This window comes from Ammospiza nelsoni, chromosome 8, assembly GCF_027579445.1.
Source record: "Ammospiza nelsoni isolate bAmmNel1 chromosome 8, bAmmNel1.pri, whole genome shotgun sequence".
Lineage (NCBI taxonomy): Eukaryota > Metazoa > Chordata > Aves > Passeriformes > Passerellidae > Ammospiza > Ammospiza nelsoni.
In genome coordinates, this window is record NC_080640.1 from 15,462,703 (window position 1) to 15,698,533 (window position 235,831).

General features: G+C 38.6%; 5 protein-coding genes and 1 long non-coding RNA gene across 21 annotated transcripts; 4 read left to right on the plus strand and 2 right to left on the minus strand.

Moving 5' to 3' along the window:
• The first annotated feature begins 873 nt into the window (after positions 1-873).
• CCNJ (cyclin J) lies at positions 874-10,561 on the plus strand. 2 transcript variants are annotated; one of them, XM_059477576.1, is made up of 5 exons: positions 874-1,065; positions 2,809-3,019; positions 5,366-5,665; positions 5,759-5,918; positions 7,365-10,561. In XM_059477576.1, exons 1-5 carry the CDS (start codon positions 997-999, stop codon positions 7,780-7,782), a joined length of 1,158 nt encoding a protein of 385 aa, XP_059333559.1. In that variant the 5' UTR covers positions 874-996; the 3' UTR covers positions 7,783-10,561. The 2 variants fall into 2 exon arrangements, with proteins under 2 accessions (XP_059333559.1, XP_059333560.1); XM_059477577.1 differs by lacking the exon at positions 874-1,065 and adding an exon at positions 1,854-2,044.
• A 9,475-nt stretch (positions 10,562-20,036) lies between these two features.
• LOC132076499 (uncharacterized) lies at positions 20,037-23,533 on the minus strand. The gene is made up of 3 exons (XR_009418929.1): positions 23,293-23,533; positions 22,619-22,788; positions 20,037-20,283 (listed from the first exon to the last, which is right to left on the minus strand). It is a non-coding gene; the product is annotated as an uncharacterized LOC132076499 (long non-coding RNA).
• Positions 23,534-25,033: 1,500 nt separating this feature from the next.
• LOC132076497 (uncharacterized) lies at positions 25,034-45,431 on the plus strand. 11 transcript variants are annotated; one of them, XM_059477609.1, is made up of 13 exons: positions 25,034-25,078; positions 25,521-25,710; positions 25,912-25,988; positions 30,571-30,646; positions 34,003-34,134; positions 35,006-35,129; positions 37,418-37,478; positions 37,581-37,627; positions 38,069-38,144; positions 38,993-39,094; positions 39,637-40,548; positions 41,338-41,448; positions 42,581-45,431. In XM_059477609.1, exons 3-13 carry the CDS (start codon positions 25,960-25,962, stop codon positions 42,891-42,893), a joined length of 1,983 nt encoding a protein of 660 aa, XP_059333592.1. In that variant the 5' UTR covers positions 25,034-25,078; positions 25,521-25,710; positions 25,912-25,959; the 3' UTR covers positions 42,894-45,431. The 11 variants fall into 11 exon arrangements, with proteins under 11 accessions (XP_059333592.1, XP_059333593.1, XP_059333596.1 ...); XM_059477610.1 differs by lacking the exon at positions 25,034-25,078 and adding an exon at positions 25,276-25,418; XM_059477613.1 differs by lacking the exons at positions 25,034-25,078; positions 25,912-25,988 and adding an exon at positions 33,177-33,361 and having other exon boundaries at positions 25,370-25,710.
• Positions 45,432-51,249: 5,818 nt separating this feature from the next.
• BTAF1 (B-TFIID TATA-box binding protein associated factor 1) lies at positions 51,250-95,521 on the plus strand. Of its 4 annotated transcripts, none has more exons than XM_059477607.1 (38): positions 51,250-51,268; positions 62,810-62,933; positions 63,972-64,086; positions 66,448-66,594; positions 68,494-68,657; positions 68,949-69,085; positions 69,736-69,847; positions 71,137-71,205; positions 73,556-73,645; positions 74,785-74,880; positions 75,123-75,299; positions 75,821-75,961; positions 76,081-76,205; positions 77,401-77,521; positions 77,598-77,702; positions 77,918-78,067; positions 78,655-78,797; positions 78,963-79,137; positions 79,612-79,815; positions 80,725-81,151; positions 82,165-82,355; positions 83,269-83,422; positions 83,514-83,623; positions 84,620-84,821; positions 85,224-85,372; positions 87,746-87,898; positions 88,377-88,498; positions 88,706-88,873; positions 89,055-89,132; positions 89,213-89,342; positions 89,947-90,088; positions 90,254-90,384; positions 90,801-90,926; positions 91,660-91,812; positions 92,395-92,606; positions 92,766-92,925; positions 93,500-93,670; positions 93,911-95,521. In XM_059477607.1, the coding sequence occupies exons 5-38, from the start codon at positions 68,562-68,564 to the stop codon at positions 94,055-94,057; spliced, it is 5,067 nt and encodes a 1,688-aa protein (XP_059333590.1). In that variant the 5' UTR covers positions 51,250-51,268; positions 62,810-62,933; positions 63,972-64,086; positions 66,448-66,594; positions 68,494-68,561; the 3' UTR covers positions 94,058-95,521. The 4 variants fall into 4 exon arrangements, with proteins under 4 accessions (XP_059333590.1, XP_059333587.1, XP_059333588.1 ...); XM_059477604.1 differs by lacking the exon at positions 51,250-51,268 and adding an exon at positions 52,944-53,014; XM_059477605.1 differs by lacking the exon at positions 51,250-51,268 and adding an exon at positions 53,447-53,704 and having other exon boundaries at positions 82,144-82,355.
• Positions 95,522-115,962: 20,441 nt separating this feature from the next.
• Positions 115,963-195,173, minus strand: CPEB3 (cytoplasmic polyadenylation element binding protein 3). 2 transcript variants are annotated; one of them, XM_059476664.1, is made up of 11 exons: positions 194,996-195,173; positions 186,124-187,034; positions 166,868-167,027; positions 155,930-155,986; positions 147,449-147,472; positions 142,793-142,960; positions 141,012-141,101; positions 128,815-128,933; positions 127,416-127,530; positions 124,541-124,722; positions 115,963-121,646 (listed from the first exon to the last, which is right to left on the minus strand). In XM_059476664.1, the coding sequence occupies exons 1-11, from the start codon at positions 195,051-195,053 to the stop codon at positions 121,419-121,421; spliced, it is 2,112 nt and encodes a 703-aa protein (XP_059332647.1). In that variant the 5' UTR covers positions 195,054-195,173; the 3' UTR covers positions 115,963-121,418. The 2 variants fall into 2 exon arrangements, with proteins under 2 accessions (XP_059332647.1, XP_059332648.1); XM_059476665.1 differs by lacking the exon at positions 194,996-195,173 and adding an exon at positions 187,262-187,370.
• An 82-nt stretch (positions 195,174-195,255) lies between these two features.
• MARCHF5 (membrane associated ring-CH-type finger 5) lies at positions 195,256-220,987 on the plus strand. Its single transcript, XM_059476656.1, has 6 exons — positions 195,256-195,540; positions 209,513-209,715; positions 213,562-213,692; positions 216,827-217,010; positions 217,432-217,598; positions 218,764-220,987. Exons 1-6 carry the CDS (start codon positions 195,497-195,499, stop codon positions 218,878-218,880), a joined length of 846 nt encoding a protein of 281 aa, XP_059332639.1. The 5' UTR covers positions 195,256-195,496; the 3' UTR covers positions 218,881-220,987.
• Positions 220,988-235,831: the final 14,844 nt, after the last annotated feature.

The window sequence follows — 235,831 nt, forward strand, 5'->3', positions numbered from 1 at the left end:
GCAAGGAAAACGCTCTGTTAGCCAGGGGCACGAGTGGGAGCTCTGGGTCTCCAGCTGCAGGACACGGAGCCCTGGGGAGCGCTCAGCTGAGCGGCACCAGCTCCTGAAAGGGAGGATGCACGCTCCTGCAAACCTCCTGCCGGGACTTCACCCGCGGGGAACCAAAGTCCGGGACTGGAGCCTCAGAGCTCGGAGGAGGCGTGTGCGCCCCGCACCGCTGCCGGGACAATGCGCTGCAGGGCAGGAGCTGAGCGAGGCGCTGCCACCGCCACGTGCTGAACCCTCACAGCTGAGCCAACGGGGAAAGAGGCGGGGAAAATGAGGGAAAGGGGAATAAGAGGACCAAAAAAAAAAAAAAAAAGTGCTATCCGGAGCTGCTGGGGGCCCACAGACAGCTATGCTCCGGCCGGCTGAGCGCACTGCCCCGGCTGAGGGACCCCGGCGGGGCCGCCCCGCCCGCACCTTCCCCGGGCCCAGAGGCGCCCACCTCCGGCCCGCGCCTGCCGCCGCTGATTGGCGGCCGCAGGCGCTGTAAAGCGGCCAGCGATTGGCAGCGGTGAGGGCCGCGCTGTAAGGCGGCCGGCGATTGGCAGGCGGGCGGACCCGTGCGGGCGCTGCCCGGCTTTGTACACGCGCGGCCCTTTAACAATGGGCGCGGCGCGCGGCGCCGCGTGATGGCGGCGGAGCCCCGGGGCCGCCGCGCCGCGCTCGGGTGTCCCGGGCCGCGCCCCGCCGCCTCCCCCGCGGCCGCCGCCACCACCTCCGCGACCCCCTCGCCCGGCCGTGCCCCGCGGCGGGAGGGGGCGGCTTAACGAGCCGCATTTGTGCCCCGCATGGCGGCCAGCTGGGCTAGGGGGCCGGGGGTGCCCCGCGGCAGCTGATCGCGGTTAGCCGGGGGCGAGCCAGAAAGGGGCGAGGGTGGCGCTGCCTGTCCCGCCCTCAGCGAGTGCCGCTTCCTCCCCGGTGCCTGGGCCCGGGCGCCGCGCCGCGCCGCCGATGGAGCTGGAGGCGCAGTGGTGGACAGGACAGCTGGCGGCCGACATCCACCAAGCGCTTCGATACAAGGTACCGCGGGGGGAGCCGGGCTGGGGGCGGCCCCGGCGTCTTTGTGAGGCTCCGGGCGGCGGTGCCGCCGCGGGGGCAGCGGGCGGAGGGCGCGCCTGGGGCGGCCGCGCTCGGCGGAATTGGCTTTTGTGAACTCGGAGCTCGCCGAGTCGTCCCGCCGTGGGCGCCGGGGCCGTCTGTCCGTCTGTCCGCGGCCGTGACAGCTGATCCGAGCGGCCGGACTGTGCGCCCGCTGCTCCCCGGAGACGGCAAAGGCTCACGGTGCGCCCGGTGCCGTCTTGAGACGTTTGCAAGGTTTAAACTGGGCAGAAAGCATTGTGGTGTTATTGGAGCACAAAAAAAAAAAAAAAAACACAAACTACTAGCCAAACAAAAACCCTGTGAAAGAAACGCTGTGGCAGCGTTAACAGTAGAGGGTTAAGGTAACTGCTTAGAAGTTGCTTCGATTGTCTCGGAGTTGTTCTTCGGGAGTGTTTTGATAAAGCACCTCTTAACACCTGGGCTAAAAATCCGTTTACAATGACCGAACCTGCTAAAACAGCGCTTTTGTTGCTTGATGATACTCGATGAGCGGATTACTTTTCCCGGAGTCTTGATTGTTTTACTCTTTTTCCGGTGATGGAGGGAAATAAAGGAAGGACAAGATCATTTATTTGCTACCGGATTATCTTTACTGAAACTAAGTTGGTGCTGTGAGAAGTGAATTATAAAGCTTAGTAGGTGGGAAGTTTGTTTGTGGGCTTTTGTTTCACTTCAATAGCACGTTTCAAAACTTTGGATTTAAATTAAAACTTTGAAAAATTTGTGACTCCATTGCAACTTGATGCCATTAAGTTAAGTTAATCAAGATAATTTTCGCTGGAAATGTTCTCCAAATCCTACTTGAACACAGCGTGTGGGTGCACAGTCCATATCGTAAATGTATTCATAATAAAGGGGACAGAGGACAGCACTGCTGGTCTGCTGCATACAAGAAGAGGTACTGGCTACTCGGCCGGAGCCTGGTCGGTTTTTTTTTTTACCAGTCCAAATTTTGTATTCAAAATAGATCATGGCACAGATTTTCTCAAATGTGGTGTTTCTAGGACCTTTGTTTTGAGGGGTCCTGCCCCCACGTCTGAGACCCTGTGAGCTGAGGTGCCGTAGAGCGCGCTGCAGTCAGTGTCAGTGTGCCATCAGTCACATCGGGTCAGTGCTGTAACGTGCGCGAGCCCAATGTTGTTCAGGCACACCCGCTCCCCTTCCTGAGGGTCAGCTGGCTCTTAGTGGTCCTTTCCTGGAGGCATCGGCAGGAGATTTGGCATCTCTAGAACATGCGAACACTTAAAGTACAAAGTCTGGTTGCCCAGATTGAGCTGTAGCAAGAGAGGGGTTGAGTTAACTATTGAACTTTGCATTGAAGCAGCTGAGGAATTGCATGCCCTTGTACAGCCTTTGCAGCAGAGACAATACAACAGACATGGTAAAAGCTGAAGTCACTCTGTCTGATTGCCCAGATGAAAGATGCTAAATTTTAGTTTGTTAATATTGTGCAGAAACAAAGTATTTTTTAGTTGTTCTGTAATACAACAAATATATATTTTTTTTGCTGAAAAGGAATTCTGAAATTATGAGAACAGAGGGAAGAAGGGAGAAATCCTTTGAAACTTCCGTTAGAAATATTAAAATATCAGCTGTATTAATCTGATACCACTTCAAACGAAATCATAATTTTAATAAAATTACCTGCTGCTGTTCACCTAGGAGCTAAAGCTGCCCCCTTACAAAGGCCAGTCTCCCCAGTTACACCTGAGAAGATACTTTGCAGACCTGATTGCCATTGTGAGCAACCGCTTCAGGCTGTGTCCTGCTGCTCGCCACCTGGCTGTGTACCTGCTGGACCTCTTCATGGACCGCTACGACATCTCCACACAGCAGCTGCACGTGGTTGCTCTGTCCTGTTTACTTTTGGCAAGTAAGTATGTGGCACCAAACTTTAACTAGACTGATCGATTCTACTGCCAAATGCAGAGCGTGTCTGGGTGGGATGGAGCAGGTGGAGGAAGCCAAGTGGTTATATAAATGATATAAAGTGGATATATAAATGATAAGCAGTGCATATCGCTTTGGCCCAGTTGGTAGAACATTTCTTTAGACTTGTTTTGATTTCTGTTGGCACCTGATGAAACTGAGGGTGGGAAAAAACAAGCTGAGATCAAAAACTAATGTTTATATTTGTAAACAAATTATTCTAATGTGAACTTAAGACCTGTGTTGTAGAAACAGAAACCCCTAGAAAGACAGTCTATCTCAAAATAGGTCCGTTCTGTGCTGGAAATGAGAAATTTGCCTATCTGTGATAAAGAAAGAAATTAAATAAACCATGTGTACACTGCACTGCATCCTTCTGATTGTGCTGTGTAGTTCTGGAATACTCCAGATTTTTGTAAATGGCGGTGTTATTTAAGCAAGCTAAGGCTAACATAAATCCTGTATTGTCACATAAAAAATGTAACACAGGTAAAATGCATTGGTGAATACACAGTAGTCTGAAGACAGAATTAATTACAAACACTCATTATAAACAGTGCTGCTTATATTGACATCAGATTCTTGTGGTGTGTATCCACCTGTCAACATTTGGGGACCCCTTTTCAGTATCCCTGAAAAAATAAGGGTGCCCTTTGCTGGGAAACCTGCTGGCACTTGGTCACAGAGAAATAGAGGTCAGAGAAAATGGTCCTGGCAGCAGAACTAACTGTTGGTTCAGTTTATGCTCATCTGTTTCTCTGAATCTCTTCTCATTTTTCCCAGTAAGGGCTCCAGGCCCTCTTTGCTATAAAACTGGAGTGCAGTGGTATTGGACAGATTTCATCTTTCACTGCATCCCATGTCCACCAATACAGCTATTCAGCAGAGCAGTTAAACCAGAAAAGGTTTATTCCATGTTCTTCTGAGGGCAGACTTTGACTAGGTGCCACCAGCTAGTAATCTTCTCTTGGCAAAGGGTGTCGTGCTGAGTATGAAAACATTGCCTCAGAAACCACTGTAATCCATTTAGGAAAATGGATTGGCTTTGAACTAATGCCAGATTTTCAAATTAAATTCATGTTCTGAAGAGAATTTTTTTTTGTTTTAAACAAACCTCTGCCATAGTTCATGGCAAGCTGCAAGTAGAGATCTAAAAGCCTGGAGAAGCTGTGTATGGATTGGTTGAGAGAGAAGCAAAATGCTGTTTTAAACTTTTGCCCTGTGTGGCTCAAACAAGCAGTTTAATCAGTGGTGTAATAAGTTATGACACTGTGATATATCTGATAAGGTTAAAGAAGTAATAAGAGGAATTATTATGTGACTCCTGAAGTTTTATTTCTGTGATTACTGGAGTGTGGGAAACAAAAACTAACAGACTGGCACCAGTATTGGATTAAGTCCTATATAAGTACCTCCACTGTTGAAAAAAGTAAATGTTCATGTATGTTCAGTCCTGCAAAACTCAAAGAATGTGCATTTACAACCTATCACGTAGCACTGAATAGAGAGTGTAAGATGGAAAGAATTTGCAATGAAATTGAAATAGCACAACCGTATGGCAAACTGTATGGAAATGTGACACTTGTTTCTCTTATTAATGGGTTTTCTACATACACAGTTTTGCTTTAGGCTAAAAACATACAGGCCTGACAAGTTGAAAGTGCAAGGAAAGTTGCAACACTTTATGTGGCAGAGGAGGTTTTCAGATGCATGTTGCCGAAATCCCACTTGTTTGCCAGATCTCAAGTACAAAACTGCACCTACCATTGCAGGCATTAAAAGCAGCCAGGTTGGCTGGAGCTCTAGCTATGCTCTAATGAGTTTTAGACACAAAAAGGGTGTGCAGGGGTGGGAGGGTGATTAAAGCCAAATGCTTTTGTGGTGTGTTTGCCAAGTCACATCAAAGTGGTATTTCATTGATGGCGGGGACACATTATACAATAATTGGGTGACAAAAACTTGCATATGTAGTGTCAGTGATGTCCCAATATTCTGCTCTTGGCAGCTGGCTTCTGTGTGCCAGCATGGGAAAACCAGCAGGAAACATGGCACTGCACAATATCCTACACAGTGTTTGACATTATCTGCTGAAATTTAGCCCATTTTAGTACATACCCCTTTTTGTCTCTAATAACATAGTCTATTTGAGCTTTGCATCTGCAGGAAAGTCTCAAGCTTGTTTGACATAGTAGAATTGAAATATGACCAACAAGACATTAGCTGTAATCCATTTTATAGTGAATATGTGCTGAACCTTTTTTTTTTCCCTCCTCTTTCTGTTCACCTGAAGGTAAATTTGAAGAAAAGGAAGACAGTGTTCCCAAACTTGAACAGCTGAACAGCTTGGGTTGTATGACTAACATGAATTTGGTACTCACAAAACAGAATTTGCTTCATATGGAGTTGTTGTTGCTAGAAACATTTCAGTGGAATCTGTGCCTTCCAACTGCTGCTCATTTCATCGACTATTATCTTTCTATTGCTGTCCATGAGACTGATCTTCATGATGGCTGGCCAATGGTTTGCTTAGAGAAGACTAAGTTATACATGGCAAAATATGCTGATTACTTTCTGGAAGTATCATTGCAAGGTGAGTTACAGATTTCAGATAATGACTTCTTTGTTGTCTTGACAGACAATATCAAACTTCAATGATTTTTTTTTTCTTATTCCTTCTTTCTAGATCATGAATTTTTAAATTATGCCCCTTCTTTAGTTGCTACTGCATGTGTAGCTTCTTCAAGGATTATCCTGCGTCTGTCACCCACGTGGCCCACGCGGCTGCATCACCTCACTGCCTACTCCTGGGACTTCCTGGTGCCGTGTATTGAGCGACTCTTAATGTGAGTTAACACCAGTGGCTTTTTTAAGCCCATCTCTGCATCTGTTGTTATGCTTAATTGCTGCCAGCAGTGCAATTACATTTCTTTAAAAATTTCCGTTCCTCTGTTCTAAAAATACTTGTGTATAAGTTTGGTACATATTTTTAGGCAATAACTGTTTTGCTCTTTCCAAAAGGGAAAACTTTATCAGATCTAATCTCTTTCCTGATCTTTCAACAAATAAACTTCTGCCTTGCATTTCCACTGAACATCTGGGATGCTTTGAGCATCTTCAATAGCTTGTTCCCAATCTTTCTAGTCTGATCTGAGAGCAGAGAGATAGTGAAGGGTGCCAAAGGCAAAGGAGCCTATGACTGTATGCCTTGGAAGTTCAAGGCATGCTCCAAAGAGATGATGGATCCAACCTGCAGACTGTTTAGGTGACCAGCTTTGGCAGGAGGAGATAACCACGAGTTTGTATCTATTCTTGCTGTATCCATTTTTGCATTACATCTGACATAAGATAAAAATTCCAATGAATGCCAAATGAACCTTCTTGGGTAGGCATGGTAGACAATCTGCTTTCCCTCTACAGAAATTTGCTGTTACCCAAGTCTAACATAGCTGTGATCAGAAGATGCACAGCTGTATCTGTGTAAGAACCACATCAGCCTTAGCAATGTGACATTATCACCCTTGATGGCCTCTGTTGGCTTCACTTATGTGTATGATGAAAGGAGTAGTACCTAAAGCATGCAAGTGCTGTTGCAGAAGTGTTTTCAGTATTGCTCTGGAACAGAGGGAGGGCACCATCAGAAAGTTAGTAATGAAATGTGTAGGTGGCATCTGCTTAACCTCAGCATAGAATTGAGAAAGAGAGTGTGTCTAGATACATTTCAGACAGTTGTAAAAGGGAATTCAGATGAGCCATACTAGATAGGGTAGAAAAAAGGTGAGACAAAGGAAAAAAAATGAAGTGGTTTTGCTCTCTAGAAGAGGATCTAATACCTATATGCATATGATCTTTAAGTACTGTAATGTAGATACTGCAAATCTTTCTGGTATCTTTCCTTTAGGAACCTTATACTCTGTTAAATTTAAATTAGGTAGAAGCAGCCAGTTCAGGTTCTGGTAATCCAGCAATTTGTTGGCCAGTGTAAGTACAATAGCAAACTTTACTGCACTGTGATTCTAGATCCCACTCTCTTGCATGTATTGTACTTGGCTTTTATCTGTGTTTTTTATTGCTGTACAATGAAGTGAAATGCTGGAAAGAGAGTGTACTCTAACCACGTTTTGAAACCTTAGGTGATTTTAAAGGGTAGCTAAAACTAATTTTTTTTTTTTTTTTTAAGTTTTGGAAGCTGTCAGATACTTGCATCATTTTTTAGAGTGCTCTTAAAGTTAACTCAAAGGAGTTCAAATTACATGAATATCTATTTTGATGTATTTTGTCTTTTGTTTTAGTGCGCATGATAACGACGTGAAGGAAGCAAACAAGCAGAAAGGACAACAGGCTCAGTCTGCCCAGCACGCCGTGTTTCAGCCCCCAGCTCTCAGTGCCCAGCAGGCCAATGCTCAGCAGCACCAGCACGTACCACAGTACCTGCAGGCTCACCAGCCCTCCTTGCAGTTCCACCACCCAGCATCACAGCAGCAGAGCTGCCAGCAGATACTGTCATCCACTCACACAGCCTCCTACCCGCTGCAGAGCTGCCCTGCTGCCCTGCAGAGCAGTGCTCAGGCTCGAGGCCACGTGCAGACGGGCGCTGCCATGTCCCTGGCTGTGCCCCTGGACGTGAAGCCGTGTATCAGTGTCTCCTACAACCGGACGTACCAAGTGAACGGACGATATTCCTGCATTACTCCCTGCTTTGAGAGGTGATAAGTACAAAATGCTTTTGTGCTTGTTTGTTTTTTGGGGCAGAGAGTTGTGTGGAAAACGGTTTCATTTTGTTAAACCTCAAAGTTGGAGGGCAAAAAATTGAATTAAAAAAGGTGTCATCCCAGGAAAGAAAGCAACTGGACTGGCAACCGGTACCACAGCTCAAATAGCAGCCTGCAAAAAGTTAGCACACAGACCATCCTCTGAAAAAGAATCTGTATGCTTGGGGATAATGTGTTCTTCCTCTGACACTCAGAATATTCTGCTTCTAATGTGTGTCTGTGAAATACTACTCAAAAAAAAAAGCCAGCTGTGGACTAACTACAGACTTATCTTTTAATGAAGGAGATATGCAGTATTATTTTGAAGACATTTATGTCATCCCACCGTACAGTATTAACACTTACTTTATACTTACTGAAACTTAAGAATCCACTGAATGCCAGACTTCTGCAGGTACATGGAGATCACAGGAAGAAACAAATCTCATGTGGCTAACTCCATCATCTTGCCCCTTTTTCACCACTGGTGCTGGTTATTTGCTTTAGGCTAACACATGTGAATTAACTGGTATTTTGGCTAGTTTTTTAAGTTTTGTACCTTACAGGACAGACAGTATATTTTTGCCTCTTTTATCCTCCCTATCTTTTTTGTGTTTAAAGTAACTCTTTCATACTAACTCAGGGACTTTTCTACTCGATACTCTGTGCTGCTGGTTTGTACACTAATTGGGCTTAACTCGGGGAAGGAAGGCAGAGGGGGAAGAGACTATAGCAAGTGGAGTGGCTTTTCTTCAGGGCATCTATGCAGAGTACCAAAGGGATATGTTACTGTTCACAGAATGTAGATGTGAACTACTGCCCAGCAGTGTGATAATTGAAGAAAAGAGTTTCAACTGAAATTGTACTGTACCAGAACTACTTACAGTGGCTGTGATTCCTCTTTGTACACACACACAAATACATGAATACTATTAACCAACAGAAAGCATCCTCCAGTTGTACTGACAGTACCATCCCTACAGAAAAAGTACACTTAAATGCTGATAGAAATCCAGTTCTGTCACGTTTATAGTGGAGGAAAATTCTCAGGTAATAAAGGGGCAACTTTTTCTTCTGCTATTTGGGAGTTCCAGAAGAAGATGTAGAGATTTGCTCTTCCAAGTGGGTGGATCAAAAATATTTAGCAGAGTGAACTCCTTCACCACAAGTAAGGTGCTAATAATACAACTTTATGGAATTACACTGTCTCCTGTGGAGTGGATAGTCTGAGGGTAGAAAGCTTCACTCATCCACCTCTTGGATGAAAATTATGGTAGAGATATTAACAGAGATGGTTTTTGGGGTCCTTTTGTGTGTTTGTTGGGTTTTTTTTTAACGGGGGTGTTTTGTTTTTTCTTTAAATACAAGAAGATATCAGACTTTCTCCTGTGGTAGAATGTGGGAGGAAGTGGTATGAATAACAGGATTCTTACTGCTTTAAAATATCTTTATAGTATGTGGGCTTAAGGCTTTTTTTGGTAGTTTCATTTGTTTTTTCACCATCTTCTTCCCTGTCTTAGTGGCAGCACTTAAAGTTGTGTTCCATCAAATGACACTGAATTATTGTGAATCTTACAGAAACTGTTTTGAAAGCAGGGGCAATTAAATTACATTATCAATACGAAGATGAAAGCTTTATCATCACAATGTTCAGAATGGAGGAGGACAGCTGTGTTCATTCTTTCTAGAGCTAAATTATAACATGCTACAAAAAACCTATTTATTGCTGAGGAGAAGAAATCCTGTTTCTCTTGTTTTGTCTTAAATTCCAATTTCTGTTGTGGGCTTTTGTAGCATAGATGTGCAAGTCAAGAAGAATAGGAGGATGAATGGAAAAGATGACCCTCTCCCTTTTATCCTAGAGAATCAACTTTGAAATAGGCATAGTGTGGTCAATTCCTTATTAAAATGAAAGTTGGTTTGGTTTTTTCCTCTCCTCTCTTCATCTCTTAATGAATATTTCCCTGTGTCTGAGAGTAGTGTTAAGTAGAGACTTTCCACCTTATAAGATGCCATGCTTTTCACTCAGCACTGTTACCCGTTTTAGAGGGAAATGGACTTCTTTCTGCTGGTTTCATTTTGTTGCAATGCTGTATCCAAGTCCTCAGTGTTCTAACTACCTCTGATGCTATGAATGTACAGTCTTGTAATAGACCATGACTTGAAATAACAGCAGATGCCTGTAGCAATTTTTTTCTGTAAAATCTTCAAATCATCTAACTTGTCATCTTTTTTTGTGACACAGCAGTATAGGCTCTTCTTTTTTTGGGGTATTAGTAAATTTATCCCATAGGCATTTGATATATAAAAATTTAACTAATACTTAACACTGGAATTATAATGGGTGGGGGGCTTTTTCACTTAGTTAATACCACAGCTTTACATTTAATAGGGTATTTTTTATTTGACTATTTTAAGACATTAGGTCAATTGTAAAAAGATCCACTACATACTGTTTGTTTTTAATTTATTACTTAGTCTGAGTTTTTTTTCTGACACTACAGTTGCATCATGACTACAGAGAAAATGTACACTGAACAGTTTCAATCTATATTATTTAAAAGGGCTTTATCAGTGTACATTAAAATACACTGTTCTTACTATTAGAACCAAAATGTGTTTTTTATGGCATAAATAAGAATGGTGCTTCTAAATGCAAAATGTCCAAAACAATGGAATCTTTGTGAGTGCTATGCATTCAACTTATTTTTTAAAATAAAACTAGTTTTGAGTAAGAAGGCTCCAGTGTGTGTTATGCTTTGTATTGTGTTTTATAAAAGCATGTAAACTGTCTTGCCCTGTGTAGCTGGCTGAAGCTGTAAGGACTTCTTTCTCTCCCTCCCCCCTTGTTTTCTGTGACATATCATAAGCTTCAAGAACACTCAGACTTCACAATTGAAAAAAAAAAAGTAGGAAGGAAATCATGCAGGAAGGAGCGTTAAAACTAATTGCAGCCACAGCATATGCTAAATATTGCACACTTCAACAATGAGTCCAGTACACAGCTGTAACAAAGAAATAAAGAACAAAAGAACTCGAGTAGCTCAAGAGCCAGCGGGTGGAATTCATTTTGTTCTCATGCAGAAAAGCAACCATTAATGCTGGCAATCTCAGATTTCTAATACTAGAAATCATTTAGGAGATGTGGGAATAGCCTCTTGTCAAGAGCCACAAGCACTAGTGTTATTCACAATAGCTGTGAAGGGTCAGTCATGCTGCAGGCACTATAGAATCACATGATGTATCCTAGCACAGATATTTTTGATTGTTTTGAACTTCTGATAATTCTTGCTTACTAGAAATAGTTCTGCTTCTTTCTAACACTGTGCACACTTTATATTTGTAGCAAGGCCGAGTCACAAAAATTAATAAGCTTGCTTAAAATTTAACTTGTCTAAAGTTAAAAAATGAAATTATGAGGACTCTTAACTTTCACCCATCCATTTAGGAATAAACCACTGATAGTGAAAACATTTCTGGAGGACCGAGGGCCAGAGGGAGAGCAAGCTGTACTCCATCCCAGTAAGGAACAAAGGCAATGCTCTAATACAATGATAGCATGCATATTACATGGATACTTTGATCTGGGAAGTTTTGTCCTCACTCTTAAGGCAGCAAAAGTCAAGTCTGTCTAGACTGGCCTTGAAATCTCAAGTTTTTATATTTTTTCACTGTAATTACAAAATAGGAACTACCTGTGACATTTCTGAGTCTCCTAACAATTACAAGGACTGCCAAATACTTTTCAACATTTCAGTAGAAGTCTCAGCTTCAGATTTGAAATTGCAAGTCAAGCTATTTTTGTGTTTGTATATAACAAGAAAAGCCTTATCTCTGCTTCCCATGACCCAGGTTCATTATTTACTTTAAATGTGAGGCTATTTACGGTCTTCCAGCATTGCAAATTTAGCTTAAAATCTGAATTTTAAAGTCAACATTTTAGTGACTGACGCATCACCAGAAATAAAAACTTTTTCCAACTCTAATACTGTGGTTAAAATATATATAAGCCAGAAAGTAATGTAGCATATTCCTGCAATAATTTATTGATTCTGCATTCTGAATGTTCACAGGAACGAAAGTCTTGTGAGCAGATAAGGCCTTATCTGACTGAGTGCAAGTGCCCAGTTGGTCATCCTGTATTAAAAGGTGGTCAACAGCAATTTTTCAAAACACCAAGTAAAGCAGCAATAACAAAATACACACTGTTTTTAGTCTCCATCTCAGTGATATTTTAGCAGTTAGGGCACAAGTACAATTGTGCAGCTTACCTTAGACTGTTTGCTCTTTCCTGGAATTAAATGTAATGTAAGAAATTTCTCTAACTTCAATAAACAAGGCATGCATTCTGACAAAGGAAAGCATTTGCTACTGGACATTGAAAAGAAAACCCCAAACCAAACAATGTGTAACTGCATAATTATTTTCTCCTTAAACTCCTTCTATGCACCTTCAGGTATCTAGATATCTTTATCATCTTGAAGAAAACAAAGAATATACATAAAGCATTGCCTAGAAACTTAGAAAATTAAAACATAAAATTGAATAGAAGTAATTGAAAATTATTGTATGCACAGTTGCACTATGGGTATTTCAGTACTCAAGCTCACCATTCTGGGGGAACTTTAACACTTGCCCTCCCTTCAGTCTGACCTACAGATTTATTAATGAGACTCCATGCAGAGGAGGACAGATGTCAATCTGCCTGTTGTTAACATGATGTCATGAAAGATTTTGCCAAATGGTGTTCTGCTTTACCCTCTGCAACAACTATCAGATATGTTACTTAGAGAAGAGTTCTCTATTTATTTTGTTTGTTTTAAGAACACAAAGAGCAGCAAGGCTTTGCTAAGTGCTTCTGTATGCTTGGATGGACAGATTTTGCAGGAGGATGGATGACACTCCAGACAGCACTGCTACAGATCTCCAGAGGTGTAGAAATTCTTCAGAAATACCACAAAGCCTGAGTTTCCAGGCAAAGTGCCTGTATTTTGGAGAGCATTTCTGTGCTCCTGACCTTGCATCCCATCTCAGCCCTTATCTTAGCTCCTGTTTGCTGTGGTGCAGTAAGGACAATCTCCCAAGGGCTTGAATATTTCATTCTCTTTTAGCAGAGATTATGAATACCTTGAAGACTATCTGCACTGACAGATGAAGGAGTAGGTGTGTGGCCACACATCCAAAAACAGCTGAATGGCAAATGGGGAAAGTGGATAAGGCCCTACTGGGCAACAGGTCCTCTAACTGGTAGGAAAGTCCCCTTCAGACATCTATACCTGGGTTTGGGTTATGTGCTCTAAAGGGATCCTCCCACAACACACAGGGGGCTGTGAGACTCCTTTGGGAGTTTCTTGTAAAGTATCCTCAGACTTGAGAGAGCTGGTTGCTAAAAAGGCAGCAAGCATGCAGCACTACACCTACAAGAGACCATCAAGAATTTTTTCCACTTCCTTGATCAGCCAGACTGTGACAACACAAAACTAGCTTGGAAGCACTTCCATTGCCACTTTCTCCTGGAAAAAACTGCCTGTTTTGTTTGTTTCCATAAGCCATCCCTGTTTATACGTTCCTGTTTATACTTGATGTTAGTTCATGCCTTGGGTTTTTTTAACAGGAAACCATCCTATCACCACATCCTTAAATTCTCCCCATTCACAATGCAGCCAGTACTCTGGAGAGGATAAAAAAGTATCAAACTGCTCATAACATCCCCTTGCAATACAGCCCCACTAAGACATTCCAAAAGAATTTTTCTAGAGTTAGTACAAATGCAATTTTCCCTCCTATATCAACACAAAATGGGTAACAGAAATTATGTGTACTTCCATATAGAAAAGAAAGTAAAAACATTATTTAGCTTCCTTACATACTTGCAGTAATATAAAACAGATTTAAAGGAGCACTTTCTTCTACAACCTTTTGCAAGTTGTTCTCTTTCCTTTGGAAAAAAGGTGCAGGACAACTCTGAATAAATCTAAGTCTTTCATATGTCAAAAGAATAATTACAGCAAAAATCATAGCTGTCTCAAATATTACTTTAGGTTGAAAAAACAGGATTAAAGACATCAACTACCATAAGTATTTCATTTTACCTCACTTACAATTGCAGTGCAATTGACAGATTTAAAAAAAGTGGTATTGTTTAAAAGAAGATTCTAAGACTAAACAGCAGAGGGATGCAAAATAATAAAATAAAGAAAAAAAATGGTGTTCTTATTCATCTTGTCATTATTATTAAAAAAAAAAAGCCAAGATGATTAACTAGAACTGAAAGGCTAAATATATTTAAAGCAAAATTAACTAGAACAAATTATCACAGCTTTCAGTGAGGGCAAGAGCTTAGCAGGATTTTCAAGAGATTAAGCCCTTACATAGCTAATGAAATCATTCAGGATTTAAGCCAAATACTAATGGAGGTAAGGAAGAAATATCTCTTAATGCAAATTAGTCAATAGGGTCTATGATGGGATTTCTTGCACCTTCCACTCAGTAAATCTGATTAAATGCAGAAAGAAGAGCACTTTCCTAGACTTGATACAGTTACTTTTCAGTACAATTTTGTGGTATAACAGATGTGTATATTCAGTTCTGCTGAGCACTGCATCTGCTGTATGCTTTCCTAGGCACAGAAATAAAGATGTGCAAACATTTATTGAATTAAAGACTTAGCTCTAAAACAGACATTCCCAAAAGCACATATTCTTTAAAAAACACCTTTAGGAATTGTGATAAAATTACATTTTACTGGTTCAGCTTCCACAGCCACTACTAGCAAGTTATCAATTACAGTATTAAATTGTCAGTCAAAGAGTGGGACTTGATGATCCTTGTGGGTCCCTTCCAACTCAGAATGTTTGGGGAACCTGTGAAATTCACAAATTCTGCTTTTTTTACTGGATGCTGAAATAACTTATTTGAGACCAACATTCAATAGCTCTTGTGGCACATTCAACACTTCTAATACAGTTCATGACTAAAACTCTTTCCTCCTTTGTTAAAACACAAGTTATTATTTACTCTATTTGGAAATTGTGCTTTACATTTCTTTTAGAAATACATGTTCTTTGAAGAACTATTTCTTTTAGTATCCTATGAACTAGAACAGACAAATTACTTTGATTTGTAACTTCAAAGCCTAACTACAGAGGAAAATTATGTAGGTAAATAATATTATGTGCTCCAAGGCATTAGGAAATAAATGTCTAATTCAAGGTGTATCCAAGTAAAACTTGTGGTATAGTCACATGAAATCCACTACAATTAATTATTTATATCTTCCTCAAAGGATTCTACTTGCTAAGTCCTGTAAAAGGACACCAACACTTGACAAGAAGAACAGTAGTGGACTTTTCCCAGGAGGACAAATTATCTTGGGAAACCCTCTTCTAGTCTCAGAGAAGTGCAAGAGGTACCTTGGAATAATGCACTTAAACACTGACAATCTCAGGAACTTGTAAAATTAAATGGACTTGGCAGTCTTTTCCAACCTACACCATTCTATGGTTCTATTCTATCATGTTAAGACATTTAGTATTCTGCAATTCACTTTCCATGCCCCTATTCAAGTTGAAAAAGTTATTTAAAACTTATTTCAATAAAAGGATTCTAAAACAGCCTATTAAACATTTTATTTCAAACAGCCATATTCTAAATACCCCTTAAATATTTTTTTTATTCCCTACTTCCTACTGTGTATATGCTCAAGATAGTCATCAGCTGTGGCTGAACACAGAGTCTGGAGCTTGAATAGACTAAAATCCAAATATTGTGACTGAACTTTCTATTCTTCTTGGAATTCCTTGTGTTGCTCAGACAAATTTCAGTTCCTCCTTGAGGCCTCCATGAGGGAAATATGCCAGCACTTTTCACTGTAGTCACAAATCAGACAAAGAAATGCTTCTTAAAAAGGTTTTGGGAAAAGCCTTTTTTGGAATTATGCTACAAAAGTAGGGAGCTGTCTTCATATCAGCTCCAAGGCATACAGAGACACCAAGAGTTCTCACAAATGATAATACAGTGGGGCTGTTGTTATAATATGCACTACTGGACTCTGCAGAATGTCATCACTCTGAAAACCTTATCACCTTACTTTCATAACAACAAAAGCTCCTACAGAGTTTTACAAATACCACAGAAATATTTTATATTTAATTTTGCATTACTTTCAATTGCTCCAGAGGAGCTGAGAACAGACTGATAACTGATCCAAGCCAGTTCTTTCTCATATGAGTGGCCAATGTGAAACTTAAACACATTCTAACAAAAGCAAAGATGATATAACTGTGAACACAAAGCTAAAACTATTTGTTGGCAGACTGAACAAGAACCAACAGTGCTGCTGGTATAGATAGCAGAACTGGTTTCTCATATGCCAGCCTGGATCTAGCCAGTTTTCTTAGCTCAACATGGAGCACAGAGTTGATGCAGTCATATAATTTCCAAAGCCCACAGAAGTCTGACATGATTTTCATATATTATTGTACTTTGAAGTAAGCACTGCTGGATCCCAAATGATGCTGTGCAGATCAAAGGCTCAAGAGTCCTAAGCTCAGAGTTCACCTTTTCAAACTGATACAAAAATGACATCTAGCAAAAAAAAAAAAAAAATCAAAACCACAGAAGAGCAAAATAAGTATTCCAAATTATGGTTGCAGTATCCTAGAGCAATTTTGGTATCAGTTCAAGGGTTCTTAGTGTTGAGAACACTTTCTCATTTCACCGCCCCTCAAACTTCCCTTCTCATGGAAAGAGAAGCTGTCTGCTTCACATCAAAGCATCTGGAAAGTTCCCTCTGATGACAGATTTGAACTATTTGAAGAACAGTAATACAGCACTAGGCTGTCATAACTGAAAACATGGAAACAGAAGTCTTGTAAAGGGGTCTGGAGCTCAGCATAGGGAAAGATGAAAACTTTAAAATATTATAAAGGCAGAGATGTCAGGTTCTGGATACACAGGTAAAGGTACAATACCAGTGTTTTTCTGCCACCTACTGATACCTTCCAACTCCCTTTTTACCTGGCACTTTACTCATAGATGAGTTCTATAGATGAATAGGTAACTCAGCTGCTTCTGACATCTGCTCATACAACTATAATTTCTTTGGAATTACTAGAATTTTTTAATCTACACCTCTTCAAATAAGCATGTGATGAATAGCCCTGTGTACAGCTACCACTGACAGCACTCATGTGGACACACCTGTTTACAAGAAGGTTATAAAATAATTTTATAATATCTATAAAGATAACAACGGCATCATTAGTCAGGAAGGGATTTTTTTCAAGGTTGCCATGCTACAAAGGGTTTGAGAATTGAGATAGTAGATACTTCAAACTATCAGTCTATGTGTCAGTTGTTTGTATCAATCATCACAGGTTTTATTTCCATTTTATGTTCTCTGTATGGTTTGGGAACCCACACAGTTTTTCCTGGCCTCATCAGCAACTATCAAGAAAAGCATAAACATTGGCAGGAAACTATTAAAAAATCTCTATAAAAATAGACCTCAAAAACTAGTAACTCCCAGAATATACCCATCCTTTGCATGAAAACAGTTTAAAACCCATTAATTTCATAGCTTATCTTGCCATAAAGACTGAGCACTATGAAAATATTTATGACAAAAAAAAAATCCCTAGTTTATTAATTCAATGAATGGGAAAGCTTCAGAAAGAGTTGCAAGAAACATTTACAAGAAAACTTGCATCCTAGAGACAGAGTGAAGAAAGCCAATTTAACTTCACAAACACAGAGTGCCACCAAGAGCCTATCAGCTCTGCACAAGAAGAACACATCTAGTACGGGATCCTGAGCTAGCAGATATGGGCACACCACAAAAGAGTCCAGGAAGCTGATTCATTGTAAATTTAAACTGGAGTACATGACAGAAATAAAGCATTGTGATATCTAAGTATTAGGACAACTCTTCTAGGGGTGTGATAGATATTTTCTCATGATTTCCAATTTTTGAAACAACTAATTGAAAGAGGAGCAATAAGATTTTTTAATGAAGGAAAAGACAGAAGTTCATACCAGTTGGTTTTTGAAAAAAAATTTCCAGCATTTCAACTGCAAAAGTATTTCAGAGGATGTCAGGTTCCTTTGGAAATTTCTAAATGTAGCTGAAGAGTTCACACTTTAGAGAACCCAGAAATTTTCCCAAACCATTAGAAAGGAATAATGCCCATACTGCTGTAATGCCACTGCCTTTGCTGACTCTTGCTCTGCCTCAGAGCTCCATCTCATGATAAATTGTGGCAGCTCCGTGTGAGGGTTCACAAAGCTTCATAAATATACAATCCCACCAGTCAAGAATGTGAAGGATTGCAGTCTACAAAAATCAGCATGCTAGATGCAGTTATCTAATCAAAATGTTGGGTATTAACTACATTTTAAAGTTTTTACCCAGAGCTTCACTTTGCAAATATTCTAGAGAAAAATTGTGAATTTTCTTCAAAGTACCATAGCATTTCAATATGTATCTAATACCTATAAGTAACATTTTGCAAGCTATAATAAAATTCTTACTGGATTTTTAATTTGTACTCTTAACTAATATATCTAATATGCTTCTAATTACAGTAAATCCAAAGGTGTTGAAACTATAGATAGCTCTAACTTGGCATTTAGGTTGATAATGAACAAAATTTCTATTACATAAACATATAAAAGAACAGGAAAGATTGATTCAGAAAATATTAAAAATCAGAGATTAAATGTAACTTATCAACAATCAAACAACTTATCAAATATAAGTTCAAAACAAAGACTGTATCTGAAACACCAAATTCCTGAAATACTGTATGCTGTATCTCCCTATAAACAGAAGTTTTACTACTGCAACAGCTGGAAGCATTTACACTTTTTAATATCTTTTTCAGTAACAAAGTTAAATTCTTCTTGCAGCTGTTCAAAAGTATTTTGGAATGGTTTGTTCCCTGGATCCTGCATACTGTGAAAGAATGTAAGGGCAAAGCTGGAGGGTTTTACAAATTGCCTCAATTTCAAAATAACTTTTTCCTTAATTAACCTTTACAGACTTCTGATATATCTTTCTGACTAGCACCAGTAGCATAAGCATATGCTAGAACATGGCTTATCTGAGCCAAAATTATTTATCAGGTCTAATTGCAATGTCTTTTAGTTTTAAACAAGTTCATACTTTTTTTACTGAAGTGAATTTCTGAAAAGTAGAAAAAGATGTATACTTTAAATTGTACACAAATATTTTTCTGCATTACAAAAATTTTTAAAACGTCTTTTTCTAAGAAGTAGTATTGCAAATTAAAGATGTTTCTTACAAAACAATTTAATTTGTTTTTTCTCTTTTCACTGGATTATCAGATATTACTGCTAATAACCTGTTAATCACCAGGTGCATCAGACACAGGGAGCACAGGCAGGTGAGCTGCACAGGACACACAAATATCCAGCACAGCCCTCAGAACTGAGGCCTGAGCTCTCCAGGGTTCATCTGAGCTCATGCAATAAACCCACTGTGCTCAGAACATCCCAGAGCTGCTGAGTGCTCACAGGACATCTGGGTGTCCTGGAGAGGACAGGACCTTTATCCCAGGCACACAAGTGACCCCTATGCCACTGCAGCTTCCTCTGTTTGGCTATTCTGGTATGAGACCTAATCTCAGGCAACAGTTCTGCTCTGGGGTTTAAATAACTGTGATAACTGCTTCAGTTTGTTCCCATGCTTTGCTTTTATCTGTTAGACTTTCTAAAAACATAACGAGTCTTAACTTGGTCCCTGTTATTTGTAATCTTGAAGCCAAAGAACTTGCATGAAAAATATTAAGAGTATCTACAATTACCCTGTAATACTCCTACTACAGCATGGACAATATGTATTTCCTTCTAAAAAAACATGTGAAGATGGACTATCAAAATCTGCTAAACATTACCATAATCAATTCCATCATATATGAATACCCTCATACATGAATACTTAGGATATTTGGGATCAAACTCAACTGCTTGAGCCTATTTGATAAATTTGCCTGTGACTGAGCCATCAAATTCCAGTAGCTATTTCTGCATTGATATTTCTTGGCACATTAAAATAAAGCCATCTATCATTAATTGCAGAACATTTAAAGGAACAAATGGCAACAGAAATTTCTTATAACGTAGGCAATTTTTAGAACACATTTCAAATTCTGACAGTTTAATCAGGTTACCTCGTTTAACATTATAGCTATTTTAAAAAATCAACTAGGAAGCACTAAGAAACCCTAAACCAACTGACAAACAGTTCCCACAGACCTAAGCATGAAATTCTAACAGATGAAAATGCTGATAAATCTTAAAAATATTCATTACCACCTGCATCAAGCAGAATTTATCACCTGTGAAACAGGAGCTACAGGAAAGCACTTCCTTCATCAGGTGCCCGTGATAAAGCATGCATGAGTTTGCCTGGCATCAGAGCATGTTGTTTCTTCTTCATCTAGAAAGAAAGGTACATCTAAATCAAAATTTATTGACAGAATAGAAAAAGCCACTCAATATGATTGTGTGTGGATATATATATTCAATATATTTGAAAAGTCACCCTCTCTGCCCCTCCAAATAAAGTAAAACTTCCAGTTGATTTTAATGGACCATAGAAACAATGTGGCTTGCAAACAAAATTTACACTTTTCTGCCTCACAGCCATAGCAAGTCACCTGCATTCTAACATCTGAATTGCTGATGAGCTTGTATTTCCCTGAAGGAGGATGCTGCCTTGAATTTACAGTTAGTGGAGGAGAAAAAAATGAACTCTCTAAAACCTTCAGAAAACATGCTCCACAAACAAATACTTGACAAAACAGTTAGAGGTCAGTATCAACAGCCTGTCAGATCAGAGTTCAAAGAGGACTCTTTCTGGTGAGGAAATATCATATTCCTTGGTATTCCTTCCTTCCATATCCTTCCATCTCCTTTCAGGATAAGGACATGGTGTTCAGAACCCCGCCCAGACTTCATCTGGTTTTTTTGAGCTGTCACTGTAGCTGTAACAGAACTTATTACAGAAAGGGTACAGTCAGGGGCTTGGGCACTGTTTGCATGCTTTGGCATGCTACTTTCACTTCAAATCATTTTACAAACTGTAAAAAAAAAAAGTAAACTGGCCCACCTTGACTGGTGTAATTTTAAAACCACCTGAGCACCTCACAACCCTCCCTGTGGCTGTCCCAGTAACACTTCATCAGTTAATGAAGTGCCACTCAGCCATTTCTACAAAAGAGCAGCAAGATGTTCCTGCAAGAGCATTAGCTGCTTTTATTCAGGCATTAGTCATTTGACATCTAAATTATTTTCAAAGTGACTATGAAGAACAGTTATACTTTGTAGACATACTCCCTATTTTTAAAGTAACAATGACTTTTTAATGGCTACAAATGCAAATTTTCATAACTGAGTCATGAAGAGATCTGCACCATTATGTATGAGTGCCTCCTTCCAGCAGCAGATTTTTCTCAGCAATTATTTTAGATAATTTTCAAGTAAGTGGGAAGAAAAATACTCAAATTTCAGATTATTAAAAATAACGAGCTGTGGATTCCCCATCCTGGAAGTGTTCAAGGCCAGGTTTGATGGGGTTCTGAATGACATGATCTAGTGGAAGCTGTCCCTGTCCATGCAGGGGCTTTGGAACCACATGATCTTTAAGGCCCCTTCAAACCCAAACCACTCTATGACTCTGTGATTATATGATCCAGACTTACTACTGATTTCACAAAAGGTGCTTCTGTGTGATAACAATTTATCCATCTGGTGACAGTTACAGTAAGGTCTAATTTTTATCCAAATTTTCATATATGATTACTGATACTACACATGATAATTCTTCCTGTACTATTATCTGATAATAACACATTAGTAGTCTTAAAAGATATTTAATTAAGTTTATCAGCTAGGTTTGTAATTTAAGTGATTTTTAAAGTAAGATTTATATCAGCTGAATACATATTCTGTCATTCAGTCATTGATACAATCTTTTATGTTTTCAGTCCTTGAGGGTTGATGTCAACCCTCTTACAAGCAATAGTATTTCTATGAACCTTATTACATCAGGACCATGCAAAGCAGAGATATTCACAGTGTGAGTAAATTAGATAACTGTATTTTAGGATTAAGATCAATTTGGTACCCAAATGCTAAGTATCTGATGAATATCTGATATTGATCAGATAGCACTTTAAAAACTAAGAAAAGCAGTGATGTGCTGAAGACATGCTTATGATTTAAAAACATTTTTATAAAATATTTGTAGAATTTCCAGTTTATTTGTTTTTCAGCATGTATTTTACAATCCACAGGTGCTAGAGAAGAAACAAGAGGAAGCTATTTAGTCAGGAAACAGAAACAAATCACCACAAGATAAATGAAGAATATGTGGACAGAGGGGAAGAAAGTCAATTGGAAATCGCAGAAGACTGAATTTAGTTCTGGTCCCTGCTTTCAGGCAGGCAGATGTGCCCAACCTGACCTGAGTAAAAAAAGCACAGTAGCTGTAGCAGGCACTGTCATCCTGGACTTGCTCCAAGAGCAGGGGGATTGTGAAGAGAGGTTGTTTGTGAACATAAACTTAGAGACACTTCAATGGGGTCACAGGCAGCTCCAGCAGGACCAGGACATCAGGTTGTCTTAGTAAGTTCCACAAACTTCCTCCAACTACTAACACAATACAAGTGAGCAGCTATTTGTATACTTATTTTCTTCTCATAATATGTTTGATAATATACCTGAATACATATACAGGTTTCCTTACTGATCTCAGTAAAATAAATACTTACATGTCCTAAGGAAAACTTGTTCTACCAGATGCTCCATTCACAGTGGTTCCATTAAGTGTAGATGAAGGTACAGAACTGTCACTCTAAATGCACATCATGTATGCTAGACCAGATTTTCCAGTTAATAGCAGTGCCATTTGCCTTATGACACAGCGTAAATAGCAGAGAAGCTACAAAAAAAAATTTAATGGGTCAGATTACAGGTCTGTCTAGGCACCATTCAGTCCCCAATAAAGACAATACAATGCATCTGCAGAACAAGTAAATGATACTTTCTTTAAGTACTCTTCCAACATTAGGAAGTCTGTATTTTGCATACTGCCATACCAGCATTGCTCAGGTAGGTGCAAAGTTGAGGCTGAGGTGATGAGGATGGCCAAGACAGCAGCACAGGTTCCTCACTTAGGGCAGTGAAAGCATTTACAGAGGTTTGGGAGCATCCTTCCCCAGCAGTAAGACCTCACACAGCATCTGCAGTCACTACTGCTGCTGCTGAGAGAATGAGAAAACTAAACCCAGAAACCTCTACCTTAAACCACGGGAAATGCCACCAAGTTCAATGGGACTGTTCAATGTAAGCACGTAAAAATAAAATTAATACATTCCTAACTGACTCGTTAAGTTTTGCTGCACAATAGCAGGAAATATGTAAATAAGTATTTTTATTGTACTACCTTCCTGCAGGTTCTGTTTTACAAGCCATTCTATTTGTCGTCTACCAACATCCTCAGTACAAGCTTCCAGCGGAGCATAACCCCAGATATATTTTTCCCTCCGCACTAACTGCTTGACCAGCGGCTGTCCCGTTTTCCCAGGCGAGGTTTGTGCGGGGGTGAAGGGGCTGCAAGGCCGGGCCGCTCCGCCCTGGGGGTGCCCCAGGCGCGGGGCCCGCTCCCTCACGGCCGGGTCCAGGCCGCGCCCGGCGCCGAGCCCGCCGCACCGGCGCCCCCTGGCGGCGGCGGGCAGGGCCGCGCCCGGAGCGCCTCGGTCAGACTCGCCCCCACACAAAAGCAAATAAATTAATGACTTTATTTAATCTACTTTGCTTCTGGGTATTACTGCGTTCTTTCAAAAATCAGTGAAAAGCGATTTCGGGGAAATGCTGTAAAGAATCTACCACATTCAAACCTATATTTAACATTTATCGGATGAGAAGTATTGGGTAGTGTCACACTGTACTGCTGAACAGAAAACACAGATGTTGTTCAGAGGGCTGTTTTAATTTTTTTCTGAAAGTCAAGGTCATTTTTCCAAGATCTTTGGTTTATAGGCACGGCTCAGCCATAATTACTTCGTCTTCTTTCAATCTATCAATATAACCAAACTGCCTACGAGCATCCCCCAAAAAAACACAAATATTTATTTGTAAAAAGTCCAAGTCACATCACTTGATGCAAGTTTTCCCTTTTCAAAAAGGACTCCGCTCTCAGCTATGGTTATGCAAATCCACACATTCAAAACCAAGACATATTCCTGATCTATAGCAGCATTGTTATTAACAAAATGTTCTCTCTTGTCCTTTTCAATTTCTACTGACATCCCAAAGATTTCAGATTAAAATGAACTTCAATGAATGATTCAATTAAAAATATAAGTGCTGATGTTTAGTGATTATACAGGAAATTTTAAAAAATGGTCAAAGGTTAAATAATACTGAAAGAAATGAAGAGGCGTGATCTATCAGATTATACTGAGCACCAAGAGACTCATCCAATGCATCCAATGCATCATTAGCAGCATATAGAAAGGGGATTTGTAAATTCCATAAATGAGGCACCTCAGAACTGCTGCCCCAAAGAACTTACTGAAGACTGAAGGAAGTCTTTGAGGAAAAAAGATACTACAGAGCAAAGAAAAACAGTCAAAAAAAGATATGCCTAGCATATTTACTGTACTTGCTCCATGAGCCGTAGGAAAGGATACCGTATCAAGCAGAAATAAAAACATATTAACAAAAAAATTCTGACGACCAACATTACAACAGCTGTTTCACAGTAAATCATGGTTTAACTTTTCAGAACGTGCTTCTGATACTGACAACCATCCCTGCTGCCTCCCACAGACACCACGTCAGAGCGGCGTGCAGGAGCACACGGCAATAACAAATGTCAAGAACTTTTAAAATTGGCTTAAGCAAGAGAGATGATTAGCTGCCTTTTTAAATCGACATCACTTGCACATCCGTGACTACCGGAGGCGGTGTACCTCCACACATCCAGCCGAACAACCCCGCACCACCATTCCCGGGGATGCGGCGCTCCCGGGGCCCGGCCCGGCCTCTCCGCGCCCCGCCCCGCGCACGCGCGGAGCCGCCGCCGCCCGTCGCCCCATTGGCCGCGCTCCCCGCGCTCCGCGCCCCGCCCCGCCCCGCCGCTGCCGCGCAGGCGCAGTCGCGGCCCTTTCGGGAAGGTTCTGTGTCGCACCAGCCTTTCCTTCCTCCGCCAGGGAAATCCTGTCCGGGTACGGGCCGCCCGCAGCCCCGCTCCTCTCCGCCCCGCCCCGCCGCCGCACGGGCTCTTCCCCGTCACCGTGTGCAGCCCGCGCCCTTCCCCTCACAGCCCGCCCGCCTCCCTCTACAGCCGCCTGCCCGCCCCCCGCTGCCGGGCCGCGACTTCCCCCCGCCCCGGTCTCTTGTTTGTCCCTGCCCCGAGCTCAGCCGGTGTCGAGCCCTGGGCCGGCCCCGCAGCCGGTCCTGCCCCGGGGACATGCGGCTGTGAGGGGCAGCCTCATCAGCATCATCCGTGCAGCGGGGCCATGGGGGCCGCTCCCCTCGCCCCCCTCCCAGCCCGGGCCCCCCAAGGTCGGCGGGCGCCCGGCGTCCAGCGGGGTCGGACCGCTGTAGGTTAGGGGGGCGCAGGTGATGGTCCTTCCATTGCTGAGGTGCCGGCCTCGCCTCTTGCAGCTACCTGGAGGTTCTTCTCCTTGAGACGGGTTCTAACTGGGAGCGCAAGGGCGGAATAGACGGCTCCGAGCCGCAGAGTGGGACAGAAAGGACTGCCAGGAAGATCTTCGTGCCTGCAGCGCTGCTGCCAGAGTTACAGAGAAACCTGCGCCTCTCCTCTCTCTTTCTTGTGATCACCTGGAGAGGAGAGGTGAGTTGTCTTTCCCTCTTGTCGCGCAGTAGCAGTGGAGAAGTAGGCTAGCTTGCAAGGTGCAGAACTTGTTCAGGACGGCTTCAAGCTGGCTGGCTGCTTGGTTTGTTTTACTTGAGACTCAGCCCTATGCAAAGGCCCGCTGATGGAGAAAGAGATTAGCACCGTGTTAACCGCGCGGTTCTCTCTCCTTTGCTGCAGTGCCCACTTTCACCGCTGCCTCCTGCTCTGCCTGCTCCTGCTTTCAGCATGGTAAAGAAGAACACTATCCCTGATGGGTAAGTATCCCTCACACTAAGCAAGAGGCAGGAGCGGGCATCCCACAGAGAGGGGCACTGACTGCCCCAGGCGCTTTCTTGCCTCAAGCGTCTTCACCACCTACAGACAGGTTAAGGTAGGTATCTTCTCCAAGACAGGAGCAGCCCAGCCATTCATTCCCCAGGTGAGTATAATGCTCCAGCCTGTCTGTAAACACTTCTCCTTCACCGGCCGCACACAGTTCCTTCTTCCTAATCTTTTTACTCCCAAGTGTGTTTACTTGGGAAATGGGAGAGTAGTCCATACTCCTGGCTACTCGTGTTTGCTACTAGGAATGGCCAAAGAGTTGATAAGATGGGAGCAGGTGGTTGCATGCACAAGATCAAGGAATATTTTTGTGAATTCGGATCCAGAAACATCTCGTGGTTTTGTTTCTAACAAGAGTATGACAGAAATGTTGTATCAGCAAAAATAATCCCAAATTATTCTAAATGCACTATACAGGCCTTGCAATGACTTGATTGGAGTGCATATGTGGACCACAGAATGATGTCAATTAAAACAGATACAATTCTATTCTTCAGCTCTAATAAAGCACAAGCAAAGAAGTCCAAATTAAGAGTTTTAACCTATGTGTTCTTGATGGCATCTGTACAAACTTTTGGATAGGAGGGTATGCTGAGATAACAGCACACTGTAGTGGGGCAATAACTTGCAGTTTATACATTATTTGAGGAAAGAATTACATTGTGCTGGTTTCAGGGGGACTATTAAGTAGGTTTATTAAGAGCATTCTTAGGAGGAGTAATAAGATAGAAAAAACATGCACTCCTGTAATATATGTTGGGCCAAAAACCAGTAAATAAAAACAAAAGATGAACAGAATTTAAAAAATAAAGAAGCGGAAGAGTTTGCATGGCTGACAAGCTCAAGGATTAAAATTAGAATAAACTTTTAAAAAAACCTGTTTAAACATGTCTTTATCTGAAAATTTCTATGCAATTTCAGTTACATGTTAGATGTGAGCTAAAGTGGATTAGTTTTTAAACAGTGATTCAGAAATTGGAAAACAATTAGTTGCCCTTGCTTTCTTCATCCTTGGAAATTGTTACTAAAACTTTGAGAATCAAGTGCTCGTTTCTCCTTTCTTATCCCCCCCTCGCATTTGAACTGGAGGAGCTGTGAGGTTACACGGATTTCTTAAGTATGGAAGAATCCATGGACTGTACTTTTGACTTCTTCAATTGGAAACTAATACCTTTCAGGGAGAGAAACAGCTACTGTCAAATATTTGGTTATAAAGTTAATATCACCTTTTGACAAAGTGCCTGATACTGAAGTGCTTTCAAGTTCTCCAGATAGTTTTTATACTGCTAAGAAATAAAGTTAGACATCCACAGTAACTGGGGTTTGGCAGTAATGAAGTTGAAGGCCTTGTCAGCCCCTCAGTCTCATGCAGCAGGATGTGGATGTCACCCTTGTGCTAGCACAGCATGTTCTTCACTGTCAGTTCAGTAAGCCAGGAAGACACAGAAGTGAACCCTGGAAGGGACTTAAGGAGACTAGTTTGAGTCTGGGTCATCCTGCATATGCAATTCACTGGCCCCACAAATAGGTGTTGGCAGAAGTGGGATTGTGGTACCCTGGAGCATAAGGACAAGTGCAGACAGTGCAGACTGTGGAAGCACAACCTCAGTCTCCATGTTGTAATAGCAATACTCTAACTCTTTGGGTTTAATGGTTCTGCAAGAGATAAGGAGAGTGACACTAAATACTGGCATCTTTTGTCTTCCTCTTAGTGCCTCAATTTTTAACACTTTTAATCCAGACTTCATTATGCTAATTCAAGCAATACAATAAATTGGGGGTTTCAGTTAAGGTGGTAAGTAGAAATAGTGCAACTAAACAAGAAATGGTGAACCTTTTTTTAGGACAAGGGGTAATGACTTTAAAGATGAAGAGGCTTACATCAGATGTAAGGAAGAAATTTTTCACTATAAAGATGTTGATGCACAGGAATGGATTGCCCAGAGAAGTTCTGGGTGCCCTTCCCTGCAAGTGTTTTCAAGGCTGGTTGGATGTGTCTTTGAGCAACCTGGTCTAGTGGAAAGTGTCCCTTCCTGTGACAGGAGAGTTGGAACTAGATGATGTTTAAGGCTTCTTCCAACCCAAGCCATTCTATGGTAGAGGAAATTGTATTTCTTTTTTACTAGTAATGTCTTGGAGCAGAGCTATGGTGTAGTGTCCACTGCAGTCTTAAACCTACAAAATAGTGCTGGCACTAATTTTGTAGCAAAATGAGACATCAATGTAAAAGAGGGGTTCAAGTGACTCCTTGCACTGCAGTTTCCACATGGAGTCAAGTTCTGGTTCTTCACAGTGTCTGAACTGGTTTTAACCTTCAGTAGTTGTATACTCTAATGTTTTAGTGAAGAATCAGACAGTCCAAGCTGCCTAACAAGTCACAAAATACTATGATGTTTTTACAAATTTATACTCATTTGTGCTTCAGCATCCAAAATCCTGCTGTGTGTATAATTACATAAACTCCAATTTTGAAGAGCATCTGCAGAAATGTCACCTTCTGGCAAGTTTCCCTTGAATAGTATAAAAAATACTGAGTGGGGTCTTTTTGTTAGAAGGGCAAAGCTGAATTATTTTTGCCAATCCACTATAAATATACTTCTTTAACTGATTTTTTTCTGTCCAGACTTAAAGCATCAGCATTTTCATTTAGACAGGAATATTAAATACTGTGGCATAATGGATTGTGCATGTTCAACAGTGAGGGGGAGAGAAGGATGATATTTTATTTGTAAAAGTATTTCCTATCATCAGTTTTGAATCTAGTGTCTATAGAGGTATGGAAGTCAATTGGAAAATCAGGCTGCATGTATATCATGCAGTATCAGTGGCCAAAAAAAGGGAAAAGAGGTTCCAAGTAGTATTTTCTAAATGGTCTTGCTAGAGGTGACAGTAGTTGTAAAAGTAAATCTTACAATGAATCAGTTCTAAACCAGAACATTTTACTGGAAATTAAAGCTTCCATATGACCTTAACAATGTTAATGTCAAAATAAATTATGAGAAAAACACTTGTTCCATATCTGGCTATATTATTTAAAACCAAAGCAGATAAAATATGCAGCTGGATGTAATCCATAATCAGTTTTCTTCATGCCCAGCCTGGTTTCCACTCCTCTGTTGCTCTTAGTCCCTGGTACAGGGACGATGATGGTGCCAACTCGTGTGATAACAGCTCTGACTCCTGCCCTTCTTGCTTCCACTCACGTTCAAGCAGGACACAGATCACGTGTCACAAGTCTCACTCACACTGCTAAAATGCTTAGGTGAGGCTTTGCTCCTGTAATTGCTGTTTATGTGACCATGTGCAGATGATCACGTTGGATCATTCTGCCTTTATCTGTACTTACTCTGTAAGAGTTTGACGTTCCTTAGTCCAGGCCACTTTTAATTCCCAGCCATGTTCCTTTGTTGAAAACAGAAGAAATGTGAACTTATCTCTGTGGCTAATCTTTGGTTAATTTCAATCTGCTGGGTTTATTTTTAGTTCTGCAGAGTGTGCTGAAATTTCCTTTTTAAATACCATTTTAAAGATAACATGGAACACATACCCTTTATGTTTTTGATGAAAAGTGCCTTCTGCTCATTTTCTACCATAGAGCTGTCAGCAGCTTTTGAGTTTCTTGCTGATTGTGCAGATAAATGCAAAAATTCTGTGTAGATTTTAAGTCATCCAGCTACACCTTGTTAGGTTATAGAGACAACTTGCACTTGCAGAAGAAGAAATAATAGTTCAGAGTTTAGAAAGTAAACCTCTTTGAAGGTAAAATTGATCTGCTGATTGACTTGTTTTCCTCTTCAGATAATGCTTTTCATCCTTTTTTAAAAACTGAAATCTCTGAAATACTATATATGGAGAGCTTTTTCAGCACAATGCAGAACTTGTGCATACCAGCTCTTTGTGGTTTTCGAATTACAGGTGTTTTGAGTGTTGTAACAAGTCTTCTTATTGGTGATTTGTGATAAGTTTTGTTGTGATGGAATAGTCTCTATTTTTCAAAATGGTGAGAGAAAGTTCAATCAAGAGTGTTTCTTTGAAAAAGAAGCATATTAAAAAGGAAACATTTTTGGAAAATACTGAGTATCTGTATTGTTAATGAAAGTAAACTTTGCATTTCATTGTCAATTAAATGATTGATGTGTGCCTATGGCAACTTTTTTAAGGTGTTTGATTCAGTCAGGTTGAAAAATGCCCACCAACTACAACAATACATTTTTACCTGTTGAACTTTACACATCTGCTTTGCCTTATATTGATGCTACATGTTTGTAAATGTTATTCTGCCATTTTGAGGAGAGGAATTTCCTGAAGTTGAAGAAGAAGGAAGGAAAAAGATTCTTTTCAAGCGTCCTGATGATACTTTGAAACTGCTTCATGGAATAATTGCAAATCTGGGGACCTAATTAGGCTTTATGATAGCAGCAGTTTTTATGTGCTTTGTGCTGAGGGTGTCCTCTGTTGAATCATGCAACTTGAAATTCTTTAAAATGTAATATTTCAATATTTCTTTCCTTCCAGATGGCGGAGTTTGACACCAGTTGGACAGCCTATTCCAGGAACGAGATTTATTGCATTCAAAGTACCTTTAAAAGGGGTATGTATAAAAGTAACTGCAAATTGGCTGTATTAGTTAAACTGCAAAAGCAATAAAAAATAGCATGACTATACATGCAAATTTCAAGAAAGTTTTTAAAAAAATAATTTATTCAGATTTAAGCCTTTCAACCATCTGGCTTTTAAAAATAATATTCTATATTTTTTATTATTTTTCTTTATTTCTGATGTTACACTTTTTATTTATCTTTTAAAAATAATCAAGCTTCTAAATCAATCAGCATACTTCATTTGATAACTATTAAGTGTCTAAATTCATAATCTTATTAAATATCTTTTCATGGCTGTTTTAAGAAAATCATATGGAAGAGTTTATGATATGAATAACAGTCTAGGCAATGTAAGCCAAAGTATAATTTTATGGAAATTAAGCACTCATTGAAGGATACCAGCCACTGCAGAACTTGTAAAACTATAGATCCAAATTGGCAATTTCATAAGCAAAAAGTTTCAGTGAATCTGGTGGGAATGTATTATAGCTAAAAAAAGAAGTCTTCATAGATTTCTCCTATTTTACTAATTAATTAGTTTATGAAGTACTTTTATTAGTATTTCCTTTAGAGTCTTGCTTGCTTGAAGTGCCATCCTAAGCTATTAAATACACTGAGTTAAATCTTTAAATTCTTTGTTTCTACAATATGTGGAGGTTGTGTTGTAGAGACTGTTCAGTTCTTTAGTGCCTAGGCCTTTTTGGAGGCATAGGGCAAATTAGTGTTAATTTATACCAAAGGGCAAATAGGACAAGTGCAGCATAAATTGACTTCTACAAGTCCTTGCTTTAGATACGGAGAAAATAAATGTTTCCAAGCACTTTTAAAGTACAGTGGTCTGACATAACTCTAGCAGTTAAAGGGAAATGTTCTGTCTAAGCTTTTGTCTTCAGATTGCTCTCTAGTATCCATCCACAAAAATTTTGGTTCTTTGGGTATATTACTACCCATTATGTTTTCAGTCGCCATTCAGTTCAGTTTTATTAGGAATGACTGAAGTGAAATGCAGGATTTGCTTCCTGCAGCTGCCTTTACAGCTTTAGGATGATGGATTGGTTCCTTGGACACCAAGGGTGTCATACTTAACATGTCATGTTCTCCAAGATGTGGATGGATTGTACAGCAGTTGTGTGATTTTCCACCAAGACTGCCAGTCAACAAATCAAGCTGTGGATATAAAATCCAGTAGAGTTATAATTGGCTTCTTTACTCTTGCCACAAGGACCACTCCACATCAGCCTGTTACTCATTTCCTGTCCTACTGATCTCACTGGGGCGTAGATCTGTGTTCTGGGAAGCTGTCTTGGCCAGACATAAAGTCTGGTACCCAAGGATGCAAAATCTGTAACATTTCTGTCCCTTCAGCTTGTTCAGTTTCAACTATGCCAGACAGAGAAATGACAAGTCTGCCAGAGACTGTGTGCTTGAAGGCCACAGAGTTTGTGGCAGAACACACATAAAATGTGTGACTGGCTTTGCAGAGGTGGTCAGTAAATCTGTCTGAAAATGCTGAAGACCTGATTGGTTGTAGTTTGTTGAAAGTCCTATTATTTATTAAATTGGTGGAACAGACCTCTTAAATATGCAGCAGTTTGCTTCTTTGCTGTGTATTAGGAACTTGATTGGTGATTTCTTCCAAAGGGAGACAACATATTTTCAGTATTTGAAGATACAGGGTTGTCATCTTAGAAGATGTGCTGTTAGTAAAGATCATATGTTTACTTGGAAGGATTTTCTGTCTTTCCTTTCGCATCACCATTATAATGCTAACAGTAACTTGTAGTGTAGTAAGAATTGGGCAAGTTCTTTCCCATGCCATTAGGAGGATTTTTAGAATTGGTTTGGATTTCTCACATTCTCAAAGCCCTATTAAGCACCTAAACTACTGAATAGTCAGCAAGAGTTTTTCAGAAAATTCCAGAGCCTTTCGAAACATAGTGTTTCGTAACACATATAACTGTCTACTTAATCAATATGTTTGGAGATACCTTATTTTTGTAAATTACATTCCTCCTCAGTTTCTGTCATGTCATATAGTAAAAATTCTTTAATATTCTACCATAGACCTTTTGCAGATTCACCTTTGTCACCTCAAAGTTGTTAAATTCAGTTTCTTAGACTAAGAGTCATTGCTGAGTAGCAGTGCCATAACTGACTCATGTTCATTTTGTTTAAATTTCTACAACATCCACTTTTTTCAGCAATGCACTGATGTCTGAAATACACAGGACTGAATACTTTATTACTTCCTTTCTATCCTCCTCCTCCTTTTCAGCTCAAGCTTCCTAATCACATACCAGCTTTGATATGACTGCCCTGCTGTTTATTCTTTACTTCAGTTTCCTGTCTCTATTTCCAGACTCAAGTTCTTGCTAGCATTTTACATTAGAATCTGTACAGTCAAAACAAGGAATGGTTAGTTACCCTATAGCATCTGTGGTTCTAAGAAGTATGTGGTCTGTGGCTGCCTTCCTTTCCAATAGTTCTGAGTCCAGTCTGTTGAATTTCTTGTTGACAAAGGAACTGACAGGTGGTTGAGGCTGCTGCATCTTTTGCCACTGTCTTTATTGGTTCTGGCTGAGCCTGTGTCAAAAGGCTCTCACAATGGACAAGTGCACTGTTCAGAGAAAATCCAGTCTTGAGTATATGAGCCATTTTCATACCTAAAGTGAAGAACACATTTCAAAAACCACAGCTACAATAGGGTGAGTAAACATTTTTCTCACTGTTTGTCAAATGAAATGAATTATTCATTATCCACCAACACACAGCTTTCTTAGTCACGATATTTGGTCTTACTTAATATTCCCCAGTGCTAAATGATATGCAAGTACACTCTGTCAAGAGATGAAGAAGGGATAAAAATGTCTGCACAACATTTGTGGGAAGAAAGTTAAGCCTTTAGAAATGAACTCTTGTGTCACAATTTCTTATGTTTTATATGAAATGCACTTCTAGTTTTGAGTTACTGTGCAGGACAAAATTTGGGGGAAGTAGATTGTAGTGTTTTGCTTTTTGGTGTGTTTAGTTATATAAAAATCAATATATACATGCTGCAGTTTTCAGAATTTTTGTGTCTGTCAAGTTATAGCTAATTTCAATAACGTTTGTTACACTGTACAAGCAGAAATGCATTGCCTTGCATTTTCATCTAAATAGGAATACATAAATTTTTGCTTTCTTTTTGGTTCCTCTTACCTGTATAATACATGGATGTGGTTCTGATAATTAAACACTCTCTTTTAAATATTGATGTTTCCTAGTACTAATTAAAACAGCTGAATATTACAAATGTCTTACTATTAGAATGTAAAAAGAATATGTTTCTTTTCCATTTTCTTTTTAGGCAATTAACCAGAGGCTTACCCCAACCCAGAAATTTACACCAAAAGACTTAATTGCTGCAATGAAAGCCCTAAATGTGGAGCTTGGATTAATTATTGATTTAACATACACCACCCGATACTATGAAGTTAAGGTAACAAAAGCCTAACAAAAATGTGAAATAGTTTCTGCAACTTTTGTTTTAAAGTGTTCATACATTTTCTTACCTTGAATTTGGATAGACAAGCTATCTAGACTACTTTTATGTCTCCAGTAGAAAATAAATGTTTTATCACAGAGGAGATAGCTCATTCTCCCAGCTAGTTGCATTTATGGCTGATTAGTATTATGGTAACTCAGTAATGGATGAAGATTTCAGTGCCAGGCACTGCACAAAAAGTGCAGAAGTGTTGTATCCTGTGTCCTGAAGATATTCTCATTTATTCCTAGCTAGTTCTTTTTACTGATCCTCAGTGAAATCCACTTAAGAAGGTGTACATTTTTAAACTACTTTATCAATTTAAAAGTTTTTGCCTGGATGGTTCAAACAATTGTGATTAATCAGCCTCCTGTTGAAAAGGAGAATAAATGACATTGTTATATCAAAATGCAAATCTTTGTATGCACATGGGCTCTAGGAATTAAGGGAGTGAATTTTTGAGTGTGTACATGGTTGTGGGTAGGAGGGACAAATACTCCTAATAATTGAAAAATGGGTTAGAATGGAATGCCAAGAAACTACTCACTACTCCCTTAGTTAATGTGCAGCCTTATTAGTAGGGATAAATAAATCTTATGTGGAAACTGTTCCTTGTCTGACATGGTCTTTAATGTAGAAATGTTAGTGGTAGTTTCTGAGAGTTTATTTCTATAAAATTGTGTCGAGATTGTTTTCAGTTCCTATTCAGGATTTGAACAACTGGTTTACATTGTCATTATGTTGGATACTGATTAAGGTTTCTCATTGTTGCAAGACTTCAGTATTTTTTACCATTGCTTTTTTCTTCTTTTTTTTTTTTTGTTAGGATTTACCTAAAAGTGTGCAGTATAAGAAACTTTACACTGTTGGACTGGAAGTCCCTGATAATGCTACTATCCTACAGTTCAAAAAGTGGGTCAGAAAATTCCTTTGGGAAAATGCAGGAAATGGTAAATATCAGCATCCTGTACTGAAAAAAACTCACCAAAATTTTATTTCAGTACTAACCATGTCATTTACTACTTTCAATATTCAATAAAATGTATGACACCAGGGAACTCGGGCTTGGGCTTTTTGCAGCACTTTCCACTTCATTATCATGATAAGATCCATTATGCAAACCTCTGTGTATCTTTTTTTTCAATCAAAACACGTTTTTTTTCAAAAATGACTGGTAACTTAAACGTGCTTCCTAATAGTGTTACATTTGTATTATGTGTCAAAGTAACTGCAGCAAGGCCTTCCTCCGTGTGACCCAATTGTTTACCATCAGCTGAGTGAGTGTTGGAGCTGCCTGCCCATGGTGGGTGCTTGGAATAGCACTGGGTCTCTGATGGCACTGGGCACTGATCTGTGTGAGCAGCTTCAGTCTGATGTAGTGTTCTGTGCCTTAGGAGTCCATTATTGCCCTCAGATCTGAGCAGTTCTTGAAAATCTGATTACAGACCTGGTGTCGGTGTTTCCACAGTGTGGCTGTGCTGCTGTTTCAGTGTCTGTGCTACAGGACAGTTCTTGGCTGAGATTAGATAAGATGCTTTTTGTGAAAATAATTTAATGTGTGTTTTGCTATAGTGTGTTTGTAGCTTTAAGCTTCCCACTCCTTTTGGTAATGAGCAGATTAGGCAGATTTTACCTGTTTGTTTATCCAGTAATGGTGGACCATTCTTTCATGCCTTTTTGTGATGTTTGTTGTGGTTCCTTTGGCATTCTCTTTGAGAAAGTAGAGATATTAACTGCCCAAGTGCATACAGTTTTTACTGCAAAGCGTAACCAGGGTCTTCCTGTAGCTGATCAGTTGTTTTGTGAAAAAGTTCTGACCTTAATTTCAGATATAAGAGCCTGAATTAGAACTGCTGGGAAGATGAAAAAGTATAAGAAAAAGCCTTTGTGCTTGCTCAGGAAGTTAGTTCTTCCTTTGCTCTTTTTTGGCTTAAGGAAATTACCTGGTGATTATTAGTTTTCTTTTGGTTTGGATCTAGTGCATTTTTGTGTGATAGAATAGTGTGTATCTGAATCTGATCTTGAGAGAATCAATTCTTGATTTGTTACTGGATGTTGACATGCAGTTATAGCTTGTAAGGGCATTTTGACAGAGCTTATGTAACTTCTGACTTGAGAGAACTTTCCTCCTTGTAATTTGGCCTCTGTTTTAGATAATCCCTAAAATATCTCAGAATTCCTTTTACAAATACTTTTTAAGAAGGTGGTTCTTTTTTGGTGTTTGAGTTGTTAGGACATCAACTTGGAATGAATTTCTGTGGCAATTAGACTGTCGTGATCTGTGGCAAACACATTTTCTCTCAGTTATATTTTATGTCATTCAAAAGTTTATCAATGTCCTGTTTCAAAGACCATCTGTCACTACTGTCTCTGCCAAAACTCTGTTCTTCTGATGATGATCATTTTTCTTCAAAAATCTAGCCTAAAACTTAATCAGTTATGCATTTATTCTTCTACCAGCTTTGCCCTTTATTGTTGTTCTCTGTCCCCACTATTACATTCAGTATCTCAGATTGGTTTTACAGACTAAGACAAGCTTCCTTCTTTTATGAACAACATAGTAGCCCTTTCTATATACATATTTTTTTTTAATTGTTTGTTTTTCATTACATTTCAATATGAATATAAATAGTCTGGATGGGGTTTTACCAGTGCCTTGCATGACTGTATTAGAGTTTCTTTGTTTCTGTCATTTGAAACATTCTGGCAATAGTAAGTTATTCTGCTTTTTAGCCTTTGGCCAATAATATTTTTAAAAAATATTTCTGTAGAGATTACTGATCCTTTTTCCCTCCATGTATTATGCTCCTAAGCTTTTTATACTTTCAGGTGCATTATGTGTAATTTAAGTTCCTCAGATCTACATTTGCTTGTTGAGATTTGCTTTCAAACCTGTATTTTATTCTTTTTCTCCTGTTACTGCAATGGCTGAGGTTAGGTGCTTTACCTGCCATCGCTCTCTTTTTTTCTACATTCTGCAGAGTCAATCTCAGCCATCACAGGTTTGGAAGTAGTGAGCTAACAGCTGCTGGAGATCCAGCATGGAGAGGACATGTGTCTTATCTGGACGTGTCTCTTGTTTTACAGGCATGACAGTAGAATTTGTAAATAGCCAGCATTATTTATTAGTACTTTGCTAGAAAAGCAGAGATTTTTTTTTGTAAAAAAAAAAAAGTTGTGCTAGCTTTCTATTAATTTCACTTTCTGGATTATTAAAGACTCTTTCCTTTTTTGACAGAGAAACTCATTGGTGTGCACTGTACTAACGGAATTAATAGAACTGGCTATCTTATATGTAGGTAAGGCTGTATAAAAGCAGAAATTATTCTTCACAAAAAGTAACATCCTTATATTACTCTCTATTCCCTTTGGGACAATAACATAGTCATACTTTTCTTCAGGTATCTTATAGATGTTGAAGGCTGGGATCCAGAGGCAGCAATTCAGGGTAGGTATATATTTTGAACTAAGGCACATGTCAGGTTGTACTTTACAATTACTAAAAACTCACAAATACAACAATTCTGTTTTAGTATCTTTTCAGCAATTGCATGTGCTGACTTATATAGAAGATTTTATAGCCAACTGTTGATTCTATTCCAGGCAGGACTTGAGCAATAGCAGATTGACAGCATAGGGGGAGTATGTTTTAGCTGCTTAATTTTTTTAGTTTTACTTGAAAGAGTTTTCACTCATAGTTTGTTACCACTACTAGTTTCAGGGGTCTTTTTCAAAAATGCTGCAATGAAGCCAGCTTGCTGAAATATTTAATACCAAGTTAGAATTGTTTCAAATTCAGCATCTCATGTGGAACAGAAACTTGCCTTTCACATTTTTTTGGCTCAGTTTGACCACATTTCATGAGACTGTATTTTTTTCTTTTCTCTAGCATTTGGTGATGCCAGAGGTCACCGTATGGATGGCCTTGTGTATCTCACAGATCTCAGGACGCAGCCCATGCGAAGGTGAGCAAAAGCTTTTAGTTGTGTGCTTGAGATCTTCCAGTATGTCTCCTGGCATTTTTAAAAGTTCATTTCCAGTCCTAAGCCAAAATACTTCCCTCTTAAACCTCTAATATGAAACTACACATAGATGTAAAACGTCTGTGTAGTAGTTTGTGTATTATCAGATGAATAACATGAAGTGCAGGGTACTTTGTTCATCTTTCCAGTGTATATGGTTTGAAAGATTGTTTTTAATCTGACAGCTACTACTGAACATTGTTGTGCTTTTATCATACTGTGACAAGTGTATGATGTACTAAGTCTGTATTCTCTCAGAAACGGAAAGGAGCCACTGCAAAGGTGTCTTTGTAAGCTCTGTGATCTGTCTGCTGTTGTTGGCACTGTAGAACAAGATACTACAAAAAAAAATGGTAGAACGGTTTTAAGAATAAAAAATATAGAAAAGTGGAACATTGTTCTTGTCCCCTCTGTTCACAGTAGTTGTATCTCTGATGATTAAGAACATTATGTTTATCATCGTCTTCCTAAAGTATTGTGCCAATGATGCCTTGTAGCAGTAAATGAATTTTAAAATTAATACCTGAGTGATTTGTTTATTTTCCAGTTAATTGAAGGTCCTTTGTTTTGCTCTTATTGTTGTTTCATAGTCTGTGCAAGATTAAGTTAGAGTCATGTCGGATTTTAAAAATAAATTTACGAGATTAATATTTTCTGAGTTGTCTGTAGAGTTTACTTAACATGAAATTTCTGTCATTCAGAACTGAAGAATTGTATGGGAGTGGGTTTTTTCTCTGTCAATAGTATGCTTTAAAAAAGGAAGCTTATTTGAGATTTTTTCCCCCCCTTAGTAACCTTGGAATGGATGTATGGGATGCAGATGAAGATATTATCCCACCACCACATGCAATGGAAGGATCTGTAGAGCGGTTCCCAACTGAAGATTTTCAGGGGTAATAGGCTGAAAAATGGAATTCAAAACAAAAAACCAAACAACCAAAACAAACCAACAAAAAAACACAAAAGAATTGTTTCTTATTGAAAATACCATAGATACTCAAAAGAGATTTTATTAATATAGCCTATCTATGTAAAATGTATTTACAGAATTTGACAAAACAGCAACAAGATATGGCTGAGAAAGGGAATGTATGCTGTTAGAAGTCTGTAAGTAATTAGTTCACTTAGGAAAATGCAGTTTTACTTAGCCTGTCGTTCTTCATTGTTCTACAATAATCTGCAGTTATTTTTAATTAATTTTGAATCACTGGTTTTGCCTGTTTAACAAGTACTGTAGAGTTACAACTGAATGTTTGTCACAGCTTCTGCTTTAACACTGAGGGTTTTATAATCTTACATACAGTTTGGATTATTAATAATTTTGATACCTTAATATTTGATGAAGGTCTTTCATATAAATTCTTGGTAAAAAATGAATTGTTTTCATTAATGACTTGTAGCACTTTTAAGGATGATATTCAATACTTCTTAACAGGTCTGGGAAAAGATTAAGAATTTATGATGACCACTCTCACAATGATTTGCAAGGACAGATGCAGCTGCGAGATTTTGACTTCGTTAATAAGGGGCCTGGACAAAGACGAAGGCCATTTCATGACCATCAAACTCAGGATGAATTAAGAGCATCAGTGCAGATGAGAAATTGGGACTACAACAGGGGACCAGAACAAAGAGCCTTTACTGATCACCAGTTTTATGATGATTATCAAGAAGACACGCAGCTGAAGGACCTAGACTTCAGTAGCAAGGGACATGGACAGAGTTTGAGACCTTTTCATGGGCACCAGTTTCATGATGATTTGCAAGCAGACAGGCAGTCTTTTGACTTCAGCAGGGGACGGGAGCAGAGGCAGAGATCCTTTCCTGACCATCCATCTCCTAATGATTTCCAGGAAGACAGGCAGTCAAAGGATTTTGATTTCGGTGGCAGGGGCCGTGGCCAGAGGCGAAAACTGTTCCGTGACCACCAATCTCATGATGAATTTCAGACTCAAATGCAGTTAAAAGAATTGGATTCTGCCAGTAGAGGTCCTGGCCAAAGACTAAGATCCTTCCATGACTACGAGTCACATGATGGCTTGCAGTCACAGATGCAATTGGGAGATTTTGAATTTGTTAAGAGGGGTCGTGGGCAGAGGTCGAGACCTTTCAATGATCACCAGCCTCGTAATGACTTAAAAACAGAGATGCAGCTGAAAGATTATGATAATAAAGGTCCTGGACAAAGGTGCAGACCTTTTCATGACCCTCAGCCTTATGATGGCTTACAGGAACAGACTCAATCAAAAGATTTTGATTATGGTAATACAGGGCACGGACAAAGGCCAAGACCTTTTCATGATCATCCAGGCCACAATGACTTGCCACGTGAATGGTGTTCAGACAGGTAAAGCATCCTTGAGCTGTACGAACAGAAATAGAGAATAAAAGTGTAAACCTCAGCAGTTTTAACTTAAATGAAGTAATTTTTAAAATATTTTTTAAAAAAATCAATCATCCTTTTTCTATATAAATGATCAGTTCATTAACTTTTCTTGTTTTGACTTACTTGACTTAGGGTTTGATATAAGCTGGAGTGTTGCAGCTTCAAAAGCCAGTGTTTCCTTAATTAGAAGGTTGTGCGTCTTTAAAATTTGTGTTTCCTTTGCCTTTTAGTCAGCTTGAAACAAAACTCTTGTCCTACTTTGTTTTGTACAGAAACTTATGCTAAAAAGAAGGCCTCTGGACAAAAGAGGATATGAAATTTTATTTATGCCTTCAGCCAAACAGATAAACAGGAGTGCTACAAAGAAGTTTGATTTGCCTTTGTTTATCCCATGAGTTAATAATTTGTTAGAAATCTGCTTCAGAACTTGCATTATATTCTCACAGATACATACATCACTTACTAATAAACCTATAGGGTTCTGACATATTTCAAAATACCTTTAATATTGCAGAATGTATTTCAGATTCATTGGACGAGTTAAATTTGATTTGTTTCATTGTACAGCTAAAACAGAGAATGTTATTACAGTGAAGCATATGATTTTGAGGTATTAAATGAATACAGTTATTTCCATTTTTATTAAGTAATCTATTTTAAAAGAAGAAATATTTTATTTCATTTGATCTGTATTTTTCCCCAAATCTTACAACTGTCTTCCTAACATGCAATTCTTTTGGTTATTTGTAGAAGTCAGTCCTTTCCTTCCCACGAAAATGTACCAGAACCTCATTTCTCCTCATCTCCTTCACTTCACAGAGATTACGGGTCTGATAATGATGACTTTAACAGAAATTACAGGTAAGTGTCAGATATCATACATTGTTTTCTGACTTACCTTTGTAGTATTACTCCCCCTGTTTCCAGCTCAGAAATACAAATTAACTGCACAGTGTAAAAATCTGTGTTAATATTTTTGCTTAAATGCAGTTGAACCCATTGGATCTGAGCACTGAGCAAATTAATGTGACTAATTTTTCCATTGATACTGAGTTTTGAGTGTTATTATTGTGTGAATCTCTGACGTAATCATTGACATGGCAAGCACAGTTCAAGCTAATGAACTACATAACATTAAAATGGTGTGTCAGTGAGCAAAAAAGCAAAGCACAGATGCTATATTTAACTCAAGTGCTGTGTACAATGAGCTGAGGAGTTTTACTGTGCAGGGTGGGCAGACACTGAACTGGGTTACCCAGAGCCATTGTCCCACATCCTTTAAGAATGGACATAGCCCCTGTACAAACTCATCTAATGAGACTTAGTTTGAGTGACCCTGGCTACTTCTAGAGATCCTTTCCAGTCTGAGTGAATCTATGGTTCAGTAAGGGAGAAGATTTTAAAATTTTAAAGATTCTTTTGAATTGGCTTTATACACCACTTACTTTACCAAGCAAGGAAGGTATTTAAGAGTAAAGAGAATTGAAATATAAATATATATATATATACAGTGTCTGCATTTTTAGACCATTCCGTGTGTATTTTATAGGAGAGTGAGTCTTCTATTGCAGAAAAATTAATAATTAAAATATTTTACAAAATACATTATTGCCTGTTGAGGCTATGTACTAGAGAGCTATTGTTACATATTGTACACAAAAATGAAAACACAAACTTAGGAAAAAAGTCCCCTAGGTAAAGATATCCTCAGTAAACCAGTAATCTTAATTGTAAACAGCACTTGAAACAAAACTTCATCTAGTAGAATTACTTAGTGTAAAGAGCTGTAATTTTAATCACTAGAATTGGAAAGTTAATACAAACAAGTTTGCAATATCCACAGAGAGGATTTTAATTTCAGGGGTTAAAAATGAGAATGAGGGTTTGAATTGTTCTTTCAGTGTTAGACACAGTTCATTTCTAGTGGTGGCCGTCAGCAATAAATCAACTGCTTTGTTTCTATGAATTTCACTGTTCATATTTGTTCTTGCAGTAATCGACCACATTGTCCTGAAGACAATAGGAGAGTGCATCCCTCAGAGGAATTTCATAGAGGAAAAAACAGATTTGCACCATACTCTGCACGAACAATGCACCCATCTTCATCCATACACCAAGAAGATAGTTCAGTAGACTATGAAAGAAAGCATTTTCAGGGTGAAACTACCAGAAGCATGGAACAAAATAAAAGATTACCAGTTGTAACAGTTGATTACAATTATGGTCTGCCACTAGACTATGGACCTGAAGAGGATGAGAGATCCCATTATGATTTACCACCAAGAGACCACTACAACTGGAACTGAACAAAAAGGACAATGTTTGCTCAGCTTAGAATTGCTTTCACCCATTTTATTTTGTATTTGGACCAATTTTTTTTAAAGCAAATTAGTTAAATGAAAATTTCAGTAGTAAAGTACAGGTCTCTATTGTAAGATTAGCTTCTACTGATATTTGGGTCTTTAAATTTATTAGGCTGTATTTGTTAAGTGTCATTGGAGACAATGTCTCTGTACACATGGAATTAAAGCAGAGATGCAATTTTACTTCCTTTTAGTAAAATTGCAACCCTGAAAGAAACAAACCCTTAAAACAAACAACTTTCTGAGTGATTGTGTTTGTTTTTTGTTTTACAGTTCTTTAAAATATATGTGATTTCCAGATGCATAATAAAACACTGCACTATCAGGTAGACTAGCATTGCAAGTATAGGGAAAATACTAGAAATGGATGAAGCCAGGTTATGTACAGTTTTGAAAACAGAACTTTGAATTACTGCTAAAAGTCACTGCAGCACCATAGTTTACTTCCATATTATCTGTACCATCCACTGAACTGACCTAGTTGCATTCTTTTCATAGCAGAACTTTTCCCAGATTGCTAAGAACATGTAAACAATTGGAATTTGAATATTCTAAATGTCAAACTTGCTTTTCAGTAATTGGAATATTTCATCCTGATTGTGTATTTTTTCCTGATCCCTTAGGTTATCTATGTTTCAGAACAGCCCACTGCAGGTAAATTTCAGCAGTTTCTCAGCAACAGATCCTAAGGAAGGTAGGTCATGTATGTCACCTTCACTGTCTCGACTGGCCAAGGACACTGGTGCCCATGTACTTGCACCTCCTTGTTTGTCAGTCACATCTGCCCCAGTCCTCAGTTCTGTTGTTTACTAGTTTCTTCTCACAGCAGAGCAATGTAATCAGAACAGCAAACTTATTTCTTCAGGTGAGCTCCTTTTAAGGGTCATGTATTGAGCAGTCTCCTGAACTGCCTGTGGCTCTCACAAAGGCAGTGCAACAAACAGTAACTGAATTTATGCCAGCAGCTGCCCAGTAGCCCCTAGAGCTCCTGCTGTGGATAAGGAAATCATTCCCTAGGATAAAAAACAGTATTACTATTACACTTAGGTAAATTGAAATAGCTACAGCTTTCGTTACTATTACATTTTAACGAAGTAATGCTTGAAAAGGCATCACAGTAAATAAGGATAAAGGTCAAGCATTATATTAAACAATTCAATGCAGGCTACTTAAGTCATACAGTTAAGACACTGCCTTAAAAGCAAAGCTTTAAAGCATCAAGCAAGAGAGTCTAGGTATACTCTAGAAAACTGGGGAAAAAAAGTGTTTGTACCAAAACCCAGAAAAGTTTTTTTTGGCTTTCAATGGCAGCATAAAACCCAGATTTCTGAATTCGTGGTTCTGTACTAAATAAGAACTAGATTGGAGTATCTTGTAACTCCTGTTGTTTGGTAACACATGCAAACAGTTCCCCAAGTCAAAGGACTCCACAGGTATAAATTCATACTGCAAATGCTTCATTGCCTGTGCAACTGGTAGAACAACTTTGGCTTTGTTCATTGTACAAAGTAAATAGTTTTCTCATTTTCACAGCAGCTTTGTATTTCCCATTAAATTGTATTTGCCATCAAATCTGATGGTGAGCTTCATTCATGTGGTCTCAGGAATGAAGCCCTGTCTATATAAACCAGTTGTGGAACTGAACACTAAAAGTCATGAAAAGGCATTTGTTCCTTCACTTGGCTTTCTTTTTTTTTTTAACTTGAGCTGTAAGATGAGAATCTTTATCTACACTTCTTTATTTGGAAGCAAGAAAGATCTGCAACATGGGCTACTATAGATCCTTTTAAAAAATCAACAAAAACCACCCTTCCTGGCATTTTCCAGCAGGGACTCAAGAATTACAGACTGATACTATAAGCATTTGTTTGAGGTTTTTTCCTACTATGTATGCAATATTCATAAAGTGAATAAAGAGCAGAAAACATTTGCCCTTTCTGTTTTGGGGTTTGTTATTTAGGATTGCAGTGACCCTAGAGTCAATCCTTTGCTACTTCAGACTGGAGAGCTGAAAAGCTGCTGCACTGGAAGGCTCAGTGAAGAAGAAATATGGCATAAGAAGTTAAGATCAGCAGCAGCTCTTACCAGCCCTTGTCAGTTCCTGCAGGACCCTTTGAGGGTCAGGTGCAAACAACCAGGTGGGGCAATTCTGTTATCTAACAAAACAAATGTCACTTTGCTGCCTATGTTGAATGCCTCTCTTCAGGGAATATTGTTAGACATGATGTTTCCACAAGTGGTTTTGAGAAGTCTGTATGGAAATAGACATTGTTTTGTTTGTGTATTTATTTATTTATAATTTAGGATAAGGCTCTCCACCCTCTTGTTCCTAATGGAATTATGCAGAACTAAGCCCACATAATGTGTTATGAACTCCAGCTGACATTTATTTCAAATTCCACAGATTGGTTCATCACTGTGTATTCACATCTGTACTATTTAATTGCTAATTAAATTCACATGATAGAGAATGAAATTAAATGTTTCTTGTTTTTAAAGGGAATACTACATTACAGCAGCACTCATAACTAAAACACAATACTTTTATTTATTTCACAGTTGTATGAAAAGGCCATAAAATTTTGTTGGTCTCTTTCATGTATGTTCTCAGCAAACACAGAACTAGCTGTTGTTGTTGTATCACAGAGCATAAAAAGCCAGATAGTGTTGGTTTCCCACTGCCCTGAGTGTGAAATTCTGAAGAAAAACACAAGAATACAGAAAATTCAGACTGATCATGAAATTATTTAAAGAAGTTGTAACAGTTCTAATATATAGAAATGTTGAACTCAACTCTCAGAAAACTTTTCTGTTGCTGTCCTGATGTCTTGTTTTCATAGGATTTTTATCAGATGGTGAAGCCTTCATGCCAGCTTGCTCTGAGCTGTGATCATCCTGAGTTAGGAAATGTTCAGGTGATTCCTGGAAAACCCTGAAAATTCACATGAGCTTTGTGTAGAAGGCTGATTCCCAAGAATGGCTTGGGAAAAGAAGAGGTCAGCTCCAACAGGAAACCAGAACACAAGGATAAAACTAAATTTATATGTAGTAATCTAACTGAATGTGTACAGCATTCAGTTTCCTGTGTGAAGAACAAGGTTACCTATGAAAGGGCTAGAAAGGTTTGCATGTGATTGTTTTTTCTCTCAGCTGAGGCAAAAGGTAAATGACCTACAAGAAGCCACAAGTGTAATTGGGATCCTTCCCTGTTTATTTGCTCTGAAGTAACTGCTAGCAAGCTGCAGGCTTTCTCTTTGTGTGTGCAAGAATGATCAGTGATGTTACTCATCTGATCTGGGGGGCACTGCTCAACCAGTGTGCTGGGACCAGCAGTTCAGTGACCAGAGCAGCATCTTCTCAAAGATCAATTCTTTCTTAAAAGAAAGAATTCTTATGTGAAGCATCCAGAAATGCAGGCACCCAAAGGTCATTTGTGGCCTAAGAAGCTGCTCAGTGCTAAGAAGGAAGGTATCCCCCATGTGGGGTTTAGCAAGGAGATAGGAGTCTTTGGCTGCTGTGAAGAGCAGTTTATTTAAAATGTGTGTGCAAACTAAAAGCAATAGCTTCCAAGCTGTCACCAACCACAGAGCTTGTTTCCTCTCCAGGCTGTTACTTGCTCCAGTTGTCAGCAGACTGTGCCTTACTGGTTCCAGTGGACAGCAATTACCAAACCAGCAGCTCCCTTTCTTCCTCTTGTGGAGAGCCAGAAAAACAGATGACAAAAATGAACCAGGTGAGGAAACAACTTGATTGTTTGTCCTCCTGAGATGAGAAGACAATGCAGGGTTTGTGGGGAAAGGACAGGAAAAGTATTGTTTTAAAAAAGAAAAATGAAGGAGGGAAAATGAAAATGCAAGTGTCAGGGGGAGAGAGTCACCATTGTGAGGGAAGAAAGGTGCAAAAGGTGCATGTGTAAAAAGCTGGTGAAGGATTAGTGGATATAAAAAGAGGACACATGCTGGAGGAGCAGTTCCTGGCAACTTCTTATCTGGGTCTTCTGAGCTGTGCATGTGTGAGCTGATGTAAATAACAGTTATCAAAAAATACAGGAGCACTCAGACCTCTAATCCTAAAGTAAAGTCATGTGGGATCTTAAAACTAATTAAGGCTTCTCTCTAAGCCTTAAATCTAGTCTATGTGTAGTATAATATCCTGATGATATTCCCTGTAGAATCCAATGAGAATCCAATCTTGATTTCAGACAATCAAGTAAGTAACTACTCCACAAACCTATTCCACATTGAAAACAAGCTCAGTTTTTACTGGGTATCAGGAATCCATGAATAAAATTCCATTTGTCTATTACAGGTACATACCTATTTTATCTCACTCTTTCAGGACAGCATAAAAACACACTATAATGTTGCTATTACTGTACCCATCACACAAAACTTACAGTTATAAATTAGTTAAAGTGTAACAAACAAATCTGAAGTAACTCTCTAAGAAGTACAAGCAGGTCAATACAATACATACTGAAAGCAGGAGACATTTATTCCTTTATGAGGAACACTCAGGACTGAATGTTCCACAAAGGAAGATGAAAGAACCCTCAACATAGATAAGTCTGATAAAGTTGTTACAGATGAGGATGTTCCCCATGTAGTTCTTCAAAGGGCCTCCTCTAACATAAACAGAAAGAAGTTTTTACTTTCAGAGTTATACTACCAAACAAAAATCCATAAAACAAGATTAACTCTTTCAGGAGAAGAAAAGAGATATCATTAATATCTGTTTATCTCAGTCCATCTTTGAGATGTACACAGTAAGTTTCAAAGAAATAAAAATGAGTATATCCAAGACCTGATTGATCCTTGTCTGCAGACTTCAGTTGAAAAATAGGATGGTCCCATCCTGGTATCATGTTGTAGATATTCAGTAGCAATTCTGGTATACAGTAAATGGTAAATTATGATATTCACACAACATGCTGGCAATCTTTTATAGGCCTAAAAATATTCTGAGAAACAATATTTGCAAATTAAAGTAAAAGAAAAATAGTTATTGCTTTCTGTCACTTAAATATAGGAGTTAAAATATATAAAGAGCAAAGGGTACGTGCACCAGACTTGTTTTTAAATCTAATTTAAACTCATTAACTGCTGCAGAACTTGTGATGATGGCCACAGATTAGCTTTCTTTTTTATCTTTGAAAAGCAACAGCTTTTGGAAAGAGCTGGACTAGATGTGAAACCTCTGGCCTTGTTTATTCAGCATTATAGTGTGCTTCTGAATCCTTATGTCCCTGATGACAGAGGTGCTTTTCTATTTATGCTCTTTGTATTCAGTTTGTGCACACTGGAATTATATGCACTTTTTTTTTTAACTGCACAGACTAATGTCCCTCTTGCATTAGGTCATGAAAAAATAAAGAACAATCAGACTACTGAAATTAAATAAAGAAAAAAGCCCTTAAAAGCACACAACTTTAGATAATAGAAAAACTTAGTAAAAGGACTCTAGTTGTTTCTGTCATGTTATTTTCATGTTGCATTTTTCCACGGGGCTATGTAGAAAGACCTGCAGACTTATAGGAAGAGTTTGACCTCATTATTTCCCTTTCTCTTTGTGTCTGACTGGCTCCTTTGTGTCTGTTACCTTGATCCAAACAAGCCCAATTAGATACTTGACATGAGCTTTTCTCCCCTTCAGTTTTCTTTCTGGATATGAAATACTAGATTCATTTTTATATAGGTGTATATATGCATGCATATCTATGTATAAATGTAGGTGTATGCATATGACAAACATTAAATATATATAAATATATATATTTCTATGTATAAATGGAGATCTCTGCTATCATAAATGTCAGTGAAAGAGCAGGTGTATATATAAAGATGCAATTGTCCATGGAAGTTATTACTGTTAATCCCTTAATAATGAAGTATTAAGTTTATTTACTGAATGTAAATTTACTTTAGTTACTTTCTTGACATAGGAAGTGGTGCAGTTCCATGCACAGAGGGGTCAAACAGGGAGGCTTTAAATGTAAACATAACAGCTTGTTTGAAAAAAAGACCAACAGTATGCAATGCATAGATAACACCATTTCCTAAAAATACCACAGGAACAATAAACTACCCAAACTATAAAATATTTATTTAACTTAGGATAGCACAGATAACTGCTAGACAAAACTAAGAAACTTACAGTTTTTGTATATAAAAGATTTCCAAAGGGTATCAGTAATTTATGTCTCCATGTGTTATAAGATAGGGTGGAAAGTAGAGCTGAGTTAGAAAATGGGAAGTTCATGATCATGGAACTAAATGCTGAGGAAATTATAGTCCATGGCTACCAAAAACAAGGTGGTTGTACAACCTTGTACAACAAGGTTGATCAGTTGTACAGAATATCTCTCTAAAATGGAGATGAGCAAGAAGCAACACTTCTGAACAAGTCTGTGCCACCTCATGAGATAAAATTCCTGAGAGCAGAAATCCACAAGAAAAGAAACACAAGTTTTCCCTCTCTGCCATATCACGAGCCTCTCACTCGGGAAAATTGTCTAAAATTGACAATGTAAAATATGATCAGAGGTAATGAAATCTAATGAGATAATTACACAGCTCTGGTGACATTGGGAATCTTTTAGATGTTGGTGATTTTCACTACCCAGTGGTTATTGCAATCCTGTTTGATGTTGAGAAATTGAAGCCCATCAAACATTTTTCAGAGATGTTGCTGCTGCATGTTGTGGGTGACAATGCTTTGCCCTGGTTTGTCTCAGAATCCAGCACTTCCTTGGTATCTGAGCTGTCAGTCAGCATCCAGCCTCCAGCCACCAGCACTTATTGTGAAGAACTTAAAAGGAAGGCCATGAACAATATGACTTTCTATTAAGAGGCTTTTGAGAAGGTTGTGCCGCTATTAAAAAAACTCCTTGGAATAAAAATAAGACAATTAAAAGCCGTGAGAGTTGGCATGGAAACTAGTGAAAAAATAAATACACCTTTAAATAAAAATCAAGCAGAATAGCAAGAGACACTATTATCTAGCAAGAAAAAAGAGATTACTCAAGATAAAAATTCTTCAGCAATCAGAACTCTGATTTTAACAACACTGCTAAAGAAGGGCCTAACCTACAGAGATAAAATGTCAAATAAGAACAAGGAAGATTAAATAATAATTGAAGAAAAAGCAGTTAAATATATAAAAACAAACAAGAATTTTAAAGTTTAAATGTTAGAAATAGTCTACAAGATATCTAGTTACTTTGCAGACCTCAGAACAGAAAGTATTTTTAAGAATGACATGTTGGAAAGAACCTGCACAGTTCACCTGCATCAGTTCATTCTGCAGAAATGTATCTCCCAGAAATGGCAGGGACAAGCTTCTAAGACTAGCTTGTCTTCTGGCAAGATTTCCAAGGGAATTTGGAAATCAAGTAACATAGACACGAAGATACATGTAAGCTATTATGAAAATAATATTTTTTTATCAGACCAGAAGGCAGCAAATGTTATACCTACCAGTACAGAGAGGCTGGTGTGATCCAGAGCAATACAAATCTACAAACCTTCAGGACACAAAAAACTAATTGGAAGTTAGTCTTCTAAAATTCCAGAACATGTAAAAGATTATGTTGTGTCAGGTCTAATCAGGGGGATTCCACCTGAAAAACAGCGCCTCTGTCATCTGCTGTTTGCACAGCTGGAGCTCTTGGAGGCTGCACCACCACGTTCTGCCTGGGCTCTGGCAGCCAACAGGGCCCATACCTGAGCTGCTGCCACTGGGAATCTGCAGCCCAAGCAATAAGAGTCTGCGGGTGAACACAGCTGGCAGGAGGAAGAAAGGAAAATAAAAACAGTTGAGATGAATGCAGGAAGTACTGATTAAAACATACTAAAGGAGTGAAATTATTGAGTTTTATTTAATTTAGGAGCAGGTTGGGGAGAGTATACTGGCACACAACAGATTTTCAGGGGGGGTTCTTTTAACAGAAGAGGGAAGGAAATGTATAGGTACTCCTTGAAAAATAGGTCAATAAAAATTGCAAACAAAATTGGTGTGACTTACAGAGGCACTGAACAGATGCATGGACAAAGAAGAATTAGTTTTCATAGGGTATAGGGAAAGGATTGAGCAGAAGATACAAGTGAATGATGTGCTTTACATAAATGTCACATCAAAATACAAATATATATGATGTGATACTTGAATGAATTGTGTTTGTCCAGAATGCCTGCTATAACAGATCATTCTTTCTGTCTTTTGCAGATTGTTTTGCTGGAAGTGCAGTTTATCATAATTTCAATAAGTACTCAGTGCATGTGACCCACCACCAATATCTTCCCTGCATTTATTTTTATCAGGTAGGAGCTGTTCAAAACAAACTTTATTTCATGTTTGATGTGCCCTCTGCCTTGACTGCTATTAAAACTGTTTCTAAAGAACCTTAGAGGAAATAGGATGTTAGAATTGGAAACATCACCTGAGGATCATTTCAATAACAGCCACAGATGACAGGATGGCTGCTGATTCCTGGCTAAACAAACACGGATATACTATCAGGGATGTTTGCTATACATCCATGTCAACAGCATCAAACATACCAGGAAAATATCTCCACCCTCAGTCTGTTCCTTGCTACTCCCTGCCCCAATTCCCTGCTTCCCTCCCATGCACAGCTAAATCAAACAAGTACACACAGAGAACAGGGGCAGGCATGTGCCTGGGATCATGGGCAGGGACCCAGGCAGGTGCACCTGCAACGAGGGTATGGGATGGCAGAAAGGAAGGTGTGGGGAGTTTATGGAGTACTCTGGTGAGAGGCCCTTGGCCTCCAGCTAAATCCACTGTACTTTTTGTGTGTATTCAGCTACAGAAGGTATATTGAGCTATTTGAAGGTAGTTACTGCATCAGAACCATGACAAGCAAAAGGCATTACCTGGGTCATTGAGCGTAGCAGTGTGACAAAACCCACGTCCACCACTGCAAAACAGGTCTGTGCTTTGCTCTGGCCACAATCTGTGCTCAGAGGCCTCAGGCTGACTCTCATTGCCAGTGTTTGGGGCCACTTCAATGCCAGTTTCCAGCTGCCACCGTGCTCCCACCAAAGGACAGAAGAGACAGGCAGGAAAGCAGCACCTCGAGCATACTTTAGGAAAGGCTGAAGTCTAGGCGGGACCTGCATGGAGAAGGGCAGATTGAAGCATTATCCCAGTGTCCTGAAAGAACTGTCAAAAGACAGTGATAATGCACACAGCATTAGAATGTCTGTTTGGAATATGTGCTCGTGGGAACGGAATGAGTGAGCCCATACATGAAGAGTTAACTCTCAGGGGAGAGGGAGACCAACCAGAAAGGCTGGGCGAGCAGAAATCCCTGGAGAAGGTTTGGGTGTGAAACATGCACAGCACAATGGGCTTCAGAGGAAAACTTTATTATACAGCACTGTGCAAATTCATGTGTTTATCCAAGTTTATGCCATCACAGGAAGAAAAAAAAAAAATCTATTATTTTGTTTCCAACTTATCACATGAAAGATTACCTGCGTCAGCTAACTTTATGTACCAGTCTGGGACCATTAATTTAAATGATTAGTCGAAGGCTAATTTCTTAATCTGAATCTGATGGAAGCTGATAGCGAGCACTTGGGAGCCCGGTGTGCCTGCCGGGAACAAGGGGGCGGGCCGGGCGGGATTCCAGGATCCTTCAGCATCGCCCGGGGCCCGCCCGGCTGGGAGGGAGGACGGGCCGCTGTCCCAGCCGGGGCGACGGCAGAGAGCGGGAAAGAACGTGGCCCCTCACAGAGCCGGACCAGCCGTCCCGTCGTTGCCTGGCGTGGCCGGCGACATTTAATAACCCTGGGGTGTTGCCATCCTCGTGTGCCATGGCCCCTCTGCGGTACCAGCCCGCAGTGCCACAGCCGCCCCTCACTGCGGGGGCTCCAGAGCGGCGCTCGCTCGCCCGCCCGCCCGCCCGCAAGGACGGCGGGGCCGCGCGACCGAGCCCGGCCACAGCGCAGGGCATGCCGGGAGTTGTAGTCCCACGGGCAGCGACTTCGCGCCGCGGCACCGGGCATGGTCGATGGACGGCGGACCTCGGCAAGAGGGAGGTGCGGCGTTGGTTCGGCGAATACCGACTGCGCTGTCCCGCCCTGTTCGTGGGGCAGAGGGGCCACCACCCAGTGGACATGGAAGGGAAAGAGTTTACTCCGCGTTCTCGGGTCCTGTTCTCCCCTCGGGGTTCGGGATTGGGGTGCTCTCCTTTGAGCTCGCCCCCCTCCATCGCCCTGCAGATGGAACGCCCCGGCACAGGCCAGCGTCCCCCCCAGCCGGCCCGGCGGGCTCCATGGCCGATCCTGCTCAGTGCGGGCGCTGCGCGCTCCCGCCCTCCTTGCTCTTAGAAGCGCTCCCGCCATTGGCTGCGGCTGGGCGCTCTTGCCAATCAGGAAGCGGCTCTCATGGAGGAAGGGAATAAATACAAGATGGCTGCTCATATAAAACCAGGCATTGGGCTTCGCCCCGGTGATGGGGGAATCGAGGCTTTAACCCGCGCTCCGAGGGTCCTTCGCCGCTGCCGCCCACGCCGCCGCCGCCCCGCCCGGGGGAGCGACACTCCGACCGCCGCCGGCCTCTGCCGCGCTCAGCCGCTGCCCGCGGATCGCCGGCGGGGCCGAGGCCGGGTGCGGCGCCCCAGGCCCGAGCGAGGCCCAGCGCCCTCCGCCGGGGCAGCACCCCGGCCCCCCCGTCCCGCCGCCCGCCGTCAGCCCGGCCCGGCTCCGGGCGGCCATGGCCGTCTCCAGGTCGGTGGGAGCTGGGAAGAATGGGGGAAGTAGGGCCGACAGCGGCGACCCGGCACTCCCGGCTCTCCGTGTGGCCTCGTGCGGGGTGGGGGGGGAGGAGGGGTGCCCGCGTTCCGTCTCCTTTGGCTTCGGGAGCCCGCGGAGACCTCGGCAAGGCCGCCCCGCCGGGGTCTGGGGGTGGCTGCGTGCTCTGGAGCCTGGGTTTGTATCCTGCCCTGCGGTGACTCCCGTGCCCCCTCCTCCCTCGGCCCGCAGGAGCTCTGCCTGGGGCGTCTCGGGCTTCCTCCCGAATTCGACACCTTCGTTTTGCTGGCCAGTCTTTCCTAGGGTGGTTAAACTGCTAGGGAGTAGGAAATTAGGATATCGAGTCCCAAAAACTGGCAAGGAACTGTTTTTGCGTTTCAGAGCCCTCAGTTGTAAAGTAACCAAAATAAAATAGGCTTTCATGGAGAAAAGTGATCCGTGGATTCTGGCTCTGCCTCAAAATGTTGGGCAGTATCTGCTTGCACACATGTGCTCTGGGGTGTGCCAGCGTTTAAAGCATTCACAGATACAGAGGTGTGTCTTAACAGCGCTGTTTTATAAAAAATGCTGAGCACAAATTCCTGGGGTTGTTTTTCTTTTTTTTTTTTTTTTTTTTTTTTTTTTCTTTCTTTCTTTCTTTTTTTTTTTTTTTTTTGTGTGTGTGTGTGAAACGGGCGGGTTAAGCTTCCGAACAGGATAATTGAAAGGAAACTATAAATCCAAATTAAGCTTGTGATAGATTAGCTCCAACTCACGTGTTACAGTATCTGTACTTCCAAAGTGCTATCACAAAAGTAAATTCTGTTTCAGTAGCTCTGTGTGAATAAGTTCGCGATTCTATGTAGCAAGGTAAAGGTGTGCACATTTATAATGGAAACCCATTCTTCATCAAAAATAACGGCAGCAATGCACCTTTTAGGGACTTCTAGTAGCAGGTGTTTTATTTTAAGCTTTGTGGTTTCCACAGAGTATCCCTTTGTTTTATTCTACTCTTATTTTTTTGTCAACTTGTTATATGTTTGTTGTGGGTTTTTCTCATTCCCCAAATCTGTCCATAAGAACGTGGAAGTAGTGAGGATTGCTGTAACAAGATTACCGTGTACGTTAAAATAAGTCATCATGTAAAGTAGAGGAGTTGTCTAATTACATTAGGTCTGATCAGTCTGCTTAACCAACTTTGCTAATGTACATGTGATATGGGGGCTAACAGGAATATCAAGATAGAGCTTTTCACTGTGTGCTGAGGCTGTGGCTGCTCTAAAGGCTGCTTTAGTGGAAAGCAGCAGTACAGAGATTTACTTAACACCTTTTGGGAACTGAAAGTAAAACTAGATGTGCCTCATTCTAAGATTCAACGTGAAGCATTGAAAGTTGGTGTCTTAGTATTGTTCTATATTGCTTCAGATGATAGTTATAGTATCCAAATGTTGCACAACTGAGCACAAGGTACTGAACGTCAGTAGAGGTGCTGTAATACTGGTGAGTCGATTCAGAGTCGTTTCAGCTTCACGTGTAACTTAGGTAAAAGAATACATGTTTCACAGTGCTGTAACATCTTGGCTATTCCTGGTGAGCACCAATGTTTCTATAATTGTAAGAAGTGATAATGTGTGAATTTTGTCTGTCTCTCTCCCTTTGAAGTTAGACAGCAGCTCCTGATAAGTTGAGTTTCCTTTCTGCTGCTGGACCATAGGAGCACCGCTACAGTGTCAGTGCTGCTTTTGTAAATAAAGAAACCTTTCTTCACCTTTTACTTCAGAACATTGAGCTTCAAAGGTCCTTTCCTTTCAGACATATTACAAATAATTGTTTGTGCTCTTGTAATAAACCACATATCTATTTTTTGTTCAGTTTAGTTGGTCCATCATCTGTTCTAATTCCACTTTTCCTCTAGGTAGTTACAGTTACTTTTTTTTATGGACTAATGTAATATTTCATTGTTGAATGTCTCTGTACCTATACAAGTTTGGAGAGTGAGGAAGAGGCTGACTCAATTTAATCTTTCTGAAAAGCCCACAGACCTTGTGGACTGCATACCAGGCATTACTATTAACAATCATTTCATTAGGCATAGTTCTATATTGGAGCAGGTATTTTAAAAATATCTTTTTTTGGAAGTGAGGGTTGGAGTAGTTTTACATTCTTAAACCAATAAAATATCAGGTGGTTGTTTTCCCAGAAATTTTAGTTTTTGCTTTTTTGTCAGTTGAAAACCTTTCTCAAAACTCTAATCTGTTAAGGGAGATCCAAAAAAAACATAGTGAATGCTTTGAAATACCTTCATATTAGATTGAGAAATTGCAGCTTTGCTATTAGTAAGGTCATCTTAAAAGTAATTGTAATTAATTGTAACCTATTGACAAAAAAGTCTGGTATTTAATTCTGCATTTGATGTTACATAGATTGAAGACCTCCTTCTATAAAGCATCTGTGTTGATGCTCTAGAAAACAGACATAAAGTGAAACAGTAGATACCTCATCCCAAAAGATGTTGCAGAATCTTTGCACTGTACGTGTTCATCTCTTTGGTAGGTTATGCTGGGGAGACTGATGAACACAATCCTCCAGAAGCAGGGATAGGTGGGTGGGAAGGTTGGTATTCCTTCTGTGAATGTGTCATGTGGTAGGCCTTAGCTTCTGTCACTTAACATTATCTTACAGATGAAGTGGTATAATGTTTGCATAGCTAATAAAAAATATCCCAATGTTTTTGATAGTGGAACTGAGAAAGAAAAAAGGAAGTGAAAAGTTTTGGTTCAGCTTCATTCCTACAAAGTGCATGATCCAAGTGAACAGTTGCAGTGGCTCACCAGTGATCTTTTGACATACTTCAGAAGGGAAAGTAGTACTTCTAAGAGGATGACAACTCATAGATTACTCAGGATAGTAGAGTTGCAGTAGGTAATAAAATGGTGATAGTCTTTCAGTATCTAATAAAACTTTTTTCCAGTTTCTTAATGTGTTCAAAGGCGCCTCATGTTATTCTAGCACCAAGGTGTTAATGCCTTTCTCCTGTTTTGATGCCTTTGCAGTATGAGGGAGAACCAATGTACTTTTAAAATGTAAATGTTTTAAAATTAGGAGTCTAATTAGTCTAAAATTAGAACTTGAAGGATACACCAACTAAAATAAAATTGTTTACTCTTAATGTACTCTTAAGGTACATTAAGAGTAAACAATTTTATTTTAGTTGGTGTATCCTTTAAGTTCTCCCTGAAATACCTTGAAGGCAACCTCTTCAGGGTGTATTCAAGACAGTTCCTTACAGAAATATTGAGAGCATTATTTGCTGCTCTTGCAACCCTTTCTTGATTTGATCTGTGTAAGATTAATACTGTTTTCTAGAGTTTCCAGTGGTTTTGTTTACTTGAATTTCTGTTTGACTTGTAATATGTAGATTAGGAATCTAGTTTTTATTTTAAAACAAATAATGTCAAAAGACTGTGAGAGTAAAGCTCTTGTGACCTAAGCAGGCCCCATGTGTTGCTCTCAGCTTTTGAAGTGTGGGGCTGTGACTTCCCAAGAACAAGTGGCTGCACTGGGTGGCATCATTACTGTTGGAAAATTTCAAATTGAATACTGCATCCAAAATCTCTTATGTGCACTGCATACCTTTTAGAAATCTTTTTGAGGTTATCACAGACTTTCTCTGTGAAGAATTCAGCTTTTAGCTTCTGTGGAAGCTATTACTTCATGGCTGCTCTTGCATAAAAAGCAGGAGTTAACCTGAGCAAGTATGTGTTCACTGCTGCTTAAAGGCCTGTGCCCAAAGCATTGGAATAGATGTTCTAGAACCAATGTGCTTATGGGAATTCAGACTCAAACGGGGGGAAGAATAATGTAACTCTTCCCTTGTTGGTGGAGATTAACTTGAGGACCAGAACAGGGGACTGCCCTTCTGTGCTGCTCTTTGTGGGAGGGCTGATACAGCCATGGGAAGGGGGGAAGCAGAGCTGGCGTGTGCCCTGCTGCCCAAATGAGACAGAGCTCTCAGTTTCTTACGCACACTTTTCTAATGGACTGAAAATTGAAAGTCAGGATTGTGTGCTGATAAGAATGCCAACCTGCTCCAGCAGATGGAATTTGAATAGTCACTGAGGTGTTCACTTTGTAACTTACTGATACACATCTTGTGTTAGTCTGTCCTGACAGCTGCTTCAACTTGCAGTTCTCTCTCCCAGGTTTTGTAATGTAATTGGTCCCATTTTGGAGTGCATTGTTAGTTGCAGATACATATGTAATAGTTAACAAGTAAAACTTGTACAGCATGAAGTTGTAGGTCATTCATGAAATACATAGTCCATATGGAATCAATTATACTAATTTTAGCATTTGGTTGGATTCCATATGCAGTGTATGGTACTGTGACCTGGTGTGGTCTTGGAGCTGTTGTTTCATTCCAGATGTTACTTCAGCTGCTGTGTAGGAAACAAGATTTCTTCATTGTCCACAGTCCCACCTTCATAACTGTTTGCACACCTAGGAGAAGTAAAATCACAATCCATTCTTTGTGTATCATTGCACTTCTGGGTCTTGTTCTGAATTCTGTTGAGTGGGTTTTTTTCCTCTTACTGGCTGATTCTATATTTGAAAGTTGCTTATTTGATTACTTAACTGTTCATGTGAGTGAGTGTTAAGAGCTGACCAAGCTGGGATTTGACCAAATGATGAAGTGACAGCAGAGGGCTGTCAGGTCAACAAGAAAAGTCAGACTCCATTAGAACTTCGGTTGAATTTCACCCTTGTCAAGTCTAAAGTTTAATTTAGGGATGTTTTCAAGGTGTCTGGCCTATTTCTGTATTAAGAAATAGTGCCTGGGAGGAAGTTTTCTGGATGTTGGAAATATCAACTCCTAAGAGGATTCCCTTGCCTTCTGATGGGTGCTAGCTAGCAGCTTTTCAAAGAGCTCTAGGCAGAGCTTGACATTACTGTTCCAGGGACTTTGCCACTGAGGGTTTTTTGTAGTCACACAATTTTCATGGCTTGGAGGATATGCAGAGGTAGTTGCAAGGTGTTCATACCAGATGTCCTTTACTATTAGAGATTACTCTCAGGACAGTTTAACATGCTGGGGCACAGAGATGTAAAAGTCCAAACAGATTGTTTCATGGGCAGCAGTGATCAGGTCACTGTTGCTTTTAAGCCTCCACTCACTGAAAGCAACAAATGGAAAGTTTCATCATCTCAAGTCCTGTGGGCACCCAGTCCAGCCAGAACACTTACACTGGGACAGTTGGGATCTTTATACAATGCAACTGCAGGTATGTTCTTTAGCAAACATTTTGAAGAGACTGTAGCTTACACCTGTATCTTGACATTAATTATGCAGCTACTAGCTTTGTAATGCCTCTGGAGCTGAAGGGCTCTCAAATCCATGCCATCCTGTTTCCTCAGGAGTGCCATAAGTTCACTTTAAATAGTATGACAACTGCCCCTTCAAATGGAGATCAGCCCTCTGTTTGGGGCAGCAGCAAAGATCTGCAGATCAGCATGAGGAACAGAACATGTCATTCATTGCAGCATTTGCCTCCTGTGCCTGGGTGAGGGTCATGTCTAGCCTGGTTCAATGCTGAATGTGCAAAACTGGTGGCCAGAGGTGGAATCACTGTGGTACCTGGAGAGTGCCCCCACCTGGGTGTGGTGACTCTTCTGGAGGTGAAGCATCTCAGATGATGGTGATGTTTCTTCTGAAGCATCTGCATTGATGTCTGTGTGAGAAACATTTCTAACGGACTCAGTGTAAAAGGTGTTTCTTACAAGAAAAATTGAGTGGAGTGCTGATCATAAGAACCTTGAGTTGTTGCTCTCAGTTGTGTCTTGCTGATACACTTCAACAGAGACTAGAAAAATTGTGAATTTCTAAAGTGAGAGGAAGAAATGATCTCTTTGAGCCAGGTAGTGCTTTGTGCTTGCTCACACAGCATGAGTTCATATCAAAGGTGTGTATGGTTGCTGTCCTGTTGATGAGAAGTAGTTAACATGGGATTGGAGAATGACAGAAGGATATGAACCATTGTTTAAGAATTAAAAGTGAAGAACTTGGTATTTTTAAGTTCTGATTGCAGCAGAAGTAGTTTTAGAGATATCTTTAATTTTTAGCATGCATTGGTATTTCAATTTTCATAATTATTTACAGTTATTTTTCATAATAATTTATAAGCATTTTTTGTTTTAATCTTTTTTTCCCCAAAGTATTCCTTGTGTTTCTGTTGTTTGTTTTTGTCTTCCATAGGCTTAGAACAATTTTTTGGATGGAGTTGACAGATTTAATAAAATAATTAAAAACCTTATCTACATTGTAGAGCATCTCCCTCTACCACACTGCTTCACACTTCTGGGAATGATGTGAGGCACGTGGTGCCCTGCTTACAGCACTGTCTAGCATGAGAAGCAGAGAACCACATGCCACTAGAAAACTTGGTTCTCTTTGGCTTTAGTAACTTGTTCAGAGGCTGCTAGTTTGTTCTGAAAATGAAAACCTCCATCCTGAGGTGCTGAGATCCCACACCTTGTCAGAACTTCCTTTTTAAACTGCAGGTACTCAAAACTAAGTAGTTTGGAATTTTTAGTGGTTTTTTTCCATTCTTAATGAAACTCAGTCTGAAAGCTTTAATTTGAAAAACAAACCAACTAGCACTGCTGATCACAGACAACTTTTTTAGTGCTACCTTTCCAACTCTTGCAGAATTCAGGCTCTGCCATACTCTGCTGCAGCAACACCAGCACTCAATTTGAAAATCTTAATAGCTCCAAAATATCAGTTTGGGAGTTTTGCATCCTTGTGCGGGAGGAAAAGAGAATGATTAGTGTGACCAGCACTGTTAGTCAGATGTTGGCTGTGTTTGCTAATCCTGTTTCCATGTATTTTGCTGCAGTTGAAAGCTGAAACCTTCCTGTAGTGATGTCAGACAAGGGAAAGATTTTTTTTGTTTGGTTTGCATTTGTGTGTAAGTTAAGCAGATTACAGTTTAAAATAACAAATTCCAAACCAAGCACACTGTAGGTTAAGGAAAACTCCAAGAAAACAAGCTGTATTTTGCAGGTAACACAGCTTCAGAAAGTTGTGGGTTTTAGGAGTGGAGATGTAGTGTTGTAACTACGTCTGGAATTCAGGTTGAGTTTTTGAGGGTAGGCTGACTTAGTGGTTTCCTCCTGTTTTGACTCATGAAGAGTTCTAGCTGGGAAGTGGTCACAGTTACACATGGTGCTTGATTTTGAGATAAAAAAAGATAATTTGATAATTGAAGGAGCTGTGGTACTATATGGCAAACCTGAGTATGGAACACCAAAGTTTCACAGAGAGCAGAAGAATGAAAGGGGTGAGAACAGGCAAGTTGGAGCAAACAGTGGTTCTTCTCAAAGCCACTCTGTTTTGTATTGAAAAATAGTGACTGCTGCAAATCAGGTTGGGTTATTACTGCCAAAAGTACAGGAGAAAAAAATACTGACAGCTAATGAGGTACCTGGTATGTTTCTCATGACTAGTCCACTATCAGGGATTCAGAAGTGTTGGATCTGTAAAGCTTTTTTCTCCTTGACTGTATGATCAGACAAAATTGCTGGATTTCATATATCTAGGGTTTAATTTTTGGGATTTTAAAACAACTTTCTAACTAGTAAATCATAGCAATTGAAACTTTAGTTTTAATCTACAAAGATTGAAATAAGTTCACCTATTTTAGTAGTAGGAAGAGAATTATTTCTGGGATGGCAGATAGTAGAATTGTCTAAAAAGTTATAATTATTTTAAATCTAATGAATACTTAATCTAATACCCCCAGTTATGAGAGTATTTGGGTTTTGGTATTACCTTGGCCCTGCACTGCAATTCCTATTGTATTGTGAACCCATTAAGATAAACTCAGGATTAAGTGCAGTTTAAGCATGCCAAAGAAAATACAAAATCCAGTGTTGTTGGAAAGAGGTTTTGGTGGGTTTTTTTTCTTTTTATATTTTTTGATCTAATGTCAAAGGCAATTTACATGAAATGTAATTAGTAGCAACAGACTAACAGGGACAAGGCAGTTGTTATTTCCTGTGTGTGCTCAAACCAAGGGTGTGTGGTTATGAAGACAGGTTGTCCAGGATACCTGTATCTTTATTGTGCCAGGCTGTTCTAGGTGAGCTTCACTGCTGTGCAAGGTCTGGTTTTGTATTGTTGCAGTTCTTGGAGGAGTACTTTTATGTAAAGCTGGAGTGAACTATTTTTATTGCACTGTGTGAACAGGTTCTAGATTGATACTCAGTAATAACCTCATACTGCCCAATAACTGAAGCATAAACTTGGCACTCATTAGAGAGCTCTGATCAACCACTGATAGTAAGGGAATAATGAATACTTGAAACTCCAGTCATGGATTTGAGTATCTAGATTGTTATGTGAATATATACATAAAGACAGGCTTTATTTCTCATTCAGTAACTAAACAAGGAAGAAATGAATTGTTCTACAAATAGATGATTGGAGTCTTTCACTAAATACAGAGTTACTGTGGAAACAGATCTGCTGGTTAAATCCCTGTATTTTGAGGGCAGAGCAGAAGCATCAGATGACTTGCAAGCTGTAAATACAAGAGGTTTGGTTTTGTGTATTCCAGGTAATTAGGGGGAAAAGATGTGAAAAGTAAAAATTTGTCAGCCTGGAGAGGCAGAGTTTGGTGTTGCAGATAATAGGCTGTGTTGTCAATAGAAGTGATAATGTGCAATAGAAGCAGCTGAGCCCTCTGCTTTTTCTATCAAATAGAATTTGATGATCACTCACAACATATTTGTTTCAAGATTGAAAATGTTCTATCACAGAACAAAGACGGGAGCAATTAATTTTTTTCTTGTAACTGAAGATTTTTTAAACTAGCCTTTCTTGCTGTTGCTTTTTTTGTTGCCAAATTAAATGTGCTTTTAAAACAGCTATGCTTAGTGTTAGAAAAATAGTACATTATTCACTCTGCCAACTGACAGTCTTCAGACAGACATCTCTTCTCTTTGAGTTACATAAACTGCAAAATGTGGGGGAATATTAATAGAAATGGACAACTGAGCTATGAATAGCATAACTTTTCGGTTTTTGTCAATCACATTTAGGCTCGATCGTCTCTTTATTTTACTGGACACTGGGACAACACCTGTAACAAGAAAAGCAGCTGCACAGCAACTTGGGGAAGTAGTGAAACTGCATCCTCATGAACTGAATAATCTCTTATCTAAAGTAAGCATATGTTTTTCCCTAGTACTTGAATGGTGAGAATCAAACTAGTTTAAAGGGATGTGCTTCTGTGGGAAGAAGAAAATGCATTGTGGTCTTGGGTTTTTCAAAAGTAAGAGAATGAAGAAAATTAGGGGCTGCTTCTGTTTAAGGTACTGTTCTGTCAGCTTCTGAAATGATTATGTGAGGTTTCGCTTAGCATTCAGTATTGATATTCAGCATTTGCTGTAAGTTCAGAGCTTGTTCTATAAAGAGAAGCTCTGCTGCCTTACAAAGATTTTTTTCACTTGCCTTTAAAGGTTATTACTTGTGTGATAAAACATTAAAAAAGAGGCTGCATGTCTTTAAAAGGAAATTGGGAAGAGTTTTCCATTAGCTTCAGACTTCAGTCTGACCAAGTCTAGTAAAACCACCAAAAATAGTCCATCTCTGACAGGTGGAGATGGCTCAGTGACCTCAGTTCTGTTCTTATGGAACAGGTGCTGTCACCACAATTGATGCTATCAACAGAGTGGCCAAGGAATCACGAATATCAAACTGCTTTCAGAGAAAGAAATAGTTTTTCCAGATGTGTGACATAGTGATAAATTAGTTTAGAAGAGCATACATTACTTCAAGTGACCCATGTTGTAGCTCTTCTTGGGTTAAATTACTTCAGGGTTTTAAGGTCTGTTAATCAATTTTGAACACTTCCTTATAGAAAAAGACAGCAACAAACCAACCAACCCAAAAAATAAAAACATGTCTCAAGCCTTGTTCAGTACCTGGAGGAAATAAAGTTTCAGTTTAACTGATTGGACTAAATATATCTTGTAAAGTCTTAAAGTCTGTCTCTGACAAGTGTTCTGCTAAGCAGTGAGCAATATAGAGAAGGCTGGTGACATTTCTTGGTTTGTTTTTTTTTGTCCTTTATATTTTTGTTCTGAATGTTTTATTAAGTCATAGCATTAAAGTAATTGTGTTTTAATAGAACATAACAGCTGATGGATTGTTTTGGAAGTACATTTTGAGCAAATACTTATTATTAATCTCTCCTTCAAGGTGTTAGTGTATTTAAGAAGCACGAATTGGGATACTCGTATTGCGGCTGGCCAGGCTGTCGAAGCAATAGTGAAAAATGTACCTGAGTGGAATCCAACTCCAAGATCAAAACAAGGTGCTCCTTAAACTCATTGTGTATAACTCATTGTTTGTCTTATGCAAACCATCTGTGATATGAGCCTTTTCAAGGCATCTGTGTAATTTGGTTTTTTATGAGCATAAACTTCTATTTGCACGTAAGTTGTTTGGAGCAGGGTGCTAATAATGCCAAGGTCAGGGGTTCAGTCTCTATTTGGGCCACTCACTTAAGAGCTGCACTCGATGATCCTTGTGGGTCCCTTCCAACTCAGACTATTCTATGATTCTGTGAAGTAGGACTGTAAGTAAACCTCTTTGGCTTTAGATGCTCCTGACCTTTATTTCTTTCAGAATTCCTGTTCTTGTCCTTTGTACTCTCTTAAAGCTTTTATAAAGAAAAGGAGTAGCTTGTAAAATGGTAATATGTTTAACCAATCAACTTTGTCATGATAGTTTACAGAAACTTTTCTTCTCTGTTCCCTTAATCTGAGCACCTTTCTGAGGAAGGTGAGATGGCAGTTTGCTTGTCTGTTCTGTTTCTTCTCATCTGAAATCATCGTGTTAGGGATGTTAGTTTCCTTAATTGTTGAATTATGGACTAAATGATTTTGTCCAAATCCATTGGTACTGTCTGTGTTCACAGCTTTGTGGTGCAGGTTCCAGAAATTCACCGACTTGTTTAAAACCAGACACATACACACCCTAAAACAGCATCAATGAAACTCACATCTGTTTGAGGTGATCTCATATTTGTTTCACTTGGTGCCTCCCAGTTCTGTTGGCTTTGAATTTGACAAGCAAGTTCTGCATTTTCCTTGTCCATTGTCCTTATTTTTGTAAACCATCATATTTGCTCTCCTCCAGCAACTGCTCTTCATATTGAAGGTTTGCATTCTCTTCAATCTTTCCTCACAAGCTGCTTTGTCTTTTAGGTAACTTTTTTTTCTCTGTGCTTTCTCTTACTTGTGTCCTCCATGAGATGCACAGAACTCCACACAGTCTACCTACATCTCTAGAGTACTGAAATTTACACATAGTGACAAAATGATGTGTTTTGTCCTGCCATCAGTGTCCTTCCTGGTGAGACCCAGTACTTTGTTGTCTGCCCTGGCTTTCACTGCTCAGTAAACAGATGAGTACAGAAAGCTGTCAGAAATGCCTCCAAGATTTTTATTGAATGCTGTGTTGTGTAGGCATGGTTTAGATTATTCATTTTACACCTTGTGTACTTATTTGCCCATTAGTCTGTTTTGAGAGTCCTCCTTGGATTCCTTAGTGCCATTGTGACTTTAGGCTACCCAAAAGAGTTTGGTGTCACCTGTGTGCTTGGAGAAGAGTGCATTAGTGAATGTCTTTTCCATCAATGAAAGGATTGGTGCCCCAGAGGACTCCAGAACTAATTTTTACCTTTCAGTTTGTGAAAGGATGTTCTCCCCAGCTCTGTGCTAAGTTGGTTCTTTTGATGTATTCTTTCATATGAATCTTTGCCAAAAGCTTTTGAATGTATTATGTTCACTGGATGCCCTCTATCCACTTGTGGCAGCTCTTTAAGGACATTGATAATCAGGTTATTAAAAGGTGTTTTTTTCCAGAGCAATTCTCTTTCCCAGTGAGTAATATTTATCCATATGCTTAATCAATTGGTTATAGAATCATAGAATAGTTTGAATTGGAAAAAACCTTAAAGATCATCTAGTTTCAACCTCTTCTACCACAGGTGGGAATTTTGCTACTGTCTACTCTGTATTACCAAGGAGAGAAGTTCATTTCACTTGTCTAGTTCAGGGATTACTTCTAGCATGCCCTTTGTACATGGAAGTTGGGTAACCTGTTAGTCTTAGAGTACAGCACCCTTTTAAATTAATTGTCCAGTTCTGGCACCTCTGCCTATCAGATTGTTAATGAAATTGAAAAGATTATTATGTGCTTAAGAAAAAGGTACTGTTTGAGAAGAGCTCACAGCTGGGCATCAGCAGCCCTTTCTCCCACACCTGTTTAGGCACTCTCTAGCTTCCCAGCTTTGGATGCTTGGCTGGTAGGGACACACAGAAGTGTTGGTGTTTGTGATACTGTTTGTGAGCTGTGTGCAGTTCAAAACTGTAAAACTGTAAGCTGGCCCTGTGTGTACAGAGAAGGCCTGTAGGTCAGTGTCCAAGATTTTAAAAGCTAAATTTATCAAGGGAAAAACATTTTTTTTTTTCTCTTCAGGTACATTTAGTGACCTATTTCAGTTTGTCTTTGTGAAAATGGAGCCTTTATACTTTGAATTAAAATGCTGTATGTCTGCTGATTCTTTGGAGGAGAGATATTATATCTTGTTTTTCCTTAATCTTGTGCCAGAATTTTGGACAAAAATTTCATCATGTTGTCCTTAATATTATTTTTATTTCCTACCTAGAACCAGGCTCAGAAAGTCCCAATGAAGATTCACCTTCCACAGACCGGTTGCGCTTTGACAGGTTTGATATCTGTCGCTTGTTGAAACATGGTGCATCTCTTCTTGGATCTGCTGGGGCAGAATTTGAAGTCCAAGATGATAAATCAGGTATCTAGATTTTACTTGCAGACAAGAAAACTTAGTGATTTGAAAAAGTTTGTTTTGGCAGCATTATGACTCTAGCCACCCATGGATTCTCAGAATGTCAGGAAATAATGGCAGAACCTATTCCCCAATGTGTGGTTTGTATTTTCTTCCTCAAATAACACAGTTTTTTAGGAGGGATGTATTGTTTGTTTAGGTTTTGCCATAGCAAAATAATGTCAGGAAATAATGGCAGAACCTATTCCCCAATGTGTGGTCTGCATTTTCTTCCTCAAGTAACAGAGTTTTTTAGGAGGGATGTATTGTTTGTTTAAGTTTTTGCCATGGCAGTATTACTGTGTATACAGTGGGGAAGAAGGGGTGGAAAACTGAAAGCATCAAAGATTTCTGTAGACATTTTTAGAAGGAGCAGGCACTTCACTGCTTGTTCTTTACCTGAACAGTGTTCCCACATACAGAAGTAGGATGTGGCTTATTGAAAAGCTTGAAGGTTTCAAGTATAGAAAGACTGCATGGAAAATACTGTGATAGGACTGACAAAGTTGGAAGATCAAATACCAGTGCCTGTGTGATGTTTTTTGTTTCAAGTGACTTGTCTAACATTTTTCTGTATTTTTTTTAGCTGAGAGTTGGTTTGTCAGTGTAATGGCACTGAATTATTTTAATCTAAGCTATTTTTTGTTATTACTGTACTTCCCTGTTCTTAGTTCCAGGCCATCTACCAGTTTCTGCACCAAATTAAGTGATGCTTTTGATAAGAATCTGACTGTGTAGCCCTGATTCCTTTGTTCCCTGTGTGTGATGGGTTCTGTGCAGGGTACTCAGAAGATCAGTAGCTCAGCAAGGAGCAGAGCATGTGGCTGCTGAAACTTGAGCAGTGTCCTGTCTCTTCAGGCAGGTTGCTAATTTATTGCTTGCCATCTTTTAAGCTAGATTAATAAAGTGGTGTACAAGTTCCACCTCGTCTAATGAAACCCAACACTTCATTTCATAGAAGCCTGATATTTATTCCAATGTCACATGATTTCATCCTTGAATTTTATGTGAAAATAAATAAGAAATACAATATCAAAAAATAAGAAAATGAAACAAAAATCCTTAGTTGCTGCTTTTTTTATTAATGAGAAAATGTACAGTCTGCTTTCTCTTCTGTGTTCTGTAGCAACTTCCCTTTTCAAGTAAGTAGACAACATAAATGGACATAATGTAACTTAATCTTTAGAATTAGCAGCCTTTGATAATTATTCCTGAGATGATGTTAGAAAGCAAAAATATTTTTTAAAGAATGGAAGTTGCTTGTCTTTGCTTGTCAGTTAAATGCAGTTTAACAAACTTACTAGTATACACAATATTAACTACTAGTTACTACTCAACCTGGTGTACACCCCAGAATTGTATCAATATTGGTCATCTACTTAAAAGTTTGTGCTGGTAATTGAAAAATAAATCCCACCACAACACCAACAAACCAAAACAACAACTCCTTCTGACTGGTTTCTGTACTGTGCATGTGAAGTGAAGTCTGACAGCCCTACCAGCTACGGTTTTGGGTTGCTTGGAGGTTTTATTCTACTTGGGTGCTAAAATCTTGTCTTTTTAATGCAATTGTAGGTGCTCCTGAAGCCTAGGTGTTCTATAGTTAGTGTTGAAACATCAGGCATTCTTGAGGTGGCATCTGTTGATTTCCAAAATGAACCTTGCTCAATCACAGTTGAAGTACTTGTGTAGTTACAGTAGCAGAAGAGGTCTTCCTGGTGTCAATGTGATTTGTCTTAGCAGATTGTATTAGCCAAGTGCAATTGAATCCTGTACATTTTGGCTTTGTTATGTACATTGAGCAAGTCATCAGTAAAATATCCAGTTGGAAATCTGACACATCTTCTTTTAAAATCCCTTTTTAAGGTGAAATTGATCCTAAAGAGAGGATAGCACGACAGAGGAAACTGCTGCAGAAGAAACTTGGCTTAGATATGGGTGCTGCAATTGGAATGAATACTGAGGATCTGTTCAATGATGAAGATTTGGACTATTCTCCTTCTCCAGTTTTACTAGTAAACAAACAACCTGTAGGTAAAACCTTGGGCTATTTGACTGCAAGAAATAATACAGTGGGTTTGCTGTATTTGAGCTTCTGTGGTTACAGTATTTCTGTTTTAAGTAAGATGATTGGCATCTAATGTGGTGTGCTTTGGCTTCCTCAGTTCTTACATCCCGTAGTTGCTTGTTAGTATTATTTCATGTCAAACTGCTGAAATGTTTGAAATGGAGGGTTGGGGAAATTGAGAGCATTGTGGGTTTGAGAATTTTTCAGGACTTCCATCATAAGAAGAATTGACAATGAATGACTTTTCTTTCAGACTCTTCAGGCTGCTGAGTTAATTGACTCAGAATTTCGAGCTGGTATGAGCAATAGACAAAAGAATAAAGCCAAAAGAATGGCTAAGCTATTTGCAAAGCAAAGATCCAGAGATGCAGTGGAAGCTAATGAGAAGAGGTATAATAGTGAACTGGTTTCCTTTTATTTCTGTTAAGCTGGGATTGTGATTTGATTTATCTGTTCAGAAACTTCCTACAGTCTTTGCATCTTAAATCTCTTATGTGCTAATTGTGCTGATGGTGGAAAGTTTGCATGCAGTGCTTGTTCCCAGGAGAGCTTTGTTGAGGACCCAGCTTCAGAGGCATCTTGACATAATGGGATGCTACAGCTGAAATGTGTGGTTATTAAATATGGCTTGAGAATAATGCATGAAAACAGGGGATTCTAAGAAAATGAGCAACTGAAAATTTAGGATACAGTTTTCTGATGTGTGCTGTGTTCTTCACTGTAGTTTATAGTGGCACATTATTGTATCTACTGTGTTCATAATGAATGATGAACAAAATTCTTGATCTTATTTAGGAATTGCTGGGTTTCTTGGATAAATCTGAGACAGATTGTGAATTTGGGACAGCGTTCTACTGTCTCCTCACTGCATTTTTTTGTTTTACATATAAACTCAGCTAACTTGCATATTTCACAGTGCTAAGCCTCCTTGTTTTGTATTCTTGCCATACTTTATTGTATCTGAAGACATCAGTTGTAGATGTAATTACTTGCCTTAAAGCATACCTTGAGTTCATAAACATGTATTTGCTCCTTCTCAGCAATGATAGCACTGATGGGGAGCCAGAAGAAAAAAGAAGAAAAGTTGCAAATGTTGTCATCAACCAGCCTGCCACAGACTCAAAAACATTGGTAGAAAATGCTCAGGAAGAGGTATGATATATTGTTCTGCTGTTAGCAGGAGAGATCATTCAGTTTTTCAGCAAAGTAATTTGAAACAAAATTCCTTCATGTGCCCAAATTCTTTAGTCCATTTAGCATTCAGGCAAGTGGAATGAAGAATGTCATGGCCAGCTTACTTTTAACATAATGAAGCAAGTGAGCTTCTAACTGTTACAGCATTGAGGAAGAAAACACATTTAATCCTTTGGTAGCAGTTTGTGACCCAAATTAACATGAGTAGGTGGCTACAGGTGTCAGACCTGGGTATTAAACTGGAAAACTGTGCTAAACACTACATGGTAGGATTACAGTGAGCCACAAATAATTTGATCTAAATGCTTATTTAATCTTTATTTAATCTTTGCTGTACTTTAATTAGGCTTAATTTAGAATTAGATTCTATCTTTAATAGTTGAAGATTAAAACAATTACCTTAGTCTTGGAAAAAACTTTTTATTTGTTTCAACAGACTGAAAAGCTAAAAATTAAGAAATGCTAAACCAGAATATAAATGATGCATAGAAGTTTATTTGAGAAGACTTTATCTAGAGAAGTCTGTATCCTACAAAAATAGCTTTCCAGACATAGTTCAGTAATTAAAATTTTATTTGCATAAAAAATGGTTGGAAAATTAATCTGAAGTATTAATAACTACAGGCTGAATAGCTGCTGGTTTTTAAATGTCTTCCAGTTGCTCTGTGTATGTGATGATGTGAACTTACTAATGGGATAAAAATTTCTTTCCACAGTCATGACAGTTTCCTTGTAAAAAATTTCGAGATAGTGGATATCCTTTGGTTTTCAAAAAGTAGAATGTGTTTGGAAAAGGGTGCTGTTTATTGCTGGATTCATTGACCCAATTTCATTAATGTAGTGTGTTTTCAAACTGAGACTTACCTGTTATGCTCTTTGAAGGCAAACTTCATAAATTTAAAGGATCACTGGGTAGAATAAGAAACTCTGCTTAATTTTCTTCTTTAGCATGGTTTCTAAAGGAAAGGTGAATTCCAAAGCATCAAAATTAAATCCCGTAGAGAAGAGGTTACACTGTTAACAGAAACTTCATGAACTTCTTAAGAGATCCAGTGCTAATCAGTGAAGTTTCTGAGCTGGGGAGGAAGATTGTTTTTTCAGTTCTGTCCAGTAATGATAAAAAGTACTTATGCTTTTGGAGTTTTTTGTATGCCATTGAAGTATGCACAGACAACAATATAAGAAGTGTTTGTTCATGATTCCTCTCTTTTTCAATCTCATACTTAATAATTTTTTTATGGATTTAGACAAATGAATGGCCTCTGGAAAGCTTTTGTGAAGAGGTGTGCAATGATCTCTTTAACCCTTCTTGGGAGGTAAGACACTTGGACAATTTAAGGTGGAGCTAATGGTTTTTTAAAAAGGGCTTTAACAGAAATGCAAATGTTGTATGTGTAGAACTTGAGAGAATTTTGCCAGATATCAACATTTAAATCATTTATGCATACAGATTACATAGCCAAGACAAATTTGCTTCTAGCAAACTTAAGTGTTTTTTAGACTCATTTAAAGGGGAATGAAAAATGTGTAATGTATACTTGTGGAGAATGAGAAAGATATGAAAAGTAATCATTATATAAGTGAGAATTATGGGAGTGTTGAAATTCAAGCAAAATAAAATCACATCAATCTATGGTTAAAAGACAAAGCAATTAAACTTGGGTTCATCAAGACTTTAAGGAATATTATGTGAGTGTTGCTGGCAACAGTAGTATGTTTGTCTAATGCTATGCTAGTAGCAAAGGAAGGGGAATCAATCCTTTAATAACTACAAAAGCTATATGTTTGGTTGCTTAGACAATTTATTTTCAAGATTCAAAATGGTTCTACTCACCTTTTTATTCAGTCCTTATACAATTGTCCACAAACTTTGGTAGAAATTTCAGGTAAAAATATGAAGTAGCTGATAATGATCTAACAACTTGTGCAGAAGGTGGACATAACTGTTGTCAACTAACTTCATTTTCTTGAGTTGATCTTGTGAAGGGTTAAATATTAACAGCAACTCTAACATCCTTATGTGTATCTGTAGCACAGTCTCGGTGATGTCAGTATGGGCAGAGCCAGCTTGCTCTCAAACTTGGAAACAGAGATAGATCATATGCAGCCAGCACAATTATTTTGGTCCCAGAAAAAGAATCATTATATTTGTGTGGCACATCACTGCACCTGAGCTAAAAAGCCTCACCTTATTTGAAAGCAGGCTGTTTGCAGTTGAAGGCCAGGTCCACTTGTCTTCTGGTATGTAGATGTTCTCATAGCTTTCTTAGTACATTTGATATAAGGCACCTGTATCTTAACAGGGGAGGTAGATCAATACAGAATCATTATTTCAGTATGTTCTGGGTGAAAAACAGGCTAACCTGCCTCAAAATGTATGTTTAAAGTGGCTCTTTGGCAGCATCTTGCAATGTCTAGAGGTCACCTGAGTGACTACTTCAGACTGCTTGCCACGCTCACAGGCAGCTGAAGTCAGGCAGGATGAATCCTACTACTGCTATTGCCTTTATACATTTGTGTCTTGCTGGTTTGTATTTGCAGAAGCTAGACATCAGCTATCAAAGTCTCCTTCTTTTGACTTTTAAAAGCTAGCCCATGATCTGTCTTGGATTTATGACCAGTTAGGATTTTAAGACTGGACTCTGTTTTTTTATTGGCTTGCTTATAGCTTTAACCAGCAGGCACTGAGCTGTACATAGGGGTCATATATGTTTGCATTTCATGTAAGATGTTCTGGTGAAGGGAGGAGCTACCAAGTACTCAGTTCTAGTTGTTACTGCCATGAAATGAAATGCAATCATTTTCTGCTAGCAACAAACATGTATCTGAGCTGTTCTTAAAAAAAAGTGTTTATTCTCTTCTAACTTATGTAATGGCCTCTCAATGAGAGCCTAGTTCAAAACTCTGCTTTTGCAGCTTTGCATATCTCTTGAGTGAGCTTTCCTTCACTCAGCAGAAGGAAAGCCAATTGCTAGTCCAGCTAGGTATCAGAAATCCCAGAAACAGGTGTGTCTTTAGCACATCTTTCTACTGGTCTTTTCTTACTTCCAGAACTCTTCCTAGTGTGTTCAACTGTTCAAGTTTGGTGAGAGCATGCATGTGCCTATAATTTGCTTTCCCATATTGCTTGGGAAATGTTATGCAGAATAGTAATTCCCAGAAATTTGTTTTGCAGACTCCAGAATACTCAGTGAGGATCCAAACTCTGTTTAAGCAATACAGAGAGTGATAGAAAATATTAAACATGAAGTGCTTGAAACTATAATAATATGTATTTGCTTTAGCTTATAAACTTAATAAAAACAGTAATATCTTCAAACTTCTCTTTGACAACTAGTGCCACTATGGCACTAGTTTTCAAAAGTAAATGAATGTAGGCTATGTTGCTGCAGATGTCATAATGTGTTAGAAAATAGAAGCAGTTCTTAATTGCTTCTGTTCATAAGCTGGCAAATACCTGGGGTAAAGAAGTTTGGTTTTTGGACAGGTGAATATTTTAATAGGTGGTTTGATTTTAAAATTGCCACAAGTCTAAGTAGTGCTAGTTCTGCAGCTCTTGAAACATCTCTGTTAAGAATACAGTAGTATTATTTCAATTTTCCAGCATGGGTTTTGTCTTCTGTCCCCTAATATTTTATTTATTGACTTTTTGCTTCTCTTTCTTAGGTTCGACATGGTGCAGGTACTGGACTGAGAGAGATACTTAAAGCTCATGGTAAAAGTGGTGGTAAAATGGGAGATAGCTCTTTAGAGGAGGTAAGTTTCCAGTCATGTAGACTTAATATTTTACTTAAATGAAGCTTAGAAAAGAGACTTCTTAAATTACTTTGCAATAGGTGTGTGATATGGGGGAATAATATCAAGACTTCTCTGTTCAGAATCATCTGTATGACATCACTGTGTGCACTGACAAAACATTGTTTGTTTTTAAAAGGCTTTTGCAGAACCCAGTACTACTGTATAATTAGCCATTAATATGTTGGTTGCATATAAAGTTATTAAACATTAGCTTCCATATTAGAATATACTGTTTTCAAGTCCTGGTAAGACTGTACTGAAACAAAATTGGCAAGTTAATTGTGTTACTCTGGTAGTGTCTCAGACCATTTAACTCTCCTTGCTTAAATAGGAAGAGGACTCTATCAACTGGCTCTCTTTATTATGAGAAAAAGAATTAAATTAGTCTTCTTAAAAGGACAATAATTTTTTAAAAATATCCTGACAATAATAGCTTGTTTATTAATAGTGAATTTCATCCAGATTCCTACTGACTCTCTTGCTGTAGAAGCAGCTGGAAGAACTTGTGGCTTAGAGAGTTGAAGAATGAGGTCTAAATCAGTGTACTTCAGCATACTTTGTAAATAGTGAGAGCAAAAACTTCTCCCTCCTTGCTTCCCTGTAGAGTAGTATTTGTTCCATGGAGATGGCTGGGTGGGTAATAATAACACAATCTGCAATAATAAAATACTTTAAACCATTTCTTAACTATTTATGGAAAGTGTGTGTACTCCAGCTAGCTTCAAAACCTGCTATGTATGCCCTCCTCACTGGCAGAGCCTGAGACATTCAGAAGTCTCTGACTTAGGTCAGCATAATGTAGCAGCAACCAAAACTTCAGTGTGGTGTCACCATTATTCTTACACTGACTCCAGAACACAGCACTGTACCAGCTATTGAGAAAAAACCCAACTCTGTCCCAGCTGAAAGCAGGACACTAGCCTTTGATAAAAGTACTGTTTTTAGAGAAGAAAACATCCAGGTTATGATGTTAATAATAATTGAGTCAATGTGAGCATTAGTTGTCATGTCTTTTACAGATTTTAGCTAAAGTAAGCGTATCAGAAATGCTTTATGAGTAAGTGTAGTCAAGGTGTTAAACTTTTCTCTTCTTACAGATGATTCAGCAGCATCAGGAGTGGCTAGAAGACTTGGTTATTAGACTTCTTTGTGTGTTTGCACTAGACAGATTTGGAGACTTTGTTTCAGATGAAGTAAGTTTAAGTTACCTTTGCATGAACAGGTAGATCAGCAGGCTTCTGCAGGAGATAACACTGCAGCAGCTTAGCTGTGCCTTGTGTAGTGCTGCTGCATGTGCCTGTTAGAACTGCTCAGAGATGCTTATTAAAAGGTAGCTGATACATGAACTTCACCTTGTTTGTACAGCAGTTTGGTCATCTCTCTTAAAGTCAAATTTCATACAGAAGTATCTGTTTTATCGTTTACTTTTTCCTAGGTAGTGGCACCAGTACGTGAGACTTGTGCTCAGACTTTGGGAGTAGTATTGAAACACATGAATGAAACTGGTGTTCATAAAACTGTGGATGTTCTCCTGAAGCTGCTTACACAGGAGCAGTGGGAAGTGAGACACGGTGGTCTCCTAGGAATAAAGTATGCTTTGGCAGTACGTCAGGTAATAACCCTCATGACAAATTGTAGAGAGCTTGGGATCAAACATCTCTGCTCTAAGTAGAGGATGTGGATGAACAGTAGCTAAGTGTGATAAAGCAAGATTGCTTGCAGTGCAGTCCTGTGGGTTGAGATGTGTGACTGCACTTCTATATCCATGCTGCAAGTATATAGTGCAAGCTGTGCTTGCAGAAAACATTAGAAATAGAGATATGCCTGCCTGGTCTTGGTGGTATTCTCATATGCAGGTAAGAGAGCAGAGTCTTACAGGAAGGTTAGACTGTCTGTGGTATTATTCTGTAGACACTGAGCTTTGTTTATACCAAAACTGAGCTGATTTACAGTTCATTAAATTTATAACCTATGTTTGATTTCATGAATGGTAACTTAAAAATACTTAGATTACGATGTTGGACCTGTACCATCCCTTTGAAACAGGTTCATTCCCACACACAGAATGCATCTTAGTTGATTGTATCATTATAAGCTTTTTTGGTTTAAAAATGCTTTTGATCTTTTTGGCAGGACATGATCAACACTTTATTGCCTAAAGTGTTGCCTGCAATAATTGAAGGTCTGCAAGATCTGGATGATGATGTCCGAGCTGTTGCTGCAGCATCTTTAGTACCAGTAGTGGAAAGCCTGGTCCAGCTTCAGTCTCAGAAGGTGACTGAACTGTTTTAAGTTCACTTTTGGTCTAAGTAAAGAAAATAATACTTAGAGGCAGCACTGGTTTTGTTGTTGTTTTTTTTTTAATGATAAACCTCCTCTGCTTATTTGTGTAGGTGCCTTTTATTCTTAATACCTTGTGGGATGCACTTCTGGAGTTGGATGACTTGACAGCTTCCACAAACAGTATCATGATCCTTCTTTCATCCCTTCTGACTTACCCTCAGGTCCGCAAATGCAGGTAACTTTTCAATTAGTTTTTCTTCATTATTACAGGTCTGAGTGTCCACTTACTGTCAAATTGGAATTACCAGTTTTTTTCAAATCATGTACCAAGGAGATGATTAATGTAACTCAATATTCTGCTCTGGTTTTTCCATGAAGTGAAGGTTACGATAGTGCTTCTATTTTGATGACATTAGTGAAATGCAACAAAGGAATTAAGAAGTGTACTAGACATGGTTTATATGTGGCTTTCCCCCCCTCCTTCTGTCTCTGTCCATTTATCTTGGTTGTTTTAGTAAATGATATTTGCTTCACTCACATGGTGGTCCTGCCCACAAACATCTTGTTTTTTAACAAGGAACAGACAAAACTCCACACGAGACCAAACTGTTTATTGCAACACATTCATGAGCCTGTAGAACTTTACTATTGGAACAGTTCTGAAATAAGCTACAAACATAAATTCACATCAGTAGTACAACCAGTAATTCTGTGACTAGTTGATGATGCTGCCTAGTTGCTATCTCTTTGGGACTCTTAACATACTAAGATGCAGTTCCTTTAGTTTGTCAATTTTTCATAGTACATATGGTAAACTCACAGTATCTGCACTTAAGGTAGATACTATACACATTTGGTTTTTCTCATCCTGTATGATTAGCACTGCTGAAGCTGATGGTTGCCCAAATCTAAAATAAGGAATGAAGTTTTGTTACTAATGTAGTCTTAAATTCAGCATGTACTACTTGAATCAGCTGGGATGCCAGTTGCATCAGTTGATATGCCAGTTCTTGCAAAAAAAGATGCAAGCTTGTTTTAAATTATTGGTAAAGTCATAACTGCCCAACAGCAACTGCAGAACAGAAACAGCTCCTCCTTTTTTCTAAACAGTTGAAAAAAGCCTTAAGTATAATCTGGGGGGAAAATGTAAAAATACGTGCTTAAATTGACTAGTTCTCCATACCAGTTTTACAAACCCAAATCAGTATTTTCCTGAAAAAGGATACCAACTTGAACTATTTTAAATGTGTAAGCTGTAGTAATTTAATCCTTCACTTAAAATCCCCAAGTATATTAAATACTTTCTTTTCTTAAAGAAAGTATTTTCTTTTCTTCTTTTGGATAAAATGAGAATAAACAAAATGAACTTAGCTCTGTGTGTATGTATGTTTTTATCCCTGACACTGCCTCTACCTCTCCCTCTCCTGTAGTATTCAGCAATCCCTGACAGTTTTGGTCCCACGTGTGTGGCCGTTCTTGCACCACACAATATCTTCTGTGCGAAAAGCAGCACTGGAAACATTATTCACATTGTTGTCTACCCAAGACCAGGTAAGAATTAGAGTTATTAATGTCTTACTGTTATGCATATTGGAATATACTTGGTCATATGATTTCCTTGTTTCAGAGTTCATCAACATGGCTGACTCCAATTCTGCAAGACATGTTGAGGCACATATTTCAGTTTTGTATCTTAGAAAGCAACCAAGAAATTCTGGATCTTATTCACAAGGTATTTGCAAGATTTCTCCTGGATATAGTGCTTGTGTATCCCACTCTTTCAAATCCTCTGTACTTTTGTGCAGATGAATAGTGTGCTAATGTTAAATACTTCAATGCTTTACTGTAGAGTGGATGAGAGAGTTCCTGCAGTTTCTCAGGATGTGTATGATCTTATGTAGACCATGTACAAATTTTTCATTATTCCTATTGTGATTCTTTCCCAAGGTGTGGCTGGAACTGTTAAACAAGGCATCTGTACAGTATGTTGTTGCAGCTGCTTGTCCATGGATGGGAGCCTGGCTCTGCTTAATGATGCAGCCATCTCATTTGCCCATTGACTTAAACATGTTGCTAGAAGTAAAAACCAGGTCCAAAGTAAGTGAAATGTGGTCTCACTGACTGTTCTGAGGAAAGTAAGAAATTGCTTAGCTGCATATAAAACACGTTCTAAGGGTGTTAGAGGGGAGTGGTGGTGCCTTAGTTCTAAATGTAAACTGTCTTACAAGTCTCAGTTCTGTAGAGCAGAAGGTTTCTTGTCAGGTTATCCATGAAGAATTAAGTTCTGCTGTGTAGTGGTCTCTGTGTAGAGATACTCAAGAAGTCCTTATTTGCATGGCTCTAGAGCCATCTGTTTGTAGGACTGAGTTAAATCCAGAAACATTGTGTTGTTTCTGAAAAGATGCTGAGAGAGGTTTCCTTTTTCCTCTGTGTGTTTATCAGCTGTATGTCAAGTATTAGCCTTAATGTTACACTGAAGGAATGTAGCATACATTTAACTGGACTACAGAATGATGACTACAGAGATGATTTCCAAGTATTGACTGCTTTAAGAAATCTGTTACCCAAGAAGTGTTCTGTCTTAGTCCAACTTTTTCATGATGTGGTGATTATTTGTACTGTTATGGAATATGAATTTATCTTTTCATTACAAACACCCTTTCAGCCTTTCCTTTATTCCACAGGAAAAAGCAGGTGCTAAACTGCGTCAAGGGCAAGCCCAGAACAAGGAAGTGATTCAGGAATACATTGCTGGGGCAGACAGCATTGCAGAAGATCCAGCAACCAGGGACTACGTTGTCATGCGTGCTCGGATGATGGCAGCAAAGTCAGTTTACTGGAAATATGAAAAAAATACTTAAAAGCAATGTATTTTTTCATAAAATATTGTGGTTTTGTTAAAATCTAATTATCATTTTTGCATCTTCACGTTGAATCATTGATTGCAGAGTAATTATGACATTGAAGTGACTGTTCTTTTTCATCTTGTCAGGTTGCTGGGAGCACTTTGTTGCTGCATTTGTGACCCAGGTGTAAATACTGTTACCCAAGAAATAAAACCAGCTGAATCATTAGCTCAGCTACTGCTCTTCCACTTGAATTCTAAATCTGCCTTGCAGAGGATTAGTGTTGCGTTAGTAATCTGTGAGTGGGCAGCCTTGCAAAAGGTAGGATGTTTCTGCAGCAAAAATATATTTTACTTACTATCTCAATCCACTGCTTGTTGTGTGGTACTTAGCTTGAAATAAGATTTCAGTAGGTAAGCTAAAATGGTGTTTATACATCTAAATACCAAAATCTTGATCGTTAGACAGTGGAGGAATACAGGACTCAGTAGATAAATGCCAGCTGTCAGAACTATGAATCAGTAAATATGCTTACATTTTTTCTACAAGTAAATCTATTCTCAAGATGCCTTTATCTAAAGTCAGTGATTCCTTTTAAGATGACTGTCTTTTATCTGCTCACTATAATTTCTAGTGGCAGACTTTTTGTTCCTAATCCTTTATCTTTAATATTCTGGTTTATGAATGTTAATAGTCCCTCTGGAATCTGGATTTTTGTAGCTAGATTGAGCTGCCCAAGACTGAACAAAGAAACTGTGATTATTCAGAAATGCAAATTGTGTTTTTCTGTTACAGGAGTGTACAACTGTGGCTATTTGTGTTCAACCTCGTTTACTTGGGGTCCTTTCTGAACATCTCTATTATGATGAAATTGCTGTTCCTTTTACGCGGATGCAAAACGAATGTAAACAACTCATCTCATTGCTAGCTGATTCTCACATTGACATTGGAAACAGAGTGAACTGCAGTGTATTTACAATAGATCAAGCTAATGAGCTGGTAAGTAGAGGCATGCCTGCCTTTCCTCCCAATCTGTCTTGTCTTGAAATACACCTTCAGCATAATTATTACATAGACAGTAACTTGCAGAAATAATATGGTGACCTTTGCATATCTCATGAAAAAAAAATCTGTAAAGATTCTTACTGTTTCCCCTGAGGTGTGTTTACAGTCTGACAAAAATAGAGTGCAATGCAAGGTACGTAGTTAATGGGAAAATAAAACTGAGTGTTCTGATCCTGGGTGTGGATTCACTATTGAAATCTACACACAAGTAAACAAAGCAGGCTTCAAAGCCATTGTCATAAGACTTGTAAATAGACTATCTAAATTCTAGACCTTCTCCCCCACCTTGCCCCTGACCTTTTAATCTGCTTTTAATCTTTTTCCAGTGAAAGATTTAGGCAACAATAGTCAACCACTTATGAGTGGGTAAGGATATGGAAGGTTCTGCAACTACTTAGCTGTGCTTCTTTCTTAGATTTTTATCCCAGTCTCTTTCCTCAAAAGACAGTCAGCTGAGGAGCAATTTGTTCATGTACAGGACCTTGCGCATCCGTTCTGGATTGTTGTAGTCACATTCTACTTTGCTAATCTGTCACATGCTTAAATATTTCCAGAATATCTGGGTAGAACTGGTATGGGATATAGAACAATCTAAATTTGCAGGAGCACATAAACTGGTCTTGTAGCTTTAGGAATCTAGACTTTAAATGTCTGTGATGTACCTGATTTTCTCTTTGATCTGCAGTTCAGGTTTCCCAGCAATACATTTTGGAGCATTTCCTGTTATTTACTGGGAAATGGAGATGGTGATATGTGGTCAAGTGACTCATGTTGTGCCATGAGGATATCATGTTTTACAGTCAATGAAGCAGATTTGTAATTCTTTCTTTTCCTTTCTCTTAGGTTACTTCTGTTTTCAATGAGGTGACATCATCCTTTACTTTGAATCCTAAAGTTCTGCAGCAGTTGGACAGTAAAAGGCAACAAGTCCAAATGACTGTTACAGAAACAAATCAGGAATGGCAGGTGTTGCATCTGCGAGTCCATACCTTTGCTGCATGTGCAGTTGTGAACTTGCAGCAACTTCCAGAAAAACTAAATCCTGTTATAAAACCCTTAATGGAAGCTATCAAAAAAGAAGAGAATACACTCATACAAAACTATGTGGCTTCATGCATAGCAAAGTTACTTCAGCAGTGTACAACCAGGTCTCCTTGTCCCAACTCAAAGATTATAAAAAATCTTTGCAATTCCCTGTGTGTGGATCCACATCTGACCCCACTGGCAGCATGTCCTGCACAGCCTCAGAGTAGCCATGAAAACTCAAAAGGTAGGACATCTAAGACTACCAGGATTCTTAGTATGTCTGTGCTTATTTCTGAGCTGATGAAATGAATATTTGAATGAGGCTTCTTTTCACTGATTTTTAAAATGCCAGGATCTGAGTATTTATTAATAATTATTTCATTTAGATATTTTAAACTGTGTGCAACTAATGTGCATTGTTTTATATCTACATATCTATATATATGTATAAAATGCTATAATTCCAATTTCCATGTATGGACTGTTGTTTAGTTAATATCTAGTTCTGATGCCATTTCACTTACAGATGTTAATGAGTAAAAATGGAAATTAAAGCCTGTCAAAAATGTGTGGCTTGTGTTACATTCCATGGGCTAATCATAAGATAAAAAGATGAGGACAGTGTTCAAAATTAATAAAATAATCCTGTGCATGCAATGGTCATGAATTTTTTTAAATGGCTGTCCATTATTGAAAGTGTATGGATTGAATGAACCCAGATTAACCCAATTAAGATCGTAATACTCTCAAACATTCTAACCTTCTTTAAGATTTGACCATTGTACATTTTACTCTTTCTTAATGAATGTGTCCTCCTTTATCTCAGAGTAGAATAACATTCACATCTGATTGAAAATGAAGCTCTCTAGTATAAATGGAAACACTCACAAATGCAGACGTACTGATGACATCTTTTATTGTACCATGACAGAAGTATTAAACTGTTTTAAAGGACACAGAACATAAATTGATTGGAACTTTAGAACATAATGTGTTCACAGGTAACATACATGTTACCTGTGCCTCTTCCTGAATGATAATTTCTGGCAGTTTGCACACTTAACTTCTCATCCAGAGTCTGTAGTGTGGTCCTAGCACAGTAGCTGTTTGTACTGAAGCTCCATCGTCCTCAAGAGTGGAAAAAATTAGGGTTTTTTTAAAGCACAATCAGCAGATGACTTGTAGGTAGCTCTCACTTCCCCCTATGTGTTAAACTACAGCTTAAAGTGTTGTCAGCTGTTCTCCCTTTTCTTTTAGGTCCCAACTCTGATAAAGATGGGATGCAGCACACAGTTACTAAGCACAGGGGAATAATTACACTGTACAGACATCAGAAAGCTGCTTTTGCCATCACAAGTCGGCGAGGTCCTACGCCAAAAGCTCCAAAAGCCCCTATTGCAGATCTCCCCACAGGCAGCAGTGGAAGCATTCCTACAGAACTTGATGAGGTACATTTCTACAGCTTGAATTTGCAACTTCACATCCACCCCTCCTTTCCATTACTTTGAATTCACTGGAGTTGATACCTTTGTAGTAGGGTGGCAGGGGTTTTGCACCACAAAACAGGAAGTTTTGTGATTGCAAGCAGCTTATGTTTGATGTTTTAAATGTTTGTCATTAAGAAAATTAACTCCTGAGATGTTGTATTTACTGTAGAATATGAATATCAACATAAGTTCATGGAGATGGATTTCCACAGTGGGTGGAACAAACACAAGATGACATGAGCTGTGACCTGGCCATGTTAGTGTTGGTCCATCTCAATGCCTGGTGGATGCTCCTGAAGCATTAAAACCAGCAATTGAAATATGGTTGTAAAACAGCATGTCTGTGCGACTTCCATACTTGGTGTCCTAAACTCTTCCCTTTTGTTAATTTCAAACTTCAGCATGTTTTAATGAGGTTCTAGGCAGGATTGTGAACTCCTAAACAGTGTTGTGGATTTTATTCTTAATAATTAATGTTTTCTATTAATTCTGCTTGCCAGAGAGAGCAAGAGAGAGGGATAAATAACAAATCAAGTATTTTAAGTTTTCTAGTAAGTACTGTTCTTGGTATCACTGTATTGGCCATATCTGAGGTTCTGGAACCAGAACCACTTGGAAACATCTTGTTGAAATGGACCGGTACCATCAAAGACCAAATCTCAGATTTATAGACTTTAAATAATTGGCTGTGAAAGAATTTTTGTTTTTTACACATGTATAAAGAATAAAGGAATTAACTCAGGAAAAAATCTGTTGGTGAATGTGTTGTAGGTAGGTATAAACACAATCAGAATTGAATGCCTATGTAATGAGAGGTCACCCTTGACAATAATTGTTATTAAATGTATCTAACCTTTGAATTGTTTCATTCTAGGCTCAGAAACCTTATGTTGTACAGAGAAGAGGAGCTGAATTTGCCTTATCTACTATAGCTAAACATTTTGGTGCTGAAATGGCAACGGGATTGCCACATCTCTGGGATGCTATGGTTGGTTCGTTAAGGAACAACATTCACATAAATAATTTTGGTAATTGCGCTTCTGATTTAAGCTGGGGAAGGGTGGCAGGCTGGAGTCAGTATGTCAGTCTGAAACTGAGCACCATTTCTGTTTTTACCAGACCGAAAGCTGTTACTGGAAAAAGGAGATGCTCCTGCCCAGGAGCTGGTGAATTCCTTGCAGGTTTTTGAAACAACAGCAGCTTCAATGGACACTCAGCTACATCCTCTGGTAATCAGCTTTTGCATGAAACACTTCAGTCTCTCTGTTGCTAGTTTAAGTCTTTATTGTGTCTTGTTGTGTTACACTGGAATCAGCATCTCTGCTCTGCTTTATTCTAACTCTGTATTTCCTAGACCTGGAGAACAGACTGGTAATATGATGCCTTCTGTTTGTTATGAAAGTGCAGATTAAAATGTGGTGATGTAGCACTGTGTGGCTGACTGAAAGACTTTTTTAATACATGCCTTTTATGTATATATACATAAATGTGGTATGTGGTTATTGTGTAAATTGATTTTGGTTCTGCTAATACTGTGTGCAGTTGAAAAGAAATTTGTAGAATGTCAGAGAGGCTGAACTTGGTTCATCAAAGCTAGTATTTAGGGACTTGCACACTAGGAAAAACCTGACCATCTGTTTAGGTATCCAGTACAGAGGCATATCTGCTCTGATTAAAAGGAAGACACATACACACACCAGAGACATTGATGTATACCCTGCTGGGGAGATGCAGATTTCCTTCTGGGTGTCCTCCTTGTCACACAGAATTATTGAGATTCCCAATATGAGTAATTAATCTGCATAAACACAAAGGGAATGAGTCCAGGACAAATTTGCTAGCTGGAAGGAATTCTTAAATCTGTGTATCTGTATTTAAGAAATAATTATTTTCTCTTTAATAAAAAATACTGGGTATTTAGTACTATCTTTTCAGTGTGAAATACTTCCTTGCTAACTAAGGACTCAATTAATTTTGATTTTGACTGAAATGCTGAATATTTTGTCACTCTGAATTTTGTCTGTATTGGGGAGTAATACATGTTCAAAGTTTCAATTGCCTTTTTCTTCTGAAATAATTTTTTCATTTTAAACAATTATATCTTGCAAAGGAGCCATTCCAAGCATTCTTAAATTACTTTAAAAGACTCTGTAGTTAAAAAAAACCACTATTTTTTTTATTATTCATATTAACCTTTACTCCCTGCACCTTTTTCTTTTGTTCAGTTAATACAGCATTTGCCTCATCTTTACATGTGCCTTCAACATCCCAGCACTGCTGTGAGACACATGGCTTCCCGTTGTGTGGGTGTTATGAGCAAAATAGCAACCATGGAAACAATGAATATCTTTCTAGAGAAAGTTCTGCCGTGGCTGGGAGCAATAGATGACAACACCAAACAAGAGGGTGCAATTGAAGCACTTGCATGTATCCTTGCTTGGGTATTCAGAAATGCAGAAGATTCTTTGTTGTTTCACTTGGGTGAACAAAAATAGTTGCCTGAAAAAAATGGGAGGAGGAATGAAATAAAATACTAAGCTGGTTTTTGTTCTGTGGAAAGAAACAGAAGAAAGTTTCATTTACATTGCCCGTATTTTATCTGCCATGTGACATTTTGGTGGAGGTGATTCGGTTTCTCAAACCATGCACTTTGCTGGCTAAATGTAATTGGGTAGATCAGATTTCCCTGCTTCTGCATTGCTTTGTTACTAGAAATTTCATTCATCCAAGTGTAACAATTAATGACTTACTGAGTGTGAAATCTCCTGGGTGAATATTTGTCAGACAAACCTGAACTATTAAAAACTATTTCCTTAATGAGCACTGCAGGTGTAATGGAGCAGCTGGATGTTGGTATTGTCCCATACATTGTTCTCCTGGTGGTTCCAGTTCTGGGCAGAATGAGTGATCAGACAAACAGTGTACGTTTTATGGCCACTCAGTGCTTTGCCACACTGATCAGACTGATGCCTCTTGAGGTAAGCTCCAGCTGTAAGTACAGGGATGTGTGAGCTGTCCTGCATCCACTCTCACCAGCTGCAAAGTCCAGGCTTCTGGCTTATTAAATGCTGAATGAGTAACTGGTTTTATAGGTGTTGAGTCCATATCAAATAATAGAAGATGTGCCATTTAAAATGAGCAAAATTGGACCCTGTGTTAGCAATTTTCTAATTTAATGTTAAAATAAAATTTTTCTTTATAAGAAGCTCATGCCAGCTGCATGCACAAAATTAAACGGTAGATTTATTAATTTTGTGTGTAATGCTGCTTTTCTTAGCTTGGGTTTAAAACCTTTAGGCATTGTGTGTGCACTCTCCTTAGGTATGTGTGTTGCTAAGTATGTTGTCAAGAGAAATGCACAGAAGCAGTACTGGTTTAAAGGCAAAATCAAAAATAATAGAAATAGAAAAGTAATAGAAATAATGTCGGGATAAGTAGGGTCACTTATTACTAGTTCCTAAAATCAAAAAGCACCACCCTACATATAGAGGTAAAATATTGTATATTATGATGCAGTAGTGCTTAATCAGTACAGATCTGTTTCAGTCTTTCATTCCTGCTATAACTTGCATAGCTCAGACAACTTCTGATGTTGTGCATCAAGGACTACAATGCTTCTAAGTAACTTAATGTGACCACCAGATGGTAATAGAAGACAATTTAGAATTTCCACAGCAGTAATGAAAAGCAATTGTCAGCTTAATGCATTTTTTATTCTTTCACTTTTTAATTTAGCACAATAGAACCTCAGTATCTGATAACTAGTGATCTGCCTTAACAGGACCACACTTACTTTGTGTGCTTACACTGAGATGTTCAACTGGTTGAAAGGGAGCAAAGAACTTAATTTCTAGCATGCTCATTGCAGTGCCATTTGCACCAGGCCCTTCTTCATATGCATCCTAAACACAGTGCTGTGGAATACTCCTAGCTTGGGGGAGGGTTAAAGCTATTTTAATAAAGTTCAGTGAGAATCTCTTAAAACCTACTGTACTGGTTTTATTAATTGCATGCATATGCATGATCACGTCATATTTATTTTCCATATTTATGGAAGAAGTGCCTTCAAATTTCCATTTCTGGTCAAGTTCAGTATCAGATACTGAACTATATTAAATATGTGAGCATAGAGTGAAGCAGATTAATAGTGAGAGAAAATACTCGTATTGTCATGGAACAGTATTTTATTTAACAATAGATAAATAGCATTAAGTGAATTGGGGCAACTTAACTATGCTCTGTTTTCTGCATCTTTATGCTCAAATTGAATATTCCTGCAACCATAAAAGTGAAAGTATTACTGAGAGAGGGATTGTAAGATAAATGGTTCAACTTGATCAAACTTGTATTGATAAGCAATTCTGCTGCAAGCTGACAACATATTTGAACCAAATGACCTGCCACAGTGTTCATACTGCAGGTGGGATCTGCAAAAGGGAGTGTAGGCAGAGCATTGAACAAGGAGGCTGCTGTCCCTGTCTGTGTGTGTATTTAAATATCCTGTGGGGCAGTACTAACATCCCCCTTCCTTACTAACCACATACATGGTGGCAATATTTGGTAGAGGATTTTTTTAGTCAGGAGCCCTCTGTAAGTGCTCAGTAAGATGGGTTTTGAAGTAAAGCTGACTAATTGAAAGAGGATGGAAGAGGCCCAGAAAAATGGGATGACAGATGTGATGTTGGTAAAATGGCAGTGCCTCTGCTGCTGCTGTGTGTAATTTGCAAGCAAGAATGAGTATATTTGGCCCCCACATGCCTTCTTTGGGCCTCTGGCCTGGTATGGGGAGTACCTAGGAAGTAAAGGTCTGCTGTTACAGACCTAGAGGGGTTCAGGTTTTGTTTTTTTCTCCCAACAGTTTCCAACTGCTTGAATTCATCCTGTGGGTTTCAGTATCACTTTAGATCTAATTCTGCTAAGTAGGAGAAAAATCCATCAAACTTTGGATGGTAGCTTGTGGCTCAAGAGGAGTGGGTGTCATAGGATTCTCTAGCAAGCCAGATAAACCCTCTGATTAGAGGTAGAATAGCTCAGTCTTTGTAGAATCTTAGCAGCTTGACCAGAATTTTCTATCTCTTGTGTAATTTTTATCAATCTTTTCAAAGTGTCCTTTTGGGGCAGGATTTATCTCTTGAACCTTGCAACTCTGCATGTTTTGACCTGCAAGTAATCAAACAAGTATAGCTAAATATAGTATTTAACTTTTGAGTTTAGAATCATACAGTTGAGAAGATTGCAGATCTTTACTGTGTGTTTAAAATGTCTGAGTAATGTGAGGTTTAAGTTCTTCTTCTCTGTGTGGCAGTTTAGTCCTGTAGCCCTTACATGACTGCTTTAAAATGTTACCCTAGGCTGGTATACCAGACCCACCAAACATGTCTGAAGAATTAATCAGGATGAAGGCTAAAGAACGTCACTTTCTGGAGCAATTACTGGATGGAAAAAAACTGGAAAACTATGAAATTCCAGTACCAATCAAAGCAGAGCTCAGAAAATACCAGCAGGTAACAGCTTATATTTTTAAAGTTCCAGTCTGATATGGTTTCATGGGATAGTAGGAGTTGTTCAGATACATTTTTCTTGTGAATTTTTTGGGTGTTTGGTTTTTGTTGTGCAGTGTGTATCTTGGACTCTGGGTATGGAAGAACAAATGAAGTAATGCATCCTTTCTATACTGTTCTAGTGATATTTTTCCCCTTCTTGGATTTTGCCTTTTCTGGGAATGGTCAGTGGGCTGTGCCTTGCTAACACTGACTGTGGCAGCCCAGCACTGTAAAGCCAGGCCTCACTGTACTATTTGGATGTTTGGTTTTCCCTTTATTCCTCCTGCTTTTAGTGAATGGGCTGTAGGGGATGCATTTGTGGTGGGGAACCAGCTCCTGGTTTGGCAGTGCTGGGTCACTGAACATATGGATGTGTGAACTGAAGCTCAACTAGCAAAAAGCCAGGTTTTATTGAGTCACTCTCCTTTTCTAATTTCAGGATGGAGTGAACTGGCTTGCATTTCTCAATAAATACAAACTTCATGGAATTCTTTGTGATGACATGGGTTTAGGAAAAACTTTACAATCCATTTGCATTCTTGCAGGTGATCATTGCCTCAGGTAAGCTTAAACAAATCACATTTTGTCTTAGACTTTAATTATAAGTCTTGTGTGGTAATGAATCTGGACATAGTCCTGAGCAACTGTGACTGTGTGTGGCTGTGCTTGGATAGAGGGTTTAGACCAGGTGGACTCCACAGATCCCTTCTCACCTCAACTCTTCTGTGAAAAACAAGTTTTTTAAACTCTTATTTTATATTCTTCAAGGGCTCAGGAATATGCAAGAACAAAACTGGTGGACAGTGTTCCTCTTCCCTCCTTGGTGGTGTGTCCTCCTACACTCACAGGACACTGGGTGGATGAAGTGGGCAAATTTTGCTCAAAAGAATATCTTAATCCATTGCACTATACAGGACCTCCTACTGAGAGAGCAAGGTAACAATCTTGCATTTATAACTGGTTTACAGTAAAATATCACACATGGAAGTTTTCAATATACTTTACTACTACTGAAGCATAGTTTGTGGGTATGGAAACATTTGTGGTGGTGTCCTTAAAGGCTGAAATAATAACAAGTAAGGAACACTTCAATTAACTAATTTTTTTTTTTTTTAAGATTGCAACACCAGGTGAAAAGACACAATCTCATAGTGGCTTCATATGATGTTGTAAGAAATGACATTGACTTCTTCAGGTAAGAATTGGCTTGTTTTCTGAGGTTTTTAATAGCTTACAATTTTAAATGCTACTTAAGTCTGGGTTCTTCTTTTCCAGAAATATTAAGTTTAATTACTGCATTCTTGATGAAGGCCATGTAATAAAAAATGGAAAAACAAAGCTGTCAAAAGCAGTAAAACAGCTGACTGCTAATTACAGGATAATTCTTTCTGGGACACCAATCCAGGTAATTGATTTTCTATTTTGGATGAATAGGTCCGTCTTGCACTCAGCTTTATTGTACCTTTTAACAATCATCTTGTTCAAATTATACATTGTAAAACAGCTTTTCATTTCTAAATGCTCAAAACATCATCTTTCCCTTTCCTGGTATATCTGTGTATAGGGGAATGAATGCAAGTTTTGTGGTATTAATGGAGTTCAAAAGTTGGCAGCAAGACTTTCTCTACCACTTCCTCAAGTAAAATTAGCAGGAAACTCAATTCTGAGATCTCCAGATTTTGAACTTTGTCCAGATGACTTGGCTCTGCAGTATCTGTCTCACCCAGGACTAAGACCACTGGTGTGTCCTGGGTTTTGTTAATCAGGAAAACTCTGGTTGTGGCTTAAGGCACTGGACACAGTGGAAAGTCCATTTATACATTCAGGTGCATGCAGAGGTATTTTTGTTACTCAGATGGATGAAAGAGCCACCAAGCTCCAGGAGCTTGGGACCTAGGTTATAGTGTGAAGTTTGTAGGATTTTAAATATGTATGGAAACATTTTCTGATACCTTGCAACAACTTATTCCTTATGAAAATAATTTATCAAATGTTTCTTTTATGTGCAGAACAATGTGTTGGAGTTGTGGTCGTTGTTTGACTTCCTAATGCCAGGGTTCCTGGGCACTGAGCGCCAGTTTGCAGCTCGCTATGGCAAACCAATCCTGGCAAGCCGAGATGCCCGCAGCTCCAGTCGAGAACAAGAGGCTGGTAAGGATCAAGTGTTTCATCTTTGGGTTTTTGTTTTAGCCTTTTAAATGAGATCTGCTAATGAAAAGAAGTGTGGTTATTTCTAACATCAGAGATTGAGGGGGAGCTGAATGGTTTGAAAAATATGTTTTTCTTCTAAAACACTGCTGCTGTTGCCCTCACTAGGGGTACTTGCAATGGAAGCTCTGCACCGCCAAGTGCTGCCATTCCTGCTAAGGAGAATGAAAGAGGATGTGCTGCAAGATCTTCCACCCAAAATTATTCAAGATTATTACTGTATTCTCAGTCCTCTACAGGTATGCTTAAAAAGTGGCTGAAAGTTTATTTCTCAGCATAGTTAAGACCACAAAGGCATGAATTCTGTATTCCTGTGTCAATTTGATATCAGCTCTGACAGTCTCTGGGTGTACTAAAAGAATTTTGTAGTATGTGTTTAAAACACTAATTCCAGTCCTGTATTAATACATATTTCTTGAGTTTAATTTTGGGCATTGTTCAAGAACAACATTTAGGTATCTGCAGATTGTTTTTCAATAACCCTTTCCAAGTTGAAAGAGAATAAATGGCAAGAGATTCTGTTGTTAAAGTTTATGTTCTGTTACATATGAAATAGCTTTCTTGATAAATGATAATTCTGAATTTTAACTTGAAACTAAACTCTGAATAGAACTATCTTCTGTCAGAAAAAACACACTCATTCTCTGGTCTGCAGGTTCAGCTTTATGAAGATTTTGCCAAGTCTCGTGCCAAATGTGATATTGATGAAACAGTTTCTTCAATTTCACTGAATGACGAAACTGAAAAACCAAAGCTTAAATCTACAGGTCATGTATTTCAGGTACAGTTTTTTTCAGTAATTTTTATTACCTAGTATATACATTTTTGGTAACTGTATTTATAGGTTTAGTAGAAAATTAAAATCAAGTAGTAAACTTAGACATTTGTGGTCATATGATCTAAGTAGAGTATTTATGGCTGGAATGTGAAGTATAGCTATTATGTTTAAATTATGAGTTTGTGTCTTATGATGCATAACATTGCCTCATTTTAATGTGATCTGCTCAGTTCCGCTCTTTTGTGGATCTTGTAAAAACTGAGTACTGAGAGAGCAAAACCTCAGAATGAGGGAAGTAATTCTGATTGCATCAACTCTTACACTTCAACATTAAGATTCTGAAACATGGACAAAATGTTTCCTTAATGGTAGATCTGAATTTATGAAGGTTCATGATCTTATAGAACTGAAGATTAACTCTTGGTTAATTGGAAGCAATTATTCTCAAAGTGCTCCCAAACCCATTTCCTCTACTGCAGACTCAGATCAAAGTGTGGAAAATCCTTGCATTTTTCCAGAAAGAAGGGACCAAGATCACAAGGAGTGTAACAGTGTTTGGATACAATTTGAAATGCAGGTTTTAAATGTGTAACTTTGATGAAAATACACCATAAAGTCCAGATTGTGGAATGTGGCAGAGTGACCCCTGTACTTACAGTTAATTCTGTTAATCCTTTTTCTGTAACTGTGTTTTTGCTTATCATTTCTTTGAACTTCATTTCTTAAATAATTCAAGGCATTGCAGTACTTGCGGAAGCTCTGCAACCATCCAGCATTGGTGCTCACAACCCAACACCCAGAGTACAAGAGAATTACAGAGCAACTTGCAGCTCAGAATTCTTCCCTTCGAGACATCCAGCATGCACCTAAGCTGTCTGCTTTGAAACAAGTGAGTACACATTTGTTGTGCCTTAAATTCCCCAAATGTCTCTGCTGCTGTTACAGTTTAGGATGCTTATATAAGCTTTCATCAATAGGAAAACTCTTTTTAATAAAATTAAGTAGTAAATGAAAAGAATGCAAGAGTGTTTCAGGGATATGCCCTATTTTCCCTGATAATTTAAGAAGGAGGGGGAAACACAATCTTCATGGCGATGATGTCTATATAATTTGTTGGCATATGAAAAACCTTACTTATGTTTTTTTCTTGTCCTCCTTGTTGCAGGTTTTTTTCGTTTTTATTACACAGGAGACTACTTGATAAAGTTAGATTGCATTTCCATAGTTTTACTTACAATAGAGTTTAAGAAAAGAAAGTGGGGTCTTTTAATTTTTTAATGGCTCTTAAGTTTTTCATAGTTTGACAGGGAAGCCAAACTTTGTCTCCTTGTCATTTAAGTGACTGTCAATTAGATACTTCCTTCTGCAGTTTGTTTCTCTAATTTCTGCTTTTGATAATCAATGAATGTCAATATTTATATGAGCTCTACAGTCATTTTGATGACACACTTTAATGTTCTTTTACTTAAAGCTGCTGCTAGATTGTGGTTTGGGGAATGGTGGATCTTCAGAAAGTGGTACAGAAGCAGTTGTGGCCCAGCACAGAGTGCTTATCTTCTGTCAGCTGAAGAGTATGCTGGACATAGTGGAGCACGACCTTCTGAGACCTCAGTTACCTTCAGTTACGTACCTGCGGCTGGACGGCAGCATTCCTGCTGGGCAGAGACATTCCATTGTTTCCCGGTATGCCTCATCCCCTAGAACCACTGTGAGGCAGCTTTGATGAACTGTGTTATTTAGATGGTGCAAAATTGGGTTTTTTTATCTGCCTCAAAGCAGATGAGGTTCATAAATTCTTTATTTAAATGAAACTTACCGTGCTTAACCTTTTCTTGTATGCAGGTTTAATAATGACCCATCTATAGATGTTCTTTTGCTCACCACTCACGTTGGTGGACTGGGACTTAACTTGACAGGGGCTGACACCGTTGTGTTTGTGGAACATGACTGGAACCCGATGAGAGACCTGCAAGCCATGGATCGGGCACATCGCATTGGGCAGGTGAAAACCTCTTCATTTCCCGTAAGGGTGGCTTTTCTCATGCTGAATTTGCTTGAGAGAGTTTGTAATGTATAACAAAGTGACATCTCTGGGTTTCTATCAAGCTTCCATTCATACTTCTTGCAAATATCCCAGCTGCTGAAGTGCATTCTTCCTTATTCTACCCTCAACTTGATAAGTCTTCTCTTCTGTACTTCCTGAGCTGCTGGGGAGAGGCCAGAGAAGAATCACCCTTTGGTGGAGGAAGAGATAACTCAGGACTGAGACAAGGAACTGAAGGGACAGCCTGCAGAGTTGTTCCTCTCTGGTGCAAGAATGAGTGGTGGTAGTTTTCCTCTAGAGCTGTAAAAATCAGTGAATTCTTCCAGAGTACAGAGGCAACTGAAGATGTTTCTACTGTATAGTGGCAGTCTTGTGCTTTCCATCTAATGTCCGTCAGACTGAGTAGAGTTACTGAAGGGTGGCTCCAGCCCAAACTGCCTTTAGACTGTCCATGCTAAACACTAAAATCTTATGCTTTCCTGAATATCTGAGATGATACTTGTTAGCTAAATGTGGGTTTTTTTTCTTTCAGAAACGTGTTGTTAATGTATATCGCCTGATAACCAGGGGAACTCTGGAAGAGAAGATCATGGGTCTTCAAAAGTTCAAAATGAATATTGCAAATACAGTGATCAGCCAAGAAAATGCAAGCCTACAGAGCATGGGAACAGAGCAGCTTCTTGATCTGTTCACTCTTGACAAGGTAAAGAAACAGTTTTACAAATACCTACCAAAAATAGAGTCAGCTTAGGGAAAAGCTTTGCTTTTAAATGTAAAATTTAATCACATGAATGCTTAAGTTGGACTGATGAATAGTAGACAGCTCTCTGAGCAACAGGAGGAAGTGATATTTCCCCAGAAGAATTATCAGACTTGAAGAATTTATTAGATTGTTGAAAACATTATTCTGTATATTAACAGGAATTTTTTTTCTTTTGTGAAGGATGGCAAAACTGAAAAAGCAGATACCTCTACCTCTTCTGGGAAAGCATCAATGAAATCAGTACTTGAAAACCTTGGAGAACTATGGGATCAAGAGCAGTATGACACTGAATACAGTCTTGAAAACTTTATGCATTCATTAAAGTAACCACCACATATTTGTAATACAACTGCTGCTAGTTCACATATTTTTCTGCTGATATTCAGCAAACTTCAAAGCATATAGAGTGAACCTTTAGCTTAATGTGTAAATAGACTTACTGAAAGAAGAATCTTCAAAAGACTGGCATGAAGTAGTGTCAGCTCTTTCACTGGGAAGTTATTCTGTCTTAAACGTTTGCACTGTATAAAAACTTTAAATGTAAACATTGTGAGGTGGTTCAAATTTTACTTGTTCTGAACAGCTGCAAATTCTTACTTGGTAGAAGAATTAAAACATAGCAGGTTTTACATCTGTTAACAAGTGTGACTTGTGTTTGCAGTTAAGTCCACCATTCTTTCTTTCTGTATCTATAATAGTTTTGTACAGTTGTTTCAGTGAGTACTTCAGGTTGTTCAGTGTACATTTTTCTTTTAAACACAACTTACTTTTATGGTATATTTAAAAAGCAATTTTCAACTTAAGCTTTCATTCAGATCATTTCAGGAGTTACATCACCAGAGGCAAAGCCTAGAAGCCTTGAAAGTATTGAAGAATGGAATGGCACTAGGCCTGTGCACCCACCTTTGTATATTGGCTATATATATATATATATCATGCTCTTCAGTCTTTTGACACCATCTTGTGAGAACAGCTGACTTGAACTTTTTAATGTAATGAGCTCTATTAAATACAGGTAATGGCCTATTTGAGGCCATGTTTGCATCCTGTTAGCAGGGGTGTACTTTTTTAATTTATCTATAAGGCTAGAATATAGCCACTTTGAGAGATGCATGTATTCCATATGTTTCAATCCTATATATTTTTTGTAACTAAAAGAAGAAATTAAATATACAGACAGACATTTTCCAGAAGTAGATTTTACACTGTCTAGGATTCTAAAATCCATGCTAAAAGTGACTGTGTACTAAACCAATGCATGATTTAAAGCTTCTTAAAGGAATAGGGAGGACTTTTTTCTTTAGGAGAAAATATACATAGAAGTACCTACATTCAGTTTGAGGTAATTGAATAGTTAAAGTTGTGTAACAAAGATAGTAAAAGACTTTAATAGCAGTGAATGAGAAAAATATGGCTGTATGTTATGCAGCTTTTTATAAAAAAGGGAGGCAGTATAAAAGTGTGTTTCTAGATGTGCATATGTACCAGTATATGCACTTTTTTATAAATATTAAGTTATAGATAACTTACAGCAGTTGTCTGAATACATAGAATATATGTATAAATATAAAACCTAAGGTTTATAGCTTGCTGTGTGCTTAAGCATCAGAGCTTAAAAACCACCAGAGACCTCAACTATTGTAAAATAAGATTGTTTTAAAACTATATAAATCAAGACAGTTCTATAGGATTGGAGAAGAATTAATGTCACATTTCAGTAGTTATGAACTGCCAGATTGTAACTAAATTAGCATTCCATGAAAATAAAACAAACTGGGAATATATAAGTTGCATGTTGGGTTTGTCCATGTTTAGTTTTGTTTCTCTAGGGAAGATTTATCTGGCTGTATGAAAAACCTAATGCTTTTGGAAATTACAGCTGGATGATGAGTGTTATATTGGTTAATTTCTACCTTCAGACCATTTCTGTTGTGCTTTCAGCTGATGATCCAAGCAGGGGAGACAAGATGGGTCTTGGTGGTGTTTGCAGAGAAGTTGCAGTGCTGGAATAATGCGTACTTGAAGATAACTTGGTGCAGTAATTTGGTGATAGTGCCTAGAAATAACAAGATATTTGAATAAAGAAACATCTTTAGTGGTAAAAATTGCATATGTTTTTCTTCAAGAGTTCTATTAGGTGCAGTGATAAGAAACTTTGGGTTCTGTTGGGAAAGAAATAGCCTAGGACTTTTTAAAGCCATTTATTTATCACATTGTGGTTGCTATGCAACCATAATAATTTTAGTGATGGCTCTCTTGGATATCACATCAACAAGACTCCTGCACCTGAAAAACAGGGGAAGGCAGAACCTAGAATAATTATCTCAAGAATATTATATGTACTGGCTGATGTTAAGTGTTCTGTGAATTAATGCTTTGAAATGTAGCCCAAGAGGAACGCTGCACCAACTATATAAAAAAATTGAATTTTGTTACCTTAATATTTAACAAAAAGCTGTTGTGTGCTTTGCAAACTAGCAGAGCATTTGGCAAGATCTGGCTTGTTTGTGCAGTGTCCTCAGTGCACAAACTGGATTCACTTACAGTGAAACTCCAGCAAGAAATAGCTCTTAGAATGCTTCCAACTGTATTTGATCTCTTTAATGGGTATTCAGCTGGACCAGACCAGGGTCTGGGCTGGAATAGGAAAGTTTATTTATTTCTAGGCTGAAATGAAACCTTCAAATAAGTCAGATTCTCAGCACCAGCCATTTTGCTCCCCAACTCTGCCCCTAGTACAGGTTGTTCCTTGCTAATGAGGATACAGCCTAAGCCTTGACTGACTGCAGGTGGAGTCACTGGAGGCCCAAAGAAACCTGAACTGAGTAGAACCATGCACAGGCTCAGAATGCTTTGGGTTGGAAGCAACCCTAAAGATCATCCAATTCCAAAGCCCTTCCATGGGCAGGGACACCTTCCACTACACCAGATTGCTCCAAGAACTGTTCAACCTGTCCCTGAGCACTTCCAGGGATGGGGCATCCATAACTTCTCTGGGCAGCCTTCTCCACTGCCTCATACTCAAGGTTTGATGCATTGTGTGTAATTTGCACTGACCTAAACTAGTCTCTCTCATCGTTTAATAGCATCAAAAAACCACTAATAGTCACCAAAGCCAGACCTCCAAACTAATGTAGTTCCTGATTCAGAGCTTGCTAATCTGTGAAAACTACATACCTCTGACTGGTGGCCACATTCTGGGCTGGAAAGAATGACTTTCAAACAAGTGTACACATAATGCTGCTTTTCAGCCAATCCTAAGGACTGCTTGAAATACTACTTAAAACTAAATGGAGAACTACCTTCTGCAAACAGGTCTGCATAAACACACCTGCCCTTCTGCTGTGTCTGTTGTACTTAGTTAAACTAAGAATTCAATCTAACAAGTCTGTCTTTTTCCATGCATGTTATATTTGGAATTCACTTAGGCAGGAAGCTGCTTGCTTTCTGCAAATTTACTTGTAACTATTGCAGGTTTCTAGGTTGTTTTTTTATCCTTATCCCTGATGCTTTTATAAGGTTTTTTTTTCCTTAGTGAAAGTGAAATTACACTGAATATCCAAGGTATGCATAGTGATTTAGTTCAACTGAAATTAGTTCAAGTTGAGTCTTTTGCTTTAGCCCATTATCTTTACAAATCTTATATTTTACCTTAAGATTACCAGATTTAAAGAGAAATGCTTGCATTTGCTATTAGTGGTATCCCCAACTTTCTGCAGGTTGTAAGGCCAAGAGCACATGTTTCTAATTAAGCCTTAATTCAAGCAGTAGTAGGGCAGCTTTTGGCCATATTAGAAACTGTGGAAAACTTCTAAGATGAAAACACATTCACATACCAAAGCTTTTATTACCTTGCTTACAAATGGTAAATAATGAAGTGTTAAATCTAGCTTGGTGTGCAGTGTCAATAGAGCTCTGGCATAGGGCAAGCTTTAAAGTTCTTAAGCATCACAGCAGCAACTGACTTGTGCTAAGTTGCTTTGTAATCAAAAGCTTGGAAGATGGAGTTCTTTCTTTAAACCAGGCAGAGAGATGCTTTAGAGTAAACATTATTTTTCAAATCACATTTAAGTGAATTACTCTCAAGGAAAGTTCTCTGAATATAAGGATTTTTATAGAGATGATAATCCATCTAAATTCTTTCAGTGGTCTATTAAAAGACATGACCTTTGAATTTGTGTCAGAAACGCTTTCAGTTGGCTCCTTATCTTCTAGTAGCTTCACTAGTTCTTCAGTATTCTCTTCTACAGCAGGTTTGAAGTATCTGTTCAGATACATTGTTTTTAAGGCCAACTCCCTGTTCAGGAATCAGGATTTAATTGATTCTGGCAGCCAGACCAGACTCAGGTATTGTGCCCAGCAAGGGAAAGCTTCCTTTGGTGTGAAACTAACAGCACCACCCTCTCCAGTACAGGAATGCCACTCCCCTCCTGGGAGGACCAGATAGCAGCAGGGTAACAGAGCTCTAAGTTCACACTGACAATCCTGTGATCTTGGATGTCACTGAAAAGGAGATGCTCTTCATCTGTGTGTGTGCACAGGCAGAGCTCTGCTGGTTGGAGCAAGCATGGTGCTCATAATGCCAAGTCATCTCCATTCATAAACCTTATGCAATAACAACAAAACCTTAATTTTCTTCAATTGCTAACAGGTGCCTTAAATTTAGCATAAAGAGTAGAAGATCCAAGCTCCTCTGTATCTTTTTTTCTTGGGCAACAGCTAAATACACAATGCTGAATACACTGTGCATATGCTGCAGTAGATAGGCAAGAAGACAAGAGAGAAAGTTGTCCTTTGCCAAGGTTAAGACATTTTTATTAACTTGTTGTAGACACTAGGATCCAAACTTGCAACTTGCTGGTGGGTAGATCTCGAGTTGTACCCACCAGCCTTCCATCTGCACAAACCAGCACATGAGGGTTTAAGAAATTTGTTAGGCTATTCTTCCTTAAGGCTGTCAAACCTTTAAAAAGTCATGTGTTCAAGACTTGTTCTGCTTTCTTAGCTCAGTCATGTGGGTAGCTAACTTGGAATTGGGTGTTTGACAATTTACAAAGTAATAAACAATCACAAACTCTTTCAGATAATGACCTTCAGTATTTTCTTTTAAAGTAAAATTCAGACCAGGATTTGCTAAGTTGTAAAAGGTATTCCACATACTAAAGGAAAACATTTACTGCTCATTTTCCCTTTTCAGATGAGGCAAGGAAGTTGATCCAGAGAGCAGAAACTTCAAACCCATAAATTCAGCCTCAGGTGCAAAAGCTGCAGGAAGGGGGAGAAAGGAAGGATACACTGCATCCTGCCAAATGGCTGTTCCAGGGATGCAGCAAAGTGAACTTCTCTGCAGTCCAGTGAGAGGCTCAGAAATAGCTGAGCTATCAGAACATGCTGGCCATGTCTCCAATGCACTCTGGTTCCAGGGGCCTTTGCAGGACTGTGTGTGCTGCCCATGCCAAGGCTGTGCCTGCCAGAGTTTTCCCATATGGCAGGGTAATTACATTTCACAGTTTATGCAGGCTGGGTGCTTAGATACTCCATTGAGAAAAGGGAATAGTGCTCCGTGTAGCGGCCCAGGCATTTCATGTGGTCAACTTGTGTGCTTTTTGCTGCTGTTTCAATGTTAGCTCTCTCTGAGTAAATACTGTGCTCTCCAGATACACATTTCTGTATTCTGACCCTGTTTCTCATGACTCATACTGCACTTACAGGGATTTAATTATCAATCACAGCCCAGCATCTGAGAAATAAAGCCTTCAAGTAGAAATCTGTAATGGTAAGCCAAGGGAAGAGCTAACGCAGATGTTAAAATCTGCTTTTGCAACAACAGAGCTTGAAAAAAGTCAGTTGAATTTGTCATGATCTCTGCTGTAGCCAGAGAGGGAAGACATTAAAAATGCATCAACTCCGAGAAAATTATGCTTTCCAATTCCTGCCTTTCTTCTGAATCAGAGCTGCCTCACCTAACAGCAAAACTGACCTTTAACTTTGCATTACCAAAACAAGTGTGTGCCTTTAGGAAAATACTGCACTGTATTCTGATCTATTTCTCCATGCTGCCCTTGCCTCCACACAGTCCAGATTATAAAACTTCTGGGACACTTGTAACTGTTCATTCTTGGCCTCTATTTTGCAATTATTATCACTCACAAAGCACAACAATCAAACTTGTCAACTAAACTTTAGGTACTCGGGTGCTATTTCATGTTCATTTGGACACATTTGGATTCATATAAACACAGGCAAAGTTCACTTCTTGAGCATAAAGTCAAAATGTAGCCCATGCTCATATTCAAGAGAATGTGTTTTCAAGAGATGGCAGAGGAAGGAATCATGCAAAATAAGAAAACCCACGGTAAGTGCCAGCCCACCAGTGTCTGTCTTCATTTATGACTAATTTAAAGTTCACCCACTTAGGCATCATATCAGTTAAATCATCAGTTCATTTGCAAGCTGGAAAGGACAACATGGTAAAATTCAAAGTTGGTACTTCTGCTGTCTTTGCTGCCCTGGTGAGAGCTGCAAGATGTGATCAGCATTTCAGGCTTCTCACAGCCGACACAGTCAGCAGTAGTTAATTATTGTTTATAAAATGCAGAACTCTGTGTTCTCACAGTTAGAAGTTGCATCACTCTTTGGCTGTGCCTATTATTTATCAGCTGAAGAGCAAGGCAGCAAACAAAGCAAGGAGAGTGAAAAAACACCAAAACCCATGACAATTTACATGGGCTGTGTAGGGGCAGGAAAAGTAAAGGAGGAGGAAGGGACATGGGATGCACTTGCCATCAGCCTATTTTCCCTGGCTCTGTTTGGTTTATTTCTCTCAGTTTCCCACTGTGCAGTATTTTTGCCTCCAATTCAGATGTGGTCACAGCTGGCAAAGCCACCGAAGTACCGCTGTGGAAGAGATTAGAATGCCTTACCACTGGGATCCTGGTGTGTGCTGCCTCATCCCCTTCCCACTTAAGCAGGAAAAGTAGCTCCAACCACCACCACAGGAGCCTGCTGTGCCACCCCAAAGGAGAAAACAAACCGGCCAGATTGAAAGTTCTGATAAGTTTAAGTGGCAGATGGCTACAAACACCCCACAGCTTCTTGCACCTGCACAGAAACCCAGAGAGAAACAACAACCCTTCCACACGAGCTGAGGCCCAACACAGGCCATGAGAATGTGGCAGCCAGCGCCGCCTTCACAGAGTCATGAAACCACAGAATATCCCCGACTGAAAGGGACCCACAAGGCTCAGCGAGTCCAACTCCTGGCCCTGCCCAGGACTGCCCTAAGAGCCACACTGTGCTCCTGAAGGCACTGTCCAAAGAGCTGCTGAACTCTGTCAGGGCTGGTGCTGTGACCACTTCCCTGGAGAGCCTGTTCCAGTGCCCAGCCACCCTCTGGGAAGAACCTTGTCCTAACACCCAACCTAACCCTTCCCTGCCTTCATGCCCTCACTATCCCTCACTCTCCAAATGGCATAACAGAAGAAAGGGCCTCAGAACCACCACTCTGCTCCTCGGGCTCCTGCCATGGCCCTCACGGGGGAAGGGATGGAGGGACGGCTCCTCAGCGCCCGTGGGGCCGCGATGGCCGCGGGGCTGGCACAGTGTGGGATCCCCGCAGCGCCCTCCGCCCTCAGGGCTCCCACTGATGGCGGCTGCCCAGTGCAAGCCGGCCTCAAACTCCCCGTCTTCCCATTTCAGCCCGCTCCGGGTTTGCCATTGTGAGCCCCAGAAAAGAATCCTCTTCCCGTTCCCGGGTTTGCCATTGTGAGCCCCAGAAACCAGCCCTCTCCCCGGACCCCGGGGCAAGGCTGGGGCCGTGCAGGGCCCGGCAAGGCGGGGCCCGGCGAGGCCTTTGCGCTGTTGGGGCGTTCAGAGCAGCAGAACCGACGGCCTCAGCTGCGGCTTCGTGGATTCCTGCCAGGTGAGGATCATCCCGGGTTTGGGCAGAGTTGGACACCTTGTGGGCTTTTCTAGTTATCCACCCGAGGTCTCTGAAGGCAAGGAGGGCCCCTCTCCGTTTCGTTAGTCTGCTGCTGATCTGTCACAAAGTAAGAGATGTATTCAAGGCACTAAATGGCTTTTGCAATTATTAGATGCCTTTATCAGCTTTGCTTTGGCACTTAATCAGCCGCAAAAGCTATTTATTGCCTCATAAACTCCTCTGCAGCAAACATTATCCTTTAATTAATCCCTGAAAATTACAAAGGCTGATGAGGTAACCCCATTTTCACACCACCCAGTCAAGATGAGGAGGATTTGTTGCTGTTTTCCCCTTTCATTTTGTTTTTAGGCATTTGTCAGCTGTCTCAGTCGGAGGGCTTGTCAGGACAGGTAGTAGCAATTAAGCAGCATGTCCCAGGTAACAAATACCAGCCAAATCACTGAGCTGTGAGGATTATTCACAGCCGAGAAAGTTAGGAGATGAGTAAAAGTTAAACCTTAATTTAGGTCACATTAAAATAGGAAAGGCAATCTGAATGGCATGTTGCTGCAGAGTTAAAGGATGTTACAGACTCATTAAAAGATTGGACCAGTTGCTAATTAGGATTTTTTGAAGGTAAGGATACAATGGCAGAAGTAGATCTCTTGCATACTGAGAGACTTCAGATGCATTCTTGCTTTATATATCATTAACTTTTGTATATCAGCACTCAGAGGAATTCAAAATAATTGAAAAGCATCAAGATCTGTTTCTGCAACAACTCAATACCTTAAAATTTTCACTAGAATAGTGGTTTTTAATCTGGATACAAGTTTTCTTTACAACACAGACATAAAATTCTGCTATTTCCACATACCCCAACCCATGCCCCCGCCAGATTCAGACATTAGTTTTAAAGTAAAGCAGTTCACAAAATAACAAAAATGTTAGGCATCACTATTTCAAATTTAACTGACCTTATGAGAACTAGAATTATAGCTAGAAATTCAATGCTTTTGTGTAAATGTGCCCATTCTACTTTACAGGGGGGTGAGAGGAGCAAGAAACATTCCCATAAATATTTGGGAGTTGGCAGTTCTGAGTCCTATCTCATCGCTTGCCATGGATGACTGGTAATTGTTGGGGAATTATCACTGGCTGCTTGGAAACCTGATGACAAGAGAGAAGGTGTTTCATCCAGGTCAGTTGCTGAGTTGCAAAAAGGTGATGGGACCATGTAATCAGCCTGTTCTCTGCAGATGTGCAGAAAATGTTTCATAAACTGTAAATTGTATTTTAGGAAGTACCTAGTGATGCAGGTATTTAAGGTAGAATAAATGTGGTAGGAGACTTAAAGTATAGGAAGAAAGGTTGCTCTAAAAATTATTGCAACAGGTTTCCCCATCAGCATTTAAAGCTTCCAAAGCAAATTCTGAAAGGGGGAAAAAAATATCTTGTGTTTGAGAAATAGGCAAAGAGAAAACTGGGAAAAGAGAAACTATGTCTCTTAAAGCTCTTTATTTTTCCTCATCATTGAAAGAAAAAACACAACCCAAACCCACAAAAACCTCAACCTTGTTCTAATCCTAGCTCACAGCTGCTAGGGAATTTACATCTCCTGTGGCAGGTGTTAATCATGGTGAGGCTAAAGAGCAGTTCCACTTCAGTGAGCCTTTCTGTGTGTTAGTAGGTGGTAGCATAGTCAGGACTCAAATTATAAGAGATTATGTTTTCAGAGATGTGTTGAAAACCCCAACCCAGCAATTATGTTTTCCAAAGTGTCCATTTGTTACTGCTGGAGACATCCTGCATTGCCGAGTGGTGCGTTCTTGCCGCCTGAGTTTCTGAAACACAAGCAGGGGGGGAAAGGATTAAGGAGGTGAATACTGTTAAAGCAAAACTTTGGAAGCTAGAAAGTCTGAGGCTTTACATCCTGGGAGGAGATGTGTTGAGGTGCAGCTGGTGCAGTTTTTTTCAGCATTAGATGGTCCAGCAGCCATCTTGCTGTCCTGCAGGGGGGTGGAGGGCAGGGCTCTGCAGCAGTGCAGTCACCTACTCTAGCCCCAGGGACAGTCACACAGGCAGAGGGACACACCCCAGGGTGCAGGAACACCTCAGTACCTGGAGTCCACAGCTTCTTGAAATTCAAGGAACCACAGTAAAAAACTTGAGTTCACTGGGAGTTACAGTGGGTTAGTTAGTTAGTTCTAATCTGAGGTACTTCTGAATTAACTGTGGTAGTGAGAACACATGCTCAGGAGCAGTGACATTCAGGACTGCCCGGTCTGTATCTTGCCCTTTGGCTAAAGGTGAGGCCAAAGGTCCAGACCTGTGAGTAACCTCACCTGAGGAAATGCCAGCAGAGGTCCCTCACTGTGACAGGTTTGGTATTTCTATGCATTTAGTTGCAGCTTTCTCATGTGCCTGTAACTTCCTTTCTGAGCAGTTTGGTATTTTTGTCATGTCTAAACCAAAGGATTTGGATTCAGGAATAATGTTCCTCATCCTGGTTGCATAACAGAGCACAAATACCAGCTGCTGTCCTTTTCTTTTAGAGCACAGCTGGAGCACCAGGGGGAAATGGCAGTCCCAGTCATATTTCCATTTTTATGGACAAGAGTGATTGTTCAGTGATGTTGGTGTAAAGGCCTGCAACATGCTAGGATATGAGTGGATTTGTGTGGGATTCCTTTTACCCTGAAACTTTTCCACAATCTGAAGTATCATGGGGAGTATGGAATGTCAATGTGTAAGGACATCGGGCTGCTCACTCTCGTCTGGGTTTTATGTGCTTCCCTATGGAAGAGAGGGAGAGTGGTTGTGTCTCTGCATCACAGAGAGACTGTATCACAAAAGAAACTGTGGCTGTGTCTCTGCATCACAGACTGTTCATTTTACACATGTTAAAGCAAAACTTCCTTTGGCTAAAATGCAAAAAAAGTCCTGGTAATGTAATTGCTACTTACCTACAGCTACTTGAAAAACATTCTCCTGACTCTTCAGGGGATACAGAAAAAAAACAGAGAAGGGATTTTGTTTTCCCCAGATTACATCACATCACACAATTTTCTATTAATCTTCTTTTCAGTGTAAAGAATATCCCTGTTGTTTCAAAAAGATGACAGTATGCTGCTCAGTGGGCCAAAGGAATGATAGTGCACTCTTAGAGCATGAGGAAATCAGCCTTGTTAGCTCTTCTTCCAAGAATAAAGCTGAGCAAAAAGGTTAACACAGGGTTAAATCCTTTAGAGTAATTAATCAAATATGTTAATGGGAGCACCACTTTGTTATAACTTCTAAAAAAGAGAGGTTAGATCAGAACAACTTGAAATTAGAAACAATCTCAGCATTCTGACTCTAGGACTTGGTAAGATATTGAGACAGAGCTGCCTGAAGAGTCCCTTGCATCGCTGAGCCCAGCCTTGCCCCAGCAGGAAATCCACAGGAGGAAGCTGCAGGTGAAGTTTCTGTGAGTGTCCTGGGTGGGGGGCATTGTCTCCTGCAGCTCCAGCAGCAGTGAGGTGCAAGAGGCACACAAAGGCAGAGCTGTTATTCATGCTTTATTTGGTACAAACAATACATTTTAACCTGCCTAACAGAAACTGAGCCAGACTGTGTCAGAGCTGTTGTCAACTTGTCCTCCTGAGTTGTTCTAATGTCCGAGCAAACCTTTTCTTCCAGTTTCTGCCCATCTGATTTGCAATCCAAAGGGGTTTGTAGAGTTAACCTAAGTGCATTGAATAGGTTTTGACTAGCTCAGTCTCAGTTGGAAATGTGTATGTAATGGGATATTGCTGAGAAACAGCTTCTTGTATTGTGCTTTTCTGTGTACAAGTTTTGTTTGAATACTGCCAGTCCTTATTGAACATCACAGCCGTGTCTTTGAAATGTTGACCTAATAAAATCCTGTGCTGGGGATAGAGAGCCAGTGAAATGTTCATAACCTCTCTACCCAACACAGTCCTTTCAAAGAGGGATCAGACTTTCAACTTCAGTTCTTTACACAGTGAGAAAGAACCAGCAATTAAAGCTCCTTATATCCTTGTAGTTGTTAGTAGTATAGAAATTAAATTATACCAATATATGTTCTTTACAATGGAGATGGAAGCAGAAAAAGATCATCACATTAATTAGTTTTTTCTTTTGGGAAAAGGACTGGCTTTATTGAGTATTACAACTGACACCAGTGCATTCCTGACTGGCTGTAAGATCTCAGACAAGTTATTTCTTTTTGGTCACTTTTTTTTGTTACTTTTACGTGCTCATTTTGGTTTTTGTGTTTAGACTGAAAGCACTTCAGGACATAATCTCACTCTCTCTGCCTTTTGTAATGCCAGGCCTAACAAAGCTTTGCTTTCCTTTGGGGCCTTTAGACACTGATGAAACATAAATATTTTCAAAGATAATTAACTACACTGACTTTGAATGGAAAGTCATAATCAGGCCTGAGAAAGAGGAATCTTTGCTGCTCTACCCTATCTGCTGATGAGTATTCTCTTGGAAAGGAGGAGACTGGAAATTTTTGCAAACATTCTAAATGTTCAAGATGCTTTCAGAGTTGCAGCTGAGTCTGAAGGAGCTGGAATGTGAGTGGTTAAATTGTGTTTGGCTGAAAATCAAATTAGCTTGATACCTGCATGTCTCACTAGCACCTAAAGCCTAGAAGAGGTTTAGTAAAAATTGAAGAACTCCTTGTCCTACACAGACAGCTGTGATTGCTTATAAAACTTCGCTATCAAGTGCCTTGAGGGGCACAGGGTTGCAGTGTGGTAATATTTAGGCTGTAAAACAAACAAATCAAATCAAAATAGGCTTTCCTTTGAAGAATTATATAAATTTTCCATTCATTCTTTTTTTTTTTCGTATTATTTTTATCACAACAGTACCTGAAAGTCCAGTCAGCATAAAGAGCAAGGCAACATACAAACTCTGCCATAAAATTCTGCTCTTCCTCTAAAGCACAGTTGGTCTTTGGGCTCAGTAAGAGGGGCAAATTAAGTTGCTTAAGAGATGCTTGGTCTGACTACATTTTGTGTCTTTTGTTTCTCCAGAAGTTCTTGTCATGTCAGTTCTACCAGCTGATCCTACTTTATTAATTATTTTTTCCAACTTGAGTTTTTTGTAGAGTGAGATTGAGATTGCATTCTGTAGTAATTAGATAGATAAGAGCTGAGATAGCTGGAACTCTGTCAGAGAAGCAGAATTAAGTGTCCAGGGAGTGGAAACTTCTTAACCATGATCAGCAGCAGAAGACACAGCAAACGAACGTGCACTGATTAGATGAAGTCAGCCCTGGTGGCACAGGTGTGGGAAATAAGTGCAGTCAGAAATTCCTTCTCACTGAGTTAGTGCCAGGCCATGATGGGGAGTACCTGCAAAGACAGTTACTGTTGCAATTACTCTGGCCTTTAATTTCTTTGTTTTAAAAGCTAAAGGAAGTCCCGCCCTCAAACACTTTAATAAACAGAGTGACTGATGTAATCATAGAAGGGCACATTTAAATATGGGTAGAGTATATACAGTTTGCTTTGCCCCACTTCTCCTGTACAAGGCACTTTAAACATAGGAAGTGGCACTAATTAGTCCACAGATGCAACACAAAAATTGTGGTCTGTGTGTTTTCCCTCAGAAGATTTGTGACTACCAGAATGTCCTCTGTAATCAGAGAAAATATTTCTGTCATGGGAGTGGTCCAGGTTTAGATACTCTGTTGGTGTCATCATGGTGGACTATTCTAATTTGCCTTTAGTTCAGTAACAAGCATTCCTAGTAATTGCAAGTTTTTTTAAGAAATAACACCAGGTCACTAGATCTGCTGATCCTCAAGGCAGGCTCATAATTCACTTACCTGCAGTCCATATAGGGGCAGCTAATAATATCTCAAAACCCCAGTAGGGCAGGTGCATCTTTATAGGCTGCTGGATGCTGGTTGGTTGGTTGGTTGGTTGGTTGGTTGGTTGGTTGGTTGGTTGGTTGGTTGGGGAATTGTGAACCTGCCCAGTGTTAAGGGCAGTTAATGCTTTCAGCCTTGGCAATGCCACTTCACCAGGAGCAGCCAAGAGGAAGTGGTGTGGACAGCAGTACACCTGACATCTTGCCCTTCTGTAGCATGTGGGATTGTCACGTGGGACTCACACCTGTGTGTCCTTGCAGTCAACTAATTTTTTTTCCTTCTTCTTTAATATATCATTGCAACTGAAGCTTTCTTATGAGTTGTGAGAAAAGGTGGAGACTTGGTGGTGGGAAACCATGCAGGCCTGCAAAAGCACTTGCTCTTTGGATTTTGGTACTTTTCAGGCAGCTATTATATAGTTACCTACTCTGCTTTGCCAAGGCAGGTAGTTCTGGGTCTGTGCAGAGGCACCTTTAGGCAACTAAGTCAGCCAGAGAGTTCAGACAGATTCAAGGTTATGCAGCAGCTGAGTAGGAATTTTCAGGAACAGTTTTGGACTTCAATTTTTAATTACATCCTTTTTTAATTTTTTCTGTTTGGCCCTACAGTGAAATTTGATTAAGACGGTACTAAAGGTTTTTCCACACCAACAATTTCACCTTCAAAGGCATTTGCAGCTGTGACCTCAGATATTGTCCCTGTTTCATATATTTCTTCTCTACTGACAGAAGAAGGAATTCGTGTTCACTGTTCGTAAATAGGATCATGCCAGAGAACATCCTGACTCTGTGTGCAATCTCTGCCTGCAGTCTTCTGCTTGATCTGCCAACCCTGAATTTTCAGCTCCCCACCTGATATGAAAAGGGGCAGATATTAGTTTTTCTCTGAAATGAACTGCTGAATTAACAACTCTCTCATCTAAGGGCCACAAATGGAAATGAACAGCTCTGAATGATGTGGCAGGCGCTCAGAGCAATGTGTGTGATATTCTTAGAAACCATTTTGATGAGGTGTCCTTACATCAGCCGGGAGCAAATGCAGATGAAAGGCTCAACAGGTAACAAACCAGAGGAATTTCCTTCAGTCCAAGGTTCATGTCCTCATTCAGAAGTTGGGTTTGGGATCTGCTTGTCCTGGATGTCATCAGAGTACGTTTTGAAAGCAGGCACACAGCTGTCCAGAAAATCTGAGAGGATTGCTGGCCGGCTCATTTGTCTTTACAGCTTACATCTGGCTTTGATGAGCTGCACATACGTGCATATGATCTTTGTCCAGGTGGACAAATGTCTAGTTTAATGTTTAGCAATAGGTCCTTCTTAGCCTTTCAGTCAAGGGCTTCAGTTACATATTAATGGCACAGGTCTTTGTGCAGGTCCAAGAGCAGGAATATTGGGACATACTGGGGTAGGGAATGTTTTGGCTCACCATGTCAGACATATCTGTTGGCCCCAGTTTGGCAATTACTTCAGTGTCCATGTAATTTTAAGCACATAAGTAATTCCAGACAGTCAGGCTTGTCTTTAAAAGTGCATTGCTGACTGGGGAATTTCTGGCTTCTATAGCTGTTCAAATCTTGGCTCCCAGGAGTCTTCCTCCAAATTTAACAACGTTTCTGCTTTACTCTCTCGCGGTAGAAAACTGGTAGCGTGCTTTGCTCTGTCAGCACAGACAGAAAATTTGCTTTAGCTTCTATCCTGTGAGACATTGGACAGAGACCTTGATGGGATAAACATAGGATGGTTTACTTGAGAGGCCATACAATGTGGGTTGCTGAAGCTGAGACTTGTTATTTAGGTTGAATGAAAGTGCAACCCAGAAAACTGGCAAAAATTTTGCACACACTTCTACAAAGTTGGGTGCTTGTTCCACCAAGTTTAGAAGTAGGGCAGTACAGGAGCCAGAAGATGTATTGGAAATGGAATTGGTTTTGCACCAGGATTGGGAGAGAAATGTGTAAGCCTCTTTGAACTGGTACATGAAGCTATATCAGCTCCATGCTGTATGTGAGATAATATTGTTCATGGCAGTGGGGAGAATATACAGCAGCCTAAATATTAAGGGAGAGGAAGGACTGTTTGGGACATTTGTAAGTAAGTAATATTTAAATCTAAGGTGCTATTCCTTGTCCTGATTTTTTTAAAATGGATCCTTCACTGTATTGCACCATAACCTGTGCAAGTGATGGAGTTTCTTCTTTCCTTTGGGGAGTGATTTTTTGTATCTTTTTTTTAATTATTATTCTCACGTACTAAGAAATGTCTGCAGGCCATCAGCCATTTCTCCTTTGGCCGTGGAAGAATGGGCCTATAATAGGAAGACAGTTCTGCCCTATAGTGTACTCCTTTCTCCTCCTTTTCAAACACATCTCTCCCTTGAAGAGCAGAGCCTGTCCAGCCTGACCCTGGTCAAGATGGGAGAGTGGCAAAAGCAGATTTCCCTGGGAAGCTTTTTTTTCCCATTTAGAGCTAAGTGTGTAACTTCACATCAGAGTTGGTCTAGCTAAATGAGCACCTTGGACACCACCATCCTGACTACATCCTGCCTGACTTCCTCATCTTCAGCTCTTCCTCCAGCTGGAAAAGCTACAAGTAGCTGGGGGCTTCTGTCAGCTGTACTGACAGAACTACAGTCTGCAAATCCACAGCTGTTCCCAGGTGCACCCCAAATATCTCCAAGCAAAGCATCAAGAAGTGGGATTCAGTTTATGACACATTTTCCTGTCTACTGTAGAATAAATGGGAGCATGCAGCTCGTTGCATCAGAGAGCCCAGTGAGGTTTTGCTCTGTCCCTTCCTCAGCTGTGCACTTGAGGCTTCTGTTCATACTCAGAGCAAGGATGATCTGAGGAGAGGTATGTGAAGGGTCTAGAGCATGTCTGGGACTGTGCTCGTGGGGAGAGGTGGAACTGACAGAGGGGTGATATCAGCACCTTCCAAAGCCTCAGAAGGGATATCATGTTCTTTAGATCTAGAGAGAACCAGCATCTTCCCCAATTGCCTTGTCCCACTGCCAGGGTGAGGCTATTACAAGTAAAAGGCTGGGTAATAGGAGGAGCTGCAGAAGGGCCCCAGGAGCCCAAGCAGGTGCCACAGCTGGTGATGACAGGCTCAGCCTGTGGGAACAGTATGTGTGCTGGAGATAGCCAGGGAGAACCCATTTTAGCAAGAGCTGGGCAGACTCACAGTCACATGGCTCTGGCTCAGCTGTACAGCCTGAGCTTTAGGAAGCTGAGAGAACCAAGTTTTCAGAATTTGCATATTGCAGCTGAGTGACTCCACTGACTCCATTTCCTGGGGCCAACGAGTTGTCCTCACAATTTCTGCAAGAATCACAAAATGGATGACAACTCACTCCCCCCCCCCAAATTTCTAATCTGATAGCGCATTTGGAATTGGTTTGGAAATTGGGCAAAGATTCAGCTTGAGTATTTGATATGAAGTGTTCACTTCTGGCTAATGCTATTTCTGTTACATCTCTCCTTCAGAGCATGATTTAAGAGGACTGTCTGAGAGAAGGGCACTGCAACTTGCTGACTCTGTGTTACCTCCTGCAGCATTTTGAATGCAGCTTAATTTCCTTGTGAAAAGAACTGATACAACCAATCCCCATGAACTCTTCACACTTGACAGAAACACAAGTGAAGAGGGTGGTCCATAATAATTAGGAAATTGGGATCAAAAGTGGGCAGGCTTAGCCCAATCTGTTTTGCTCAGGGGCAATACTGCATCTTATAATACACAACTTAATTACTAGAGTACATCCTTTCTGCAAGTGAAGGCAGTTTCCAGAGTGGAAAAGCTGCTATAAATACAGTTCTAAATTCTACTCAAAACTAGGTTAGGAGAGCATAAGCTTGAGTAGTATTTAAAAGAGTAAAAGGAGAATGTCATGTAGTGTTGTCCTATTTCTGGCATCACTCCTCAGTGGAAAGGCCATTGTCACCTATCTGCCCTCATATGTCATTCAGAAACAAGAAATCAAACACAAGATAGAAATGATGGTCCTTAAGATCCCTTTCCAAACAAAAGTGGTTGTCCTATTTAAGGGCAGTGGCAGACATCTTCAGCTCAGGGCTGCAGTTGCTCTGTCAAAGGCAGACTGAGCTATGCTTGTGTGAAGAGTCCTTTGTGTGTCACAGCTACTGTGTTAATGAAAATCTAAGCTGCAGAAGAAGTTCATCCCCACACTTTTCTGCTTTTCCTCTTGCTTTATACATGTACCCTACAGTCTACAGGCTCTGTTCAGTGGAGCTAAGACTCACAGGATGGAGGTAAATTTAAGATTTAAGGGTTATCTAATATGTTGTGTAAGAATAGTCTGACAAATGCAGAAGGTATCACATATCTTAGCATTTGTTTTCCTTTGTTTAATACAACTCCCAGTTTCATTGAGGATTAGATGTCAAGAGCCATTACACAGCAGGGAGTTAATTACAGAAGTTCTGGGTTATATAATAGTGATTTCCAGATTTCCAGCCTCAGTAAGGCATATCTCCTCATGACCAGGATTTTTTCTGGCCTTCTGGCTGGATAGTCTATATAAACTTTTTTTTCAGGGCAGTGATTGAAATAGTTTTACTGAAGGAATTTTAGCACTGAAGTTTCCTGGTATCTGATGGATTTTTCCAGAACAAAACATTAGCAAAAGACTGTTACAGTTTGTCACGTTTATATCTGATCCTGCTCTGAGGGTGGTGCTTTCATTACATGGCCATAAAGTAATGGTACTTCTCTGCCTTTAAACTCTTTTGACAGAAAAGTGCTTAAACGTTGTTTTTCTGGATTTGCTTGTTTTGTCCTTTGTAGGATTGGGGTGAGGGGCGTGGAGGGATGCAAGGAGTGTGATTGCATTATCAATTATTTTATGTTTTGCCTCACAGAGTGCAGGTCTTCAGCACTTCAACACTTTAGAGTAATTTTCCTTTGTGTGGCAGGTAATTTTTTCTCTGTGCTTGTTGGAATATGTATTTTCTGCTGTTGTCTGGCATCAATATTTAGCATGTTTGAATAGGACAACCTAAGCACCTAATGTGCTTTTATAAAAATCTGAACTGAGAAAAAGAAAAACAAGTCAAGGTCTCAAAGCTGAATCTCCAAATTAAGCTGGTGATGTTGAATTTGAGCATCACTGTGTCTAATTGTTTAGCTTGGGGTGGCCACAGCATACTCCTTGTCCTTGAGTTAGGCACCCGTAAGTAAATGTGAGGCAGAGCTACTCAAGGTGCTTTAGCATGGCCCAATTTAGTTTCTTTTCAGGGGGGTTTATCACACAGAGTGTTTTATACTCACAACAGTAGTGCTTACTTGCATCATGCTGCCTCTGGCTGGAGTAAAGCTTTTGCTTTCTGTTTTTCCACTTTATGTAAAACAAATCAAGTTTCTCTGGACTAAGAGGGTGGAGCATAGGAATGATTTACTAACTGAAAGGCTTGGACACCCACTTGGGAGGGAGGAGTTGTTGGTTCTGGTTTCTGTCCTGTTTCTGAATTCAATGAAATCCTCAAATACTTTGCTTAATTCAGCCAGAGTGACTGAAATGTGCCCATTTACAAATGGTAGCATGCAGGTCCAGTCAGAAGTAAGAAAGGTAGAGGCAGATTGCTCAGCAGGGAATTTCTGGCACATGTGTCTATGCTGTCATTCTGTGGGCCCTGAGTACAACAGTATGCACAAGGCACAGCTGGAGGAATTAGATTCATTGTAAACAAGAATTTGCCCATCTCCTAGAATTTCATGGTTGTTATTTGACTCTGACCATGTTCTGTATTCGACAATGAGATTAGAGGGTGTTTTGGAATTCTGAAAGGCAAAGATTTTGGAGGACAGATGACATGAGATCATATATCTTTGCCATAACTTTTGACAGTGTTTTGCAGAATTATTTTGCATATGAATTGCACCAGTTCTGTCTCTTTTTCAGGCTGACATTTCAGTGGATACATGTTGAAACTGGCAAGGAAGTCAAGGTGTATCAGAGGGCACAATCTTGTTACATATAATTTTACGAACAAGCACTTTGATTTTCTTTACCTTAATGGTGATGCTTGTGCTCTTCCAGAGACCATTCTTCTTCACTTGGTAGAGAGCAAAATACATATCACATAATAGTTAAGAGTAGTTGCCACAACCATGACTAAATAGGTTCAGTTCTTGCTCAATAGTGGAGAAAATTTTGAAAAAGAAAATAGTAAAAAATAAAGATATCCCCAAGTGTTTTGACCGCTCAGACTATTGGATAGAGAAGGAGAAATACACCTCTGTTCTCCGGTATGTGAAACATGATAAATACATTTGCAAGTGCTTTCTGTATTTAGGCCTGCAGGTGAAAAAAAATGCAGGGGAATATCCTGAGAATCTAAGTAGACCTTGGGTCATTGAACAATTGTGAAGTATTATGACACAAGCAGGTTTATGTATTCCTGTTCACAACATGCTAGGGCAGCAGCTCAAAGGGGATTTTAGGAAGTTGGTAGCAAATAAACATCACTCAAGCTCCTAAATGGAGACCTGGTTTTAGTGATTTAGCCCCAGGTGCCTCCCACAGCACTCAGGTAATTCAGGCACAGACACACTGGGAAGCTGCTGTGCTCTGGGTGGGACAACACAAATTCTGTCCAGCTGTTGCCAAGGTCCTGCCATATGACTTTATATTTGCTGATAGTTTATTTCTCCTTCAAAAACAGGAAAATGGGGAGATTTCTGGACCTTCATCATGTTTCCTTCTCTAACTGCTGTATGAGCAGTTTGTCACCCAAAATAAACTGCAAAAACTTGCTTGCCCCAGGGGAGAGAGAGGATTCATTTGAACAGGCATCATCTGTGTGTGCAGCTGGTGCATTCAAATTCATCCTGTGTTCAGAATTGAATTGTGTGCTAGAAGGGTTTTGCAAGTACCTTGTAAACTTGTTTTCATGAAAACAGCTTACAGAGGTTTCTTGTTTTAAAACCCATTTCTTGGTTCATCCCTGGGAGAGACTGCAGCAATTCTGCCCCTGTGCTCATGCTGTTTATCTTTTGCTAAACAGAGGAAAGCAGATTATGGTTTTTAAGAGCTAAGCTTCAGCTTTTCTGCAGGTCTGTGTGAGGGGGAACATGTTGCTTTGGTGCCTTGAGTGCAAAAATGTTCTCTTGGGAGCATGTCTAAATAAGCTTTGTACACTTTCACAGTCACATAGGTGACTATTTTAGTTCAGTTTAAGTTTGCTGAAATAACATACCAAGCAGAAGCAAAAGAGGCCGTGCAGCCTTTTGTAAAGTGCACTGGTTTAAGTTACTGCAGCCTTTTTTAAAAGCAGGCAAAGGCTGAGGTAACTGCTGTTATCAGCTGGAGAAGGGAGTTGGCAGTATCAGTGTACCTTGCCAGCAGCATGGCTGACTTTATCAAAAAGAGAAGGACTGAGGATTAGAAGGTTCAAAGGAGCCGCACTTCTTCCCACAACTGTTTTATTTAATTTAGGAGGGGCTAAAATCAGATTGATTTTTGTCCAGATGGACTTGGAATATTGTACTGTGAGAAGCTACACTAAGCAATTAATTGGAAGGTGTTTTTAAGAACTCCCTTCTCAAATTCAGCTTTGAAGTAAGAAGCTCACAGCTTCTCATATATTCATTCAGTCCAGGAATGAGTATTACAGATCACAATACTGCTCACAAAAAGCACTTCTTCTGGCAGAGCATTCTGACTAGACCATTCTCCTGGTAGTTACAGGTACTCACTACCAGTGTGAAAACAAGTCAGCCTGTAATTCCTAGTGCTGATTGTTCAGCAGGGCTCTTGAGCTGCATTTACGTAGACACTGAAAGAAAGCAGTGACAGACCATGCAGTATTCTTGGGGCTTTCATTTGCCCTGACATAGAAGAATTCCTATTTTTTTCAAGGAAGTGTCCTGTGGCATTCCAAACAGCTGTATTGCTGAACTTTAATTGTCATATATTCTTAAAAATTAAACTTCTACAAACTTCTGTTGCAGTGCTTTTTTTCTTTTTTTTTTTTAACTGATCAGTCTAATTTCTGCCTGCAACCACTGTTAAACTGCTAATAAAAGAGTGAAATATGTTAGCCAGCAACTTCTCTTCAGCTCAGAGAAAAGAATTCAACAGTTCCTTTTCTCAAGTCACTTCATTCTACATCCCCAGAAATATTTCCATTATATATATATTTGTATTTATATTCAGTTTAGCATAATAAATACCTCTTTAAGGTGGCTTTTTTATTTTAGAGAGAATACATAATTGGACCATATACTTGCATTATAAAATAACTAGAAAAGACAGTTTGTGTGCATGTAAGGTGTGTCTTTGCTTAACCTTATCTAGTAAACAGTTTTCCAGTACAAGATTTGGGGGTTTTGTATCTAGTTTACATTCCCACAATGCATATCCCAGGATTTCCTTAGCATGTGCAAAGGATGACAAATATCAGTACTTCATACAACTATATTTAATAAGTTATTACAGAAAAAAATAAAGTTCAAACTACAAAGTTTAAGCAGTTGTAAGCAATAGCAGCATTGAGCTCCATGTTTAGTCACAGTACTGCAGTTCCATACAAGCATTAGTCCAAGCCAAAAAGGAAGAAGCCTTGTTAGAATTACTAGCAAAAACAATCTAAGAGAACATGTAATAAAAGATACAGTACATTTAAAATTAGTTGAAAAACAAGTACAGAGATCTTAGCTGTGAATGCTCTAAAAGTTATGTCCATTAGTTTGACAGTAAAATTACAAATATCTAATACTTTATACCCCAACAGAACTACATCCAGGAAAGAAAAAAGAGCAAAAATTATCTCTTGTTAGCACCCTGGTTTTCTACTTACTGATGATCTTTTTGTCATGTAAATTTGAGTGTGTCAGACTTATGTGACCAATGTGATTTCTGACCAGCTACCCATTTGGGGTATAGAGTAGTCACTAACATGAATATAAAATACTCCGTGGTATGATAGAACACTATAGCAGCAGAGATTAAGAAGTTTGTCTGTTTAAAAAAAAGAAAGGAAGGAAAAGAAAAAGGGTTTAGCTGACATCATACAAACCAGCATAAAAGCAACTACATACAAGCCAGATTAAACAAAAGAGACATTTCTACAAATCTGTGACTAATCTTTCACTCATACCTTGCAAGTAGAGATGTCACAATACTGAAATATTAACATGGGAGCTTTTCCCAGTTAAGCTTTTTTTTTCTTTTTTTTTTTTTTTTTTTTTTTACTACTCTAACAGATAGTGAAATCAGCAAAGTTATTTGCTAACTGCATATTTGCAATACAATTTGTTTTAGCCCATGCCTTGCTAGCAGGCTATAAAATACAAGCATGTCGGCAGAAATATAAGCATAAACTTTGTACCACTTAGCAGGAATTTTTTATTCCCTCTTCATTCCTTAATCTCCTTTGTTTGCAATTTGTGTACATTCCAACCAGTAGTACCTAATTTGAGTCTAAATTTTACTTCACTATTTGATCTAGTCTATACATTACTTACAGAACTGAACACACAGAGGATACACAATAGACCAACTCTGGGCACATTTCTTCCCACAAGTCACGGACGAGCCACTCTAACGCTCGAGCAGAAGTTAACTCTAAAAGGTCATCAGCAACTTGTGGAAGCGAGAGTTTTGTCTAGAGAAAGTCATTGTATGCCCTGTTTACGCAACACCAGTCTTAGTCTGGATTGTTTCAGGTGCCAGAACAGAGTCACTGGCTTCAGGAAGGGGTTTCTTCTGGCTGCATAGGGAAACAAAGGTGATGGAAATGGAGGTGACAAGCGTTTTGATACTGGCCCTTGGTATCGCCAATACAAAAGAAAAAAAGGACAAAGACACAAGAGAGGCAGAGAAGAACGGAGAAAGACAAAAGCTGAACGGATGTTCAGACGTGGTGGCAATATGAGTTACTCATTGCTACCAGGGGATGGACAGAGAGTGTTTTGCATTAACTTGGCAGCTGCCACCCACGTGGGGTGGCTGGGTTAGGAAATGCTGTGGGCACCGACAGTCTGCTCCACGCTGCCACTGAGAAACACATGCACAGAGGACTCGTGCAGGAAAGGGGCAATTTCAGTAAATAAATAACACGGTGGCAAAATACAATGAAGAATATATATTTTAGGAGGTTCACTCTAAGGCTATTGAAAAGAGAGTTTATTGAGTTAATGACAAGAAAAGTAATGAAGAGTTATGCTGAATGGGCAGGGTCAAAAACCCATTGTTCAATAGATTTAGTTCCTTATAACGGCAATAGTATTTCATCAACACTGGTGGTGTATAAATCTAGACAGCGAACTGGTACTGTGACATCCCTATTATCTCCCTAAATCATTTTGATAAAGGAAAAGGCTTTTCAAAATATCACGTTTTTTCTGCTTCATTCTGTCATTTTATTGCCCAATTCTTTGTTACAATTTTCCAATCACTTTACATAACCAACCATTTTCATCATTGCCACACTATTGTAAACCACATCAGCAAGTTAATACATAAAGCTTTGCATTTCAAAAAACTAGACACTTTAGTAACAATATTACAAAGATTTTAGCTTCAAAAATAACTGAAAATGAAAAAAATAAACTTTTAAAGAATCAGCATCATAAAATTAATTTATTCCAAGTAAAAATACAAAATAATATTAATGACATTGACCAGATATGAAAGTCTCTCCCAGAAACAACTATATTAATGGTTGAGAAAGCACTCCTTAAAGAAAATACGAAATAAAAATGAAAAATATGTAAATATGTTTAATTTTTTTCTTAGCAAAAAATCTTTCTAAAAATAACAATGAAAATTTGTCTCAGTACAAAGGCTACATTACTATTGAAAAAATACCAGCATGAAGAAAAGGTACATATTTGACAGTAGAAAAATGATTTTAGTGAATCACAATGTCTAAAGTCTGCAATGAAAATAAATCTGCAATAAAGATTTATGCCTTTTTTCTTTTCATTTTTCTTTTTTTTTATACAAACAGTACAAACAGTATTGCACATAACAACAAATAGTCGAGGTTAGGTTAGCCTTCAAAAAAATCGACTAGTTCAAGTCTCACATCAGAAAAGGCCACAATAGGACCTGTTGTACCCAGGGGCTTCTTAGTCAAGTTGCAGTTCAGAACTCCATATTTTAAAAAATAACTTTTTTTGAAGGACCCTCTTTTAATATAACATATTAACAACTCAGGGGCACATTCATTTACAAAACAAAAGGGAGCATGTCATAATTTAATAAACTAAAAAAAGTTCTCTTTAAAAAAATACAAACAGAAGAACTCTCACAATTCTGGTCAGTCGTGCATAATCACACTTGATTATAAATATACAAATTAAGGGAAAATATTTTTTCACCTTCTATTCACAACTTTCAGCACCAAATGGAGTTTGTGTTTACACCTGTTCTTTATGATGATTTTGCTTCAGATTTAATCCAACATTATGCTGTATTGTACATTTTCCAGCTTCTCTCGCTCTCGCTCTCTTTCTCTCTGGGAGTATTTTTCTACATGAAAGAGGGGTATTTCTTCAAAAAGGTTTACTTCTTTCACATAATTAGGTAGACTTCTGTAGGTTAGCTATGATCTTTAATATTACAGTTATAAAGCTCTAACTTCTTCATTTTCAAAAAAACTCAAATAAGCATGAAAAAAATAAAGTTACCCATCTGTTAAATCATTTTTCTTGCAGAATTAAATTAATATATATTTTTCTGAATAAACTTACTTAGAAAATATCATTTTCTTTCCTATATTTCAAAATTGAGGTATTGCAAAAGATCATGTCAGTCAGAAAGCATGCCTTTTTCTTTAAAAAAAATCATCAGCCAACTGTTGAAAACTGTCTAGATACAAAAAGTAGTGCATAACAAAAGGTCTTGTACAGATGAAAAAAAACAGAAAAGACACCTGGGCTGTGAAAAGCAATATCACAAAACCGCCCAGAAGTAACTTCAAAAGGGATAATTATAATAAGCATTTTAAACCAGTAAAAAACTATTTTTTCTTTTTTTTTTCTCCAAAAACAGAAAAAATCCTTTCAAAGCCAATACTTGCAACTAAACATCGGGAAAACCAACTTACTAAATTAGACACAAAGAAGGACATCACAACAAACAAAACCCAGAACATTTAAATCTACTATGCGGTGTCATATCCAGTCAGATTGTCCCCAGAACTGCAAAAACAAAGGAGGAAAAAGAAAAAAAAATAGTGTACACATTCTCACAATCATTAGTATACCAAGTGTGTTTATATTTATATGCTATCTGCAGCCCCATAGTTCATGCTAAAAAAATGTCCACTGTGTTAGCAGGTCTTAATTGTATTCAAGCTTCACAGGATACATCCAGGGATTAGAGAGATAACGCCACATCCACAGAGCAGACATCTCATGTTACTTTAATATGCAGACATTTCTTTAGCACCACTTTGTTTCCTAACTTCCTTAAATGTGCCTAGGTTAGTATTTGACAGACTATCTAATCGGTAGTGTATGTACGCCAGCATGAGCTCTTTGGTTTTCTGGACAAGGTCTGCAGCTACGTAAATGATGCAAGCATTAGGAAAGAGATTGTAACTAAGAGCTCATTTCTGTTTATGTACCTGTTATGAACTGTCAAAAATGTGTTAATGTCAGATACAGAGGCTTTAACAGTTAAGTTTGATCACAGTACTAGACATAATCACTTTACTATATAAAATAAATTGCACGATATATAACAGAGCACCGCAAAGTACTTCATCTACCATCCACAAATTTTTTTTAAGAATATCCTACAGCTAGTTTTTATATTTGTTGTAATATAGGTCATTCTGTAATGGGCTGATCCTAATTTCAGAAGCATTACATTTACTGAGGCATGCCTTCCTCCAGTCAGTAATCAATTTTTTTTTGTTACTGAGCATTTTGTAGCCTACGTAGATTCATAATTTGTGCATTGTGGGCAGGTTTTATATTAGACATATATAAAATTTATTGCATGCAGCAACCTGATTAAGTAAACATGCAGTCAAAAAATATTGACCTTCCTTGGAAGCTTTTCTGTATGCTATACTGATCTCCTTTCAGCAGCCATCACTATTTTAATCACATATTCATTTTTAATTGATACCCTAGCCTGAATAGAGTATTATGGTATTAGTAATACCATTTTAATAGCAGCAAAAGCTATTGCAGCATACATTTACATAACACTAAAAGACCTAACAGAACAAAACAAAAAAAACCAACAAAACAGAACAAACAAACAAAAAAAAAACCCTCAGCAAAATAAAAGAAAAAAGTCTGATCCAGCTTATGAGGTATCATCCTTACAAGTCAAAATCGAGAGCAACTAAAGGCTTATTTTCTTTAAGGGTTATTACTATTCTAAATGACCCAAACTAATGATTGCTGAATATCTGTTTAAGTTTTTGCTACATCTGCCACCTACTTGTGAATATTACCTTTGGTAAGTCATCTGCTAGGGGCAAGTCTAAATTTCTGAAAATAAGTGCATGCTCCAGTTTAAAAATAAAAATAATTATAATTACAATAAAAAAATCTTCATCACATACGCATCAGCCCATGAAGACTGATGAGAATGGCAGTCTACATAATGTCACTAGTGACAAGTCTTGTGTAGGAAATTAAGGTACCAAGCAGATGTTTGTGTGAATCAAAGTGCAAAATCAGTACAGTTACACTCTGCCGGTTTGTATTATACTGGACACTGAGTTCAGTAATGTGACTGTAAATAATAATAATAGTAATAAAAGACCCATATCTTCATTAAAGTCGAGGACGAATGCACAGATTTCCAGAACACTAAGCCCTGAGGCAGCGCTCTCTTTTCACTCAATTTTATTTACTCCAGTACTTCTTGCTGGCTGCGGCCGGGGTTCAGCTCCAGCGGAACGGGACGTGGCGGGGCCGGTCGCCTCCCTCCTTTACCAGTGGTTTGTGGAACTCCCGCCCAGCACGAGAGTGTATGCTGGCCCAGCAGTATTCACAGTAATACTGCAAGCAGGTAACGTTGGCACAAAAGAATGGAGCAAATTTCCCACCACAGCGAGTGCCCTGGCATTCGTCACACATCTGATCATCCAGCACATATGGCTTCACTTCCACCTGCACCAGGGACAAGAAAACAACTGTAAGAATGATGCATGGTTCTGCTAAGCAACAACACAAACCATAATATTTTAATTCTTTCTGGCTCTACTGAAGGGTTTCAGCTGATGCAGGACTAATCCAAGAGGCTGGTAGTTAGATTTTCATCCCATGCGCTTTACCTGTCAGAAAATCTCAAGGAAGAAGGGTGTGCTTTTGTAACTATTCAACATTCCTTGGAAAAGTTGGGTCTGGGAAAGTACTAAGATGGAAGTACAGTAAAAATCTCCGAGGATTTTCCACTAAGAAAGCTCCAGGAATCGGAATAGACTAACAAGAAGGGCAGGCCATGAGAGGAGCATTGAGCATTATAACAAACAAAAGTATATTTCTAAACTTCAGAGGTCTAGTGAGTTTCAGAGGCTTTTTTCCCTCAGAATATTTTTTTGGTCTCTTTATTTTTTCATGATTTGCAAAATGCAGGACCAGACTAATAAGAGATTGAAATTAAACAAAATTAAATGCACTTGTATGAAATACTCTCAACTTTGTGGGCAAAATCACTATCTAAAGATTGTTTGCTCTTGAGGTGCAATAAAATTTCATTGCAGTTCCAACTAGGGCCTTGCCATCAATTACAAACAGTCTGGAGAGCTGCTGACTTTAGTCCTACACTCATTTGTAAAAAACTTAGGGCTGGAATGCCTTTTGTTCTTAAAGCATTTGTGCCAAACACAGCAGGACTGATGCATGATTAGGCACTTGCAATAATGCTATTACAGACCTTGAACATGTTCCTATGAATTGTGCCTACACATTTAAATTGAGTGTTCATTCATTACAGGGAAATCATGAGTTCATGCATGTCTAATTCTTATGGCTCTCTAATGCTATTTATAAAGTGGTTTAAGTACAGTCAACTGCACTAGAAAAGATAGAAAAAAATTGAAGTATACATTTATTATAAATAATTTTGCTGTAACTGTGCAACTGCTAGTTCAGCACAATTTGTATATTGTGAGGAAAACCTGAGTCTAGTAACAATATTTAAATACACATTTAAAGAGATTTAAAGAAACATAAAATGAGATGTTAAGCTGAAAGACAAGAAGCATTCTCAAAAAAGCTTTATGCTGAATTTACTTCAACTTATCCTGATCACACTTCAATAAATGTTACTCCTTTGAAGTAAAGCTTCTGTAGTGAGTTGTATTTCTTGCCTAAGAAACAGCTTGGGCTGCCAATCTATTTTTTTTTAATTACACCCTGCTACTAGTATTGCATGGAACAAGTCTGAGTAACTGCCATTTTGCATATCAAATGCCATATCACTAAAATTAGAAGCATCATGTAAAATAAAACAGCGCTGTCTCAAATGAAATTGGAAGAAAGCAGGTCCAATGTCCAGCACAGTTCTAGATCCCCACCTACTCAAATTTCCCAAGCATGAATTGTGAAGGTCTCAAAGAGAGTCTCTTTCTGTCTCCCTCTCTCATCTTTTCTTGCATTGATTACTAGTGAAATAATTTTATAAAGCTGGCTGTGTAGTTCAGAGATTTGAATCTATTAGATTAAAATATAAGGACTCATTAAGAGACTTCATACTTCTTCAAACTCATGCATAAATCTATTTTTAAAATAGAAAAAAGATAACTAAATAAACTTATCAGTCCACCAAATGAAAAAAAGAATAGACTGATTAAAAAAATTACTAGAAAGTGACCTTTTGTGGCTTTAGCCTAAAGCTTAGAAAGTACCCTCTAGTAAGCATGGCTAATATATAAATCTCAAAGGGTTCAATGTGTGATTAAGACTCCAAAAGTAATCTTCTCAATCTCTCTGTAAGATTTTTCAGAATCTAACAGACAAGAAATGTTTAGGAATAGCCTTGTCTGAGTTAATGTAATATGGTGTAAAACACCATACACAAATTGCTTGAGGACTTATAACGCCATGACCTCCTCAAAACTGACAAAAAGTACAATTCAGATTTGTAAAGACAAAGTCAAAATAGTTTAAACTTTGCAGCTGTGCAGATTTATAAGCATACTGCACATAACAGACACACCTAGTACCTGTTAAACTGACTTCTGAAGAAATCATTTACACTGGATTAAGGAAAAAACAAGCCATCCCTATCAGAAAAATACATAGCAGCAGTCCATGTCATGTGTCCTTTTGAATAATTCTAAATGCAGAGCCCTCAAAACATGGGTGTTGTTTGTATGTGTAATCAAGAGGTGAAGATAGAAGGTCTAAAGGAAAAAAAAATTTTGGAAATTAAGTAATGCTTTCTTTTAATGTGTTCAAGACAAATTTCAGTGAATACTGTAACTTCACTCCATATTTGAAAAGCCCTTTAGGGATTTCATATGGACTGAAAAAAAGAATCTCATTTCTCACCCTTCTGCCTATCAAGCATCTCTTGGCATTTGGTTTTAGTTAAATAATTCTGAAGACTTTTGAGGTCAGCATTACCTATTTTAATTACAATAAACCTGTGCTTTAAGGACCTCAACTCTAGACCTACACTACTGACAGAAAATGGCCTAATAATAGCAAAGTGTCAGAAGCTACACAAGTAGTCACTAAATGAAAAGTCACTGATGCACAATGAGCAAACATCTAAAGGAGGAGGAAGAAGTTGGGAAATGCTACAGAATTTGACTTATGGAATTCAAAAGAGAACAAGGACAAATAAGCTTACACTCAACTATTTTCTGAGTTCAGCACTAAACAGCTATTTAAGATGTTTAAAGTATTTTTTCAGATGCTTGAATAAGCTTTTAAAAAATTGACAAATGTCATTTAAAGAACAGAACTTAATGTTCTTCAACAAAATTCTAATAAGGATTTTTAAAATACCTGTACAGTCTGGTAACCACCGTTGTGCTCCATGCAGTTTTACTTACCCGTTTATCAATGTCATTGTGTTGGAGCTGGACAAAGCGAGCACTGATAGCAGCAATGTAGCTCTGCTGATTGGAGAAAGCCACTCTGCCAGCACCTTTGGGGTACTTCAGCTCTGGGTCTGTATCAATGCCAGCATAGCAGACACCTCCATATAAACGGTCCATAATCATTGCCAATTCAACTGCAAGAAGTCAATTGTTAAATATCATAGATTTAACATAAATCATGGTGTTGCATTTGGATTGTTGCATTTTAAAAAGCATCATTTGCCTCATCAGATGTGTCTTCCAAAGTCTAAAATTCCAGAGTGAAACAGAGATTCAATCAACTTTACATGAATTATTGTAAAATATAAAGGCAAAAACCAGAATCTGTAAAAAGTTGATGTGGCTGAAGTGTGAAAAAAACGCAGAGTTATGCTGTTAAAATAGGTATCAGATGAACAAGAATTTACAATATTGCATAGTAAAGCTCTAGTCTTGGTAGGCTTTTTAATGCTAGTTTACATGTAAAATCACTTAGGGATATTCCTGTTTTTAGAATCTGATATTTTGCCCTAAGTACTAAGGTTCAAAAGATATCAAAGATGTGTTTCACATTTGAAACAAAAATCTGTGAAACCCACAAAGTTCCTCCAGCTAAAGCAAGCCTACATTATAGATGCAATTTAAAATACTATTTTGGTAGAACATTATCTTGGTTGTGGATCTTTTGAAATGGTTTGTTGCTTTTATGATATTAACAATAACTCTAAAGAAGTTATAAGTATCATTCATAACATCAGACAGGTTGAATGCATGGCTGGGACACATACAGAAGGAAAGTTAAGGGAAAGAACTGAAGGAAGTAGTAAAGAGGCTGAAGAAAGCAGGGAAGACCAATGTAAATTGTGCAAGGTTGTATGGCCACTGAGCCAAACTCTCTGTAAAACCTCCCAGGCCAACAAATTTGTCAGGTGGCCAATGCAAGAACTCAGAGCTGTACAGGCCCTGCCAAGTCAGCCATTTTCTAGTGCTAATGTGTGAAAACACTTTCTGTAGCAAGTTGCCATTTAACTACCCAAAATAAAATTTAAACTCACAAATACTAAACATTTAAATTCCAATCATTCTCCCAAAATTCTCATTAACAAATTGACTGATGTGTATGTGTTTGTATAAATCTGTGTGCAGGGAAGACTGTATGCTAACTTGTCCATTTGCAACAAGCAAACCAATGTCTGACTCATTCTACTCAACCAGGTAATACTTCTGCTCCAAGGAGTAAGGAAAAACTACCAGCGTAATGTAGTGATTAATAGATTGTTCTGCTTTCTAGTGATTTGGAATCATCCCTTGGGTAGTGATCTCCAAGTGACAGTACAGAATAAACATCTTGAGCAGAATTACAGTAGTAGCTCCACTAAGTTACTCTTGCCAATAGACAAAGAATATATAGGATTCCAGGGTAAAGAAAGCAGACAGTGTTCAAATATCTTAGGGAAAACTTCTGTATCTGACCTTTAAAGCTGCAAACAAGAAGAAATGGAAACTGTTTATCTGCTTTGGAGAAGTTACCTATTTAAAGGCATCAGTTTTCAAATGTAATGCATTTCAAATGGATCTGTGACAGGCCAAATGGCATACAGTTTTATAAAGGCACTCATTAGGAATGAGCTAAGGTTTAATTGTTACTATTTACATAATTACCACCTTACAGTTGGGCCTTTTTTTAAGATGGTGAAGAAAGTGAAAGCTGCCAAGAAATGTGGAACGAGAGAAATCTTACTGTCAGCAACGTCTGGGGGATGCTGGTACAGCTTCCCAAAAGATTTAGGATTAGGCAAAATATAAAGTGAGGAGCTGAAGTTCCAGTGGGTTGGAAAGTGGCTGCTGGAGCAAACTGAGGGCTACGAGGAAAGTCTTTCTTCCCGACAGTGACTGAGAGGCCTTGTCTGTTACAGTTTCCCAGGATTAGGATTAGGGTTGAGAGGATGAGAAAGACAAACCATGCAGCTGCCTTGGAGTGAGGCTGGAAAGGGAGTACAAACAGAAGTGAGGGCTGCCAAAAGATCTGGCTAGGAGAAATGTTTTAAATTGCTTCATGGCTTTGTCGTTGGCTCACCAAAAATGTCAGAATTTAGAAGAAAGAAATTAGGGTTGAGCTACAATTAGGAGCAGTGCTCAAATGGGGCCTTCATAACAAAATGAGGACTGCCAGGAATCCTGGGCTGGGATAAATCTTTCCTCTGGCCAAAAGCTAAGGAGTCTTGTTTATGGCTCTGCAAATAAAAGTGAAGAAAAAGAGCTAAGGGCGAAGGAAAAAAAATTGAGTGAGGAAAGTTACATTAGTAAGTAAGGAGTAAGTCTGGAAAATGCTCTTCCATGTGAGGCCACCAAAAGACCTGGGCTGGGAGAAATTTTTTTGGGGACAATAGCGGAGAGGTCATGTCCATGGAAAAATTAAGGTAGGGGTCGAATAAAAGGGAAACAGAAATCATAGGGCTGAGGTTGGAATTGGTTTGGAAAGGGTCTGGGAGAAGGGTCTGGTCTTTGTCTTCTAGTCAAAGGAAAAGGAAACCTGTCTGCACCTCAGCAAACAAATCAGAGTTCAGATTAACACAGTCTACATTACAAAAAAATCAGCCAAGTTCCAGGATATTATGCCAAGCTGGGGAAAGCTCTTTCTACTGGCAATCCTAATTAGTAACCTATTTAAAAGATAAAGAAGTTCACTGTTTGTATTTTGTAAACAAGAAGATACTCCTTGTCTTAGAAAGCAAGTTGTGATCTTTGGAAAACAGAATCCATTTTCTGATCTTTTACAGATGCTATTTATCTTTCCTCATTTTTTCTACTTAATCTGCTTCATGTCCTACATTTTCCTTCTACTCACCAGCTCGGAGAGGCCGTGGAACTCCTCCAACAAAGATTGTTTTTCTTGGATCCAAAGGCTGAGACCCATCCATCACAAAGTCACTGTCACTTAGGTTCCAAGGTCGAATTTGCACCTGTATTAAGGATCATTTTTAGCAGAGGAACTTGGCCACTTAATTAAAATTAAGAAAAGCATACCAAATATTCCTATAATTAAAAACAAAATTTGAACTTTTCAAAAGCAGTAAGTTGGTTTTATAAGAACCAAGACAATTAGAGAACATAGCTTATCTAAGTATCTGAAAGAAGGGGGACAACTCACTTCTGACCTCTAGAGGCCAGGCTTGAGTTAAAGGTCCTCATGACAAACTCCTACACTCATTAATTCCCTGCCCCTAATCGCCATCATAGGAAGAAACCTGTGAAAGGGCCTTCAGAACATTTTACCGTGTATGTGCAATTACAGTTGCAGTTTGGGCTTCTGGCTTTCCTGAAATCACATACAGTGATCCACAAATTTAAAAGCATTGATAGGAGCTGATAAAATTAATTTCTGTGCTTAGATACAAAAGGAATTTGTATAATATGTGAATTCCTATTTCTACTGAGCAGCAAGCAATACAGCTGATAAGAAATCTTTAGATTAAACAGAAAAAACTTCTCAGAAGTTATTTAGATAAAGCTGTTCATTAATCCATTTTTTTGATCCTTGGAATCACACAAGACTGCTCACTGTGCTGCAATCCTAGGTTGTTCATTCATCTCTGCAAGAGTTTTAATAGTACTTTTAAAAGGTAGCACATTTTTTATCTTATCTTACTTGCCTGCAGTTTTCACCTCATTTCTATATCTCCATGGGCACAAAAAAAGACCAGCATTAAGGAATGTTAGAGATGTGAATAATAAAAACAGGCTGCTGTATGTCTTCTATTCTGCTATAGCTGTCTGCAGTAGTTGAAATTACCTCATAGTTTCTATAAGGTAAATGAGGCCTAAATTATAAATTGATTAGCTATTGAATGCATAAAAAATAATAATAAAGAAACTAACAAAATTCAGGGGATATTTGGTGCTATCTGGATCATAATTTGGCAGGGTTAAGTTTCTTCATTTCATCACATAAGGCTTTCTTTTCCCTTAAATCAAATAGATGAAACATTACCATTCCATTGTTTTACAGCTGTAAAAGGATGCACACTCCTGAAGCATACCAGGAGTACCAAATATAAAAGTTAATTGAACATGGCATTTATCAGAAAAAAGCAAATGTTAAAGCCATGTTATGCTGATACAGGAAGCCAATTCAATGCAACAGCAAGGTCAGAAACAGGAAATGACAAATAATTAACTTATTAACTGAGCAGAGTAACAGCAAATGGCTAGCAAGCAGCAGAAGTGTCATGGCATAAGCTACTTACTGGTTTATCCTTGATTGTGGGACTTGACACACATAGGTAAAGTTTTCCATCTTCTTCCAGACAGGCATCTATCAGAGCTTGTACAGAGCTTTCTTCCTGGAACAGCAGAAAGGCGTAACCTTGAAAAAGATAAGGGCACAAGAAAGAAAAGTAACAGATTAATTTATAGAACATTTTTAAACAAACAAGCCAGAGAAGTGCGTAAAATATACGAATTACAAATACTGTTGAGGTTATCCACAGATATTTGGATTCTTGGCAGAGGAGAAGCAATCCAGCTCCTCCTCTGCTGTTGGTGCAACACATCACCGCAATGCTGCCAATAAATATTGGAATTCTCTGGGACAAAGGCAACAATGTATTTTGGTGTAAGAAAAGTCACTACAACTTTCCAAAGGGTACAGCAGGGGAAGGATAAGGAGAAAATTAATTTCCCTAATTTAAGAAACCAACCTAGGAGATCCTTGACCCTGAGCTCCGAGATTCATTACTTTATGGAAAGCAGTGTGAGAACTAAGCTCCTTTGTACATGTCCTATTCTGACATCTAAACAGTGACACAATTTCCATATGAAAGGGTAATTTAGTCCAGTTGGTCTAATTTCAGTTAACCTTGCTGAGAATAAACTGAAAAATTTGGCATGTACACTGTGCCCCACAAACTTGAAACAAGGTTGCCACTTGAAATGCAAGATACACTTGGAACTAAATGAAGTTGTTACAGTCTGGCAAAAGCATTTTTGCCAGCCAGTCAGGAAAAAAAAAATCTCTATTTCAATTAATACCAACATTGGCATATCTTCTCTAATGACGGGAACCTTTCTCTATTACTGAAAGCAGTTTGTAATAAGGCTTCCGTGACCTCTTTCTTCAAAACAACGTGCTAGATGGAAAGTGTATTAAGGTGCCTGTTCTGCCTTTCTAATAAAAGAAGATCTTGATATTCATACTTGATGTTAAAAACTGGCATTTTGGTACAAATTACAGGCAGTCACACTGCAGTTTTAGCTAATAGTGCATTATGTTTGTATTCTGCCCATCTTTCCTCATGTTATTAACTGAAAATAAGGACTCATTCACCATTATTATAGCAGAACGTGCAATGTGAAAGAACATAAACTTACTGGCCCTGTGGACACCATTCAACTTAGCAAGCCACAGCTGGTAGAGTTTGTGAGAAAAGACCTAAAGCAAAAATTTCTCAAGAGTTAAAGATTATCCAGATTCATGCCTGCCATGGCTTACCAGAAAAAGCCTGACTGCATTTCGCAGCATTCATGAGAGGAGCACGTTTACAAAAAGAAAAGGTTTTCTTTTAGTCTTCTAAATCTAGTAACACCTTCCTTTTACAGCTCCATGGTTGGGCACAGTTTGGTGGAGTAAAAGGAAATCACTGACTGTTTTATAACCCATGGGAGAAGGTAGGAAGAAAGTTTGTTATATTAGAATTTTTATACTCTGTTCCGTTCAAGTGATTCATTACAAACACTGTGAGAGTAAAGTTATCTGGACAGTCTCTAGTTACTCAGTGGTACAGGAATATTTCAGAAAGGTACTAATGGAGTAAAAGTACAGGTCTCTTACTTAATGAAGTCCAGAGCAGACTGAGTTTAATCAAGAGTTTTTCTTCAGAATTTCAATTAATTGTGAATTAGTTCAATTTTATGATAATACCTGAAGGGTACCATTTTATGCTCAACTTGTGAATACTCAATATAATTAATAATTTAAGTTCTTGCATTTGAGAACAACAGTAGATAAATTGTTGTTCAAATGCATCAACCATGAGCTGAATCTGCTGGTACAAAGTCAGCATTTGGTATGCAAATGCTATATAGCCAACAGGGAAGGATTAACCTATTTCTGGTTCTTAGAGTCTGGGCTCTTTTCAAACAAAGTGAAATACTGTAATGAAGAGTTATATATAAGGTCAAAGAGTATTTGAATCTCCTTGTCACATGTCTGCATATCATCTACTGTTTTCATATGTAATTGATCTGAAATCCATACTTCCCAAAATTCAGCCCACGTGCAAAATCAGACACAGGAATCATAATCTAAGGGTGACAGGTTTCTAGCTTTATAGCACTGAGGCTGGGTGGCAGAATTAGGAGAATGAAGAGAAGAACTTCCTCTTTACAGTGTGCATAGCAAGTCAGAAACATCTTTGGGTAGTCACATGCACTGATTTCATCTCCAAAGGGAAGGACCATTTATGCTTGAAACAAGCTGAACTACCTTTGAAGCACAACTTTCTGCCATTTAGACAGTGTCTTTTCTGATGTTTTTATAAGCTTCAAGATCACAATAAAATCTAGCATCGACCTCAGATTTCGTATAGAAGTATTTCAATATGTAAATCTACCTCATATTATGTAAAAAAAGGATGGCAAAGAAAATTAATGTTCTAGTCTCATTTCTTTAGGGTTATTTTAGATGGTTGAGATGGCTGCCTCACAGAAGTAAATTTAAATAGACTTAACATTTTCATGAAATATATATTTCACTTTCTTTTTTTCTTTATTTTAATAGATTTAAAAAAATAGTTTTGAACTGAATTATGGTGGTATTTACTAGAACTTTTAGAATAAAGTTGTTTTAAAATCTCACAGGAAAGGAACATTTAGAAACAGTGTGAACCAAATTTCTAAATCAGTTAATGTGATGACAAGGGTCATTGCTCAAAGTCACCTTAGTAATCTTATTAGAAGATGCTTTGAACATGAATAAAACACATTTGAAAATCCAAAGACTAAACTACTATTAAAAATTAAATTCATTTTTGAAAAATAAAAATCCAAGGTGTTAAAAAAACTGCAGACTTTCCTTTAAACATTGCAGTGACATGACTGCATTTTCAAAAAAACTTCAAAGGCTTTAAATACTTAAGAAACCTCAAAATAGCAAAGGCTGTAATCTCACTTAGCTCCTGCAGAAGAGTGAAATTATGTATTAGTCAGGGCTGCAAAGATTAATTTCTTTTAGTCAGTCTAATTTTATATGGCAGTGTTTGACCCCGTCAGCTGATTCTCTTCTCTACAAAACAAAGGTGTATAAGAAATAGGAACAGTCTAGAATCTTACAGAGACTCTTCTATTTCTGTACATTTACATTTTTACATGTTTTTCATGAATACCAGACAAAGCCTGGCTGGTGTGATATGTAAGAAATTCCTCCTATGCCACATTACAGACAGGTACTGGGGAAGGGTTTGTTTGATTTTAATTAAAGGATTGTACTCCATATCCTCAGTTACACTGGAAAATAATTGGAGCCTGAATCTTAATAGCTATAAAATGAAGTGTACATATCAAATGGAGCCAGGAGACATAACAAGAGAAGTCAGCAATGGAGTGGGTCACAGAGAAGAGCTGAATGAAAACTGAGGTTCTGTGTCAGTAGTTTCTGTAAAATGAATTGCCTGTCTTCATAACTCCAGTCTTCGCACTAAATAGCCCACATCACAAGATCACCAAAGAATTGAAACTAACACTTAACCCTTACTAATAATGATCTTACCATATCACAAATATTTATTTCTATTTTGTCATAAATATTACAGTGTTTTTCTCCAATTTTCTCCAGTTTTAAGTGGAAGGAGAAACCCAATCCCCACAGAACCTCTGCTTTCTGGACATGCATTATTTGTGGGAGAGGTGCCCCAGTGTTTCCTCAGAAGAAAGGACAGCATTTCTATGGTGCTGTAGTAAATACCTACAGCTAAAGATTTATAAAGTCTCTTCAGTTCCAAAAAAGCAGAAAGATTTTCTAGGCATCATTACATTACTTTCACCATTTATGGATAAAAAAGCCCCAAAAGAACAGTATACATATGCCATCTCAGTTTGTCCTGTAGTAAAAATACTCCCACCCACCTGTATTAAAAAAGAAAAGACTGAAATAAATTACTTGGGGTTTTTTTGTTGGTTTTTTAACGAAAAGAATATTCCACAGGCATACTAAAGTCTGTCTTTATCTGGCATTTTACTTCTGAACTAGTGTAAAACATTGCAACAGCAAATTTATAGTGTTGTCTCCTCTTTCAAAGGTCACAGCCATTTTCAACATCAGACTTCAGACTGCAACATGATCTATAGGAGCTATAAATCAGAATTAAAGGATATAAAAGAAAGGCTCTAATATACAATTTGGTTACTGTAGTTGTAAGAGTAGTCACATGGATTTCATATGAGAAAGACTAAATATTTGATCAGGTGGATGCTATCTTTGTGAAGTTTACTGAGTCAGCAGCATGAAAAAAAGCATTCAAATTAGTAAATATAAAAAACCCAAATTAATTCAGAACTGAAATTTTTAAATTTTGATTTTCAAGGGCAATATGCAATGGTGACCACTCTGGGCAGAGCAGCTCATGGTCATCATCTGGAGGGGGTCAGGTCTGCTGCTGCTGCTTTTACTCTGAACAGATGGCTCAAGAGACATCTGCTTCCAAGTTTGAACAAAACCTGTTACTCTTCTTTGCAAGAAAACCATCTTCCAGTGCTACTCCAACCAACATTAATGTGGAAAAACTCTACAGAAATAGAAATTATCTGCTTGATTTCAGCTTCTATTTCAAGCACAGTATCAGCATTGTGTAAAAAAATTCAGAGGAAGAAAGCACTGGTCCAAAAATTCAGGCTAGCTGGATTTAAGTTATTTTAAATTAAATTTGATATTAGGTTTTACAATAAAAATAGATTTTGCTTTGAATTATATGTTTTTCTTAACAAAGAAAACAAGCAGCACTTGCTGCTTATCCCAAAATTTTCGAGACTGTTGTCAAGAGCTTCAATGTAAAGTACTTCAATCAAAAGAAAAGACACCCCATGTCATTTGCACAGATGAAGTTAGTAACATATTTTCTGATTTTTGTATGTGTCTAACTCTTCTCTGAGCTGTAGAACATTTCTAAAGGCAGAACGCAGAGCTTCAGCACTAAGCTTTGACTTCCCTTCTTTTAATCAAGTTATTTGCTGCTGTGGTGCTGCTAATAACCATTTGAATATTCACTCACATGTGGATTGTTTTCAGATTCTGGTTTGTTCAAATTTATTGTCTTTGTTGACTGAAAGAAAAAGATGCAGCTTGAAAAACCCTCCTTAATAACAGAAGGATTTTTTTTTCAAAATTGGATTATGTTGAACAACAAATTCCTCTCAAAACCAAAGAAAATTCAAAACTGTTTCTGGTGAATAAGAGTATGCATCTCCCTGGGAGATCAGATTAGTATATAAAAAACAAAAATAAAAATACTGGACTTACCAAATCCTCTAAAAAATTATGTGTTTAGCTTTATTAATGAAACAGCCCAGCCTCCACTGCATACAGCTGACTACTGGTTACACTCCTGGTACAATCAGTAGTCAGATAGACTGCAGGTCCCAAAGGCAGGTAGGATTGGCAGGGCATGGAGCAGACACAATGTGCCCAGCACAGCACTGAGCCAGCGGAGGGAAACAGCAGCTCTGAGCCCAGGGAGAGGCAGGTGCAGTGCCTTGGGCAGAGGCACCCACAGCCCCTGAAATACTCACACTGCCAGCCCTAACCTCTGATTGCAGAGGACACAAGTATAATTAGGGATATTATCTTTGATAAATTTATGATGTGTGTATTCCAATGATCTTGCACCAATTTTAGATTACTGCATCATTATTTTAAGGATAGAATCATTGAAGCGATCCTAGGAACCAAATACTTAATTTTATACATGTAATGCCTGTAGGACTTAATTAAAGACTTCAAGTTTTTAATGCATTAAATAATTAAAACTGATTGGGGGTGGGAGTAGGGAACAACTTACTTTTTAGGTGACCATCATCTAAACAATGAATATGCTGCAGTGGTAGTACAGAGTCTGTCTCTGCACCACCACCTGCAACAACCCTTCCAACATATTTCAATGATTTGAAAGGATGATTTTGTGCTTCCTAAATTATTAGCAAAACAAGATACCAAAAGTTACTACAAAGCACAAAATAATACTAAGTCCTCAGCTTAAACACTATTCAAAGGACAGCTTTTATCCTGAAGCCCATAATACTTAGATCGATTCATGTATCTCCATTTATAAAACAAAAGAAAACGTGACATTTAATAAAAATAGTATTGGGGAGGGGTGACATGTACAACCCACAGTAAAATCTACTTGGGTTTTAGGAGAGGTTAATGAGAATAAGACAAATAGTTAACTCCTTCCATTTGACAAAAGTGGTCTGGCTACCTCTACAGATAAACATGGAAAGCTTTTAATGTACTTAGATATGTTCAAATTATTGAAAAAGGGTTAAATGCTTGCTAAAAATTGTGGCTTCTTCTATAGCAACCCAGCAATTCTGGAAGAAAGTAGGATCTGTTGAAAGCTGGGAGAGAATAATGCTGCAATGCTACTGCAGGATCAGATTTGTTCTGCCTAGGCTTGGATGGCTCAAAAATACTTTTGTATTTTGCTTCACCAGATTCTTGTTTACCCCTAGAAAAAGAAGTTGCAAATGGCATAGTTTTAGAGAACAGAAATTCTCTTACATGAAGCAAGCTCCTTGAATGCTCTTAGATACCTGGCACAGCAGTCTCAAAGACAGACATTAAAAAATCATCATTATCAGTACACCACCTAGAATCCTCAAACATTTAGGACAAGACAGGAAACAGTGTTAAGAGCTTAAAAAAGGGAGGCTCAAACAAAAGTCACCAAAAACCTTAAAGAAAATTCTCTGTAAAGCATGCTAAAGTCACACAGCTACACAAGAGCACATGAGTGCCTACTGCATTTTGCCACCACATATTTTGTGACTTGCATTGATTTGGGATGATGCTGCCCTGCTGTGGGAAGACACAGGGACTACAAATTACAGACATGGCCTCAGATGTCAGGAGGTACAACGACTGACACTGCACACAGTCCCTGTGTTGGAACATAAAAAACATCTAAAAACCCTCCCAGAATCACTCTCTGCCATACAATGTAATTCTGGATAGGAAATGCCAGTTTCCATTCTAACAAATATTGTCATCTCTGACTTCAGTTTATTACATACAAAAATTAGCTTGGCATTTCATGCTGGACTGTGCTGGTATCATATTTGATCAGTTATGCCAAAGCAGGCTGTTTTCTAGAACAGAGTGCTGTATTTGCACAGACCAGATACCTCCTTGTGAATATAACTAATGAAAGTGGAATTATGATTCCATACTTTACCTTTGCAACTGTTCACTCTTGTTCCTCTGGCAGAAACTACAACTGCCACTGCAGTGGCATTGGAGTTAACCATGGAAATGGTCTTCATCCATGAAATAAAGATCAGTCAAAAGACTACAACAACAGTGTTCCCATCTAAACAGTGCTTGGGAGAGAATCAGAGAGGCTCACACTGTCTGTCCACCAATTGTTTTTAAATTAAAGCATGAGAATCATTTCATGTTTCTTTTTGCAACTTTGCTTACAGTGTTTTGTTTTCATGAGATCTCCCTCACCCAAATGTGCTTAATTTTATCAGATAACAGCATAACAAACTGAAGAACAGGGAAAACACAAAAGGATCAGACTGCTGCATCACACGTCTGAATCAACTGTAAAGCCAAAGCATTCCTCCCATTCCAAACCCATCCTATCTTCAAGCTCTGCCATGCTTCATTTTCTAACTCTAATTCTCATTTCTATCCAAATATCAATCTTTCTAAATGAAAAAAAAAAAAAAAAAGGATTTTTTGGCATATTTTTTGGCATTTTAAAACACATGGTGCAGTTCTAAGTGATTATTAGAAAAATCATAATTATCACAAGGAAAAACCAGTAAAGAGTTTTTAAAAAGTTGGTTTAAAGCTAGCAATCTGTTAAAGGAAAAACAACTGAAAAAATGTTTTTGAAACAGTTGGCACCATCTGTTTAATAAAAAAAAAGGAAAGAAAAAAATTACTGTAGTTAGCATAAGCATTGCTTAACTCAGCACACCAGCAAATAAGTGAAAACCCCATCAATTTATATTTAAATAAAACATGAATTATCTGGATTTTGCCAGAGATAAATAGACTGTGACATGGTAATGTGCAACTACTTTTGACAGCATCCTTTAATTCATATTTCTTTATTTCTCAATGTCTCATAGGTACTCAAAAGATACTTAACCAAAAACCACATTTAATTCCCAAATTCTGGGGTGAAAGCCAAGTAAACACATTATGAACTGGGCATCTGCTTACCCAAGACCAACACATGGCATTTATAATTTTGCCAGTTCACTCAGTGACATATCCAAACAGATGCCAAAGGAAGTAATCCAAAGGCTTCTCAGGCAATGGGAATGAATTAGCCTTATTCAGAGGGAAAGCATTAAAAACCACCTCATGCATGACACAAACATACAAACATGGTGCTAAGCTTACAATGCACAGGAGGGGTAAAAAGAAATGTTAAGGCAACAATGCAGATGCTCAGAACTAGAAATAGGAGCCTCTTCCACACATTGTCAGCTGTTGGCAGCTTCTCTTGCCCAAGTGCACAATATTCACTTTCAGTGACAAGAGCATCCGTGTTCTCTCAGCAACCTAAATATGGAACTCACTGGCAAGCAAGGTAAGGTAAGTTGTGCTTGATCTACAGAATGATTTTGGGTTTGCTGTTACAATGCCCAAAACTCAAACACTGACAAAGGCAGACTGCTTTCACAAACACTGATCAGTGTATTCTGTGACATCAGGCAAGATTCAGTAAGGGCAACAAACCCCTGGAGTATCTGGGAAAACAGGAAAACCTGGAATATACAGATAGCAATGATGTGCTTGAGGAATATGGTGCAGATACATCTGTGTTGCTGTGCCATCCCCCAAGATCCACAATGGCACTGTTAAGCTCACACTGGGATAAGCCTGGTGACCATGCTGGAGACCCCAGCTCAGCATCATTTCACACACAAACATTTCTGTCCATCAGGCCCAGCACTAAATCTGAGCTAATGTGCCCAAGCAGACCTGTGGTGACACCGTCCTGCCCAGGATGCCAAATCCAGGCAAACCTTTGTTCAAGCTCAGTGCTGCAGGAATGTTTCTGGACTCCAACTGGTCCCAATGACAGCTTACAATGCCACTGCAGCTAAGCTAATCAAGCCCACCAACGAATAAATTAGCTAATAAGGCTTGCTGGAACTGGCTACACATCTATGGCCTGACTCACTCACTAAACTAACCAGATAAAGCCCTTGGGGAGGCTGGTGGGTGCTGGTGGAGGTCACTAGACTGTAAGCAACATTTTAATCTTTCAGATTTCATGCTTGATCAGATTAGCCATGGCTAATGGTTTCTGCAGCCTTCTCTTCCTAGCCCTAAGAATATCAACAGAGTGCTCCTAACACAGGCTGACTGCAGGGAATTCATGTATTGCACCAGCATAGCAAACATTCCAGAATTCAATAAATTATACCAACAAGTAGATACTGAAAATCTGTATTGATTCATTCAGGACTGCAGGGGATGTTGCATCACCTGGATGCAACTGAGGACAGAAAACCCTGATGTGAAGCATCAGCAGCATAAAACTTCACTGCCTGTGCTGACCCATGGCCTCACCTACTGATGTTGTCTGCCCCAAAGCTCCCAGTGAACACTTACCAAAGCAAACAGACAAAAATCCTGAACCTTGCTGGAAGACCAGACACTGCCCAATGACCTGGCCCTCCAGCAATGGAAAAGGCCATCCATCAAAAGGACACTGAAGTCCATCTGGAGGTGATGACATATGTTCAGAGAGAGCAGGGCTCAATTTTACTGCCTCTGGGGCACATTCAAGGAGCTGGGAGAAGCCTTGAAGGTCAGGCTTTATCAATGTGTGAAAAGCCTCTGCATCATGCCCACTTCACTCCAATTCATTTCTCTTGTTTTCTTTCAAGATTGCTGGCATAGAAACCCCAGCTCTCTCCTCCATAATTTCATTTGTCCTTTGTTTTTTTGGACATGTTTTCCATTTGAAAGACTCATATTCAAAACATCAGAAAATTTACAGACTAGCAATGGAACATGGAAGACAAGACATCTAGAAAAATGAAGGGAGAAAACATTCGAATTCATGAGTACTTGACAGTGGAATAAGTCTCACTGAATTTTGCACCAAGCATAATTGCAAATATCTCTGTTTGTATTTTTAAGGGAATGTCCAATAATGCACCAAAACAGCTTAAATTAAAAAAGTAAAACAAAACAAAAAAAATCCAAAACCAAAGCCCACCAACTTAAATTTTAGGTCTGAAGGAACTTCTGATCAAAATGAGCATTAGAGACATTTTATTGTGGTACTTCTGAAAATGATTCCATAATAACTTTGAAAAGCAAGTACTCTTTATTAAAAAAAAAACAACAAAAAAAAAACAACAACAAAAAAAAAAACAACCAAAAAGAAAACCCCAACAAAAAGCTGTGAAAAAAATTAGACATTCAAACTTTACCCTCTGACTCCTGGAAATAATATTCTGCCTTCTGTGTAGGTGCTGCCTGTGTGGGATCATAGTAAATCAAGTGCATTTGACCTAGGGAGCTCACCATGACTGTGAGTGAATGTCAGAGCCAGGCATGCAGGATGTCTGATGCTGCAGCCCTGACTGATAACTAAGAAGTCAGATATAAATAAATCTGGAACAGTTGGGATTGACTGTTGTTTAGCACTTTCAGACAGACGTTCAGGGCAACTGGCAGGGGCTTTGAAAGCTGTTTCCTATATTAGAATTGTGACAAAAATAGAAGTGAGGCTGCATTCCCTTGTCTTCTGCTAAAATAGATCTTACTCAAAAACATTTTACAAGTTTGTCAAGGCATAACTAGTCCACAGTCAGATAGAGAACAAAATCAAAATTGGAAGTCCCATGTTAATTCAACAAATAGTTACTTATTGAATTAATAAGAAGAAAAAAAATAAAAAAGGGAAACAAGGAGATAATACTAAGAGATAATAAGGACAAGGAGAAGCTGGTTTCTACTTAAAAAAACCCAAACTTCTAAGTGAAGGCACAATTAGAATTCACTAGCCAGAAAGACCCCAGAGATCTTTAAAAATAACATAAAAAGGGAAAAGCATGTATTTTAGCAACTGTCTTTAGGAATATTGCAGAGGGGTTGGGGGTGTTTTTTGTTGTTTTTAGGGCTGTTTGATTTGTTTTTAAATTCAAGAACAGATGCTGCATAACTGCTGACAGCAAGGCTGAGTGGTGAGAATGAACAGGAAAGAGGAAGCATGTCTGGGCTTCTCTTCTGATTTTAAGTGTCCCAAATACTGTTCACAGGGCAAGTATTTGTCACAGTGTTATTTTGCCTCCGGCAATTAAGCTTCCAAATAAATTAAGTTGGCTTTTATTTGTGTGTTTTTACAGTCAAACTATATCAAAATATTTCAGGATTAGCTAGTTCACTGACTGAACAGCCCATTGTTCTGCCAAAATAATCAGTGGCCCTAATGAGCAATTAAGAGCTTCCAGGGTCAATGAGAAATGAAAATCTTTGCATATAGACCAGAAATTTTGCATACAACTTCCTGCTACTGTTTCAGATCAGGAGTGAACTCAGGAACTACATGCAAGAGGCACATGTGAAAGAGAGCAGAACGTATTGCACAAAATCAGAGAGAGCAGGGTACAGCAAGGGCAGTTTGATTTAGCCAAGTGACCCTCCCAGAGAGATTTCCCACCAGCACCCAAAGCAGGAGTGCACAACGTTGTGCTGCTGATCAGAGGCTGCCCCGCCTGCTCACTCTGGCCCACCCTGGGTGCCCTCTGAGCTCCAGCACCCAGGGAGCCCTGATGTGGAGCAGGACCAGAGCTCCTGGCTCACAGCTCACACTGGAGTCACCTCCCTGCAAAACACTGCACACCCACCCCAGTGACCCAATCCAAGGCACTTCCTCTCTTACTCCCCTGGGTTTGGCAACGTGCAAACCACAACAAAATCAGCTATGAAATTTCTGCAGCTTACATTCTACCTACTGCTGGTACAAATGAAGACATAATTCAAGGGTTCAAGGTGGGCTGAAGAAGTACACACAGAGGAGCACATTTCAATTACCAAATTGTGAAATTTTTTTCCATCGGGACAATGGCTGAAAATATGCTTGATGAAAGATAGAAAATTCACTATAAAGAATCAAAACTTTGCTTTACCACATGGCAGACGTAATTTCCTTTTACCAGAACAGCCCTCTTAAGTGTATTTTAAACCAATTACCTTTAGGTGGAAAATATGACTTGCTTTCAGCTTTGTGAGGCCAGTCCACCACAAGAGGTCCAAACCTACGAAAGCTGGCAGTGATCTCATCTACAAAAAAACAAATGAGGCACCTTAGAGAGAACATAAAAACTGACAGTGGCAAGGTAAAAAGGTCTTACTTAAAATCAAAACAAAACAAGAACAGTGAAAACTGCAATGATGTCCATAGCAAATGCCTAAATATTATTTCATCTCTGTGCTGTACATGGCTGCTTAAAAAAGTGATTTTACATTCCACTAGTGGAAGTCAGCAGCAGGATTAAATGCAAACCTGATCTATCAGAAGTGAATATGCTTCAGCTGCAGTCTATTTCTAATTATAGCCACAAAGCAGGGTCAGATGCAGCCACATGGGACTGATGGAGGAGCTCCATGTCAGCACGGCTGCTCCTTGCAGCCTGCCCTAGAAAGAGGCTGCAGCAGGTCATGCCACTGTGGGCATTTCACCTTCCTCAGGCCCTTCAGGAAATCTGCCTTGAATTACCAAGTTTTTTCTTCACTTTTTAAGCATCAACTTGGAACCACCATGTAACACACATCAAGAGGAAAAAAGTATTTAAACTTCTTTTTGAAAAAAATCTTATTTTCTCAATACAATTTTAAACGCACTTTAAAGAAAGAATTAGTTTAATGTGATCTTAGGTGGATCAGAACAAGCCATCAGGAGAAACGGCAGTGGGGTTTTACAGTTTCTGGATTGCTGTTTGAGATGTGTCCAGTTTCTCTGACCCCATGAATTGCATGCCAGAATTTCAAGCATCTGGAGACAGAACACACCGGTTGTGTACCTGAAGAGCTGAAGGATAAAGGGTTACTGAAGGAGACCTGTCACTCCCTCACAGGACAGACTGGGCACGTGTTTTGACTCTGAGTGTCCCAGCAATGTGTACATCAGTCATCCCTGTTGGGCAGTTGCTTCTTACAGCTGCAAATCCAGATTACCCACCAGACCCCATACAACAGCCCTGCAACTCTTGGTGTGACATGGGAACTGCATTTGAGGTGCTTGTAAACAGACTGGCAACTCATGCTATTTCTTCATTAAAACTGTACATGGTTTAGGCTTCAGATTAGTAGATAAGAGATCTCCCTCATTTCATTACAGGGCATCCTCAAATTCCCTGTGTATGCCCATTGAAGCTAGCCAGTGGTGGATTCCAGCTATATTCCAGCCATGAAAAATACACCAAGAACTGTGATTATTTTAGTTTGGGAGTAAGAGTTTGTGGGGACACATGCAAGTAGAGCAGATAATGATTGAGAAAAACTGACCATCCTTGCTGGGTAGGTCATTACTTTGAAACTATATTATTACCCTATATTTATCATCTGAACCCAAGGTACGTGCTGGGTTATTTAAAGCCCACAGTATTTTGGAAAGGACTGCATTAAGAAAGTCTTTAGAGTCAACCACATCCAAGAATAGGAAAAGACTACAGAGGAGAGACAGTACCCACTAAGTTCCCTTTTTCAGCTTTCCCACTTGGCAGTCGTGGGAAGACATGCAGATCAGAAGACCTGCCAGGCAGCCACTTCTGATCTGCAGTACAAGAACGCCAGGTAAACGCTCGGGTGTTGCAGGGGTGGCAGGGAGTGTTTGTTCTAAGCAGTGCCACAAGCACTACAAGAGACACACCTGGGAAAATTCATTTGCCTCTATGAAAATATCATCACCTATTTAATAGTAATTATATGAAAGGCAACTCCCACATGTCAGCAGCGCAAGTGATTCACGGTACCTTCATCAATGTCAGGAGGGAGCCCTCCAACAAACACCTTCCTAGAGTAGCGTTCCACTCGTTCCCCGTTTTGGCAGCGCGTTGGAGAGCTGAGGCCCGAGGACAATGACTGATCCCCATGGCTGTCATCTAGGAAGCCATCCTCAAAAGGAAACAGTGAAGACCGACCTGGAACAGATTTTGTAGGATCTACAGTTAATGCTGTTTCCTGGAGAAGGAAATATTTCAGTAAAAAACTTTCCTTTTTGCTGTTTTACTTTAACAGAACTTGCACTAAAGGGCTAGGTGGTCCAGTTTTCCAATTCATGTTCATTAGTATTGTTTCCATTTTTCCAAGAGTGTGTTACCCTTACAAGACAATAAAACTAATTTAGCTTTAAACAAACCCTTGCAAATGGATAGAAATGAAAAACAAGTTATCTGATGAAATTATGTGTCACAGCTATAGAAATAACCTTTGCAAGATTTACATTTCAAACCAGTTAGAGATTTACACCTTCCAAAACAGATCTTGAAGGAATGATTTCAAGATCCCTCAAGCCACTGCACTGCAGAGCAGGACAGTCCTCTGAGTGCTGTACAGGATCCTGACAGCAAGGGCTGCAGCACTTCCACCTCCAGGGAACACAGCCCACGCTGAGTAGGGGGGCAAACAGCAAAATAAGCATGGAAAAGCTTTGGGTTGTGGATACTAAACAGGAAGTGAAGAGAATCAGTGAACAAGAAAAAAAATCTTGTTATATAAACCACAAAGAACTTGCACTTGAAGGAAAACGGTGTTAGCTAGAACAGCCTGTCAGCCTGTTTGTTAGAGTTAAAAAAAACATCCTTCCAGTCATGAACAGGCAAAATCAACATTAATGGCTCCTACTCAATTTTTTTAATGAAAAGTAAAGAATTTATTTGTAACCATCTGATGCAATAGCAACTTGTTTCTATTACTAACAAAGAACACACACATTATCTTAAGAACAGATTTATTAACAAGGAAGAGAAAAAATACTCAAAGACTACATATAAGCATTACTTGCCAACTTTGGAATTTAACAATTCCCTATACCTGAGTAAATACATCCTGCAATATAGAGAGATGTATAAATAAGAACCACATCTCAACTTTGAAAAGGCTACCTGTCCCCTCATATCAAGGAGGATTTCTCCCAGGGATGGAATTGGAATTAATTGATACAAACAGTTTATAGGAGGGTTGATCACAAGTATAAATGTATTTATACTTTTGTAAGTGCACATAATTAAATTCAAAGGTAATGAATCACATGAAATTCACACAGCCAAGACCTACAGTTTAATACCATACTGGTATTAACAGCACAGGAAGTGAGGGAAATAAAAACAGGGGCAAGGAGAAAAATCAAGACAGAGGGAGAGCAGTCAGAAAAATATATACACTGAAAATATCAGTGATTGTCTCCAGTAGCAAAAGAGAGATTAAAAAAAGAAACAGTAATCCTGTGTATGAAAAACAAGCTAATAAAGTCAGGAAAGTCACTGACACACAACATCAGCCTGATTTTTAATTACAAACATCAGGCACCAGAAAAATATATTAAAAATAATATATTGAAAGTTAAACAATGGAAGAGATTACAGACACCAAAAACCACTGAAGTAAAAATCCTACCGTGCATTTACGCATCAACATAAAAAATAGGGTAAATGCCACAATCAGAGAAGGATGTAGAGCTGCTACCTTTCAAAGACTTGTTGTCAGAAATGGTGGGTTCAGAGCATAAAACACAAAAGACTTTTGATGAATATTCCATTAATGGACAAACACGTCATGCATATATATAAACATATGCATCTCAAAATAAAAGAGAACATTTGCATGAGAGAAAAAATAATGAAGAATACTACAACTGTGTAAAAATATCAAATCAGAACACTCATTGAAAAGCTGGAAATCTGAAAATATCTCAGAGATTGACATTACTGGAGAGATAATTCATCTTTTAATTCCTGCCCATGAACCTACCTTCTTGTAAAAAAGTAAACAAACAACTAACATGAGCCATTAGTGGAAGATGACATATCAAATTAAGAACAAGGTGTTCCACCAAAATACAGATCTGCAGAGGAGACTGAGTTGTGAAGGAAATAATAAAAATTCACAGCAACTTAGAAAGCAAGGTATCACCTCTAAGCACCATGCCAGACACTTGGCAGTCTACAGGCACCACACTCACCTTAAATAAATGCAAATGATGTTCTATAAGTTTATAGCTATGTGAAGTATAGAGCTGAATGTAAGAAGAATACATTTAAAATAATGGAAAGCATACAGACAAGGGAAAAGGGAATAACTGTTCACACTCTTCTCCAGTAAGGGGAAAATGAATTGCATTGAACACAATCAGTACATGCCAAGGCTGAAAGCAAAGCAAACTTTGCAAACCCTTGCTACAGACTTTTTGGGATGTTTAAAAATTTATGTAGGCTTAGAAAAGGGAATGAGTAAGAACAGGAGAAAAAAGCAATCTAAGGCAATAAATATTAAAACATCACCTCAAGAGACTCCCTGGGCAAATTTCTGGGAGAACAGTATGGGAAAGCATCACTAAATGCACTTTTTTTGTAACATGCTCCTGTACCCCTCCCTGGGCATCTCTGAGCTGTCAGTGTAGCAAAATAGTTTGGGCTGATTTCCCACAGTGGTGCTTAAATCTGTACCTGAAAAACTGGTTGTAAAAGTTAAAAAACAAGGTACCAAGAACATGACTCAACAGCTCATAGCATGATACCTACAAAGAAATGCTCATTTCTTTTCCCAAAGGAAAGAGAGAATCAAGTAGGGAACTGAGAGTTTATGGCAAGCCTCCAGAAATGTCTGACAAAACTACTTCTCATTGCAGAGGCTTAGTGACAGTGACAGAATCAAACACTAATTAAAATAGCCAAGTATAACAAACATAAAATGAGTCCTTGCACAGACTTGCCTGTGGTTACTCTGCATATTATCCCAATGCAAATGTTAAAAGCAATAAGAGAGAGTGATATATGAGAATATTTGATAACCAACACATTTTTTAAAAGACTGTTGTAGAATTTCATGCTTAAGGTTAAGGAAACTCAAAACCAACCTTATAAAAGTCAAGGTAATGATAAAGCATGAACATCACAGACTTTAATATGAATGAGGCAAGTCAAAATCCCTAACATTAATGACAAGAAACACACACACAAATCTACTTGTTAGTATGGAAAAGCCTGCATTTCACACAGGAAACAAGTCTTGTGGAATGAAACATGCTTCTTGGTAGTGAGAAAATAAATTTGAAAAGCCAGCACATTCAGAACTTGTTTGCCCTGTTTTGTCTTCACTAATATTTATATAAAACAGCCTAAATTATATTCATCACAATTACTTCTGCATTATTGTATTTTGTTTCTACAAGTAAACAGGAGTTGCCAGTAATTCATAGTATCCTACTGATTCCTACCTCCTTTCCTACTTTGGTGCCATTTGATCAATCTGAAAACACCTGCCACAATCTTAAAATTAAATTAAACAGTGTTCACGTTCACAGAGAGTAAGTTTGTGAGGAAAATCTGAATCTTTTGTTTCAGATTTAGCTATCGAATGAACACTAAAATGTGTCAGCTTTGAACAAGTCAGAGCAAATTCTGAATTACAAACCATGTTAGTATGGCCTGTACATCCTGCCACCTCAACCCATACAAATGACAAAAGCCCTTAGACATACTGGTTTGTTGATGCATACATGTGTCTCTAAGGTGATGCAAATTCTACATTTGGAAAAGGGGGCAATGTCACCTGCCTACCTGGCAGAGAACTTCAGGAAGGGAAGATAAAATTAAGTTTAATGCTGAAGTACCCCTTGCAGATGGCACTACCTAAATGTAATTGTTAAAAGCTGCCATTTTCACTGTTATTTTCTCAATAACAACCAGTCTGTGTAAGCTCCAGCACAGGACAGAAATGTAAGCTGCATTAGTGGCTTGCTCAGTATAGCTGTTGGACTTGCTATTGTCCTTGTTCCTTCATCTCTCAGAACAAACTGATACATAGCACGGTACATTTATAAAATATTTTCAGTTTGCTTTTATGTTTTAAGGGTTGTCTATGCTGAAATACTGTTAAAATGTGCTCAAATACTGTATCTTTAAAAATGATTATCAATATTCACTGCTGAGGACAGTTACTAGCATTGGTATTCATATGTTCTATCTGAGGCAATTCAATGTAATGAAGTCTAATATTCAGAAAAAGCTGTTTAATGTAAGAACAAAAGTAATTTTTGAATGTTCAATGCAGCAGTTAAACATTGGACTCCTACAAAACCAACAAACACCAAACATAAACCCAAACCCAATCTTTTTTTGGAACACTGCATTTCAAGTCACAAATACATGTCATGAGAATCTTTACATTCAGCCATCCTCCAGTTCTCTAGTAATAGCAACACTTGCAGTTATCAGCTCAGGATCATCACTGCTTTAAGATGCTGTTAAAAGGGAGCTGTTTTGCAAAGGAAGAATATGAGATTGATTTATACAAAGCAATTGATCAACTACATGTATTGTTAAAATTGGCAACATCATCTTACCACAAGAAAACTAGATATTTATTTCTCCCACTATTCAGCAAACAAAACATTTAGTAAATACTTTTACCTCTTCTCCGCCCATAGCTCCTGGCTGCATGTAAACACAGAAGAAAATTGTGGGTACAGCTGTCATTAGATTTAGCTCCAAAAGCAATGAGAATGTAGCTTCTACCTCTTCTCTTTTTCCCCTCCCACCATAAAGAAGGAAAAGACATTTAAAAGTGCAGGATGAAATTCAAACAATCCAAGACAAGAAAAAAAAGTTGAAGATGATACAGCCAGGGGAAAAAAAAAAAAGAAAAAAGAAAAAAAAAAGAAGAACATACCTGCTGTGGAAGGTTTCTACATAGCAAAGGGCAAAGGTATTTAAAAAATCAGGCATATAGGACAGTATTATAAAATAATAATTTAGGATTATGGTTTTAAGTGGCAATAATCATCAACAGTAATTCTAATTAAAAGAACCAGATTTGCATTTTATTAAATAGTTGTGGAAAACATATTTCCCAATTATGCTTCAATTTAAATAATTAACCATATGTAAATACTAAAATCCTACTAAAACAATATGAACTCAAGAGCCAGTACCTTCCTATGAATCAAACTAGATTGACAAAATGCTTTCATAACTACCAGAATAAACACAGCATTTCAATGAGACATGCATCAATGGCAAATCCACAATGTTGGACAACTTTAGAACTGTATTTTGTGATGAAGTGGCAAATGCAAAACCCAGAATTTTTGATCTGAAGTTTTAGAAAAACAGAAAATAATCTGGAAAACACATCTTTTACACGGGATCACTGATGGTCACAAAACCATCCATCCTGCCAAGGTAATCAAACATGGAAGGCCGGGGATCAAGCGGGTTTTTCAACAGAAGTGAGCTTAGGTGAGAGGCAACAGAGCTTTGTTTTGTTTCCTTCTCTCCTCATTGTAACACTCTCAGTGCTCCTGCTCCTTCCCAAGCCCTGCTCTTATTTCTGAACAGTGCCTATATTTGCATTTACACATAGTCTTTAAATCCATAAAAGTTACTGAAACTCCCTGAAGGTATATTTGCCTGTAAATTCCAGGGGCAAAATAGTGCAATTCACTTAAACAGGAAGACAAGCAAGTTAGTTTTTGCTGATTTAAAAACACTGCATCATATTTAAATACTCAAAGAAGGTGAAGTTTCACCCTTATTGACTACATTTTGTATACATATACACACAATTTGAAAATTATCTCAGTTGTAACTAGTATTTATATTAAAATGTTAATTTTTTCCAAGAAGCTGAGTTATTCAGCATGACAACTTCAGAATGTCAATGCACATTTTATTATGTTGCTTTCTCAGGATGTGAAGTTTGAATGTGCCATTTGAGACAAGTTAAATAAAAAATACCCATCTTGCTCACAAGTCAAAATTCACAGCACAACACATTAAATAGCAGGAATAGTTCATCAGGTGAATTTCACAATGCCTCCAGTAAATACTTTAGAAAGTAAACAATTTAGGAATTATTCTTGAATGAAGACATGCAAGAAAATAAGAGTACTGCACTATTACAAACAATGAAATTACCAGAGCTATGTTCATGAAGTTACTTTCTCTTTTTGTCCAACAGAAGACAAAAAGCAACTGGGAGCTCCTTAAACGGTACCCCCACTAATGCACCTGCTCCCCATGTACTGGTTTTGGTGCCACATATAAATGTCCTTTTGCACAGAAAACCATCTCCTGGAATGTTTCTAAATTGAACACAAATGATTCTTTCCTAGGTGCGTTCTGGATCATTAATATTAAGGCAAACCCAGGTGCTTTAGGAGGGGATGAGCACATTTCCCCACGTAAAAAGTGCACGGATGGATTGTGCAGCTCGCAGCAGGATCATCCCTGCCTTGGTGTTTGTCCATCCTCAGCAACGTTCTGTAACTGTCAGGTACAAAGTTACATAACTGCTGTGTCCCAAATTGCATGGCCTCAAATGCAAAGGAACAAATGATTCTTTTTCAACCACTGATAACTCTCCTGAAACTATTAACTCCCCTCGTCCCAGAAGCAAATCCTATTTTTATGAACATGAAACTCTAGCATGAAGGACAGAATTTAAGCTTTTAACAAACCAGCACAACAAACTCCCCAAACCTCAAATCTTGTAATGCAATCAAGGAAACTCAGTGTTAATGCTTTGGAATTCCCCAAAGCCTGCAGCTAAGATTGCCCATTGTTGCAGTAAATCAAAACTCACTCAAATTTTAACTGCATCTCAAGGCCACATGAAACTGATGAAAAAGAACATTTCTGGGATTTTTTTTACTCTTTTATTATAATGTGGGACTGAAACTGCACCTTGTATTTGTATCAAATAATCAGCAGTCCTAGGAAACAATAAATTTTTGAATCCATAAAATATTAGCTCAAAATATTTTAAATAAATATCTACATGCTCTCCATATCATAATTTAAAATTAATTTGATCATGTAATTTCAAATTTATAAATACAACATTTTTTTGTATTATCATATTTTATGGAAGACTTAATAGGCAGTATTTTCAGATTTTTAAGAACATTATTTCTTCATTTCTGGTACTTATCTTGTTCATGCAGTTATGTGGCCACAATATCAAAGATGCACACTTCAAAGAAATCTTGAAGACACATGTTAAATTGATGTAAAATAGCATTACCTCTATGAAAAAAAAGAGTTCAGCATTTTCAGACTAGAAATTTTGGAGCTATACTGGCTAAAGGAAAGTTTATTTGACAAGACTGGGACCCTCCTTGATTTATAAGGTACCAGAATCTTATTTCTAGCTTGGAACACTCATTTGTATTCTTGAAGCAGTCAGCAGTTCAGAACAATACTTGCTTTAGGACATTATGAGTTATGCAATGATTTTCTAAGATCAGAAAGGAAAACATGTCAAGCTTTTGCTTTTGAACAGAGGGTCTCTGAAGTTCTTAGGATCTGGAAGTTTACAAGTGAATTAAAATACCAGGGAAATTAATTCATGAACTGAGAGAAGGTGACACAAGCAAGTATAATTATGCAATGTGTTTTTCTGCTACAGAGGGATCATCCAGAAGAATTGCAAAGATGGACATTCATCTACAAGTGGTTCAAAAGGTGGTTCTCAACTTCCATTAATAGATCTGCACATCTGGATGTGCAGATGGGCACTACAATGATTTCGTTATATGAACCTCAACAGTCCCTTGTGGTTGATTTTTTTCCAATATTAACAATGCAAGTGTTGCAGCAACCTCCCTTCTAACATATACAACAGAATCTCATCACCAGAAAATCACAAGCTACATGTAAGCTGTATGCAGCTAAGTCCCACACACTGGGCCTCAAACACTTGATCAAACACATGAACTGCATTCAAAATCCAACACCAGCTTAGGTGTCCTTTCCTGAGGCATACAAGCAGCCAAGCAACTATACACCTTCCCAAGAGGGAAGGTTTATCTATTTTCATCTTCTCATTTTAGTTTAAAAAATCTGTTACCAATAAAACTCACATTTTTAACAGCCAGGCTGCTTCATCTCTTCTAGCATCATATATAATGCTCTTGGAGTAGCCTGGCAAATCTTAAAATTCAGAGGAAACAGATGGCACTAACCCACAACAGAGAGGATCACAAAGATGAAAGGAAAGCACATTGGTGAGGTGGTGAGGCAGGAAAAGCAGTGGGGAAAACAAACAAACAAACATGAAGGCAATAAAGAGCTCCCAAGCTGGATTAAAAGGAAGACAACAAATCTTCCTCTGCTAGAAAAAGCCTTTATCAGCCACTGATAAGAGATTCTGCCTGCAGTAACAGCCAGACTGGATCTCTGGAAGTGCAGATGCCAATACAAAAAACTGAAAGCAAGAAAGAAGAAAAAGCATGTACTTACTATTGCTCCCCTGCTTCCCCTTTACCCTTTTAAAAATTAAAATAGGTATAGAAGGGACTTTGAGATATCAGCAAGCCCACCTCACAGCCTCCAAGGCAGCATCAATACCAAATGCTTGTACAGCTGCTTCTGAAAAACCTCACAAGGTGATGAGCAAAGTGACAGCTCCCACACTCTGGGCCTCCTCTGAACCCCACTGCCTTTGCTAGCTCACACTTCACATCAGACATGTTTTCCCTCCACTTATATTCACTCAGATCTCTTCACAACTAAATCAGGACTAGTTTTGCAAACCTTGTAAGTTTTCTCAGTGTTTTTTATTCCTTTCTGTTATTCTATATATGCCATTAAGATGGTGACACATTAGTAACCAAGCCTGGCAACTGGGCTAAAGAGCTCAGCAAATTCCTACAGGCAAGAACTGAACTATTAGATGAGATTGATGCCTCTTGGAATTTAGTCACACATTTGCCCAGTATATTACCACTACAAGAAGAAAGCTTGTATTAGCTGTTAAACAGCCCACCCAAGATCTTGCAAGACAAAAGTAACTCAAGAAGCTTTCAATTTGGAGCAGTTTATTTCAAGGTATAACAGTAGCACTGGCAAAACTTTCAAACAAAATGCTACTTCAGCAACTCTTACATCTAAACACTATATGTGTTTGAAAATAGCACATCAGGAAAAGCTAAGTACAATAGCTCTTAAGGAGACAAGCAATTTTAAAAACAACAGAAACATGAAAATAAAAAATGAAATGGTTCTGTTGGCATTACATTTCCTGTCATGGCATGACAACTTCCCCACATAAATAGGATTAACAAAACAAAACCAAAATCTCAACACAGACATCTAAAAAAGTGCCCCAAATCCTTTCCTTAATGTCTTTTTCAAATTATTTTACTCTGAATAAGTAGAACTAAATTACACTAATGAAAAGAAAAGACAGTCAGATGGAGAGCAAATAGTACCAGACCTCACAGATGACACATTTTTGTATGAGACAAGAATGAACAGTGAAAGCAGATGGAACATTTGTAGCCCAACAGGACTGCAAAGTCACTGTGCAGAGAAGCTTTACAAAAAACAAAATTCCAGCATTTCACAAAGGGGTTTCATTTAACTACCTTTAGACTACATTTATTTTACAGAAGATTGTTGGGGATCCCAGCACAACACTTCAGTGCTTCTTTATAGAGATCACACACCCTCATTTATTCCCATCTTCCTTTTTCACCTGCCACACTTCTCTCCCACTGAAGTCACTGAGGCTTTCTGGAGTTCCCAAGAAGCCCTGAAGACAGCTCACCACCTGCCATGTAGCTGACTATGCATTCATGCTCATCACTCAGCCCTGGTTGCTCAGCTAATCAGAAAGGAGCACATCTTCAAGAGAAGCAAAGGCTGCAGAAATGTATGGCTACAAATGGTATTGGACATTAGCAAGAGAAAGGATGCAGGACACCTTTGAGTTAAATTTATGCCACATTTCCCCTACAAATTACAGTATCAATTATTTAATAAGGTGTTGTAGATGAAAGTTTATAAAAATTCTTGCACTGTTTGGCCCAGTATGAACTAAAAAATTACCTTATGTCACTAATTGATTCTAAATACTATTTCGATTTGAGAAATTGCATTTAGATCTAGTACAGACAAAAGCTATACCATTTCCCCTTCAAAAATGCTTCCAATCTAATATTTGCATCTTCCTTTTCTTTAGCTGTTCTTTAGGACTCTGCTTGGATCTCTCTGAATATTTGAACATTGCATTCCTCTGCAGAAGGATATTTCTGAACTTTCAGGGCATTTATAAACATGTTTATACACATGTTCAACTCTGTATGTACACTAGCATGATGCCACTAATGACACTAAGAGATTCATAATAATTATGCATATAAAAGTAATCTCTTTTACCCCATGAATTTCATTATTTCAGAACTCAGTGTTTTCAGCTGCTGATGATTTAGCCTCGCACAATGAACAGAACGGTGGTGGCACATCCCCCTGTGCTGCCAGCTAAGCAAACAATGCCCTCCAACACCCACAGACAGCAGCTCAAGGCAGGCAGGCAGGAAAATCCCCAGTTTCCAGAGGCTGGAATGAGCAAACAGGAATAAGAGCTGAAGCACAGGCAGAAGTGCTGCCACAGAGGACGAGGAGCTGGAGACAAACATCCCCCAAAATCTTCCCCTCTCCCTACAGCATGTGAAGTTTTGCATTGCTCTTGGCATGAGCACATGTTCTATTCCACCTTCAAAAGACTGCCTACATTGTCAGTGTGAAATTGAGCTCTGAGTAATAAATCTTAAAGATTATTACTATGTCTTCACAGAAAAAGAGAAAAATGCTTATGAAGCAATGCATTTAAATAGAATGTGAAGGTTGGGTTTGCAGACTCAGCAGAGAATGTTTGGTTTCACAGAAATTAAACACAGATATGACAAGTATTATGATTTAAAGACATTACATAAGTTTTCAAAACTATTCCAAAAAATACTGTGATGAAGTATCTCTTGGGAATTTTTATTTTACTTATTTAATTTTTTTAACCCAAATCACAACCATTCCAGCACATAAAAGAATATTTCTTCTTGAACTAAATTTTCCTTGGTATATTTCCCCATTACAGGGAAAAGGTAATGAATGACATGGGAATTACCTAGTTCTAAATTTTTCAAGTTTAGCTACATACAAAAAAGGATTTCAATCACAGAAAGTAATTTTTAAGCTTGTGTACTTGAATATTGGCTTTTATTCTCACCTCTTCAAAGATTTAAAAGTAAAACCCAACAGGTTTCACAGTACAATAATTCTAGCTAAGGGCTCTCATTGATGGCCAAAAATGGTGTGGCCTTGCCTGGTAGAGAAAGGAAGGGAAAAGAGTCGCAGAAGAGGAAAAATATATGGGAACTTATTCAGACTGGGAAGTTGTACTTCATTTCATTTTGCATAAATTGCATATTTATGATTCCATGCTTATTTAAGTCTTTAAACAGTTAATATTTGAATAAACCAATAATATTTTAAATAGTGCAAATACATACATATATATATAGTTTTGGTCCCTCAGTTAGCTATGCTGATATGTTCACCATGCAACAGGACTATAGCTACAAAAGATTATTGTTTTTTATAAACTATTGTATAGTTGTTGTAAAAAGTTCAAAGAAATTGGACAGGAAAATAGCTTTTTTCATTATTTTCATCAAAAAGGAATCAGAATAAAACACAACATTCATTTAAGATAAAAGCAAGTTATTCCAAAATAGTATAACTTGTTTCAGTTTTTCATTCCCAACGTTCAAAAATCTCTGTTAGACTTTGTAAGAAATGCTATCATGTATTTCATCATAACTGTCCATTTTTAAAGGTAACTCAAAATTCAATCATAGTATCCCATCTTCACAAATATATTTCTATTGCAGTTAACTTTTTGAAATGGACACTGTAGAACAACAAATACATTCTGAGACCAGAATTCATGTCAAACACCTGAACTGTGTAGACCTTATTTACTCAGAGAGGCATGAACAGCTTCCTCCTTTAATAACCTCTTTAATTAAACACAACATTTCTCCTAGTTAATTATTTGATTTCCCATAATTTCATGTGCCATAAGGAAATGGGCTTTATATTCTAACTGTGATAACAAAAACTCCCCAAAGTATCACCTCACCATTAACTGTGTAAAACTAAGAAGAGGACAAGCAAAGTCCCAGTTTTCAAAAGCTGGCCTTTAAAGCCAAATGTTAAACACCTTGTATCTTAGCTATTACAAATTTTTGGTTCTTCACATCTATAAATTATTCTTTGTTTGGTACTACACAAAAAACCCCTGCAGTTTTCAGTTATACACAGTCTAACCTACATAGACAGTACAAAGGCAAAAAATTTTAGAGAAGTTTGTAAGTAATCCTAAAATGTCTAACTCAACACTGTAAACAAAAATGGACATTTTGAAAGAGTCAGCATTTCTCAGGATTAGACAGACAAATATCTGCTTTGATTTGCAGAGTTCAGTTCAGCATTCTGCTGGTGCTGCCTCACACCGTCCCCCACCTTCCCCACACAGGAACTGTCTTCCACATCCCTTCTGCCAGGTAGATTTAGTCCATATGATCATGACTGGACTTTCAATCTTACTTTTATTTCCTGACAGTAAAAAAAGCAATAATCTCTCAGTGAAGTGCAGTTTTCCTCATTATTTAGATGTCTAAACATTCTCCCAATTCCTATCTACATAATGGAAACCAACAAGGCAAACAAAATCAGTCCATGTAATTGTATGCAAAACTTGTAACCGCTCATCCCAACAGGAAGAAATATGTCTGGAGAGATATCAGAAATCAAAATAACAGCTTTAACACACATACACACCCACAAAAGAGGGAACAAGAGAGACAGTTCTGTAATATTCTCCATAGCAGGCATTATGAAGCTTGCAGTGAAACACATAAAGCCATTACCAAGTTAATATAAAGAATCAGAGGTGATTGACTTACGAAAAACATTCTCAGAGAGTGAACATGAACTTCTATGCAAACATTACACATATTTATGTCCGACTGTACAGCTACACACACAGTAGATGTAAGAAATAATATTCTACATGGCAATATAAACCACTAGACATCAACTACTTACTGTTAAGAGCCATAATATTGTCTGTTCCTGGATGATGGAAGTTTATTCCCATACGCCCTGCAATGTAAGTAAAAGCTATTTTCAATGGTTTTATTTCAAAACTGAATTAAATTCATTAATATGAAAAATTTCTAAAGGGAATGAACAGTCAGGGTAGCTGAATCTTCCACTGATTAAAGAGAACTTCCCAAGAATACACATTTAAAATATTTAACACCACAGTACCTTCAGTATTATGTACTTAAAACATAAACAACTAAACAATTATTTTAATACATTCCTTTACTTTGCACTAAGCAAGCATTATGCTTACCCTTTCAAAACAAGGCCTCAAGTTCAGCCTTGCTGCAGTTACATCATTTATAGTTGGCTTCCAATAACGAGTACAGCATTACAAAACTCCACTTAATTGGTAAAAATAAATCATCCTTTTTCATATTAGATGCAGCACCTTTAGCTTTCAAGTTAACAGATAGTTGGAGAGGGAGTTCTTTCCCTGGTTTTGCATTCTTCCCTAAGACTCTCCCATCACCTACCATTTGAGATAAGACATTGGGCTGGAAGGAATAATGTTCTCAAGCAGTACATTCATATGTACTTTGAAAAATAGATATTCTTGACCTAAAGGAGACTCAGTGCAGAGAAATCTACTTTTATTGTTAGAGCAAAAAATGAGCTAATAGCAGCAGTGCTGTTCAGATTCATTTTGGATGCTTTTTAACTCAGCTGAAGTATTAAACTTCATCCTGAAGACACTTTAGCATAGGCCTTTTTAAATCAAACCACCCAAGAAAATCTACAAGCTGTAATTTTTATTGGTCCTTAATTGGAAAAAGATGTAAAAGGATAATTATGGTCAGGTAAAAATTTATTTCAAATAAGTATTGTAAGTTCCTGTATATAATGGAATTCCATTTCATAGGCTTCTCCTATCTCCAGGTCTGTGGCTAACTTTGGGAGCTAAGGAAGAGATCATTTTACATTTCTTCACTACATGGACACTCAAATATGGGTGCTCAAGATCCACTCACCACACTGAAAACCAATATAATGGTTATGTTCCTGTACTTCTGCAAACCCAAATTTTAACAAACTCTGGCAAAGCAGAACTAAAGCCAATCCTCTCCAACATTTTTAGTTCCTATTGATAATTAAAACTTTCTTTTTCCAGTCACAGAAACTGCTGTGCTATAATGAATATTCTTTCTGAACAGATGCAGCATGAAGTTTCAATACACTTCTGAAACTAAGTCATAAGCAGGTTAAGAAAAGTAAATCAATCATTTCTTCACATTGAAGTTTTCTCCTTCTTTTATAAAACAATGACACCACAATAAGGCTAGGAAGCAAAGAGCACCTCCAGAAAGAAGTGAAGAACAAGGTATATAGAATTTCCATTTTTACTTTCCAACTCCTTGAGCAAAGCTTCTTAAAGAGATGATCTTCATTAACCACTTCACATTTCCTAATTACAGACATAACTCTCCTATACATATTTTCACATTAATCTGGCACTGCAGAAACATTAAAGCTGCTATTATTTCATCTAGTATAACCTTTGCTAAAATACGTCAGCCATCTCCAGGTGAACATTAATTCCCTTTTCCTTACCAGTGTATTAATGAGTGTGAGGTTACAGGTATTACTTGTAAAGAGAAAAGGTGTCTGTACTAATTTGTACTTTAAAATTAATACTTGGAATAGAAGGAAAAAAAACCAACTATGAAAAAATGGAGTAAAATTTGAATGCATAATGCTTGGATGGCTCCTTCTCTTTTCCTTTGCTGAAGCTGAAATTCTGCTGTTAACCAACTTCAGAAATAGAATCCTATCTGTGACATCTGGGTTTGGATTTTTCCTCCCTCCAGGCTGTCACTGGACCAGGTGCTGCTTGTGTGACATTTTGTCACCTGCCCTTGGCCTGCTATTTTTAAACAGTTCTTGTCAGCTATCTTTTGAGAGGAGCAGAAAATACAGAGCAGCACAAGCAGAAGGACAAGTTCTCCCACTGAGCTAAGCCAGCCTGCAGGATAATTCTGTACATCTTCAGAGCTCCCTCGTGCCCCTCCACAGAAACAGATTAATGGAATCCTTTCAAAACACACCTGTACTAAAAGCATTCAAAAGAGACTGCCAATATACCAGTCATGAGACAACAAATTAATTGTGAACAATTATACAGCCTTTCATATTGGTTATAGTGTTTTAATATTTTGTTGCTTGAAGCAAATTATTCAATTGAAAAAAGAGGCCATCTGTAGATTACAAAACTGCTTAATTATCTAAGGAACAACAAGAGAACAGAGAAAGGAAATTTAAATTTTTTAATTTAAAGGTGCAAATGTAGAACTGTGAAATATAATTAAGAATATGTACTCTCAAAGACCTATTTAGATGAAACACATAAATGAAAACTAAAAAACAACCAATTTTAGGAAAAACACATGTATGTTACCTGAACATTTACAAAATCTATATAAGCACATATTACTAATTATAGTTATAAAACAAAATCTCTAGATAAAGGGTTCACTTTTCAAGAATATTAAGCACACTAAACAGAAATGTAGGGAAGTTAAGAGCACAGAAGTTATGGATTCCAGCAGTTCAGTGAAATCATAAATAGGAATCCTTCCAGTAACTACATCCCCAGTACTTGTGTTCAGTGTACATCTGCCATTTTCAGTCTGCCTGTCTTGGTTTCATAACTATTTACTGAGTATATTTCCAATTACGTGCTTTTTTACCATACACTTAGAGCATTGCAGTTAGGCTACAACAATAATCACTCTTCCATGTCTTTTCTATTCCTAGTTTAGAAAGAAAAAATTCTAGCTGTATACTTCCTGCTCTTGAAACACTTCAGAGCATGAATGAAGGCTTGATGATTCTTGTATAGCCCAGGCTGCACTGTTGCTTACATCATTAAATTTCCTAAATTATCTCTCCTAACAACATTTGGAGAGACTTTTCTAGCTGGACTGCCTGGGTGCCCTGCTGCATATGCAATATCATATTTGTCATGGCAGAGAGCCCAATTCCTTTTTAGAGCACATCAAGTCTGTGCATCCTCTCTTCTGCATTGTACTGGAAATGAGATAATAAATAAATTTAACTTTACCTTGTTCTTTGTAAAGGTGCATACTGATCCTGAATGAATTCTGAAATCTTTCTAACAACTTCAGGAAGTATACCCTTCCCACATATGAATCTTTCTTGATTCTTTTGCAAATAAACTTTTGAAAATTGTCTAGATAATTTTGAGTTACATGATCAGTTTTGAGAAATAATTCTGTTCCAAAAATAGTAAAAATTAGTATCAGACACAGTTTTACCACTATTGCATTTCTTCTTTTATTCATTTGCTCTTCCTAAGTGCTTCATGGTATTTTGAACTTGTGTAACCCTAATCAGCACCTGGATATGAATACTCACATAGTGAAGAGCTTTTAAGATTACAGTTACCTATTTTAACCTTTCTGATGTTACAATCAACATTCCAAGAAATAATGTTCATTGCTTATATATTGAGAAAAACTTCTATTATACCTCATGATTTGCACCAGACTGACCACTTATACCAATTCAGCAATTAGTATTTGGCATAAGATTTGCTAGAAAATGGTAAAGTTGGTCTGCTTTTGACCTGTCCTGAACTTCCTTGGAATGAGAACTTCCTCTCACATAATTGTTAAGATCACTGTTGATATCAATTACAATTTATGACTAAAGAATTCTGTGGCAAGGTCAAATGAAACTGGCAACAGGACTAGGTCTGCTCTATTTCTTTTCTATATATATCTCTTTTATCACTCTTATCTTTTCTATCATTTCCAAGTTACTGCCAAGAAAAGGCACTAAAACCCAGCAATACTTATTTGAAGAGACAGGTAGCATGTGGGGAAGGGTCAAGTTTAGACACAGCAGAGTGCAAAAACCAAAGCATGACCAGAATCTTACCCCAAACATGTGAAATAAGATTATTCATCTGACTCCCATGTATTTGGGAGCCCAGATAACAGCACAACCTACAACTCCCCACACCCCCAGCTCAGCCATGAGTGTGTGCTCCAGGCTTCACAAATGGGCACAAAGCATGAAGCACATGTGCATATACAGGAATTGTAATGGTTTTTACCTGAGCAGACCTTCAACCATTCTCTGTCCTTTTCCCCAAAACTACAGGTATGTGAAGCTATGCTACATTAGCAGACATGCCCAAGACAATTTCAACAGCAAGAATGTTGTAAGCAAGGGTCCACATGAAAAAATATAAAAATAAGAAGTAGCTCTCTGAAGAAGTTTATTGACTTTATCCTCACCTCTCTTTTTTATGTATATTTGCCATTTGTTCACACCCATAATTTAAACACCCACACTTACAGATCTTTAAAAAATTAAAATACTGAGCAGAACAGAAGTACTATTGTTTGCCAGAAGGGAAATATGAAGAACTATTACTGTGTTCACATGTATATACTTTAACTGTGCAAAAACTATTGTGGCAAAGTGAAGTGTATAATTATCAGCTATGAATATCAGTAGTGAAACTTCTTCCTATCACTGACTAAGCAAATATATCCTATCAGTAGGGAAAACAAAATAGCATAAAATAAAACAGCATATACATTACAGTGAAATGCAGACTTTATAAATAAATTACATTGCTCCAATAAAACACAGCAGTCTTGCACATATTTAAGTAGTGCAAACATTTTTAGCTTGAAACAGCTATATTTTCAAGTTAATAGTACTTTGAAAGCAATACTTGAACTTAAAGTTAAATTTTGCATTACTGATAAGTGGTAGACAAGTATTTGTACACATATGCTCATTCTACATGAAGTTCTAGAACTGTATTCAAAAGAGCAATATTGGCATTTTTCACTGGTGGTTTGGGAGGACTAAAATAAAACAATATCAAAGCAGACTTTACCATTAGCAATCTATACTAAAATATACAAAACCCTCAAAACAGTAGCAAAGTGAGAAAGAAAAAAAGCAAAACAGCTTTAGGTCTTTGTGAGGCCAGTCTTCACTAGGACAATGAAAAGAGGGAAATAAAGACAAGGAAAATTTGGTATCTCTATAATCAGTTCTTAAACTAAACAAAGCAAATAAAAAAACCCCACCACTCCTGACCAAACAGATTCAGCAGGTCAAAAACAAGGACATGCTGTTTGCCAGCAGCAAATTGGGAAGTATGACCATACTACAGATTGTTGCAAAAGGCACTTATTTAATTTTTAAAATATGAACCATTTAATGACCTTATTCTGTCCTGAAAAAAAAATTAAAGAGGATTTTTTAAGATAAGCAGAGTTTCAAATGGAAAAGCAACATATTCCCTTTCCTTCAAAAGGATTAGAGGGGCCTAATTTTAAACACAAATACATGTGCAAACATCTGTCAGCTCACTCTGTTTTTCACGAGCATTGAGATTTTGGGAAATGCTGGAACACTGCACTATTTTTCCTACTGAAAGTGTTGCAAAAAGCTCCAACAGTGTAGCACCGTTCCCAGCACTGAGATGACAACATTTGTTCTATTTGCATGACCTTTGTGTTCAGCTGCCGACTGCAAACACAAATATTATCCATTCACCTCCACTTTTCTTGGGTCATGTGGCAAACTTAGTGCTTTGCTTACAAAAAGCTTAGGAACACTTACAGCTGAACAAAATCAGGTGGTATGTACTGAAATGAATGGAAATTAAAGTGGAAAAATGAAGGTCCATTCTGTGGAACAGAATCCAACAGTCTTAAATTGCATATAATCTTCAAACACTTGGCTGTCAAAAATGTAATTTAAATGTAAACAAGAAATCCTAAATTTTGCTGAGTTTTCATATGACCTGATAGAGTCTTTACAAAAGTTATGAAGTAAACAGTTACAAGTTAGTAACCCAGTAACTTCAGTTTTGTTTCACAAATAAATGAGTGACATTAAGTACAGAAAATCAAGATAAAAAACTTCCCCACAGTTGCTATTTCTGCCTGTGAACTGTTGTACATTTATATTCAACATCTTGATCTCTACTGAAATATTGTGACACAATCAACACACGCTTTGTGTATCTCTCTACAGTGTGATATCCATTGAAATTAGATCTATTATAAAGCCTGCTCTTAAAATCTCCCTGTACATGTGTTGTCTCCAATTACTTATATTTGAAGCTGTGTCACACTTCTTTTAAAAAACCCACAATTTTTGTTAGGTGGAGATTTGTAAATTACAAAGTTTGTTTCTGTTCTGATTTAGAATAAATAAGCAAATATTACTGTTATCTAGTGTAACAGTAAATTTAAAAGAAATACTTTGATCTAGTGTAACAGTAAATTTAAAAGAAATACTTTGAAGGACATGATTTCTTTCCTCAGTTTTATACTTAGTTTCATGACCTGTCAGTAGCACATGTGCACAGCGTATGATCTAACACAGCTGAAATATTTTATTTAATTATTTTAAAATAGAACAAAGGCAGCTGCTAGTTACTTCTGATCAAAATATTTTTTATAGATCAGAATACCTCTGTTTGTGTTGTAATGCAATAGTTTGACACGGATAAACATATTGCAACAGTGACATATTACACCACAGACAGGAGACACTTTTATGTAGGAAAGAAATGTTCTGGTCAGTGATAAATGGCATCTACCCATAGCCATTCTGATAATTTACTTTTGCCCTACACCTTTAGGTCAAAGCAGAATGCAAATAAAGAATGCAAACATAACCTTTCCTCATTAAAGCAAAACTGTCACTCATACTTTTGTATGTATAATATATTTTATTGGCCATTCAGAAAATAAATAAGACTTTTCAGAAAAACATCTTAGGAGATTCTGCACATTTCTGTCCAGGAGGCCTCCTTATGACTGACATGGGGAACAGCCAGATACCCTGGGCTGTACACTGTAATTTGTCATTAACCAAATGAAGCTTAACAATTCCTTTACTCAACTTCTGCCCTCTTTTTTCCTTCCTTTTGAAAGAAGGAAAGTATTTACGAGTATTGACTGAAAGAAAGATGTTGAAGCTGGCCTTGATGGTAGAGAAAGCAGGTAGGGAATTCTGCCAAAGGGTCTTGGGACAAACGAAAATGAGAATTCTTTTTCAATTCATTTACATTCCTTAAATCTCAAAGTATGAAAATGACAAATGACTTTTAAAGTTGCACAGTTCCCAGACTATGAGGACAGAAAGCCAGGAACATACAGAAGGGTTCCCCTATCTGGCAGGAAAAACTGAGAAAAAGAAATCAGTTTTAGAAACAAAACAAGAGCTGACACTGAGCACCTTCTCCCAAGACTGGGCTCATGATAAAATGCAACTTAGATGGATATGCTGGTAATTTAGGTCCAGAAAACTCTGAGCTAGATTTCAAATCTCTTTTACAGCAAGAAATACACAAAAAGAACTGAGTGATTGAGCGACCCTGGCTGTCCTCACTGGAGAGCACCCAGCCAGCCTGCCAATCAGCCTGGCTCAATGTGGGTAACGCAGCATTGCAGGAGTGAGGGTCAGATCATTACCAATAATCTCTCAGACTGGCTCTGCTCCACACCTGAAAGCAATAAAAACGTCCCTCCCAAAAAATGTCACTTAATCACATGTCCTCTCAAGGTCAAGGGGATCATGCTTTAAAAGAAGTGATCTGCTTGGGTGACCTTGAAATAAACTCAATTTCCATGGCCCACAGGACAAAGCCTGACCATACCTCAGACAGTGAAGGGTATGAAGCTTCAGCAACTACAAACAAGAGACTCTTCCTTTCTCACCTTGAGCTTCTCCATTACCTCCTCTGAACCAAACAGAGCATGAGGAACTCAGACCCCAAAAAAAGAACAAAATATCCCAGAAGCATTTCAGTTTGGTCTTCCCATCAGAATCTTTTATGGTTAATCCTCCTACCCACATTCTAATTGAGAGCTCTCATTCCATACCCAAAAGAATTATTTTTTGTTCCAAGCATCTGCTGGGACATGAAGGACACACATACCAAGAAGGATGATGTTTCAAGCAAAGTTTCAAACTTCATATAAACTGCCTGCAATATTTTACTCATTAATACATATACAGACAGTACTTCTAAAAATAAGTATTTGCTGGCAGCAGCAGGGTGAAATGATCCTGAAACATGGGCCTGTTTCAGGCTCTGTTACATGCATTGAAGGCCCCAAGAAATATACAGTTATTCTAGAATCAAATCTTCCTGTATTTTCAAAATCAGAAGATTTTGGTACTCACCCTTTTCATACTTTCCACTTAAAATCTGGATAATAAATGTATGGCAAACTGACCTGTAAGTGCTGCTAACTGTGATTGTTTGAGAAAAAAGGGCTCATTTACCAAAAGAAGAACAATTTTAAGAAGTCATTTGAAAGCCATCTCATTGCTTTTATTTTATATTAGGATTTTTGTATCTACAGAAGAAATAGTGCACAAACCTAAGAGAGGACAATCAGATGCAAGAGGAAGTAAAGATTTAAAGGGAATAAACAGTTTACTATGAAAGACAGAGTTGGTAAAATGAAGAGGAACTAGCTCAGAGGGTTGGTTAAGTTAATAGTATTCCAAAAATTTCACACAAGAGGCATTCACATGGGCTTGTCTACAAGGAACTGAAAAAATTAAGTTGAAGTACATAACCAATATATTTAAAAAAAACTTCAAGGTAAAAATAAATGAAAATTTGGCAATGACTTAAGAGCAAGCCAAAGCAAGCAGAACTGATCACTTACTTTCTGAATGTGCTAACAGACTAAAATGTCCTGGTACCTTAAGGGGGAGAGCCAGAGGAGTGTGAAATAAATAAGAAAAAGCAAGTGAATTTATAAGACAACAAAGTGAAACGTGAGGAAGGTGCAGAGAAGGACAGCAGCTGAAAAGCTTCTGCACTTTTGTAGAGAAAAAGTAGTGGGATGTACAGGAAAACATTCAAGACCAATTTTCACAGAAAAAGAAACAGCAAAAATACAGTAAGAAAGTGATGTCAGGACTGAATCAATTTTTGCAGAAGAATGGTTTTCAGGAAAAGGATTCAGCTAAAATGGGAACATAGATCTGTTTGACACAGAGGAAAGCAACACCTCCTGCAAGGGAGAATGAACATGTCCTGTAAGAGCTGCTCCTGTGAATATTCCCAGCCACACTGCAGTGTGAAAACAGGAACAGGGAAAGTGCACTCCAGGCCAGGGCCAGGCTGGGGGCTGGCAAAGTCAGCCCTGTGCTTAGATGGAAGAGAAAAAAGAAACAGGGAAAGCAACAGTATCACTGGGGGAAACCCATAGGCAGGGAGGTAACTAATAGAAAAACAGACTTCTCCAACAGCTGCTGAGGGGAAGTGAGCTCATTAGCAAGGGAGGAAGGCCAAAATGGGTGAGAAACACTGAATGAGAAAATGAAACAGTGAGAAAGAGCACATCCAGTCTGAGACAGAAGCCCTTATTAGAGCATAAGTAAAGCTAATGGTCCCATTATCAAATGGAAAAGATCAATTTAAACTTTACACAATAACCAACTTCAATAATTAATATCCAGTCAAATATCTAACCCCATCTTTTTCATTTTTTCCACACTATGATTCATGTGGAAATTCATTCTTAAAAAATTCGTTTCTATTTGTATATGTAAATAAATACTGAAAAACCCCATAAAAATAATGAGTTTTAGCTAAATTACAATGTATCTAACAAGATACAATAAATAATTAATTGTACTTACTAGCAATTTGAATTTTATTAATATTCTAATGCCAGCCACATGAAACATATATCCAGTAGAAATGTCAATTTTGTTGAGCATGGTTTTTTAAGTTCGACTTTAACCTTTATTTCAGGGTTTATGATCAGAATAGACATGAGACTGTATTCCCTGCCATTTTAGACAGATGAATAATGGTTAAAGACACATGAAGGCTATGGCACAGCAAATGCCAAGATAACAGGGGTAAAGAAGCCAGTTTGTTTGGCTTGTGAATAAAACCTGTACCCAGAAGATATGGCACAAAAGGCACAGTATTTTTGACCAAGAAAAAATATTTTTACAATGGAGAGGAGAGTAAATGAGGCAGTCATGACATCAAAAAACATGTATATAGGCATTAGCATAGGAAGTGCTATACATAACTAGATTTCTTCTTTGTGTTCTGACTTAGTATTTGGGAATCATTTCTTGTTCAATACTTCCTTGGTATATGGCTTACAACTATCCTCAGTCTTACAAGTCAGCAAGAATGCATATTAGCAAGAATGTGCACCTATTTTTAAACACAACCAGTGAAAGATAAAGACAAAGGAGGGTGCAGGTTGATCAGGAATTCAATGAAATGCTGCCACACCTTTTACTATACTATCAGCCAAGAATTGCAAATGGTTTCATCCCTAATGCCAACACCTGGTAGAACAAAGAGAGTTTAACAGCATAAATAATGACAACTTTCCCAGCACTTAAAAACAGCTAATATCTTTTGGCTTCCCCTAACAATTTGAAATCCAAATTAAGATAAATTTGTTTAAAAGAAACCTGAAATTAACTATAGAGAATAACCTTGATACACTGGTTGGTTTAGGACCAGTGCATCCTAGCTGATAATCCACACTTTGTATAACCTTTTAAAAAGATGTTGAACACAACAATTGGACTCAAATGAAATATTTTTGAAGTGACTGCAGCAAGAGATCTTGCTCTACAATTTGTTGGTACAAAATCCCATGTTTCAGAGACGCCAGTCAGATAATACTATGATTGTACACTTAGAATAAATGGATAGACATTTCACCTTATCTTCCTAGTAGAGAAGTTTATCTTAAGATGGGAAAACAGAAATTTCACAAAACTGGAAACTCATTCATTAATAAAAAAGTTTATAGAAATACTGAAAAGCTGATTTTTGTTTAAACACCAAGCAAGCATGGACATATGAATATTCCTAACCTGTAAAATGATTCCTCCACATTATATCAGCGAAACTCATTGGTGGGCCACTGGGAGGGTAGTGTTTACCTTTCAGAGGCTCATGATCAGTCCTTATCATATCCATTAAGGAATTTTCCAAAGAGTGCAAGTTAAAAGTGTCATAGGGCCTATTCCGGTCCTAGAAGAAACAAAAAAAAAAAAAAGGAAGAAAAGACAAGTGTTATTGAAAAATTTAATTTTCTAACATAGGCTCGTTTCTTGTTATATAAATTCTAGCATCTAATTCTAGATTATAGAATTTGATAGAACTTTCTATAAGAAAAAAAATATAAATATGTCTGCAGTTTAAAATTATACCCTTCATTTTGCAACTGCTGTTTTCCCCAGTACAGCTATGCAAAGAGGCTTTTAAGTATTTCTAAAAATATACATACAAGCAACTGCTAATTCTAAATATTGCCATTTAAATAAGAACTTAGAAATAAAGCAGTATTAATGCTTACACAGGAGAAATTAAATTATTTCAGAGATATTTGGTTTACAGCTTCATCATCTGCTTCCTGTCACTGTGCTGCCTTAATATCAGAGCAGAAGCAAGCAATGCTCAAGACACCAGCAGGCACCTTTGTGCCAGAAAGTACCAATTAATTCTTCCAATGTCTAACATTAACCTGATGGGTTTAAGGAAAGTACACTAGGTGCAAGAAAAAATAGAGGCGAGCTAGGATAACACTTCCACTGAAGGGCACTCAAAAACCTGAGCAAGGGCTGGTCTGTAATGTTTGAACCTCCCATTTTTAATTCAGTAGTTCTGCTTCTGCTTTTGGTAAGTAAAAGGAAAAAATAAAAGAAAAGAAAAACAAACCCCAGAATCAGTCTTCAGCAGGCCCACTAGAACAACCAGTTGCAAAGTTCAGGAACAATTCCAGGGAGGAAACAATCTACCAATGCCCATGTATCCAGAGTACTGTACACTATCAGACAGCATAACAGAATGGCCCCTTATGATCACCCAGTTGTAAAAAAATATTTGTTTGCCTACTCTCTTCACTACCATTAAAAAAAAGGGGGGTGTTGTATACTATATTGTGCTACAGTTGATAAAAAGTGGTAACATCCTATCCTGCAAACCGAAACCTTCACTGTAATATGCTCCCACAATTCCTGGAACAATGTTTTTCACATGTTACTATAAGATATTCTTGCTTGCAAAACTAGTATTTAAAATCCTCAGAGCAAAAGCAGTATCCGTAGAAAAGGTAATAAAATTCTGTCTTAATAAATACTATTTCTCTTGAACCATCTTGTTATTAGGTTGTCTTTAAATAAAACTAAAGGAGAGAACACTTGCATAAATTCATCATTGTTTTAATATTCCTGTTCTGGAATTAAAATAAATACACATCATTAAAAGCTTACTATTACAGAAAACTCTGAAATACAGATAATCTTACTGTCAAAAATCTCATGTTCCTACAGTGCCTACTCTAAACTGAAGACCCAATTTCCCTTATTCAGTGTGCTAATGTTGTATTTTCTATAAGTGGACTACCATTATTGTCTGTACACATTTATTTAATCTATTGAGCATTTCTGGCAGTCAAACATGATGTTCAAAGAATAATACTTGATTTCTGTTAGAAGCTATACTAAGTACTGAAGTTCAAATGAGCTCACTCATTTTCAATTCTCTTTGTTGATGATTCTTGTCTTCTACAGTTGCTTAGAATTCCATCATTTGTATACTGTATTTAAAAGAGTACTTGCTCCCCTATCCAAATGGAGCAATACACTGAAACATAAAATAAAACGTATGAATGTCCAGCAAATTCAAAGTAGATCCTAGGGAAAAAACCCTCAAACCAAACAATAACATCCAAAGTACTGAGGTTGGGTTTTTTTTTCCAAAAAGAAAACTTTATTTGATTAAAACAACCCACTTCTTAGTAATATGCGCTAGTAGAGAAGAGTTTGTTTCATAATCACTTCCTTAAAAAAAATGCAAGGGTAAATCAAAAAGAAAAAGCATTAACTTTGATGAAAAAACCCATTCTAGTGATGCATTAGTAAATTGATTAAGTAGGTTTTATATAATTCCTTTAAACAAAGAACTTTTGTTGGCTTTTTCTATCTGCCTCTTAGATATATGTAAGTGAAGAGGTCAACTGCTTCAATACCCAACTACACCATCCTTTTGAAGAGAAAATATGAATGCAAAGATACAGCTTATATCCTAAATAGAGGTAAGGAAGTATTTTTCAGTCAGATGTGTGCCCTGACCTGTTTTACTATACAGCCATAGCAGAGCTGCGCTGGCAAAACCAGCACTGGCAGGAGAGCTAAAGGGCAGGACTGCAGCTTTTGCCACAGTGGTAGTTTATTCCAGCTTCAAACATTCCTGAGATTACAGTCTTAGAGGTCAGAAGGCTTGAGTTCAGAAGAGGACACAGCCTACAAATTGAATTTAATTAGCCTTTATTAACATATGTATGTTATATTTTAACCATGCTGCTATAGCAGCAAATCCCTGGGAGGTCCTGCTTTGTTCTGTAACCTGCCAAGGAGCTGAGCACAAGGGGGAAAAGGGAGAAAGAAATTGTAGCATGGCAGCAAGGCTGTGCAGGGTAGGCTTGCTGGAATGCTGCATCTTCCTAACCGTTTAAGGGGCACACAAACCTGCAATATATTTTCAAGATTAAAACAGACCTACATTAAACACAGGAAGATCAATTTAATCAAAACCCTTTACCAGGCAATTATAACACTTCCCATTATAGCACTTGAGCAAGATAAATCTAGTAAAAGAAATTTTAGACACAACAGATTTTACAAGTGTGTTGTGGCAGTGCATAAGTATAACGTGTGCTGACTACAAACTTTGCAGTGTGGATGATAAAACACAAGAAGGGGCTAACATTCTAGCTCCTAAATAAAAGGGCTATTACCATTTTTCTCAGTAGCTTTCATTTCAGTAGCAACTCATTTGTACTCAGCAGATTTGAAAACTGTTTTCTAAATTCAGCAATTTCTTCCAAGATGACTGGTGCTTCTGCACACACACACACAATTATGTTTCCTCATTTCTCAGCATGAACAGGTTCTCCTGGTTTTGTGAGCTGATACTGTTCCAGCTCCTGGATTTGCCTTTTGCATTGTTTCCATAGGCCACCAATCTATTGCCAAACAATCCCAACAACATAAACAATTCATAAAAGTCCTCAGCAGCACATGAGGATTTTGCAAGAAGGTTCTGGGACTAGGAACATGAACTAAAAGCACAAGATATACAAAATACAGAGTGATAAAGCATAATAAATAACTTGGTAAAGAAGTTTTAAAATCCAGCCAGTCTGGAAGATTTGCTGGGATATCTTCCTACAGAAGGCAAAGCTCCTAAGACCTACTTAGATAAACTGCATTATGGATAAAAGAGAAATCTCCAGCTACCAGGCACTGCCTTTGGCTACACAATAATCATTAAGTCAGCAAAAGATTAAGTCCAGCCTGCCCATGTTGGATTGTATTTCTGCTGTGTGCAGACAGCAGCTCCTTCCTTGTTAGCTACTGGTATATATGGCAGCATATTTCAGTTCTCAGAATTATCCAGACTTGAAAGAAAGAAAACCAGTTTATTAATAACAGCTCTTAGAGAAGAGATGCATCACGTAACTTTAAATCCCAGCCCTTCATGGCTGCTATCTCTACATTCATCTATGCCATGGACTTCCTCACAGTGGACATCAATATAGTGAGAAAACACAAATGCATATCAGGATCAGATTTTGAAGAATCACAAAGTGAAATGGACCTTTAGTTGGAACTGGGTCTCAACTTTCCACCTCTAAATATCTTACCTGTAAGTCTGATAAACAATGTCACATAACACAGTGTCTATAATATTTTACTTAAAAAAAAAATCAAAACCAAAGAGTAAGTGCCAAAAATAATAGCAGAGTCAATGCACTAAAATAAAATGAGAAAATATACCAATGTGCATTTTATCTGAATCTTACATTTTGGTGCATATGTATTATGCTAGTCTTAATTACACAGCCATGATAATTATTCACAAGTCTCCAGTCTCCCTCCAACACACATAATGAATGAGCTTGGGAATGAATCAAAATAGTGCTTGGAAGAGGTCTGATTATCTCCAGGACAGATGCCTGTGTCACTTACTCCAGGAGATGGCTGAGTTGTCATATATGCATCACCAAATTCCAGGAAGGCAAAAGTAATTTTGAAAGTTATCTTATTTATGAAACAAATATTACTTAGCAGTACTGAAGTACTGACACATTTGTAACATTTGAAATAAAAAGAACTTTTTCCAATTTGTTGTACCCTGTAACATGGTAGGCTTTGCTCTGATCCCTTCAGTCTCACAGCAGGGGCATGTAAGGGCAGGGCATACCCAGCACTACTCCAGGTCCCTCCCAGTAGATACACAAACCATGTCTTTACTGCTGAGAGGGAAAGATAGAGAATGAGAAAAAAATATATAACTTCATCACAAATGACAATGTCAAGATCAAATCTATAGCTAGGACCATAACAGGTGAGAAGTGGATCTTAATACAGCCTGATTTCCTCATTAACTCTCAGCTTGAACAGTAGCCCAAAGTAATTGGAACTAATGAACTAAAAAAGCAAATGGCTGACCTATCCCATGGCAGAGACATCGACAACACGCATCTTGCTCCAAAACCTGATGCTGTATCATTTTCTTCTGACTCTGCAGAGGATTATGGCAGAAAAGACACTTGAGCATGAATCATTAAAGTACAGTTACAAAGGGACAAGTTTTTACCCTAAGAATGCATGTCAGCAATCTCACTCATGGTGCCCAAGCCCAGCTATCATCCATCATCAGAATCCTTAACCATGAAACACAAGGTTGCATGTTTAAATCCTTGCTGCCATGGTCATCTACATCCATACCATAAAATACACATGGAGTTGAGAGACACCCCTCAGCTGCATATTTTTCACTGTGCAAGCAACAAATCCTCAGGCATCTTGACCTTCCAAAGACACACTTCCCTGGGTCTACATATTTCAGTTCACTGACTTCCTACTAAGCTTCCTATATTCTGAGCACTATCTCAGTTCCAGTAATTTATTTCAGTGCTCTTCATTTTCATGCTGCCCTAGATTTTTCAGCTTTCTGCACCAGTATGTGGCACAACACAACCCAACTCTGCTGAGCAACAAGATGGCTTCAACTCACAGGAATATTAACTGTTTCCAGAACACCACAACTCCAGTGAGGCTCCCAGGAGTCATCAGAGCCTGTGACACTACATGTAGTATTTTGATCAGAACAATGAGATCTAGGGAACAGCTAAAACTCTTATGGCTTAAACAACTTTCCTATCAATGCAAACTTCTTCACAGGGGTCACTGCTGTGTTATTTTATTTATCCATAAACCTGGATTTGGCTGGACAGGATTGCTAAGCATTGCCAACAACAGCTGAAGTCAATGGAAGCACAGCTTTGAATAAATACAGGGTAAAGTGCCAGCACTGTTTCCAACAGGGCTCACTCACTCTGTTCTAGCACCTGCAGCACAGGTAGTTACTAAGAACACAAGAAAAACAAGTTTGTCTTGTTTCAGTATCTCAATCCAAAATAGCAAAAACAACAACTGCAAAAAAAATAAAATTCTGAAGTTTAGCTTGGGACATGCTCAACATGCCATGATGGTGCACATGAATGATCACATCCAGCACACTCTAAAGGCTCGCTGGGCAGTCCTTCACCTCTCAGCTTCAGGTGGATGCCCAATCCCACTTGCATTCTCAGAGAAGTTTTAAAAAGTCTTTCAAAATATAGGAAATCTGACAATATGATCACATGTTAAAGTAAAATTATCACTGTCCAAAAGGATTTTAAAAATTGTACATAGCAAATGTTACTTCCTTTGCAGCTTGGTGCTGGAATGCTGCCAACAACATGACTGACAACCCAGATACACAGAACTAGAACAACCAGAAATTTCAGTAATTCTTCCTTATATTGGATTTAGTAAAAAATGAAATAAACCAAAACAAATTAGAAGACATAAAATGTAGCTAGAATGGAGCAATACGGTAAATTTGTCTATGCCCATAATGAGGTATAACTACTAACACCAAGTCTTAATGGAATTTTATTTGAATTCCTCTTTTTTTTAACCTTTCCTGTTAATTTTTAAGGTGGATTTATTGTGTTCATTTACTGGAACAAATTGGGGAATGTTTTCTTATGTTATTGTTGCTCTTGGAGTGTGCACAGAACACATCAACTTCTTATACATTTGTCATTTTTCAAGATTACCAACTGTAGCAGATTTTATTTTCTTAGGTGTTCAGAAGTTCACTGGGCAAAAGGTGAATTTTTTAAAGCCTATTTAGAAGGCTTATAAGAAAAATAAGGAAAACTAATACACATATAAAATGATATCTTACTATATAAAGATGATGGAAACATTTCTATGTAATCTGAAAAATATTTCAAAACTCTAGTTAGTTAGTCATCTTTTGTGTGTTATATAAACTTTTATAGTTAACATGCAAGAACTCAGACTGAATCCAAAAGCCTTGAAAACTTGACCTACTCAAGCAATTTTTCCAGAAAGAAAGGTAAAGTTGTATTCAAACTTTAACAGCCTATAAATTCTGAGTTCTAAAATCTTTTAGTGAAATGTTTGTAATTTAAATTTTCAGATTAACTAAAAAGCACAGAAATATGAAGAGATACAATCACAATCATCATTATACAGAATTACAAAAACTAATGAAACTATATTATTTGGTTCAAATGCCCCTTTACTTTGCAGTTGAGATTCCCTTTTTGCACACCCCTAATGTAAATGTTCAGAATATATGGAAGAAAGTTCAGCCTTTATAGCTATCACACTCACTAAACTTGACTATCCTGTCAAGTTCCTGAATATTCAATATTTGCTTGCAAAGTGGAGGCAGAAAGTCCTTCAATTTACACTGCTTTTTCCTAAAAACAGCTGATAACTTAGTTCTTCTTCCAGTACACATTTTTATAACATGCCAAGCATGCTGTTTACATGATCACTACTGTTATTTCTGCATTCAATGGCAGTCAAGCACCAAGAGTCAAATGCTCCAATGGGGAACACCATCTTTTACTTTGCTTCCATCTTTGCAAACAGAAATATGATCATATAATACAATTAATATTTCAAGCATCATCTTTTGCCATGAAAGCAATTGAACAACATATTTTAAAAACCCAAACAAAATCCCCACAACAACAAATAAAAAAAAATCAGAAGAATCAACAAAACATCTATTCTTTTTACAGCCATTACACTGCTGTAGGGAATGATCTGCAGACAGTACAACTGACTGAACCCTCAGTGACAGGATTTATGTTTAGTCATATTTTGTTCAATGTGATGCTTTAGATAAAAATCTGCTCATCAGTCCTGCTGCTGAATGCATCTCAAAAAGCTGATGTATCCACTTTCTATTATAGTTCCTGATTCCAGTAACAAACAGTTCTAACACTTGTAAAATATAGGATTAAAGTAGTTATACCCAAGATGACCATCAATTCACAAAAACAAGCAAGTGAAAAAAAAAGATGTCAGCAGCAGAATTTACAAGCCCATTCATTATACCCTTGAGCTATTAAAATGACATAATTTAACTGGTTCATTGGCCTGCTGTGCAAGAGTTCAGCACTGATAAGTCACCTTTGGGCTTCTACCTCTCTGCTCAGTAGAATGCTGCCTGTGTCCCATTGCAAGGAAAAAGTAACATTGACCTAAGAAATCCTTGCCAGACAAACCAGCACAAGTGCAAACCTCAAATCACAAAATGAAAGCACTGCAGAGATGCAAAGGAGGAGGGACTACTGGGGAGGCTACAGCTCAATAATCCCACTCTGCAGGCTGGACCACAGAATGTAAAAGACAGAAGAGACATGTGGTATAAGGAAGCTGTTGTCTCAAAGATTTACAGTCTGTCTGTGGTATGAGAGCATAATGAGACAAAACGGGAGACAGAAAAGAACACCAGCAATCACTGTCAAACAGATCTCTGCACACCATTGCCCAGTGGCTTCATTTGCTATGGCCACCAAGCAAAGGAGACTCAAGGATTTCTCTGAAACTGGTTTTGTCTACAGTTACTGATCATCAGTGACAAGGAATATATTGGTAAGAGGGGAATGAAATGTTTAAGCATGCTGACAAATAAAATATTGTCTCTCACCCTAAATCATAGTGCTTTTAAGAAAAATGCAACATAACATCTAACTGGCACATTCCATGTCACATTCCTGTTCCATTTCTGTTGTGCTCAGGAAATAGTGCCTCCTAACAAAAATCTTGTAGGTGTCAGAACTCCAGCAGCTATTTCAACAAAAGAGAGATACCACATTTCATCTGCTCACACAGGACAAGATCCTCTCCTACCTAAAGGTCTGGAGAACTTAGAGAGGACAGTCATGCTCCATTTGAGAGGAGGAAATGGTACAGTGGGGATTGTTGCTCCTGAGGCCTGGGGGCACTGGGCTATTCACCAGTATTTACTCACAGACCTAAAGCAGGCCAGAAACACTGGCAATGAAAAACAGCTCCCAGAGAAGACAAAGAGGTGATATCACCTTTGCAGTGTGATGTCACTTTGCATCCAGCAGGATTTAAAGAAAAAATTTAACCTATTAGTTGCAATAATGCTTTTAATTATTAATTACTTATGTGAACTACCCAAATCCTAACTTTATACCATTATATAGCATGATTAACATGCATGATAATTGTGGCATACAACAACCCACTCTGCCACATTCTTCCTAAGGGGATTGAGAATAGTCAGGTAGCAACTCCTGCCCATCCTAGGACTTTATCAAGGACATAATCAGTCACAGAATCCCAAAGTGCCTCAGACACCTTCATGGAAAGGAAATAGAACTACAGGCTTTCTCAAGCTGTGCACCTACTTCTAAACACGAGTTGAAAACTCCTGTATAGCCAGTGAGATACAAGGCAAACCTTTTCCTGAAGTGTCATTATGTCAGAAACTCTAATTAAAAAATATTTGCTATTACATATTTGATTGTCAGCAAAATTACCAAAGGCTGCATATGTGCAACTGAACAAGCAGGAAAGAGCACACAGCAGCAATCCAAAAACCACTTGTAACATCAAGCTCCACTTAGAGGAAGGAAGGACAGAAGCAGAGCAAAAAAAATCCCACTCCAAGATTATGTTTTAATTAAAAGCAACTCTTCAGATCAACTATATGCAAGCAATTCCAATTCAGATTAAATTTTATAAATAATTTTTCAGTGGCAAGTACTGAATCATCCCACATATGAAAAAAAAGTTCAATTTAATAACAAATTCAGAATTAATTTATTAAATATATTACCGTCATAGGATAATATATTAAAATAGTAACTGAATAATGCTATGCATACTTCCATCTTTTATTGCCTAAGGGGCCTAAAGGCATAGAGGATATGAGGAAAAGAATAACTAATATAAAATGCCTGAACACTTACATTAAAATTCTTTAAAATAACCAGAATAAAAAATTCTTCCCCTTAGATAAGAAGAGGCCATGAGCAGTTGTGTTGTCAGGTAGGTGTTATGCATTCAAATTACTGCTGCACATTTGGACTTAATTAAAATAATTCGGAAATCACTTACAAGACACAAGTGTGAACAGCCAATTAACCAAAAGGAAACCTTCTTTATGCAGAAATTGAAAACCATATTCATAGGAGCAGGAAAAGCACTTTCCTTTTACATCATAAGAGCTATACTGATTAGCACATGGCAAATTTAGTAAAGATTGCTACAGACAGGAAAAATGTCTTGAGATAAAAGCCTATTTGATTTGCAACAGAATTCTTTTTTTTTTGCACAGAGTAATAAAAACTGACAGGCACCTTAAGAAAATATTGCTACAAGGAAAGAACCAGGATGTTCAGCCACTTACACATATTCAGGGAAACTGTGAAAAGGTCAGCATGAATACCACGGACAACAAATGTCTAGAAGAAGTCTAGGAAGACTGAGAAAAAAAAAATTAAAACACCAGAAGTCAGGAGAAAATAATGTAGCCTCCATAACTGCTTTTCACATTGATAGAGGAAAATCAGGCAAACAGGGGTAAACAAAGGAGACAGATAAATAGTAAGAGAAAGCAATATCACCTATCCAACTCAGTACCTGATGAGGAGCATGGCAACATTGTAATCAAAAGGAGCCAGAGTCGGTAAGGCAGTCAGTGGAAGCACTAAAGCTAGTCCAAATAATAATGTCAGCACTGTGTGTATCTGACTAGAAAAATAAAAATCAAAGAACTGCAACAACTGAAGCAGAATATGAAACTATAGATGACAAACACTGTTTCTAGTTTTTATGACTGAAATGCAAGGATTTTGTCTCTTGCAAAGCACAGTGCAGAAATAACGTAGCATTATGCATTATTGACACAATACCCTGGAAAAGGTGGTTCCTGCTTCTTGAAAGAGTAGGACATGGCTGATCTAACAAGGACTTCCACAGAGCATTTCACATGCTGCTACAGGCAAAGTGACCACACAAATGGAAACAAAAAAGTAACCTGTGCAATTGAGGTAAGAAAGAAAATGGCAAAACGGGAAAGAACTGCTAGTGCTCAAGAGAATCTGCTAAAGTATAAATAATGCAGTTTCTCAAGGGTAAATCTTGAGACCAGTTTCTTTGAGATCACTTGAGATACTTGAAATGAGTAATATTGGTTATTGAAGTAGAAACATAATAATAATATTTACAAGACATCATCAACCCTGAAGAGAGAAGCTCATCATACAAAAAGAGCTGAAGAATTGCAGCAAAGCAGACTGATACTTAATAGCACTAACTACAAGGTCATGACCTCAAGAACTCAATCTTCACCATCAAGTAGGACCTCATCAATCAGTAAGAGTGAGACAGAAAACAGAAATACTGGAGTTTTTTAGTTGATTTCTGGACAATTATAAACCACATATATAAATGTTATATGTGAAAAGGTAAACAAAATTGTAGGTTGTATGAAAAACGATGCATTTCATATGGTTGCCTTTTGAATCTGTACATGCCTGTATTCATAAAAAAAGTTATTTTCATTGTGGTTGTCCTTTCAAATAAATTCTCCTTGCTCTACATGTCCAGTGGAGCCAAGGACTGAGCTATATTTTGAGACATTCACCAGTTCATGTTTATATTTGAACAAAGCTACTGTGCAAGCAAAATGATTTGCAAGAAAACTTTCCAGTTCCTATACAAAAGTGAAGCCTTTAAAAAAACCTGTAAAATTAACTACAATCCATTTTCAAGTGGTTTTGAAAGGCATACACAACAGCAGGTACTTCTCCCTTGCCTGGCAAGAAAAAAATGTTATGTAAGTAATCTACGACTTTGTAAAACCATGTCAGAAGAGTGTGTTTCTGTTTAGACAAGGGAGGTGAGACTGTCTGCAGAAACTTGCATCAAAACATCACCAGTAAAATCTGCTGAGAATTATGGCTGATTTATTTACTCAGAAGTCACAGGTACAGCTTCACGTACTAGCAACCAAAAGCAGCAGGAGCCACCCACCTGAGGACCCTTACCACTAAATGTTCAATCTGGTCCAACCTTTTCAAGATTTTATTTGCAGAAATTCTCACCCGCAGAAAGTGCATGGGCATATGGTCATGTTGCATTGCCATATTTGAACATGCCACAGCTCCCCTCCATTCTGTACTATAAAAGTCCTACTTTTTCTGGTTCCTGATTTTGTTTTCTCTACTCTCTTGTTCTTTCTTGGTCTTCCTGCCACACAGTCAGCTGCTACTTCAGGCTTTGTGAGTTTTAAGAAAAACCCTTTCATTTACTGTCAGAGGTCTCACTGTTCTCAATTTTTTTTCTATTGTCACAGAAAGAAACAATACCATCCTGGAGAGAATACATGAGCAAGAGAATTATTTCGTGAGGTGAAATAATTAGATCAGACTGTTGTGGGCATCATGATTCAAAACTAGAAGTTATCTTTATAAGTAGTTAAAAAAATGTCAAACCCACAAAGAGTGCTATGAACATTTTACACAGTTGGTTATTACACACCTTAACATTTGCTAAGCACATCAATGGATGACAGTAGATTTGCTTATAAGCCATCTGTTAACGTGCTAACAATCAGTTAATACATAAATAATTTGTTAACCCTTTACAAATGTTAAGGTCATGAAGTAAATGGGAGTAACATTAGCTACCTCCATGTTAATTCATTAATGCTTTAAACTCATCTGTTTCACAAAGCAAGATACTTCAGCAGAATGAAGCAGCAACTTTCAACAAGGAATTAGGATATTTTCATTTAATCCAAAACAATATTTAACCACTAAAGTGTTTTAAAACAAAATGTTTGCTCTATTTATTTCAGCAATTTTGAGAAGAAGCTACAATTCCAAAGACTTTCTTTAGGAAATTAGTCTTACTTGCAAAAAAGAGCCTCAGTCAAAGAATAAAACCCAGAGAGCTTTGGTGGGTGAATTTCTTTGTTGTCTGACATTTCTCATTAAATGATCAGCTTTAAGTTGCCTACAGTGTTGCCAAAAATAACTTTTTAGGATGAATCTTTTTAAGCTGAGCACCTTCACAACAATTCTACATCAGAAAGGTGAATTTCACAAGAAAATCCATTTATGGCTATGACATAAAACAAAATCATATATAAAAAGTCCATGAAAAAGCCATAATGAATGCTTTTCTCATTTATGTCAGAAGTGGTTCTTTGTCAATCTGTGTGAAAATCCATCCCAAGCCATACATTTTCAAAGCTCAGTTTGGGCATGGGGAAAGAAAATCCGTTCTGCATGTTCAGACTAAGTTATCACTTGGTTAAAATGTCTAAATTTCTAGAATTCAGAACTTCTAGCCAGTATTTCTGAAAATTCCATTCTCCTTGAATTTGATTAAACCTACTTTTAAAACCCCTCACGCTATTAATTTTGCACAGGACTAAGTGAACACAACTACAGGGATTTATTGGGCTTTCCTCTGTAACCTGAAGCTTTGACACTGAAAGTGGAATAGGGGAGGCCAACTCAAATGAGAAGCCTCATTGAAAAAAAGAATCAAAATTCAGGAGTAGGAAGAAATAGATGTTTGAAAGCAGCTGAACAATTCAAGGGTGGATAAAACAAAGAAAATGGGCCATGCCCACTGAAACCTATTGACAGTGCTCTGTACACATAATTTTCATTAACCTTGTTAAATCAAGAACAAAGAACTATAGAGTTGATCAAAAGCTTCTTAACTTGGGTGATGAATCATGTGAAGTTTATCATTCTAACATGCAACAGAATCTGTGTTTTGCTTAAGTGGTACATTTAGACTCCAGGAATTTAAAAGAAAACTGTTGCAAATTCTCACAAACAGAAAAAAAATCATTAGGAAGAGCAGGAGTAATTCTCCAGAATCTTGAATATGCACAGAGAAAAACATACACAGTTGAAGGAAAAGTTGGTATCAAAGAAATTAAATATTTTGCTTCTTTTCTCTTCCCTGATGAAAAATTCTTAATTCCTGAGTATTTGCTATGTAGCGTGAACCGAATATTTTCACAGGAGCCAATTTGTTGTCTTCAATTTTTCATGCCTAACTTGAGATTCACACAAACAGCAAACTTAAGAGACTGCAGTGGATGTTCTGTGTTCAAAGACCTATTTTCTAAATATTTCAGAAAAAAAAACTATGATTTTTTTAGTCTTCTCAGATTGAGCATTGAGAAGAAAATGAATTTCCCAAACTCTGTGCACCTTATTTACCTCTGCAGAATGGACTTCATATCATGCCTTCTAACACTGTTGTGACAAAGCTGATCAGTATCTACCCTGATTAGCACAGTGCTTCTCTCCTATAAGATCTTAGAAAAATTGACAACTCTGTCTCTGGAATGAGCTTGAGAAACATGCAATAAAGGGACAAAGCCACTTTTCCACAACAAGGAGGAAAAGGAAGACATCAATTAATTGTGATTTACAAATCTACTCATAGCTTGTAGGAAGACAGAATCATATAACTGAAACTTAAGGAAATGAAAATGTTGACCAAGTCTGAACAAACACAAGCAAAGTTTCTGTGACTTTTCACAACATGCATTTTTTAAATCCTAAAATTTACACAGAATAATAAAATGATTGCACAAATGAAGATCTAATTCAATGAACAAAAATTTTACATTCTTCTAACTACTGAGACAACTGCTTAGTACCAGCATGTGCAGCATTCTAACAACTGCTTAAAAGCAATCTTTTTGTGAAACATGGAAAAATTGGATTTAAAAAAATAATGAAACAGAACACGGCAGTGCTACCTAAATTTAGGTACACAACATATAAGATATCACAATAGCCAAAAAACTGTGAAGTCTAGAATAGAAGCAAAATTCAGATGTGTTCTGTTTAATGTAAGATCACTTTTGAACTTTAAACTAAACAGTGCTATATTTTAGCTTCCCCTTAGTATACGTCTGCTAGAAATTACTCTTGAGTGACCTTCATGAAAGGAGAGCTATTTTGCCAACTGCTAACAAATGGAAATATTCATCATTCACTCAGCAAACAGTTTTTTTTCCTTGAAGAACGACTGGAACCTGAAAACACTACTTTTCCAGCTCTCTCTTCCTCTTACATTCCATTCACAAAAGCAGTCTAGGCGAATAGATGAAAACTGGGAGAGATGATCCAAGAGGGGAAATTGCAATATTAACTCCATACTCTTCTCCTTCCCTTCTACTGTTCCTCTCAAAGACAGATAAATCCTCTATCAAATTTTTAGAACAGAATTGTTGATTCACTGTTTGATATTAATACTTCTAATGTTTTTAAGGAAGTCCTGTCTGTGTTCAGAGCTGATGAGAACATCAGCTGCCTACTGAACTCAGACCTTTACTCTACCTTCACTAACTCTGACAGATTAACCATGACTGATTACTTAAAAATCAAAATTCTGATCAATAAGCAATTAGTGCTCAATCATCATACTTTGAATATAAAACAGTCATGTGCTTTTTTTGTACCATTACTATGTTTTAGTTAATTTGAACATGCAGACATTTACCATGCCAAGAAGCTAGAGCCCAGAATGAAATTTAGACTAAAGAAATATAGTGTTTTAAAAATTAATCTTTAAATAGACTTATTACATAGTTGCATTCAACTATTTCTCACTGAAAAAACCCTCTAGATTTAAAAAAGGTTTTTAAAATTAGTCACCAGAGTGTATCAGTCAGTAAAACTTCTTTACTCAAAAACACAGAACATTAATTGTTACACTCATGAATGATCCAATATTTGAACTCTACATTTATACAGATATATGCACTTATATTTAAACACAAACTCATTGCATGCTAGAATTGGCATTTTGTTTAAGCATGAAATATTGAAAATTCCTAAATTTAGCTTATAATTTTATCTGGTCCAGACTAATTCCAATTGAAAACAATGAAGAAAAAACACCAAAACACTTGCCCAAAAATCCTCTCTCAGTCTCCCTGCAAAAGATAGCATGTTAAAACTATCTTTATACACAATAAACACCACCTTTTTTATTTCTGCTAGAGAAATATTTATCAGTAAAGCTGCCAAGAATGGTTTGATGCACGCCAGAATCTTCAGAGCACAAACTGCAATGCATTTTTTTTCTAAAGAACATTACTTGGAAAACAGCAAAACTCAGCACAGTTTCTGGAAAATTGTTACAGTGTTGCTATAATTAAAAATCCACAAGGTAGACATACTTAATTAGAATACCGGTGTGCAAACGTTTAATTCCTTCTCCATCTTCCCTGCAAAGGGAATTTCTTATCCTTGCCTCCAAGGGTCTATTTCAGGCACTATCAGTCCTCCTAACCCCACAAGCTGTGTCCCAATATCTTCACATGGCCAAAAGCCAAAAGAAATACACCATTTACCTGAGAGAAGAGAGGGGTGAGAGAAGCAGGAGATGCCAACAGTTCTGCACAAGCCCCAGCACTCTGCTGGAAAATGGAGCCCAGCCAGCGCCGGGAGAGCGGCGGCCCAGGGACGATCAGTTAATGCCAGCCTCGGGTGCCAGGGCTGAGGATCACCTCACACAACAGCAAACGCCACTGCGCCACACCACAGCCACAGACCCTCACCTGAACCACTCAGAAGCCAAAAAATATTCAGGAGAACAAACTGGCCATGTGTTTGTATTTCCTCTCTGGCCTAGCTCCACACCTGTTCCCATGATCTCGTCTCCAGCTCTTACTTGCTACATTATATTTCATTCCAGACTGATCACTTTTTTACCTTTCAACTAGCAGCTTTGTATCTCCATTTTTAAAATACATACATTGCAATTGATTTTTCCCAGGAAGTGTATGAATGTAGTCTCCCTCAAAGTATTTTTAGTGGCCTTTCCACGCCAATCACAAGGCAAACACCAGAGTTCCTACCAAGTTGTATTTAAATCTTCTGATATGTTCTGCAGCACAACTCCTTGGGACAGACACCAACTGGTTTTGACATAAAAGATGCACTAGAGAATTACTCAAATTAAGGGATGAAAATATATAGCATATTGCTTTATATATATGTCTTAAGAGAAATATTTTCAAATTCAACATTTTTTCCTAGAACAAGATATATCAATAGCTGAGTATCAACTATTTTCAAATATTACAGACTCAGAACACAATCTCAGTTACAGATCTTTTCTGGTCAAAATTTGTGATGACTGCAAAGACCTGAACTACAAAATGGCCCTCCCTGATGTGAAACAGTGAACATATTAATAGTTTTCTTCTTTCTTAAAAAGCCTAATAATCCTAACATAAGATAACAGGTTAACACAAAGAACTTGCTAATGTGCATAAGTGTGTTGCTAGGAAGTTTACTGGAAGGTATTTCTAAAGTTGCTCAAAACCACACAGCTATGGAGGGTGGCAGATGTAAACGGATAAACCTGCCAGAACTACTTGATAGTGCTGACAAGCAGAACTTACTGTGTCAACATATTGCCCAATTTAGGGGTGGGGGGAAGAAGAAAAAAGACAACCAGAACCTTGGCAGCAAATATTAAACTCTTAATTTGAATTTCATTTTTATCAGCGCAACTAAACAGTCGCCTCCTACCAATACTATGGTTTCAAGATGTCTTTGGCATTTCGTTAAGTACAGCAGCAATCAACAGTAACCCAGACTACAATTTTTAATAAGCAAAATTCAGCAGCTCGTATTAAAGAAAAAAAAAGGAGCCTAATAGGGAAAAAAAAATACAAGTGTTCTGAGTCTCTGAAATCAGACTGTAATACCAGCTGGTGCTTAGAATAGCCTACGCATTTGCTTTCAGTTGAACATAAAAATACCAGGTTAAATCCACAGAGAAGAAAACAAGTTTCCAATTTACATATTGGCTAATACTTTAGCTTTTTTGAAACCCTAATTTCAAAATCAAAAGAACTTTTCTTTAAAAGCAGTTAGCTATTTTTTCCTTGTGATGAGTAAATATCTGCCAGTTCAATTTGTGACAATTTACAGTCACAATAATAAAGTTCTGTATTCATTAAAGATGTATCTCACTAACCAAACCACAGAAATAAGACCATTTATTGTTGTTTTCACTACTAATTGAAATATACCAAGATTTGTAATGTCTTACATGTAGACAATTCAGAATACTTGTAAATTGAAACACATTTCTCACTCCTAAAAAAATGACTGGGAGCTATTAGCTTTTATGGTGCTGTGCTCTGTGCAACATAGTATTTACAGCAGGCATATTGTGTCTAAAGTGTAATCTTCCTCCAGCCTTCAGTGCTTCAGAGACATTAACCAGCAGCTCACCAGAAGCCACCCCACCTTCATTTAGGGCAGCCAATAAAAAAATTGCAACTCTCCCTTTAAACAGAATGAAGCAGCAAAATGAAATTTCAGGGCTGACTATAAGATGTCCTCTTTGAATAGGTTTGGAAAGTGAATATATTTTACTTCAACAGTCTCCTAAAATAATGGGGGTGGGGATGCAGTTGTTTGATTTCTTTTTTTCACTGTGTTTCTAAAACTAAAGTGTCGATCTAAATGCTATTCTTAACAAACTGATAAGTTAAAGATGTTTGAAAGTTCATATTTCTTGAGAAAACAACTACCTAAAGAGCAAGCCTATATGAATGATTTAACTGTATTTCAAAACAGAAAATTTTGACCTGTCGGACACCAAAACAGCTAACCTAGAAAAGGTCTGAGATTCACTTCACCTAGTATAGATATAACTGCAAGTGCAAGCTCTGCTTTTTTTCAACTTAAAATGGATTTCACACCATGACAGGTTTCATTCTGCATTAAAATTGCAAATCTTCCATTTGGCCCAGTTTCAGCTGCAATTGATCTGCTCTGTCGTCATAGATTTAAAAAAAAAAAACAGTGAAGGGCACTGCAGCTTTAAATATTTCAGAGCTATGTAGCTAGTAAATAGACTCCATTGCAATATGGCTCTGAAGGTCGTGTCCTATTGTCTCTTTTCCCTGCAAATATTCTGAACAGCATAAAATGGTTTATTTTATACAATACTTTCCTGCCATTTCTAAATCATGTCAATTGTATCAGGCATTTCCTTGCTGGAAAGGACAGATACGCCACTCTTTCCATACACACCCACGCTGCTTCGATGAATCTAACAGCAGGGTGGACGTGTTGGATGTACACAGCTTTTCATATGGACGCCTTATGTGAGCAGGCTCCCTGTTAAATCCCACCACAACATAAGGACAATTAGTTATTGCAATGATGGTAAAATAATTAACTGAATTTCAGGTCAAGAAACATCTTTGGTTAAAATTAACAGCCCAGTTAGAAAACTGAACCAGCAATTTCAACATCTCAGCTTTCTCACATATGGGAGAATAGGAAAAAAAAAATTCTAACACAGCACCAAGGGAACATAGTCTGCCGAACCTGTTTTTCATGAAGGCTACTACCTTTCAGATGCTAAAAAAAGAGCAAAAAACAACAACAAAAATGGCCATACACCACATTTAACAATAAGTTACAAGAAAAATTAGATTTTAAACCTTAAGCTAGAATTGGAAATCTTCGTGTATGCACTCCCTAGGTTCAACCCTGCTTCTTTCACATAAGGTGACTATTTGGTGAAAATATGAGTTATGGAGATGCCACTCAGAACAGTAACACGAAACACAGCCCTACAAAAAATAGAAATCTGTAATAGCTGTCATCATGCAAAAGGTGTGTGTAGTCATTTACCTGAAAAGGCAACAGATTGTTGCCATTGTCCGTCCTGAACGCGTTGTCTTCCATCCAGGATTTGGGGGTTAAGGGTGCAGCCCGTGGGAACTTCGGAGGGGCAATGACATTGCTGGAGAAGGGTTTTTTAAGGGGTGAAATGGGATTGAGGGGGGAGGGCACGCCGACTCCCACTCCCACGCCAACCCCCACTCCAACTGCCCTTCGAGGGTCCCTACCAGCCTGCAGCCCACCCCAAGGGTTGGAAGGTGTACTCCAAGCCGCGTTTTGATGGTTATTCCAGCTGGAGGAGGAAGAAGAAGAGGCAGAGGAGGAAGACGGTTTGCTGGTCATGATGGGCTGATGGCTGTAAGCAGCATTTCTCTGCGCGAAAGGTGCCTGGTTAGGACTCACAGGTGACCTCCGCTGCTGCTGCTGCTGCTGAGCTTGCTGCTGCTGCTGCTGATGTTGGTGGTGTTGAGTCTGAGCTAGGCCAATCTGAGGTGAGAAAGTGCCACCAAATACAGGGTTGACATGGTGTGGAAAATTCTGGAAAAGCATTGTCCCATTGACTGGAGTAATCCCTTGGAAAAAGCTATCATCCACCGTGTTTGTGGTCCCCGTAGACCAGGTGCTGCCAAACGAGGGAGACAAGGAGGTGCCGGCTGCAGGTTCTTGTTGAGGCTGGTGAAAGCTCAAGCCAGGCAAAATGGGAGACTCCATCTGCATCTTCTCCTTGCTATTTTGGGAAGGAGCCGATGTGCCGATACTAGTCACTGAGCTGTTGTCTTCTGGTTTGGGTGTCTCCGACGAGATGGGTGTAGAGGGGGCTTCTGCTGAGTTTGGATCTTGCTGCTGCTGCTGCTGCCGCTGCTGCTGGGGCTGGGCTTTGCTTTTGTCCATCAGTAAATCATCCTGCATGGTTTGCGCAGCTGAAACAGTAGGGGAAAAAACCACAAAGACAGATTATTAACATTGTCATTCATACCACAAGCCGGTCTGTTTTAATCATTTGCTGGCCAAAAATCTCGTCCTATCGCTAGTACTATGCTACAGCATATTGCAAGGCAAACCCGTAATCTTCCCCCTCCCCCATTTAGGAATATGTAACCTTTGATCGTGCTAGATTGCCCTTAAAATATTTTTTAAGATGCTTCACCCTTTTTGATGCCTTGTTTCCCTTCAGTCTAAATGAGAGATGTGCTTATAGGGCAGAGATATACAGCAATTTCGCCACGTCTCTTTTCTCTTACACCGGAACTCAGAGCTCTCACCCTGCAATGAGAAACTGATTCTGGTTCCTGTTTTTCCAAGCACCCTCCTCCTCCACCTCCTCCCCCTGGTTATTTGCATACGTCAATAAATACTGCTGCGTCCTTCAGCAAGGTTAAAAAGACACCAGTCTTCGCTCTTCTCCACCCCCTTTTCTATTAGGGGACCTTTAAAGGAGCCGGGTACCGATTTCCCTTAATTACCAAGCAAGCTGGCAGTGATTGGGGTTTATGGGAGCCCAGGCGCACAGGGACGCTGGCTGATACGGGAGCGGCTCTCGCTCGCTGCACAATCGCTTCCTGCCGGCTCCGCCAGCCCGGGCGATGGCACCGCCGGGAAGGGGGGCCGGGGGCGGGGACACTCCGCGTACAAAGCCACCGAGGGGTGTCACATTTGCCTTCGGTGACCTTACGATCTCTCCGCCTAAAACGCTATTTTACATCAAATCAGTCCTTTACTTGAAGGTATAGCTATCTACTCGCTCTATTTATATACATACCCGCTCTATTTATACACATACATAAGAAATCATCGGTGATTTCTCCATTAGAAAACCCTAAGGTCAAAATCAGCAGACCGGGGAGGTATTATTAGATTATGATCTTTCTAATGCTTTCAAATGAAATATAAAACCAGGGAAAATCGAAATTTTTACACTATAGACATGCTGCATGTTGAAAATCATCTTTATATGCACCAGACAAAGACTAGTGATGCAAATTATTTGCTAAATCAATACATAAGTTTAAACTTCAGAAAGGAATGGTTGAGGCTTATATCTGCTAGAAAAGGTGTTCCATATGAAACAGGGCAGATCATATAATTTTATAATTATTTTGAGACCCAATAGTATTAATACAATACAGACATCAATGAACAGCAATTGTATGAAATTACATCAGGAACCTCCACATTTTGCAGACTTTTCGTCAATTGATGAGATAATTCTAAATCTCAGAAGTATTTTAAATAAGCCCCAAATCACTTGAATTGAGTAACTATACCAAAGATGGCCATCGCTGAATATCTAACTGCATTGCTATTGAGTTAATCATATGACATTTACATTGCATTTTTTAGGATTGTTTTTGTATTGTAACAACGTAAAGCCAAATCAATTAACTGTTTAAGAAAGGTGGCAAAGTGTGAAACTGTCAACACTGTCCTTTTTGACATCAAATGATCCAGGTGTACCTTGCATTTTTTGTTCTTTCCTTTAAATATTTTCTGAGGCATGCACACACATTTTAGTTAAAATGAATTCCAGGAGAGGTTTCTGGTATCTAGTAAGTTCCTGCTACTGCTGCCCCTGATTTACCAGTTCAGTATGTAAAGGGAGCAGCAAGGCTTCCTGAGCAGACCATACTGTGAGACCACATTAAGCTCCTAAGGACGGGGTAACCCATTGCATCTGTTCCAGGCAGCGCTGCTGCTGCTGCTGGGAGTGCAGAGAACCTTGCAAGGCGTTTTAAAGCAATACTGCAGTAAAGCACAATACACCAAGCTCTGTCTGTGTAACTTTCCATTAGCTTCGCTTCTGCCCACATCACTATTACTGCTCAGGCTACATAAAACTACTGATGACTCCACATCAGAGGGAGAAAAGGATTATGTGTATCCCTCTCCCCTGGGTCTGACCTATCAGTATAAAAATACATTTAGAGAGAAAAACATAGCAGCTGAAATGTTAAAATTCTGTCGTCAATAAAGTTATATTTAAATGAGTTAGTCACCAGGTTATCTATAGTGGCTAATACAGCAGTTGCTTCAAATATGTACTTTGACTTAGCTAGCTGGTTTTGAACTTTATCCTAAGGACTGTGATTCATATTCCCTTCCATATTGCTTTTTAAAGGCAAAAATCACTGCACTGTTCAACCCTCTTGTCAAGGTCAAGACCTTCCTTTAATGAATGAAGCCAGTCCAAATGAAAAAACTGGTTAATAAGTGACTTTGACAGCCAGGCCAGCCACTGCCTAATGTGGGACTAGTATGCAGTACTCTTGATTATTTGGTTTAAGTATTTGTACAAATTTACAATCCAGTACTGGAAAATCTAAATCCCCACAGCAATACCAGATCCATTTGCATGCAGAAACCCACGCAGCCAACACAGAAATGGTTAAGGAACAGTTACCTTTGGATTTTCTGTATTTAAAGATCAACAAAAGGACAGTATATTTATTTTCTTCTTTCAGGTTTGGTATATGTCAAATAGTCGACCAGACAGGCAAGAGCACTTTGACAACTGGAAGCTTTCAGCGCATGCTCCCCCAAGGAATCATGGGGTTTGAAGTCTTACCACAGACAGCATTTCACTGCTGCTTCCTGAAAGGAAGAGAGCTCGAAAGGAAAAAAACATGTGCACACTCCCTCTTCTCAGGGAAAACTGCTGCAATCTGAATCATCAGCTCTGAGGAAATATCTGTCAGACTGAGCTGAAAGTGACTAACTAAATGTGAGCTTTTAAATAGTCTGATTTAGAAGCCCAGATCAAATAGCCACCTATTCAGAACAACTGCTAGACAAAGAAATAGTTCCAGTATTTCCACACTTCCCTTACAAACTCCTAGCATAAGAAATTAATTATAAGTTCATACCAGCTATAAAATTTATAGCTATTACAAAGGAAATTCTGCCACGTTGCTTAGCTGAAGAATATATTAAATAATCATGTGTCATAATATAATTTCTAAATATATTCTGAAACTCAAACACAAATAGGTCAAGTATGAAAATTTTAAAAGAAATCAAAATCAGTACACAGGTGAAAAGTTGTACTATTTGAATAGTTTCCAATTTTCAAGTTACAACTTTTTTATTACGGAGTTGTTACTACACTGAAAATTCCACCAAAAAAAAAAAAAAAAAAAAAAACCCAAAAAACAACAACAACAAAAAAAAGCAGCTGCTCAGAAGAAAATCAAGGTGTGAATGTTACTATTTAACATTCCCATTCCATCTACTCTATACATGGTGGTGCCCCACTTCACCTCCCTCCCCTTCACTGCTATCTACATATCTCCAGCCCTCACATCAATACACAGCCTGACAGGAGTTTCTCTCATAAGATATTAATATAGTGATCATTAATGTAGGTTGGGTAAAATTTTCAGAATTTCATTCACTGGCACTTGGTGCTCTGTTTTGCACTAGTCCATGAATTATTCTGCTTATTTATTCTGGGTAATTCATAATACTAATTATTCAGACCAAACAGTAATGCTCATAAGGAAATACATCGTGGAAATCAGAAGTGTGAAAAAAACAGTGTTTAATAAAAGTGCAGGCTGATTTTCCAAGGATGAAATATGCACAGCTTTGTGCATGAAAGAGAGATGACTACAGCTGAGAAAGATAAATTAGGGCAGTTAAAAGTGAGCTGTCCTAACACTTACATCCCTGCTTTCTGCACTGTGTTTATGTTGGACTGGATGGTCTGCCTGCCTAAATCAACTCTGTAATTAAGAGTTTCTCAACACTTGCTCTAACCTGTTTGTGCTACTCTGAATCATTAAAGGCAGCAAAGCTGTTTTCTTACAGCAATAGAAAACACTTAACCCTATGAACTGTCCCTCCTCTCACAGGGCTGGCTCTAGGCATTCCATGCCCCTCCTCTATGTCCCTATTTACTTGTGGGATATTGCTTTTCAGATGATTTGAGGATCCACATGCAAGGGACCGTTTCTGTTGGTTCTTCCCAGGAGACAGTTTCACTTCATAGATCAGTCATTAGGATAAGGAAAAGCACTCCAGGACCAAAGAAAATCAAGATATAAAGACAGTTTTTGATCAAGTAGCCACTAGAAGGAAACAATTTTTTTTCTGTTTCTAGCAACCAACTCCCTCATAACTGGAAGTTAAAAGATAGTAATGACAGCTGAATCAGAACACAAGAGCTTAATTCAACCTGATACATGAACTGCTTGACCGGGGCCAGTTCCAAAGAAACAAATGTAAGAAAGGCCCAAAATAAGCCAAGCTAATTCAATTAACATTGTATAAGGTGCATTTTTATTTTAAGCAATTCATTATGAAGCAATTTAAGCTTCTTTAAGCCTCCTGTGACTAACAAACCATGCTAGGCTTTTTGAGAGAAAGTGACTATTCCAACTAGCTTGAAGGTTAAAATGAAGTGTTACAGTACTGAAAAAAACACAAGTTTTATTGTAGAAACATATTTTTGACTTATATTAGTTTCACTTTAGACTGCTTGAGGGCTACTTGAAAAAGACCTAACTGATCTAGTAATTTAATTTTACATATTACTATCATAGCAGATAACATTTAGATTTGCCAAAATATAGAATATTCCTATATTGCCAGGTTACTGAGCTTTGTTGTAAACAGCAAATCATTTCCACAGTTTTAATACTGCCAGGTCAGAAGGACCATATTAAGGTACAGCTCCTTCCCTATTTGTCCTCTTTTCCAGGCCTCCCTGGAACAGTCATATATACATACATATTTAATCTACTTCCATGTCATTCTTTCAGTACTTGCTTGTCAACTTCTTTATTAAGCTTAAATCTGTTTAAATTTGTTATCAACCCATTTCATATTTTTAAAAGTTTATATTTTGTAGTAAATCCAATAGCCAATTTTAGGGCTCTATTTTGAGCCCTCAATAGCTTATATTTGGTGATTTTCATTAAGTTCTGTACTTGCCTTCGACTGTGCAGTTTTACTTAATTTACTTAAAATGGCTGCTACCTGCAGTCAGTGTCTGGGAGCTGAGCCTGGCAAAGCTCCAGGAGAGCAGCCACTCTCCCTCACTCTGCACTGGCCAAACAGAGCCTGCTCCCAGGAGAGTTCTCTGGGCTCAAATGCAGCCACTCACTGCCAGGTGCAGGTGAGAGATGGCAGAGTGAGGCAGAGTGCAGCCAACATCAGAGAAATGGAAGGAAGAAACAAAGAAGGATCTATTAAGGGATGATATAGGGAGCAATAGTTGAAAAATGAAAACAAAATGCAAGAGGCAATCTGAGATTTACAGTGGAAATTGTCAATGCAAAGAAGGAAGCATAAAGAACAAAAAGAAAAAAAAAAGAAAGAAAAGGGGGATGAGGGAGAATGAAGGAAGAGATTGTAGGGAGAATAAAGCAAGCATTTAAATAGAGCAGCTGCATATCCAGTCTTGTTAAGAAGAATAGAGAAGGATAAAATGACAATTCTTGCTCTGTCTAGGAATAAGGAAGTGGTTTTTGACAAATTTAAAACCAGTTAGTTATATATGTATTTTAGGATCGCACTTTGATTCTGTAAGGAGCAGAAAAGGAACATATACCCCAACCTGACCAACAATTTCCTCAAATCAGTTTTTGGATTTCAGAATCTTTATGCTATTTATGGAATGTTCAGGGGTCTACCACTATAGAATGCTTTGGGTTGTAAGAGACCTTCAAAGCTCCTCTAGTCCAACCTTCTTGCAATGAGGGATGTCTTCAACCAGATCAGGTTGCTTAACCTGACCTTAAATGTTTCCAGGCTCAAGGAATCCACCCTCTCTCTGGACAGCCTGTGCCAGTGCTTTACCACCCTCATAGTAAAAGATGTGTTCCCTATGTTCAATCTAAATCTACCATCCTTTAGTTTGAAACCACTAAAGCTTGTCCAATTATGCTTTTATGTATTCTATTACATTAAAAAAAATAAATTAAAAATTGGGAAAAAAATTAAAATAAAAAAAAAGTCCAAACCTACCAAGTGTTCACTATTTGATCTGATATTCAAGTTTTGTCCATTCCAGTCTTGTCATACCTTCGTTTGCCAGTGGTAGAGCAAATTAGCCACCCTTGCTACAGATAGTTCTATAGCCTCAAATGGTAGCCAAGTGATCCTGGGTTCTAGCTCCATTTCTCCAGGTAAATACTCTTCACAGCTATTATTAGCCACTATGACCTTTATCATAAATGGCAGGCAACCAGCATATCCTTTCAACACCAAAGCAAAAATACAGAAACTGCACAAACCACATACTCCTAGAAATAAAACTGGCTTCCCTCTTGCAATTGTAACACTTGAGAATAAATATAAAAAACCTAAGCTAGGCTAGCCTAGCTGCTCAATGTACTGGCCAATAGGCATTGAGCTTAGTCCAGACCAAGAATAGGAACCAGAAACTCTTGGTATCCAATATTGCTCTTACATGCCACGGACAGCTGTAATTGGGACAGTGTGTATTAGGATCTCTTCCAGGAGGTCATGCCCATGTGGTTTACTCAGCCCACTGTACATCCAACACTCCTCAGCAGTGGTAGCAACACTGAATTTTATGGTCCCAAAAATAAGAGCAAAATACATTTTCTGGGAGAGGATGTCGATGCCTTCTTCCTATCTGTTTCTATACCTCTTGTAAGAAACATTTACAACTCTGTAAATACTTCAGCATTCCTCTTTATGACATTTGTAGCAATTAGAAAATAAACAACACCCTTACTATTATGCATATAATACTGCTTACATGTCCAAGTACTTTACACACATTTTCACAACACTTTTCTTTCCCCAAAGACTCTCAAAACCCAACTGATTTGTCCCTAGCTAAGGCAGCACAGTCAAAGAATCCAGTATATTCCCTAAACTTGCCTTCCTATTCCACCTGATGTCTGTTGTCACGTACATGCAAAAGCTTGACCTCAGCCAAAAACAGCTCCAGGCTGATGCAGCTGCACAGCTGCACCCCGGGCTTGGCCCTGTAAATTACAACCTTGAACAGCAACTGCAGTGTAATTTACACAAGGTAGAGGAACTAGTTTCATATAGCAAATAAGCACTACTCTTTAAAAATATAACATGAAAAGGGAAATGAAAAGTTGATTTTTACTAACAAATCTTTCCAAGAATCTGTCATGTCACAACAGCCTCTGAAAAACAGGCTATTGCCCTTGCTTCGGGAGCACGACGTGAGGCAGGAGACAAACACCCACGGTGGAGGTAATTGGAAAGGCAACTTCTTTCCAGATACTATCCACCTCTTTGCTCTAGAAAGGCTCTTCAGCTTATAAATTTCCACTTTTCCAGATTGTGATGCTCTAAGTTGACTTCTTAACATACAACAAATTCCAAGATCACCTTAGAAGGATTTTTTTTTCCCATCTGGAAGTACACCAACAAAAAAGAGCTTTGCCATTACCACCGGCCGTGCCATCCCTCACCCCACTTGCACATAGAAACCAGTGGTCACCGGGCCTCCATCGAGCACCAAGTGCCACTTACAAGGGCGCTTGTCCTTGTCATCGACAACACCACCACTGAAACGGATTCATTTCCCTTCCGCCGTTCCAGCCACCGCCTTTCTGGGCAGCCCGGTCGGGGCTGGCACCGGGCAGGGTCCCCCCGCCCTGAGGGCAGGTCGGGGCCCGGCGGCCGAGCCGAGGCGGGGGCCGCCTGCACCTGTTCGGCAGGGGAGGGAACGGGAGATGCTCCTGCCCGAGGGGGTCCCTGCGGGAGCGGGAAGGAGGCACAGCAGGCGGCCCAGCCTCTCCTTCCTTCCCTCCCTTCCTCCCTCCACCCGTGAGCGGTCCCGGCCGGCGGCGAGGGGCGGCAGGAGGGGCGGCAGCTGCCGGGCGCGGACCTCCCCCCGCAGACCCCGCTCGGTCCCCCCGCCGCGCTCCCGTACCTGCCCCGCGCGCGGAGCCGGGCAGCGACTGCGCGACGGCGGCGGCGAGGAGAGACATGGGCAGGGCAGTGGGAGCGCCCCGCCGGACCTTTAAACCCGCGCCGGCGGCGGGACTACAGCTCCCAGCGGCGGCAGGACTGCGGCGGCACCGCGGCGGGACTACAGCGGGACTACAGCTCCCAGCGCTCCCGGCGCTCCGGGCACGGGCTCGAGCCCTGCCCTTGGCGCAGGCGCGCTGCGGGGCCGGGCGGCGGTGACGGCGGCGCGGTTGCGCTCAGCGCTCGCCGCCTCTCCCCGCGGCGGCCCGGGCGCTCCGTCCTGTCCCGGCCACCCGCCCTGCGCCGCGTCCCGCCTGCCGAACGAGGGAAGGGCCGCTCCGGCCGTCCCGCGAAAGGGCGGATTTGCCGCCCTCCCGTTCGCTCCCCTTTCTCCGCCGCCGCACGCGTGACGCCTTTGTCAGGCTCCGGGCCCTCGGCTGGGCCCGCTCCTCCGCCCGGGGCCATGGCCGAGCAGACGGGCTTGGCGCTGCCGCAGACCATGGACAGGTACGCGGAGGGAACGCTCGGGCTGGGCCTGTCAGCCCCCGCGGCGGGTTTGGGGCCGGTGTCGCGGGTCCGGTTTCGATTTTTGCCTTCTAAAAGCCTCGGTGGCCTGACTGAAGTTGTGGAGCGCCGTCGTAAAGCAGCGCCAGGTACCGCGGGCAGCTGAGGGCCAGGAGGGATCGCTCCCGCTGCCCTCGGCCACAGGAGGGCTGGGGCTGGGGGTGTCTGTCCCTGGGCCCAGCAGAGCCTCCGGGAAGGGAACGCGCTGATGTGCGCGTCAAGTGAGGCACCAAAAGATGACCTAAGCATAGCCGGCCTTGTGTGTTTTGTTGCTGGTTTTATGATCTGAAGAAAGCCTTTAATTGCTTTCTGGAGCGTTTTTTAAAATTACAACCTTAGAAATATTATGACTTAAGCATCTTTCTTCGTCTATAATTACTAACTTGTAAATTCTATTTATTGTATTTGTTTTCTCTATATATGCTTTTATTTGAATACGTAACACTTTCATCCTGTTCCACTGAGCACTTCAGGTTCCTTAAGTGTAATTTCTACTCATCTATGAAGCCCTTGCAACCTATTCATACAAACAATAAAGCACATTCACAGCCTGTTATTGCAGGAGTTGTAATAGCCTGGTATCTCAGAAGGTGGGGATCCAGAAGCAGTTCAGGCTTCTGTTGACGAACCTGTCAATTTTTCATCATAAGGAATCAAAAAAAACCCTGGTGGTTTTATCCTTTCCAGGTCGCCTCTAAGGAAAGAGTGTTTAATGAAATACAGCCTGTCATCAGGCAGGTGATGGAAATACAAACTGTGGGAGGCAGGGGTGGAACTTGTGCAGCCTGGAAGGTGGGAATGAGAAGTTCCAGTTTGATATAGAAAGAGGATAAAGGTGATTTGGGGAGGGAAAGTTTGTGTTCTAGAAAAACTGAAAAGGTAAGAGATGACAAGTGGATGATTTATGTTATAAAAGTATTGCTGAATCAACTCCTCTTAAACTAAAAAAATAAAAAAACCCAAAAGCAAAAAACACCAACAAAACAACAAACTTTCATCTGCATCCTGAATTTTGTGGTCTAGTAATAAATATTTAGAGTTCAAGGAAGCCATAATACTCTCTGTGGCTGCCCTGATGCCCATGGCTATTGTCCTGGTTCTGAAGTGCTGGTTCACCCTGTTGGGAAATGGCTGTGAGGTTGTGTTTATAATCTTTGTTGTGACCAACAGTTGAATTAAACAGTTAATTAAAAAGAAAAAGGGAAATTAGTTACCTGGTTGCCAAACCAGTTTACTGTTCTTCAGTTGTTACCTGTAATAGAGATGTGGGGTTTGATGTACATTTAATATTCTTGTGTTCTTTAAAGTTTGTCAAATTATAATTTGTGTCTCTGTCTCTTTTCAAAGACTTTATGCTTAGAGTAGCTTGATATGTAAAACAGTTGGACAGCAGGGAAAGAATTTGAAGTACCTAAGTAGCATAAAAGGAGGTGTGATATGCAAAGTCTTAAAGAGTAATTGCAAATGATTATAGCTTAATGCAAAATGCATGCTTTAAAATAAAATACAGATCTTTTACTGAAGGATGCAGAAAACATCTTTCCAGATTACTTTCATTTGGATTCTAATAGTTGAGGAAGGGGAAAAGAAAGGTTTTCTTCTGTTTCCAATACCTAGATGGCCACCAAGAGTGGTGTCATGCTGTTGTATCAGGAATTAGGTGGTGCTGTAGGTCTGAGTGCATGCACTGCTTTGTGAACAAGGGTCAGAGCTCCCAGAGCAAGTTCTTTGATTCTCTGCTTGTGAGAGGGAACAGCTGGATTCTTCTCTTGACTCTTAGATTCTATACCTGTATGATTACAGGTTTATTGCCTTAATAAAGTTGGATTTCTCTAGTGCAAGGACTGACTTGATAGCATCACCACGTTCTTGCCTGGGATTCATCTTTCTTTGATGTATTTTGTGCTCCATCCTTTATTTGCCTGCATAATTCGGTCTAGGAAGCAACCCATGGATTTATAATGAAGGTAAATAGCTGTTAAAATGTAAAGAGTCAGTTACTCAAAATTTCTACCTAAGGATTTTATACTTACCTGAAGGATTGGCTGTAGCATAAATACAAGAAGCATGACAGTGACACTACATTGTGGATTGTCTCATCTGCAGCTTTTAGGAGACTAATCCATATGATTGGCATCATCTTTTCTAGCCTGAAAATTGGAATTTCCATCCCTCTTGTAATTTTTTTTCTTCTCTTTCATGTTCACGTAACAGTTCCAGATAATAATTCTTGAAATGCTGTCCTTTTCTCCAAGCAGAAATCTTTTCAGTCTATGCTAAAACCCCATATTTCTGGACTAATGCATACACTTTTAAGGCAGGTATTAGTAATCTGGCTAAATGCTGAGATTTTATTATTATTTCATTATTTTAATGCCTTTGTTCATGTTAGTTTAATGCATAAATTACAGAATTATAGTAATCTTTGTTAAAACTTGAAATTATGTGGCAGTGGGTTAATGTGCTGCTAATGTGAGCTGTAATGCTAAAATGTACTCATATTTTTAAGCTTTATTCTCTTGATTTCAGTTGGATTGTGTGTGGATTGCTCTTGCACTTGGTTATGCCAGTGAATGGCTGGGGTTCTGTTTTCCCAAGCATATCCTGTGGCAGTGAATTGTGGTATTTCATGTACTATCCAAATTAAAGACAGCTGCTCCCTTCTGTGCATGTATTTGCCACCATGGCCAGAACGTGGTCACCATTGCTTTCTGTTACTTCAGGCTGTAGAGGTGTTAGTCAACATTTGATGGATAATCTCCTGAAGGCTTGTGCAGGTACCTGCTGAAGAATCAACATAGTGATCATTTTAGCATGGTTTAGTTTTTGAATTAGCATTCTTAATTTTCTGACTCAGTGGTAGTTGCTCAGTTGTGGTGAATATCCTTGATAAAAACTGGAGCAAGATGATGTGGCTTTAAGTCTCTGCCATTCCCTATTGAAAGGAGATGAGAGCTGAAATTGCTGGTAGACTTTAAAAGCAATTAAACAATAAATTGTAGTTTGCTTAAGAAATTACTCTTACTATCTAGAGGGGAGTGCTGTTGCAATTAAATTTTCTCTTTCCAGATCACCGATTTATTGGAAAAATGCTAGCACTTGTAGTTCAAAAATTGCAGAACAGCATTGGATTTTCTATTTCAGTTTTTTGAGATGTCATCTGATTCCATAGTAATTTTATTTTTTTTTCCAAGAATAAAGAATATGTATGGTATTGTACATGACTTTCAGTTTCTCTTTCCATTCCAGTCACCATTTGTGGTGGTGTTTGTGTTGAGATCAGTTCATTTCCTTCCTTCTTTGAAAGTGCAGGCACTGTTTTAGTTTTATTTGCACAATGAATTGTTGATACTTTAGTAAGCTAATACAGGGTTTTGGATTATGACCCTGATGCTACAACCTCAGTAGTGTAATTAGTGCAGGGTGGTCCTTGATTAAAGATGTTTATTCTGAACATCTTAGACTTGTACTGTATGTTGTGCTCTGATTTCTCTCACTGAGGGAAGTTGACACATGAGTGACTCTTTCTAGGAGTGGAGTTCCCAGATAAGATATGCAGAGTAATAAGCAACATAAAACACAGTATGGGATTTAGGTATTATCTTTATTTTTTACAGAATGCCATCTCTGCAGTTACTCAGTCTGTTTGTTCTACTTCTGCTGATTAAGCACTTCTCTTTTCCTTGTCCTACCTCAAGTAATTTTTTTCTTTCTTCACAACAGAGTTAAACTCCTTTGAGAGAGATCTTCCTAACTTCTGGCTGAAGTGTCTCAGTGCCTGGAAGTACCTGGCTTTCTGTTCTTCCTTGAGAGTAGGTTAGAAGGAGAGGCTGTGTGAGAGTAGAGAATGGACTGTGCTGAGTTCATCTCCACCAAGGAAACAAGGAGTTTGTTTTTCCCTGTCCTTAGCCCAACTGTTTGAAAGATGATGTTGATACAGGATGGAAAAAGCAAAATCACACCTATCTTGGAGAGTGGGTTTCAAGAAAGAAAATTTGAAACAGTAATAGCTTTATAATATCTTGGCTTTCTCATTACTGCTTCATCCCAGGTACATCCCTTAGTATTTTGCTTCACTTTATCCTGAGAGTTCTATGCAGATTGACTTCTTCCTGTGTCTTACCAGTGAAGATGATTAATGGAGACTTGATGCAGACCTGGACATTGACTTTTGCCCATGGGAAATTTACAGGTGTCAGCATGTTGTTTATGAACTGCCTTAACCTTTTGACTCTTGTCTAATGTATGTTATTTTTCTATCTCTGATGTCTGCTTTGATATGCTTAGGAACAAATGGACGTGTTTTAGTCGTTGCTTAACAATTAACTTCTCCCTGCAGACAGTAGGTAATTATTCTTCCTATTTAAGTGTGAAGAAACTCCTGAGAGACAACTTAAAATTTTTTGTATTCAAACTCTTGGCATCCCATGTATTATGAAGGCATTCAGATAATATTTTCATTTGTTACATTCACTTTATCTAAAAAGGCTGTACAAACTCCTGTTTATTGATCTCTTCCATATAAAAGTGTTCAGACTCTGTAATAGTGCTTAAAGTTTTAATGGTTTGCCGTGGTGTCTTTAAGTGCTCACTGAAATGGAAACTTCTGACAGTTAATGCCAATGTGTTGAATAAATATATGTATAATAATTTACAGACAAATATCAAAAGGTTAAGGTATCAATTTTGCAACAACTTCTTAAAGTAATACTTAAAGTGGTAATAAATATGCCAGCTGTTTTAGGCTTGTTTGGTGCTTTTGGCATCTCAACCTGCTTATGGCCTTTCTGCATTGCAAAGAGGGTGGAAAATTCTTGGTGTGAAAATAAGTGCTTTCTCATGAACATTTTTGCTTTCCCCTCAGCAGCAGAATAGGCCAAGTACTAGATTTTTATAGGATATAAATACCTACCTTTATCAAAAGAGTGTGTGACTTGCTCATGCTTTTACTGGCATTTGTAGTTTACCACAAGTAGCAAGTTCATTGCCAGTGCAAAAGAGTAAGAGGAGTCAGTCTGAAGTGGTTAAAGCAAACTGCATCTGGCTGAAGTTTCTAAATGAAACTGTTGAGATTACATAAGCTGGTGAAGGGGCTGGAGCATGTGACTTACCAGAAGAAGCTGGAGGAGCTAAGCCTGTCTGGAGAAGGGATGGCTTGGGAGGCTTGATGACCTTCTACCTACCAAGGAGGCTGTTCAGAACACTGACTGTGGAGGTTCCTGGCAGGATGGTGAGAGTCAGCTGTGAATTTGAACAGAGAAGTTTTCAGCATGTGGGGATGGGAATGATGCAGTTGAGCTTGGGAACAAGTTCCCAGTGCAGATGTGGATCTTGGCCCATGGGGCTTTTCAGGACCCAGCTGGAGAATGCTCTGCTGTCTGCTCTGAATTTGGTGTTGATTCTGTTTTGGGCTGGAGGTCTGATAAGATCTCCTGTGGTCCCTTCCAAGCTGTAATTCTGTGATACCAGGTCTGGATGCAATCCCAGTTTAAGGGAAAACAGCACAGTAGCATTTGCACTGCAGAACTCAAGCATAGGGGAGGTACAGCCCACTGGCACCTTCTAGCAAATCTGCACTTGGTCTTTTTTAGCACCAGCTCTGAAATTTTTACCTAAAAGTTGAAATAACTTCCCCTCTAGTTGGATTGGGAATTTGCTTTTTTTCTCTTGAGAATTTTTGCTCCTGTCATGTTAATACTAATATGAGTGCTTTTTGTCAAAAATTTCTAAAACTGAATGGAAGTGCTTATGCTCAGGATTTTTGTGTGGTGTTCTGGGGGAAGGATTAGACACTTCCTGCCTAACGCTACTGTAGGATAAGAAAACTTACAATCAAAATATCCACTTTTAAATGCTGCTTTAAAAAATTGCAGTGAAGTTATATTAAATCAGGGGCTAGCTGTTCATTTGTTTCTAAGTTAACCTAAAAATTAAACTGGCCTGCTGTATTATAGTTTCCCCTATAACAAGTAAATACCAGTTGATTTAAGGGCTATCCAGGGAATCCTTGTATGTGCTTATGTTTGGAAACAACTTTCACAGAAACAAACTTTTTGGATAAGTGTTAGTGTTTCTAGGTTTTCAGGTGATTGCTGATGGAAAGTATGGACTGTTTAGTGTTCTCAGTTTATGTATCCCTGCCTGTTTCCTCCTATGACCATGCAGCTCTTCTTCAATGTGCACATAGTAAAAGAAACTGCTAAAACAGTGGGAAGATGGTAAATAAAAGAGTTGTCATGGACAAGAGGGGCTGGCATTCAGTGCTATTTTTTTTAAGCCATGTTGATATAATTAATTATTTCTTCACATTCTAAAAAAGACAAGACCCTCTATTTTAAACCTGCAGTGTGGTCATTATGTACCTTCCAGACCTCTTCTCATTTGTTTCTTCTAAGTGCCTCCTGGAATGTGAATATTTTTGTTTCAAAGTGGATATTTTTTATTGGCCTGAAATGTGCCAACATTTAGTTAGCTTTCTGTGAGGGATGTAATTGCAGAAGACCATGTGCAGGCTGCTTGTGACTGTTCTGCTGGTGAGTCATGCAGTCAGTTGCACAGCTTGTCCAGGAGAGTCACTTTAGTGTTACCATCAGACACCTTGCACTTTTGTTCACATTTATTCAGAGTAAAGACATTTCCAAGTTTTCAATGTCTGCCACATTTGATCGGTGGTTTTTGTTGTTCTTGAGGTATTAACATCCCAAGAATTTATCTTGTTGACATTTAATTTTTTTTGTAATTTTTAGGTCAGAAATTGTTCCAATTTTTATTATTAGGATTATATAAGATGACTGGCTTAAGTAGATCTTTTTGGTTTGTTCTCTTATACTGTAAAATTGCTGGTAAAAAATAGAAATTATAAACTGAGAATAACTTGAGTAATATTATCTGTCATAAACTCTTGAGTTCAGAGCAATTTGCTTGCTTTGGAGTTGGAGGACTACACTTCCTTTTTTTTTTTCCTTCTCTTTTCTTTGGAAGAACTCAACAGGAAGATTGCTTACCCTGTATGGTCAGTTTAACCATGAAACTCTCTAGGAATAGATAAAAACCATCAAACTTCTATTTCTCAGGTACTATCCCTCAAAATTGAATGTAAAGCAAGGAACCATGTTTAGTTTCTAACAGATGTCTGTGCTAATATATTTACTTCTGTAAGTAAAGCTGCTGTGCCTAAAGATTCATTTGTACTTCATTTGTACTTCTGCATTAACTGACTGGAAAATGGCTGCAGGAGATTGAGCTCCCATGATACAGACTCAGTGAATAACTTTGCATTTCTTTCCATTTGCTCATCACAGCAACAGCTGAATGTCAGGATGGTTACAGTTTTAGGCAGGTCAGACTTGGTCTGTTCTGTATGTAGGTCGCTCCTGGTATTTGCAGCATCTGTCATCCATTCTGTACATGTAGCACAAATATCAGTATTGGTGTTCTTCTGATGCAATCCCTTCCCTTTTCCCCCAGTGCAAAATAGCATTGGTTGGTTATAGAAACTACATATTTTGGTCTTCATTTGGAGTCTGGTCATCTTAGAGGTAATTAATAAGTAATTAAAATGTTTAAGTCACATTCAAGGAAGTAACTTTAAATAACCTCTAATGCATAATTTCCTAGTTGCTTCACATCTCCTGTGTTTGTGATTATTGACAGATTTGTCAAACAAGACATGAGAAAATGTTTTCCCTATATTGTATCATGCTGTCTGCACTATAAAAACACCATTAAATATTTAAAGCATTAACTTAATGCTATTAGAATTCTTCACTGTTTGCTATGTATGTACTTGACTACATGTCAACTTTCTGTTCAAAGCATGTTTCCATTTTGGAAGTAAATTGTTTTGTGCATGTGTATGTGGTTCTTTGTTTAGGTTTTGTATGGTTGATTTTTCTTTTTTCACTTAGTTTTAGTCACTTTTGTGTTTCTTCCTAGGCTGGTGAGAATCAGTGTTACCCACCCCAGTAGGCACTCAGTAGCTTGAATTGTTAGTTGTAGTCCAAGCTGCTAATATACATTAGTAAGAGTTCAGTTAGCAAAATGTATAATGCTTTAGTAATAAAGTGCTTATTGTACAAGTTGTTGTTTTTCCTGATTAGTCCTTTGTGCATGTGTAGAAGGGCCTCATTCTTCCTCCCTCGCTTAGGAAAGAAAACAAATGTTTCTAACATCAAAATTCATTGCATATTTAAAGGCTGATAGCAAGGCCACCAAGCCTTGATGATTTCTCACCTTTTCCTTTTAAAAAAGTGAGAGTATGGTAATATTAAAACCTTTAAAATAACTGAATTTTGGAGACTTTGTGAAAAGAATGTGTCTGAATAACTGGTTGCAAAAATTTAATTTATTCAGAATGAAAGCTAATTTTTTTTTTACTGACAGTCTAGATTTTGGCAAACTAGAGACCAAAACACAAGATAGCTAGATCTGAGGAGGGATTCCTTATTCTAAGCTGGCTAGAAGCAAAGACCATAAAACAATAAGGCCAAATTTAAGCACAATAGGTGATGCTGGCAGTCAAAGGTGTATTTTTATCCACAAGCTAGAAAGCAGCCAGCAGGATTTGGGAAACTGTCCTTTACTTGGATCTCTGCCTTTATATAGTGCAGTGAACTCTGGTGTGAAATATTTCCCCTTGATTTAAGCTGTAATTAAGAATATAAAAAAGCTTGAACTGAACTTCTGATAATCAGTAGATCTTGCTGGTGCAGTTTCTAGTTAATTTTTCTGTGGGGTTTTAATGGGTTTGTTTACTGAGTTTTAGTTATCCACATGCTTTTATTAAAAGCTTTTAAAAATCTAGTTTATAGGATGTCATCCTGAGGTTAGAGGAAGTCAGAGCCTGTATATGAATACCACTTGTGTGACCGTGTGTTCACACCAGCATTCACTTGATATTCTGTACTTGAGCTGTTTCTATTGAAAGCATTGCTTTTGTAGCAAAGTGTCTTTACTGTTCTATCTGGGCTCTTAACAATATCTCCTTTACTCAGCTTTGCAGGCTATCCTTGATGCTAGGCAGAGCAGAATTGGGTATATGGTCAGATGACTTTCAGGACTTGCTTTGAGAATTTTAGACTTTGTTTCAAAGTGACAGCCTGTTTTCTAGCTGAGTGAGACAGGCTGGCATATGGCTGCTATGCTGTGCTGCCTTGGAAGCACCCTCTGACGTCCCCAAGGAGCATCTAAGACCACTATTTTTGCACCAGTGTCTGTTCTTCACTCAGTGTAGTTCCCTTGTGTGTTTTTCCTGTTAAGATAGTGGAAGGGTGTTTTGAGTTTGATAGGCAGGTGTTGGATTGAAGATTAAAGTATTTTTTTGTGTGTTTGATGGCTGGGAAAAGAGCAGTGTTCCATCCTACAGGTGGGTTCATCACTTCTGGCACTTCATCTCCTCTGTGAAGCCTGACATAAGCTAACATTTCTCAGGTTAATGGTATTCCTTTGTAGCCTTTATCAGGGATTTGTAGGCTATGGTTGCATTCTCTCATGACCAGGCAGTGTCCCTCTAGCACAAGATCTTATTGCTGCTGGTTCTTCACACTCTGGAAAAGGAAATGCTTAGTGGTAGCATTTGCAATGAGGTGTTTCTCTTGCTTTTTGAAAGAACAGTTTACTGTCCCCCTACTAAAATTCCAGCCAGCTCCAAAGCAGCCTAGTGCTACTGGTAACCCCATTTTTCTGACATCCTAATCTTCCAACTTAAATATGATCTTGTAGTGTGTAGAGTGTAGCTGGCAAGTTTAGTGTAAAGCTTATCACTGTTCATCATCCAAGATATTTTATCTGTTGACATAACCATGCATAAAAAGTTGTTATGGAAGCTCATGAAAAATTGCCTCTTCCAAACAGCAGACTTGTGGCTCATCCTTTAGAACAGTGCCTTTTAATGCCTAGTGATTGGAATGCTTTTGGTCATTTCTTTCAAGGTACCTTTTCACCCCTCACTGACTTGGCTCTCTGTGCTACTGTTGTTACCAGTTGTGTTTCAGCCTTTTCACTTTCTTCTTTTTGGATGTGAAATTCAATTGCAATAAGCTGCTCTGACACCTTGTGTTTAGCAGGACAAGGATGATTTACTCTTGCAGCAAGATACCAGCAATTTCCTGCCACTTTAAGGAATAGAGCTTTATGATTTGAGAGAAATGCAGAAAATGTTTTGTTCTGTGAATGAACTGTAATGAGAGGGAAAATGTGTTTCTAGCTCATGATTCTAGAGCATGTCACACATGTTCAAATTTGCATTTCCCACGGTAAGAGTTAGATCTAAAAGTCAAATAGGGCTTTCTATTCTGAGAAGTTTTCTGGTTTTGCTGACCATTCATATTTCTATGCCACTGAACATAAGGTGGAAAATTCCAAGGTGTTTCCATTCCTACTTCAGTACCGAATATTTGAAACCAGATCATAAAACAGCTATACTGCCCCAGTCTAGCAAGTCATCTCCCATTAAGTGTTGTGGATACAAGGATATCTGCTGGGCTTTTGGGGCTTTTTTGTGTTGCTTTACACAGTCATCACAGTCATGCCTGCTTGAAAACAAAACTTTTACATGATGGATTCAGCTTTCACAAATTGAGTCAGATTTGATTTAAATAACGTGACTTAGATACTGTCTTCCCTCCCATCTAAGACTGGTTTTGGAAAAAAGTAACTTCTAGAAGGGTTATAGCTTAATAAAAAGGAGAGCAGTCTAGGTATGTCTGATCCTGGAGGTCCTAGGGATGTGCTAGAGCTGCAGCTCCAAGCAGGTACCAGAGAGAAAAGCTCCTTACTGGTAAGAAACTTGTGGTTTGGAGGAACCTGGATTTAGGCAGGCCCTGGTTTCTTAGTCATGTAACATTTGGAGTGTAGGATCTCTAATCTTCTGTACAGCTTTCTCCCCAACTGCTTTGCTCTTAATACAAGCAGTGCCCTGAAAAGAGTTGTCTTTGCTAGAGGCAAAAAAAACAGATCCAAAAAATGCTTTATTCTCAGGGTCAGAATAGAATTTTTGAGACCAGAAAGCTTCATCTGCTGGGGAGCTGAATCTAAAAGGCACTTGTAACCCTATATTCAGAGCTGCAATAGTGATATGGTCTGGAGTTTTGTATGTTTTGTTTTGATTTTTTTTTTTTTTTTTGAGCCAAGGAAGTGTGGAAAAATGTATTGGTGTTACTGATTTGGCTATGTAGAAAGTCATCAAGGAAAAGGGTTCGAGTTTCTATCAGAAACAATGCTTTGTTCCACCTTTTCAGCCCTTTCTGTTTCAGGTTATCTGAGTAGCAGCCTGATTGAGTGGTAAGAATCAAGGTCATATTTTATTCAGTACAAGAAAATGGAAAATCTGGCAAGAGCCTAGATACCTGTTTTGAAATGGTTTTATTTAGTCCTTTCTGCTACAGCTGCTGTCAATGGAAAGAGATAAAGCTGATGACAGTATACAGGGACTTTACTGTTCATTATTCATGACTTGCTGAAGGTTTAAGTCTGTGAAGGATTTTGTTATTCATTTCATAGGTCTTTCAGGTTTTCAAGCATGATTGGCTGGCAAGAAGCAATTAAAGAAAAGATGCATATTTTTCTTGACTTACTAACCTTGACAGAGAACTTGAGAACAGAATTTAATCTATAACCATTGTCACGGACAAATTCAGTTAAAATTGCAGTGTAGCAAGATTATGTTCATGCTTAAATCTGTCATTATTTGAATAAACTCTAGACTTGCATTTTGTGATGGTATTCTTAGACTAACTAGCTCTGTTGTGAAGCCTTTAATTTATAAATAAAAATCTGAATTACAAATTTAGAGCAGTTGTAGATTTAAATAGGATATGGAATGAGTGAGTGAATGTTTACCTGTAATGCAGAAAAAAACTTCTGAAGAGGAACAATTATCAGTAGTGTTGTATGGTATTATTTGTTGTTAAAGTAAATTTGGGGATTCTTAATGTAAATAAGTCAGACTTTGATTTTACCTTCCCATTAAGATGAATGGAAGAAACTACAGTTCTGATTCCAGATGTCATCAACTGAGAAGCTCTAGTTTTAGACCACCACACTTTAAATTTACATCTGTACCTACTATAATGTGTTCTGTAATTAAAACTGGACATTACAGGTTCATTTTATGGATTGTTCAGTATTAAATTGCTTTTTCTCTGGTCTTCCCTGGAATCTGAATCTCAGGTTGTATTCCCTTTTACAAGTATGCCAATTGTATGTATGCCTTTTACAATGTGCTCAATTATATTCCCTTTTTACAAGTAAAAAATTGCTCCAGGTTGCCTTTTGCTCTGACACACTTGCAACTTTTTCAGTGTACTTCTACTACTGTAGATGTTAAAAAGATTTCATGCTTTAAAGAATGGCTTGCAGGTACTTGATAGGCACAGTCATTTCTATTAGAAAAGCATGGCTATTCTTCTCTAAAGGAACACTTTCAATTTACACATAGAATACTACCCAAAACAGTGAGGTCTTAAAAGCAAAGCTGTTAGACAACAATATTTTTCATGTCTTGAAGTTGGAGCCAGACAAAATTAAATTTCCCATTGCAAATTCCCCCTTCCTTTTCTTCAGAGGAGTTAAACAAAAGCAAAAGTGAGAGGCAAAGCATTGTGAACCACTAACATCCTGGCATAGAATCTACAATCATTATTCTTAAATAATAAAGTTGTTTTGTTTACGAGAGTCAGAGCATTTCTCAGTTTCTTCTTCCTCAGTTACTGTGTTACTGTCTGTTACTCATTACAGATAAGAAACCTTTTAGTGTTTTGTCTTAATGTCGTTACACAAGTTGTTAAGAGAACGAAACTTCATCATCAAAATTGTGATGTTAAACTTCAGTTTGGTCACAGTGTCTAATTAGATTGTGTCTTGGAGGTTAAATTATAAGGAGGCTGTTGCTGTGCTCCTTTATAGGGGTTTAACTATGATTGTAGTGACTTGCATAAAATATTTTTTTAAAATCAGACCATTATAAATATATATATATATATAAATGTATAGCAATATTCTTATTTTGCTAGACTCTGGTTTATTATGTAAACTTCAATATCTTCAGTATGGGAATTAGCAAATTGTTTCACAGTAAAAATTACTGGCTGAACATATCTGATATTTTCCTAGTTTAGATCCATATTTTGCTTTGTCTTATAAGTTGGCCAAAAGTCTGGCCTAATCATCAGACCAGATATCTGGGAGTTCCTGGTTCTATGCTCACTTCAGGTGAGGTTGTATAGACTGTCAGTCTTGTGTTTTCTCCTTACAGATTAATATATTTGAATTTTTATGCCCACATAATTGTCAAAAGCAGAAATTTCCTCCTCTACTGGTCCAATAGTATTCTTGAAGTCCTTTGTAACTTAATTTATATTATACAAAGTCAACTTGTTTGAACTAAATACTTCATTTTTTCCAAGAGAGCAAATGAATTTGATAAAGTTGTTAGAGTTTTTTGTGGTATATTGTGTCATTTGTGTTGTTTTATTATTTAAGTGGATTGGACTTAGTTTCCCAAGTAACAGACTACAGTATTGATCATATATTTTTAAAATTAAAAAAACTTACCAAAATGTTGTAGAAGGAGATGATAAAACATTAAAAAATATGGATTTTCCATATGTTGAATTATTCAAAGGTTGGACTATAGTCTCAGTGCTTTTTAATCATAAATTATCTAAAAGTTATTAATTAATAATTCAGAATGTATAAAGCAGTTGTTTAGCCATCTGAAAAGTTATGCTTATTATGTTGATTTTATAGCAAAACTGGTACAAAATACTTACACTTCTGGTGATTAAAAGTGAAGTAATAACCATCATCTCCTCTAGATGCACATTTTCTTAAGCTGTATGCTTTCACATGTGAATGTTTATTTTTAGCATGTAAAAGTAGCAGCAAACACCTTTGTTTTCCCTTGCTGTGCTTACAGAAGCTGCTGGGTTTGCTTTGCTACGGACGAGGATGACCGGACAGCAGAGTGGGTGCGGCCCTGCCGGTGCCGGGGCTCCACCAAATGGGTGCATCAGACTTGTCTGCAGCGCTGGGTGGATGAGAAGCAGAGAGGAAACAGCACTGCTAGAGTTGCTTGTCCTCAGTGCAATGCAGAGTATTTAATAGTATTTCCAAAGCTAGGTAAGATACGGATCGTTTCAATTATTGCTTATTTATTTGTTCTTGTGTTCCTTTGTTTTCCCCTTTCTTGTGCTCGGAGCACCATTTCTGTTGGAAACTTGTCTATTCCCTTTCCCAGACAGAAAGAAATAACTTTATATTCTGCTTGCATCCTATTTGGTGGCTTAGTTAAATACCTTCTAAAACTTTTGGATCCATTCCACTTAGGTATATAGATAAATCTTGTGTTTGACCTGTAATTATTTCCTGGCTAATGGGATTGTTTTTCTTGTTGAGCAGAAGGTGACTTCTTTCAGCAGTTGCCACACAGCACATAAACACATCCTTTTTTTGACTCAGCTTGCAGAGACACTTATCAGAGGAAATTTAGTGGAGAATTTCCTAAGCAGCATGTGGCATTACTGGAAAAACATACTTTCACTTTGGTCAGGAGGTGTTTCTGAGACAATATTGCCCTGTGATCACGAGGCAGAATATTTATGATTGCGGGGTACTGCTGTAGCTCTGTTTGTCAAGGTCAAAAGAAAAAGTTGGACATGGTCTTCCAGAGTCTCTTACTTGAGTAGCCAAGAAGGATAATGCACAGTATGTTGCATTTATTTAAATTAGCAGTGCTTGCTGTTATTTCAGCCCTCGTTTGCCCGTGTGTTCTATAGGATATATTAAGCAAATCAAGAAAATGAAATGTTGCCATGGAAACTTAAATTTTGTTTAAAAGTAAAACTGATTGTTAGAGAAAGGGTGATGTAGTAATTGAGTGCAGGCATTCAGAGGATTTTAAAGAAGATTTTTTTAAAGTATCTTATTTCTGTAATGAAAGAGCTGAAAATAACTCACTGTCAGTTCTTTGGGAGAGGACCTCTTTCTTAGTAGCTTAAGGGCTGATGAAATTAAGGTGTCAAGGGAATTTTGAGTGATGACATTTACTTCCATGATAGAACACTGAGTAATGGGAAAGAAAATATACACAACAATATTGCATTGTTGATATAAAAATACATAAACCCGTAGGAAACTTACTACAAGTTATTCATATAACAGCCACACTTTGGCTTTGCTGAATAGGGTAACTCCCCATCATAAAGAAGGCATCAAACAGTAACATTTAGAATTGGCTTTGGGAAGAAAACTGGGTTTCCATCTGGACACAGAATGCACCATGAAACTTTACACTGTTTGAAATTCTTGTTTGTATCTTTACTGATGAAATTGTAATGTGAGATGTGTTTGCATTTTATTTTGACAATGGCCAAAAGGGGTAGCAACTATAATTTGGACAGGATACATTAACATAACAGGCATTTTCATTTGTTCCTGCAATTTGTGGCAAACTGTATATGAAAGCTTAGATTCCAACATTCCTGGATTCTGAAGCTGGCCTAAAATTCTTGCATGACATTGTTCAGTTCTTGCATGCAGGTATATGAGACTCCCTTCATGTATTTTGATATATTTTTCCTCATAATACCATCTTCTTCTGTTTTTAAAGATAAAGGCATAAAAATTCAGACTTGTCTAAAAGTACACAAGACATTGGTAGAAGAGCAGAGAAATTAATCTGGGTCCATGGAACATCAGTCATGACCTTGAAGTGCCTCAAACAACTGAGCCAGTCTTGCCCTTATGTAACTCTTTCTAGTAACCCAAAGCTGTTCAGCACAATTCAACTACAAGTCAGTCAGGGTCACACCAGGCAGAGTAAGGACAGTAAGAATTTTCCAAGAAGCCTTGGAACACTTCTTTTGAAGACAGTGTTTGTCATACCCTTCCCTGAGGCATCACAGTTCAGAAACTTACTTACTTTTAAGACTTCCCTTAATGTACTACTGGAAACTTTTTTCTAAAAATTCTGTGAAAGGATACCCTCATCACAAAATTTAATTTATGATTATAGTTTAGAAGTAATATCAACTTGAGGAGACATCAGTGAATATAAGTAACAGTGGGTGTTTCTTTATATATTTACTAGTTCAAAACAACCTCTCATGAAATATCTCAAAATCAGAATTCCATTTTCGATTTGATACTGCCTATCAGTTCTGGTGATTGGTGATAATTATGTTCCTGTGAGCTGTTTTCTGCTCTTTCAAGTACTTTCACTAAATAGAAAAAATATTGTTACCACTTTGAAAGTAACCAAAGAATCTCTTAGATAATTATTTCAGTTTAATAAAAAGAAAACATTTTGGCAGAAAAAAACTCTTTAAAGCATGATCTATTTTTCAAAATAAAAAATATTTTTGTTTCATATTTCCTTCTTTAATTTGAGTATCAGTGATATTTATTTTTCTGTTTCTTCCTCCGTACCATCTTAAAAATCAAAACTAGTTTTGTCCTCCCAAAACTAGTTTTGTCCTCCCTAATTAAAAGATTGCTTCAATAATTTTTTTCTAGTATTTTCTCAAGATTCGATACCTGATTCTCTAGCCAGGTTTCTCTTAATGATTAGTATCAGTAGGTGTAATTTGTTAGTACTTGTGTTATAAGGCAACCTTCAGTGTCATTTGAGTCTCCTGTCTTCAAACATAAGTTTTCAAAATGGTAAAACCAAACAAGTTGTTCAGTGCCTCTGGGAAACAGTCAAGATGTGTAAACTACTGTGCATTTAGTACTTGCAGTTATGACCTTGTTGCTACTTCCAGCATACTGATAGACATCTCAGCACCTTCTTAAGAGTGTTCTGGAAAGTCAAACACAGCTATTAAGAGTTGAACTGGATGTTCCTGTTGCCTTTTTTCCACCAGCTGACTTGAGCTGAGTGGAACTGGGGTTTTTGAAAGCATTCTCAGTAGAGTTGTTCTCTAGAAAAAGTACTAACTAAGTCATGAAATGGGAGTCACAATTTTGTCACTGTGGGTAAACTTTGAGAGACATGGAGGATTAGTTACTTGAGGAATGCCTGTAGGCTGGTTTTGAGAATTTTCACTGATTTTGGTAGGAAAAAGTAGGAAGGAACTCACAGGAACCGCTCATGCATATGAGCTGTGGGAGGACAGTCTGTATGTGGAATTTGTTGACAAATACAAAAGTAATGCGGATTATGGTGGTGATGGCTTTCACTTCCATGTTTACATTTCAGTGTTCTGGCTTTTGCCTCACTCATACTCTTGCAGTCCCTCAAAGAAAAGATGCAGGCATTGCCCTTGTTTACCTCACCAAAGGTAGTCAGGGTATTTATTGTCTTGCCCTGTGTAAGTCTGGAAAGTGCAGTTGTGCATAGACAGAACAATGAACCTATTCATGTGTTGTTGTCAAAGGCACTGAATAACCTGGATAGGAGTATTTTTTCCTCCAGTGTTTTGAGAAGTGATCATTTAAACATACTGAATGCAGCTTCTTCCAGTGGAAGGAATCTTTTGTATTAACTGTGCTACTTTTTACTACATAGCAGCATAGTTTAGTGACAGAATTTTCAGGTGAAGTTGTCAAAGGTAAGGACATGAAGTACATTACAACAAATCGTTATTTTTTCCTTTAGAAAACTAAAATATCTAACAAATAAAAAAGGCACTAAGCCTAAAGTGGTTTGTACAAAAGAACAATTCTTACTCAACACAAAGGAAGCTAATCACTGGGTAAATTAGTGCTTTAAGCAGTGTATCAATCTCCTGGAAAAATGAAATGGTAGGTAGGCAGAAGTTACAAGTTTAGCTTAATAGCTTTTTAATTATATATTATATTATATATATTCACTTAAACAGCACATGTGGTATGTCAGACTTCCACTTTGCCTCGTTTGTTCTTCTTATTGGTGATAGATGCTGACTTTTCTACAGTATGCTTTTATTTGTGTGTATCTATCTATATATATATCTCTCTTGAAACCTTACTTTTCCTTTATCATAGGTCCAGTTGTTTACGTTTTGGATCTTGCAGATCGCCTGATCTCAAAGGCATGTCCCTTTGCTGCAGCTGGAATCATGGTGGGCTCCATATACTGGACAGCCGTTACGTACGGGGCGGTGACGGTCATGCAGGTACACGCTCTTCCCTCTCCCTGCCTCTGAGAGCAAAGTCAATCTGACTCCTCTTTGCTTGGCTTTCAGTGTAGTTACCAGTGAATTCAAGATGGTTTTTCATGTTTAACTGGCCATAGTTTATAACTGCAAGTATGCCTGTTGGGCATGGTTCAGTCTGCAACTAACAAACTGCACTGCTGCTCTAGCTGGCTGCCCTGTGTATGGCAGACTGGTGAACACAATTCTGTTCTCATGGGAAAAGGTGCCATTACCACCTAGCTGCCAATAATGAGTATCTTCAGTAAAGACAGGAGATGTAATCTTTTCTTTTACTTGGAGAAAAACTTTGCTAGTAACATTCAAACTGTTGAAATTGAAAGATGGTAAACTATTTTCTGGATATTGTGATTTTTTTTTTAATTGTATAAAGGAAAATACATGCTCTGAATGATGCAGTTCATTCATAAACAAGAAATACAAAACACTGCAAATTAATGTTTTAATTACTTCAGACTGTATGATTAGTTGAAAGGGGAAAACCAGTTTTCCTGCTTCTGTTCTTGTGAACTTACTATTTAAATAGAAAAGTAATGTTGACAGGTGGTACACTGTTACCTATGGAAAGACTTGGTAATGGTGATTCTAGTTCAACCACAAGACCAGAGTTTGCAGAGATTGTACAATCAGAAGCACTTCCTTACTCCTTCAGTTGTTGATTCCTATCTGAAGTCTATAACCTGTGTTTTGCCTGAAAGCATAAAAGTATTTCTGATGCTAATTCAGCTGTAGATAGAATTAACAAGCCAATATGTTAATAAATGCTCCTCTACACAGTTCTAATTTTAAATATACAAACTGGTTCTTCTCTCATAAGTCATTTGGCACTAGTTTTTGAGAAGTGTGGTACTGCCCTGCCCTGTGAAGATGGTGTGCTGTTTTGGTTCAGGTTCTGAGTGATCTGGAAGCAGAAATGGAGCCCAAATGAGTGGTGCAGTTTCCCTGTACCAGTGTGGCCAAGGGTCAGCAGCTGCATAGGTGATGTGTAATGGCTTTCAATACCCCCTCCATTGCAGTGGGTGAGTCTGTGTATTACAGAGTGGTGCAATTAAGTATTTTTTATTGGATATTTCATTGTTGTGGCTCCAACAGGAGCATTACACCCATCTGTAATACTACAAGGAGACTTTGGAAATGCATCAGTCCTTTTCTCCTTGCTCACTGCTACATTGATCTCTTTTTCTGTAGGAAATTGTGACCTTTTTAGCTGCCCTAGAGCTCTGCAGCCAGATGGAAAAATAAATGCTTTGTTCTGAAGTTGTTTTGCTTTTGAAGTGAGGATCTGTGTAAACATTAGTTTAGGCAGCTGGTCAAATCCCAGATATGAAGAATTAGCTATTTTCATGATTTAATGTTTTGATTGTATGGATGGCATGCTGGGCAAGACAGTAATTTAGTTTTGCTTGTAGAGGAGCAGACTGAGTGGGTAGTAGAGGGAAACTGTTCCAACCCTTTTGCCACCCCAGCCTTGCTAGGTTTAATGTAGTTTTTCTCCTGATGTATTTCAGACTCTTTTCCCTTAGTTGAAGGGCCAGAGAGAAGCACAGAAGCTATTTTTAGACTTCAGGTGCAGAAAAATATATACAGAATTGACATTGTGGTAGCTAAGTCAGTAACAAGTCAGATGGAGTTACTGAAAGCAGAGAAATACAATAATCTAAAGCAGAAAGAGACGAGATACTGAAGCATTTTTTGATGGACAATGACAATGGACAATGGAGAAAAAGGATAGTGTCAGACTTCACAGCTTGAGTAGAAGATACTGAAGCTGGAAGACAAATGCTGAATGTTTTTTCAGGAATAATCTATTGGCATCAACAATATTGGTTATGCCTATTTTTAGAGGCTGTGGTATATAACATAACTTCCTGTTCTGGAGGTGTAACATGGAATGCTTTTCAGAGCAAGGCAAAAATGTACAGTTGGAAGGTACTGTGGTACATTACTGTAGCTTCTTCCCTGTGTCCTACCTATTCCAGAAGTACTGGGTTTGTTATTTTCCTTTTTTACAATTTTGCTGTTCTTTCATGTTCTTACCTTCTAATTCTAATTTTTGTGCAATTGAAGACTTGATAAGTTATTGTACTTGTGGGGAAAACAAGAAGTCAATGAAAACACATCAGAAAATCCCGTGCCTGGCAAACATAATTATTATTTTAGTGTTTTTAGTCCTACCAGATTCTTACAGAAAAAGTCATGAAAGAGCCTGTTCTTCCTGGAAGCAATTCAAAGACTATATTAGCATTTATACTGATTAAATTGAGACAAATCTAGAGGATATGTACCACTCTAATGTATTTTTTTATCCTCAGTCCTATTGGATTTATTTAAAATTAAAGTAATGTACTTTTAAAAAGACATAAGGAACCATTCTGTTGCAGTTGTAACATCTGCATTTTATAAATGGAAAAGTCTGATTAATTTTTTTATATATCAGCAGAAAAGTATAGACATAGCAGTAATAATGATCTTTTCAAATCCTTGAACTAACTACATATGAAAATAAGGTACATGTGAAGATATGCTGCTATTTCCAGTACAGTTGAAAATAATGTTCATCTTCCTGCATTGTCCAGAGAAACAATAGTTAAATACTGTGATCTCTGTTATGTAAGGTATTCCTAAAAAACACAAAATATGGATAAAAACATCCTGAGGTACCTACTATCAATTTATCCTATGAACAGTAGTGTCTGATCAGTTTCTGAGTGTAGAATTACTTGTTATAAAACTGTAAATTCTTAAATGCCTTTTGGAAAGCTTGCTGTATTATTAGTGTTTCAGATGTTAAGGCTTTTACTTACACAGAAACACATAAAACCTTTCTTGAGATGGCTGGGAATTCTGTTACAGCTCTCTGCAGTAATAATGGTTTGCAAAATAGGGCTGGTAGCTCACCTGCATTATCCTCTATAAGCAACCAAGGATACAAAGAGAAAACTGTGTAAATTAGGTAAAACAGTGTTCTTTTTTTCTTTAACTTAAAACACGTGGGCAGCTTCAAACAAACTCAACTTTTTAAGTTACATTTTGTTTATTTGTACATTGTAACAGTGTTGTGGCCTATGTTTGTCAACTATATGCATATTTTCTAGGTTGTGGGTCACAAAGAAGGTCTTGATGTGATGGAGAGAGCTGATCCTTTATTCCTTTTGATTGGCCTTCCCACTATCCCAGTCATGCTAATACTGGGCAAGATGATCCGTTGGGAGGACTATGTGCTCAGACTGTGGCGCAAATACTCCAATAAACTACAAATTTTGAACAGTATATTTCCAGGTAATGTGATTCAGTTAAAAAAGAAATGCCAAGATTGAACTTCTGCCTTTAGGAGATGGGGATAGGCAAGTAGTTTTTGCTATTTTTAAGTAGAGGTTATTAACACTGTCCCTCTATTTCATGGTCATTCTGTTTAGATTGTGTTTGTGGAATATGTCCTGAGATGGGTGTGGCAGGAGTAGCAGGAACATGGTTTCAGTTCAGGCTTTAGTAACAAAACAAGCTACTGCAAGTCATGGGTCCTACTTGAAAGTAAAACTGCAGTTGTTGAATGGAAACAGAATATTCACTGAGAAGAGGGATAGTTCTCACAAAGCAGTTGGCTATAGATTTGTACTGGAGTGGGGAGTGGGCAGTATTGCACTTTCTGTGTTCTTTTTTGAGGCAGTATAGGCCATGTAACCTTTTCTTATCCCTTTAGGCATTGGATGTCCTGTTCCTCGTATCCCAGCAGAGGCCAACCCTCTGGCAGATCACGTCTCTGCCACACGGATTCTGTGTGGAGCTCTAGTTTTCCCTACTATTGCCACAATAGTTGGCAAGCTGATGTTCAGCAGTGTTAACTCAAATTTACAAAGGACAATCTTGGTAAGATTCAATACTATGTTTCATAAATTATACGAGAGGAATATGAAGTGTTGTGAAGGAGGGAGGCAAAGGAAAAAGGAACACAAATTGATCTGGAATTTTAAGAACAGCATTTGATTAAAGGAAGGGTTTTTTTAAGATTGCCTGTCTTAGTAGTGGACAAACATCATGTGTGTGAAAGACTCTTTATGACTGAAACTAATCTCAGTTCATGACAAGGATGAAAGTTTTATCTGGCACTATAGTAGAGCAGGCCTTAGCAGTAATAATGCTGACAGTGAAGATGAGGAGCCAGCATCTTCTAAGAACAGTCTCTGTAAGGGAAGACTGGGATTTATATTATAAACCTTTTCATATTAGCTTTTGTTTGCTGATCTGGAGAGAAACTCTTTGTTTCTTATTTTAATAAGGAGAGGAAAATTAACTCTCCATAGAGTTCATATGGAGAGGGAATGGCAATCTCTTGCTTTGTGAATAACCTCTCTAGTTGCAGCCTTTCAAGGACAAGTACACTGAGTTTGGTAATATGGAATCCCTGCTCATCTGACTGTCACTACAGCCTGTTTTCAATTCCTGCATGTTTATGCACCCCTCTCTTTTATGCAGATCAAACAGTGATATTGCAAATGTTCATGCAAACTGAAAGCTTCTTGGTGTCTCATTTTGAAGACTTGAGATAAATATATTGTAAAGCTTTCTAGAGGGGAGAAAAAGGTTGTTTTACAAAAATAGATTTTATTTTACTCCACTTTTGGCAAGTGCCATTTTTCACAGTCTAGTTATAGAATGGTTATCAGTACTATTCCTTGTGCCTTGTATAGTATACATTCAGAGAAGGGAGGAAAGCAGATACATATCTGCATTTTCTTTGTTATTGAAATAAGATTTTGATTTTTAAAATTTAGAATACTGGTGAGACTTCCAAGGAAATAAAAGCTTTTATAGATTCAGTCTGTAATCCCTTTAAGTAACGGTAACCTCTGTAATAGTGCATTGTGACAGAAAACTTTGACACACTCGTTTGGAACTGTACTAATTAGTTAATCTTTAGAAGAAAATACCATATGTATAGAAAACAAATCTTCTCTAACTGGAAATTTTTAAGAACATTTGCATTGATATGACACTGAACTGTGCAGGTTTTCAAAATATTTTTTTATTTCAGGGTGGAATTGCTTTTGTTGCTATAAAAGGAGCTTTTAAGGTTTACTTCAAGCAGCAGCAATATTTGCGCCAAGCTCACCGCAAAATTTTAAATTATCCTGAACAAGAAGGAGCGTAAGGCTGTAACCTCCAGATGTCACAGAGTCTCACCTAACAGGTTTCCATGTTGTATTGGTTCCATTGTTATTGCACAGTAGTGGAAAATTGTGATAAGTTGCTGCTCCTCTATTTTTTTTTTCCTTTAAATACAATAAAGCACTGTGTTGTGGCAGGGTAAATCCTTTCAGCAACCACTGAACCTAAGAATGTGATTTGGCTTTCATTATTTTTTGGGTATTTCTGTTGGGCAATAGGCTTTTGAATTATTTTCTTTGAGCCAATATACTGAATGGAAAAAAAAAAGAATCAACTACAGAACATTTTAAGTGTAGTTAGGTAGGCTATATCCAAATGTCTTTTCTCTAGGTGATTTTGTACCCAGGCTGTCATTCAGTTTAGCATTTCACACAATGAAGGGAGATTGCTTTAGAAGGGGAGTGTGAGTCATTACCAAGGAGAAAGAATTTTCCTTGAGTTTTGCTGGTATCAAACAGGGAGTGTGAAATACTCGAATGACAGAGAAAGCAGAAGATAGATCACTCTCTGCAGGACTTGTATGTCAGCTTTAACCACCTAAGTATTAGGTGTTAAAATTAGCATGGCTTTCAGGTGACTATTTTACTACTGGTAATTTTCAGTGTCCTGTTGTATCTTCTGCAGTGCCTAGTGTAATTTTCTCATGGCTTTACTGGTTTGTAACTGGTGCTGGATTGCATTTTTTCCTCCAGTTAAAATAATTACAAGGGGGAAATAAATTTCACTTGTTTATTTTGTAGTTAAGTATTAGAACACTTGTTTAATTTCCATATTCCTTTATGTTGTGTAAATACCCATAGAAAACCTGCGAGAAAGCAGCATTGAACACTAAAGCTCCATGGGAATTGCCAGCAGGGTATCCCCTGAAGCATCCAGACCTGAGAGTGTAACTCAGCTCTGCTCGGGACTGGGCTCTGCTGCCCTGCTGGCAGTGCTGGCTGCAAGGGGCTGACACTACACTCTGGGTACCTGAGCTGAGCATCCTGCCAGCAGGGTCCTTGGCTTAAGGTAACTGGGCTCCATTTTGTAAAGGACTACAGGATAAATCTTAAATGTGTCATAAAGTTTATTTATACAGTAAGCTTTACTGTTCCCATATGTCTAAAGTAGTCAGTTGAGGGAGACATTAGCACTTCCGTTATTTGATGTATTTCTAAATCTAATTTCAACAGAAATTGATTGTTTTGTGAAGTTAAATTCTGACAAACATAATTTGAATATTGCATATTCATACCAGACCTAATCTGGATTTCATATTTGAAGTTCTTTCTTAACAACAATTTCTTTGTTTTTCTCCGAGTTTTCTCTTGTTCATATTAGTATGTCAAATGCATGAAGAATAGCTTAAAAATATTTGAGTGGAATTATTCATTAGTAAATATTTCTTTTCACCAGAAATGAAGTAAATGCAGAATGGACTTCCTATTTGACTGCAATAATGTATGTTAGGAGAAATTCAAAGTAAGGTACCTTTTCTATAGTATGTTTATCTTAATTACCAAGATGTAATATTTTAAAACTGTACAAAAGTGTATATAAAGGCCAGTTAGTATTAAAAACCTATACAGGTGTTAAAAATTATACACTCAATCAATATCAAATACTTTTGAGGCTCTTGCTGTAATGGAAGAATTACTATAACCTTGTAAGTCTGCTGATTATATTTGTCTTAGTAGGCTCACTTTTATATAAAACCTAAACTAAGTAGCAGCCTCTGAAAGTTGCTACAACTCTGTAAGATAGTCTTGAAACAATATAATATGTATTTCTTACAGAATTCCTCGTTTCAAGAAAACAACTTTTCAGTGGTCTTCACTGTATATATTTCCAAGCAATTTATTACTGTTTTTTAAAGTCTCATGGAAAGAATTGAATGATGCAAATTAGTGGGTTTGAAACTTGTTTCATGGAAAAGCTCATTGTCTCCTCTGGAAGTTAAAGCTATTGTAAAAATACAATTATAAAATACTGTATGGACTGTAAGATGATTTCACATGAGTAGTTAAAGGTCATTGATCTGTAAATCTTGTTTTTAAGTATTGAAAATTATAGTTATGTTGAATTAGGTTGAATAAATATTTTTTACACTCCTTAGTGTACTTTGTCAGTTGAACAAAAACTTCTGAAGGGAAAGTGTTTTGTTTTATTGCATACCTAAATATTTATATAATTAATTTTGAGTTGATGGACTTCATCTTTGTGATGAAGAAAGAATTACTTTAAGACTCAAGTCTGACATCACTTTTTTTTTCCTTCTCTGTAGTGATGAATACATGATACAGGGGAATGTGTTTCTTAAACATTTAAAGCAAAAGAACTGTTGCAATATGGGCAACTTCCAGTAACACACAACTGTGGGGAAGTGACAGCGTATCCTTGGGCTGGCCGATGTGCAGCGTTGATTTGGGCAATAGATGAATCCCTCCTCATCAAGAAAGATAATACTGGCTGAAGGAATTGTATTTTTCACTGATAGCCAATTTATGTCCCATTGCTTTCAGGACAGGGACTATGAAATGTTGTCTGGCATTTCTCAGTACACCCTTACAAGTAACGTGGTTTCTCCTTGACTGCCATTACATCGACATAAGGGCACAAATTACTGCACTGTGATTGGGTAATACACAGAAGATGCTTCTCCCCTTCTCTCTAAGACAGACAAATCCAGATAGGCTTTATCAATTAATTTCAAGGCTTACTCAAGAACTTGGGTGACACAACTCACTCTCCAGAAGGGCAGCTCCCAGTACACGTGCACAGAGAAGTATTGCTGTGAGTGAAAAGTGTGCTCTGCACAGGGGGATGAACTTCCCATTGGGCCATGGCTCCTAGGCCTTCAGAAGGTTTGAAAACCTGTGGCCTCTTTTTCCATTCTTGCCAGTTGCTTGTTCACATGCTCTGGATATTTTATTGCTTTTGCTCTGCTGAATATTGTGAGCATAAAGCAGTTATTTCTGGGTGCTGTACTGAGTTGTTGAGTAGAAAAATTCCATTCCAGAACCACTAAAAGCAAACATGAGACATGACTTGAAACTGCCTCAACCAAACAACTCAGCAGCACCTGTCAAAACATATCGTGCAGGCATCTCATTTAATGCTGGATGACTACGCCATGGAAAAGGAATTGACTAAGCAGTGGTCCTCCAGAGGAAGTACTGTGCTTTTAAAATAAAAAATAAAAGCAATTCCTGGCTTCAGACCACTCTGTGGTAGAGCATGCACAGCTTGATGTTTGGGGTGTTTAGTGTTTTTCAGTTGCTCCTCTGCTCTTACTACAAGTCAGTAACACTTGGCTGCAGTTTAATGGGAGCTGATAAAGGAACACACTGCTCTGAGTATTTACTGCAGGTTTAAGGATGTTTTGTCAGCTTTTGTCATTTCTCTGACATGAATCACTACAAGAAGCTACCTCTGAAAAAGCCTCCCCTTCCTAATTTTCTAAATACTTCTCATGCACACAAGATAGAATGTATAAGAATAGAATTTAAAACATTTTTAGTTTGATGAAAAGCAAGAATGATTTTTGGGGTTTTTCTCTGCAGCAAAATGGTGGCTGGTTCAGAACTGTTTGACTAACTTGATGGAAGAAGGTCTCTATCACATTACCTCTCTTGCACAGTTTTAGGTTAACCTTGATAATTCCCTTGGGTAGTTCAGAGTTTGTTACTAATCATAGTTTGCTTCATTTCTGTTGCTTTATTCTGTTTCAAACAAGACCACAGTGCAGGAGGAAAGTCCTGCTTATCCAATATGTTTGTACTTCAGGTTCAGGGCCTTTGTGTATTTTATTTTATTAATCCAAGACAGATGCTGGTTAAGTATAGATAAAATATTACAATAACTGCCTCTGGATCCAGAGCACTGCACTACCTCTGTGGAATCCAAGGTACATGATGAAAGGCATTTGGGGTAGGGTGGATGTGTGTAGGAATAAAAACAGAAATAGAAGAAAATGCCATTTTGACACACAGAATCTGAGACGTAGACCCAATTCCTTTAGCATGAAGCTATGAAAGGCTAGTGGGATTTCTTGTAACCAAAGACAAGAGCAATTCTTTTGGAATTGCTGAGAGGAGCATAGAAAATTGGTGGTGACCTATAAAAATATTTCAGTTTGAATTGCATTAAACAAAGATTTCAGGTTTTAAATTTTTTTGGTACCTTTTAAATGCAAAACAGTTGTTACTGTGTTCTTGTGTTGGTTTCTTTTGAAAAAGCAAATGGCATCTTCTAACAGCAGGATTCTCTACCTCAGCATGTTTTTAAATTTCAAGGTACTGTGAAAAAGAAAGTGCTTTCCACTTAGCATAAATTCTGTACTGGAGAATATAACTGACCTTCCCCATTACCAAGCCCCAAGTGTGTCCTACTGCAGACACAGAATTGTGCTATGGATTTATGCTACACAGCACCTTACTTATAATTAGGCTGCTTTTCTCATCTCATTTCAAAGATTAATTAAAATGCAGATAAAATTAAAGAGTAAATTCACAAGTGATTTCCAAAGTATGGCTGCTTCCATTTCTTTTTTCAGCTTTAGACCCTTTTTTAACGCAGATTTTTTATTTTCCTTTCTAAAGGGGCACAAAAGTGCTAAGACTCATTACATCCATTTTTTTTTTTTTTTTTTGAAGTACAGGTACAACATTTTCATAGGGGTACTGTATGCCAAATGACAGAAAACCTATGTGTATTTCCTGAGCCTTGAGGCCAGAAGCTCTCTGGCTAGAGTCAGAGTAAGTGACCATAGATAGTCTATAACATTCCCCAGCATTTCAGTTCTCACTGAGCTAAATGACACACACTGTGTGTTGAAATCCCTTTATGTAACACTGAAGAGTAGAATTATTAGCAGCCCACAGAAATATTTTGCCCTAATCTACAGATTAGGACCAAGAAAAACTAAACCAGCTTTACTAATAGCATCTGGGGAAACATTTTAGTGCTGATTCCAGCAGCAGATGATGGAAGTTGCCCCACATGTCAGGGAAATAATTTTGTCTCTTCAAAAATCTGAGCAGCACGGGCATCAGTCTTGAGTCCATGCCTTGCAAGGATCATATGGCTTGTTGTGCTGAGCTCTCTGTGCCTTGGTCTTTTCAACCATGTACCAAGATGGGAATAAACCTCTGCCTTGCAGATAATGGAACTACAGAATATTCTTAGAAAAGGAAACAAGAGTGCCAAAGCCTCCCAAAACTCTGTAAGTTGCATATAATAACTTATGTTACTGGCTTCTTATTTCAAAATGATGGCCCAGTCCTTTTTTATTGCATCTGGCATTCAGATGTTACATAAGGAACTATTTGCAAACCTCCAGCTGACAAGCAGAAGGTGTCTTTCATGGTTATCTTCTTTTTCCTTGTTACCACATTAATTAACTCCCATAAACCTCCCTTAGACTGTCTCATTATTGAGGAGTACATCCATTTATGGCATCCACATACGAAGAGCTTTAAAAAAAGTAATAAAAAAATCATGCTGTATAATAAGCTGGACACCTTCAAAAGCCTGACTGTCAGATTTAGGAACCTCATTACAGGGTAATCAGCTGCATCTGGATAGTCCTCACGAGCAAATTAACAAAGCTTTTTAAAAAGTAGTGCTTACGATGAATTCATCCCTTTTGGCAGCTGCATAATCATCATCTGGGAAGTAATGTAATCCTTTCCTTGCACCTTGTGAATGGCCTCCACTGAGCCAATGTTAAAACACATTGGCAGACCTATGAACAAGACCAGGAGAAATGGAGGATTTCTGCATCAGCCATGATGTGCAGCTTGGAGGGTGATTTTTAGTTTTGGGTTGGTGCTTTTCTGTTTTTAAAACAACAAGGCTTTTCATATTGCACACCCCAGGAGAGGCACAAAAGGCATAAGCAAGCTGAATTGATCAGCATGTGGCAGTTCTGCTCCAGTCAAAAAGCAAATAAATATGCTGAAATGTAACAAGGGTAAGTCAAATATACACCACAATTACATGGCTCATGGTAGGCAGACTCCAGAAGTGTATTTTTGCATTGTCACATGTCTTGGATTCTAAAAGCAAATTCTTTTCTTATGATTGCATTTTTGAGATGTAATTAGATGCCTTCAAAATATGCTTTTTTTTCTGTAACAACCCTTTTTTGAAAGTCGAGTATCTTTTTTTACTAATTGACTTATGAAGGAACAGAATAGTATTGCCATCAAAATACAGTAACAACACTTGATGTTCCCTGTCCATTAGGTAAGGAAGCAGAGGGAGAGACTGTACAAAGAAATTAAATTCTAATACTTATTAACAGGTGAATTTGGTGCTGCCTTGAGTACTGCAATTTTGTCTTTTAAAATCTATTTGCATTTTAAAAAATTAACACTTAATCAGTATTAGATAAACCACGACCCCCGTGCTCACACACACACACAAACCGTGCCTTTTTGTTCAAAACTGATGCCAAACCAAAAGTGAGACCCAGAATGAGAGCCAGGTACCTTGGCCATGCTGCCCTTGCAATTCTGCTCTCTTCACCTTTTTGGGTCCCACTGGCTGGAGGGAGCAGCACTGCTGCACAGCAGGAGCTTGGGAAGAACCACTTGGGACAAAATCTGCAGGTGACTCAAGTGTAGGAGGTGATTGCTACAGGCAGTGACTGCAGGGCCACTTCTAGCTGCACAATCTGGTCTTTCAGTCCCAGAAGTCCTACAAATGCCCTCTTCCATCTACAGAAACAAAGCAACCACCTGTCAACATAAGCTCTCAATTAGAGGACTGGGATTCCTCCTGCACCTCTGACAAATCGATCACAGCTGGATGTTGTTGCAGATAAAATTTCAGCAGGTTTAAGGTGCAGTTACACAGCTCAGGAATGATGTCTCCTGGACAAGCAGATGCACAAACAGTAATTGTGACTGTATGAGCCATGGATGGATATGCCACCTGATGCTTCAAATCCTACTGCACCTTGCCCATTGCTACTTTCCACATGATTGCTGGATGCTGTTGGGAGTCTTTGGGGTGAGACCCTGACCCTTTGGGCTCAGTTTCCTGGCCAGGAAGCAGCTGCAGTGCCCAGCAGTGCCCCTGTCCTGCAGCCAGACTGCCCAGCAGTCAGAGGCACCAAGGGCACAGGGAGCTGTACTGGGAGAGCAGAACTGAAATGCAAACAGCTGAGCTGGCTGGAACTTGCTTTGAATGGGGCTAGGACTGATCTGACCTATGGAACAAACTTCATGTTTAAAAAATCCTCTAGTGGTGCATTATAAGGCTCTGACACCAATGCAGACAGACCACAGTACAACTTTACAGAAGCCAGGTTGGCCTCAGAGGGTGCAGAGTAACAAAAGATGGAAATGAGAGCGTTGTGGCAGAATTCTGGGACTGTAACAACTGCTTGGTAAAAAGAGATTCGGATTTCATCTAATATCTAGAACAAGATTATCCCTCCTTATCACAGCAATGTAAGCCTAGAGCAGATGCTGGAATTCGGAATACTGCACCAGCTGAAAGCAGATCTAGGTCCCCAGCAGGTAAAATGCTGGATTTGCCAGCACTGTTTTCTTTTTCTGGCTTCTGCTGCTCCTGCCAGTAGCTGCAGTAGTGCTGGAAAGTTATTTGAAAAGGTCAGAGATAAAGATAGTTGGATATGGATTTGCAATCCTGAACACATGCGGTATCTGAGAAGATGATCTGATCTCATATTCTGGTTCAGTCCTTTCATAGTTAATCTCCCCATTTTCCAACTGTGTAGGAATTGTACATTTTGGCTAATCCTCATATGCCTCTGGTGGTTGGAGTTTTTTCCATTGACAGCAGTTCATCAGTACAGCTAAACAAAATCACTGTAAGCTGTCAAACAAGACAAATGAGAGCTTAGAAAACAGGATACTCGCTGAACTGAGACAACACTTCAGCACCGACAATGGTGATGGCAGGGGAGAGAGACTATCCAGTTATAATTGCCAATTTAGCAACAGCTGAGCCTGTACTTATCTGCATTAGTACTTCTGCTAAATTCATGATGTTTTTGTCCTGGGCTAAGCCTTGATGTTAGCAGACACAATGCAAATGCAGTGTGTCAGGGATAACTCCTCTCTCAAAAGCAGCAGGATGTTGTTAGTCTGAGGACTAACTCCTAAGGGAAGGGCTCTTTTTTCCCTTATGTGGGCACCTGCTGTTGAGCTGAGCTTTTTTCAATCTGCTTGCAAGCCTCAAGGTGATGAGCATGCACTATTTTCTTCAGATATTTGTTCTAGCCTTCACCTTTCTCTGTAAGCCCAAAATATGAATTCATTGGTTTAAACTTGCATTTCAGCTGTTATTTGTCTCAGTAACAGCTTTGTTCGGATTGTACCTCATAAATCCAGCATTCTGTTTCATCATGAAGGGGGTGCCACCAAACACTGGTGACTTATTCTACCAAGGATAAGTGATTTGTGGGAGGTAATTACTGTTTAGCCTCTTGATATGCTCTCTAACCAAATGATGCTTCAAATTAATGAAGTGTTAAAAGGATATATAAAAATATCCTATATAAAATATAGGATATATTTTATATATAAAATATAAAAATATAAAAGCCCATTTCTCAGAAATGAATTTTGCTCCAATGCACCAATGGGCAGATGAATGGAGTAGCAAAACATGTTGCCTGCCCTTTTAAATGAAGAATGGCATCTCAGGGAAATTTTTATGGCAGCAATCATCCTCATAATTAAAAATAGTCATCAGCTGTAATATTAGGTGCATTGATGATGTGAGTATATAACATGGCAAACCTAAATCAGAATGAGAATACAAAATCCTGAAATTAAAATTCAACTGTTCAAGAATAGGAGACAGCAAAAAGCAGAGTAAGAAACAAATTTTTCCACCTTTCCTGTACAGGCATCCATATCCTGCTGTGTATTTTGGGACAGGAACCTTCTAACAGTCTTCTAACCCCCATGACATACAGGAGAAAATGTGTCCTTTCTCCAAGCTGGCAGTTATTTTAGTCCCATAAATAGCTTGCTGTAAATCATGCCACAGAACAATAAAATTGCAGGGATGACACAAAAATTAGCTATATGATACAGAAAAGCAGAGAAATTTGTCTTCAGCTGAAATTTGAAATGTTGCAAACCTATGTAGCACATCCTAAGAGGCTTTGACAGGCCTCTCATCAGCTCAGCAGTAATTTCCTTTCCTACCATGTATTCTCTAAGTCATGGCTGCAGGCCCTTCCTGTTTCAGTATGGGGAGCACGTTTGGTTTGCAGGGTGGATTTGAGGCAGACCATGTGAAAGGGTCACTGTGATCTGAACAATGCCTGTGGTCTGAAGCATTAATATTTGATGCAGCTTTGACCAAATGACTGCACTGGAGCTCACGTGGTGGGGGGGGGCAGGGGCTGGCAGCACAGTCTGTCAGAGGCCTGACTCAGGCAGCTGCCTAGTCCAGCTTCAAAAGCAGCTGTTTGTGTACAGATTTCACTCTCTTATTGCAAAGTCATACAAATCTGTGCCATAATCGTGCCCAGGATTGCAAATAGGGCTGTACATTCATGGCTAATGCTGTTACTCATGGAACTGCTACTGGAAAATTTAAGGAGACTTCAGATTTACACGGTTGAATTTAAAAGTGAATGAAGAAAGATGCTGGAACAACAGATTCATCTACCCTTTTCATACTGTGTGTAACATCATATTAGACTTCCCATAAATCTGCAAGGGCAGGGGCATGGTTTAAGCTGAGCCAGGGTACTGATGGTTGGTACTGTCCTTCCTAGCAGGAGCTGTTTGAGTTGTCCATTGCCAGGTCCTGGCTGAGGCCCAGTAATGTGAGGTGGGTGGCTGGAAAGGAGGGTGCAGACACACACCTGATCCTCCCCATACAGCCATGAGACTGATGCAGTCACTCATGAAACCACCCTTCACACTCACCCCTTCTCACTATTTCCTTTGCTGCCAGATTTAGATTATGTATTACAGCTCTGTGAGTGTGAATCTGACCTGTTTGCCATGACAGGCTGGAGCAGAGAAGGTCAGAACACAGCTGAGCAAGGGAGCTTGAGTTTTCTCAGTCTTGCTCTTTAAGATGCAAGTAACATCACTTCAGACTTGCATCTGGGTAGTCAGCAGGGATAAGTGCAGGTCTAAGGCCATTCAAGCTGACAAATCTCTGACTCATCTCTCCTCTCTACTGGGGTGATACACTTGGCCTGTTACTGAGGCCTTTGAAATAAAAACGGACAAAGGAAAGACAAAAGGGAATTTAACAAAATGTCATAATTAATTTAACAACATTTTAAATCACCAACTGCAGTGTTATTCAATTTTGGTGAATGGGAAATTAAATAAATGCTTTTTTTTTCAAATCTCAAAGAGCTGAAAGCTCAAAAGTTTAGATCAATCTTCAGAGAGGTATATTTCTAATGGACAGGATTTCTCTCAAGCCAAGAACATTCATTATCTCTGCAATGTTCTTTTCAAGCTTACAGCTCTGGAGAGTGCAATTTATTCATCTGTCAGATTTTATGCACTTCTTGCCAGGGTATCATTTATATATTATTTCTCCAAACCAGAAAAATTATTTTTAGAAAGGGAGAGCAAGCAGAATAAAGCCTTTAAATACAAATCAGCTGATTCAGAGTCCCTTCTCCATTTTCTATCTCCTTCAACCACATTGCCTTGTATTTACCCTTAAGTTAAACCAGTCAGATGAGTTTTTTCTCTCTGTGACAGAATTACAGAAAACAGGATAAGCAGTTTATCCTTTCAGTGTGCAAACAAGCAGATGTACTAGCGAGTCACCACAGCAGGTGCAGCCCAGGGACGCTCACACCCAGCAGAAAAGTCTGACCCAGGGGAAAAGGAAGGTGCTGCTGCATGGCAAAGCACAGAGGAAGGGGCCTGTGGCTCTGTAATTCTGTTCTTTGCTCACTGTGCAAAGTGTGCAGGCAATGAGCTGCTGCTGCCAGTTTCTGTTCTTGTGCTGTCGTAAGGCTCGTCCTGCTGCCCTTCCCTCAGCGCTCGTGTGCCTGCACTCCGCCTGTGCATCCTCACAGCTCCCCCTTGGGAAGTGTGGAGCCAACAGGAGCCTGTTATACAGACCTTGGGAAGGCAGATGTGCAGGATCTAAAAGCTGCACATCTGCAATCATACCCTTGATTCCATTCAAGGGCATGTCAGCCTTAAGTTACAGAGCTCTGCAAGATGTTTCCATGTCCTCCTCCTCTACTTCCACCTGACACAGGAATGCTGCTTTCACCACCTGGTTGCCTGGTAATTCCTTAAACAAGACCATGTTTCCAATTGCTAAGATTCATACTGAGCTTCAAACACCATGATCTGTGGCCTCAGTGAGCAACTATGGAAGAGTTCTTCTGGCATAGTTTGGACACTTTATGGGCAATGGTAGCAGATCTCTGACAGTCTTACAGTTTGAAGCAGGGAATTGAAAACTAGATGGTAGGGGGGAATGGGGAATTCAGATTGACTGAGGTGGTGTGCTTTATGAATTGAGGATGAGTATGAGGAATCTTCCAAACACCCTGAAAATCTGAATGTTGGAGGTGCTTAGGTGGGATTGGATGAAACTGAACTGCAGTTTCCCAAGGGTTTGGGTTTTTTTAAGGGCCACATTAAGAGAAGAGATGGATCTTAGCACCTTATCGCCACCTGCAGTGCTGTATGGCTGGACCTGAAAGCAAAAAGGCTGTTCTCCACAGCTCTTGGTGACTTCCCTGCTTATCCTATCTTATTCCAAGGCAAAAGATAAAACGTGGCTTTAGCAACACGGACCGAGCCGTCACTGAGAGAAGCGCATGAGAGCTGGCGGGCATTAATCTGTGACAGAGAGCCGGGGGCTGCAGGAGGCTGTGGGGGGATGTTGATCACACATGGGCTGAAGGAGGCAGGTGACAAATGGCTGAGGAGATGAGGACTGAGTCTGGCCGGAGGAGAAGGACGTGGATGGGAGACGGGAAGGGGATGGTCGGGAAGAGAAGACAGTGGGTCTGTCACCGTGCGAGGCAGGAGCGAGTCCGTCCCTCAGCCCCTCGCTGCCCCTTATCGCCCGGCCCTTATCGCCCGGGCACACGCGTCCTGCACGTGACGGGCCCGTGTGTGCCCCGCCAGATAACGCGCCTGGTGTCACCGGGTGCCACGGGACGAAAGCTGTCCCGCACTGTCCCTTCTCCCTCGCTGGGACACCTGGCAACTGCACCTCCCAGTCTGTGCTACGAGCACGCTACCGTCAAGGCCCCATTATGCCAAGCGCCGGGACAGACCAGAGCCGTTCTGTTTCCCTCAGCCGCCTGTGCGCCACTGTCCCTCAAACCTGCTCCGTGGGCAAAACCGCTGTTGTCTCCATGCGTGTCCCTGCAGTGGCAGCTGTCGCAGTGCCCAGCAGTGCCCAGCACAGCCTCCTGGGCACGCTCAGCTCTGCCCTCAGAGAAGGGCACGGGGCAGAGCGGCGGCCGCGCTCGGTGCTGCCCCACACGGCCCCGGTAACTCACGGGCACCCGCAGCCCTCAGGGGCCGGGGCGGTGACAAACGGAGCCCCCGGCGGGAGGGGAAGGCAGAGGCGGGGCAGCCCCGGCCTGGAACACCCTTGGGAAGGCCGGGAGCGAGGGGCACGGGCAGCGCGAGCGGGGATAGGGAGTCACGCTGTCCTGCTCCTTAGAAAACACACACCGGGACCAGTTCTGCGATTTAAAATGATTTATTTTCTCTGATTAAGCATTCAAAGTTCCGTTTGGGTTTTTATCTGTAGAATCGTACAAACACGATTTTCATCTGCGGAACGAGGGAAATAATTTTCATGCATAATGGTGAGATGCACAACTCTTCACATTGTTACAGGGAAGAACAGCAAACCTTGTATGTATAGCACCAAGAAGAATTTTAATTACAGTGTGAAAGAAAGGTACCACAAAAGCTTCTTATTTCATGGTATATCATTTAGGCTGACGTTTTTACTCTGAAGTATATGCTGTTTTCCAAGCAACGAAAATTAAGCTTCTCATTAAAAAATTAAAATATACCTGTTTAAAAACTTTACACTTTCTAAAAATTAAGATATTAGATTTTACTTATTTTCTTGCATAGCATATTCTGAACTTTGAAACAGATAAGAAAATCTAACAAAAGAAAAAACCCAACCCCAAAAAATTAATTCTTCCTTTCCTAGTCTTCCCTTACCCTAGCCTGGTCAAACAGCAGGAACTAATTATTGAATATGTACAACTACATCATGAACTTGCACATTCCTCTGAAAATTTAAGCCTACAGTCCTGCTCCTTTATTTATTACTATAAAAATGGCACTAAAGAGTTCAAAATGTACTGTCCAATAAGTCACTTCTACTTGACTTTCAAAAATATTTTGGGAAGTGCCAGCTCTAAAGACTCAACAAGTGACCCCAAAATTCATACTTCAGGTCTTTCACTCTCTTGCATCACCATAAATAAAACATCCAGTTCTGTTGCTCATTTCAAAGATGAAGAACTAGATGTGACAAGCAATTTCAAATACTTATGCACATCCATTACCTGCAGGCACAGGTAACTGGTTGGAAATAGCTCTAATTAATGCACTATAAATACTGCAGAAGAGGAGATATATTAAACTTCCTTTTTGACAAGAAAAAGGTAGTAACATGTGACATTAAATTGAGCCAAAGGAAAGACCTGTTGAGTAAGGAGATATGATTTGATGGAGTTGCTGCTCAAGAGCAGAACTTTACACTTGCCCAAAGCATCCAAGATTGCCAGGGGCCAGTAAAGGCAGGATCACTCTCCTCTCCTGAGAGCTTTGGCCATTCTCACTTTCAGGACCAGGAAGGAACATCACAAACAGTGCTGAGCTGCTGTGGCTCTGTGGGTGCTGCAGTGCTCCCCACTCTCATTACAGCTCCCCAAACTGGGCACTCTCTCCTGCAATGCCAGCGCACCAGGACTGTGCATGGCATTGCCAGGACATTTCTGGTATGGCTGCTGGGGGCACCTCAGCACGTTCAGTGCACCAGAAATAGCCACCAGCCTAAGTATAATAATTTATTAACTGTGCTATCCCTTACAGTCTTATTTATTATACACATAAATTGACACTTGGCTTTGATTTTGAGCTGCAGTCCATTTTCTGAACAATTGCTTCTGTTGAGCTGTTGGTCAACCAGATCTATTAAATCTTTCCACACAGTTTTGAGAAGGTATATTATTTACTTCAGCTTAAGAAAAAGTGCCAGATTCATTACACTACAGATGCATACTTCACAAAAGTAGACAGACATTATTGTTTTGCTTGCATGATGTATGGTGGCTGCAGGGGATTAGCAAGGCAGCTCCTCTGGCATCTTTTTAACATCTCTGCCACAGATCTCTGTGACACCATTGCCAAATTAAAGCTCAGTCCAACAATCTGTGAAAATGCGGGATTATTTGATTATTATCTGATTATTTGTATCCAAGAAATAATGTATCTATCTACATAGATACTTGTGTAATATTTCTATCCTGTAGGTGGATTCCACATTAAAACAAAAACATCAGTGTTGCAAGACTTCCAGGACTGTTAACTATTCAAAAAGTATTTAAGATTATTTAAAATGACTAGCCAAGAATGCACCCAAACCCATTGTTAAGATATACATATTTCATAATCTAGGGCCATCAATAGACCACAAGGCAACACATTTACTCCAGCTGTCAGGCCAGCTTAAGGATTTAGTTATCAATTATCTCAACTGCCTTTATTTTTTTGGTGTCTGGTTGGGTAGAAAATGTGGAACTAATAACGTCAATGAGAAATTCTGGTAATTTTATTCTGTTGCTTTCAAAGAAACTTAGGACTATTTAGACACTACAAACTGTCCTGAAATGAAGGTCTTGTCTTCACTCTAAATTACTCAATTCAACATTTTAAAAAAGCCTAACACATACTATTATTAGCTGTACAGCACCACAGTTGTGCATTGGTAGTTCACACAGTAACACAACCCCTTTTCCCAAGAATTTATAATTTTTACACAATGACATGACAGACAGACATGGTTATCAGACAAGAAGTGCAAAATGGCATGCAACTCATATGCATTATCTTCCATTTCAACATCATTTTTATGAAGTGGCTCACAGTGTGGGCCGGCAGCCCAGCTCATGCTTACACTTTGTATACACTGAGCTTAATACAATCTTTTGCATTTTCACATTCATAGCATCTTTAAACTAACAATTACTGACATTTAAACTCAAGTGGACAATCCAAACTACAAGCATTCTTTATATATGCATTCTTCACATTACACAGAGCCTACAAGCCGTTCTACTCTTAAATATTCTACTCTTCCTACTTCCAGGGAAAGGCTGCATAAGGTACATTTTTCTTAGCTTATTCACAGCAATAGAATCATGTTGTGCATACATCAGCAGATGTCTCCTGCTGCAGTTGAGTAGCACCTGCTTTCAAATTATTTCTGCAATCGTTTCACTTGCTTAAACCTCCCACTTTGCTGAGCTCCAGCAGCAGCCCAGGGTGGCTCTCCAGGCTTGGACATACTGTAGGTGCCAGCTTTGTTCAACTTCATGGGTAAAACTTCCCAGGGTTAGAAGACAAACTCTAATCACAGAAAAAATATCCAAAGGCACATGCATGGTGCCTGCACACAGTGTGTGCCAGTGCTAAAGGGACACCAGGGACACTTTGGGCTGGTGTGACAATGGCAGTGTCTGCTCACCTCACCTTGGCAGGGAGATGTCACACAAGGTGAGGTGAGCAGCAGCCATCTCTGCCTTTGAAGGTGACACACAGAGTGGCAGAACTAAACAATCAGCTTGTGGAGATGACAGATCCAGTTATACATACAGATTCCTGTCTTCCTAAAATACATTTGTCACTATTACTTTCTCTTCCTACAATCTTATCTGGAAATAAACTGTGAACAGAATTATTTGCATAGATTTTTTTCAGACTCTTGAAACTCCCCCTTAACAGGTATGTGCCAGTGCATGATATGGGTATCTCCCAGTCAAAACAAATAACTTCACTTGGACTAATGGGTTTTAAGAAATTGGTTGTTAAAAACACTTCTATGCCTCAGGCCCTGCAGAACTGTTAGCAGGCTGAAAGTTACTGTAATGCCAATGGGATACAGGGAGGAGGTGCTTTTGGCAGCTGACTGACTCCAGAGCACTGATGGGCTCCAAGCCTGTGAACGTCCCTGGCTTTCACATACATCTACAAATAATTATTCTGGTTAAAACCTGTCCTGCTAAACTTACTTGATTCCAAAGCCAGCTGGAAAGTTTTAAAAAAGACTATTTTTGAGTACTATTACTGTGAAATGTTTATGTATTTCTGGTGTTTTAAACTAGTTCCAACATTGTCTTGTCAAGTGCACCACCTTTAGTATTACTCAGAAAATTTCTAAGATCTCTGTACACTAAAAGGCATCACACCTAAAATTTACATCTTCAAAGGGCTGCCTTTTCACTGACATTGGCACACCCAGGTTTTCTACATTCAATACCCCATAATACCATTTTTGCACATGCTCTGAAATGACTCAGCCTTAGCCATGTAAAATGCACTAGTATTGGTCTCCTACATCTGCCTGGAACTCACAAATAGCTCTTCTTCCTTCTCTGCCATCACAGGAGTCCATCCTTTACAACAGACTTCATATTAAACATATGCTCTTCTAGACACAACACAGTGGTTAGCTGAAGTTACCAAAACATCACCCTCATTTCCATTTTCTATTAGATTCTTCCCTAGCCTGTTCTTCCCACTTTCCAGGTTACTAACAGAGGATTGCCTCACTCCCCTCTGTGGAACCTGAGCTGATTCTGTAAGTGTTCCCCACCAGAGCAGATGTGTGTTTGAGCCCACACAAACCACAGGACACCCAGCTCTGGGTATGGGTGGGGGAGAGGGCTGGAAAGGTCCTGAGTTCCAGCTGCTGCCCCAGTAAAA

Bases quoted from the DNA above. Each gene is read 5' to 3' on its own strand.
- LOC132076497 (XM_059477609.1), top strand. From the start codon at position 25,960: ATGGTAAAGAAGAACACTATCCCTGATGG. The intron at 35,130-37,417 runs GTAAATATCAGC...CTTTTTTGACAG, and splicing joins TTGGGAAAATGCAGGAAATG to AGAAACTCATTGGTGTGCAC. The intron at 41,449-42,580 runs GTAAGTGTCAGA...TTGTTCTTGCAG, and splicing joins GACTTTAACAGAAATTACAG to TAATCGACCACATTGTCCTG.
- BTAF1 (XM_059477604.1), top strand. From the start codon at position 52,980: ATGGTCGATGGACGGCGGACCTCGGCAAGAGGGAG. The intron at 75,300-75,820 runs GTAATAACCCTC...TCTTTTTGGCAG, and splicing joins ATGCTTTGGCAGTACGTCAG to GACATGATCAACACTTTATT. The intron at 77,522-77,597 runs GTAAGAATTAGA...TCCTTGTTTCAG, and splicing joins TGTTGTCTACCCAAGACCAG to AGTTCATCAACATGGCTGAC.
- CCNJ (XM_059477576.1), top strand. From the start codon at position 997: ATGGAGCTGGAGGCGCAGTGGTGGACAGGACAGCTGGCGGCCGACATC. The intron at 1,066-2,808 runs GTACCGCGGGGG...CTGTTCACCTAG, and splicing joins ACCAAGCGCTTCGATACAAG to GAGCTAAAGCTGCCCCCTTA. The intron at 5,919-7,364 runs GTGAGTTAACAC...CTTTTGTTTTAG, and splicing joins TGTATTGAGCGACTCTTAAT to TGCGCATGATAACGACGTGA.
- MARCHF5 (XM_059476656.1), top strand. From the start codon at position 195,497: ATGGCCGAGCAGACGGGCTTGGCGCTGCCGCAGACCATGGACAG. The intron at 209,716-213,561 runs GTAAGATACGGA...CCTTTATCATAG, and splicing joins AATAGTATTTCCAAAGCTAG to GTCCAGTTGTTTACGTTTTG. The intron at 217,011-217,431 runs GTAATGTGATTC...TTATCCCTTTAG, and splicing joins TTTGAACAGTATATTTCCAG to GCATTGGATGTCCTGTTCCT.
- CPEB3 (XM_059476664.1), bottom strand. From the start codon at position 195,053: ATGTCTCTCCTCGCCGCCGCCGTCGCGCAGTCGCTGCCCGGCTCCGCG. The intron at 155,987-166,867 runs GTTAGGAATATT...CTTACATTGCAG, and splicing joins GTGGAGGAATCATTTTACAG to GGCGTATGGGAATAAACTTC. The intron at 142,961-147,448 runs GTAAAAGTATTT...AATCTGTTCCAG, and splicing joins GAGCTATGGGCGGAGAAGAG to GTCGGTCTTCACTGTTTCCT.